Genomic DNA, 288,358 nt, shown 5'->3' with positions numbered 1-288,358 from the left:
TAACTGGCAAGGCCAGGGCATCACTCAAGGTTTTCTTTTTAATATCGAGTGAGAATATTATAACGTCAAAAAAAAAAAATTTATGCAAAAAGAAACGTAATTTGCTGACTTACTTCAACTTTCTGACTTACCCGGACGTAGTACAGGTGGCGCAAAAGTAACCTTGCGATGTTTTTTGGCTGTAATTAAAAAAAAATGAAAAACTTAATTCCACTAAAAATATGCACTTATTTATGAATTTTTTTTATGGAAAGATGATTCATGTAAATTTATTTATCCAATTAGTATACTGTAAACTCATATTTCAAAAATATTTTCAAAAATTTTCACAAAAAAACATACAAAATTGAGCCGCTGACAGCAGATCTACGCAGACGTCTCGAAAAAAGGCAATTTGCCGTGGACAGTTTTTCTCAGCATTGGATCATCTGAAATCAAAAAATCAAAGAGTTTTCATTAGATTATCAATTGTCCGAGGTAAACCTGTCGAGTTTTTATTAAAAATAAATTTTTTTTCAATTTTTCTTAACATTTGAAGTAGAAGTGCGATTTTTAGACGATAAATCGCATAATATTGTTTATTGTAAAATCAAGAAAAAATTGAAAAAAACCTCCCAGGGTTACCTCGGTAATTATGTAGAGAAAGTGTGTACAAAATTTCAGGAAGATCGGTCGAGTAGATTCAGAGGAAAAGTGTCCACCGACTTGAAAAACGTCGTTTTCCAGAAAATCGATTTAAAGTTCGACCATAGCAGGTAGCCGAGTCGGAGCGGCCAACGGTTATAATGCTCTAACTTTGTGAGTCTTGCACCGATTGACTTAAAATTTGAACACAACATTCTTGAGATTATGTACATTCATTTTCTCAAATAAACCAAAATCTATTTTTTTTTACCCTAAAAACCCAAAGTCCAAAGTCACCTACCGATTATTGGTCAAATAAATAGTCAGCAATATTCCCTGTTCTGGAGCAGTGTAGCGTAACATTGTTTATTAACGTGTATTTCGCATGTGTTTACTACACAAATGTCAAAACAGAACTGACATTAGGGGCCAATCGCAAAATTTATAGCATTTTCTGATAGGAGGATTACTTTAGCGCCACCTGTTATTACCTAACTAAACCTCACCTAATCTATTGTTATCAAAATCAATCCAACCGTACACAATGTGAGACAATTGAACCAATTGTGCTGATTTTCTGCATTGCAAAAGGGAAGTCATTTTGATTAGTTTGCAATGACAACCTATCCAAACTCGACGCAACCTTGAGTAACTTATCCTAATCTCACTTCACTAAATAGAACCCTACGTAACACAATTGAACCGATTGCATTGTACTTCTATGTGTACTCGATTCAAAATATCTACAAATGAACGTAACGTATCTTTTCCTAGAATAACACAAAATAACATAGCCTTAGAGGAAATGCGTAACAAAATTCAACCTAACCAAACTTCGCTAGCCTGAACGAATCTAATGCAACCTGAGCTGAGTTTTTTCCATGTAATACAAGAGTGGCTAATTTGAACATAAAATACAATTAAAAAATTAAACATTTTTGAATTAGATTTTTTTATTAAAAGTTACTTTTTTAATACGAAAATTAAAATTACAATCTCTTTATCATTCAAGAGTGATGATTTTTCACACTCATTAAATTGTACATGCTTACCAGCAAATCGCAAACGGTTCTGCTGTGTCATGCAAGCTTCGGTTGGTGAGTTTGGATTAGGTAAGCTTGGGTTATAATGAGTTTTGATATGTTAGATGTATTCATAGTTTTGTAAACTTATTGCTGTCTTTCCAAATTAGCCACAATGAGCAGTAAAGCACTATCGGTCATGCGGTAATCTCTCGCAGCCTCGGTTCAGCTGGATTTTTAAAAATGTGGGAAAAAACTTTTTTTTTTTAAATTGTAACTTTTACAGCTTTCAATGTATGAAGATGAAACATTGCTTATTTCGAGCACATTTTATTGGAGTTTAAAAATATGTATAATTTTGGGGTGCCCGATTTATTTATTTATAAAGCGAAACAGTAGTTAATTTTTTATTAAATAATATATTTTTTGTATAGATTTTTAAATCATTTTTTTTTAATAAAAGCTTTCTTAGCTAAATTTTTTTTAATAAGTTTTTTAATATAATTTGTTTTAATTAATTTTTTTTAATAAAAGTTTTCTTAATTAAGTTTTTTTTATATAATTTTCTGTGAACAATTTTATTAAGAAACAAAATTTATTATTCCCTTCTATTCACCATTTTTTAGTTCAATTATTACATTGAAAATAATATTGGGTAGTCGGAAAAGTCATTTCGTATTTTGTCAAAAGATGTCGTTGGAGTCATCTATCACCAGTGCTACCAATCACATTGTGTCATATCATATGGTGTTTGAAAGGTGACATTTTAAGCTTCATTTAACCAAAAAAAAATTAAATTCGGAGAAGTTGAAAAAAAGTTATAGCTGTTGAAAAATGAGTGAAAATATTGAAGAAATTCGCTATATTTTGAAATTTTTGTATAAAAAAGGGAAGAATGCCACGCAAGCCACCAATGTAATTTGTGAAGTTTACGGAGACGATGCTGTATCAGTTCGTGTAGCACAACCATGGTTCGCTCGCTTCCGTTCTGGAAATTTCGATGTGAAAGATGCACCTCGCTCCGGTCGATCTATCGTTGAAAAAGTCGATGAAATTATGGAAAAGATTGGCCAGGACCGTCACATAAGCTGCCATCTCATCGCCAAGGCACTAAACATTCATCATCAAACGGTTTTGAACCATTTAAAAAAGGCTTGTTACAAAGGAAGCTCGATGTTTGGGTACCACATGAATTGTCTGTGAAAAATTTAATGGAACGAATTAACATCTGCGATTCTTTGCTGAAACGAAATGAAATCGAACCATTTCGGAAGCGAATGGTAACGGGAGACGAAAAGTGGATCAAATACGACAATAATGTGCGAAAAAGATCATGGTGCAAAGGTGGTGACGTTCAACGAATGGTTACAAAGCCAGGATTGACGCCTCGAAAGGTTATGCTGTGTGTTTGGTGGGATTGGAAAGGAATCATCCACTATGAGCTGCTCCAGGCTGCTCGAACGATTGATTCTACACTTTACTGTCAACAACTGATGAGATTGAAGCAAGCAATCGAAAAAAACGGCCAGAACTGATCAGCAGAAAGGGCGTCGTCTTCCATTAGGACAAGGCTAGGCCACACACATCTTTGATGACTCGGCAAAAACTGGGAAAGCTTGGCTGGGAAGTTTTGATGCATCCACCATATAGCCCTGACCTTGCACCATCGGACTACCATTTGTTTCGGTCAATGCAGAACTCCCTTAATGGAGTAAAGTTGGCTTCAAGAGAAGCCTGTGAAAATTACTTGTCGCAGTTTTTCGCCGAGAAACCACAAAAGTTTTACACTGAAGGAATAATGTCTCTAGAAGAAAAATGGCAAAAGGTGGTCCACCAAAATGGTACATATTTGGTTTAATAAAGTTCATTATAAATCTAAAAAAAAAGCGGAGTTGAAGTTTGATTAGAAATACGAAAAGACTTTTTTGACTACCCAATATTTAAAAGAAATATGGGCAACTTCTTATTTTCGGTTGAAATTTAACAGTTAATCGCATTTGCGGACATTTTTCTATAAGAAAGGTATAGTCAACATTTTTTGCACTCTAGAATCACATTGGATTTAAAAATAATAACACAGCATTTGTGTGTTTCCAGGCTATATTTGGTTAATGATTCCGGACCCAGAGTTCGTTCTCTCCTAGGCCGTCAGTTTTACGAGATTGTTAAAATGACGGTTTCTTGCAATTGTCGATATTTTATTCCATAATAAATAAATGTTGCGGTGTAAGAGGGCATCCTTGTTGGTATGTTGCACGTAACAGATTCCAAATATAATGGCTCATCAGCCGTCGACCCAGAAATCTTTGTAATTTCTGTTGGTTCTTTGCGGTTCTTGAAGCAACAGTCACATGCATCACCCTCCTCGTCACATGTATCACTAAAAATTTTCGTTGAGAAATTCAAGTGGGAATGGAAGAAATGATTTTTATAAAAAGTATATTTAACTAGAAGCACAAATATCACCAATAGGCGACACCGAAAAATGAAAGATAAGCAATTACCATGTCTTTATTTATTTCTCTTTGAATTTCTCAATCATGTGAAGAAATGGATTCTGTTAATTGTCTTTGTTAGAAAAAGTACACATAATCGTGTGACTACTGTAAGCACAAAGATTTCCAGTAAGCAGCTGGTTATATTTTGAATTAAATTTTCGCCAATTTCATGCCCGCATGGTGCAGCACGTGACATCCCCATGCAAATTTACATAAAACACAAACATGCGCCCAGCGTTTACCAACGCCAGCACGATTAAAAGTGCATTTGTGTCAGACGCACGCCCACACACTCACACTAAATCAACGAGAATGCTACGGCATTGTGTTTTCAAAGAATCTAAAACCAAAATAACAACAACTAGTGCAACTGTACAAGCCAGCACAATAGTTGTCATTGTAGGAAGTTGCTAAGGCAGACAAGCAAGAGCAGTTGCTGTCAACTGTGCATACATACACGCACACATACACATGCACAGGCATGCATGCATATGAGTTTTGTTTGATGTACGAGTGTGTTTGTAGGTACACCAGTTTAGGTGTATGGGCTTTCATCAACAGTTGCCAGAGTTGCCAGTTCTCCAACAGCTGACTGTTGCTGTGGCATCTGTTGAATCAACTGGCGTTTCAACTCTTAAGTGACAAGCATTAGTAGGACTCCCTGCATTGAATGCTGGTTGTTGGTTGTGTTATTGTTGTTTTTGTCGCCGTGAGAGATTTGCTTGCCTGTAGAACCGACTGCGTTGACTGCGCGAGTGCTTTTTTAAATGCGCGTAAATCTGTTTTTGCTTAAATGCTTAGTGCATGAGTATGGGTGTATAATAGGGATGCCGGTATTAGCGGAAAATTTTCATCTCGAGATTTAAGGATATTTGCAAAGCAATCCCGTGATCGCGGGATGCATTTTTTCGAAATGAAGCTGAAATCATTTAAGCCGTCTATGAGGAGAAGCCGTTAGAAATTTAAGGTAAAATGGAGTCTTAAACTCGCATTTTATTAAAACAGGCAAATCTTGAAGTAATACATTCGTTAATTTGTATATAATAATATATATAATAAAAAAGTTGAATTAAAGCGAATTGAAATAACGCTTGTTTTTAATAAAAATGCAATTTTAAAAAACAGAAAAAAATTTATTCAATTTTATGGTTTTTTTTTATTTAATATAATTTTATTTGTTTACTTTATATAAATAATTTTGAGGTTAAAAAGAAAATACAAAAACGTTTTAACTTACACAACAAAAAAAAAAAATTTTTTTTAATTAAAAAATGTAAAAAGAACATAAATAAACCAAATTTTACCAAAAGCAAATTTTAAATTAAATTAAAAAACGTTATTTTTTTCTCAGTAAAATAATTTTAATCAATGAAAAAATTTTTTATTTAACTTCAAAATTATGTGTAATGGTATATACCTATGAAATGAGACTTTTCAAACGTTTATTAATAAAAAATGGTTACAAATTTAATCTTCAAAATAATAGCCATCGCTAGTGACACATTTTTCCCATCTCTCAGGCAATTTGTGGATGCCGCGCCGGAAAAGTTGGCCGTCTTTGGCCGCAAACCAATCAACGAGCCATTTTTTGGCTTCTTCGGTTCCCAATCGTACGTCTCCACCAATTCCTGGGTCGCTCTTGTTCGATGTGGCGGTTCATTGCCATCAAGAAAAATTACTTTGTGACACCGATCGGCATATTCTGGGCGTTTGCCGATCATTTGCGATCGTTTACTCTTGGGATTGGAGAAATATTCCCATGTTTCATCACCTGTAACGATACGATGCACAAAATATTACCTTTTGAACCGGGAGAGCAGCATTTCACAAGTGGTTTTCCGGTTCTCTTGCTGCCTTTCAGTCAGTTCATGCGACACCCATCTTCCGACCTTTAAAATCATGCCCATGTCTTGCAAACATTTGGAAATGGTTTCTTGGGTCACTCCCAACTGCTCTGCCATCATTTCTTGCGTTGGACCATCATCTTCATCCAACAATGCTTGCAATTCGGTGTCCTCAAACTTTTTCGGTGGCCGACCACGATCCTCGATCTCCATGCTAAAACCACCAATTCGGAATTTTTCAAACCACCTGAAGCACTGTGCTCTACTTAGAGCATGCCCACCATAAGCTTCTATAAGGTTTTGATGAGTTTGAGAAGCGTTTTTCTCTAATTGATAACAGAAAATCAACGATGTCCGCAAATCGATGTTTGGAGGCACAAAATTCGACATTTTTAAGAGCGACAAAAATGCATTGTTGTATGAAACGTAACAAACAATGAACTGAATTTTGTTGACAGATGACAGACGAAAAAAACAAGACATTTGGGAAGGTTTAAAAATACTCCTACCGGCATCTATGGACTAATAGCTGAAAGTCTCATTTCATAGGTATAAAATGAAAAAGTTAAATGAAAGTTTTTTTTGCTGGAATAACGTGAAAAAACCTATTAAAATTGTATTAAAAAGTATATTAAATAAAATAATCTAAACATTTTTTGATAAAAACCAATTGTAAATTAAATAAAATTATTCTATACTTAAAATTATTTAATTTATTTTTGGATTCATTTTTTTGTCATATTTTTTTTAATTTTTTTATGTAACTAAATTTTGTTTTTTAACATTAAAATAATGTATATGAAATAAAAAAATTTAAATGAAAGTAGTTGTTTTTTAACTAATGTGTTTTTAATTAAAAATGCAATTTTAAAAGAAAATTCCACATGGTGGAACTCATAGCTCTGACAGCAGTCGGTGTTTGCTTAAGCTGCTTTTAAATATATTTAAGGGGGGAGCCTGGTTTATGAGGCCTAAAAATTGCATCTCTTTGCTATTTTTTTTTAACGAAAAAATTAATTTAGCACTGCAAAGTTAGTTTTTTCTATCTTTTAATGAACATTTAAAAAGTATAAAAAATTTTTGTACTGGTTAAAATAAGTTGAAAAAAATGTTCAACATAGAAATTAGTAGAGCGCTGCAACGCTGGAGTTTCCAACTGGCGTATAAGATACAGCTCGTAATTATTATCTAAAGCAAAAAATTCAAATGGATTTCTAATTATCATGATTTTTTATTCTAGATGAACTAAGAAAACTGAGAGAAATTCCAAAATTTCAACTTTTTGGAGGTTTTAAAGAAAAAAATGCCTTTCTATAAAAAACAAATTCACTTCAACTTGGTATAAAAATCTTGAAAACTTTTCTTTTATCTATTTTGTAAGTTCAAATAGAAGAGAATTTAATACTGAAGGGAACAAGCTATGATTCATTTCAAAAGGTTCATTCATTTTTTCATTCATGTACGCCAATTCAAAGAAATCATAAAAACGAAAAGTCGAGAAAAGAAGATAAAGTTTGTACTATAGCTGTCCGGTCACAGCATAACCACCTAACGCTCGCCTACCTTTGGCTTTGTATCTACGGAAATATTGACAACTAGGCTGTGTAACATTGTGTGAATATTCTGAAATATATTAGGAATCGCTTTAAACGAAAAAAAAATTGATTTTTTTGACCTTATAAACCAGGCTCCCCCCTTAATTTTGTTATTTCACTAAAAAATTTTTTAATGCAATTCTCAAATCTAAACAATTTACACTATACTGTTTAACTAAATGAAAACAAGCTTCTTGGAAGGCGAAAAACTTTATTACCTTCAAAATTTGCGCTGCATTTCTTTCATTTCGTATTTCAAAGTTTTCGGGATCCCGAGTTCGATACAAACTAATCCCGAAATTTTCGTGATTGAAAAAACATCAGAATCGAAATAGCCATCTCTAGTGTACATTCGTATGCAATTCGAGATCTGCTACTTTTTTTTGTGTGAATTCAGCTTCTACTTCTTCAAACAAATGCGTGTAAGTAAGTCACCAACAACGCGTCGTGCCGCACTGTGTTATCCTGACATATATTTCACATAAAAGCCGCCCGCTCTACCCGCTTTATTTATTGTTTTTCGCTTTTGCCTTTCAGATTACAGCTTTTACTTTCACTTTCACCGCTGCTCTCGTTTTAGAATCGTACGCACAATAAGTTTTCTTAAGTTTATGAAAATTTTGCGCTGTTTCTTGCCCTTTAGTTTTACTTCTGCGTCACGTAACTTTGAATGAAAGCTGCTTAGAAGCCATAAGTTGGTGAGCTGCTGCCGGCGGTTTGTTTTGATATGTGTGTGCGTGTATGTGTGTGCGTGTGTATTTGCATTAGAAAGCAATGGTGGCTAAGGCTAAATTATGCGCGTGTTTCACTCTCCTCCCACTCTCAGTAATTGTGGAAGTTTTCTGTAATTTTCTTCATAAATCCCATTTTGTGTGTTTGAGTGTTTGAATTCACTTTCAAAAGTTGTACGAAAATGGGATCTTATATGGCCGCTGTTGTTGTGTTATGTTGTGGGTAGCAAGTGTTAGTAATTATCTTAAGTAATGTTGGCGACCGCCGTAGTTGAGTTTCGTTGTGCTTTGTGATATACACACACGCATTGTAGATTCTGAATTCAATGTCTACTGTAGAATATCTCAAAGTGGTACTACAGCACCAATAGCAAAAACAGAAAAAAGGTAAAAATAGTTTCAAATTGATTTATATGGTTTTTGTAGAAGAATTAATTATATTTGCATACAAAAAGCTAGTGAAACCTGCTCAATAAGTTCTAGTAATATAGATATTTAAAGCCGTGTAATTACATCTGTGGCTCTCGTGAAGAATTTTATTACATCAGTCAAAATTGTTCAATTTTTTCAATTGTTTTATCTTATTTCTGCTGTCTTTATATCATACCGTTTTGCTGGTTTATTAGCTTACAACAATGACTTAACATAGTCCCACAGAAAATAATCGATTTGCATTCAATCACATGCTCTGCCAGGCCAGTTAATAGGACCAAATCGACAGATAATATTTTCATTAAATTTCGTTTTTAAAAAAAGAGTTTTTTAGCCAAATTTGGGTTTCCACACTGAACAAAATATTGAAAAAAAAATTTTCCCGAGTAACATTAGCAAATTTACGCTTATTAAAATCGTCTTGAGACTTCAATTCCTGCACTGAACCACCCTGGATATTACATGGATGTTGGCGAAGGTGTTTGTGCAAAATTTTCCATGTTGTGAGCGGAGAAAGTGCAAGTTGTTGTGAACGACGCTTAATCGATAACATTGTACTTTCGACTTACTTCAACTTTTCTTCCAACAATAAAAACTGGCGTGTTATTGTTGTGACATCAAGAAAAGTTAATGTGGAACTGTACGACTTTTGCCGGTTTGAATAAAAAAGTGCAGTGTAAGTGTTACGAACTATGTTGTTTACTGAATATTAAATCATTTAGTAATTCAAGTATATGTACAACTTTACTTAAATTAATATTTAATAATACCTTCTTTTATTTGCTCTGAAGGCCTTTGTCTGCTACAATTCCAACCACTCTACCTGAGCAGTTCGGGGATAATGGCAAAATGAAAATAATTCTGTGAGTGTTAGCGGAACATTTCTTGTTCAAATCTATTACTTATATATTAAAATATGAGAGATGATTTTTAATGGCAAGACTTGTATGCTGAAAAAGGAGCTGAAACTGACCTTTCAAATTCTACTAATTCCATGATTCCATGTCACGTATACGCCCTGGTGTATATTACAAAGCACTTCGTTTAACGGCAGTATAAGAAAGATAATTTAAATTAAATAGGCGGTAATTACGGAAAGCCTTTCTAATTTTTAGCTATATATATATATATATATATATCTCAAATATATATACAGTGTAAAGTGAAGTGAAAAAATCGTCCGCTTATGGGAGGTGTTCGTTTAAGATAGGTGCCAGTTAGGAGAGACAGGAGAGATTACACTTTATCTAATCAAGTATATTTGGGCTACTCCTTGTGGTGTGCGTCTTGATGTTAGGACGAACAAAATAGGGCGAACATACAGTTTTTTTGATGGAAAAAGTAAAAAAAAAAACTTAATAATTTTGAGTTGAACATTTTGGTGTACACTTTTTTAAAGTGAAATATCTTCAGATCTTTTTAACACGAGCCATTGCACTATTGGCACCCTAGTTTGTATTATAGGTGTACCTCACAATGACTGTTGCAGAACTTGTGGAGATGAAGAAAAAATTGATGCGGTACAACATCTCCTCTGTGAATGTCCTGCACTTAGAAGAAGTTCTGCCAAATACCTTGACGAGTATTTTCTTGAAGGACTGGAAAATTTTCCAAATATATCAGTGAACTGACTAGTTACCTTCCTACAGAGATCTAAGTGCCTTAAGTAACTTAGAAATTTTGCTAAACTTAAGACGAAACGTGATGCATGAATGCTATGTTTTTGTTGTTTGTAAAATAAAGCAACTGACTAGCAAAAAAAATGATTGAAAATCATAATTTTTTCGGGCCTCTAACTAGCCCTAACCTCTTAAGTTGATAACTTCATTACTTTTTGAGTTATATATGACAGCGCGAGAAAAAACGTATTTCGAAAAATATCTCAAGTCGATTATCTCAAGCAATTAACTGGTGAATATCACCGCGTATAACCAAATTAATACGAAATTACCAAAATAGTAACGTCCTCAAGTATCCAGGGTGACTTTGCCGGTAATCATGTAATTATATTTTTGTTAAAAAGTTGTGTAATTTCCGCTTTTTTACTAATAGCAGAGACTATGCTGGGTAATCACTACAAGTTCCCATAAATTTTCGAGTTACCTACAAACACTTGCAACGAGCCGGCGAGTCAGTGAAAAATACCTTGCATCTGCTTAGAAATTTACGCAGCAACATTTCGTTTTTTTTTGTTATTTTTTTGCTATTGCTGCTGGTTTTTATGCTATTGGCGATGCATCGTAGCCAACGAAACAATCAAATTCTTATTAACGAAGTTTCCATTTAGAGTTATTTCACGTTATTTGTGTAGCCACCGAGCCTTTTTGCAGACTAAAATTTTAAAAGGCAATAAACGGAATTCGTCTTTCAACATATATTTATTGATTAAATGATTGCAGGTAGGTTCGAATTAAGCCGTGTAGTCTTTTTGGCGATAAAATAAAAAATAATCAAAATAAATGTTGAATGAACTTTAAAAGTGAAGAGACCTGCTGACGCCAACGCATAGGATGAAAGGCGGGCGGAGTGAAATAGTGCGTATATATCATACATGATATGCCGCTTTGTTTCTCCTTGATTCGCAAAGCAGATTATAACGGGTGATTTTTTAGCTATTATATTTTTAAACAGTTGGTTTTATTATCAAAATGCGTGTTCTGTTAAGAAAGTTTAAGATCCAGTTTTTAATCGAAAAATTGTGTTCAGCGACGAAGCTAATTTTGAGTACGTAAATAAGCAGAATTGTCGATTTTGGAGCGCACAGTTTGGTGCGGTTTATGAGCTGGAGGTATCATTGGACCGTACTTCTTCAAAGATGCTGCGAATCGTAATGTAACTGTGAATGGTGAACGCTACCGTGGAATGATATTCAACTTTTTTTGCCCAAAATGCAAGAGCTTGACTTGCATGACATGTGGTTTCAGCAAAACGGTGCCACATGCCACACAGCACGCGTAGAAATGGACTTGTTCGGTGAACATTTTATTTCACGTTCGGGACCTGTCAATTGGCCACCCAGATCGTGCGATATAACGTCTTTAGATTATTTTTTCTGGGGCTATGTTAAAGCGCATGTCTACTCAGTCAACCCTGCTTCAATTAACGCATTGGAAGGCAACATTAAAAGCATTAAAGCATTTATATGTGAGATACTGGCCGAAACATTGGATGCCAAAATTGAAGCGCAGTCGCGATCAGGGGTATGAACGATAAATTTTACGTGTATTTTTTTTGAAAAACTTTCCTATAGCTCTTTAAAAAATCCCCCAGAAGGTCAACTTTGGCAGCCCAGGGTTAATGAAATACAAATAACGTTTATAAAAAAGCCTAAAAGCCTAAAACCTATGATCTTAGAAATACTATTTTCGTGGGCTTTGGTGAGCGGCAAGTACTTCAAAACCTGTAAATCGTTGCCACTTTTTCTAGCCAAACCTTTTGGTAAGTAAGCGCAACAAAAAAAAACAAAGAAGCAAAGCAAAAAAAAAAGAACAAAGAAGCAAAGCAAAAAAGAGAAAAAAGGAAACACGGCAAAAAAAAAAAACGATTCAATAACGCAGAACCACAAAGAACAGGAATATAAAAACTCCATCACTTTTGTATTACTAACGTTTTTTTTTTGTCACTCAGAACATTTTTGAGAAGGTTGCTCCAGTAAACATTGAACTTTCGTCGAAGTGACAGCGAAGAAAATTCACCCATGGAAAACAATTGCCTGAGCAAATACACAACTTTAGATTTTTAGATTTTCAACAAAAGCAAAGTATAGCTTAAAGCAAAAAAAAAACAACAACAAATACACGGATATGTGTAACCGCTTACATATACGTGTGTGTGTGTGCATGCATAAGTATGTGTGTGGCAATTTCGTTACTTGTGTTGCCATTTGGAAAAGAGGCCAATGACGGCGACGACCACGGTGACATACACCCTTGTAACAGCCGCACGAATACACATACCCACACAAATCAGTGCACACTCGCATACTCGCAATCAACCCAACTTTAGCCAACACAATAGCAAAAATGGTAACTATCTGTGTACGCAGTCATTCTATTGCAGACCTTCAGGCGCCGCAACTTTGATAAGTGCTTTTCTCGTCGTTTTTTTTTTGTTTTTTTTTGTTTTTTTTTTTTTTTTGAATAACGTATTTACAGTTTGTAATATTTTTTTGTTGTTTTCTTGGTATTTTTTGTAGCGTTTTGGCATTTTGCTTCCTTCCACTCGTACGCGCTGGGCTCTATGCTGCCCATTCACTGTTTCGCTGCTGTTTTTCATAAAATCACAACAAAACATGCACGCTTTGAAGTAGCGCGGGAGAAAATGGAGGTTCATGTTGTTGTGGTATGATTGTCAGTAGTTTTTTTCTCATACTTGTTTTGACCTTTTTTGTTTCCAAATCGTGTAAGCGAAATTCATCTCTCATTGTCTTCCATGAAACCTGCAAATTCGATGGTTTTTGTTGACAGTTGGCTGAAAAACTCTACCAATATGGCCACAAGAGATTGCTAATTGTCATATGCGCTGCGGCAGTCTGTTGCGCATTGATTTGGGAATTCAGTTAAGTTGGTTTTTTATTTATTTTCTGACTAATAAAACTCAATTTTGAGGCACAATGTATTGAGAGCGAGGGTCAAGAATTTAGGCCAACTTTGTATAGAACGAATTTTAAATTTAAATGAAGAATAAATATAAAATTTCTACTGCTTAATCTCGCACTAAGGAAATCTCGCGCGCATGCATGCATAAACATTAAAATTTTAAATTAACTCAGATTCATCCCCGATGCGGATGATGTTGCGTAGTCGCTCGCTTAGTTAACTTTTTGAAAGAAAGTTGGCTGCAAATCGAAAATTATACTGCTGTCGTACGTTTGTTGAACAACTGCGGTAAGACAAATTTGTTATTATAGGCAATAAGCTAAAATATGATGAATTCTCTGGCCACTCAGAAATGCAAATTGGAAATCGTTGCCGACTTCATCCGCGTGACGCAAACGTGAAAAGCGTGAACAACAGCAATACGAAGATGCAGATGAAAAGGGATTGTGGATGGCCGCAATTTTTCCAAGCACTCAAGCATTGAAAAATAAGATACTGAATTTCAAACTCAAGAAAATACAGGTGGGGTAAGAATTTAGTGATCACCTGCCAGCTGTCCCCATATTTTCATGAATCTCAGCAGTTTATCGAGCGACAGAGAATACAGCTCGTCCACTAGCAACAAAACTAATCCAAAGAAGTGCCATCTAAGTCTGACTAAAGCCAAGCTGTGACAGAGAAAATGTGTCATACTGTCCTTGTCCTCCAAGGGACTTCGGTGCTGGAGAAAAAAATGTGGCTGCTCAATTTACATTTTGGGAGTTTTTCGATTCGGAAAAATGTCTTTTACTTTCAAGATTTCCTAAATGTATCACAGTGCTACATTAACAGTGTGAATGAAAAAAAATTAAAGAGCTTCAAACAATATTTATTCACCTTACAACTTCGAGCTTCTTTGGAAACATAAATAAATAAATATTTGGTCCTACAAGATTTTTCCTAGTTTTGTTTAGCGCACGCAAATTCATTTTTTGTTTGCTTAAAACCAGATTTATTTTGTGTATTGCACTTTTGCAAGGGTCTGGTGATTTAAATTTCTTTGTCATATATAAATACTAGCAAATATTAGACTCGTCGCTAAAGCAAAGGTGTTTGCATCTTAAGTTGGTGACTTATTTTTACGCCTTGGGACACAGCCTTGCTTTTCGACGCTGTACACTTTTGGGCTGCCCTATTCGACGGCTGCCCAGCTTACGGTTTCCTCTGATTTTATATACAGATTTGTAATGATTATAAAAGAGAGACAAACACTTCGACCATAAAGGTTTGATGCGTAAAAATTTTTAATGATTGCCCTTGGAGCTCAATAATTTGTCACTGGGAAAGCTAGATGAACCAGCAGGTAAAATGCAGTTGATCTCTTTTTTTGTTTTTTGCTTCCTTGATATCACAACTGTCTTGAGCCATTAACTAATTACCTTTAAGATGTACCGGAGATCGTTGCAAAGGCGGAACCTTTGCTGTACAGTTTTGGCTTACGAAATTCGCACAAATGTGATTGTATATTTCATTGACAATTAATATCGGCTGCAGGTACAATATTTTACAAAATCAAACAGTCGAATTACCAAATACAAATCAATTGCATTGAAGAGTTTCTGGCAAACAAACAACAACTAAATATTTATTAATTAGTGAGTATGATGTTTTCGCGCGAAAAATTACACACCAAATTCAATACAAAGAGCAAATCGGGAGAGCAGTTTCTGGTGACCTGTGCGCCAAAAAATTCCACAAAAGCTAAATGGTAAAATACACAAAAGCATGATCAGACCAATTATGACATAACATACGCTTCTGAGTACTGGGTTATGCCCTGCAAATAAGAACAGAAACTGCATGCGACAGCAATGCAGGATGCTGAAGTGGGTCGGCGGCGTAACACTCCTGGACAAGATACAGAACAACTTTATTCTTGGTAGCAGCAAAGTCGCTTTAATGTTGTCTTCCAACGGCATGCGTTGCAGAAGCGTGAATGAAGAGACGATTCAGGTCCCTGTGGCCTGGAGGTATTGCACAAGGGGAGCAGACCCGAAATAGGATAAGGCTTGGCAAAAGAACAACTAAATGTTTATTAATGTTAAACAACTTTTAGAACTTTCTTCATTAAAAAATACTTCCAATTATTCTAGATAAGTGCCTGTTTATGGTATAACCAGACACACTTTTTTGGATTGAATTTTTGCGCATTTTTGCATTCTTTTTAAATTTTTACCGAAAAAAATTTTAATTTTTTCAATTATTTTCAAATTTTAAGTGAATAAATAACTTAATTTACAATCTTTGTTTTGTAAAAAAATTATCGAGTTTTGAATTTTCGAACAAATCAATTAATTTAAAATTTCTTTGGTAAGAAAAAGCTTTAATTGCTTCCCAAAAACAATCTGGAATTATTATTAACTAGCAAACCCGGCCCGCTTCGCTGGGCAAAGACATGGTGGGTCCACGTTTTGGCATATATTTCGAGACCCTAGTCATCAATAGGTATGAAAATTACCCCACATTAAAGCACTTATCGACAGCTTTCATTTGATGCCCATATTGCACATCCACAACCAAAGGTTACCCGGGCCCACGTTTTGACCTATATCTCGAGACCCCAGTCACGGAGCGGCATGAGAAATACTCTGTACTAAAGCATTCACCAACGGCTTTCAATTGATATCCATATTGTACAAACATATTCTAGGGTCCACGTGTTGGTCTCTATCTCGGGACCCTACTCACGGAGCGGCATGAAAAATACTCTGAACTAAAGCATTCACCAACAGCTTCCATTTGATACCCATATTGTACAAACACATTCTAGGGTCCACGTGTTGGTCTCTATCTCGGGACCTTAGTCCCGGAGCCGCATGAAATATACTCTGAACTAAAGCATTCACCAACAGCTTCAATTTGATACCCATATTGTATATACACATCCGAAGGTTACCCGGGCCCACATTTTGACCTATATCTCGAGACCCCAGTCACGGAGCGGCATGAGAAATACTCTGTACTAAAGCATTCACCAACAGCTTCCAATTGATATCCATATTGTACAAACACATTCTAGGGTCCACGTGTTGGTCTCTATCTCGGGATCCTAGTCACGGAGCGGCATGAAAAATACTCTGAACTAAAGCATTCACCAACAGCTTCCATTTGATACCCATATTGTATATACACATCCGAAGGTTACCCGGGCCCACGTTTGACCTATATCTCGAGACCCCAGTCTCGGAGCGGCATGAAACACACTCTGTACTAAAGCATTCACCAACAGCTTCAATTTGACATTCATATTGTGCAAACACATTCTAGGGTCCACGTTTTGGTCTCTATCTCGAGACCCTAGTCACGGAGCGGCATGAAAAATACTCTGAACTAAAGCATTCACCAACAGCTTTCATTTGATACCCATATTGTATATACACATCCGAAGGTTACCCGGGTCCACGTTTTGACCTATATCTCGAGACCCCAGTCACGGAGCGGCATGAGAAATACTCTGTACTAAAGCATTCACCAACAGCTTCAATTTGATATTCATATTGTACAAACACATTCTAGGGTCCACGTTTTGGTCTCTATCTCGAGACCCTAGTCACGGAGCGGCATGAAAAATACTCTGAACTAAAGCATTCACCAACAGCTTTCATTTGATATCGATATTGTATATACACATCCGAAGGTTACCCGGGTCCACGTTTTGACCATTTTCCCGGCAATTATTCGAATTTTTCTCACCTTTAAAACCTTCCCTAGACCTCCACGAATAATTCAAGACCAAGATAAGATAAATCCGTTCAGCCATTCTCGAGTTATAAGCGAACATAGGGACAGATTTTCACATTTATATATATAGATTAATTTTAAAATTAAAAATTAATTGTTAAAAAAATTGAGAAACGTTTTTTTTAATTTTGCCATTTTTGAATAATTAAAAATATTTTTATTTTTATTATTTTATCGAAAGAACTACAGCTGCATATATAAAAATTTCGAAATTTTTGAATAAATAAAGTAATTTTCAAAATTTATTTTATTCTATTCTATTCTATTCTATTCTATTCTATTCTATTCTATTCTATTCTATTCTATTCTATTCTATTCTATTCTATTCTATTCTATTCTATTCTATTCTATTCTATTCTATTCTATTCTATTCTATTCTATTCTATTCTATTCTATTCTATTCTATTCTATTCTATTCTATTCTATTCTATTCTATTCTATTCTATTCTATTCTATTCTATTCTATTCTATTCTATTCTATTCTATTCTATTCTATTCTATTCTATTCTATTCTATTCTATTCTATTCTATTCTATTCTATTCTATTCTATTCTATTCTATTCTATTCTATTCTATTCTATTCTATTCTATTCTATTCTATTCTATTCTATTCTATTCTATTCTATTCTATTCTATTCTATTCTATTCTATTCTATTCTATTCTATTCTATTCTATTCTATTCTATTCTATTCTATTCTATTCTATTCTATTCTATTCTATTCTATTCTATTCTATTCTATTCTATTCTATTCTATTCTATTCTATTCTATTCTATTCTATTCTATTCTATTCTATTCTATTCTATTCTATTCTATTCTATTCTATTCTATTCTATTCTATTCTATTCTATTCTATTCTATTCTATTCTATTCTATTCTATTCTATTCTATTCTATTCTATTCTATTCTATTCTATTCTATTCTATTCTATTCTATTCTATTCTATTCTATTCTATTCTATTCTATTCTATTCTATTCTATTCTATTCTATTCTATTCTATTCTATTCTATTCTATTCTATTCTATTCTATTCTATTCTATTCTATTCTATTCTATTCTATTCTATTCTATTCTATTCTATTCTATTCTATTCTATTCTATTCTATTCTATTCTATTCTATTCTATTCTATTCTATTCTATTCTATTCTATTCTATTCTATTCTATTCTATTCTATTCTATTCTATTCTATTCTATTCTATTCTATTCTATTCTATTCTATTCTATTCTATTCTATTCTATTCTATTCTATTCTATTCTATTCTATTCTATTCTATTCTATTCTATTCTATTCTATTCTATTCTATTCTATTCTATTCTATTCTATTCTATTCTATTCTATTCTATTCTATTCTATTCTATTCTATTCTATTCTATTCTATTCTATTCTATTCTATTCTATTCTATTCTATTCTATTCTATTCTATTCTATTCTATTCTATTCTATTCTATTCTATTCTATTCTATTCTATTCTATTCTATTCTATTCTATTCTATTCTATTCTATTCTATTCTATTCTATTCTATTCTATTCTATTCTATTCTATTCTATTCTATTCTATTCTAATCTATTCTATTCTAATCTATTCTATTCTATTCTATTCTATTTTTATAATTATATAATTTTTAATTGCAATCATTTTTAGAATTTTATTTTGAGAATTTTTGCCATTGTTCGAAATTTTTGGATAAACAAATTAATTTTATAATTTTTTACCAAGCAACTGTAAACCTTTTTCAATTCAAAAATTTTTTTTTCTTAATTTTCCAAAATAACTGAGAATTTTTTTTCATTTTTAATAAGGAAATTAATTTATAATCTCTCTTCCGTAAGAAAAAAAATTTTTCAAATTCGAAATTTTTGATTTTCTGTTTGGTACAAAATTTTTTTTAATTTCAATTATTTAAAAAAAAATCTTTAAATTGTTTACCAGAAAAACTGAGAATTTGTTTTCAATTACCTTTGAAATTTCCGATTAAATAAATTTATTTAGATTCTTTGTTTGAAAAAAAAAAAACATTAATTTCAATTATTTTCAAATATGTAAATTTTTGAATCCATACTGTCATGTCGTAATTTTTTACCAAACAAATTTTATTTTTCACTTATTTTCAAATTTCGATTTTTTTTCAATATTTTACCACAGAGAGTTTTTTTTAATTATTTAAAAATTTCGAAATTTTTTAGTAAATTTGACAATGCTGTTTTTACTTTTTTTACCAAAGAAAACTGTAAACGTTTTTGTTAGTTATTTTGAAATGTCGAAATTTTTTAATTCATAAATTAATTTTGTAATTTTTTACCAACTAAATTCTGTTTTCAATTATTTTAAAATTTCGAAATTTTTTTCATTTCATACTTAAGCAACCACGCAATATTTCTTCCTCCCACTCTAGCAAATTTTATGTTACTCTCTGATAGAGCATCTCCACTAAATTTCATCAAAATCGAAGCGATGAAGGTTTTAGACCGACACACTTCACACCTTACCTTTTTGTATCAAAATCACAGAGAAAAGTGATATTTAATTTTTATTTGCTCTTGAGTCGCAGCTTATGACCAACATGAATATATTAAACTCTCAAACCGAATCGGTCTCCATTTTATGCGTTCAATGCAGAAAATGAAAAACGTGAAGAATAGCTGAGCCGCTTTAACTTATACTGGATTCAAGCCGAAAGCCTTTGCTGCTGGCGCTGCGTTTGTCTCAGTTTATAAAATTTATAAATTGATAAATGTAGAATAATTGATAAATGTGAGCTCCATAAAATAAAATTTAAAAAAATAAATAAATATTACAATCTAACCAAACTTTAAATGCCACAAGCAGCTTCGAGCTATTCAACAGCACACAATTCCAACCGTAGCAAAATACGCTGAGTATAACTATGCAGAATAAATATTTTGAAAAGGGAAATTTATTTGCGCAATAAAAAAATACCGTTCTCCTGTGAGCAATAATTCGGTAAAGAGTTCCATCACTATATTTTTCAATTATTCGCTTTCCACCAAACTATTTATCAATTGATGCATTTGGGCATTCAGTTTGGCAAAATTTCCACCAACCGAAATTTACAATTCACTCGCACAATCGCAAATATTCAAACGACTCGCCTCTTGCAATTAAGCTATGCAGTGCAGTGGCAGCCATCAAAGAGCAGGGTCGGCAGTGGAAAGTACTGCATCAATTTCCATTATTAGAAATGAATTTGGTTTCTCGTTGCTCGTGTGTGTGCTCGTTAATATCAACGTTATTCTAACTATGGCAATCAAATGCATTGCATCGTCTCGTTTTGCCGCTAATTAATTTTATTTGCCCATTTAAATTTATGCCAAAATCATAAACTCTGTAGTCAATGGAAACAAACGCGCGTGTGCATGCGCGTGTGTAATTTAGTGGGAATAGCAAAATTTATGTTTGATGGTGTTGAACGGAGTGGGTGATGCAGTAAAAGCAGCGTCAGTGAGATGGAATTTGTGCTGCAAAAATGGTAATACGAGTGAGCCAACGATTCGGAACGATATGGTAGAAAGGGGCCTGAAAGAGGGCGTGCCTCATAATCTCAAAAACGGTTTGTTGCTGATGGAATTGAAAGCGAATATGCTGTGAAATAGTTGTAGTTGGGCGCAGAGTATCGTTGAGTGGTGTAGATCAAATTCAAGTATTTGGCGCGCTTACGGAAGAACTTATGTAGTTTCGCTTAAAAATTCTTTCTTCAATACAGGCAGAGGAAGATTAATATAAATTTTCAACACCTTGATTATCTCTTTTGAACTCTTTGTAACGGAACATTTAAAGTTAAAGTATTCTGCTTTTGTCAGCCTGTCTAATGTAGCGTTTTCAGGTTGAGCTGAGTACCACCTCATAAGCCTGCTTAACTGATCCAGTTTGCTACTATTCAATGGCATGAAATATAAAGTTTTCTGCCTATTCACAGACAGGCCGGTGTGAAATCAAAAGCAATTGCAGGTCTGATAAGCTGTCTCGCCGTGGCATCAGCAGCTACACCAGTACTAGACAGCAGGCATACAACCACATATCCCCTCAAAACTCTGCAAATTAGTTATTGACTGCTACAAACGGCTATGAAAAAATATGGACCAAAGGTTCTATCAGCAGACAAAGTTTTTGTGAACATTTTGCAAACCTTTTCTGAACTGATTTTCAATAGCTTTTAAGGAGCTCGCTACGATAAGTTGAATAAATGTGCAAATTTTATAAACCGTATGATGCAAAACTAATTTTTCCAAAAAACCAAAAGGTGAAATGTCAAAAAAGATATGAATGCAATATTTCGAAAAAACTATATCGAATCCTTTAAATGGCTAAAGGTTATCAATGACGAACACACTTTTACACGATGACTTTAAACATGTTTAATCAAGTTTATCAGCTAAAACAAACTAAACAAAATATTACATTTTTTTTCTTTTATTTAAAAAAAATTAAAAAGAAAAAGCAGAAAAAAGAACAAATCAAATTTAAAAAAAATGTGCTGAGTTTTGCATAAAGATATTCTCACATCTTAAAACTAAACTAACGAAAGGATTAAGTTGGAACAATTTCTTTATACATTTACTCTGAATTTTAGACGGCCGGACTCATAACTTGAATTGCGAAGGGTGGATTTAAAAAGGGCGGCCGCCATAGCCGAATGGGTTGGTGCGTGACTACCATTCAGAATTCACAGAGAGAACGGAGGTTCGAATCTCAACACTAAAATTAAGAAAAACATATTTCTAATAGCGGTCGCCCCTCGGCAGGCAATAGCAAGCCTTGGAGTGTATTTTTGACATGAAAAAGCTCCTCATAAAAAAATTTTTCCGTTCGAAGTCGGATTAAAACTGTAGGTCCGCCTACGCACGCCACAAATACGAGGAGGAGATCGGCCAAACATCTAAAAAGAGTGTACGTGCTAATTATATACATAAAGGGTGATTTTTTAGCTATTGTCTTATTAAACAGTTGGTTTAAATAGCTGACGCACGTCTTGTGTTTTGTTTCACTGTCAAACATCTTCAGTTTGGTCTATAATTTAACCGCGAATCGGCTTACAAACGAACAACGCTTGCAAGTCATTGAATTTTATTATAAAAATGCGTGTTCTGCTTAGAAAGTTTATCGCGCGCTTCTTCCATTTTATGTGACTAAATTTAGAACCAAATTTACATTATTGGACATCAAACCACCAACCAACACGCTTACGTAGAGTGCGAACTGAAGAAAATATCGCAGCTGTATCGGCCAGTGTTAATGATGACCATCAATTATCGATTCGTCGCCGTTCGCCCTTCGCAGCAATTGGGCCTCTGCTACTCAATAACGTGGAAAACTTTGCGAAAGGATTTAGGTGTGAAGCCTTTCAAAATACAGCTGGTGCAAGAATTGAAGCCGAACGACCTAACGCAACGCAGAATTTTTGGTGAATCGGCTCTTGGAAAGTTGGCCGAAAATCCACTTTTTTATCGAAAAATTGTGTTCAGCGACGAAGCTCATTTTTGAATCAATGGATACGTAAATAAGCAAAATTTCTCGATTTTGGAGTGAAGATCAGCCAGAAGAATTGCAAGAGCTACCAATGTATCCAGAAAAGGTCACAGTTTGGTGCGGTTTATGGGTTTGGAGGTATCATTGGACCGTACTTCTTCAAAGATACTGCGAATCGTAACGTAACTGTGAATGGTGAGCCCAAAACGCAAGAGCGTGACTTGCATGATATGTGGTGTGTGTGGTTTCAGCAAGACGGTGTCACATGCCACACAGCACGCGTAACAATGGACCTGTTGAGAGGCGAGTTCGGAACCTGTCAATTGGCCACCCAGATCGTGCGATATAACGCCTTTAGATTATTTTTTGTGGGGCTATGTTAAAGCTCTGTCTATTCAGAAAAGCCTCCTTCAATTAACGCATTGGAAGCACGGTTGCCACAAGCCCAAGCGAAATAGTTACCAAGGTGTTGGAAAAAAGTTACCAAAAAGTTACCAAGCGGTTCTTAGCACAGTTTTATTGTGCTAACAAAAAAAAGTAACAAATATGAAAAAAAATTCAATTCGTATGCTTTGCATATCAGTTAGTATACATAAATAATAATAATAAAGTTCGATACATTTGTACTTTTGGCATTGCACATTAGGCCGGTTCTTATTACGTTTAACTAATAAATCAATATACTATAAATACAAGTTTTTTTACATTGAAAGAAAAAAAACATAAATTTCTTAAATTTTTATACATTTGTAGGTACATACTTATTTCAGTCTTATGGTGACCATACATGCTTAGCGTCTAGAGCATGGCACAATTCTTTTGCTCTCATTATATTATTAACAGTATGATATTCAACTTAGTTTTAATTAAGCTTAATTCAAAAAAATAAAATAATATTAAAAAAAATAAAATTAGATAAATTATAAAAGGCGGTTTCATTCAGAGCGTTTTTTACATACTGACATTACACCAGAATGTATCTAAATCTAATTCACCCTTGAAATCATTTTTAGACAGTCTTAAAATATTCCATTCTGTTACGACTGTTTGTACATCAGAGCTTAACGCATAAGAAAAATTGTTTAAAATTTGCAAAATTTCATTATTTGTTTGACATAAGGCATTTTTTGGAATAATAGCTGGCAAGTCTTTAAGATCTTGCCTATTAAAATTGAACCGCATTTTTAACTGTTTTAGCATTTCAATATAAAACTCTCGAATGGCTACCTTCATTTTAAGAATTTCCATCTCCGAAAAGTTTTTGCTTTGCAAGTAACTTTCAGCTTTAACGCCAATATATACATTTTTCGATGATAAATATTTGTTTGTCTCATACAAGTCTAGATCTGCTAAGTTTCGAATACTTTCTACATATTCATTATCCATGTAATTACACGCAATGAGTTTAAAATTGATTTCGATTTGCGAATACAAAAAGGGTAGTCTAACTTTTTCGGACTGGAATTCTTTGTTCAAGTCATTTATAATTTTCAAAATATAGGACAAGAAATAAAAGTATACTTTTACCTCTTCATCTGCCATTAAAATAGCCAAATCTTTGGCCTTTATTCCATTTACTTCTTGCACAGACGACAAAAAGTATAATTGTAATGGTGCCCATTGCTCCAGAATTCTATTTATAACATTTTCAAGGGCTAGCCATCTAGTCAGAGAAAGTCCTAAAATTTTGTGTGGCGGTACATTACAGTATTCCTGAAATTCTTTTAGTTCGCATGTCCTTTTAGGACTATATGGTACAAGACGAGCTTGCAGGATATTAGAAACCATGCACAACAACTATCAGAAGCGTATTTTTTTCAGATAGTCGAAGAGCCATCTCAGCTTTAAAGTCACCTATGGCCAATACAAAAATCATCAGACAATGCAAAGAAGAACTTAATGATTTAGCGCGTACGACAAACATCACTCTCCTTTGGGTACCTGGCCATAGGAACATATGTTATGTAATGACCTCAAACTGTTGTCCAATGGATTCAGATCTGGATTTCCAGACGGCCAATTTTCTGCGACTATGAACTCAGAAGTATTGTTTTTTGGCCACTGTTGGATGGTTTTTGCCTTATGGGCTGGAGCGGAATCTTGTTGGAAGATCCAACGCTCTCCACTGAAGAGAGTACGGCTCAAGTGCTTAACCACGTCTTCTGAGACATCCTGTCGGTACATTTTTGCCGCGGTATTAACCCCTTTTTCGGCCACCTACGTGAAAAGGAGTTTTGCATAGAATTTGCAGAACTGTTCAATGAATGTTATCGAGATTTTGAGGCCTCTAGATATTGTTTGCCGTTTTCTGTTTTCAATTTATTTATCATCAGCTTGGTTCATTCTGCGAACTTGCAGCAGCCAAGATAACTGTCCGGAATCGGACAAAAATTAGGCACCAAAAATATATTTTCTACAAGTGTGCACCAACAAACAAGCGCCGAAAAGTAGGCAGTGTTATTTACACTAAAAATTAGCAACCACAAAGAAAAACTCAGGAAAAATAGCCAAAAGTGTATCTAAGATATATAAAAGGTATTGCTTTCTCTCTCATTTTCCTCTATGTTATATCTTTTTTCTCTCTCGCGGAAATTTTACTCTCCATTCTCGCTCATCCATCGACGCCTAAGAAGTTTCACTTCAAAAATAAAAATATATATATATAGGTACATATGTATTTACATTTTCCCACCAGTTGCATCATCGTTCACAACACTTGCAGCCTTTAATAAACCCTGCGAGCGTTTGCCAAGCATCTAATTGTGTAGGTGGAAATTTTCATCAATACATACAATGAATACTCAATCTAATAGAAAGTTTATTTCTAAGTAGCACATACGTCTATTTATATCACACACAACAATAAATACATATACTATATTACATAGTTCTGTGCGTGTCCCAAACACGTGTGTGAATCATGGGCGAATACTTATGCAATGTGACCTGCCCCATAGCTGCTGTTGATGAACTCATAAAAATTCTGATTACCGCACACGCACACACACATACAATTAAATGAAGAAAAATTCAAATAAGGCAACCGAAAAAGGCAACATGTTACGCCACAGCAACAAAAAGCAAAAAAGTTGCGTATACGCTCAAGTGCACTCGTCACGATTCGGTTGGCATTTGGATGGACAGTGAGCCTATCAGACATTCACGTTTATTGTCATAATGGAGGCATTCTAAGAATGTTATGAATATAAGTGAGAAGTTGAATGGTGAATGTTGAATATTTTGGTTAGCTGCCGTGCAGGCGTTGCTTCATGTTAAGGACGTAGACACCAGCATACAATTTTCTATGTGATCAACTGTACTTTCATACATAAATATTTTCCAATTAAAAGCATACGAAAAAGAGTATATCTATATTAGGCCGGGTCGATTTAAAAATCACTCATTGCTCTGTGAAAATCGTATTCTAGGGATCAAAATAAGAAACTTTGCCGAAGGAACCATACCTCTAAAACGAATTCTGATGTCCCCCAATTTGGGTCGAACGAAAAATCCCACTTTGACCCATTTAGAGTGCTCCAATCGAGTCCAAATGTATGACCGACCCCCACTAACTTTAGACGGCCGATCCACCCATGCCAGTGGTACACCCCTGGAACTCCCCTGGGAAGTTCCCCAGAGAATCATTTCAAAATATCACCATTTTTGGCCTTCACATGAGAAAAGAAACTAAAAAGTTCGACCCAAATTCGGGGCCATCAGAATTCTTTTTAGAGGTATGGTTCCTTCGGCAAAGTTTCTTATTTTGATCCCTAGAATATGATTTTCACAGAGCAATGGGCGATTTTTTTGCCTCCCCACAAATCGACCCGGCCTAATGTATATGTATGCGTGTGTGTCTATGGCATTACTCAATTGGTTGCAGTTAGTGTTGAGTCGCAGACTTCAGCCTAGCAAATACAATACATGGAAATACCAATGATTATATGCATTCATATGCTTAAATAAATATTGATTTTTGTTGAATGACTTGCAAATTTTACGCACTAATGCACATATACGTACATACAGTCCGGTTTACTTGGCTAGAGACGATAATTTTTACGGCATAAAGTGGTTATTAAAGCAACCGTATTTGATGTAGGAATTCAAATTTTTCTGGCAATTCAAGTTAAACTGTAATTTGCTTGAAAATAAACGGACATCAAAATATTATTCCATCTAACGGTATTTTGCGCAGAAAAACTTCAGCAGTTGTAATATTGTGTTTGATTTATTGGTTCACTTGAATAGAGGCACTAAGAAATTAAGAAAAAAATAATAATAAATATAGAAAATTTTGTTTCTTTACATTTTTTAATTAAAACTTAATAGTTTGTGCTACCACTTTATTTTAAAATACTTTGTTGTACTTCACTTTAAATAACTTCGAAAACACGTTGATGAATGGATGTATTAGCTACAGCTCTTTTATTTTAGCACAAAGTATAATTGGGCTAACATATTTTGGAAAAGTCAAATGAGATAATCGGCAAAGGGCAATCTGTAGTACGAATTCCATTATGAGAGAAAAAGAAGTTTGATTTCTTCAAAAATTATTTGGTATTTTAATTTGGAAGAATTATTAATGCGTATCAATTTTGTGTTTATTTGTATTCAAAAAAATCTTATTTCATTCCCGACCCTAAAAAGTAACTTTGATGAATTTTTAAAAAATACATACACTTTATTGGCTTCGTCATTCGGCATTCAAAGGGCTTTTTTAAATCTTCTCACCATTAATGCAACTCAATTTTTTTCATCATAACTTGTTCTGTGCAGAAGCGTGACTCATTTGACGTGGAACGACCTATTTATTTGTACAGGGGCGAGCATAACTTAGAGCGTGATGATTTTTTTTTGTAACATAAACAATGTTTTTCGAGCTAGAATTTGTTGACTATTTCTTGAAAAAAAAAAATATTATTCAGGGTCTAACGAAAATCATATAAATCACGCTTTTAAACTTTACTAAAGTTTTGGAAAAATTCAAAAAATTGACATCCAATTTTTTTTTTTTTTTAATATTAATATTGGTGTTCGACCTCAAATTTATTTATTTAAGGAGCCTCTTATCAGTGGCTTAAAAAAAAAGGTGTTTTTTCTCAATTTTTTTCGAGGCGAAAACAGCGACACAGAGGAATAATCTTTTGCATTTATTTGAAAGTATGATTGAAGAGTAATAAACAATTTTCTAACATGAATAAAAAAACAAAATGGCGGACATGTGAGGGATCTCGCACAGCTTCTTGTTGCGCGCTAGTAAAACGGCGTGTAAGATTGCGGTCGTAGTTTTCACCTAAAACACAAAAGAAAAATATTTTCTCATTCAGAAGGCTTTACCGCATATAATAGATTACTCTTGTATAAAAATATGTAAAAATTAGCACACAATTAATTCTTGAAAAAAGGGCTTTTTTCGCTATTTTTCTTTTTTTGAAAAAAAGGTGTTAAATAAAATTAAACAAAAATTATCTTTATATACAGGGTTGGCCATATTAAACTGACCCATGTGATTATTAAAAAAATATGGAAAAAGAAACATTTTTTTGTGTTTCATTGTGAAAAACATTTAATTTAGTTCAAGGAGATTCGTTTACATCACTTTTTGAATATGATATCGCGCAAGTGGTCGCCTTAGCTCGTATAGCGTAATGTGCCCGTTTTTCGGCGTTTTCCATAGTTTTGGCCAGCGTCTCGGTCGATATGGCGGCTATTTCCCGTCGGATATTGGCCTTAAGTGCGCCTAGTGTCTTTGGCTTGTTGACGTAAACCTTAGATTTCAAATTACAGTAAAAAGTTATAGGGTTACTCAATGGGTCAGTTTAATATGGCCAACCCTGTAGATTATTGGTTTGTAGCGATAACTTTTGTCGTTTTTTTCAATCTTGCACGCCATTTTCAAAAACATAGTTTTGAGAAAACGTGTTTCAAAGTTTTCAGAAGGTAGACAGTATACTCACACGAGGGACGGTACACAGGCCTGTAACTCCGAAATCATTTTGAATTCCGCTATAAAATTTTGAGGGCATATTCTCCTATAATATATCTATCGAATGCAGTAAAAACAAAAAAAATCGATTTTTTGAAGCCGACTGATAAGAGGCCCCCTTAACAAAAATTGTGATTTACAGCGTTTAAACTTTACTAAAACTTTTAAGCTGAATTTGCAGAAAACGGGTATGCAATAACGTGACGCATAAAATTTTGGTAAAATAATTTCCAGCTTTAACCGGCAGAAAAATTGAGTTGAGTTAGAATATTGGAACCCAAAATTCGTATCGCTGCTTTAACCAAGGACATTCACAGAGAAAGTGCTCAGTGCTATCCACCTCTTCCCAGCAAGACAGACACATCAGGTCTTCAATGATTCCAATGATAGTCATATACTGACCCCATGGGCTGTGTCCTGTAATAATACCGACCATCAACTGAACGTCTTTCATTCCAAGTTTTAGTAGAAAGTTTGACAGTTTTCTGTTTGGACTTGTCACATAGTGATACTTATTACTATAGTTTAAGTACCATCCGGCTCCAGATCCTATTTTATTCTTGGACCCATCGGTAAAGAAAATATCCATCAAACCTCCTGAACGCATTCTGGATTGCTCCATTGCGTGAGCTGACATCAAATTCCCTTCCAAATGAAACTATGGATATCAGGTCGTCTTTAGGTGCCAAACACAGTGGATACTGCTCAGATAGCAACTTAAAGATTTCTCTGTGTCTCGAAGTTCCGGCTTCGTGCCAGAAACCATATTTATGGAGTCTACACATTGCTTTTATTTCTTCCTGTAGTATCTTAAGATCCAAGGGGAGCAAATGAAGCTTAGCATTTAGAGCATCACCGGCGGTTGTACTCATGGCACCCGTAATGTATAAAGATACTCTTCTTTGCAGCCTGTATAGTTCCCGGAGTGTGGACATAACCATCGTCCGTCGCCATCAGACCACAGAGATGCAAGTGATGACTGGTCTGATAAGTGCTGTGTATATCCATAAGACCACATCAGGTTTCAGACCCCAGGTTTTACTAAAGGCTCTACGGTATTGCAGAAAAATTCTTAATATGCGGTTGACCTTCAGTGAAAAGTGTGTCTCAAAAGTCAGCTTTTTATCTTATTCTTATATTACTCCTAGTGCCTGTCGTTAGCTTCGGTGGGAAGTATGATGTTTTGAACCCATATAGAGATCAATGGTTAAGTCCAGAAAACCTATTAACGGGATACCTGCACACTTTCTACACCGATGCATCCAAAACCAGCGATGGAAGCGAATCTGGATGGTACATAGACGAAGACACTAAGTACTCCTATGCCACAGGACAGATGGCCACGGTATTCCTTACGGAAGTCTATGCCATCTTGAATGTGGCGTACTGACTAATTGAGAAAAAGTGGCGGGGCAACAGTATTGGAATTTGTAGTGACAGTCAAGCTGCACTGAAAGCCCTTACTAACCCGCGCTGCTCTTCGAAGTTAGTCGGTGAATGTAAGACAAAACTGAACAGTGTTGCAAGACACAACAAAGTAAGTCTTATTTGGGTGCCTGGACATTGTGGTATTGCAGGGAACGAGTTAGCTGATAAATTGGCAAATGAAGGCTCTGCAAGTATGCCACTAGACCGTAAACCCTTTCTAGGTGTCAATTCCGCATCGATTCCACTATGGATTGACGACTTCATGAGGTCTAGCCACAGAGATCGTTGATCTGAGTTGAACTCGTGCAGAGTAGTCAAGTGCTTTGTGAAAGAACCAAACAGGAAAACAGCGACGTTTTCCTAAAACTCAGCAGGAAGGACCTGAGAGTACTGGTGGGTGTAATCGCAGGGCACAACGTCTGCGGCCAGCATATGGCGCCATGGGGGTCGTAGACAGCCCGATATGCCTATTCTGTCTTGAGAATGACGACACTGCAGACAATTTTCCCTGTAGCTGTCCTGCATTTTCCAGAATCAGACTTCGGATATTTGGTTACGATACACTGAGTATGGACAAAGTTCATACTCTTCTTCTTCTGGATCTCTTAAAATTCATCAATGAATCGAAGAGATTTGTGGAAGCGTGACCTCAAACTAATTTATCTGCTTTTACCATCCACCTTTTATCTTTCCTATCTCTATTCTTTCTACTGATATCTATCCGGGTGTAGTACATTTAATGGTCTCCTGACTGAGTGCTTGGACTTGTCTAACCCCCCCCCAAATTCTAATCTAATCTCCCAGATATTTAACTTTATCGGAAGGACCAAGTGTCCCACCTATTATTGTTAGAAGACTAAGCCCATCCCATTTTCCGTTTTCTCGTGAACAAGACTATGGTGGCTTTGCTCGGATTACGGAGAGACCCTTTCCCATGCACCAGTCATCGATTTTCTCCAGAAACGTCTGCATTCTCTGGTTGAAGATCTTGAGGGATCATTAAAATCGGTACCTCTAAGTAAGAGGCTACGCTTAACTGCTCCATTTTGTAGTACTAATTGCCATCTTGTGTAGAAGTATCCGTTATTATGGGTCATGCTGAGCATTGCAAAACCTATACGAACTTCTCTTCCTTGCCGCTCAAAATACACCACTGTTTCTTGGTATCTACGTTTAATTTGCGCCACCTACAAATTTCTTTAATCAATGACGTTCGTCTTCGCATAAGCGCGCAAAGGTATGTTATTAAGTATGGCCATGCGTCGCATAGGAAATATTTGCAAATAAATGGCATAAGGGGAGATTTTTGTTTGTCTGCGTTTACTTAAGGAAATTACTTATGAAATCGCTAGCCGGTGGACAGTTTCTTCTCTTCTCAACGGCTAATCTGTTTTTCGTGTACATGCCTTGGCACGATTTATTATACATTCACTAGTTGTACCACACAGTCCATTATATCATTCCAAGAATACCAATTAATTGTTAACAGTTCGCTCTAGAAGCCATTGGGTTCAAAAGTCTTCCCACACCAAGAGGTGACTAGCAACATTTACTTGGAACCAGCGTATATTAGACACCCACACCAGCGCAATGAGGAGTGTTGGTATGTATGTATATATGTTGTGTATTTTTAGAGCCAGCGGCTTGGCGAACTCATGCGCCATAAAAATGTCAATAAATGTTAGTTGTGGGTTGATCAGGGTTGCGCTGGCAAGCGAATTGTACCCAAGTGGCTCATTGGGAATGTCAGACATGTCGCCTAATTCGGCAGACATTTGATGGTGTTTTGGATGATTTTTTTTTTTCATGCTTGTTGGTTTATTTGTCAACTTCGAATACATGTTTTGATTAATTGCCAATCGTGTTGCCATTTCTGGTACAGTTCACTTGGGCTGTCATTCGTTGTTCGTTCTTGTTCGTTCAATTAATTTAATTTTTTGGCATTTACACGAGTTTTTCTCTGAAATTAATAAGTACTGCGAGTGTGTAACATTTCATGTAGGTAAGGTACTAAAGTGTGTGTGTGTGTATATGTAGTGCATCCATTTGTTCATGGCTGTTGTTATGAGCGCGATTGCATGTTGAGTCTGATTGGCGGTGATTTTTAGAATTTAATTGATTGTTTGCGTAGCTGATCGGTCAGAGAGAGAGTGAACATTATGTGATTTATTGATAAATAAGCCGAAATGTACTTTCACAAACATTTATAAAAATGTTCTAATGTGCGGTAAAATGTTTTGGAAAATCTGGTTGCAGTTTTTATATTAATTTCTGCTAATTTCGTTACCATGTCGATGTTATTGCAATGCATCGTACAGGATAGTTACTTTATTTGTGGGTAAAGCTTGAATTTGTCCTTTAGCAATACCCAATTTTTGCTGAGAAAACTTCGTAGATTTTAATATGTTTTTATTGTAAGCTTGTTGGGTGCGATTTGCAGGCAATTTTCATAAACTTATACGTAGGTAGGCGTATATGTATTTTAGGTATGGCAATATTAGTAATTATGGGTTTTATTAAGATTTTGAAGAAGAGAAGTAAAGAATACATGGGTTTCTGATATTACCTCGAGTTTTTCGACTCTACGTGGGTTGAAAACAAATGAGTAGAAATAAAGCATAAACTTAGCATTTTATATTAATTATGTCATATTTATGCACGCCGGTCTATAGTCGCCAGCATAAATAGCATTTTTTTGCGACTGGGAAAACTATAGCCTTTTTCCATACTGCTGGGAAACATGAGCTAGTCAGCAATAGTTTATTATATGGGTAAGGACCCCTACATATTGGATGACTATACGGACGAATTTTAGCGAGATGCCATCATCGCCTATAGCATTAGACTTTATTTTGGATAAAGCTTTCAGGACATCTACCTCACTAACTGTCATAAATTGAAACTGTTCTTTAGAGTAGCACAAGATAAGGACTCTTTTAAAATAGGAGCACAATTTCTTATCTTACCAACACTAATAAAGTAGTCATTAAAAAAAAAACACTATTCAACCGAATCATCTGAAATTTCAATATGTTATTCACAACATCAATGGCTATCGCCCGTACTAGAATTCTATTATAATTTCAATTATTTGGTTTTTTTTTGTTTTAAACTGAAAAAAAAAACTCGATTTTTAGAGTATTAAATTCCAAACCGCGCCCTTTTGTAATTTTTTTATATTTTTATTTTAGTGGCGGGACATATTTACTATAGCTACAGTCATACTAATTAAATTTTTTTTTGATTTTTGTGTTTCACATAAATAGAAGAGCCAAAATGGACAACACCGTCCAGGGAAAATTTTTCGGGAAGGTCAACTTCAGTGCGATTTTTTAAATTATTAAAACTAAACAAAACAATTTTTTTTTGTAATACATTGCTTTTTTTGAAAAATTTTTTTCTTTTTAATTTTTCTTTTTAATTTTTGTTTGAACATTTTTTTTTTATTTTTTTTTTAATTTTCTTTTATTTTAAAATTTTTTTGTTTTCAAACATTTTTTTTTTTAATTTTTTTTTTCTTTTTGTATGTATGTAAAAGAAGTAAAATAATAAAGCTAAAAATTGGAAATATCATTTTTTAATTTTTTTATTGTAAAAAAACCTGAAAATACTCTAAATTTTCGAGCTTTCGAAGGGACCCTCCCTTAAAGCAAAACTAAACAAAACAATTTTTTTTTAATTAATGTTTTTTTTTTTTAATTTTTTTTTTTTTTTAATTTCTCTATTAATATTTTTTTTCTAAACGTTTTTTTTCCAATTTTTTTTTTTTAATTTTCTTTTTGAAATTTTTTTTCTTTAATTTTTTATTTCAAAATTTTTTTTTTCAAACATTTTTTTTTCTAATTTTTTTTTTGTATGTAAAAGAAGTAAAATAAAACGGCTAAAAATTTTAAATATCGCTTATAGTTTCTTTATTGTAAAAAAAAATTCTGAAAATACCCTAAATTTTCGAGCTTTCGAAGGGACACTACCTTAAAGCAATGGCTGGCGGAAAAAAGATTGTATTCTAACAAGGAGATGATTGTAGAAACGAAAGATGCTTTTCAGATTTCAACAAATTCTACTATTCGGAGGGGATCAACAAACTAGAACAGAGTAGAACGAAGTGTATAAGCCTTAAAGGAGCCTAATGGAATGAAAAGGGTTTACCCCAAACAAATAAGTCATTTTTCATTTTACACTGACTTTTTGTAAAATACATACATATTTTGCAAATTGGCCACAGAACCGAAACTATAAATAGCATTAATTAAAGCCAATCATAGGAAAATATATGGTATAATTTTCTGTGGCACATACAGTAGATTCTGTTTTTATGCGGTAGATACGTTCCGCAAGAAACAGCATAAAAAAAAACCGCATAAAAAAGCTACCAGTTCTATAGTAAAACTATAGATACGTTTCAAAAGTGCTAAAACCGCATAAATCTGAAATAATGTAATAAAATCGCACAAACAAAATATTGTATTTTTGAAAATTATATCTTTATTTAAGAAACGTCAGAATCGAAAAATAAATTTAAGTCAGAAATAGAATCAGACAATACCCACATGTTGCGCATTCGTTTAGGATTTGGCGTAAAATCACTTCCGTCACTTGAGGAAATGTACACGTCTGATCTAGATGGTTATGCAGGCGGTTCCATACTTGTAGGGTTAGCATTTCTGATGTAATCTGTGATGAGTTTTTGCTTAGCTGGTTTAGAATCTTGTTTATATGTACAATTCCCGATAGGTCGACATGCATTTTTTAATTTAAAAAAAAAAAAACCGCACTATTTCAAAATCGCATAAAAAAAAGCCGCATAAAAACAGAACCTACTGTATTTCATTAGAATCAATCCACCGAGTGGCAAGTTGAGTTGAAAGCTTTCGATCAGTTGGCAGCAATTTTTGCCATGCCATTTTTCTATTATAAAATTCTATGTACGCATGTATATACATATGTGTGCAAATGCATATGCATATATTTTCACCAATCGAGAATCGGTTGGTCACGGCAGCAATCATAAATCACATAAACTGCTATAAAATGCGTTGTGGTTATTGATGTTCAAAAGCCAAATCATCTAAAATGGAAGAAGAAAAATAAATTTATGTAGATGGATTGCATTCAAGTGAATTCTTATCACACTCGGGCAACACTTCGTTATAATTTTCTTTATGTGTTGTTGTAAAAATAAATAACATTTGATTTAATCTATGCGATGGGTGGTCATTTTTCTTTTCCCCATTGAACTACTGGATTTAGCTGAACATATATGCATATGAACATACGTATGTGTGGGTGCACAAGCACTTCTGTTTACACATGCATACATGTGCGCATATTCGTATGTGTATGTGTGTAGATGAGCGATTGCTCCACTTTAAATTTACTAAAATATTATGAAATATCATATAAATAAACTGTATGCCAATTTTGAAAAAAATATATTCACTTCTTCATTTTAAATAATTTTAATGAAAATCAGGGAAAATATGGCAATTGACAGGTATCTGTCCCTTTAAAAACCGCTTGGTAGATTTCAATAAAATTTATATTGCTTTTGAAAAACATAGAAAACTCGAGCCTGGTCGAAAAAACTTTTTTTTCAAAAATTTCGATTTTTTTAAACAATTAATTGTCGGTTTTATATCGAAAATCTGAAAAATATTCTTTCCTGAGGCCGCATATTGTTAATTTTGAAAAAAACTTCGATCAGGCACAAGATTATCTATTAATAAAACTACTTTCTCTTGCCCGATTGATTTTAGATGAATCTCCAAGTGACTTGTGATGATCACCCCAAGGGACTTCTGGCGAAACGGGCTTCACACAAACAGCGATAATTTTACAACTATTAATTTTTTTTTGAAACTTTGCTAAAGTCAAGTCGAGACATGAATTATTAATGCTATGTTTTTATTTTTGTAAAATAAGGAAATTGACAAGCAAAAAGCAAAAACTATAGAAAATCATAATTTTTTCGAGCCTCTGACCACCCCTCATTCCTCAATTTTTTTAGATAGGTGGCGGCCTTCTTCAAAATTTTACTTCTAGACCAATTATTTTGCTCGCTAAATGTCTCTATTCATTTATGAATTTAATTCACAAACTTTTTAGACAAGCGACAACCCCATTCGTTTGAAATATTTTACCTAATGTTTTGAAAAAAATGGCGTTTCAGTCATTAAATTATCGGTCAGTCCATAAGTTCGTGCGTTTTTTAAAAGTGGTTTTAAAATTAATATGTAATAATATATTTTCCTTAATTATTTACAATGCCTTCCCAACGTTTATGCACATTTTTAATTCCCTGCTCAAATAATTTTTTGTTCTTGGAGCCAAAATACACTCTCTCTTTTTACGATATCCCTTTTTATAGCTTCTTTTGAGGAATAGTTCTTGTTACTCACATAGGATTGAAGTCCACGGAAAAGGTGATAATCACAAGGTGCAATATCCGGATGCGGATGGTGGATGCGGTGGATGCGGCATTAGCTCCCATCCGAGCCCGTTCAGCTTGCCTGATGTTTGCCCTGCGGTATGGGGTCTTGCGTTGACGTGGTGAAACAAAACTTTGCGTCTATTCACTAAAGACGGTCGATTTTTGTTAAGTGTCTGATTCAAGTTTGATAGCTGATGGGAATAATAATCAGCTGATATCGTCTGGTTTGTTTCCACAAGTTCGTAATAAACAATACCGGCCATATCCCACCAAATAGACAGGAGAATCTTCTTGGGGTGAAGGCCATCTCTAGGGGTCGGTTCTGGTGTTTCATCTTTATCTAACCATTGGCGGTTGCGAACAAGATTATTGTAGAGGACCCATTTCTCATCACCAGTAACGATATGGTTCAAAAAACTTTCATTTTCAAGCCATTGCAGCAGCTGAGAACACACATTCACTTTTTGCTGAAGGTTGGCGACGGAAAGCCTATGCGGAACTCATTTTCCCAGCTTTGAGACCTTTTCTAACTGAACCAGGTGCTTGTGAACTGTTCCATGTGATATTCCTCTGAGCTATCATATCGACTGTGAAATTTGGCTCAGCTTTCATGAGTTCGAGCTACCAGAAAAAGTAGCTGACTTTTTGCACAAGACTGTACTTACATGTGAAAGCAGTGGACACACAAGGACAAGACTTGCCACAATAATGATTGAAAATTATGGTTGTTACGTAAAAGTATAATTTTTCAATTTCTTTGGGTTATGCTGCAATACGATGAAAGGCTTCTTCCAGGCATGACATGTGTGCGTGTACGTACTTGTATGTGTTATGCATAAGTGTGCGTATGTGTGTGTGATTTTTTAACTTTTATTGAAAATTTGAACTTTGTTGCGAAGCTGTGAAATTTGTTTGGCCTCTATTTTTTATTTATTGTCGTAATTTGTTCAGTCTGGCAAATGTTTCTGATTTCGCCATGAGAAATTTATAGAAAATTTACCTAATGCGTCTGGCTGAAAATAAAGAAAATTGATAGCTTAGGGATTCTTTATCAAATTGTGTTTACAAAATTTGTATGTGCAAATTTATCCTTTTCCACACACGCTCACGTATCACCGTATACACTTACATAGGAATATATTGAGTAAAAAAAAAAAAGTCTGAAAATGATATAATAGAAACTAAAACTTTTTCAGTATTAATGATACGAGGATTACTTTTAATGTTGTGTGCCTGTACAACACTACGCCTGTGTAATAGTTCAACAATTTTATTCAACTTTTTTGCATAAACTTACATGCAACATTTTCACTTATGGGCTTAATTTGCTCGCTTTGCTGTGGATTGAAAAATTCATCTCACCCAAAGGATGAAATTAAATCGTTAAAATTTTCCCGTTATGATTTATTATGATTTTCCACATAAATTATTGAGACAAGAGTGCACTGATGAACTCACTTTTAGTCTTTGTGTGCAGACAGCACACTTAGCCACTGTGAAATGTGTAGTAGAACTATTGCCAACGGGGTCTTCGTTCCTTATAGAATGAGTTTCGTGAAGGCCGTCCCAAAACAATCGATGGGCCAGAAACAATCGATGCTGAACAAAAGTGGTAACGGAAGATCATCATGTGCCATATCGCAAGATAGAGGCATCCTTGGGTATTACTGGCGCAAGCATACATTCAATATTGCATGAACATTTGCTCGTCCAGAAGATTTGTTTTCGTTGGGTACTGCATAATTTGACTATTACCCAGAAAAGTGCTCGTTTTGATTAATGTAAAGAAATGCAGAAAAAATTCAGCCGCGGATGTTCAAGGTACGTTTGTGGTATCGTAACAAGTAGCGAATCTTGAATTTATGCATGCGAGCTGAAAATAAAGCAGCAATCGTCAATATGGGTGCTCCAAATGAGCTTAATACAACAAAAGTTGTTGGCAGAAGAAGGCAGGCTTAAAGCCAAAAGTCATATGGTCTGTCGCAAAATCTGGTTACGTCGCAACTGTGCCACTAGAGAAATTTAAGGTGTTAGGAGTAGTCGGAATTTTCAAAAATTTGGTGCTTTTCCATTCATTGGGTTTCACATTCTTGAAGTGTAATAACTTAAAAATATTCTGTGAAAATTTTAAGTGAATCCGATAAATACTTTTCGAGTTATTCAATATTTTTACACCTCATGAGGCAACATCCGAAAGCCTGTCAACATCCGTGCTCCAAGAGTTTGAGAGAAATTAAAATGCTAAAAAATAAAAATTCCCCTGCAGAAATACTCAAGCAGCTTCCACCTAAAAGCATCCAAATTCTCACTAGCATAATGAATGCATCTTTTAAGTTTCATTACGTTCCTATTCACTGGAAAACTGCGAAGGTTATTATGCTCCAAAAACCAGGCAAACCTGGACACGAAGTTTCATCGTATAGACCTATATCACTTCTACCAGTGATTTCAAAGCTGTTTGAAAAGCTGTTGATTAAAAGACTCAATAAAATAATAGAACAAAAAAAAATAATTCCAACACATTAGTTTGGTTTTCGAAGTAAACATTCTACAATCGACCAGGTACACAGGATCACGCACGAAATAGAAAAAGCACTCGAAAATAAAAAAGTATGTTCTGGCGTATTCCTCGATGTGGCAAAGACATTCGATAAAGTTTGTCACACAGGTTCCTAAGCAATACTACGAAATCTTGGAGTCGTACTTATTAGATCGCTATTTTCGAGTCAATCAAGATGATGCTTATTCAAGTCTTCGACAAATAAATGCAGGAGTACCTCAAGGCAGCGTTCTTGGAACTCTGCTGTACCTTATCTTTACACATGACCTACCGTCTGATCCCAATTACGTCACAGCAACGTTTGCAGTTGGTGAAACTGAAAACGAATCGGCAGCCACATTACAAACCGCGTTAAATAAGATCTGCCAGTGGACAAAATTAAACTTAACCAAACAAAATCTGTACACGTAGTTTTCACAAACACTAAAATACAACATATACCACTATAGGTACATAGATGATCAACAGGTCCCATACTCAAACTATGCGAAGTACGTAGGTATGACACTTGACTGCAAACTTCGATGGAAAGAGCATGTCAAGAAAAGAGGCAAGAATTGGATATCAAACTCAAAAACATGCAATGGCTCATGGGTAGCAGATCAGCTCTCACGATAGAAAACAAGCTGTTAATTTACAAGCAGATAGTAAGGCCAGTATGGAGTTATGGTGCGCAGCTGTGGGTGTGCGCCAGTCAAAGTACGAAAAACCAAATCCAACACTTCCAAAATAAGGTCCTTAGGTGCATTGTCAAAGCACCATGGTACTGCAGAAGTTCCGACATTGAGCGCGACCTTAAAATAAACTCCGTCAACACTGAAATCGCCAAGATTGCAGTTGCCCATAAAGAAAGACTAATAAACCACATCAATGAAGAAGCACTTAATTTAATTGAAACCAACGGATTAATACGAAGGCTCAGACGCTCTAAACCTAGCGATCTTATAACTCCATAGAAATGCTTTATGTCATTTTGAGTGGAAATTGTGTAATGTTATCATAATTAAGTTGCTTGTTAGTCATTTGTAAATATTTATTAGCTAGTTGCAATAAAAATTCAAAAAAAAAAAAAAAATTCAACAAATAACAAAGGGTGCTCGGGTACTCGGGCGCTCGGGCGCTCGGGAGTTCAATAGCAAAACTTTAAATACGTGTTTCTCAAAACTTTGTTGTTTGAAATGGTGATTACTGTTACTTAAAAACTGCTTGGTAGATTTCAATAAAATGTATCCTGCTTTTGGAAAACATAAAAACTCATGCCTGATCAAAGGATTGTTTGTTTTTCAAAATTTCGGTTTTTTTCAAACTTTCGATTTTTAATTAACACAATTAATTGTCGGTTTTCCTGAAACCGTCATATTGGTAATTTTGAAAAAACCCTCCATCAGGCTCAAATTATCTATTAATAAAACTAATTTATCTTGTCCGATTGAGTTTAGATGAATCTGCAAGCACTTTTGATGATCACCGCAAGTGACTTCTGGAGAAACGGGGTCCACACAAACAGCGATAACTTTTACAATTATTACTTTTTTTTTAATTTTGCTAAAGTCAAGTCGAAACATATGTATTAATGCTAAGTTTTTATTCTTGTAAAATAAAGCAACTAACTACCAAAAAAAATTATTGAAAATCATCATTTTTTTGGGCCTCTGACTACCCCTAATCTCATAAAGTATTGAATTCTGAGTGGTGCACAATCTTTTGTTTGCCAGAAGTTTTCGGAAAATTAAACTAAATCAACCACCAAAGACGAACATCCTTCACCAAGGCAATGCGAGGTCTCACGTATCGGCTCTCACAAGAGAGTCCGGCTCAAAAGATCGATATAGCCATGATTTGGCAATGGATTCTTTTTGCCTCCGAGCAAGAAACAAAAAAAATAAAAATATGAGGTCTATATTCTTCAATACCTGAAGAATATATTGAATCCCTTGAACAGCTCGTTTTGGATGTATCTAACATATCTCCACTAAGACTAACTTGAGGCACTTACTTTTAAAGGGTGGTTAAGTTTCAAGGGACGGTATTGATTTTAAATAATATACAATTGTTTTAGGAAATTATTGTCATTTCTCTTTATTATGATAATTTTGGTATAGCTTAATTACGAGTGGGATAAAATATCAGTCAAAATGCCGTCGCGGCCTCGGCGGCACACTTCCCTCCGATGGTCCAAATTTTCGATGATGCTGGGGCATAATTGAGGTTCTATGTCGTTAATGTGCCGAATTATCTCATCCTTTAGCTCATGAATTGCTGATGTTGCTGGCTTATCGATGTACACCTTTTCTTTCAAATAACCTCAAAGAAAGAAGTCCAACGGTGTCAAATCACATGATCTTGGCGGCCAATTAACATCGCCGCGACGTGAGATTTAATCGGCCATCAAATTTTTCGCGCAAAACAGCCATTGTTTCGTTAGCTGTGGGACAAGTGGCACCGTCCTGTTGAAACCACCACATATCGTCCACATACATATTTCCAATTCGGGCCATAAAAAGTTCGTTATCATCTCTCGATAGCGAACACTATTCACAGTAACTGTCTGACCGGCCTCATTTTGGAAAAAATACGGCCCAATGATGCCGTCGGCCCATAAACCGCACCAAACAGTGATGGTGTATTGGTTTTTCGGCAATCACTCTTGGATTATCATTCGTCCAAATGCAGCAATTCTGCTTATTGACGAATCCACTGAGGGAAAATTTGAGGTCACGAAGTGCGTGATATGCATTGTGATTTGAACGCCCGTTTTCACAATAAGCCTGAACTTTAACACTTTGCTCACTTGTGTATGTTTCCATGGTTCAAATTGAATTAGTCTGAAATTGAAAAATGTCAAATGGAGTGCAGAAAAAAGCTTGACGTTTAGGTGTGGTTCACATTCAACATCGGCCCTTGAGGTTGCACCACCCTTTACTTAACTGTCAACTTAAGGGTACCCGGTGGTCTAGAGCACGAAAATTTCACCTATTTTCACGAGTTTTTTTTTTGCCATTAAAAATTAAAAAAAACATGTTTCAACTTGTCGGGCTTATTAGTACGTTTATTGGGCATACAAACAATTTTTTTTTTACTTTTGAAACAATATTTATTATTATAAAAATCCCGCTGAAGATGACCCTCTCGAAAAATCGAACCCGGACGGCGTAGATGATTGCAAGACTTCTACTCATCTGAAACACAAAATTCAAGAAGATTCCTAATCAGAAAGGGTGCAGTTATGGTCGGAACTAGAACAAATCGAAAAAAAGAAAAATTGACAAAATAGCGCACTTTTGAAAAAAAAGTTCGTAAAATCGGGTTTTTTTCACTAGTTTTTTAGTTTAAAAAATAGGAAATTATTTAACTAAAATTATGATTCTGTTTCCGAATATAGTGATGTATGTTGTGAAAAACATATCCAAATTTCAAGTGATTCGGTTGAATAGTTTTTTTGTTTTCATACCCGCCGTGCCGAAAAAAGTAGTTTCGAAATAAATGAGTTTAAAGTGTGAGGTACAGGAGCGCGCGGACCGCTTTCTACCTAGTTAATAGGCTGTAGAAGCTATAGTATTGAGAATTTCCACATCAAAGTTTCATTGTATATTCTTTTCGAAATATCGAAAAAACAGAAAATCGATTTTTCGAAAATTCTAGACCACCCTTAACTGGATTTACGTAAATATGTTGCCAATCTGTTTGGACGACTCAGTACAACTGATATTCGGAAGTCGTTTGAAGATAAACTTATCACCTGTGCGACTTTTTTTCCGTGTTTTGAAAGATTGCCGGAATGGAAAAGAACCGGAAAATAAGGTTAAAAAAAGTGCTGTCAAGTGCCAAACGCAAGGTTGGTCAATCAACACGCAAATTAGCACGAAATTTTGGCATTCCAAAGTCTGGCATTCACAAAATTTTGAAGAAAAACAATGTAATATATATATCGTAAACGTAATATATATATAACGTAAACAATATCGTAAACGTAAGCGAGCATCAAAATGTAACGCGAAACACCTCAAATTTGCTAATTGCTGTCGTGCACTGCGTCGCGAACACTTTGCGAATGAAAAATTCATAATTTTCGATGAGGAATCGTACTTCACATTTGCTCGAAGGAGGCCCGCAGTGCTCGTAGGGAGGCACAACTCGCCGAAAACGAATATTTTGAGGAAGCTGAGGGTTTGCTCTATGAGCCTGGTGGTGTTGATTAGCGTCCAACTTCGGTAAGTTTCTTTTTCCTTGACCGCGAACTTTAAACGGCGTTTTCTCGAAACCATGTTTTTCAAATTGGCGTAAGTGATTACGGAAAAAGTATTGAACCAATTTTCTTCATCAAGGTTTCATTTTAAAGGGCATAAAAAGCTACTCTAGGTAGACTACGGACGAAAAGAAAAAATAATTTTTAGATACTTTTTAACACAAAAATGTTTGAAAATTTTTGCAAAAAAAACCAAAAGTTTTTTTTGAAGCCTCATTTTAATGGTTAATCTTCGAATTTGCTAGAGATTGTAGTCTATCTAGGATAAAAAACCCTCCTGAGTAAAATAATGTTTGATTTTATGATTTCAGATGAAAGTTGCGGTCAGGGTCGCTTTCGCCGAATTCGATGTCAGCGGCGACACTATTTACGTGAACCGCCATAACTCAATTAATTGCTTATTTATAATAATGTTAAATACGCTTTTTTCTTCTTGGAGCATTGCCCTAAATATATATCATATTAATTTCATGTGCACTCTTTTCATTTTCCCAAAAATAAATCACGAAAAACTGGTTTTTTTCGGCCCTCTAAAGGTACTTCCCCCCTTCACTGTAGAATCCTCACCACTCAACTGGCACTAAAGTTTTGTAACCGCATTTGTACGAGTCATCATTCAATCCCTATCAGTAACGCAATTACTCTTAGAAACAACGCTTTATACTACATTAAATATGTTTTACGCGTAACAAATTCACACACATACATACAGACACACATACATGCATACATACACACATACATGCATACAAATGTTCACATAAGCAGACCATTTCTTTGTGCTTGCGCGTGGGCGAGTTGACATTTGTCATCTAACTGGCATTTACAGACTTCGCCACGCAGATTAGGTTTTTTTCCAAACTTTTCTTTATATTATCAATGGATACAAAATCCACTCGTCCTACAACATTCTTCACATGCACTTTTTCATTTTACAGCCTAACTCGACTTTTGTCGTTTTCATCGAAATTCACTACAGCCGCAAAAACTTTATCTGCCCGTTTTTTTCTTTTCTCTTCTCATTGAATGTCTTTGACATGTACTTGTACCAAATATATATGTAAATCAGATGTCTTAAAACAATTTCGACGATTTTCTTTGATTTGTTCGTTTGCTGTATTTTGCTTGCTGGCCCAGCGTGGATTTGGTTGCGGTAATGGAAATCGAAATTGGATAAGTTCAACTCATTCGCAGACTTTGAGTACAATCCAGTGGAAAAATGTGTAATAAGAAATGGGATTATATATAATATATTTCAGAGAATCCAATGCCACACTACACTACCAGTGAATTCGGAGAGTAGATTTATTTTTCATTTAAGCGACACAAAGACCCTAAGAAATATTTATACCCTCATTATTTGGCCAAAAACATATTTATTATACTCTATTACATACAAACCTAAGAAGAACAAACTGGGATGTTCATTTTCAGCAGAGTGGCCCAGTCTAAGCTTCAACACAGAAGATTAGGCCCGGCGATAACGGAATCCGAAGAATACAAAAAGAGCAGAAAAAAATTGAGGAAAGCTGTAAGACAAAGCAAGAAAAGACAAAATGGGAAGAGCTACGAAACGATCTAAACAATAACTCATGGGGGGTGGGCTACAAAATCGTTATGAAAAAGCTAGGAGCCAAATACCCTGCTGCTGATATGGAAACCGAAATGGTAAGCAAAATAGTCGATACACTCTACCCAACACCCCATGCTGAGAGGGAAGAGCTCGAGTATGAAGCAACGGAACCTGTCCCTTTCACAGAAGAAGAGCTTATGGATGCTGCAAAAGTAATGAAATGCAATAAAGCGCCAGGACCTGATGGCATAGTTGCAGAAATATTGAAACTATTGCCAATCGAACGGCCTCTTTTGCTGCTAAACATGTACAGCGCATGCCTAAAAGAAGGAAATTTTCCAGAAATATGGAAAAAACAAAAACTGGTACTAATCAGTAAGGGGAATGGAGGCCCAACATTAGCGTCCGCTTAAAGATCGTTATGTATGCTGTATAACGCAGGAAAACTCTTTGAAAAACTGATAAAGCATAGGCTTAGCGAAGCTGTAGAGAAAAGTGGCGGCCTCTCCGACAGGCAGCATGGTTTTAGAAGTGGCAGATCTACCTTAGGGACATCCAAGATGTAATAGCTAGCGTAGAACATGCCCAGGCAGGTAATCGATACTCCAAACGTCGAAACACTGCCGAAGCCAAAAGGAAGTCAGGTGATGATCCGAGTCCAGACATGGCTAGAAGATCATGGATTGAAGCTGGCCACAGAGAAAATAGAGCTAGTCCTTCTAACGAACAGGCGTATCCCATTAGAAGTAGATATAAAAGTACTCGATGCCACTTTATCGACAAAAAGAGTGGTCAAATACCTAGGAGTGCAAATAGACACAAGGCTAACTTACTGGGCGCACCTAAATCATGCTGCCACAAGAGTTGCCAAAGTAAGCGGCATGTAAAGTAAGCTCATGACAAACCTTGGAGGTCCAACTCAGAACAAGTGAAAACTTTTAATGAACACGACGAACTCGATTCTCTTATACGGATGTGAAATATGGGTAGATTCGCTAAGGGTGTAATGCCGGCGGAAAATTCTGCAATCTGTGCAACGCCCCTGCGCTCTCAGAGTCGTCATACAGAACAGTATCTGAAGCAGCGGTGTTAGTTATCAGCGAAACCATCCCTATAGATATTCTAGCACAAGAGCGCAAACGGAGATGGGAGGCAAAAAACACAGGAATCCCAGTACCACGCCACGATATTAGAGTTCAAACGCTCACACTTTGGCAGGCAAGATGGAACTCTGAACGGTATGGTAGATGGACAGCGAGACTAATACCTGACCTAAAAAAGTGGGTAGGAAGAAAGCCCGGTGAGGTTAACTATTACCTCACACCATTTTTGTCCGGACATGGGTCCTTTCGCAAGTATTTGTGGCGAATGGGAAAAGTGAGCTAACCAAACTGCATATATAGAGATACTGAGTATGATGATGTGGAGCACATCTTCTTTAAATGCGAGAGGTGGAACGTAGAGAGAGGTCTGCAACGAGCTATTGGTGTATTTACATCTGAAGAAATTATCGAGAAAATGATGATAGACGAAGAAAAATGGAATGCCGTCGCAAATTTTGTGGAGGATATTATGATGAGTGAGTAAGGGTGAGTAAGTAAGTGTTCTTTTTAGGACGCCGTCTTGGCCCTCTACCTCGAAGCAATGCGAAGCAGTTCCATGGTGGAGAGCAAAATCTAAGAGAAGAGGTGGGATATTTTTAGTGGAATCACCACACACGTAGTAGCGACGGTTAGTCTATATAGCGCCAAAAAAAAAAAAGCTTCAACATATCATTAAAACAATAACGACAAATAAAAACTTACAAGTTAGAACTTTCGAAGTTTCGCTGACGAAAGGATTTGAAGCTTCATGTCTTGTCACGTATGGTAAAACGACTTATCCCACTTGTGGAATGAAGATTTAAGTCAACTTAGGAAAATGACAAGAGACATCCTCATCATCTACTACAAATACAAGCACTTTCAACCCTACAAAGATTATCTTAGGGAATGCAAGAAAGCAATCAGAGAAGCTCAGAGAGATGCTTGGAAAGATTTCTGTAGCTCCATTGAATCAAGCAAAGATACGGCTGGATTAGGAAAGGACTGATGTCCTTCTTTCTTGAGAAAAGACAACGGGGAATGGTTGAGGATCAACCAGCTTCGATTGAGGCACTCTGCTATGCCTAGTGTCGAACCTCTTCTTGCTAACTCGTCTACTTTCGCATTGCCTTCTATATACCTGTGGCCGGGAATCCATATCAGAATCATTCGAAACCGATGACAAAGCAATTATAATCCCTCTCTGGACTGTGAAACTAGTTTGGATGAAATGGAGTTAGAGTCTAAGGCCTTGACAGCTGCTTGAGTGTCTGAAAAGATGGCTACTCTTGAGTCCAGTTGCCACACCGCAGTTCACTTCAAATCGGCCGAGCTCCTTCTCCTATTTGTGGCGTGCGTCTTGATGTTGTTCCACAAATGGAGGGACCTACAGTTTCAAGCCGACTCCGAACGGCAGATATTTTTATGATAGATGATGGCAGAAATACACTCGGAGGTTCGCCATTGCCTGCCAAGGGGCGACCGCTATTAGAAAAATGTTTTTCTTAACTTTGGGGTTTCACCGAGATTCGAACCTACGTTCTCTCTGTGAATTCCGAATGGTAATCACACACCAACCCATTTGGCTATGGCGGTCGCTAGTAGTGAATAGCCGAAAGTAGTGAATATAAAAAAGAAAAAAAGCTAAATTAGTCGAAATTGGTGAAAACGTTGATATGTTACGATTTTACCGCGAGGTGTATATCTTTACACTTCAATAAAATATTTTATAAAATCACTGTATTATTAGATTCTTAGCCTTCACTTTTACTCCACATGATATACCTACAGTAAAATACTCTACCCACCCTATTGTGCATACATACATACATATCCATCTCTGCTCGTATCTCATGCACTGTCACAAAGCACAAAAACAAACTTACGACCAACGACTTCGAATACTCAACACTCAGCAAGCGAACTGACAACGGCAAACCATTTCATACTCCAATATTGTCAGTGGTTTGTTCAACATTTTTGCTTTCCTTTTTGTGCATTGATAAGACTGACTTTACGCTGCCTGGCCGAGTTCTGCAGATATCACTTGAAATACACACACACACACACACATACATATGCACTTATGGATTAGAAAAGCATAAACGCATGGCATAAAAGAGGAAAAACAAATAAATGTGTGGAAGTAACCGCAAAACTGCCAATTGTGGATTGTTGCCAGTTGCCGGCTCATTGTTGTTGAATCTTTTTTGGCTTGTTACTTCCATTTTAAGTGCTCAAAGTTATTCAAATGAATCATTTTCAGAAACATTTCTTAGTTGTTTTTTTATTGTGTTGCGGTTTACTTTGTAGGAAATGAAAGAAATGCTTTTTATTTCTTGATTGGGAAACTCAGAAATTGTAAATGGAGATTGCGTGTTTTTTTCTCACATGTCATGTGTGCTACCAGATGGGTTTATTGCAACAGCCTTGACGAGTTGAATTTCCAATGGTATAGATGTTCTGTGTTCACTCCTCAAAGATCTGTATTTGATGCAAATTTTCTTAACAAAGTCAGGAAAAAGCTAAGTGATAGCGATATGATTGAAGTAAGTGTGTGATTACCTAACGGAGAGTTCAGATTCAAAGCCCATTCTGTATATGAAATATTGAATTACAGAAAAATCATGAAAAGGTGTATCCGAAAAGCCATCTGCTATTAAAGCGCGCCCCTCTAGGAGAGGTAAAAGATGTATCAACCTCGTGACTGGTATACGCGGCACAATTACGTTCCAAATATTTCAGCAGGTTAAACTCCTACCTGACCAGAAACGACACCGTTGGACTTGTTTCTTGGGGTTATTTGAAAGAAAAGGTGTACGTCGATAAGCCAGCAAGAATTCAAGAGCTAAAGGATGCGATAATTCGACACATTAACGGCATAGAACCTCAATTATGCCTCACGTCATCGAAAATTTGGACTATCGGATGGAGATGTGCCGCCGAAGTCACGGCGGCCATTTGGGCAATATTTTATTCCGCACGTAATTGAGTCATACCAATATTATCATAGTGAAGAGAAATGACAATAATTTCTTAAAAGAATTGTATTTTATTCAAAATCAATACCGGCCCTCGAAACTTAACCACCCTTTATTTAGGTATATCCGGCATGTGAAGATAACCTGCTCGACACTAAGCATTTATTCGCATGCCTCTTATAACTACTCATAAAACAATCCTTTCCCTCTCAGCTCGCCTTACTAAAGCTTTTGGGCCTACCTGTAGATGAGATAGACAGCATTGACGAATAACTTCACTACGCTTCAAAGCGCTTTGTGAACTGCTACAGCAACTGCGAGAGCTACAGATCAATGGTTATACATTTTTCACAGACTGGGCTAATGGCTTAAAAGTTAACAAAACGCAGACCACTGTTTCAGCCAAATCTATGAGGTGAATTCGCCAGACACCGAAGTTAAGGGACTCCACAAGAAGGTGCCTCACCGACTTTGTTATAAGCTTTGCGCTGTAGGCAGAATTCTTCAAAGACTATACACATCCGAAGGGAAAGTTTTGGTATACGAGAGTGATCTATTATTTGTGGTATCCGTGCTTTGCTCGACTGTAATCAGCGAGCTCTAACAAAGAGCGATAAGAAAGAAGTGTTTAAATTATAAAACTCTGGCCTTGACTTAAATATTTCAAATACCAAACTGACTTTATTGAGTGAGCGTAGGAAAATTCGTAACTTCTATACAGAGGGTGTTCGGTGGCGCAACTAGGTTTTAAAGTTTCAATTTAAAGTTTCTCCCTAACGGCTGGGCGTATGAGCGGTGCTTAGTAATTAGTGCGGGTAGTTGATCTAGAAGAAGGGCGATCCTGCAATCTGTGCCAGTTATCGCGGGATCAGTCTTCTAAATATCGCCTATAAGATTCTAGCGAGCGTATTGTGTGAAAGGCAGAGGTTCACCGTCAACCAACTGTTTGGACCTTATCAGTGTGAATTTAGACCTGGAAAGTCTACCATCGACCTATGACCTATGAAAGAAGAATCGACACACACCATCTTTTCGTGGATTTCAAAGCTGCATTCGACAGTACGAAAAGGAGTTGTCTGTATGCCGCGATGTCTGAATTGGTACCTCCCACAAAACTAATACGGCTATGCAAGATGACGTTGCTCAACACCAGCAGCGCCGTCAGAATTGGGAAGGACCTCTTCGAGCCGTTTGATACCAAACGAGGTTTCAGACAGGGTGACTCGCTGTCATGTGACTTCTTTAACCTGATGTTGGAGAGGATCGTGCGAGCCGCAGAACTTAATCGCTCAGGCACAATTTTTTATAAGAGCGTACAATTGCTGGCGTATGACGATGATATCGATATCATCAGACTTAGAAACCGCTTGTTCTGCCTTCTCCGAACTGGATAAAGAGGCAAAGCGAATGGGTTTGGTGGTGAACGAGTACAAAACGAAGTACCTCCTGTCTTCAAACAAACAGTCGGCGCACTCGCGTATCGGCACCCACGTCACTGTTGACAGTTATGATTTCGAGGTTGTAAAGGACTTCGTATACTTAGGAACCAGCATTAACACCGACAACAATGTCAGCCTTGAAATCCAACGTAGAATATCTCTTGCCAACAAGTGGCACCTTGGGCTAACTAGGCAATTGAGTAGTAAAGTCCTCTCTCGACGAACAAAACTAACACTCTACAAGGCTCTCATCATGCCCGTCCTAACGTGTGGCGCAGAAGCGTGGACGATGACAAGATCCTATGAAGCGATGCTTGGAGGTGTTTGAGAGAAAGATTCGTACAACAATACTGACTTCACATGTGAGTTAAATATTCGCAGGTTAGAGCATCTGGAGATTTGCGAACTCGTTCGTACTATATTCAGATAAGATGCATCTTTTGAGCAGAGTTAACGTCTAGGACGATCAACACCGGCCCTTGAAACCTAACCGCCCTTTATAAAAAAATTGTGTACATTTTTTATTAGTACTTAAACTTTATAAAAAAATTGATTTTAATTTTTTTCTACAAAAAATAGTATATCAAAAATCACGTGACCCAAAGTGCAATGGCAAAAAAATGGCTCCACGGTCTGCATCATTTCTCCGGGAAATGTTTATGGATCTGTAAAAAGTAAAAAAATTCTTGTAAAATAAAGTTGTAGTTATAGTTTGTCGAGCCGAAGTTTTGAGTTTCTAAAATTTTTACAATTTACGGCATTAAAAAAAGAATGCGTTTTACGTCAGAAATTTCACACTTTAATTATGTTTATAAAATTTTTTAATAAAAATATTATATCTACAGAGAAATCACTTTCGAATATTAAAAAGAAAAACCACATCAGGAAATATTATTATAAAAAACTGTATAAGTTATCATGCAGACCGTGCCGGAAAAAGTAATTTCGAGAAAGACGAGTTTAAGCTTTCAAGTGCCTCAAACGAAGGACAGCTATCTGTGCTTTTCCACCAAAATTTTGTATGTATGGGTATTTTTTACAATCTTCTTCCACAGAACTACGCCTAAAACTATAAAGAATAATAATCTGTAAAAAAAAGAAATCCATTTTTTTTTAATTCTGAACATACATATGTAAACCCTTAATATAAAAATGATGTTTAAATAACCGTCGTGGTGCCGCATTAGTTTGCGTTTTATGAGTTGATGTTATTCTACATACAAAAGTCCTGCGCAAATAACAGCAAAAAAAACCATCGACTGCAATGGTAGTTTACACACCACAACTTTACTCATTTCTGCATGCAAATGAATATTATTTATTTGGTAATATTTTGTGTAGCTACAATGTTTTCAAATGATTTTTACATATTCGCCAACATGAACACACACAGAGGCTTGCGCGCTGCCAGCTAAACACCCAGCACTCAGCTCATACCACCGAATGGCAGCTGCAGCAACTGAAAACAAGTTTCAATTCAGTTTTCTGTTTTCAGTTTGTCATTTCATCAAAACGATGACACTCGAATATATATAAAACAACAGGCAATCTAAAAATAAGAATAAAAAAAGTTTAGAAACGAAAAAATGTCATTTGCACTTTTTCATTTTATCTACAACTCTGTGCCCTTTAATATTTTTAATTTTCGCCATTTCAGTTTTATATCAAAGTGGTCACCTTGACATGGTTGATGTGCAAGTGACGTGTTTGTCATTGTTTTATTTAAATGCAAATCTTTCGTTTGTATACACATTTTTTTATATACATTTTTTTATTTTAGAAAATACCGCAGAATAACATGCCAAAACCATACTCGTAGCAATTGCACTCAAATCAAATTTTGATTATCACAAATTATTTGACAAAAACACGCCATTAAAAAGGAAAATATGGAAATGGAAAATTTATTCGCCTAAATAAATCACATTTTTCAGACTTCGCATAATCACCACGAAGAAAGAGTACAAATAATTTTTTAATAAAATAATATAAGAGCCGACAGTTTCGTTTTGAATAATACGCTGTGTTTTACAACAATAAACACAGCTTGCTTTTTGCCCAGTTAAAATCATCAAACTTTCTATTAAGGATTCAAGCAGATGGAAGCTGGAGAGCAGAAAATGGGAGGGTGATAATCAGATTCACTAGGTATTTCCATGTGTGACAGCCTTCTACTGTGAGTTCGCTCTGAGTCTTAAAGCGGAACAGACCGCTGAGTATTTGCAGAACAGATCTAGGGGTGGTAGATGTAATAAAATGATTTATTTTTGACATAGCCGAACTTATCGTTGGGTGAAACTGAAGCAGCTTTATCGGAAAGTGGTGCTGATACTATATATCCAAACATACGATTCGAGGATGTTTACGTGCAGAAGAACTCAAATTCCGCAGCACATTGAAAAAATATTTGCATGGGCTAAGGGACATGGCAAGACGGAATTGAGCAGACGTTATATCCACAGCTGAATCTTGCTTTTGGGCGAATAGTTGCATACATCCTCCCTGGTCGACTGCTGATAATCGACAGCTTCAACGAATTGTTCAGCACCCAGTTAAGATTCATGTTTGGGCCAAGGGGACTTGGCCGTTTATTTGTGTTTATCGTCAATTTGAATGCAGTTTTGATGAACAAAATTTACCAAAAAGCATCATTGCCGTCAGTTGGGAAGATGTTTGGCAGAACTAGCCAACTTTGGACTTTACAAGAAGATGAAGAAGAAACAACCATCCTAAGCTTCAAAGCCGAAGGTGTGTAGAGTGGAAACCGCTAAATGGGATTAATATGCTGGATTGGCCCTGACAGTCGCCTGATGCCAACTCTGTGGAAAATGTTTGGGCAAGAGTTAAGCAAAAACTTAAAGAAATTGAAGAACAAATTTGGGCCGATTACTTCCACAACTTGTCCAGAAATTAATAAAAAGCATGCCTCAAAGATGTACAGGTATTATAGCCACTTGTGCGAACTATACATTTTGTTAAATATTTTGCACGAAATAAATATTAGAAGCCCTTAAAGTGAAGTTTGTAAGAATCGAATTGGTTGAATAATTTCTAAGTGATGGCGGTAACGCTTTGAATAGACACCCTGTATATACTCTTGGTACAACATTTTCGCTAATGCATTTTTTTTAAATATAAATTAGATACTTAGACTTATACCTAAGCACTTAAAAAATGTAAGTCCAAGCAAAAAAAAAATATTTTTTGTGTTTTTTAATAATGGAAGACTTAATCCGTTTGCCAACACACTGATCGGGCCTTATCAGTGCGGTTTCAGATGCCATCAGACGCCACCATAGATCAGATTTTCACACTACGCCAAATCCTGGAAAAGACCCATGAAAAGCAAGTCGACACCCATCATTTCTTTGTCGACTATAAAACTGCGTTCGATAGCCCGATAAGGGATTGCCTGTACGCCACCATGTCTGAGTTCGGTATACCAGCGAAGCTCATACGGTTTTGCAGAATGACGTTGAGCAACACAACCAGCTCCGTCAAGGTAGAAAATAACCTCTCCAAGCCATTCAGTACCGTTCGAGGTCTCCGACAAGGCGATCCACTGTCATGCAACCTCTTCAACTTCGTGATGGAAGTGGTGCTCCGAAAAGCAGGAGTTCATCGTAATGGCACTATTTTCTACAAATGTGTCCAGCTTCTTGCGTACGCCGATGACATTGACATTATCGGCCGCTGTAAGCGAGATGTCACCGCTGCGTTTTCTGCTATCGAAAAGGAATCATCACGAGTGAGTCTGGCGGTGAACGAGGGTAAAACGAAGTATATGCTGTCTACAACACGGAATACACGGCGTGTAGGAACGCACGTCATTGCGGACAACTATACCTTCGAAGTTGTGCTAAAATTTATTTATCTTGGCACCGCCGTTAACGGCAACAACGATGTCATCCTGGAAATCAAACGGAGAATCACTCTTGCTAATAGGTATTACTATGGGCTAAGTAAGCAATTGAGTAGTCGAACCCTCTCTCGCATGACCAAATTGACACTTTACAAGACGCTCATCATACCCGTGTTACTTTATGGCGCAGAGGCATGGGTAGTGTCTCAAAGCGATGCAGCCGCTCTTGGGGTGTTCAAGAGAAAAGTTCTTCGTAAGATCTTCGGTCCTGTGCGCGTTGGCGAAGACTACCGTTCAAGAATGATCCACGAGCTGTATGAGCCCTACGCCGACATTGACGTAGTTCAACGCATCGCCATCCAACGCCTGCGTTGGCTAGGACATGTCGTGCGTATGGATGAAGAAGCTCCAGCAAAGAAGGTGTTCGAGGGCGAAGTCCAAGGGAGCCGACGCAGAGGGAGACCATTGCTCCGGTGGAAAGACCAGGTGGAGGAAACCCTATGCTCGCTTGGTGTACAGAATTGGAGAAGGCACGCGCGGAGCAGAGGCGCCTGGAGAGAGCTAGTGAGGTCGGCCGTAACTCGGTAACGGGTTGTTATGGCCACCTAAGTAAGTAAGTTTTTTAAAAATCCTCAAAATTAAATACCATGAAAACGCCTAAATTTTGGACACAAAATTAATCAAGCATCAAGTTAATCAGAAGTTACTTGAATATTAATGTCTTCAAATACCTGAGACGACCTTGCCGCTAACCCTGAGAGATTTTAAGTGAAACAAATGTTCGAGTCAAAGCAAAAAAAAAAAATCAACAATGGTATTGATTGGGTTAAGGGGTTATATACCTTGTGGTCCGGTGAAATTAGCGAAAGTTGGGTTTTTTTTAAAGATATGTAGCAATAATTTTATTGTATAAAAGTTTTTATTATTGGATACTACAATGTTTAAAGAAAAAAAAGGCTTTGTTTGTGTAAAAATATTTAAAAATGGCGGAGTTATGGCGTTTTCCCCCAAGACCCTTTTTTTGGAAGAGGCTTGCGGTGGACGCGATTCAAGTCCACCAAGTCAACTGAAATCAAAAAATCGAAAAGATTTCATTAGTATAGGGTTATATCTTCTTAGTGAACGATCAATATATTAAATATTTTGATTTTTGTGAAAATAGGAACATGTTTTTAAAAAACTCCACTTCTACAGTCCTAAAATTGGCATTAAAAAATTCATATCTGCAAAATAAAAATTTATACGTAAAAAGTTGATCGTTCACTAAGAGGCGACATCAATTACGAACAATTTAAAAAAAAAATTATAAAAATCGGTTGAATACTTTTTTTGCAATCGCGTCCACCGCAAAAGGATTTTTGCAAAAACATGTTTTTGAGATAATCGCGTTTAAAGTTTCAAGCGCCGCATGAGGCCGTACGCTCAGGACGTGACGACGCACAATTTAAAACGCTGTAACTTTCGATCTATTGCTCAGATCTCTATGAAATGTTCTCAAGGGATTGTACTTTACGATAAAGAAATAAAATTTATTTTGATTTTTTTGAAAAACACAAGGTATATAACCCCTTAAGTGTGCGTTTTTTTTTTTTATTGTAAGCCTGAAGCCATAAAAACATAAAAATTACTCTACTCTACCCACTTCAGTACGTCTTTCATATGTTTTTCCCATTGTTCCTGTGCAACTGTTCAGCGTCGTCGGCAAAAAAGTGCGATTTAAACAGACAACGAAAAGTGCAAGCCACACACTTCGACTCGGTCACACGCTGCTAATTCGCTCTACATAGCAACACACGCATTAGATATACACCACATTCTCCAGTGCTTTTCTACACTCATACATACCTACAAACGAATAAAACGCACAAAAGCCAACTAACTGACGATGGCAGAGGATTAAATTTTTTCATTCAGACTAAAGTGGCAGTGAGTATGCAAATGCACTCAACTTAACTGCTTTTGCTTTGCTTTGCTCATACATTAGAATGTTTTTAAAAAATTCGTTATCCGTCGTTTCATTGCTGATTCGTTTATTTATTTTTATTTTATTTTTTCTATTTGCAAATCTTTGCCATTTCAGCATCTTTGCCATTTTTTTTTTTTTTTTTTTTTAATATGCGAGAGCTGCTTGAAGTAGTGCGCACTTTGCTCAAGTGTGGCACTTGATGTCGTTGGCAGACAGCTGGTCGGTAGGTAGTTAGGTCGTTAGGTAGGCAGTCACTGGCGCACGACGCGAACAAAGCCAGACAGGCTGGTGAGTGGGCGGGCGGCCAGTCGGTGATAACCAGTGTCGCTTATACGCCCTGGTGCACTATCAACTTTAATTATGAGAAATATGCAATAGGCAAGTGAATGCATAGAGAGCGGGGGTGGTGGGTGGTGATTGCTATAATTGCGCGTATATATATATATACGAGGTGTGTTCAAAAATTATCGCGAATTTTGAATTTTCGCAGGTTACATATATTCGAATTTCGATTTTTTTGTGGCGATATGTTGGTACTCATTGCTCTCACTCATGTCGACAAGTTTGGCCATTTTGAATGTTCAATTAATTGTTGACAGCTGCTTTGCTTGCACGTGTTTCGGCTCGTCTTCGATTTTTATCTATTCAAAAAGATGGATCAACCTGTATCAAATTTTGTGTGAAAACCGAAATTAAGTGCGCGGATGCATTTCGAATGTTGACTGTGTCATGCGGAGAAGCTACTTTGGACCAAAGCAACGTTTATGGGTGGTACAAAATGTTCTCAGAAGGTCAAGAAGATGTGAACGACGAAAAGCGTGCCGCACGCCCGAGCACTTCAACAACAGACGAAAAAATTGATGAATTGAAAAAAATGGTATTGGACAATCGTCGAATCACCGTTAGAGAAGTTGCTGAGGACCTAGACATATCTGTTGGCTCGTGCCATTTGATTTTTTTCAATGATTTGTGCAAAAGCAGCATCACATAAACATTGCTAATGAGAGGTTGGACTCTGTCCGCGACGACTGTCGACCCAAATTTGCTCCAGAGGGCCATAACTGGTGACGAATCGTGGGCTTATGGTTATGACGTGGAAACCAAAGCTCAATCATCGCAATGGAAGCTGCCCCACGAACCAAGACAACGAAGACCAGAAAAAGCGCGCCAAGTTCGGTCGAATGTAAAATTTTTGCTTACTGTTTTCTTCGATTGCAGGGGCGTTGTGCATCGAGTTCTTGCCACAGAGTAAAACGGTCAATAAGGAATATAATCTGCAAGTTATGCGCCATTTGCGTGAAGCAATCCACCAGAAACGCCCGGATATGTGGAAGAACAACAATTGGCTCGTGCATCACGATAACGCCCCTGCTCACTTTTGATGTCCCAGCCACCGTATTCCCCAGATCCTGTGTCTTTTTATTGTTCCCGGAACTGAAGAGGCCCATGAAAGGGCGACACTAGGCTACGATTGACGGGATAAAGACGGCATCGAAGGAGTAGCTGAAGAAGATAAAAAAAGAAATGATTTTTTGAAGTGCTTTGAAGATTGAAAGAAACGTTGTCACAAGTGCATAATATCTCATGGGGATTCCTTTAAAGGGGACAAAATAGATACTAATGAATAAATAAATAATTTTTGAAAAAAAAACACATAACTCGCGATACTTTTTGAACACACCTCGTATATAACTTTGTCATATGTTGCATGCATGCGCAAATATTTTTTCTCCTGTAGGGTAATCGTTGTCTGCGCGAATAAGTAGGTTTTTCTTTCTATATCCTTTCAGAATTACTAGCGTAATATAATACTTGGCCTTGTGCTTACTTTGGCTCACTAGACGCACTTGCAAAGTCGACGTGTTTTTGTTTCTGCTTACAAGCGCTCACAAATATATGGTTGACTGCATATGCATAGTTGTCGCACCAGCAAACACACACTCGCATGCACACTTTTATTATATCGGAAGTAGGTTAGGTTTGGCGGATTAAAATCCCGCACTTCGGCTTTTCCTTCTACAAAAAAAAATCGAATAATATCATTCGTGACTATAAGGCGCACAGTGTACGCAATGCATGTCACGTTTCCCTCTTCCCTACATCACCGTCTCTGCCTACCCCTACTTACGTTCTATTTATTTCATTCATCTGGCACAATGAAATTTGACACCGCTAAGCGCACAGGTAAGCATTTTTTGTTGACACAAGCACCGCATGGCAAGTAGAAAATGATTTTAAGCAGCGCGAGGAAGTAATTCGAAAAAAAAAACATATGCGATGACAGTCTGATGCTGATGATTCTATCTGCACTTGTCGTATTTGCTTTGGCATCATTTCATTTTATTTGCTTCCGTATTGATTGCATTAGTTGGGTATAATGGAACTCTATTACCTTATATCATTACATTGACAAATAAAAATATGCACGCGCATATGTAAATAAATTTACGGTGAGTTGATTTTAAAGGAATGGCAGGTGATGTTAACCCATTCCATCCCATTGTACTCGCTTGAGTACAGAAAAAGCATCTTTTTCGAAACGACGTCAAAAGCCAACGCTTACAAATTTTTAAATGTACTCGCCACTTTATAATACAGAGCAATGTCGAAAAGGAATACACATGTTTCTCCTTCTTTTTTTTGAGTCCCGTTATCCGTTATTCACTTGTCTTTGCGTGCACCTTTGCTATTTTTCTTCTTTTCATGGTTTAGTTTGCAATAAGCTCTCTGTTTGACAAAATCTAAGTTATCACGGAAAAAGTTCAGCGTTGTAATATTCATAATACATATAATTTGTATACTTTATACCAAAAAAACGAAAAAAGTTGTGGAAAAGTGCATTTCGGTAGGTTTAAATTCTAGTGTACTCGCATGGGTACAGTGGGAACATTCATATATATTTTGTGTGCATATTTCATGTAGATTTGGTAATGGATGTAAAAAAATTTTACGGAAAGACGTTTCATAAACTTTCTGCGGCCACCGACTATATTGAATCAAGCGACCGTAGTCACTTCGACTTCGCTATTATACCGCCAAATACCCACTGTGACACAGATGAGGAGGACATTGAAGAGGATAATATATTGCGTGATGATATTCCAACCTTGGAATCGTATTTTTCGATTCTTCTTTACGTCATATGACCTTCTTAGAGTTTTGAAAGAACAAGGATTTAAGGCTACTGGGACTGTTCGTGAACGTCGGACCAAAAAATGTCCTCTGAAAACGAACAAAGAACTACAAAAGAAGCAACGGTCTCCCCGTTTGATTTTATGTGAGTTTATCATAATGATTTATTTGAATAGTTGTTTTGTATCAAATTTTGTAGGTTTTCTGACTCAGGAATACTTTTTGTGACGTGGAATGACAATAGCGTTGTGACAGTGGGAACAAACTTTGATAGAATTGAACCTTTACATACCGTCAAACGATGGTCAAGACAAGAGAGGCGCAAGGTGAATGCCCATCAGCCGAAGTTGATAGCGGAATACAACTCAGGAATGCGAGGAGTTGACCTCCACGACCAAGCTTTGAATACTTACAATATAAAATTTAGAGGAAAGAAATGGTGGTGGCCTCTTTTCACCACAATGATAAGCTCGTGCGTAGTAAACGCATGGAAGCTTTATAAAATGGCAAGTAAGAGTCAATGCGACTTGTTGCAATACCAACGTGAAATTGTGCGATTTTATTTACGCAATTATAATATCCGGGACATATCTTCAAAACGATCGACAACGGCATCAATAGCTGGTTCCTCATATAACCATTTTCCCGAAAGGATATCGAATCAGCTGAGGTGCAGGGAGTGTCACCAAAGAATTCGATGGATTTGCGAGTTATGCAATGTAGCCCTTTGCGTGGAGAGACAATGTTTCAAAAACTTCCATACTGTTAACCGAACTAATAACCAAGGAAGTCTTTGAAAGTGTCTTTTTATTTAATACTCCATATTTTCATATACAGGCAATGTATATACATATTATCCCATTGTACTCGATTGGGTACAGCCCAAAAAATGCATTTCTTTGATTTTTTTTCGTGTTTTTCTTTTTTAAGGAGCTTAATTACACTATTTCAATAAACGTTTTATAAACGCATTTAAAAAAAAATTGTTTTATATAAGGTTGGGATTTAATGGGTTAATTACTACTCGATTTTTTTTTCTCTAAGTTTGTATAAGGAGAAAAATGAACGAGTGGCTCAACTTACGCCAATTAACTCAAATGAAATGGTGTTGAATAGGTCACATTCTTAGAAAAGCGGCCCACAGCATCATTAGAATGGACTACACGCTGATGCTGGCATAATCTAGAAGTCGAATAGATTTTTGATAAGTTGAGTAGCTCCGAATGGAGGACAGCTCCTACTTAATCATATGTTACTTTAGCAACTTTCTCGTACTGAAAATTTATACAGAAAATCAATCTCATAAAGGGCGGTTAAATTTCAAGTGTCGATGTTGAATGTGAACCACACCTAAACGTCAACGACACCGTTGGACTTCTCTCTTTGGGGTTAATAGAAAGAAAAGGTGTACGCCGATAAGTCAGCAACGATTCAAGAGCTAAAATATGAGATAATTCGGCACATTAATGGCATAGAACCCCAATTATGCCTCAGCGTCATCGAAAATTTGGACCATCGGATGGAGGTGTGCCGCCGAGGCCGTGGCAGTCATTTGGCCAATATTTTGTTCCATACGTAATTGAGCCATATCAATGTTATCATAGTGAAGAGAAATGACAATCGTTTCTTAAAAAAATTGTATTTTATTTAAAATCAACACGCCCTTGAAATTTACCCACCGTCTATTTCCGCAGAACAAATAAATTATTTTTCGCTGTAGCAAACTTAAGTCAATGTTTTGAAGTGCATTTATTGAAAATAACTAAAAATCGTCTAATCTGAAGAAGCGCATTAACGTGTCGATAAGCTAATGTGCACTTGATAGCCGAGAAGCCAATGGATCCCCAGAAATTGACACTTTCATGCGATTTTCGTAGCGGTGACATTAGTAACCCTTTTTTTTTTGAAAACACTGCGGGAAGTGCTATTTCGATCAACAGTGAGCGCAACAGAGCTACGACAAACGGTCTTTTGTGATCAGAAATTAAAGACATGAACTAATGCAATCTTTGGTTTCAGCCGGTTGAGGCGCTTTGCTACACAGCCCATGCCACAATTGATCTTTTGCCTGCCATGTTCGGTAATTGGCCGCTACGAAACTGCTATTTGGTGCTTTAGGTAACTCTTAGTGGAGCACCGAGAAGCAACGAAGCTATGTGAACAATCCACTAACGTTTCAGACTCCTCAGGTGAATATCTAGCAAGCCATTTTTAAGATGGAACGAGACGCTCTTCTCTTCTTCTTCATTGGCGCTACAAGCGTTTACGCGTTTTTGGCTGAGTTTAACAAAGCGCAGCAGTCATTTCTTTCATGCTAACCGGCACCAGTTGGAAACACCAATGAAACTAAGTCTGCAATTGATTTTTCCAACGCAGAGGAGGTCTTAGTCTTCCTCTGCTACCACCTCCTGTACCGCATCGAATGCTTTCAGAACTGGAGCTTTGTATCCATTCGGTCGATATGAGCCAGCCAACGTAGCCGCTGGATCTTTAATCGCTGTGCTACGTCTATGTTGCCGTAAAACCATATAGCGTATCGTTCCATCGCTGGCAATCTTCGCTCTCACCAAAGGTGCATAGGTCCACAAATCTTGCGCAGAAACTTTCTCACAAGGGACGTCTTATCGGACATTGTCATCGTCTAAGCCTCTGCGCCTTACGTTTACGTTAGGGTGGGCTTAATGAGAGCTTTTTAGAATTATAGTTTCGTTCGTCGCGAGAAGACTTCACTACTCAATTTCCTGCTTAGTCCAAAGTAGCACTTGTTGGCAAGAGAGATTCTACGTTGGATTTCCAGGCTGACTTCGTTATCGGTGTTGATGCTGGTTCCTAGATAAACGAAACCTCTTACAACCTCGAAACCATAATTGTGAACAGTGACATGGGTGCCAATACGCGAATGCGCCAACTGTTTGTTTGAAGACAGGAGGTATTTCGTTTTCTTCTCGTTCGCCGCAAGACCCATTCACTTGCCTTCTCTATCTAGTTTCTAAAAGGCGGAACTAACAGCGCAGTTGTTAAGGCCGTTGATATGAATATCGTTGGCATCCGTTAGCAATTGTACGGTCCTATAAAAAATGATGAAAATGATGAAGAACCAGGCATTCATGGCTCGCAAACACTAGGCTAATAGAACACGCTACTGCGAGGCCAACCGAAGCGGGTGCATGAATAAAAGTGTGTTCTAGAAATAATAGGAATATTTGCTTTTTTGAATAAGCCAATAATGAAAAAAAATTATTGGTCTTTGCTAATTTCTAGGATTTTTAACTATTTTTTTAAATAATTTATATTGACCATCCTTTATATAAATAATTTTATAGTGCAGAAACCTGTAAGTATTTGCATCACCAAATGCGAAATGTGTTTTCAAATATTAGGTGCGCAACTAAGTTCCCGCTGTTTGTCAATAGTTGCCGCCAGCAGTGTGTGCTAGTCGATTCTAAAATAACCTAAACGTCATAAACCAAGCTTAGACATATGGTAAACAAACTATTTCGACGCATTAGTGATTTCGTTTTGGTATCATAAACTTTTGGTTTCATGAAAATGACAGATTTTGTGCCGAATAGTCGTCATTTGCGGGAAGTGTGGATTTTCCTCCTTTATTCGAAAAAAAGGCGGCTGAAGCGCATCGAGAGCTACAAACAGTTTATGAAGATGCTGGTTTAAGTGAAACCACATGCCGAGATTGCTTCCATCGCTTCAAAGACGGTGATTTTAATGTTGACGACCGTCCGCGTGAAGGAAGGCCAAAAACCTTCGAAGACGTTGAGTTGCAGGCATTGCTCAATGAGGATCCGTGTCAAACGTAAAAAGAGCTTGCTTCAGTATTAAGAGTTTCCCGCCAATCCATTTCCAAGTGATTGCATGCTTTGGGAATGATTCAGAAACAGGGGACTTGCGTTCCTTATGAGTTAAAACCAAGGGATATTGAACGTCGTTTTTTCGCCTGTGAAGAACTGCTGCAGCTGCAAAAACAGAAGGGATTTCTGCATCGCATCGTGACGGGTGATGAAAAATGTATTCATTACAGCAATCCAAAGAAAAAAAGTCAAGGAGACCGCCCGGTCATGCTTCTGCGTCGTCGTCTCGGCCGAATATTCACGCTGCGAAAGTTGAGCTATGTATTTGTTGGGACCAAGTTCGTGTTATTTATTATGAACTATTAAGGGGAGAGCCTGGTTTATAAGGTCAAAAAAGTCAATTTTTTTTTTCATTTTAAGCGATTCCTAATATATTTCAGAATATTCACACAGAGTTACAGAACCTAATTCTCAATATTTCCGTAGATACAAAGCCAAAGGTAGGCGAGCGTTGGGTAGTTGCGCTGTGACTGGACAGCTATAGTACAAACTTTATCTTCTTTTCTCGACTTTTCATTTTTATGATTTCTTTGAATTGGCGTACATGAATGAAAAAAAAACTAATGAACCTTTTGAAATGAATTATAGCTTGTTCCCTTCAGTATTAGATTCTCTTCTATTTGAACTAGCAAAATAGATAAAAGAAAAATTTTCAAGATTTTTATACCAAGTTGAAGTGAATTTTTTTTTTATAGAAAGGCATTTTTTTCTTTAAAACCTCCAAAAGTTGAAATTTTGGAACTTCTCTCAGTTTTCTTAGTTCATCTAGAATAAAAAATTATGATAATTAGAAATCCATTTAAATTTTTTGCTTTAGATAATAATTACGAGCTGTATCTTGTACGCCAGTTGGAAACTCCAGCGTTGCAGCGCTCTACTAATTTCTATGTTAAACATTTTTTTCAACTTATTTTAACCAGTACAACAATTTTTTATGCTTTTTAAATGGCCATTAAAAGATAGAAAAAAGTTTGCAGTGCTAAATTAATTTTTTCCTTAAAAAAAAAAAAATTGCAAAGAGATGAAATGTTTAGACCTCATAAACCAGGCTCCCCCCTTAAAACCAAGCGAAACCATCACTGGGGATCGGTATCGACTTCAATTGATGCGATTGAGCAGAGCGCTGCGCAAGAAGCGGCCGCAATACGCAGAGAGGCATGAAAAAGTGATTCTACAGCACGGCAACGCTCAACCTCACGTTGCAGAACCCGTTAAAACCTACCTGGAAACACTGAAATGGGAAGCCCTACCCCATCACCCGCCATATTTTCCAGATATTGCGCCGTCCGATTATCACCTGTTCCGATCGATGGCACATGGGCTAGCTGACCAGCAGTTCTATTCATATGAAGACATCAAAAAATGACTTGATCCGTGGATAGCCTCAAAAGATGAACAGTTTTACCGCGACAGTATACGACATCTACCAGAAAGATGGAAAAAAGTAGTAGACAGCGATGGGCAATACTTTCAATGATTCACTTGTAACCATTTTTTCAGAGTAAAGTTATATTTTCATCAAAAAACAGCGAGAACTTAGTTGCGAATCTAATAAATATTTGTTTACTTTTCACTTTTAGTTGGAAAATATCCATAAATTTCTAAATTTCCGATGTTCTTAGTCAAAACTGATTAATTATTGCATTTATTTGCGATCCCTGTCCGCTTTTTTCTTGCATTTGCATGCATGCATAGCTGCATAATATTTATGTATGGCAAACTCCTATCGTCACGTAAGTGTGTGGGAATTGTTGTTTGAATGCGTTTAATACTCCTTTTTTACTCCACTCTTCTCTCAAGCAACGTTGAGTGACAATTTGATTTATTATTATTTCTCTTTTTCTTTGTCACTTCTCTGCATAATCTCATTGGATTTGCGTTTGGTTTTGGAAGTGTGATTGTTGCTTTTACTTTTCCACTCGAACGGGCGAACAGGCGAAAGTGCATTGGTTCACATTCCCAGCTATGCACACACCCGTATGTGTGTGTGCGTAAGTGAGTTACTTTCACCACTTGACAGCTTTAACTTTGACTCTGCATTGTGCTTCGTCTACCCTCTATCCTCTTGCTGCTCGCTACGTCTGACCTTTTCTCTTCCCACTGCTCGCTCACTTTCGTATCTTTGCATGCTTTTCTTATACTCTTTTTTTTGTGTTTTTTCTTCCTTGCCACGTTGTCGGTTGCCTTGTGTGACAGGTGTACGGAGATAAATGCGATAAACTAAACATTCAATAAAATATGAAAAATGTGCGTTGAATATTCAATTCTCTTTGAATGAAGTATTTCGGTATTTTAGAGCTTATTGTTGCAATTTGATGTGCGCACATAAAGAAAGCTGATCTTATGGCAATTTTTTTGTGTGGCATTGCACCTGCCATTGGTATTGAGCTTATGATTAAGTATTCAAGAAAAGCTTCAAAGAAAATGCTTAAACAAACTTAAAAATAAAACCTGCAGAATTTTAAATTTATAGCAGAGAAAATAATTCGCTTGGTATTTTATTCTTCTTTAATGCAGCTGTACAATCGTTTGCCTGTTTGAGATGAAACCAACAAATATTTGTGATTTCACTTGATAGTTCCTAATTTTATATCTCCTAATTTGTGTCCGCATAACTTTAAGGCTTAGCAGCAACAACAGAAAAAAAATTAGAAAAAAAATAAGAATCATGACAGTGATTTTCCTATTCCTTATTGTGTTTAAATATATGAATGTGAGAGTAAAATGGGACAGCACGGAAAAGTTTGAAGAATGAAGAAGAAGCTTATTCATACCAGTTTTAACCCCTAGAGTACGGAGTGGTGGATTTTAGGTCCCCCAAGATTAGTTTTTCTTTAATAACTTCGTAAATAGTTTCTTTCTCTCTTTTTCCCTTTAGATAGTCGAGTTTTATTTGAGGTCCTGTATAAAAACTTATTACTGGCATTTTATTATTGATTCATTTATAATTATAAGGCAAATTTTTCGTTTGGGGAACACAAGTTATCCCACTCCGTCCTTTATGTTATAAAATAGACCTCGTACTCTAGGAGTTAAGCTTGAACTCTTTGAACTCGGGCTCACTGCATAGAAACGGCTGAACACTACGCATTAAAAGTTAGGGGAAAATCGAAACTAAGTCCTGAACTCAGTAGCTTGAGCTAAGCATACCCTTTCTAACTCCGCACCAAAGCTCGATTTTTTGCAAGCGACTCTATAGGGGTTAGTCTTCTATATATCGCGTAATGTGTGAAAGGCTAAAACTCACCACCAACCAACTGATTGGACCTTATCAGTGTAGTTTTAGACTTGGAAAATCTACAACCGATTAGATACTCACAATACGCCAAGTCTTGGAAAACACCCAACTCGTTGACTTCACAGCTGCATTCGACATCACGAAAAGGGGTTGCCTGTATGCCGCGATGTCTGTATTTGGTATTCTCGCAAAACTAATACGGCTATGCAAGATTACGTTGCTCGATACCAGCAGCGCCATCAGAATTGGGAAGGACCTCTCCGAGCCGTTTGATATCAAACGAGATTTGAGACAGGGTGACTTCTTTAACCTGATGTTGGAGAGGATCGTGCGAACCGCAGAACTTAAGGGGTATTCTAGTCTAGAGGCCCGAACTTGGAGCGTTTTTTGATTTCTGTGAATAAAAAAAAGCTATTGATATTTTTACTATCCACTTTTTTATCATTTATTTATTTATATATTAAGGGCACACAAAATGAATTAACAAAAAAAAAAAATAAATAAATTTTCATGGAATTATGCGTTCTTGAAGTGGAAGGGGAAAACAAAAGGCAGTGTCTAAGTCGTCACGATTTCTACCCTTGTGGCCATTTGAAAAAGAAAAGCTGACAAATTCTTAATTAATATGAATTTCATTATCGTATGACGCAGAAAAAAAGGGAAAATATTTTTTTCATAAATGGCGGTTACCCAAAAATTCAGATCGATTTTTCCCTCATTTTTAAGCTTTCTCGAATTGTTTCCACATATCAAAAAATTGAAATTTCCCGTTTTTCGTGTGCCATGCGATAGAGATATATTCGAGAAAACCACGGTTGAAGTTCGCCGTCCGCTCAAACCAGTCTAGCTGTCGCGTCACTAAAATAGTTGTTACTTCGAAAATAATTCGACTTTTCAAAAATCCTTTTAGGGAGATATTTTTGAATACTTAAACTATCGAATTTCGCATAAAAAAAAATGTTTCGATTTTTTCAAATTTCTAGACTAGAATACCCCCTTAATCGCTTAGGCACAATATTTTATAAGAGCGTACAATTGTTGGCGTATGCCAACGATATTCACATCATCGGCCTTAACAAACACGTTGTTAGTTCTGCCTTCTCCAAACGGGATAAAGACGCAAAACGAATGGCTTTGTAGTGAACGAGGACAAAACGAAGTACCTCCTGTCATCAAACAAACAGTCGGCGTACTCGCGTATCGGCACCCACGTCACTGTTGACAGTTATGATTTCGCGGTTTTAAAAGACTTCGTTTATTTAGGAACCAGCATTAATACCGATAACAATGTCAGCCTTGAATCCAAAAAGAGAATCTCTCTTGCCAACAAGTGCCACTTTAGACTAAGTAGGCAATTAAGTAGTAAAGTCCCCTCTGGACGAACAAAACTAACACTCTACAAGGGTCTTCTTATGGCCGTCTTATCGTATGGGGCAGAAGCTTGGACGATGACAACATCGAATGAGACGTCCCTTGGAGTGCTTTAGAGAAAGATTTCGCTAACGATTTCGGAACATCTGAACGTTGGCGAGGGCGAAGATCACAGGCGATCGAGCGATGAGCTTTACTACGACATAGACGTAGCTCAGGGGTTAAAGATCTAGCGGCTACGTTGACTGGCTCGTGTCGTCGGAATGGATACAAACGCTCCGGTTCTGAAAGTATTCGATGCGGTACCAGCTGGTGGTAGCAGAGGGAGAGGAGGGCCTCTTCTGCGTTGGAAAGACCAGGTGGAGAGAATCTTAACACAGAACCACAACCTACCACAGCCGAGTTGACTGGAGTTCGTCTGGAAGCTCAGTCGATGAATTTTACGTTGGTGTTTCGTCTGGAGCTCAGTCGATGAATTTTATGTTGGTGTTTCCAACTGGTGCCGTTTATCACGAAAGAAACGACTGGCGCGCTTTGTTAAACTCGACACTTCAAGATGACATTTTCACGACCCTCGCTCGATTCCGAAGTCACAGATACTTCTTGATAGCCGATATCGTAAAGATGTACAGATAGGTGCTCGTTAACGACGCTGGTCCATGGCAATGTATTTTATGGCGCGATTCATAACAAGCTCCAGTAAAAATGTACCAGATGCAGACCTTTACATATGGGACACATAATTAAAGATTTATTTTATTTATATCCGTGTCTATGCCCGTCTTTACGGATACCTCCACCTTCATAGCCACCATAGATCTGAAGTGGCATAATTATCTAGAATGCCCTTTAGTGCCCTCTTAAGTTTGTTGGTCTGTAATAGTCCGGTGGCCTGTTAGTATTTCTGTAAGTAGTCCTCTGTTCCTTTTGGAGAGCCTCGTCTTCGCTTCGTAATAGTCCGGTGGCCTGTTAGTATTTCTGTAAGTAGTCCTCTATTTCTTTTTGAGATCCTCTTTTTCGCTCTTCGATTTGTGCTTAATAAATATAAGGAAATACTTTGCAGATATTTAGACTAATCCTTTTCATTTAAGCAGCTTGATAGTCTTAATTCAACTTATTAGCATAGGGAACCCGACCGTGCACGTTTGGTTTCGTTTACTCAAGTGCTGCCATACAGAATTTCCTCGAGTGTTCGGTATCTTTGACATCTTTGGATGAACCAGCCTATGTGTAGGGGGGTTGTATCTCTGGTCTCGGACATATTAACTGATTTAAAACAAATTTAGCTAAAATTGTTACCTATACAAGAATTGACATTTGGCACCAAGTTTGTGGCCATCTTTTCTAAAACTTATTTGGTTTCATCTCCATCATTTTTATTTGCTCAAGTTGAAACAAAATTCTCATTATTTTATTTTTATTTTAAGTTTGCGTTTATTTTAATGTTCCCTACGATACGTGCACGCCTATAAATTGAGTATCTAAGTTGAATTGAAAATTTCCCAAAAACACAAAAAAAAGCCAAATGTAAAAATCGCGTATCCAGAAAGTTGAGATAACGATGCAAATAGATGAGAAAATTTCGACAAATTTCCTTTTGTACATGTACATACTTATTTAGTAATTTAGGAATGTTGAATGCATAAAACTTCCGTTCACGTCATTCCACTTACGCGAAATCTTGCCATGATACCTTTTTCCCCCATAGCGGCTTCTACGTCCTGTTCCCCTGTTTTGCAAAAGCCACGAATTTACGAGTATTGTTTATCAATGTTCATCAGATTTATGTATGAAGCTAATTTTAAGTTTATGCCAATTTTGTACGTGACCAAGATTTCACGCCAATTTCACACAACAACAACAATGGCATCAATGAAAATAACAATGCATGGGAAATACCTACAACAGCGCACGACTGAAGTTGCTGCGAGTAGGTAAAGCTGGGTGTTTCATTTGAAAAGTAAAGTAAAACGAAAAAAAAAAAAAAACAACGAAAAAAAATTGTAAAAAACTCTGCTCGAATTTAAGTGTATGCGGGTCGAATGTGTATACGCGCACATCAGGGTGTGTCAATTTCTATGGAAATGTGTTTTGCGAAGTTGTTCCTGGCAAATCTGTATTTTAAATGTCGTTCTAAGAAAAGTCGTTCAGTCGTGCATAGTCAGCTCTGAAGTCAGTTTTAAGCCCAAAAATTTCATAGGAAGCTAACTTAAATTTATATGAAAATTCAGAGGGAGCTGTGGCAATGAAAATGGGAATAGAAAAATAGAAAAAATACAAAGAACTAAAAATATGGGAATTAAAAGGAAAATAATTGCAAATGCATTCATAATTGTAAAAAAAGATTTATTGATTTGAAAAACAAATAAAAACAGGGGAAAACTAACTTTTTGTAATATCATAAAATTTATTTATTTTTTTTTCTTTATTCTGCCATTTTCCACCGATTGACATTCCGGCAGAAGGTCTAGCAGCTAGATTTGCCGCAAGACTTGACACAACGAGTGAATTTACCTGTAAAATATTCGGAAATAGCTCAATAGGTATGAGTTATTGGACCCATACGGACTATGTGACTCCAAAATATAAAGAGGTATGAAACCTAGCGCCAATACGCTTAATATATTTACTGACGGCTCGAAAATGAGGGACGGAGTAGGTGCAAGAATTTATTGCGCAGAGCTGGAAAGAATATTTTATTTAAAAAAAAATTTGTATACCTTATTATTTAAAATAGTTTAATAATTTCATTAATTTTTTTTTAATGAATTAAGAATTTTTTTATACAATATTTTTAAGAATATTTTAATTGAATAAAATTTTTTATAATTTATAATTTAAAAAATTTTTATTACAAGAAATTGAATTAAATTTTTTTAAATAAATTAATAAATTAAATTTTGTTTTTTTATAAATTGTTTTTAAGAATATTTTATTATAATAAAATTTAATAATTTATTTTTATTTTTAATATTTTTTTTGTTTTAATAGAAGGAGATATTTTAAATTTTTTTTGTACTAAAATTTTATTTAAATTCTTTTAAATTAAATTTTTTAATGACACATTTTTATGAAATTTTTTGTTTTAGTCTTAAAGTGTTCCCCATAAAAAGGATAACCATTGATAAGACTTCTTTGTGGGACATTAAAGTTTATCCGCTCAAGTAAAGCTGGACAGTCGACGATGCCATTAACAACACTGAAAATAAACGAAAGTGAAAGGCCTGTCCCTCTCTTTTCTAGAGATCCTAAATTAGTTAGGTTTAGTTGGTGAAGCTCCCTGACCACTGCAGTATTTTTCAAGCAGAACTCGTTGCGGTAGGAAAGGTTGCAGAAATAGCACTGGCAAGGACATCGAGCAACTCCAACATAAATATTTACGTTGACAGTCAAGCGGCAATAAAAGCAATAAACTCATATGAAATTTCGTCTAAAAACGATCTTAGGACCAGGGAAGCCATAGAGAGACTTGCCGCAGACAGACGGTTGCACATCTATTGGGTACCCGGACATAAGGGCATTGCAGGAAACGAAATTGTAGATAGGATTGCCAAAAGCGCTCTTTACATACAATTCGAACAAGAAAACGACACACTGAAACCTTTAAATGCGGTATACAATACCATCGCTGCAGACATGGAAACACGGATAGACAGGAGGTGGTATAATCTAGCCACTTGCAAAAGTGCGAAAATCTTGTGTACTCAGAATGCAGATAAATACGCCAGATGCGTACTAGTTCCCATCTAGAAAGGAAAGCAGATCTATCGTAGGTAAACTGACAGGCCACAATTAGTTGGCGGCGCACGCATACAAGATGGGAATTGCAAGCAGTGATAGCTGCAGATTTGGCAATGAACTAGAAGAGAGAGAAGGAATAATGAATTGGATTAGCATCTCTATGTGCAACTTACATAAAGAGCGATGGTCCAGATGGTTTAAAAGTATTTTGTGACAAGATTCAACCCCTTCTATGTTCTTGCCCTGCATTAGCTAGAACCCGAATGAAATGTTTAGGAGCTCTAATAGAGGTTCGGACGTCTCTCGGGGCTAGAGCTTCAAAGCTTACTAAGATTCGCAAAAGGCGCAGACGTATTACAAGATGTCTACTACAAGGAAACGTAAGGGTCGGTACCACTAAGGATCAATATGTCTATGTGATGGCTTTCAGTCAACCAGTAAGTCAACCTAACCTATCCTAGCCTTGCCATTTTTAGTTTGATTTTCATATAAATATAATATAGTATATATAATCATATAATTACATGCAACAATTTTTTCTATTAAAATATTAAAAAATGGCATATAATTTGCTTTGTAGCGCCATCAATGGGTTCTTTGAATAAAAATTAGGTATCAGAAATAAATTCTTCTTACGAAAAAATCTCCAAGTACAAGTTTTTATTTAAAAAATATGTACATAAATCCTCATATTAACTTCATGTGAACTAGAAATATCTTCTTTTGAAATTTGTGGTGCTTGAAATTAACTTGAGAGCTATGTACAAGTGGAGTTTTTTAAGTAGAATTTCAAAAAGAGTCCGCAACTGCTGGGAACGATGTCGAACAAAAAAAATTACCCGCCCTAACATGCATGCCTGTATATACATATGTATGTAAATTTCTTTGAGGCGGGTGTGCGCACTGAATGAAACACATACACCTACATCTACATCCATATTTACGTGCGCGTATGCGTAGAGCAGCAACTGCTTTCAAAAAGAAATAAATAATCTACATTTTTATTTTATGATCGCAACTTTCACCGACACAGGGGGGTTACAAGAAGCTGCGGGGGTTACTCGTGTGCTGTAGAAGTGAACTGGAAGAGCGCATAAAAATGCGCGAATTTTGAAATTTCATTGCTGCTATGTGACGGAGAGGTTACATTTGTGACTCACTCATTTACACATGCAAATATGCTTGTACCCTGCAGGGATGGACAATTTTTAATTCAGTTATTGGTAAATAATAAAAGAAAACATACTGGTGCCTTTTTGACTGGAATAGTGCCAGTAAAAAAAAAGCTTTAAAAACGTCAAAGGAAATAATTATTTCACATCATTTATTATCATCACTTATTTATTAGTTTTAATAATCTGCAGTATAAATTAACTTAGAGACTAGACAAAAATGTTAAGAAAAACAAGCCAAATTTGGCGACTAAAAATTAGCAGTCACCGTAAATTCAATATTAAGTAACTAAATTTAAATTGTTTACAAAATTAGATTTTGATAAAGCCAAATCCAGTAGGCTGAGATTGGATAATGAATTATAGTCTCCAAGTGCGCGAGTAAGAGGTGCTTTACTTGCAAATTTAGTCTTAAAGCTTTCGCCATAAAAAGGGTAAACATGTGAAGACTTCTTTCTGGAACATTAAAGCGTAGCTTTTCACTTGCCATTTTTTTTTTAATTTTTTACTTCTACTAAAATTTTAAATTAAAAAGTTTTATTAATCAGTTTGAAAATTTGAAATGCAAATTTTTTATTGAATAAATTTAAAAAAAATGTATTACACACAAATTTAATTAAAATCTTTTTTTTGTTATTAAAATTTTTTTTATATTCATTTTTTTTTATTTATTTTTAGTTTTAATAATTTTTTTCTTTTAATAGAATGAAATATTAAAATTTTTTTTGTACTTAAGTTTTTTTTAACATTCTTTTTAATTAAATTTTTTAACAACATATTTTTATTCAATTTATTGCTTTAATAGAGTTAAATATTTTTTTTTAATTTTTTTCTTTATTTCTAACTGCTTTCAAGCGATTTTTAAATTTTATTCCAGAAAAATTAAAAAATAGTAGGTATTTTTTGTAATATATTTGTTTTCATTTTTTGTTTTAATAAAATTCTTTTAATTAAAAAACTTCATTAAAAACAAAGAATAAAAAAGTTTTATAATAAGTTTAAAAACACGTAAAAATTTCAAGTGCAACTTTTTTATTAAATAATATAAATTAAAAAAAATTTTATTCCAAAAAAATTTAATTAAAAAAAGTTTTTTTAATAAATTTGATTTTAATTATTATTTTTTATTAAATAAATTAAGAAAAAAATTTATTACAAAAAATTTAATTAAATTTATTTTTTTTTACTAAATAATGTGTTTCCACATTTTTAAATTATCATGCAATATTCACTATTTTCATGCAATATTCATTATTTTGCGCTCACTCGAATCAATTTTGCTCCCCATGTATTCGAAAAAAATTCCCTTCACCAACCGAACACATACTAAATACTAATTCGGTATTTGGCTAGCTACAATTTCATTTTATTCCTAAAGTGAAAACCTAAAATTTTGTTTCCTTGATAGTTTTTTTAAAGCATTTGCCTTAATTTTTTAGGGTCTACTTTTAGTGTAAGTTTGAACCAGTTCTTAAATGTTTGCTTCGATTACTGTGCCCGAAAAAGTTTGTTTAATGAAAATTTTGTACAAACATTTAATATGAAATAAAATAGTCAAAAAAGCTAGTTACTAACATTCAACTCTTAGTATTCTATATTAATTCACGACTCTTTCCCTGCAGGGTCACACAAATGTGTAGGAGGCTATACTTATGCATGCAAAGCGGTTTTTTGATCACTTCAGCTTGATAAGACAAAGGCAAATACTTTATTTATAACTCCAAACTAATCCATTTGGTTTTGGTTTAGATTTCTTTTGCAATTTTCTTCCCACAACATCCTTGAAAATATTCATCAAATAATAGAAAATGCTAAATTTGCTCCTACATTTATTTGTATGCGTACACATTTTTTTCATATAGGTTCAAAAATGTATTCTACGCAGAAGTAAGAATAAAATGCTTTTGATCGAGAAGTGGTGAAAGTAGAAGCATAAATTTGTGCCGGGATTTAGTTCGAATAAAAGTATTTTTTTGAGGCTAAGAATAAGTAAAGAATATCATGAACTGCATGGGGTCTTTAGAATTTTCTGTAATTTGGCAGTTTTTCGTAACTTGGAAGTTTTGAAAATTGTTTATGCTACTCCATTGCAATATTCAACTTTCTACTAACCATTTTTTTTAAATTAACATTTTTAATAAAATTTTAATAATTAAACAATTAACCCGCCATTTTTTAAACATTCACATTTTCAATAAAATTTTAATGTATTAATATTACAATAAAAACTAAATTTTTTTTTACATCTTAAAAATTTTGATTAAATAAATTAAAAAAAAACTAACATTTTATATAAAAAAAGTTTTTTAATAAGTTTAAAATAATTAAAATTTTAAATCCAAATGTTTTATGTAACAAATTTAAATAAATTTAATTAAATTTTTTTTTTAATTTTCAATAATGTTTTTTTTGAATAAAATTTTAACAATTAAACTTTTTACTCGCCATTTTTTAAAAATTAACTTTTTTAATAAAATTATAATGTGCTGATCTTAAAAAATTAAAATTTTTTTTAAATCTTAAAATTTTTTTTTTAATAATAATACAATTAATTAATAATACAGTTGTATTAATAAGTTTAAGACAATTAAAATTTTAAATGCAAATTTTTATTAAATAAATTTAAAAAAATTTTTATAAAAAAAAATTTTATTAAAAAAAAAATTATTTTAAATTTTGTTACAAAAAAAGTGTTATTAATAAATTTAAAACAATTAAAAATTTTAAATGCAATTTTTTTATTAAATAAATTTAAAAAAATTGTATTGAAAAAAATTTGATTACAAAAAAATTTAATTAAAAAAGCTCTTTTTAAATTTTATTACAAAAATATTTTATTACAAAAAATTTATTTTAAAAAAATTTTATAATAATTTATTTTAATTCTTAATAAATTTTTGATTTAATAGAATGAAACATTTTAAATTTTATTTGTAAATTTTATTTAAAAGTTTTTTTAAATAAATTTTTTTAATGACATTTTTTATTAAATTTTTGGTGTTACGATAATAGAATTAAATATTTTTTTTTTAATTTTTTTCTTTATTTTTAACTGCTATGAACAGATTTTTTACTTTTATTACAAAAAAAAAAAAAATAAAAAAAGTTTTATAAAAAAGTTTAAAACACTTCAAAATTCGAAATTCAATTATTTTATTAAATACATTTTAAAAAATTTTATTACGAAAATATTTAATTAAAATAATTTGTTTAATAAAATTTTATAATTTATTTTTGTTTTTAATAAATTTGTGGTTTAAAAAATTCTTTTTATATCAAAAAATTTTTTTTATATTATTACTTCTAATATAGCGATCACAAGAGCAAAAACTTTTTTTCACTTCGCTAATACTAAATTCCCATACGTTCGTCTGATTTTATGTTATATAATTCTCATTTTCTATAAGCTTGTCAATTCCAAAACTCGCACCTAACTCTGATTAAATTTTATTGAAATGTGGGCTTGTACATGCAGCACGCTCCAGTCTGAATTCCCTCAATTCCCTCGTTTCCTCAATTTTAAAAATAACGTACTAAGAAAAGTGCGAGTGAAGAGCGAATTTATAATAGTTTTTCTTTATATCCTTTCTACTATCAACAGGAGTTGTATTTTCCCAAATTTTATACTTTCTATCTTCATTGCAACAATAGCCCAATAGCCAATAGCAACAATTTCTTTCTTTCAAACAGTCATCGAGAAATGTTCTGAGCATCAAATGGATGGTTATTTGAACAATATTTCATAAATGTAAAATCCGAGACAAGCTAACCAGAATAGTGATAATGACTTTGAAAGAAACTGAAAAGCGATGATATAACGCAATAAATTTAAATGCTTCAGAATTTCAACCCGAGTAAGATAAGGAGATATGCTTTTTGATACACAATCTTAGACCTTATGATATGCTGTGACATCGATGGAGTAAGTGACGTAAAAAGGACTGGACAGAACTATCCAAATATTTGCATACGCGGGTGATATAGCAATTGTCAGCTAAAACATCCACGTACTATCCAAAACCTGCACTGATACTGAAATTGCAGCTGCTAACATTGAATCCAAAATAAAGGAAGATAAGACGAAATATACATCAGACAAACTGAAAAATGGCGATTTTCTTTGAAATCGTGGAATCTTTTACGTACTTAGGCTACAAACTGAGTAGAGGCAACATAACAAGCAACAATCAATTCAACAAATCGATGGTGAAATTGATCCACCCTAAGCTATTTACATTTGTATGCATGTATATATGCAAATAAATTAGGACGTACAACATTTACACACACACACTCATACATATTTGTGGCAATATTTTGTAAATCTGAACCAAACAACCGCTGGCATATGCAAATTTTGCCATTTTCTCAACTTTGCTTACGCAACACTCTAAAATATTGTGTCCCCACATATTTATTGCCTTTATTGCTTTTTATCTATGCTACTAAGTAAATATTTTTAGTAAACTTACATCATTTTGCTTTATTTGCCATTTATTCGGCTCTCTAGGGGCTAACGTATTTATTAATGTGTTTGTTTATTTATTTTTTGTTTTTGGTTTTTACAAATGTCGCCAAAATTCTGAATAAATACTCGTAAAAGTAAAACTTTCGCTTCTATACTACACGCAAAGGCAATAACTGCATGCAAATGTGTTTTTATACACTCATTAATACATATACATACATACATACATACATACATACATATACATATATTCCTTTCAGTAGGCGTCAGCATGGAAAGACTGCAGAAAGCATTGGTTCCTCGTTTAGTACCAGTACTCACCTAGTCTACGCCTTACTTCGTTAATTAATTTAACAAAGGCATGTCCTCAGATGAGAGGTTAAGGTTTTAAGAGGTTAAACTCAAAATGTCAGGAACATCATCAAACGTGCGTCGCACCAGTGGTATGTGGGGCATGCTACTACTAACACTATAACAACCCTTCTTGTCGGCTGAATTCCACCCTGGGACCGTGGTAACATTTCGCCAAAGTGGAGCCGCGTTTATGTCTATTGGCACAACAGATACCTGAGTCCAGGTTCCTCTTACATGGGCGTATGGAGGTTATGTGCTATCGAAAGTATCCATTGCTTCCACTTCAGTGGAAGTGGTTCTGCAGCAAATGGAACATCGGAAAAGGTGTCGTAAGTATTACGATGTCTGTGATTTGTCGTCAGTTCGTAGACAGTCTGGCTCTAGTCAAAAGCTGCTGCTGAATTCTTCGCTGCGTGTTGCGTTGGCACTCTGTGCGTTGAAGATATAGCCCTATCATTGTTGCAAAATTTGCTACTGCATTCCAGCAAGTATTTGATGCGATCATCTTGGTGATTAGATTTTCCGGGCACAGCTGACCACCCAGAAGAGCTTCAAGCGTTAGGCGCTCCTCTCTGAAACGATCGCAGTAGAAGAAACGTGTTCCGTACTTTCTATCGCGTTATTGCAGTTTAGGCAGAACGGGGTATCCTCCAGATTAAATTGATGGAGGTACTCCAAAAAACAACCGTGGCCACTCAGTATTTATGTGAGATAGTAGTCAACGTCTCCGTGTTTTCTGGTCACCTATTGGCTAATATTTGAGATAAGCCTATGATTCCAACGTCCGTTAGTTAACGAATCCCATCTGCTTTGCCATTTTTCTATCGAATGCAGTCGCTCTTCAGCTTTTTCTTCTAATGACTGCTTAGCCCGTCGCCTGCCATAGAGATGGCTAAATGCCTTTGCCTGAATATCAGCTGGTAGTTTGCGCGCAATAACGCCTATTGCGTCTCTTGAGACCGTTCTGAATCCACAAGCCACCCTTATTGGACTTCGGCGAAGTAAGAAATAAGATGCTCAGGCATGATTCTTAGCAATACCAATGAGGTGTGAATTCATGAGTGAATTGATTTTGAAATGTGGATACTGAGCTTGCAGAATTTTAAATTTGATTTTGCGATTTTTCACTAAGTGTTTCTTATTAAACATCACTAAAAACCAAATTTGTATATGGAAATTATTCGGTCTATTATTTTTGAGACTACGCCTTTTTAGCTCAACCTTGATAAAACGCTTACCAGGAACTCTCATCCTGAGGAAGTGGCTGCAAAAGCCACAAGCGCTTTCTTTGCCTGCACAAAGCTTTTTGGAAAACCATGGGCACTGAGCCCAGGAATGACTTACTCACCGTTCACTACGGTTGTTAAACCTATTTATAGTCACTTATGCTTCCCTAACATGCTGGCCTAAAGTTAAGCAACGAACGGCGGTAAATGAACTCAACCAATTGTACCGCCTCGTTTGTGTCGCTATAACAGCAGCAGTGGAAACATGCCCAGCTGGCGAATTAGGTGAGCTCCTATGCATACCAGCGCTTCCCATCTTAACTGAAAAATAAGCACGTTTGAGTACCTTATGTTTAAAAGGCTACTCCAACCTAAAAAGTGGAGATATGAAAGGACATTTGAAGATCTTAGAAGACTTTAAACATACTTTTATTCTTTATAGAGTGGATGCATTAGCTAGCAAACCCATTCTCTTCAAGAACTTTCAAGTTCTTAGTGATGAACGTACGATCTGGAAAAATAAATCTATCACCTTCAAATCTATATCCTTGATATGGTATACTGATGGATCGAAATTAGAAGATAGTGGAGTACAAGAACGTCAAATATTCTAAAAATAAAATAATTCAATAAACTCAGCAGAGAGGTCAACATAACAAAATATCGATTCCAAACACTACCAGTTAAGTTTTTTGTTTGTTTTTTGATTGTAATCCCGTCTCAGGAGCATAGGGCCACCACCAGACTCTTCCATCGTACACGGTTCTGTCCCTGTGTTTCTGCACCGTCCCATGAGATGTCGGCATCTGCTAGTTCGCGCAACATCGACCTTCTCCGAGTGTATTTTAGTCGCCCACGACCTCTGCTCCGTTGTGGATTCCAGACCAGTGCCATTCTCGTGATGCTATCTGGTGGTTTTCTCAATGTCTGACCTATCCATCGCCACTTTCTGCATTTGATTTGCCTAAGGCTGATTTTTTCTTTCGTTAATTTCCACAGTGCAAGCTCAAGGATATCGAGACGAGCAAGCTGATTTCCGCCCTCACCGAAGCTGTGTTGACCAAGCCAATACACTTCGGATTATATTACAGTAGAACAATCAGTAAGAAGACGCATTCGACACTATCGAACGAGACGTAATATGGCTTCCACTGAGTAGAAACGGAGTTCCCGCCAGGATAATCCGTCCTATACGAGAACTCCGAACTGGCAGTGCTTCACAAAGGCGATATCAGCAATTCATTCACTACTGACGCAGGCTTAAGGCAAGGTTGTCCCCTGTCGTCCCTTCTCTTCGCCATCGTCCTTGATGGCGTCATGAGCCAACTGACCCTGCACAAAAAAGGCATGGTATAGAGTTTCGCCAGACATCTTGAGGGCCTGGACTTCACCGATGACATCTGCCTTCTCTCTCACAAACTCTCTGCAAGCAAAGGCGGACAAACTTGTCGCGCTTGCACGCACTGTCGGCCTGGCGGTCAACATCGCCAAGACCAAGGCCATCAGAGTTAACCACCATAACACAAGGCAGATATTGGTTGACGGATGTCCGGTGGAACTCGTCGAAAGCTTCTGCTATCTCGGCAGAATCATCACGGCAGATGGTGGAAAAGATGAAGATGTCAACTGCAGGCTGAACAAAACAGAGGCGATATTCCGCCGAATGCATACAGTGTGGGGGAGTTCGTAAATTTCCATGCGCACTAAACAGTTTAGTAACTGGCATAATCTGGGCAATCGGAAAAGATCGGATGAACATTTTTTCGCAGTCAAAAGACCCTGTATATGTACACGCCTAACCCTGTATATATTCTTTTATTGACTGATGTTCAAGGCCGCTTGAGGCATTGGCGTTGAGAAGTTGCATGGCTTTGCGGAGCTGCATTTTCGCCTAGCCGACTATCTCCGTTCCCGCTATCGTTTTTATAATGCAGAATAAAAATAAAATTTTCTCTCATATATATATAAATATATATATATGTATGCGTTATTCCCAATCAGAAATGTGTCAGATGACATTTTTTTTAATTCTCTCCATTGTGTAAAAATATGTCCCAGATATTATTTTTAAAATAAATAAAAAAAAGTCACCCTTCTGTTTATAGTCACTGGTATGCATGAATATAATAGACTCATATGCGTGTATGGCTGAAAGTGAAATCATATTTATTCTTTCCATTTGGTAATCATGCGAACTTCGATTGTCTGCACATTTATTCCCTTTTTTTTGTGTGTTTTTGTGTGGCATTTCGCAACTCTCTCACGTAGGTGGCATTCAAGTGGCTGGTTAAAGAGCTGTTCAGCCACTGTTGTTGTTGAGTTGTTCATTCACATTCACCAATACCGCAACCTTGTGTTGTTGTTGTTTGTATTTGGCATAAACGAGCTTCTTTAATGTATCCGTCGTTCGTTCGCCACTCATCTTGATTGCCACTTGAAAATCCATGCGAACGCGCAAAAGAAACGAAAAACGTGGAAAGTATTTATGTAACGTAAGCTGCTCGACCGGCGGTGCGTGGCTATTAGAGGGCGTTATCATGATGCAGAAAAGTTTTCACATGCTTGTAGTGCTCCTGTGGGTATTTTCATCAAACAAATTTTCGGCGCTTTCACGGAAATCCATATAAATTCGGAAAATGTGAAACCTTTTTGCAAAAACTGTTGTTTTCCACGGCCACCGGCACTCTCTCACTTTCATCAGCTTAAAATTCAACCGCCGCTAAAGACTTTTTGTATACGCGTTTTTTTGATTTTTTATCGGCGCTTTATTCTGTTGGCTTTGACTGCCATTGAGTTGCGCATCCGACGTGGTGTTCCTTTTGGTGGCGCTTACGCTTAAGGTAAGTGGCACTGAAGTGAGATGGCAATAAATAAAGAAAGCCGCAAGAAATTATTGAAAGAAATAAAAAAATAAAAAATGATCAAACAAAAGGAGCAATTTTTCATTTCTAAAAACATCCTTCCCGTCAGCAAAGCAAGTGAAAAACGCCACACTTTTTATATGCGTGTGTTTGTGTGTGTGTGTGCGTGCAAGTTGCTGGTTTTTCTGCTTGTTGGCATTTCAATCGTAAAAAGGATTTTTTGTTAAGGCTTTATAATGATTTCCGTTGCTTACTCGCGCTTGTGGGGATGCGTTGGCTTAGACCGAATTAAGGCGTAGAATATTATTAATAAAGCAAATGAAAAAGGAGAATAAGCAAAGTCAAAAAACAAAAAAAAAAAAAAAAATTTAGCTGACTTTAACGCAAGTGAACAAATATCTACACTTAAAAAAAAAATTATAAAAATAATAATAAATCTAAGCAAATTGAGGTGCTGCAGCGCTGAAGCTAGAAATTTTTTTATTTCAAAATTTCGTGGCAGCCTTTTTATTAGAATAATTTTTGCTCCCACTAAAGTATGGGACACCGAAATTCTTTCTTATAAATTATACATTTTCGCAGTCACTCTTTCTACGAATTTAATTTGTATTTTTCCTTTTCTTTTGCCTGCAGAATCGCTGAGCTCATATTCGACCACAACTTCAACGACGACGGTGTCGCCGACGAATCTACTGCCCTACTTCGACTTCGATGTGCCGCGCAATTTGACCGTGACATTGGGTCAGACGGGATTCCTGCATTGTCGCGTCGAGCGATTGGGCGATAAAGATGTGAGTATTTGTAAAAAATTAAAAACAAAAAAAACTATGTATGCACAAGCACAAGATAAAGTGCGCCATCACGAGTCTAAAGGGGAATTTCGGGTGAAAGGAGGTTGTTAAAATAATATGGCACAATTATCTTGAAAATAATGGAGTTTTGCTGAATTGTTGATAGCTCGGCGGCATGCTAATTGCGATGCATATATTTGGCTCATTGCAGTGGGGCAGCGCAAATTTTTTGTTCTTAGTGAAAGTCAACTTTAATTTCTATGCGAGATTAGGTTAGGCTGAATGAGGAGAAAGTGGCGGCTAAAACTCGTACAGTGTAAAAGCATTGAAGGCAAAATAAAAAAATATATATGTATGTATAAGAGAGGAAGGTGGAAGGTAACGGTGGCTTTTTTTAAGGTTTGGGTTACTTCAAATTGGCAACACTGGTATTTGATTGACAGCTGATTTGATAGTTATCGGGTCAGGTTGAGGTATGTTTGAATGAAAGTGTATTGAATAAGGTGTAATTGACAATAACGCCAATAGGTATTCCAATTTAAGAGAAAATATTTTCAAATGAGTAAAGACTTTTTCAATTTGCTACTTTATAAGGTGGCGCAAAATTAATCATCCAATTTTTTTTTTTTTGTTTTATTAAGGGGTTAGGGGTAGTCAGAGGCACGCAAAAATTATGATTTTCAATAACTTTTTTTCCAAGTCAATTGCTTTATTTTACAAAAATAATAACTTGGCATTAATGTATCATGTTTAGACTTGACTTTAGCAAAATTTCAAAAAAAATTAATAATTGCAAAAGTTATCGCTGTTTGTGTGGAGCCACCGTTTCTCCAGAAGTCCCTTGCGGTGATCGTCACCAGTCCTTGGAGATTCATCTAAAATCAATCGGACAAGAGAAATTAGTTTTATTAATAGACTAGCAAACCCGGCGAACTCCGTTTCGCCACCAGATGGCTTCGTTTTTTGTAACATTTCGTTTAGGGATTGTTTTATATTTGAAAAGGAAAAATTTTATTTTACACACACGTTAACACAAGCAAATTCAAATTATGCAATATCATCATAGCTGAACCAACTTCGAGTTGCAAGTTATATATATATATATTTGGCGCGTACACACTTTTTGGGTGTTTGGCCGAGCTCCTCCTCCTATTTGTGGTGTGTGTCTTGATGTTGTTCCACAAATGGAGGGACCTACAGTTTCAAGCCGACTCCGAACGGCAGATATTTTTATGAGAAGCTTTTTAATAGCAGAAATACACTCGGAGGTTTGCCATTGCCTGCCGATCGGTCGCCCCCGATATTAGAAAAAACTTTTTCTTAATTTTGATCTTTCACCGAGATTCGAACTCACGTTCTCTCTCTGAATTCCGAATGGTAGTCACGAACCAACCCATTCGGCCACGGCGGCCGCCAAGTTGCAAGTTATGTGGTGGAAATTCTTGTAACTCCAGAAAGTTCAAAAACTCCGTTGGATAATTTACTACATCATCGGAATTTGTTATGAAATCAGTGGATTTGTATGTCACCAGTGCGTGTACATCATTATTCTTTGTGGGGAGAATTGCTCGTTGACATAACCAAGCATAATTCTGATAATTCTCACGGGAAAACATTTTCAATAAGAGCTAATTGAGAGTCTACAAATCGGCAAAAGTCGTTGGTAAGAGTAATTAATCCAGCTGTCGCATCAACTGGGACTTTTCCCTTTCCAACAGCTAATAATTGTTTGGAAAATTGTGCAGCACTTTGATAATTTTGAAGTTGAACTCTCATATTAGTGGTTAGCGATAATGTTTTTACGTTATTCCACAAAGGTAATGCCTTCAGGCAAGCATTCATTTGATCTGCAGGCGTTCCACGCGGAATTACTGGCAACGTCTTCCTGAAATCGCCTTCCAACAATATCATCAAGCCGCCAAAGATGTTGTTATTTCGCCGAAGATCCTTCAGTGTGAAGTTATGTGCTTCAAGTGATTTCTTATGTGCCATTGTGCACTCATCCCAAACAATGAGGTTGCATTGCATCAACAATTGCACTGGATATGGAAATATTGCATGTTGGAGTATCAATTGTGTTTAAATTGAGTGGCAACTTAAGCGCAGAATGTGCAGTACGATCGCCATTTAGAAGAGTCGCCTCAATTTCACAGTGAACACAATACCGGTTTTAAGTTAGCGTTTGAAAGAACGTGCACATAATAAATGTCATATGAAATTAACTGAGCATAGTACATGCTAAAAGCCTCACGGAGCCCGAGACCTTTCCAACGAATGCAAAACCGTAGAAATCGGTTCGTGCGTTCTGGAGTTATAGCGTCAGGAAGGAACACCCAACTTATTTTTACAATATAGATAATCTTGTGCCTGATCGAAGCTTTTTTTCATAATCAACAATATGGTGGTCTCAGGGAATGTTTTTCGGAATTTTGAGAAAAAAAAACCGAAAATTAATTGTCAAAAAAAAAATAGAAATTTTTGAAAAAAAAATCCTTCGATCAGCCACGAGTTTTTATGTTTTTAAAAAGCAATATAAATTTTATTGAAATCTACCAAGTGGTTTTTAAGTTGCAGTGATCACCAGTTCAAAAAATACAGTTTTGAGAAAAACGCATTTAAAGTTTTGCTATCGAGCTCCAGAGCTCCGGAGCGCCCGAGCGCCCTTGTTAATTGTTGAATAACTCAAAAATTATTTGCCGGATTCACTTCAAATTTTCACACAATATTTTTAAAGTATTCTACTTTAATAAAATGCAAAAAGAAAAATCCAATTTTTTGAAAAATTTGACTAATCGGTTTCAGGGTTTTCAATTAGCTATCTCTCTCTAAATAAAGGTAAAAACACATTTGCATCTAAGCTGCTCATTGATATCTACATAGATTTTTTGCGCCGCAAAAAAGCAAAGTTGGTAGTAATTTTTCACGCTTATCTAAATTTTATTTAGTTTTTTCTTTTATTGACTATGACATTGCTGTTGCAAGTCAGCGATATGAAAAGCTTTATTTTTGATGAGACATTTTCTTCATATCACAAACGTAATAGGAGCTTACCACAATCGGACAGACAATCCAACGCAACTAAACCTTCGAACTTTTGCATGCCGTACCTTGACAAGCCTTGACAAAGATTTATTCTATGCTTAGCATACAAAAAAAATACACAAGAATATAGAAAACTTCCACTTTTAGCAGCTAATAAATCCGTGGCGACCCCAAACAAACGCCACAATTCATTACATTGCTCTTTTGAGTTCTTAATTTGATTGCTATTTTGCTGTATTTTGGCTACTGCTGCATATTTTGCTACCACTTCTATTAAAGACTAACAACTTTAAGCAATCAGATTTTTAATTCAATATAAATAAGTGCTACATACATACATATTCAGCTATCGCTCTCGCCATTCATCTTTTATACAAATTTTGTCAATGTCCTTGACTACGTTTCGCCTCGTTTCGTTTCGTTTCGCTTCGTTGCCGTTGCCGTTGACGTTGACATGTTGAAAGGGTGCAAGTTAAGCATCGCTCATGCATCACATTTGATTACAGCCTCAACTTAATTTCTCTCATTAAATCAACAGAATCCGTATCGCCTCTGTTGCTTTCAGTATCACTTCAATCAATGTCCTGAGTGCTTATACTTTTTGCTTTCAACTGATCCATCTTGCCGTCTTGTCTGGTACGTTTGTATGTGTGTATGTATGTATTTTGGCTGCGGGTGTACTTTGGCTGTTATTTTCTTAATTTTTTTTTTATATTTCTTATTTATGCTCTCTTTTGCTTTCTATGATTACCATCGGAATGAACGTTCAACATCATCAGGCTTTATCTTAACTGGTCACGCACTGGAGCGTTTAATGCTATGTACCCACGGCACGTAATTCGCTAAGTAATTCGCGAATTACCCTCTGTTGCCACGGCGCATTCGCAATTCACTTTGGCATCTTTTTATTATTATTTGTTGTGAATATCGGTGATGAGAAAACAAAAAGGAATTTAAAGCTAAAATTTTACTTAATTTATTCCTTCACTTTTGCAGTAATAAGATGAGTGGCAGCAAATAGCGGCAGTCCAGAAAAGGACCCTATTAGAAATATTGGATGAGAAGATAAATGAGTTTCTTAGCTGCCGCCGAATTAGCCACGTAGTATTGGGAATGGAAGAGGAGTTACAGAAACTATAATAGAATTTGATGTGCTCCAAAATTCTTGAGGTGTTCAGCAACTTCCCTGAAATAAGAATTTTGTTCACAATATCTGTTTTTGTGCTTAATATTAAAATCTTACTTTTTCTGATTATTTTCAACGCTCGCTTATTTATTTTATATTGGGTTGGGGAAAAAGTAATGTCGTATTTTGTCAATTGAGCGCGACATTTAAACATATCTTGCGTTGTACTTATTGCATCGGGTCACACTAAACGGCGATTCGAAGACAACAATCTGTACTACAAGTGTCTTTTTGACAGTGTTGTGATCGTAAGTTTCAGTCTTAAGTTATAGCGCGTCAAAGATGGAGTCCACCAAGCAAGAAATTCGTCATATTTTACGTTTTTACTACCTTAGAGGTAAAGAAGCAACGAAGGCGGCGGTAAAAATTTGTGAAATTTATGGGCCTGATACTGTAAAGATTCGCAGAGCATAGCGTTGGTTCGATCGATTTCGTTCTGGTGTAGTAGATGTCGAAGATGCACCCCGCACTGGTGGACCAATCGTCGTAGAGACTGATAAAATCGTTGAAATTATCCAAAGAGACCGGCATGTGAGCATTCGCTCGATTAGTCAGGAACTAGGTGTAGAATACAAAATCGTTTGGAACCATTTGCAGAAGATTGGATTCCAAAAAAAGCTGGATGTTTGGGTGCCAAACGTGTTGACGCAAAAAAATCTCTTGAAACGAATCAACGCTTGCGATTCTCGGCTAAAACGGAACGAACTTGAGCCATTTTTTAAGTGGATGGTGACTGGCGATGAAAAGTGTATCACGTACGACAACGCCAAGCGAAAAAGATCGTGGTCGAGAAGCGGCGAGCCGGCCCAAACCATCGCCAAGCCCGGATTGACCACCAGGAAGGTTTTGCTGTGTGTTTGGTGGGATTGGAATGGAATTATCCACTATGAGCTGTTCAATTATCGCCAGACCCTTAATTCGGTCCTCTACTCGGAGCAACTTGACCGTTTGAAGCAGGCGTTTGACCAGACGGGGTCAGAATTGGTCAATAGGAATGGTGTTGTGTTCCACCAGGACAACGCTCGTCCTCACACATCTTTGGTGACCCGCCCGAAGCTACGGGAGCTCGGATGGGATGTCCTATCGCACCCACCATATATTTCGAACCTGGCACCAAGTGACTATCATCTCTTCCGGTCCATGCAAAACACCCTTGGTGATACCAAGTGGGCCTCAAAAGAGGTTGGCGAAAACTGGTTGTCTGAGTTTTTGCAAATAAGGAGGGGGGATTTTATAAAGGGGGGATAAGGAATTTGCCTTCTAAATGGCAACAAGTTTGCGAACAAAACGGGGCATATTTGACTTGAATCGGCTAATTCTAAGTACGTTAAATAAAGCGTCAAATTTCGATCACAAATACGACATTTCTTTTTCCCCAACCCAATATTTAAATTTTGAATAAAACTTTGGAAAGGCAACGATGTGTGCGTAATTCGCAAGGTAATTGAAATTGAATTAGTTACAAATGAAGTAATTCGCTCTCAAAGTTTTGCATGTCCAACTAAGTAATTCGCCGTGTAATTGCTAAGTGCGCAATAGAGAGCGAATTGCGAATGGGAGTGTATCGTGTGAACATAGCATAAGTCCATCAACGTTTCGCGTGCTATGCAAGCATAAGTATTTATGCTGCGTATAAATAGATTAGGGCGCTTCCATATGCGTATGTACGTAAATATGTATGCAAATGTATGTACGCATACACACATATAGTCAAAGCCTTGCACATTGTTACACTTGTGTGCCTGGGAATTTTCGCCAGCCGTCCGATTCCACTACAAACATACATAGGTGTGCATCTTGTCAGCTCTTACGCCTATGCTAATATGTCAACATCACAATTACATTACGCCATGCGGAAATTCGCAAACAAATAACACTGAGCCACGCACTCAAACCCACGTACAAGTATGGCTGCTCAGTCTTCGGTGCGTGTTGCTCGGCTGTGAATGCTCAAATTGACAAGCAAAAGCGTTATCGCCTTTGGCAGCGAAGGACAAATTGCCGTCAAACATTTAGGGAGACATTGATGAGAAAGTATGCGGCACCTTTAAGGCTGTCGTAGATAAAAAACTCTGTGTCTCTACTATGTTTTCAGCTTTATTTTTTCTCTCCACGATTCTTTGCTATGGCCAAGGCCGTTGCTTCAAATAATGAAAGCATCGAAAGCAATCGCTCCAATGACTAATTTATGAGCCATCAATCACGAGGCATATCATTTGCTACACGGGCATGCACACCAGGCTTTATAGTGGTAGTGGTATATGGTAGTCTAGGTGCACAGGGAGATTCGATAAGGCATATTTTCTTTTAGACTAAAATGCAATAAATGTTGTCAAAATGTTTTTGGTTTAAATTCGTTTTTCGTGTTTTTTAATCTATGGTATTTAAGTATGAAACAAAATAGCCATTAAATGCTCTTTACGCCTCCCCTACCAACACTGGATGCGCATATCAAAATTTGTTGGTGACCTTTTGACACTGTTCGGGCTGGTTATTATAAAGGGTGGTTAAGATTCAAGGGCCGGTGTTGGTTTAAATAATATACAATTTATTTACGAAATTATTCTCATTTCTCTTTATTATGATAATATTGGTATAGCTCAATTGCGCATGAAACAAAATGTCGGCCAAATGGCCGCCACGGCCTCGGTGGCACACCTCCATCCGATGGTCACTTTTCCAATGACGCTGAGGCATAATTGAGGTTCTATGCAGTTAATGTGCCCAATTATCTCATCCTTTAGCTCTTGAATTGTTGCTGGCTTATCAACGTACACCTTTTCTTTCAAATAACCCCAAAGAAAGAAGTCCAACGGTGTCGTTGAGGTTTAGGTGCGATTCACATTCAACATCGGCCCTTAAAATTTAACCGCACTTTATAAAGAGATTTTGCATTGGACTCGTGATAACTTTGAATTAATGAGAGGTTCGAAATATCGCAGGTTTGAATTAACGTGAGTCGACTGTACTTGAATAATATTTACTTACTACCTCCAACTCTCAACCTCCGCGAGCTGTCCGTCAAGGCATTAAGTATGATAGCATTTTTTTTTCATTTCGTCGTTTGCCTGTGCACAGTGCCAGGTTTTGCCGACGCTGCTGTTCTGATTCTACATTTTTCATTTTTTCATTTTGTGCCCTCCACTTGATTGACAAACTCCCATGCCAGTAATCCCTGATTCCTCTTGTTAGCAAATCTTTGGCAATAAATTAAATTTTGAGTCGAAAATTTATTATCAAAATCAAGTAAAAGGAAAACAAATAAATTTCATTCTTCGCATTACATCTCACATTTCTCAAGGGCTACTGTTTCTCAAGGGGGGAAATCGTGAACAAAAATATTATTTAATTTACTCTCGAGTATCCTTAAGCGCCGTGAAATTATTAAAGAATTTGGGAGTGGGGAGCATTTTCTGCTGTTGACGTGTGACTAAGAGTGAAGGTTGTAAGTTGAGACTGAAGGGCATCTAATAACCGTTCGCTGTTAACTTTTTGTATGTACATACATACATACATATGTATATGTTAAGTGACATCAAGCAACTTCTTCTTAATTGGCGCGATAACCGCTTACGCGATTTTGGCCGAGTTTAACAAAGCGCGCCAGTCGTTTCTTTCTCGTGCTAACCGGCGCCAGTTGGACACACCAAGTGAAGCCAAGTCCTTCTCCACCTGATCTTTCCAACGCAGAGGAGGCCTTCCTCTTCCTCTGCTACCACCAGCTGGTACCGCATCGAATACTTTTAAAGCCGGAGCGTTTGTATCCATTCGGACGACATGACCCAGCCAACGAAGCCGCTGGATCTTTATTCGCTGCGCTATGTCTATGTCGCCGTAAAGCTCATACAGCTCATCGTTCCATCGCCTGCGATATTCGCCATTGCCAACGAGCAAAGGTCCAAAAGTCTTACGCAGAATCTTTCTCTCGAACACTCCAAGCGTCGCTTCATCGGATGTTGTCATCGTCCAAGCTTCTGCGCCATACGTTAGGACGGGCATGATGAGAGCCTTGTAGAGTGTTAGCTTTGTTCGTCGAGAGAGGACTTTACTGCTCAATTGCCTACTTAGTCCAAAGTAGCACTTGTTGGCAAGAGAGATTCTACGTTGGATTTCAAGGCTGACATTGTTATCGGTGTTAATGCTGGTTCCTAAATAAACGAAGTCTTTTACAACCTCGAAATTATAACTGTCTACAGTGACGTGGGTGCCGATACGCGAGTGCGCCGACTGTTTGTTTGAAGACAGGAGGTACTTCGTTTTGTCCTCGTTCACCACCAGACCCATTCGCTTTGCCTCTTTATCCAGTTTGGAGAAGGCAGAACTAACAGCGCGGTTGTTAAGGCCGATGATGTCGATATCATCGGCATACGCCAACAATTGTACGCTCTTATAAAAAATTGTGCCTGAGCGATTAAGTTCTGCGGCTCGTACGATGCTCTCCAACATCAGGTTAAAGAAGTCACACGACAGTGAGTCACCCTGTCTGAAACCTCGTTTGGTATCAAACGGCTCGGAGAGGTCCTTCCCAATTCTGACGGCGCTGCTGGTGTTGAGCAACGTCATCTTACATAGCCGTATTAGTTTTGCGGGGATACCAAATTCAGACATAGCGGCATACAGGTAACTCCTTTCCGTACTGTCGAATGCAGCTTTGAAGTCGACGAAAAGATGGTGTGTGTCGATTCTCCTTTCATGGGTCTTTTCCAAGATTTGGCGTATTGTGAATATTTGGTCGATGGTAGACTTTCCAGGTCTGAAGCCACACTGATAAGGTCCAATCAGTTGGTTGACGGTGGGCTTCAGCCTTTCACACAATACGCTCGCTAGGACCTTATAGGCGATATTTAGAAGACTAATCCCGCGGTAATTGGCACAAATTGCAGGATCGCCCTTCTTATGGATTGGGCAGAGCACACTTAAATTCCAATCGGCAGGCATGCTTTCATCCGACCATATTCTGCATAGGAGCTGATGCATGCACCTTACCAGCTCCTCGCCGCCATGTTTGAATAGCTCAGCCGGCAGTCCGTCGGCGCCCGCGGCTTTGTTGTTCTTTAGCCGTGCTATTGCTATTCTCACCTCGTCATGGTCGGGTAGCGGAACGACAATTCCGTCGTCATCGATTGGGGTATCGGGATCTTCACATTCTCTATGACATGCGCAGCTGTCACTGTTTAACAGGTTCGAGAAGTGTTCCCTCCATAATTTAAGATTGCTCTGTACGTCAGTCACCAGATCGCCGTCTTTGTTCTTACAGGAAAACGCCCCGGTCTTAAAACCTTCTGTAAGCCGCCGAACTTTTTGGTAAAATTTTCGGGCGTTGTTCCTGTTGGCCAGCATCTCAAGCTCTTCGCACTCACGTATTTCGGCCTCTCGTTTCTTCTGTCGGATAATACGTCTCTCTTCCTTTCTCAGCTCTCTGTAGCGATCCCACATGGCTCGCGTTGCGCCCGATCGCAGCGTGGCTCTATAGGCGGCATCTTTTCTTTCTGCGGCAGCATGACATTCCTCGTCGTACCAATTGTTTTTTCGGGCTCGCCGGAATCCAATTTCTTCTTCGGCGGCGGTACGTAGGGAACGAGAAATGTTGCTCCATTGCTCGCGCATGCCGGTTTGTTGGGCAGTGCTCTCCGAGAGCAGGAGTGAGAGTCGAGTGGCGAATCTTCTGGCTGTCTGTTGTGATTGCAGCTTTTCGATGTCGAACATTCTTTGCGCAGGTAGATGTACGTTTTTTGCTGCACAGAGGCGTGTGCGCAGCTTGGCTGCAACAAGGTAATGATCCGAGTCGATGTTGGGTCCTCGGATCGTACGTACATCTAATACACTAGAAGCGTGTCGTCCATCTATCACAACATGATCGATCTGGTTTCGCGTTTTCCGATCAGGAGACAGCCAGGTAGCTTGGTGTATCTTTTTATGCTGGAATCTGGTGCTGCAGACTACCATGTTTCGGGCCCCGGCGAAGTCGATCAGCCTCTGTCCGTTACCGGATGTTTCGTTGTGCAGGCTGAATTTTCCGACTGTAGGACCAAAAATTCCCTCCTTGCCCACCCTGGCGTTGAAGTCGCCAAGCACGATTTTTATGTCGTGGCGGGGGCAGCGCTCATAGGAGCGTTCCAAGCGCTCATAGAAGGAATCTTTGGTCGCATCGTCCTTCTCTTCCGTCGGGGCGTGGGCGCAAATTAGCGATATGTTGAAAAATCTGGCTTTGATGCGGATTGTTGCGAGACGCTCGTCCACCGGAGTGAACGACAGTACTTGGCGACGAAGTCTCTCTCCCACAACAAATCCGACACCGAATTTGCGCTCCTTTACATGGCAGCTGTAGTAGACGTCGCAAGGTCCTATGGTTTTCTTACCTTGCCCCGTCCATCGCATCTCTTGGATGGCAGTGATGTCAGCCTTTACTCTCACGAGGACATCAACCAGCCGGGCAGAGGCACCTTCCCCATTAAGGGACCGGACATTCCAGGTGCATGCCCTCAAATCGTATTCCTTATTTCGTTTGCAGGGGTCGTCATCAGTGTTGGAAGTTCTCATCCGAGGCTTTGTTGCTGTTTTCATTGGGGGGGCTTTTTAAGTGGCGGGTCCCAAACCCAACGCACAACCAGCTATGCTGGGATGCTTCGCCTTCTCACGTTAGCTCACTCCCGAACGGGTGTTCGGGAGCTAACCAGAGGATACGTGGGGTAATCCCGGACGTTGTGAGCTGCTTGAACCATATGTAGAAGAATCGTCCTGGCCACTCCCAAGTGAATGGCGATCAGTAACTTTCCCCACTTGCGTGGACTTCTACACATGGAACCATCCATCAAGCAACTGGTAATTAATATTATGGCACTAAATTGTATTCACTCGCTTTAGTTATCAGGTTTTTCTAAAGGGACCGGAAGTTTTTGTGTGCTTTAAAGAATTTGCTTTTACTGATGTATGGCACGAGTTTTTTTTTTTTGCATCAATTGGCAAATTTGGAAATAAAAGACTTTTAGTGATGTGCAAATTAATAGCAGGAAGACATATTGTAAAGTTTTTCTTTCTGTATTTATTTGTTTTTCATTTACTTTTCGTATGTTTTATAAAAAAAGAAAAAAAAACCAAACACCGATTAAAACTAAGTGTCACGCTTTGTGGAAAATTTAAAAAGTCCAAAAATATTTTATCAAAATTTCAAACCCTAAAGTCCCAATTCTTAGAAAAATTCTGAGTATGCAGTTTTGTAGTTCTTTCAATTTAATTTAGTTTGTGAGTTCAATGGGAGACAATTTGTAGGTAAGTAAAGTTCGCAAATCTCCGGCAAAAAATGGGGGCCTAAGCTACATGTCGTTCCCTGGTTGTACAACTTAGTGGTTCCCCCATGGTTAGGTGGGAAGCTTTTCTGAAATGCGAAATGCTATGTAAGTACAGGGTGCGGCACATGAAGCTTAACCAACCTCAGACCGCTCGCGCAGCTGATGCACGTTGAAGAAGCGACTTGAGCGAAATCCCCGACGAAGTGCCAATCAAATGGCAAAAGAACTGAAAATATCAGACCGTAGGATCCGCCACATACTGCAAAATGATCTAAAAGTCAAGCCTTACAAGGCGCATGATCCCACACCAAACCAGGAACCAGTCAGACTTGAGAGAGCGAAGGAGTTGCTTCGTTTGGCCGAATGCGGTCAATTTTCGAACATTGTGTTTTCTGACGAGAAAATTTTTCAAAGTGAGCAATTCGTAAACTCTCAAAACGATAGAGTTTATTTGACCCATCGTTCATGCGAGAATTTGAGTCCTCGATTGGCCACCAGGAGACAGAACCTGCCACAGGTAATCGATTGGGCCGTTGTTACCGTAGATGGGCGCTCTCCTATCGTTTCCATCAAGCTTGGCGTCAAGGTAAATTCGAATTATTATCAGGAAAGTATTGTGGAAGTTACTTTGAAGCCAGAATAGCTAAAGGACAACGTCCACACAATGGCTTTGGAATTCATCTGACGTGAATCGGATGGATTTTTCTCTTTGGGCTATTTTGGAGAGCAAAGATTTACCAGTCTCGAGGCGCTGAAAAAGCCATTGTCCGCGAGTTGGCCAAAATACCTGCAAGTTACATTCGGGTAGCGTGCGACTCGTTTCTGGACCATCTCACGCCCATAGCCAAGGCAGAAGGTGATCGTATCGAGCAAAAGAAAATTGGTTCTTAATTTCGTATTATTTTCAAACATTTTTTACTTTGAATTGAATAAAAGTAATTTTCCAAACTAAATTTTTAGCCTTTTTAATTGGTTACACTTCGAGTGCCGGACCCTGTAATATCAGGAAACTGGGGAAGGTTCAAAATACTCTTTTATTGGCATCGCCGGAGCATGTTGAATCTGTCCCAGTGCTGCCCTGAATGTCCTTTTGCACTTACTTTCCATCGACTTCCACGTTATTTCGAACGCTGAGGTTTGGCGGAGGTTGGTTTCTGGAGGCAATCTCCCCAGGTACATGTCCCATTTACTGCCAGTTTTACGGCGTTCTCTGAACTTCGAACGGATTTCTCTATCCGCAAACTGTAGTTTGAAGGGTCGTGCGAGGGTAATCTGCTCAAGCAGGCAGGATTGAAATGAGGGGAAAATCAGTACCGATGTAGGTACAGCTCCTAAATGGCTCCAAGATGGAATCTGGAGTGGGAACGGGGCTTTTTTCTAAATCAGCCAATATTTCTGTCACCTTAAAACTGCCGAATACTGCAAGCGTTTTACAGGCAGCAAGTTTTTGCGACCTTTCAGGCATGCAAAATGCTCAGGGAGAAAGGGATACATTTCTTCTGTTAGTCAAATCGTGACCAAGGCTCTGACGACGCAATATTGCAGTTCGAAATTGGTCAACTCCTGTAAGGAGGAGATCAAATCTCTTGGGTGTGTAGGTAACATTTCTCTAAACTGGGTTCCAGGACAAAGGAACAAAGAGGGAAATGAAATTGCTGATGAGCTTGCCAGGAAGAGGTCGACTAAATTGGTCTCACAGCTCTTCTACCCAGACATAGGCATCCCCTTGACTACTACAGGGTTTGATTGAAAAGTAATGAGCCTTCCCGCGCGGAGCATCTGCCAAGTGATCAACCGAATCGGCTGGTGGGGAAAATGATCGTTGGACCTTCCCCTTCCACTAGAAACCGGTCCCAGTTCGCTGGAAACAGCGGTGCAGTCAACATCGCTCCGCGCGTGAAAGCTATTTTAAAAGTATGTTAGGATTTTGCAGTGGCGAAAATGCAGCGATCGTTGGAGCAACGTTACTCGATCAAATTTTGCGTAAAGCTAAACAAAACGAGTACCGAAACCATTGGGCTACTCAAGGAGGCTTACGGTGATCAATCTCTGTCCAGTGCCCAGGTAAAACGGTAGCACAAGTCGTTCAAGGGAGGCCGGGAGGACGTCGAAGACGAACAGCGATCTGGAAGGCCTTCGACGACGCAAACAGATGAAGATGTGAGTTTGTACCTCCAGGAAGCACTGTAAATGCGTGATTTTACAAAGAAGTGCTCCTTCGGCTGAAAAACCGCGTCGCCCGGGTTCGGCCCGATTTCGTCAACAATTCGACCCTTCATCACGACAATGCGCCGGCGCACACCGCCTTCCTCTGCACCTCTGCATTGGCCAAGATGGGGGTTCCGGTGCTTCCCCACCCTCCCTACAGCCCAGACCTGTCCCCTCCTGACTTCTTCTTGTTCCCGCGCCTGAAAAGAAAGCTGAAGGGGAGACGTTGCGACTCCATCGAGGCGACCCAAAACACTGTGACAGCCGAATTAAAGGCGATTACTGCGGATGAGTTTAAAAAATGTTTCCTGCAGTGGAAAGACAGCTACCAGCGGTGTATTGACTATTGTATACGCCAAAGGGTTTAATAAAACTGCTTAAAAATATAAGGCTCATTACTTTTCAATCAAATCCTGTATTTCTCAGAAAAGCGCAGAGCACATGGATGAAAGACGCTTTATATAAAGCCTGCACTGACACATTTTCAATTTATGCTACGTAAAATTTAAAATCCCAACTTTTGCTTTATAAAAAAAGTACTGATTAATTGTTTTTTAATTATTTAAAAACACCAATTTTTTTACAAATATAAACACATATTCCAAAACAAAATAAAAATAAAAACAGTTCCTTAAAAAAAATAAATGCGCTCTTGCATTGCTGTTCATACAATGCTTTTCAAGCAGATGCCACTACTTACACATCTCTTGACACTCGACAATTTTTCAAACTCAAACTACATTTCCTCTCATCTACTGCACCCCGAGAAACCAAAATACACAATTTTCATGTTTTTTAGTGGCAAAAATCCATCAACATCGGAAGCAGCGCGAAATGTAAGCCTTCATAACAACAACTGCAGCGCTATTCTATTCAAGCCGCAATACCCCACTTACTCACGCCGCGTAAATGCCATCTCCGATATTAACTAACTGTCAATTATGTGCCTCTACGTCGCGTTGCCACTTTCACTTTCCACACTTACAGCTACTGTATCGTTCCCCAATCGTAGAGCCGACCTTCGAGCTCAATTGTAGCAGCGTTTGTTAGTTTGTTGCGATGCAACGCCACCGCCGTCCCCTTGCAGGTCGTCATTACCAGCGGTCTTTTGTCACAATACCGTACGGTGGCATCGTCAACGTCATACTCATAATACTCGTTGCGTTGCAACTCAATGCTATTAATACACATGGGCAGGTGATAAATGTTTGCTCGTGGCATTGGTATTGGTGTACTGGTGTAATGAATGGGGACACTGCTGACAGTGGCGGTTGTAGTTATTGGCTGATTTGGATGGTAAGGCTGTTGAGGCGTAGATGTGGGTGCTGCCTGAGGCACAGCGGTTGATGATGGCGGTGTATTGTCAATGTTTTGTTGCTGCTGTTGTTGTTGCGCCATGTCAGAAAGCTCCTGTGCGAGTTGATGATTTTGCAAACGTCGATTGGGGCGAAATTTGAAAGGTTTGCGATTTTCCAATATTAACTTGATGTCACGGGCCGATTGCCACCACCTGCGGTAAGAGAATGAAAAGAGGGAGGAAATGAGAAAAATACATAGATAATTGTCTACGTGCAACGGTGAGGAAGTGCGAAAATTAATGCGTCGTGCATGTAATGTAGCATTTTGCTAACACAGGCCGACAATATTTGATTGACTTGCCAAACGAAGAACTAGACTAAAAATTTTCGAATGTTCTTCAAATGTTGAATCTGAATTTTACCTCAGAATAGACGCGTCACGTCATGCTATTGAGGCCTGCTTGCCTAAAATTGTGAAATGAAATGATTTTGGTGAACTAGAAAATTTGCGAGTTAGTAAAGAGTGATCAATTTAAAGGTATCATATTTTAAATTGAAATAAAACAACGAAAATTCAAATTGATTGGGCAACCTTTATTATTTTTGTGTAGAACCATTCATGGCATTTACTTTCTCAGAGATAATCCCTTTGAAATATTGGCTCGAACGGCGCCGTAATTCAGCCATCCGTAAACGCCAATTTTGAATGTCTCGCTAGAGTACTTCGGGCGGTATCTCGTGAATAACTTTAGTAATGTTGGCTCTAATGCCTTCTAATCGAAGCTGGTTAACCCACAAAGCATTTAAACTTTAAATAACCCCACAAATAAAAGTCCAAAGGTGGGATATCACACGATCTTGGTGGCGAATTCATTGGTCCACTGGTCCGAGACGAGCCATAAATTGCTCTCCGAAATAACGACCCATTATTTCACGGGCTGTGTGACAAGTAGCGCCGTTTTGTTGGAACCACGAGTTGTTGTGTATATTACGGCCTTGAATTTCCGGCATCAAAAAGTCGTTCATCATGGCGCGATAGGTTTCGCTATTCACTGTTACATTGGCGTCAGCCTCGCCTTTCAAGAAATATGGTCCCATAGCAGATTAATCTTTTAGCCCATAGGCCGCACATAACGGTTGTTTTCAATGGATGTTGTGGCTGTTCTTGAATGACTTCGGGTTGCTCTTCAGACCAAACACGGCAATTTTGCTTATTGACGTAGCCATTAAGCCAGCAATGGGCCTCATCGCTGAACACCAAAAGTTGGCCTGAGCGCGCGATGAACACTTTTCACAGATCGTTGATTTTGTAGACATTGTTGAGGCGTAAGTATTTCCATGATGAAATATCAATAAATACTGGAAAAATTGTGTATTTAAAATGACAGTAGTCAGACGTGATCACCGCTGTAGTCATATATGCTATTCATTCGATTGCGATGCAATTTTAGTGAGTTGTGAGTGTATCTGAACTGACTGTACCCACTACAGATGTTCCGAAAAATTTCATATCAATGTCGGACAAAACATATCGGACTGGTGCATATTATGGCCGTTCTCATCACTTGCGCATTTGAATATAAAGAAGAAATTTTAAGAAAACACAAATAATGGCAGAATTTATTTCGCTTTTTATATTGTAAAGAAAATACTCATATTCTATACTCAGTGCAGTCTAAAAAATATTAAATTAATTATTATTATTTTACATTTTGTAGCATAACCATTAGTTTTAATGAGATAAACACATCTCATTATAATACACAGAAGTTAATTATTTCCGGAGACACACTCTACAAGCTTGTTCTGCTGTTGAGCACACAAGTGTCACGTTGTGGTGAATTTTTATTAACTATGCTTTTTACATGGGTATTATAATTCTATTTTATGTTGTGTTGTGTTGCACTATGTTACGCTATGTTTTATTATGTTATTTTTATTACATGATTTTTATTTTTTAATACATCATTTTTTATATCGTCTTAAGCCTTGTCCTGTTTGTTTACTTAAGTTTGCTAATTTGATAAGTAAGCCATGGCACGGCATAACATAGCATAACATGACATAACATGAATTGCATGGAACGACATAACAGAAATTAGTGAACTTAAATTCACATAACATAACATAACAAGACATAAGCTGACATAAGAAAACTTAACAGAGCACAACATGAATAACGTGGCACAACATGAATTGTATTATATTTTATGGGACCGTGTCATTATTCTGTATTACAAAATTCTGGGTGACAAAATTCTGTAAATTGCAAAAAAATTCTGCTTTTTAAAATTCTGCTTTTTTAAAATTCTGCTTTTTAAAATTCTGCATTCTAAAATTCTGCTTTTTCAAAATTCTGCATGTTTAATGCAAGTTTTGTGCTTTATTCAAGTTTTGTGATTTTCGTCATACAAGAAGTACCAAAATAAACATTTATTCCATAAATATACATATATGTTTAAGCGATAACAATATTTTAGTTTAGCCAATTACAATATTTTTTGCAATTCTTTTTAAATATGTAGTGTGACTTAATTCATTTCTTTTCTTAATAATTCTTCGCAGCTGTTCGTTTTTTTAATTATTTTCCTTTTTCTTTTAACTCTTTCTCCATTTTCTTTTCTTGATATTTGAGTTTTCGCTAAAATAAGTTCCTTTTGCAAACTTAGCACAAGATGGTAAAATTGCGAATTTCTTCTTCCAACAATAACTTTCAGCCGCCGATACCACGCTTCAATATTGTTTTGTGTTCTAGGAAACGTTTCTGTTTGCGATGCATTAAGGTCATGCACTGACCAAAACTCGGGAGAATATTTGGAATTATTATTATTTATATCAATATAATTTTTATCAAACAAAAGTTGGCCTGAGCGCGCGATGAACACTTTTCACAGATCGTTGATTTTGTAGACATTGTTGAGGCGTAAGTATTTCCATGATGAAATATCAATAAATACTGGAAAAATTGTGTATTTAAAATGACAGTAGTCAGACGTGATCACCGCTGTAGTCATATATGCTATTCATTCGATTGCGATGCAATTTTAGTGAGTTGTGAGTGTATCTGAACTGACTGTACCCACTACAGATGTTCCGAAAAATTTCATATCAATGTCGGACAAAACATATCGGACTGGTGCATATTATGGCCGTTCTCATCACTTAGTAATTTTTTTACACTTTCATCATCGCAGTTATTAAGTAATGTTTGAAAGTAATTCGGTATTTCGCTTGGCGGTACGAAAGCTAAGCTTTTAATCATTCGGACTTGCAGTGCGAATTCCACCGAAGTCCCATATTTTTGAGCCAATCTATACATAAAAAGAACATACTATTACTTAGTATACATACACAACCATAAAATAGGCTTTAATTACCTCTCCTTCTGAACCTTTTGCCATATTATTTGTCCAAAATGGAACAAACAGCCGCGTAAATCAGTATTTGGGAAACATTGCTTAATTGCGGATATGATACCCATTTCGAAATCGCAAATTATACGCTGAGGGTATAAATTTAGTTCATGGTTACCTGCAATCGTCAGCAACTCGTTAAAAACAGCGACATATGACTTCAACGTTTTTTTGCTCATCAAGCAAAAAACGAGAGGCACGATTTCGCCATGTACTCTGCCATGTATGGAAAAAAGTTGCCTCATAACGCGAGGAACAACATGGAAAGTTCCATCAACAGCCCAGCAGTCACTGCTACTCAGCATTTCCAATGAAGATTTTGTCCCCAATATTATAAAAAGTTCATCATCGACCCACTTTTCTGCTAAGACAAAAAGCTCGCCTTCAAGGACATATAAATTAAGTGGCATATCAATATCATCTACAGTTTTTGGTTCTTTCATGTTCCATTTCTTTTTTCTAGTCCGCATTATTTTACTTTTTTGGGCCATTTTAGAAGGTAAAGCATCACGGCTATCGCTCGGAGTTAGCACAATGGTTTCTCGAATTATCTGGCTAGCCGGCAAGCATGTTTTTTTAGATAACTCTTTAAGCTTTATATTAGCATCGCGAACAAAACCTTCCACTGCCTCAGGGCTATGGGTATGTACACCGGACCTTTTAATCACACAATGGATACCGTCTTTTAATTCAGTCACCAATCGAGATTTACAGTGACACGCTATTCTCTTGGAACACGACCAATTATATGTCCTTTGTTTTGTTATTCTTTCTAAATAATAGAAACATTAAATACCCATCAACACCCAACATTTCCTTATTTTTATTTGTTTTCAAAATTCTTATTTCGGACATTTTTATCAATATAATATTAAACCACGCTCTTTCACAAAAAGTCAGCACTTAACAGAAGGTAAACAAACAATATAAGAACCGTTGTAGACAGGTGTGGTGAAATTGTAATTCCTCATTTGTGATAGAAGTTCTCATCTCCAGGTAATATTTGATTGCAAACATACCTATGTACATACCAATGTATAAATGTTGTCAACTATAATTAACGTAGGTATGTACATAGGTATGTACGAATATGTTAAAAACAATGGGGCGCATATACTCAAATTGTGTAAAAAGTTTTACTAACAAATAACCATACCTAAATTTGACAATGAATATCCCACAATGTTCTGTATTACAAAATTCTGTATTAAAATAATAATGTTAACAATGTTAAAGAGGTAATGTAATTATTTTGGAAAAGTGCGCACTTTTTCAAAATACAGTAGGTTCTGTTTTTATGCGGCTTTTTTTTATGCGGTTTTGAAATAGTGCGGTTTTTTTTTAAATTACAAAATGCATGTCGACCTATGGGGAATTGTACATATAAACAAGATTCTAAACCAGCTAAGCAAAAACTCATCACAGATTTCATCAGAAATGCTAACCCTACAAGTATGGAAGATATATAAAGATATAATTTTCAAAGATACAATATTTTGTTTATGCGATTTTATTTAATTATTTCAGATTCATGCGGTCTATGGAACGTATCTATAGTAATAATATGGGACTAGTGCCCTTTTTTATGCGATTATTTCAGATTTATGCGGTTTTAGCATTTGAAACGTATCTATAGTTTTACTATAGAACTAGTAGCTTTTTTTATGCTGTTTTTTCTTTATGCTGTTTCTTGCGGAACGTATCTACCGCATAAAAACAGAACCTACTGTAATTACATTACCTCTTTAACATTGTTAACATTATATTTTAATACAGAATTTTGTAATACAGAATTTTGTAATACAGAATTTTAGAAAGCAGAATTTTAAAAAAGCAGAATTTTAAAAAAGCAGAATTTTAAAAAGCAGAATTTTAAAAAGCTGAATTTTGTTTTTAGAATTTTGTACATACAGAATTTCGACACCAACCCATATTTTATTACATTTTTATATGATCTTAAGCAGTGTTATGTTATGTTTACTTAAGTTTGCTAATTTGATAAAAAAGGCATGGCACGGCATAACATAGCGCAACATGACATAGCATGAATTGCATGGAACGACATAACAGAAATTAGTGAACTTAAGTTCACATAACATAACATAACATAACATAACATAACATAACATAACATAACATAACATAACATAACATAACATAACATAACATAACATAACATAACATAACATAACATAACATAACATAACATAACATAACATAACATAACATAACATAACATAACATAACATAACATAACATAACATAACATAACATAACATAACATAACATAACATAACATAGAACAGAAACAAGACGTAAGATGACATAAGAAAACTTAACAGAGCACAACATGAAAAACGTAGTACTGCATGAATTGTATTATTTTTTATTACATCATTTTTTATGTCACCTTATGCCTTGTTATGTTATGTTTACTTAAGTTTGCTAATTTGATAAATAAGGCATGACACGGCATAAGATAACATGATATAACATGAATTGCATAGAACGACATAACAGAAATTAGCGAACTTAAATTTACATAACAAGACAGACATAAGAAAACTTAACAGAGCGCAACCTTAATAATGTGGTATAACATAATAGAAATTAAAAAAGTAAGTTAACGTAACATAACAAACCACAGCTGAACATAGTGCTACATAACTCAGCATAATATAACAAATACAGAAGACTTAGCAATCTTTTACGTCCTTACGTTACGAGAGCAGACATAGTTGGTATTTTGAGTTTTTCTATCACAACATCTTCACAAAACATTAACAGATTGAAAACACACGCTCCACATTTATAAGTGCATACATATCAAGGATGCGTATGTTAATATACGCAAGGACATCCTCTTCATGACTGTTCATACATACATATGCACATTTGTACAACTTTGTGTTAGAATGAAAATTGTACAGCTAATAAATCTTAATCCAAAAATAGCGAACGTTGGCCGCACTGATGCACAAACTAAAATTGAGCAATAAAAAACAGCACACACACGCACTTACATTTACATACATATGTCTCCGTTTTTCGCTGCTCTAGTGGCTGCTACGTTTCGAAGGAAGTGATTTCGACGCTTGCAACTAATTGAGTTTGCATACAAATGAAAATGGCACAAGGAAAATGGAAAATGAATTTGTCACTAGCACAACAAGAACAATGTAAAGTTGGAGGTTGCAAGGGCTTTCGCTGTTGTCACTGTTGCTTTAAAGCAGGCAGCACATGCTGCATGCGCGATATAAGACTTGTTATCTCCTGCTTTCATCAACCCATTTCTATTCGCACGTACACATGTATGTATTTCATATATGCGTACACGTACAAGCATCTGATATTATTTTCATATTTTTTTTTATTGTTTTAGAAATTTGGTCGTCACCAGAGCAGTCGTCAATGCAAGAGCTTACTTTGCTTGCTGCAACATTTTTCGCATATATATCCATTTGTATGCATATGCACGTATGTTATGTATGCATGCCTAGGCACAAATATGTGAATTTGAATATGTGTGCTTGCGATATGCGCTTTTGAATGCTAGAATCTGTTGATTAAGCACTGTTATTCCGAGATGAAAAACACTTTAGCGTGGCTACGGCAGCGAAGAATAATAAACAAAAACTAGCCAAGCATTTGTGCTTCTTTGCCCAGTCGGCTATTGCTTTTTTATTTTTATTTTGTCTACTCGGCTCGACTGGTTGACTATTTGACTTGCGCGCGCTAATCCGCTCAATGCCGATTTACAGTTTTTGTTTGTGCCATTGTTGGGTTTTGTTTTTATACCATTTGCTGTCACGTGCTGGCTGTGGTTTGTAATCTTTGTTGTTAGTGCATTGGATTCTCTCAAATAAATAAATAAATTCGAGGATATATAAACTGATATGCATGTCACTGCATATGTGTGGGTATCAGATTTATGGTTGTGTGCGTCATCTCTATTCAGTACTAAAACACGAATTGTGTGATGTCGTTTGCGAAAGATATTTTGCTCTCGCATGTCTCTGTAGATAACGGTATGGCGAATTGATGTCGAAAAAAAATACTCTTAAAATTTGTTTTTAAGCTTCCAGTGCAAATTTGAAAATACAAATTATTACAAATCGTACAATTGTATTATATAAATCAATGCTCTGGAAAAAGTGTACATCGCGCGAGTTATGTATATATAAGCCTCTGTTAATAACAGAGCTAATGTTATTAACGTGACAGTAACACAATAGTGATGTTAAGCAAATGTTAAACAATATAAACGCTGTTAAATGTTAATGCCACATTGTCAGTTCATCTTCCGTCCTTTAAAATCATGCCCATGATGCTTTCCATTTCAATTCAACCGGGCTATTCGGGTCATGTTCTTCGATTTCGAGGTAACTCAAATATGTTGCTCTCTGGTCAAAATAATGAGACACGCATTTTTTTGTTCGCCCTAAAAAAATTTTTTTCAAGAGTTATGGGCAATTTTGTTTTTCGGCTCAAAATCGATTTTTTTTAATTATATAAGAAAATTTTTTGTTTAAATGCCCATAACTTAGTCAAAAATGAACCGATTTTAATGATTCTGGATTCAAAATGATCGCCATTACTTACGCGAACAACTTCATGTAGAAACAATTGCAAAAAATTAGTTGAAAATTTTTTATTTTGCAAAAAACAAAAAGTGCGAAACAGGTTCTTTACTCAAAAATTCATTACTCAAAAACAACTCATTTTAGCCACTGATAATTCAGCTCAATTGAATTTTGATATGCCCTCTTGATTTGGAAAAAGTTATAAAAAAAAAAATACATTTTTTGAAATATTGAATTTCGAAAAAATTTCAATTTTTTTTTTGCTAAGTACAAAATTTTTAACTACCTTTTTGCAATTGTTTCTGCATGAAGTCGCTCGTGTAAGTAATGACGATCATTTTGAACCCAGAATTATTAAAATCGGTTCATTTTTGACTAAGTTATGGGCATTTAAAAAAAAATTTTCTTATATAATTAAAAAAAATCGATTTTGAGCCGAAAAACAAAATTGCCCATAACTCTTGAAAAAAAATTTTTTCGGGCGAACAAAAAAATGCGTGTCTCATTATTTTGACCAGAGAGCAACATATTTGAGTTACATCGAAATCGAAGAACATGACCCGAATAGCCCGGTTGAATTGAAATGGAAAGCATCCCATGTCTTCCACACGTTTGGAAATGGTGTTTTGGGTCACTGCCAACTGCTCTGGCATCATTTCTTGCATTTGATCATCATCTTCATCCAACAATGCTTGCAATTCGGTGTCCTCAAACTTTTTCGGTGGCCGACCATGGTCCTCGTTCTCCACGCTAAAACCACCAATTCGGAATTTGTCAAACCACCTGAAGCACTGTGTTCTACTTAGAGCATGCCCACCATAAGCTTCTATAAGCAATTGATGAGCTTGAGAAGCGTTTTTCTTCAGTTGCTAACAGAAAATCAACGATGTCCGCAAATCGTAGTTTGAAGACACGAAATTCGACATTTTTAAGAGCGACCAAAATGAATTGTTGTATGAAACGTAACAAACAATGAACTGAATAGTGTTACCAAATGACAGACGAAAAAAACAAGACATTTGAGAAGGTTTAATAGCTGAAAGTCTCATTTCATAGATATAGGTATACCGTATACATTTTTTATTCATTCATTTATTCATTCACACTCACCTGTACCAGGGACTCAACTGCGATTTAAGTATCATATAAATATTTATGAAATATATGGTCAACTGTAAATAGAAAATATTTTTAGATGAATGGTCGTTGATATGCAGAAAGTGTAGTGTATGTATGTTTCGCATGTATGTTTGTACGGATGTTTGCAACTATATGTAGAGAAGTGGACAAAACTCAGTGCACAATCAGTTTTTTTGTTTTAGTACTTAAAATGTTTTCCGAGTTAGAATTTTTTTTGTTAATATTATTATTTTTTTGTTATCGAGAGGAGTTCTACATATTTTCAACCTTTTAATTTAGTTCCTTAGTAATTTTTCGGGTCCGCAGTAACATCGGCCATGAACTTTTGGTGAAATAAGTGCATGTTTGAAGCGGTGGTCTACAAATTTCAAAAAATGGATTTTCTGTTTTTTCACTATTTTGAAAGTGTTGTATCTTAAGAATGCACGTGCAATATCTATGTTTATATGTAATTACACATTCACAGTAATTTTTAGTAAATTTAATACTCACCGTTGTGAACAGAAAGAATATAAGCCAACCCTTGGTCCATGCGCGGCTCATTCCCCAAGTCTCACCCTGTAGGAAATAGTACTGAATACCAACGAGTAAAGTACCAATTATGCCAAAGGCGACCAGAGTGAGTAAAGAAAACATTTGACAGTCTTCCTGTAGCGAAATTGTTCCAGAAAATATGAAAAATAAATTTTATTTATACGAAATATTCTAGGTATAAGGGCACATTTATGTATGTACGAGTATGTGCGCTTATAAGACAAACAGGACATGTTTATGTACATACATACTCTCATACATGCATATACATATATGCACATAAATAGAATATACAACTTTTTCAGACATTTACGTAAAGCATCAAATTTTTGGGAATTTACACAAAGTAGAGCTGCAATTTTAGGTATTCCTGTTTGGTTGCTTCAGCATAAAAATTCCACTGTTTTTGCCGTTTTGTGACAATTCGCAAAATAAAAATTTGTATACCCGCGCATACAAATGTGAGGAAAACATTTTGTAGAAAAATATTTTTGCGTAAAAATACTGTTCAAGCGAAGCAATAGCTTAAAAAATGTTATGCTACGCTTCATCAGAAACAACATCAAAACGATGATTTGCTGACTTCAAACGCGGTCGTAGACACATCGATGATGCACAACGCAGTGGACGTGCAAATGAGACGGTAACACCAGAAAACATCACAAATATACACAAAATCGTTTTGAATAATCGAAAAGTGTAGTTGCGTGAGTTAGCTGACATCGTAAAGATATAAAAATAACGAGTTGGTTTTATATTGCATGAGCATTTGACTGTGAGAAATATCTGCTCAAAGGGGGTGCCGCGTTTGCTCACTGTTGACCAAACACAACGTGTCACAAGTCAATCAAAACAATGGCAAAACTACATGATTTAAACTTCGAATTGCTCCCACATCCATCGTTTTCGCCAGACTTGACTACTAGAGTGGGCCGAAAAAATTTTTTTTTTTAGGATCGAGTTCTAATAGTGCGGAAAAGTTGCACTGTTAGACTAATAAAGTGTGTATCAAATTTCAGCACAGTCGAACGATATCTTCTGGCGCCAGCAGAATTTAAACTGAAATTTCAAAGTGTGAGGCCTCTGCTGGTGACAGAAGATATCGTTCGATTGGGCTGAAATTTGGCACACACTTTATTAGTCTAACAGTGCAACTTTTCCGCACTATTAGAACTCGATCCTAAAAAAAAATTTTTAGTCGGCCCACTCTATTGACTACCAGTGCCTACTGGCTGTATGCAGACCTAAAAAAAAATGCACGCCGCTAAGAAATTATCACTGTAACTGAGGCCTATTTACAGGCAAAAGATAAATCGTTCAACTAGGTAGGTTTGGCAGCCGCATCGCACATAGAGACAGTGATGCCACTTAGACCACGGAATGGGTCCGTTGTGAGCCTGAAGTGGCATTGAAATGTTAGAGCGGCGTGGGAGTGATTGCCTGGCAGTAATTATGTTGATGAAGCTAATCGTGAACAACAAAACGAGTTTGCTTTGTTAGACCACTGATTTTTCAGCTCATGTGTTACTTCATTAAATAATTAATTATATTGAGCGCAGATATTTGCTTCACAAACAGCTTTAAATAAAAGTGTAACGTATAGTAAATTTACTCCTCTTCCATTACTTGAAGGCGACTTAATCATCTCGCTCGCTTTTTGTAGGAAATTTAAAACTCAAAATATTCAACACTTAATTCGTACTCATGGCTGGTCATACATATGTATGCATGTATATATGTACAAGTATAATTGTGGACGGCTGTGAAATGTAATTCCTACTCACCTGCAATGCACGTCGACTCATTGAACGGGAATACCACATGCGCAGCGATTGAAAGCAGGTGTATCTGTGAAGTGAGGTTAATAAAAATAATTAAAAAAAACAGAAAACAGTTATAATACGCATCAGTAATGAATGGTATGAAGGTTAAATAATATCGATGGAAAGCCTGAAATTATGTCGAATTATTTGCACAAGGAGCCAAGGAAAATTTATTAAGTGCAAACTTTACTGCTGGGCATTTACGAGGTCCTTTGATGAACAGTAAATCGGCTGGAATTAATGAAAATGCACAACGCTTTTATTTAAAAGCTTACACACATGCATACAATTACATTTATACACATTTCCAGGCCATGTAGTATGCATGCATGTGTTAGTTGAGGTAAATTTTTTTACAATTGGATGCAAAAATGAATACTGCAGTAGTCACAATGTGAGTGGCTTCAAACTGAAGCAGAAAGGAGGGGCTCCACTTTGACAGAGATTATTTTAAATCAGTGACTCATAGCAGTCACAGAGCTACTAAAACAAGCGTAATTTTTTTTCTATTAAAAATTATTTACAGGAAAGAAAACAAGGCCGTTGACAGGGTAAACAATTTATTATTATTTAGTACTATGTATTTCAGTCCAAACGGAAATGTTTGCCATTCTGAAAATACCCGAATGGATAATCGAGATGAGATGGAGCGGGAAACAGATTGGAGTTTTCAGTGACAGTCAGGCGAAGCAAACCACGAAGATTGTTCAAGAATGTTAGAAGAAGCTTAATTCTGTGGCAAGACAAAACAGGCTTGTACTTACATGGATTCCGGGACACTCCGGTGTTCAAGGAAACGAAATCGCCATCGAATTGGCCAACCGTGGATCAGCGGTTCCCCCACAGGGAACAGAGCCAATAATCGGAATCAGTTCCGCAGGAATCAAGAATTGGATTAGCAATTATGTAAGCAATCTACATAAAGAGCGATGGTCCGGTCTAGAACGCTGCAGAACTGCAAAGTGTTTTGTGACAAGTCCGAACAGAAAACTGTTAAACTTTCTACTAAAACTTGGAAGGAAAGACGTTCGGTTGATGGTCGGTATTATTACAGGACACAACCCATGGGATCAGCGTATGACCACCATTGGAATCATTGAGGTTCCGATGTGCCTGTCATGCTTGGAGGAGGCAGATAGCACTGAGCATTTTCTCTGTGAGTGTCCTGCCTTTGATAGAGCACAGCTACGAGTTGTGGGTTCCGATGTCATGAGAATGAGTAATATTCGTTCTCTAAAACTGGAGGATATTTACAGATTTGTCAAAGAATATAGAAAATTCTCACAAGGCTAACTACCTTTGCCTCTGTCTCCATTCTTTCCTACCTCTTTGTCTGATACTTTTCTCCTTTCCTTAATTATAAGTTTCCAGCCACAATTTTAAATCTCTTTTTAGCACTTTTCCACAGACATTTTGCTGCACTTTTAAATTTTTCACTGTGTTATTCAAGGGCTCCATTCTCTGTCTTTGAAATCAAGTGATAGTCGATAAAAACTGCACTGACTGTTGGCAATTTTTTTGCTCAAGTTGTTGAATTTTTTTTTCCACATAAAAAAATTGGAGCTTTCATTAAAAAAAGTTGCCAAATATAAACGCCACTTCAAACTTGCCCTTTTTTAAATCAAAATTTAGAGGGCTATAAATCCATATACTCGAAATATGAAATATCAAAATATGCCAATTCAAAAATGTGAAATTTTGGCGGAAATTTTTAAAGCTTGAATTTTTATGGAAAGAAGACCAAAACTATCGACAATTAGGAAAAACTACTGCAGCATCGGGAACTCTTCAATGAAACGCAAAATAATTGTTATATCATCAAAATTTATTTTATCGAATTCAAAATTAACTCCATTCGAAATTCAAATGCCAACGATTCGGCCAGTCCTCAAAGCACCTTTTCAATGCCTTTGAAGAGGTTTTCTTCACTCCTTCAGCGAATTCTCTCCGCGGAGTGGCAATTTAAGTTTTGAGAAAATGGGAAAAGGAAAAAGTCACATGTGTCTAAATCCGGTGAATAGGGTGGTTGTTCTATGATATTTGTTGAGATTTTGGTCAAAAAATTGTTCACAAAATGAATCTTTTGAGACGATGCGTTATCATGGTGCAAGATTCATTAGTTTTCTTTCCACAAATTGCGCCGTAGAACCATTTGGAACGAATTCCGAGTGCACAACACCAGGATAATCAAAGAAATCGAGCAGCATGACTTTCACTTTTGACCGACTTTGTCGTGGTTTTTGGGGTTCCGGCTCATGTGGATAGCGCCATTTAGTCGCCAGTTGACTGGTTTGCATGTCAAACTCATATACCTACGTCTCATCATCTGTTATGGTGCGCTGCACAACCGTTGAGTCCGAACTCACTTGCTCACGCATGTCTTCAGTCACCTTCTTCCGATGAATTTTTTGAAAGAAATTCATCTTTCATGGAACGAGTCGATCAATCCCACGTCTCATGCTCAAATGATGGTGTAAAATGTTGCAAATTGTTTCATGAGACGCGCTAAGGTCACGAGCTACTTCCTCAAACTTAAATTATAGTTTCCCAGCACCATTTTCTTGACTTTGTCGACGGCTTTGTTTTCATTTGTTGAAGACGTTGATGGGCGACCAGATCGGGGAAAATCTTCCACGACTTTTCGACTCTCTGAACCTCATAAACAGATGAGTTCGATAAATTTAACCTCTCACCTATCTCACGTGTTGTTATTCGTCGGTTTGCACCAACTAATGCTTTTATCCCGTCTTTATCAGCTTCAACCGGCCTTCCAGAACGTGTGCATCTTCGACATCAAAATTGCCGGATCGAAATTTTATAAACCAGTTCTGGCACTGGCGTATTGTCAAAACATCTTCTCCACACACGCCGGTTAATTTCTTTCTGGCTTGAACAGAATTTTTACCTTTTCTATAGTAAAAAAGTAAAATATGACGAAAATGCTGTTGATTGCTCTCCATATTTAAAAGGACACCGACCAAAAACTACTGCGTAAAATCAATTGTACTTATTCACACACAAGCCTTGCTAGATCAGCTGCCAAAACGTATAATGACAATGCGACTTAAGGGTGAAGTTAGCTGTGAAAAAATACAATTAAATCCTCGTTCGGGAAAAAAACGAAATTACTTTCCAAACAACCCAATAATTGACAAATCACGCTCTAGCTCTGCGACACTATACAGGACAGTTGTACCAACATTCCAGAAAAAAAAATTTAGACATATAAGTTTCTGTAATGCGCACTTTTTAGATGAACAATTCCCGATATTTTTTGGACAGAAGAAAAGGTTTGGGTCCAATCCGAATGCCCGCAGAATGGCAGTAATTTTTTATTTTTATCTTGACTCTCGATGAAGGTGTGTCTAAAAAAGCCACAAAATGTAGGAGTCACATGCTTACGAAAACAAGTTCTCTCAAAACCCTAATAAAATTATTTTACAAGATCACGAATTGCTTTTGTTGTTTCATCAGACACGTAAACTGAGGGAACAAGGAAGAAAAAAATTACCTATTTCACCATTTATATAAAGAACGAAGGTGTTAGTCCACAACTATTTTGACATTTATCAACAGTCAGTTAACTAATTTTTAGAACAGCACCAAATTTTAAACATTGGTGTTAATTAGTTTAGTAACTTTCGCGCTTTGAACTTGGGCTTGCTTTGGCACTGGTGAATGGAAGAAAATGCCTAACAAAAAAAAAAAACAAAACAAAACCAAAAAAAAATTGCCAAAAATCAAGGCGATCTTTGCGCGACTCAAAACTTTCATTGTATTTGATTAAGGAGGTAGTATGGTATTTTTTTTTTTTCATTTTTTTTTTTTTTTTTTTTTAATTATTCTATAACATCTTAAGATTATTGTGTGAAAGTTTGAAGTGCATTAGAGTAAAATTGACAAAGACACAAAGGATTAAGTATCTACCTCTCCAACCTGATTTCACAATCTTCACAAATCTTTAAACGCGTTTTTCTCACACTTGCCTTTTTTACGGTCGATTCATATCTACTGCACCGATTCTTTTCAAATTTGGTTTTTTTGTTTCTTTACTTTATTCACGAGGTAATGACGTCGAGTTTTTTTTTTTTTTTAATTTTGTCATATTTTAAAACAACAAAGTTTTCAAGTTTTTTTTATGAAAAATCGGTGTTTTGACTTCAAAGCGCTTTAAAAAATTAAAAAAAAAAACAAAAAAAAAAAATCGACGTTGTTACCTGCGAAACTTTATTAGCTGATGAAATCAATTTGGTTTTTTGATTTTAGTTGATCCAGTAATGAGTTCTGAGTGACACCGCAATAAAACTTTTTTATGAGACGTCCGCGAAGATTCGCTGCCACCAACTCATTTCTTCATAAAAATCAATGAAAATTTCACACAATATTCTTTAAATATGACTTTATAATGAACTAATTTTAAAATTTTGAATAAATCAACTGTGTCGACAAAAAAAATTTCGAAAAATATGCTTGTTTTACATCGAATTAACCATACTACCCCCTTAAGTTGCTAAGCATTCTGATTAAAGTCAGGTAATGCTGGCTGATCTGTAACAACAACTCACTTAGACCTCTGTGGTCCATTGTGTTGCCAGATCTATGTATTTGGAGTCGAAGGTATGAAAGTTATGTAATTCTTAATGCACATCTTCGTGAGGTTTAACGACCCGTTCAGCCTTCTGTCGGCAATATCCTTCAAGAATCGTCGTGTGCTACAGAGATCAGGGCAGTGGCAAAGTATGTGCTCGAAAGTACCCCTAGCATTCGCTTCGTTGCTTGTGTTACACGCATACCTCTGGACTAATCCCATTTTGGCTACGTGATGTGAGTTGTGACGGTGTCACGTCAATACTCCCACCAATATGTTGCAGTCTTTCCTAGACAGTGACAAAATGAAGTTTGCAGTTTGCGTATTCCAAGTCCTTAGCATAATTTTGGCAGTTTTGTACGAGGTTGAGTGTTTCTATATCGACTGCGTTTCCAGGGACAGTTGCTGTTGTTGTTGTTGTATCAGTAATACAAGCCCCGTCAGTGTAGGGTATATTACCGGTCGTCTTCGTCTAGCTCATCTAACGGTATGTCCAGGATATATGCTGTTTCGACAGGTTGGGTCCAGAAGGAGAGGGGTGTCAGATGAGTAGGTTTTAAGGTTAGTGTCGTAGGGGTGCCTTCACATGCCGGACATATGTTTGGTATGTCGGGGTCAATTCTGGATAAGTAGGAGTTTAACCTACTACAGTATCCAGAACGTAATTGTGCTAGTGTGGGGGAGTTGTGTTGCACTCTTTACCGTAAAGTCATGGGTTGTGGTGGCGGTTAGAAGTGCCGGCCTATCAGAGCGGCATAGTAACCGTTGAGGCATCGGATACATACTGGCGGGAGCAACACGTGGCCACGTACGGTGTGTGACCTAAGGCCTGAACAGGTCTTAAGGTGGCTCCACCCGTTACACTTATTGCACCTAACCGAGGTGGAGTTCGGGTGGAGCCGTTTATGGCATACGCAGCAATAGAATACCTCTGACCCAGGGTTAGATTCAATACCAGCCCTGAGGTGAAGTATTTGGTGCAAGATTGCTGCAACGAGTTGCTCCTGTGACGTAAGAGGTGGGATGATAAGAGTTTCACTAGGCAGGGATAGTTCACTGGGGCGACAGCTCTTGGTCGGGGAAAGCCCGAGTAATTTCGGTAACGTAGAACCGGCTGCCATGGGAATGAGGGAGAGTTCCTCCGTTAGTTCGGTTTTCAGAACGGAGATTGCTCAATCTCGGCAAGCGAATACCTGCCTTAGCGAGCTTATCGGCTCTCACATTTCCTTCTTTTCCTTTGTGCTCTGTTATCCAGTAAATGGTGACCTGCCCATTTCAGCAGAATCCAGCCATTTTGAATCGGCTTTGTCGAACACATTTTGAATTAGTTCAAGGAGCCATAATAGCTGCTTGGCCAACAATGGAAATGTTTGTTAGAGTATTAAGAGGCGTTAATTTGGGAGCTAATTCAGCTACTTTTGTTGCGGGTTAGATTTCAGTTTGAACTATACTACAGTACTTAGCACTGGAGCTGGCACTGAAAGACTTTTGGGGGACAAATTACGGACAAACGACAGCCGTTCCTGCTACCTCCGCTAAGATTCTGATAAAAAAAGTTGAAAATTTTTATTACTTTTTTTTAGTTTGTTAAATTTTTGTGAACTTTATTTTTATCGTAAGTAGATAAAGTGACTTAATTATCTGAGCACAAGTGTAAGTAAATATTTGTTTTTTGGGTGTTTGGCCGAGCCCAACCTGCTTCTTGATGTTGTTCGACACCTGGGACCTACAGTTTCAAGCCGACTCCGAACGGAAGTTATTTTTTTTTTATGAGGAGCTTCGGGGTTTTACCATTGTCTGCCGAGCGGCGACTGCTGTTAGAAGAAACTTTTTCCGAACGGTAGTCGTGCACCAACTCATTCAGCTACTGCGGCCGCCGCATATAAAATAGCAACTAAAATTACTACAATCAATAATTTCGCCCGCATATTTATGAACCGATATATCTTCATCGCTCATACTCCGGTTGCTACCAAACTCGTGGTTAACTTTTAAACTTATGACTTTGCAAATCAAAGAGCGAACATAATTTTCGTCTGACTGAATATCCACAATTCCAATTCAAGTCACAAATTGAGCGTACAAAGAGGGCAAATTTGCTACTTTATCCTTTGGTTGGTGGCTCATTTTGCGTGGCCTCAGCAAACAATGAAAAAAAGAACAACAAAAATGCTAACAATAAAAGCCAACATGTGCTACAATTTATTTGCACACACTTACATACGTGCATACATACACACAAATACTTCACATCCACCAACAACACACCCATATGTGGTTTAGAAAAACAATTTTTCAGCTCATTTGCTGCTGTTACTTTCATTTTCCCTCTTTCAATGGCCACTCGGGAGCATTGGTGCGATGGTTAAGCGATACTCATACATCTAAAGGGTACTTACGCCACTCCCGCCTTGCGCCAACAAATATGGCGCAGCCAACAACAAAGAAGTATGCAAGCCATAAACACCCGACAACGCTTCAATGAGCAAAGCGCGCCAGTCAATGGCTTGTTGTTGTGCTCGTCCATGTTGTGCCCAGATGTGAGGTAATGTATGTGCGCGCTTGCATGTATGTATGTGTGTGTGTCTGTTTTTTTCGTTGAACTGTGACGGCATTCTCGCCCATCTGGCACCTCAACGTTGGTAACACTCGCGTCCCGAACGCCATTTGTGGGTTTAATTTAAAAGGAAATGGTAACGCGACAGCAGCTTTAACCTGATGGTTTTTCAACGTGAATGCAGATCTAATGTTCGTATGTATGTACAAACATACCTACATATACATATGCACGAGTATATGTAAATAATTGACGTATGCAAGCTTTGTTAGGTCTGCGGCCGAGCTTCGGCTTCAGTTTAAGGCGTGCGACTTGCTGTTTGCCCCTACAAATGTACAGGTCGCGAAAAAATATATGGCACCTCATCAAAAATATAGACTATTTATTTATGTACAAAGAAAACTAGAAATTTTTTTAGAAAAATATAGTCCATTCTACAATAAATGCCATACTAGTTCAAAAGATGTACATATCTCCTTCGACAGTCAAGCGGCAATTAGGGCCTTAGGCTCCTTCTTTGTGCGTTCGAAATTAGTCGAGGAAAGACTGAGTTCTCTCTCTCGACTGTATACGAATACTTCGGTATTAGGCCCATTTGGGTTCCCGGTCATAGCGGCATAGAGAAAAACTGCTAAGTCAGGGAATCCTGCAGATTGTTTCATCGAGAAATAAAAGGATTGGACTTCCCTTGAGAGACTGTGGTCTACTCCTGGAAAGATGAGCCTCACGTCTACGCAGCAGCCGCTGGGCTAATTGTAAAAGTGCTAAATCACGAGGTAGATCTGGCCACGGGTAGATCTGGGGCATCTGAGGGAACTTCTAAGGCTAACAATCCCGTAGCTCTCGAGTTTAGTGGGTATCCTTATCGCGCATCGTCCATTAGGTGTCCATGCGGTAAGACTTGGGATTGCTTCAAGTACTTTCTACAGCAGCTGTCTGCAGGAGGAGGGGAAATCCTCTCAGTACCTTCTTCTCAGCTGCCCTGTTCTCTGCGGGCAAAGACTTAAACACCTTGGATCTGGCTTTTTCGCTGAACTTGTGGATATGGCGAGTTTAAAATATAATTTGAAGCGGTTAATACGAGCGGAAATAACCTCTATTGGTCGTCATTCCCTAATCCAAAGCCCCTGCCTTCTTCCCACTTGTCTGATGCTTTTCCTTCTCTTTTCGTCTCCTCCCCTTCTATAGTATCACAATAGACGAATTTTTAATATAATATTTGTCCAAATGGGTTCACGCAAGGGCTGCCATTTACTCTATCCATTCCTATTCAAATCCAAGTTTCAATTTATAAAAATTCGAAAAATTTCCAAAGAAAATTAAAAAATTTAACCAGAGTTTTAGAAAAATCTAGGATAAGCAGTTTCATAGTTCATTCAATTTTAATAAAATAAAGTGCAAGTTTGAAGTTGTAAACAAAAAACCGGTTAATGTTTTCAACTTGTTTTTGTCAATATTGCGCATTTTCTCCTATAACAAAATTTTTGAATTGGTTTTGTCTTTGTTTAAATGCGCCAGGAAAAAAAATTTTTGTTTTAAATATTTTTGAGAATACTGAGCTACTTGAAAATTGCCTTTTATTATACAAAATCGCGTGGCCCATAAAACCATACAGGAAATTCTTCTAAGGATTTTTATTAAAAAGGGTACAATTTTTAAACAAATTTGTCGATATTTCCTAAATTTTGTACGAAGTCTGAACCTTGGATTCCTATGATATTTATTTTTTTATTAAGAAAGTTATACTTAGTTACAACAAATATCTAAGCTATAAAATGAATTTTGCTTTTATGAGAAGATAATTTAAGTCAAAAAATTAATGGTCAAAACTTGTTAAAATGTTGAGGTGCTATACTTTATTCGCTACCTGTACGCGCACACACACATATGTATATACATGGTGGAGTCATAAGCCAACAGTACCCGAAATGTTGAAATGAAAAAAAATTCGTCTGTGTGGGAAGAGGCATGAAAAGCCATTTCGGATAAAGTCGCGAAGGCGATCTGAAGGAACAGACAGGGCATTGTTGCTATTTGATGGCGCGACTGTCGGTTGCTCTGTTTTCCTGTTATTCCATTTAAACAGATTTCAGCCCAAAAGTGCGAGTGAAAGTGAAACGCGTCAATGAGGCGATGTAACGCCTGTATTTGCCTATACGACACAGAAACCAAATCGCGCGAATGAGGTGGCCAGTGATACAGAGAGGTGACTTTTTCTGGTTGCGATGGTGGTTCAACAATGGCTTGTACTCGTATAAGTTAACACAAAAAGCTTAGCCAGACTTTGCAACTACGTGAGAATATCGCACAACTAAACTCTCACCAAAGTGATGCGCGTGGCCTAAGTCAGCGTGATCGTCTTTCAAGTAGCCACTAACTAAAAGTCACACGAAAACTTGCGCGTGGCCTGAGTCAGCAATTCATCGTAGTCTTACGTTAATTCTTACCTAACGCAAGCAGTGGGGCAGCGCAGTGGGCTTCAGTAGTATAAGTAGTGGTTATTTTTATTATAAGACTTAGAATTTATTTGCACATGTAAAATGGTACTATTAAAAATACTTATTTTATATAAGACTGGGTTACAAATAACTAATAACTTTAACCAAACAATCCAGTCCCGATGCAACATCGAGTCCAAAGTTTGAATACAAAGCCGAGGGCAAAAATCCTCATAAGTTAAACTTGTATGTCCAGAGTGAGCACATATCCGTGATAGCCTTTCAAATTGTTATGTTTCAGCAGCTGTCACAGTTATTCATCGCATTCAATTGTCAAAATATATAAAATTTCTCGCTTGTCGCTCATAAGGGGTATTATTTAAAAATATTTTCGAAATTCCGGCTTAGTTGTAAATACGCAGATCCGAATTTTCATCATAAAATAATCTTCTCCCTCCACGAGGCCCATTTTTAGGCTCAGCGATCATATAAAAAGGAAAATTTTCATAATTGGAGCGAACAAAATCCACAGACCTCGAGATGAAGCATCAATAGACCTATCACGATTGAGCGTTTGATGCGGTTTAGGTATGACATGAAGAAATGAAGAAGAAGGCAACGTTATCGTCAATGGTCCACGGTATAGAGCGATGATAACCGACTTTCTGTGGCCAGCGCACGACAACATCGATATATCCAAGCTGTGGGACCACCAAGACGGTGCTTTATGTCTTATGAGCGACGCAACGCTCGAGGTTGAGAAGGCGAGATTTTACGACTGGTTCAGCAAACGCCTTGCGTTCATCAATTGGCCGATGTCGCCTCGACTGTTTTCTCTGAGACTACGGCAAGCACTTAGTCTATGCCAGTAAGCCAGTTAATCATTTACGACGACTTTGGGGCCAATATTCGAGACACAAATGCCATACCTAGTCAACCAAAATTAGGCATAGCGTTGCGGCGCTGCCAGCATGAATCATATGGTTTTATAAATGTATGAATATATAAGAATAGTTATCGGTGTTTTTCAAAAATATGTGAATTAGTAGCTTTAAATGGCTGAAGCTCTTTAAATGATTTGATTTAGCAAGAAGATTCTAATACTATTTGGAAGACACGAAGACCACCTGCTAGAGATGCACCTACATAGCCTGCAAGACTGCACCAGGTCACGTGATAAAAGCCTGTTTAGGGTCATAGAAATAGCAAAATTTGCAAGAGGATTTTTAGGATAAAATATGCTTTAAAAATAGTTTTTGTTGAAGAAAAAAATGTTGAGAAATCCTTGAAAGTTTCATAGTGGGACTTCATTAACTTTACGAGTTATATTCAAATACGTACAGTGAAATAAAATATAGTCCATCAGTGAAAAATATTGCTTTGGCAAAGCGCTAGCATAGATACTCATATATAATATTACATCCCTTTTCTAATTAATCGACTCGTCGCTGCGTACAATATTTAGCGATGCACGATATTTTTCGCTCTGTACGTCTTTAGGTATAACCTGATTAGTTGTCGAATTTCCAAAATGAAACTCTCATGGATTACTGAGCATAGTATCGGATTTTAATAAAAGAAATAATAAAAAAATCCGAGATAGCGAATTTTTCAAAAATATCAACAAAAAAAATCCCAAAATTTCTTAAGAAAGCAATAAAATTGTTGTCCAAAAAAATTTTGAAAAAGAAAAAAAAAAATTTAATTTATACTTAATTCTATAAGTTAAAAATACAAAAAACAGAACGTCCCTATACCAAGAAAAACCCTATACCAAAAGATCAAATATTATACATTAAAATTACAAAATTAGTAACGTTTTTTTCAAAATTTTTTCAATATGCTTCTTACAATGCTACAAATAAACCAATCTTTAGACAAAATTACCACAATTTCCAAAACCCTTGGAGCACTTGCCTTGAATTAATTTTATATTGCGAACAAATCTAAAAATTATTAGGTATTTTTCAAAAAAATTTAAGTTACTTCTAATGATACTCAAGCCTACAAATAAACCAATTTTTTTAAAAATTGACCACAGTCTCAAAAACATTTGTATGGAATCGCCTAATTTTACATGGACATTTAGAAGAGCGAACTAAAGATTAAAACAAAAAATAGGAAAAAGTCTGGGGCGGGTATTTTTCAAATATGAAAAATTTTGAGCGAACAATTCACCTTATTCAACAAAATTAAAAACAAAAGTGCTCATTTGCCAAAATTTTCAAATATGAATAAGTCTCAAAATTATTGATTATTTTTAAAAACATCAGCTTTTAAGAAAAGATATAAGAAAAAAATCTATTTTTCTAAAATAAAAGGTGGTTAAATTTCAAGGGCCGATGTTGAATGTGAACCACACCTGAACGTCAACGACACCGTTGGACTTCTTTCTTTGGGGTTATTTGAAAGAAAAGGTGTACGTCGATAAGCCAGCAACAATTCAAGAGCTAAAATATAAGATAATTTGGCACATTAACGGTATAGAACCTCAATTATGCCTCAGCGTCATCGAAAGTTTGGACCATCGGATGGAGGTGTGCCGCCGAGACCGCGGCGCCATGGGGCCAATATTTTATTTCATACGTAAATCAACTATACCAATATTATCATAATAAAGAAAAATGAGAATAATTTTTTAAAAAATATGTATTTTATTTAAAATCAACACCGGTCCTTGAAACTTAACCACCCTTTATAAAAAAATAGTTTCTCATAAATTTCTACGAAAGCATTAAAATGTTTGTCCAAACATTTATTGAAAAAGACAAAAAAAAAACTGTAAAAATGTTTATTTAATCCTATCAATTAAAAGCAGAAAAAAAAATCATCACAATCCCAAAAACACTTCTATGGAATCGCTTGATTTGGCATGGATTCGCTCTTCTGAAGATTAAAAAAATTGAAATAGAAAACAAAAAAGAAAAAGTTTGAGTTAAATATTTTCCAAGTATGACAATAAAAGACTTTCCCCAAAAATGTTGAGCAAAAAATTTAATTTTCTTCACAAAAACAAAGAATATTTATAAGTTTACTTTACCCTACAAAATTAAATTAAAAAAAGTCATTTTAAAGTGTTGAGGAGGAGTTCATTTTCCAAAATTTTGGAATTAAGAATAATACAAATAAACCAGTTTTAACCACAATTTTGAAGTTTTATACTACAATTATAAAATCAAATTGATGGAATCGCTTGAGTTGACATGAATTCACTCTCTTCAAGATTAAAAAAAAGGAAAAAAATAATAAAAGCCTGAGGTGGGTAAAAATATGACAAAAACAGTTGTTCCCAAAAATTTTGAGTAAAAAATTAAATTAAAAAGACGTTGTTTAAAGTAAATGCAAAAAAAAATTTTTGTGAAATAAATTTTTTTTCAACACACTTTATCATACAAATTTAAAAGAAAAAATGTTTAAAGTGTTGAAGACTAAGAACTTATCTAAAAAAATTTAAAATAAAAAGATTTTTGCCAAAAATTTTGACCAAAAAAAGATGAAAAAAAGAACAAAAAAAATTAGACAAATCTGATCCAACGAATGGAAAAAAAATTTAAGTGTTGAAGAGAACTTTTTTTTTAGATGAAAAAGTAAAAAAAAAAGATTTTTGCCAAAAACTTTGAGCAAAAAAAAAACGAAAAATTGGAAACATCTGATCGAATGAAATAAAATAATAAAAAATGTTTTAAAGTGTTGAAGAGAACTTTATCTGCATTATGATGTGGTATTTGTTTTAGCGAGCTCCCTTTTAATAATTTTTTTCCTAAGAATAGCTGATTGAAAAGCACATTTCAAGTACTTCTGCACTCTGAAATATGAGCTACTGATTTAAGCAAAAATTTCTATGAATCTATAACACTACAAAACTATAATATATTGAACAAAGACTCTCATTCAGGTAATTCAACAACAAGTAAATTTGTGTGTAAAGTCGTCACAGGTAAAATTTCATGACCCTCCATGCGCTCGTATTTATGTACATAGAAAATCAATTTCAGTTCACATCACCAAGTATAGAATTTCATTTACCATCCCTTCAAAAGCAAATAGTTTTATCGGTAGTTTCTATTTGTAGTGCTCTCAGCTGAATTCACTTAAATCACTGGGTTCACCAGCTGTTATCGTTGGAATTCATTAATTAGTGCAAATATTTTGCAATTACCAAAGTAATGCAAACACAATGCAATTTACACAGTAGACCAACCGTTCTAAATCCACATATCCAATCAACTCATCAACCAACCCCGCCTCGCACTCACCTCAGCGTCTGTTCGGTGTTGTATTGAAATTGGCAAAGCTCGCAAATGGTGCTCCTCGAGGTGCTAATCCAACGTTCGAGGCAATGAATGTGCACATATGTCAGCGATCCCTTGCACAAACATGGCGAAACTAATCTGCAAATAAAAATATTTCAAAATAATCTCTATTTAAAAATGCGTTAATAATATTTGATTAAAATTAGAAACAAAATATCGACAGGAATTTGCATAAATATCGAGTACTTTGTCCTACGGGCATACACTTACACATATACATATATGCACGCACACGCATACATACGCACATATTTGTATGCATGTAAGCGCATATGCAAATGAATTTCAAAATCTATGAATGTAAATAGTTTTACGAAGCAACAACAAGTAGATGTGCACGCATGCAATATCGACTATCAAATATTCCATAAAGGCGAGATTGCAAAAAAAATTAAAAAACAAAAATTAATATAACTAATTATTGCCACTTTTATGCAAATTTAATTAAATTATGAAATAAGTTTATTGCTGAACAATTGACACTACGGCCGTGGGGCATAGATAAAATAAATATTGAAATTTATGAAACTAATTTGGCTTAAATGTGGTTTTTACGGAGGTAGAAATTAAACTTTACTGCACAAAAAAAAAACTTTTCATGAAATGAAAAGATTCTGATAATGGAGTGCGGTAAATTGGAGGAAGGAAAAAATCTCTCATTAACCTATACATCTTAAAATGAAACGCCTTCAGAAATCACAAATTTTTATATTTGTGCTTTATTTATTTATTAAGCTGTCGTAGCCTAATGGTTTGGTATGTGACTACCATTCGGGAGTGCCTAGGTTCGAGTATCAGTGCATCAAACTGTAAATTGATAGAAAAAGTTCTTTCCTAATGGCTGCCGTCACTCAGCAGACAAAGTCAAGCCTACGAGTGGCAATGGTAAACCTCCGAGTGTATTTCTGCCATGAAAAAGTTCCTCATAAAAATATCTGCCGTTCGGAGTCGGCTTGAAACTGTAGGTCTCTCCATTTGTGGAACAACATCAAGACGCACACCACAAATAGGAGGAGAAGCTCGGCCAAACACCCATTGGCTTATTAGAAAAAAAAAAAAAACAATTGGCATGTACACTTCTCTTATGTGTTAAGTCGAGCTCATCCTCCTATTTGTGGTGTGCGTCTTTGCGAATAGCAAATGGGTTTTATGAGGAGCTTTTTCAGGGCAGAAATACACTCGGAGGTTTACCATTGCCTGCCGAGGGGCGACCGCCATTAGAAAAAACGTTTTCTTAATTTTTTGATCTTTCGCCGAGACTCGAACCGACGTTCACTTTTTGAATTCCGAATGGTAGTCACGCACCAACCCATTCAGTCACGGCGGCCGAAATTCTTATAGGCCAAGTAAATATATTTCCATCAAATATGTTCAGGCATTTGATGACCAGTATCGTGAGCATAATTTCTGCTGAATATATTAACCCCTCAAGTCCTTTGCCTTTGCAGTTTTAACGTTATTTTTAGGAAAACTAAAAAAAGGAGACTCCTAAAACTGTATCGTGCCTAAGAGAAAAATAGTCCCCTAACCCTGGTATACAAGTTGCGGCACTCGACTGCTCGCGCTGCTGATCCACAAATGCTTCAAAAATCAAGAAGCGACTTGAGCGAAACCACCGATGAAGTGCCAATCAAATGGCGAAGGAAATCAAATGAAATTTGAAAAGGTCGAGCCAAGGAGCACCAGGAGATTTGGTGGCTTCTAAAATACTCAGGCTAAAAAAGCCCATTGTATTTAAAGCTCTGGAAAGGGGGTGAATAGTCAAGGAGGGAAGGAGAAAAGTATCAGTGAAAGAGATAGCAAAGAATAGAGACAGAGATAGAGATAGAGATAGTTAGTCCTGTGAGAATTTTCCAGATTCTTTGGTAAATCTGTAAATTTCCTCCAGTTTTAGAGAACTAATATTACTTATTCTCACGACATCGGAACCCAAAACTTGTAGCCGTGCTCTAGCAAAGGCGGGACACTCACAGAGAAAATGCTCAGTGCTATCTGCTTCCTCCAAGTAAGACAGGCACATCGGGTAGTCAAATGCTGACCCCATGGGTTGTGTCCTGTAATGATACCGACCATCAACCGAACGTCTTTCCTTCCAAGTTTTAGTAGAAAGTTTAACAGTTTTCTGTTCGGACTTGTCACAAAACACTTTGCAGTTCTGCAGCGTTCTAGACCGGAACATCGCTCTTTATGTAAATTGCCTATATGATCGCTGATCCAATTCATGATTCCTGCGGAACTGATTCCGATTATTGGCTCTGTTCCCTGTGGGGGAACCGCTGATCCACGGTTGGCCAATTCGATGGCGATTTCGTTTCCTTGAACACCGGAGTGTCCCGGAATCCATGTAAGTACAAGCCTGTTTTGTCTTGCGACAGAATTAAGCTTCTTCTTACATTCTTCAACAATCTTTGAGGTTTGCTTCGCGATCTCCAGGGCCTTCAGTGCAGCCTGACTGCCATTGAAAACTTCAATCTGTTTCCCGCTCCATCTCCTTTTGATTATCCATTCGCCTACTTTCAGGATGGCGAAAACTTCCGTTTGGAAAACCGTTGCCATTCCCCCCATATCATAGTGCTGCTTATTACTATTGTTTAAATACCATCCGGCTTGGACCCATTGGTAAAGAAAATATCCGTCAAACCTCCCCGCATGCATTCTGGATTGCTCCATTGTTCATGCAATGGAAATCTGACATCAAATTTCCTTCCAAATGAAACTGTGGGTATCAGGTTGTATTTAGGTGCCAAAAACAGAGGATACTGCTCAGATAGAAACCTAAAGATTTCACTGTATTCCGAAGTTCCGTCTTCGTGCCAGAAACCATATTTATGGAGTCTAGACATTGCTTTTATTGCCTCCTTTTGTATCTTAAGATCCACTGAAACAGCTAAATACGTGCAATTTTGGTTTCGTTGATTCCGTTCAGACATTTTTGATGTTAAATCTAAAATCTAAGTTGACCAGCATGTTGGTAGTCGTAGCCTCATCCAGGAGCTAAAGATCGACCATAAAATAATTCGTGCAAAGCTGGACTCAAAGAGAAGCTCGATGTTTGAGTGCCACATCAATTAACACCGAAATTATGAGAGATCGAATTTCCATCAGCGAAGCCTTGACCAAACGGAACGAAGTCGACACATTGCTTAAAGGGATGGTAACAAGAGATGAGAAACGGATCACATACGACGATATTGTGCGAAAACGATCGTAGTCAAAGCGAGATGAAACAGCCCAAAGGGGGGCCAAACCAGGACTTATGGGCGAGAAAATTCCACTGAATATGGGATCACTTATTATGAGTTGCTTCCGTATGGCCAAACATGAAATTCAGATATCCACTGCCAACAACAGAATCGTTTGAAGCTAGCGATTGCTCAGAAACGGTCAGAATTGGCTAAAAGAAGAGGTGTTGTGTTTCATCAGGACAAAGCAAGGCTTACACATATCTGTAGTGACTCGCCAAAAACATCGGGAGCTTGGTTGGGAAGTTTTAATACATCCACCTTATAGTCCACACTTGGAACCAAAAGATTACCACCTTTTTCCCTCATTGCAAAACTTCCTGAGTGATAAGAAACTGGTATAAAGAGAAGATTGTGAAAATCCATTGCTAGAGCTAAGGACTAAGACTTCTTTGAGAGACGCATTATGAAGCTACTGACAAAAAATTCTAATATATAACAAAACGTTGCATATTTCGGACAATCGGACTATCCCAAACGTCTTAAATAAAGTTTTGAATTTTTCGCAAAAATAGTGGATTTCCCCAACCCAATATAATATTTGTAATTTTTTTTAAACAAATTAAAAGAAATTCTTTCCCTGTCTATAACCGCGAATTCTACTCCACCCTTCGCACCACAACTAATACTCACTTTTCCGGATTCTCCGCATTATGGCAAATGCGACAAACGAGCGAACCGATCGAACGCACCGAGTCGGTGGGTGTCGTTTGTAGCAAGCCTTCGCCGTTACCGTTACCGCTTACACCACGCGCCCCCTCACCACCTTCAGCTCCAGCTACCATCGCTGCATCTCTAGTCGCCGCTAAGCTCTTCGTGACACCTTGGCTACCAGCCTGCAGCATCAGTTCACGCGTCGTTCGACTTGTATTGGAATCCAGTAGCTCGACACGCGCAGTCGTTATCGTCTGTTCCGAATGTGCCAGCAAAATACGGTCTAAAGTCTGTACGCTCGCAAATACTTTTTCATCTGATGACTGTGCGGCGACGAGTGCCTTCAATACATTGCTTTCGGACTGATCGTCGGACTGTAGCGTGCAATCGGAGTCAACGGATTTTTGGCTAAGCGATTTATCAGTGTTCTCCGGCGGCAACAAAGCTATGCCTGCTTGGTTGATTGTCGCCACTGGCCTCATTGATGGTGCTGCTGCTGTTGAAGTGGCACTTTCCGCAACTGTTAATGTTGTTATTGTTGATGGTGTTGTTGCTGTTGCTGTTGTTCTTATGCCCAGGCTGTTCACTGGTAATACCTTAACTCTGGCTGACGCCTTGGCGGCTAGCGTGACCAATGTTGGTGGGTTTAACTGCTCTTTGGCGTACCCTGCAAGTAGTGGTTAAAAGGCGTGAAAAAAGCGAAGAGGAAATGAAATAAAATAAAAAAATATTCTGTGATGGGTGAAGGTCATTTCTCTTTTGCGCCATGTATGGACACTAATTGAATTAATTGCAATTAGTAGTCTCGAGCATGGCCAATATGTCGCTTGGCACATATTTATAATTTGTTTGATTTAACTTTAACTTTAGCCGACAGCTGCATTTACGCGTCATTTGTTATTCATCCCAGCTCAATTTTCCCATTTCCACATACCGTCGTCTTTGTTGCTGCTATTTATGTTGCTTCTGCTATTCTCAAAATCCATGCTCTTTCCAAAATATATTTGTTAATGAAGTTTTTTTGCTTCATTCGAAAGTGTATGCATCTGCGTGGCTATATTTCGTTAATTATTTTTATTTATTTTGCTTAAAAAATATACCAAAAATTTTGACCTGAATATTTCAGTCAGAAAACGTGACGTATTTCTTATTTTTATTTTTTTCTTGTGTCTATGGCTTTCAGCTTTTACTCAAATAGCAAAGTTTATAAAATATTTAATTAGTGAGCCAGAAGTGTAAATAATGATTGCAAGTAAATAATTTTACATTACGGGTATAAGCGAGTCAACAGAAAGCGAGTCATGAGAAATAACTGTGGAAAAGTAATATACCCGATAAATTTACTTATTTGGTTGTAAAAACCAAAGAAAAATATGGTTCCATCTCCGTGCCCTTACAAAACACGTAGCGTTGCCCAGTTGGAAGTGTTTATTGATAGGATAAGAAGAAGATAATTCTAACTAAAATCAGCGTCTTACCCATTTTTAGAGCTAGTTTTAAGATTTTGTTGAATGAAAGCAGCCATTCCATATTAAATGTTACACAAAGCGGAGATTTTCAGCAATATGGTCTTCGATTTCGCTGAAATAGTGTACATTATGAACTGATGAATTCATAAAATAATTTTCACATATTTTCGTAAAGGTTAACATAACAGAAATCCTTAAGAAGAAGTGCTAAAATCTTATAAAGGATGATCAGATTGGACGTACTTTTTCCAAAAGGGGTTTTTGACAGATCTCGCGCGACTACTGTTACATACATGCATTACATACTTTTTTCAGTATTCATTGGCATTTCATCATGGAAAGATTTAAGCTTCAAAACATTTACAAATCGTACATTTACGAAAATCGACGATCTGTGAAAAGTCTTCCTCGCACTTAGGCCTACTTTTGGTGTTCAGCGATGAGGCCCATTGCTGGTTTAATGGCTACGTCAATAAGCAAAATTGCCAAAAGATCTACCCAATGCCATTCACGAACAGCCACGGCATCCATTGAAAGCAACTGTTTGGTGTGGCCCATGAGCTGAAGGATTCATAGGCCCGTATTTCTTCAAAGAGCAGGGTGACGCCAATGTAAAAGTGAATGGCGAACGCTATCGCGCCGTGATAAACGAACCGTTAAACAATGGATATACTTCATCGTTCGGTGAAGAATTTATCTCTCATCTCGGACCAGTGGACCCGTAAATTGGCTACCAAGATCGTGTGATATCACACCTTTGGACTTTTCTTTGTGGGGGCCTGTAAAGTCTAAATACTTTGTGGATAAACCAGCTTCGATTGATGTATTGGATGCCAGCATTATTAAAGTTATTCACGAGATGCCAACCGAAGTTTTCCAGCGAGTTGCGAGTCAATCAAAATTGGTGCTTGCAGATGTCCGAATTACAGCGCAGTTTTGACCAACATTTTAAAGGGATTATCTTTTAAAAATAAATTACCCAATCAATTTGAATTTGGTTGTTGGATTTAATTTTAGAATCCGATATTTCTGATTCTTTTATATACTATATTTAATATTAACTTACTGATGACCCTTTATATATTTAATATCTTTCCATTCCTGGTGGAGCTTAGGTCCAATTTAGTTTATGCTTCCTTTAAAAAGATAAGGGATGGCTCTAGGTTGTCTAGTCCAATGGTACGACTGCTACCTTGAATTGCACGCTGCTATTGCCAGTCATTTCGACATATCCTAGTAACACATCTACAAGTGAAGTCCAAAATAAAAAAGTCTGAGTTGAAATAGGCACGACAGGAGCTTTGTTCTGATAAGTTTGAGTTCATTTATTCAAAATAATCCCCTCTGGTCTCGATACACGGTTTTGCGCGATCTAAAAGTTTTTCGAAAAAGTGTTTCAGGTCATTGACCGGAATGTCCTTCAGGATGTCGGCACAAGCCTTTTGAATGGCCTCTATGGACGCAAAACGTTTTCCTTTCATGGCCATATGCAATTTTCCGAAAAGTAGAAGTGACAGGGAGCCATATCAGGTGAATTCGGTGAGTGATTGATATTAAAAATGCGACTTCTGGTCAAAAAATCAGTCACAAGAGTAAATTAATGAGATGGTGCATTATCATGCAATAAGCGACAGCTTCCTCCTTCGCGGTATTCAGGGCGAATTCAACTAACTCGCGAACTCCTTGTGGACAATTTCCTTGGAATCGTAAAAACAAATGAGCACCGACTTGATTTTTGACTTCTCCAAACGCGACTTTTTGGGTAGTGACTTGCCTGGACCATCCATTCGGCACTTTGACGCTTAGTTCCAGGTTCATGTTGGACACGCCACGTTTCGCCACCAATTTAAATGTTGTAAAGGAAGTTCTCGCTTTTTCTCGCCTCTTTAATGAGGTCTTTCGAATATTAAATTCGGAGCAACTTTTGGTCCTCAGTTAACTTGTGCGGATTGAAACGTGCACCGACCTTTCGTAAGCCCATATGAGCAGGTAAAATGCGATAAATCGAGGTTTTGGAAATATTCAACTCCGATTCCATGAATTTCAACTATGATTTGGGTTAATTTTTAATAAATTTACGAACAATTTCGATGGAGTTTTCGGTGATTACTGATTTTGGGCCGCCCGTATGTTCATTGTCATTTATGTCCTCACAACCATCTCTGAAACATGTAAACCACTCATGAACTCTGGCTCAAGATCGCCATACACTTTTTTCATCAATTCAAATGTTTCGGTACATTTTTTAACGATTTTAAAACTAAATTTGATATTAGCTCTTTGTTCGAAATTAATTTTTGTACCGATGACCGAAACATACTGACCTTCTAGACGCAGCCAGGGATGTAACTTCCAACGCAGTAATTCACTAAAAAGGTGGCGCCCTCAAAATTATTTTTATGACGCCAGTCTTGTTTATTTTGGCCTTCACCTTGTATATCGCTAGCCGCTTGATGTAAGATGGATGCTCGCTGTAGCTGCCACTAACCTGTGATCAGACGCCATTAGGTAGACTGGTTTTAGCTGCGGTGCTTACCATCGACCTTTTCGGCTTGGCAAGCCCTACCAGTAGCTACGCTTCTGCGGCATCGCTCTCAGGGTCATTGCATTTGCTAAGTCTACTCATTGCGGTAAGATAACAACTCCTCAAAGAGGAGAAAAGCTGTAAGAGGGAGCGTGCTTTCGATTGATTTTTTTGATAATTTTTCCTACGACATATTTTTTTGGATTTTAAATTTCAAAAATTCGTTCCAACTAATATCTTTGGCTTGTTTTCTTTACATTTTTGTCTGGTCTGTAGAATATTTTGCATTGTAGTTTATTAAAAAAAAAGTAAATGAAATGCTTAAATACTTTTCGGCTGACCTATAAAAATACTGAAAATATATAACTCCTAAATAAAATATTTTTCGAAATGGAGTTTCAAAGGCTTCAGAAGTTACGACTGCCTAAATTTATGCTGCCAAGCCAAAAAAAATTATATTTTCGAATTCAAAAGAAGCAATTGCCCAAGAAAATTAAACTCTCTCTGAATCTGGAAATAATTAATTTTCAAAGGTTTTAATCTATGGAATTTTTGAGTCAGTCCCTTTAATAGCCCGTATGAAACAGGATATGGAACAAAATTTGGTGCGCTTCGCCTCGTATTTTTAATAAAATGACAATAAGTAATCCGAACTAATTTTGTAGTGTGCAAAGTTCCCGCAAATAGGTAACATCTCTTCCATAAGAGTAGCCGATAAGAATCTGTGGAAACTTGTCCTTGCTTTGCGGGAAAAGTAGTTCTCAAAATAAATTTTCTCCCCATTTTATGCTTTCTCCCCTATAGACTTGTTTATTCGCCGATATATCAAGGTTTAATAAAAAAATTTCTCCAAAAATTAGTATTTATTTACATTGAGTCACCGAGTAGCGCTGCGTAAAAAAAGAGTATTCTCGCTACACTCTTCAATTCTTCTAGACGACCTACCCACTGCGTAAAGGCAAAGAAAATATGCCTCACTAGAAGGCCAACAACTCATTAGCCAATGATTTTCCTACTGTGTAGCTACTAGGAAAGGAGAAATAGTAGCGGAACAAAACAAACTTTGCAAATACCGGTCGACTTGCCCATTGGTTTCACGCACATACTTTTGTGGCCGGAAATAGTACAACTTCGACTTCCTCTAAGCTTGCATTGATTTATCGCTCGCAAGTTCTATTTATGCACTGGCACAAACAAAAAAAACAATTTCCCAGTCCTTATTTTACAAGTGAATGCTTCTTCCTACGCATTCGTATTTGATCCTTTCCTTTAATTTTCGCTTAACAATAAAGAAGTGGCAGCTAAACAATACCTATAGAGTCGGTGATATAGGTATAGGTGTGTGTGTGTATGGGTCTATTTTGTAAAGATGCTTCCCGGAAATTTATTAGCATCTGGTTTGCGTAAACCAAACTTTGTTCGTATTGGAAGAGGGTTTGGAGAAAGTTTAATCTCATGTAATCATTGATATGATAATTTAATAGATCGTTTATTTTGGCAAGTGCGGTGGTTATCTAAGCAAATAGCAGGCTATAGATATTCAAATAATTAACTTTAACTATTCGAGGGCTTTTTAGCCTGAGTGTTTTAGGAGCCACCAAATCTCTTGGTCTTGGACCTATTCAAATTTGAATTTCAATTTCAACTATTCGAGAGACAAATATTTTAGTTCGCATAAAATTGGCCCGTTCTCGTATCTGTTCGCCCCTCACTTCTACTACTTTCATAGCATTCCTCCAGTTTTTTGCTTCTCCATAGTAGTCTGCGTTGCCTTTTTCAATGAAAGCTCGTAAAAATACCTCTGGAATAAACGTTATGTCAAACGATTCCTCAAATAAATTTCAGGTCATCCAAGCACTTTTATTTCCTTTGTAGACAACAGGCACATCAGCAAAAAATCTTGAATGAACGCGGATTCGCCGGTTTTCTCAAAAAGCCTTATATTTATTTTATAATTTCCAGCTGCATTTGTACAATCAAGGAACTCAGGTAGGTAGGCAGGATGGCTATCGCACTGATGTACTTAGACCTGTCGTATATCCATTGAGGTGCCACTGGAACTTATCCTTACTCTATAGGTTCCTCTTTAAACCATCCGGTAGCTTTAATAACCGATAATAGCTTCATTAGTTTTAGATGCGCTATGTCCGCTGCATCAGTTAAAAATGCAGTGCCAAGAGCGCGAAGCCTTCTTCTGGCTAAGCCGTCACACTCACAGTTTCCTCTGCTTCTGTGTTAAGACAGCTTCTACAGAAATCGTAGTATGGGAATCCTAACCTTCTGGCATGGTTACCTATTAAACAATGACCAGTTAGTACCCTTATCATGATTCTGGTAACTTCACTTTTAAATTATAGCAAGCTCTTTGAGCAAGGAACGTAATTTTCTCCTTACTGATCTTATGCCCCGGAGCCGAGGTTTCTTTTAAGCGCGCAAGAGTTTTATCGGGCAGGAGCTTCCAAAATAAGCCAGACTCTTCGGCATTGTACAAGGTGAAGTCCAAAATAAACAAGACTGGCGTCATAAAAATGTTTTTGATGAGACCATGTTTTTAATGGTTGCAAGTTACATCCCTAGCTGATTTCCAGTGCAAGCTTAGTGACATTCGGTTCATTGGGAGCGAAGTTATTGGGTCTAAAGTGTCAGTCTTTTTATGTCATCGGTACCAGAACGAGTTTCGAACAAAGAGCTAATATCAAATTTTTGTTTTAAAATCGGTAAAACGTTTACCGAAATATTTGAATCGATGAAAAAAGTTTATGGCGATGACAGTCTATATTGTGCTAGAGTTCATGAGTGGCTTACACGTTTCAGAGGTGGTTGTGGGGACATAAATGACAATGAACATATGGACCGCCCAAAATTAGTAATCACCGAAAACTTCATCGGAATTCTTCGTAAATTGATCAAAAATGAATCAAAATCATCATTGAAATTCATGCAAAGTTGAATATCTCCAAAACATCGATTTATCGCATTTTAGCTGATCTCTTGGGCTTACGAAAGGTCGGTGCACGTTTCATTCCGCACAAATTAACTGAGGACCAAAAATTGCTCAAAATTCAACATTCGAAAAACCGCATTAAAGAGGCAAGAAAAGACGAGAACTTTGTTACCCAAGTTGAAGTTAGAAGGAAATTTTTCAGTAGCTCCTCTATCTACTGAAAATCTCCTTCTAACTTCAACTTAGGAAACAAAAAGAAATCGCACGAAGGCGAATGCGACGAAGAAGAATGCGACGAAGGAGCTGAAGGCCATCCCTTCGTCGGCCTACCAGGGGTGCAAGGAGGCTGATCTAAACGTTGGCACAGGTGCGTTGCTTCAGAAGGGTCATATTTTGAAGGAGATAAAATAAATTTGCCTGAAATTTAACTCTGTTTTGTTTCCGGTACTTTCAGATCCTAGGGTATGTCTCTAATGTATACGCGGAAGTTTACCACAATCCGCTTAACAAGCAAATCTGAAATAAAGGCAATTCATTTTTAATACGACTCATAATCGGTTCTGCGAAATTATTAAATAAAAAATTTAAACTCGTTGAGAAAAATATTTGCGTTCACCCAGAGCGGCCCTCACCAATTTCGCTTTTAAACAGATGTACGTATGTATGTACTCCAATCCACCTATACATACTTTCATCTTGCATGTAATTTGGTAAAGCTTATTTTAAAAATTTAATCGCAGTTTAATTTATCAATATTTTTTAAGAGTGTCAGCCTTAACTACGCTGCAAGTAGTGGATTTTCTATTACCTCCAGTTTTAAGCAAAACTCAAAACGAAATATACGAGTATTATTTTCCTATGAAAAAACTTCTTCTTCTGCTTTTTCTTCTTGAAACTTCTTCTGCTTTTCTTCTTCTTCGCGATAGCCGCTTAAGCGATTTTGGCCGAGTTTAACAAAGCGCGAAAGGCATGCCTTTCTCTTGCTAACCGGAGAAAAAAAAGAAGATAATGAGAACGGCTACTTAGATGTATTTGTGAAAGGTTTGCTTAGTAACCGAAGTCATGAAATTAGTGATTACCGCCGCCTACTTACATACGTCACCATTCATTTACCTTGCGCTCGTGTCGCATAGCAGAATATTTAAATTGAGCACCACAGAGGAAAGCTTAAGATTTCTCGGAAACATATTACACTTATAAAGGCAAAGTTGAATAGGTATTTATCATTACCCGGAAGCAGTTGGCCAGTATATATATATATACATTTGTACGTATGTATGTACGTGCATCTAAAGCCTTAGCTAAAAATAACTAAATAATAGGAAAATGAAGAGTTTGCCGAAGCTTAATGACCTGTGAATTTTGATGAAATTTTCTGGTTAAATTCTTGAATAGCCGCATTACAAGAAATGCCCACTCGCAGTGCATGCTAGGGATGTCAAGCCCGGAATCTCGGTGCCCGCTATTATTTAAGTCCCGAAAAATTCAGCATTAGTTGGTTACAAATGTAAGCAAACTGTATTTACAAATTTTGGCAATCCCGGAGTTTTCGGGACTTGTAATTTCTTATGCAGAATATAAAAAGGAAGACCCCTATATAGCAAAGAAACTTACTTACTTACTTAGCTGGCAACTACAGGGTTTTCCAATCAGATGTGCTATTTTGATATTCACAGAAAAATGGTATTTTTTAATATAACAAATCGGATGTTTATTTCATTATAAAAAGGAAGGTATGCCGTTAATAGTGGAAAGTAACATGAGGCAAATGACCACCACGACCACTTTTACAAGGCAATATCCTTTTCATGAAATTTTCCATAACCGAATTGCAAAGTTGCTGCCCTATGTCCTCAATAGCCTCACGAATTCCAACTTTGAGGTCTTGAATCGACCCTGGGCTGTTGGCGTAAGCCTTTTCTTTCACGTGGCCCCAAAGAAAAAAGTCACAAGGTGTTAAATCAGAAGATCTCGGTGGCCAATTTTGATCACCTCTTCGAGAGATAACACAGTTCGGAAACTTTTCCCGTAAAATATTAATGGCTTCGTTGCTTGTGTGGCACGTAGCGCCGTCTTGTTGAAAATAAACGTTGTCCAGATCAATACCAACCAATTCCGGTCATAAAAATCGTTAATCATCTCTCGATAGCGCAATCCATTAACCTGTAACACCTGTTATTGGAAAACGCTTTACAATCGATGATCGGTCTGCATTGTGCGCAGCGACACCAGTTAGGAACACTAAGGGTGGTCAGATCGTTGTCGGCTTGGCCTTTCCAACGTAGGTGAGGACGTGCTTTTGTTCGAGTCCCAACAGTACATTTCAAAAAGAACACCTTCTTTGCTGGAGCGTTATTGTTCATTCGCTCAAGGTGACCTAGCCAGCGCAGCAGCTGAATTGTAATGCGCTTCCCAAGTCTATGTCGGCATACAGCTCGTAGTTGAATCTTGTTCGTTACGCATTGTTTGCTCAAATGGGACCATAGGTCTTGCGAAGAATTTTTCTCCCGAAAGCTCTTAATAATCGTCCATCGGTGTATGTCAATTTTCAGGACTCAGTGTCATATAGGAATACCGTGAGGATGAGTGAGTTTTTTTCGGGGCAGATGGCAAGGCAATTTAAAAATATGTCTACAAAAAAAATTCTCGATGAATAACATCATTTATAATCTTATTCCATTAATATCATATCACTTCCAAAGTAATCTCCATTAAACTTTGAAGACGCTTTTAACCAAAGCTTGACCACTGTCTCAGAAAGCAGCAATCTGATTTTCGTCAAAACTGTTCGTGTATTGACAAGATTAGCACCCTACGCATCATAGTTGAGCTACTTAACGAATGGCAGTCGGCCCAGTCGGCTCAACAGCATACAGCGCGGAAGTATTTGGGAAACGCTCAGGTCTAGAGATATTGCTGAGAAGATGATAGCTGTAATCAGATCACAATACGCGGATTTAAAGTGCAGAATTATCACAATAGCGAGTTCCCAAACGGCATCACAAAAATAAAAACCCTTGTCGAACACCTGCCCTGGTTGTGATGCCGTTTGAGAACTCGCTGCTGTGGAGGATTCTCCACTTGAAATTCGCATATTGTGGTCTGATTGCATCTATCACAGCGCAGGTGTTCAACAAGGATTTTTATTTTCGTCGATCCTCTTTCGTTTTATTATTGATGACATCCTACATAATTTAGTAGATGATAAGAGAAGAGACATCTACTGGAACTTCACCGAGCATCTAGAAGATATCGCGTATGTGGACGACATTTGCTGATTATCAGTGAAGTGCTTTGACATGCAAGCAAAACTCGACGCTCTGTGCGCCAAGTGGGATATATTTGACCTTAAAATAAACATCGACGAAACGAAATCAGTAAAAATGAACACCAAAAATAATAATAATTCTATGCTGCATGACAAAGAAATCAAATGAGCCCAAGGTTTTACCTACTTAGTCGGTGTAATATCTGCTGAGAATAGTGCGGGAAAGGGCATCCTAGCCAGAAGAAATGAAGCAACAGGCGCATATGCTGAGTTGCCCCAAATCTGGTACTCATCAAAAATATATTTCCAAACAAAAATAAGACTATTTAAATCAAATGTCATCTCCATCTCAGCGCTGCTTTATGGATGCGATGCCTGGCTTGTAACTGACCATTGTTCCGGAAAAACTCAGAGTTTTGTAGACAGATGTCTACGGCGCATTCTCAAGCGTCTTTAGCAGCGATGAGTTATATAAAAAGTGCAACTTCCAGCTCATGGGCAACCATGTAAAATTACGAAAGCGGAGGTAGATAACGAAAGTGGAGGTGCATAGCCTAGACATTGCGAAAAGATGCAACGAAAGTCTGTCGACAAGCTCTTGATTGGAACCCCCCAAAGAAGCCGCAAGAGAGGTCGACCTAAGATTAAACGGAGAAGATTGATACAAAAAGAAGTCGATGAGTGCGAAAATCGTGGAAATCATAGAAGACACTAAAATTACTAGCCACAAACAGGACCAAGGGGCTATTATTAAGGCTCTATGCATTATTAAGGCTCTATGCTCCAATGAGAGATAAAGGAAATGATGAAGATGATGAAATTAACTGTTATTAAATTAATTTTGATTATATTTTCAAGAGGCAACTTTATTTATTAATCTGTCTTTAGTAAAATAATTTTAATTTTCTTCTACAGGGTGGGCCATATAGCGTTTGCTTTTCGCACCACCTATTTTTTTGAGAATGGTAACACAAATGATACGTCAAATGTGTTCATAATTTACTTAAAAGTTTGACATTTACGAAATGTGACGCTATACGCTTGAATAAAATTGGGAAATATTGAAAACCTATTTCCAAAGTGGTGATTCTTCTTCTTCTTTTCTGATGAAGTTCATTTTCACATCGGTGGCTACGTCAATAAGCAAAATTGTCGGATTTGGGGCTCAGAAAATCCACACGTTACTGTAGAGAAGCAAATGCATCCACAACGAATCACTGTTTGGTGCGCTTTTTGGTCTGGCGGCATCATCGGGCCATTTTTTTACGAAAATGAGCGAGGAACCGCGGTTACAGTAAACGGCGAGCGTTACCGTGACTTGCTCAACGAGTTTTTGTTTCCAAAAATTGAATAGGATGACATGGACGACATTTGGTTTCAACAGAACGGTGCAACTTGTCACACTGCCAAAGTTGCACTCAAACTTTTGGCTACCGTTTTTGAATTCCGATATCCATTGGCCGCCTCGGAGCTGTGATTTAAGCCCGTTGGACTATTTTTTGTGGGGAGTCGTTAAGGAAAAATGCTATGCGAACCATCCAGAGACGATTGATTCTTTAAAACACGAAATCGAAGTTGCCATTCATGAAATTGGAGCTCACACAATCGAAAATGTGCTTAAACATTGGGTTGATCGAATGGCCTACTGTAAAGCCAGTCGTGGCAGTCATTTGAACGATATTATTTTTCATTCATAAATGACAATGTTCAATCTTCAAAATAAAAAAAAAGTTTGAAAAAATATTGATTAGTTTGTTTTTTCATAGCCGATTCAAAAAGAAAATGTTGCATGGCCCACCCTGTATATTTAAATATTTTAATTATCCACCATTTCAGTAAGTTTTATTTTGCAGTTAGGTGGCAACCCCATTTATATGTATTACCGTATTATCGTATAAAAAAGTTCGTAAGTAATCAAATTGGTCAACTTAGCTGCTTGAAAACCATGGAAAAAATTCGACCAACAATAAATTAATTTCAGTTCAGCCCTCCATGGCAACTACACCTGACTACACCTTCGTATACACGCTTGCATACGTATCTACATACACCATTTTTTGTATTACCCAATATACAAACACATACGGACGTACACGTGGCACATAACTAAATGGAAAGCAGTTTTTCACCACCAGAGCAAAACAATCTTTTATACTTTAGTTATTGCCATTACTCATGTTGTATTTGTTGTTGCTGTAAAGCTGCTGATATTGCTGCCACTTCAGGCACTTGAACATAGGAAAAGTTTTAATGTATTTTCCACAAGCACTTGCCCACACGCACTAGCCAACCGCCCAGCTGTGAGCTGTGAGCTGTGAGGTGCGAGTTGCATGGCCAAGCGATTAGAGCGCCGTGTTGCTTCACAACTCAACACCCGTTATAGTTTGGGCTAGGTTTGAATTTCTTGGCCATCAACAAAAACGAAACAACACATACAGTCGCATTCAATGCACAGGTTCACCAACACAACCACAGCTGATACGCCAATACTCCTTTGAAATTCACACCAACGGAATGAATTGGAACTGCTTTTGTCAGTGGGCTGGGGGGAGCGGAACGGAGCGGAGCGTGGGAAAATGAATTTCAAACGATAACAAAAATTCTGTTACACAGTGTAAAGTGAAACTACTGTACAATTTATTCAAACTTAAAAACCTTATTAAATTGTTCACAAGTAAAAGTTTTCTTGTTCAACAACCAAGGGAATAAAATCTTACCTACCGGACACGCTGGTGGCACTCATTTGTACGCACACATATATATATGTATATACATGTATATATAGCCATGTAATACAAATCATTATATAAAATACAGTTTGGAAACGCGCTGGTGGCCAAAGTCACACCTTCCACCCAAAATGGTCCTTCATTATGCGACGCCGGTCGACGGCCGTTGAAGTTCGTCTTTACGCTTCCGTTCACACACAGAATTGAGGTGAGAAGTTGGTGAGCCAGAAAGACGTTGCATTGGGGGCAAAACTTTTCACTTTTGGATTTTAATGAAATATTAAAATCTTTTTAGGGTATTTTATAGTTTGCAAAACTTTGTTTATGTCTTAAGTGCGATTGAGACTTGGTACGGACTTGCTCATCCGGCATATCATGGCGCGTTGTTAGGTGGTGCCTCAGTTAGCTGTGAATAATGGTGAATAACACAAATTTGTCTTCTCTTAACTGCTCTATTTTCTGGTGTTTGATGGAACTTAAAAAAAAAAAACAACAAAAAAAATATAATAAAAAAAATTAAAAAAAAAAAAAAATGTTCCGCTTGCCTTTAATGCTATTTAAGGTGGTAATCGCGTCTCACGATATTCAGAAAATTGTCTTACTAACTGCTTATTTAATATTTTGCTCACTTTACTACTACAAATTTACGGCAGCCGCTAGAAATTTTAAAAAGTGAGACTATTAATTTTTATACCCGCGTATTTGCGCTCAAGGGCGGGCATTATAATTTTGCTCACATAATGGCTGCGAGTAACAGCATAAAGGAATCGAAATAGATATCGACAGATGTGCACCAAAATGCTCGGACTGATGGGAATAGTCGATTTAGCCATGTCTGTCTGTGAGTGTGCACGATAACTCGAGCAAAAATTTATAAAAATATAATACAGGGTTGGATCGAAAAGTAATGAGCCTTACGTTTTTTAAGCAGTTTTATTAAACCTTTTGGCTTATACAACTAATATTCTTCAAAATAGGACCCTTGCGCCTCAATACAACACTGGTAGCGGTCCTTCCACTGCAGGAAACATTTTTTAAACTCATCCGCAGGAATCGCGTTCAATTCGGCTGTCACAATTTTTTGGATCGCCTCGATGGAGTCGAGACGCCTCCCCTTCAGCTTTCTTTTCAGGCGCGGGAACAAGAAGAAGTCCGGAGGGGACAGGTCTGGGCTGTAGGGAGGGTGGGGAAACACCGGAACCCCCATCTTGGCCAACGCGGACGTGCAGAGGAAGGCGATGCGCGCCGGCGCATTGTCGTCATGATGGGTCCAATTGTTGACGAGGTCGGGCCGAACCCGGGCGACGCGGTTTTTCAGCCGAAGGCTTCTTTGTAAAATGCTTACAGTGCTTCCTGGAGGTACAAACTCCTTGTGGACGATGCCTCGAGAGTCGAAAAAGATGATCAGCACATTGCTCCAACGATCGCTGCATTTTCGCCACTGCAAAATCCTAACACACTTTTAAAACAGCTTTCACGCGCGGAGCGATGTTGACAGCACCGCTGTTACCAGCGAACTGGGACCGGTTTCTAGTGTAAGGGGAAGGTCCAACGATCATTTTCCCCCACCAGCCGATTCGGTTGATTGCTTGGCAGATGCTCCGCGCGGGATGGCTCATTACTTTTCAATCAAACCCTGTAAATAAATAATTGGCGGGTACACTTCTGTTAGGTGTTTAGCCGAGCTCATCCTCCTATTTGTGTAGCTTTTTTTTATCATTTGGTGTTTCATACACGAAGTTTCGAAGCTACGCACTCCCGAATGGTAATTACGCACCAATTCATTCGGCTACGGTGGACGCTCGTTCTTTATTGAATGGGCCAAATGAGTCAACCACTACTAAAAAAAAAAAACCTGATATTTCTGTTATAAAAGAAGCAAAATTACCAAAGTATGCGCGGGTATTTAAAGTTTGGTCCGGGCCGGACTTAGCACTTCTTCACTGGTTTTAGTTATCTTATTTTATTAATGCGAGACGAGACGCAGCAAAATTAGGCCTTAAAAGCTGAGCAGTTTATTTCAAGAAATAATGTAAAGAAAACAAGTGCGGATGCCATTTTTTTGTTTTATTATTTCCTCTAAATGTTGACCCCTGCGTTGGATATACTCTTGGAATCTGGCCTCAGTACTCGATGCCACTCGCTGGAGAAATGATGTCGAGATGTCATTAACCTCGCGAACGATATTTTCTTTTAGTGCTGAGATGGTCGCTGGGTTGGTAATGGTAATGGTTATACGGGTTAGGCTAAGGTCTTTATGCACTGCGATAAGATTGGCCTACTGTGCGCCCCTAATTACTTAATTTTAAGGCGGCCGCCCTAGCCGAATGGGTTGGTGCGTGACCACCATTCGGAATTCAGAGAGAACGTACGTTCGAACCTCGGTTAACGTGAAAGAGATGAAGAACAAGTCTTTTTCTAATAGCAGTCACCACTCAGCAGGTAATGGCAAACTTCCGAACGTATTTCTGCCATGAAAAAGCTCCTCATGAAAATATCTGCCGTTCGGAGTAGGCTTAAAACTGTAGGTCCCTCCATTTGTGGAACAACATCAAGACGCACACTAAAAATAGGAGGAGGAGCTCGGCCAAACACCTAAAAAGGGTAATTAAGACTCCTCTTCATCATAGACTCCTCTTCATCACAGCAGAACCTGCATAACCTTGTACTAGAGAACCCTACTTTAAAGTGTTTATTACACGCAAATTGACCTTTAAGTGGTCCACAGAGTAATCTGAGGCCCTTTTTATCTAGGGTTAGACATATTAAGTTTTTACAGACTTTATAGAACTAAGAGTATTTGTAAGAATTATATATATGTACATACAAGTTTCGAAACTATTTAAAGAAATTATTAAGTCATAATCTAAACTTAAATTTCGATAAAGATAAATCGAAAGCCAAAGAACTTGAAATATGGTTGAAGTCATTCAATGCTTTAATGATTGATGCTTTTGAGCCATAAACAGTTCTAACCCGCTCTAGGAAGAATAAATCATTACTCCTAAGATTTTTTCGTGGTATGTAAAAATGAATGCGCTCTAAAAGTATACATAGGCGAGTCAAATGTCCCATTTATACTATCAAAAACAAAGCAGTGTGACAGTCAACGTCTTCTATTTCATAAAGATTTTAAGTTTAATAGTTCACACCTTGCATTATATGAAGGAATCGGATCAGTGAAGTTCAAAGATCTGAGTGCAAAACGAAGAAATTTCTTTTAAATACATTCAAGTCTATTGGCACTGATAATAAGGCCTCCAAATAAAGACGGCATACTCCAACTAGGATCATACGAGTGGAGTAAACAGTGACTACAAAGTATAAGGATCCATAAAGTCGGAAGCAAACCGTCGAATGAAGGCAAGTGTATAATACGATTTGCCGATGACAAAATTTAAATGACTAACAAACTGAAAAGTGGAGTCGAAGATTACTCCCAAATCAGTAATTTCATTAAGAGTATTTAGACGCGAGTTCTTTATAAAATATGAGGTAGAGATTAAATGCTTTGACTTAGAAAACGACACATGAGAGCATTTCTTCATATTTAATTGAAGTAGATTCCTATCGCACTATGCCACGACGTTGTTGAGGTCTGATCGAAGATCATATGAATCAGATAGGTTTCGTACAGTTGTAAAAAAATTTAAGTCATCCGCATATAAAAGAAACTCAGAGAAATGAAAACATTCAGATATGTCATTAATTAAAGTTACAAAGAAAAAAACTCCCAAAATGCTGCCCTGAGGGATACCAAAAGAGGCAATAAAAGGATAAGAAGATACATTATTTGTCACCAAACTTATTGCTCGGAACCTTCGCACCCATGAGCGACTCAAATCTTCAATTCGGGCATAATGTAAACGTCAAATATTTTAACGTGAATCATCCATCACCTTTGAAATACGCCTTAAAACTGCATTGAAATTTTCTGGCACATCAACAGATTTTGGGCAAACATCCGGAAATGCATCGACGAGTGAACAGAGATCACGAGAAAATGCATTGTAGCAGTTTTTACGGTGCGAAAGGATGCAAGTATTTTATCCGTACGATGATTATTGTTCACTGATGCATTCGTATCTTGATGATGCACGTCGAAAATTGTGAAAAATAATCGCATGAAAAGGTTCAGGGTTTAATTTCATTTTTTTTTTTTGCAGCGATTAATTTTCAAAACCAATGAGGCCCTCACAGCAAAACACTCTGAGTGCACTTATGATAAAATATGCCACACTTTCCAATGGAGCTGCCTGATGCCGCCTGAAAACCCTAGAATTGCCCCAGGCCAGAAATATAAATAGCAACCCTGTAATTACGTTTAAAATTGTTGAAACAGAAAGCTTAAGCCTTTGATCGTTTCTTAGCGGGCTAATTGCTTTAAAAAGTATTCGCTAAGCTGCAACAAAAACAACAACTACATGTCGCCTAGCCTTCATTTTTCGCAATATTTTATATATTTTTAATAGCACTCTGTGCATTAGTAATATCCAGTATACAAGGTGGCACAAAATTAATCTGAGTGTTGGAAATCCTGTTTTTCCATATCTAGCGTATATATATTGTACAAGAGTGATGGAAATCTTGTTTCTCTACATTTAGCGTTTATATACGAGATGGTGCAAAATTAATCATCCAATTTTTTTGGTGATGGAAATCTTGTTTTTAATCATGAATTTTATTTTTTACTAAAATTAATTTTGAGGGCTGGATATCTTGTTTTTCCATATCTAGCGGTTATGTACAATATGGAGCAAAATTAATCATCCAATTTTTTTTGGTGATGGAAATCTTATTTTTTAATCATGAATTTTATTTTTTACTAAAATGAATTTTGAGTGATGGAAATCTTGTTTTTCCATATCTAGCGTTTATATACACGATGGCGCAAAATTAATCATCCACTTTTTTTTTGGTGATGGAAATCTTATTTTTTAATCATGAACTTTATTTTCTACTAAAATGAACTTTGAGTGATGAAAATCTTGTTTATCTTTATTTAGTCTACAGTTACTATAGTTACATACAAGATGGCACAAAATTAATCATCCAATTTGTTTGGGTGATGGAAATCTTATTTTTTAATCATGAATTTTATTTTTTACTAAAATTAGTTTTGAGTGATGGAAATCTTGTTTTTCCATATCTAGCGTTTATATACACGATGGCGCAAAATTAATCATCCAATTTTTTTTGGTGATGGAAATCTTATTTTTTAATCATGAGCTTTATTTTCTACTAAAATGAACTTTGAGTGATGAAAATCTTGTTTATCTTTATTTAGTCTACATACAAGGTGGCGCAAAATTAATCATCCAATTTGTTTGGGTGATGGAAATCTTATTTTTTAATCATGAATTTTATTTTTTACTAAAATGAATTTTGAATGATGGAAATCTTGTTTTTCCATATTTAGTGCCTATAGGTATACAAGATGGCGCAAAATTAATCATCCAATTTGTTTGGGTGATGGAAATCTTATTTTTTAATCATGAATTTTATTTTTTACTAAAATTAGTTTTGAGTGATGGAAATCTTGTTTTTCCATATCTAGCGTTTATATACACGATGGCGCAAAATTAATCATCCAATTTTTTTTGGTGATGGAAATCTTATTTTTTAATCATGAACTTTATTTTCTACTAAAATGAACTTTGAGTGATGAAAATCTTGTTTATCTTTATTTAGTCTACATACAAGGTGGCGCAAAATTAATCATCCAATTTGTTTGGGTGATGGAAATCTTATTTTTTAATCATGAATTTTATTTTTTACTAAAATGAATTTTGAATGATGGAAATCTTGTTTTTCCATATTTAGTGCCTATAGGTATACAAGATGGCGCAAAATTAATCATCCAATTTGTTTGGGTGATGGAAATCTTATTTTTTAATCATGAATTTTATTTTTTACTAAAATGAATTTTGAATGATGGAAATCTTGTTTTTCCATATCTAGCGTTTATGTACAATATGGCGCAAAATTAATCATCCAATTTTGTTTTTTGCTATATAAAAAAATCTGGGTGATGGGAAATCTTTATTTTGCGCCTTACGCGCTCCACCGCTCGTCTGTTTGCATACGGCGCCATTTGCAAATATTACAACCCTTCCGATAGGGTCATTAATTGTGTGCCACCTTGTACTTAATTATTTTTGTTTCGTAATTTGTGGCTAATAGAAATACAATTTTCCTTCAGGTATACTTTTTTCTAATTCCGTTTAATATATTTCAACATTTTGTATCGGATTTTGTGTTTGCCTTTATTGTTTGCTTTACCCCAAATCTGCATCTGCTGCTAATTACTACTGCTGATTAAATTTAAGTGAGTGAAAGAATGTGAAAGTAAAAAGTGTACGAGGGCAGATACTAAAACTTTGTTTTCATTCCACACTCCGCAAAAAATTGGGAACAAATACAAATAAAAGCATCGTAGGGTGGAAGGTGGTTGAAAAATCAAAAAGGTGAAAACACTTGCACTGCGCGTTTCTCTAATCTTTTAGTGGCTGCCCTATGCATTGCTAGCACTCCACTCCATTGAAGTCCAGCAGTGATTAAATTTTACTTCTGCTTGTTGTTTAAGTTTTCATTTTTTCACCTTTTTTCTCTTTTTTGCTCATCATGGTGAAGATGTTGTAAAACACGCGAATACCGTTAAATTAGCGTAATGAAATTAGGAGCACGGGGGAGAAAACAAACACAAAGCGAAAGTGAAAATGAAAGCAAAAACGGAACGGTGGAAGCGTGTGGATGAGCACAAAAGAATTATCAGGAGTCGGATGTAAGCAAAACGAAAACAACTACAACAAATTTAAACTACTGACAGTAAAAGGATTAAGGGGTTAGGTCACCATAGAAATTTAAACATTTTTTTTTTTGCTTTTTCTTGTTCTGCTTAAGAGATGCACTGATACCTGAACAATGAAATACGCGAGCTATTAAGGTGAACGAAATTTAAAAACTTTATTCGAATTGATTAATTTGATCTTTAGCGCAGCTCTGCTCAGTGATGCGTCCCGCGCCATAATCTTTAAACGCATTTTTCTCGAGACTTAATTTTTCAAGTCGGCTGAAGTCATAGCTTGAAAAAACTTTAATCGATTTGAACTTTAAATTATCGTGCATTTCACATAGAAGGACAAATGTAATTTTCGACACCTTGTACAGCAGTTTTATACAAATTTTTTTAACGAATTTTGTTTGAAAACTTTCCTTTCCGATTTTTGCGTCTGTAAATGGTTTTATGTACGTCGCTTTTCACTGTAGATTGAAAATTGTCGGTGTAATGGGTTCAGCTAGGCGACCTCAAAAAAGACTTCGTTGAAGAAATGCGGTATAGCCCAAGTTTTTTTTAACCCATTTATTCTACAATATATATTTAAAAAATTCAAATACTACTACAAGCGGCCTTTTTTAAAGGACCATGGGTGTACATGGGTTAATATCCCTTTGAAAAACAAAAATCACATGTACGATAAAGAACTTTTTCAAAATTTTTTGTTCTGCTGAAAAAAAGATCCTAAACTAATTATGCTTCATTTGTCCACCGCTACAGTACCTGTACCCTACACAGTGTCTATAACCAAACCAGAGACAGCTTACTTTAGGCTAGTTTAAAAAGTCAATGCCTTGGGCTTTAGGTAGATGAGGTTAGGTTGAGATGACGGTTGGTGAGCCTGATGCAACGTGAGTACAGAACCTCTTCTAGTCTCTAAACTAGCCTGTGAAGTTAACAAACTTAAGCAATTACGATCTTCAACTCAGCTGCTGCGCTCGGTGGGACTATTGTAAAAATCTTGTACTCCAAAAACCTTGCTTTGTATCATACAAGAGAGTGTAGAATGCGTGGTAGTTGAGGGCTTTTCTTTATCAAAGCAACTTTTAAAAAATCATTTTGCCAGCTTTTCTGAGTTGGTTAAAGGTGTGAGTGGAATCCAACTAGCGATTCAGCTCCACTTTCTGTCACTTCCTCATTAATATCTGTAAATCATAGATGGATTAGTGCCAATGCCTGCAAAATTGCTATCCAAACATGTCCAAGGCTAAATCTACGTCTGTCCAAGAGATAATCTATACATTTTAGGTATCAACAACCTTCCACGCTTTGTCAAAAGCTCAGGATGATTCAATATGAAAAGGGTAGTCCCTGCGGCTCACAACGGACCCATTTCGTGGTCTAAGGGGCATCGCTGTCTCTATGTGCGATGCGGCTGCCAAACCTAGTATAACCTAACCTCGTTATCAACTTTTTGGCGGTTATTTTCAACATGACTGTATCCAGTCTGTGCAATTTAAGAGCTTTATTAGGTTGTTGACATTTAAGACAGACAGTCGAGACTTTCGAACAGTGGTTTGGTCAGGGTTGAAATCATCTCCTTCCATAGACCAGGGCACTCAAAGAGGCACAAGAAAAATCTGAACATGTTATATGCGACTGCCCAGCAGAGGCACGACGCAGACTAAATTATCTGGGAAATGTGGCTGTAGATCCAAATCTCCTGGTATAAATTAAGCCTACAGTTTTAGGGTTTATTAATTGCCTACAACTGTTCGAGTAGGCCACATGGCTGCACAATAGATCTACTCAGGTCGCAGCGCACAAACAGCCAATCAATAATAATAAAAGATAAAAGTCCCTTACTCCATTACTCCCTAGTTCGTCCCCTTAGTATAACAATAGCCTATGTGCTCATAGGCTATTATTTTTTTATTGAATTTTTGGATTCTTCATCGTCGATTTTATATGTGGTCAAAATTTTGTCAAATTCTAGTTCCACAAAGTGGGTCAAAACGTCAGTCAAAAATAATAAATATTTACAGACATAACGAGATTTTAGTGAGAGCTACTTTCGACAAAAAGTTTGAAATTCATTTTCTCAAAACATCAAAAAATGTATAGGCTATTTTAATACTAAGGGGACGAGTTGGAAAGAGAGTGGCCAAATTTCTATTGAATGTCGCCATTGAGGTGATGTAGTCAGTGCTCCCCGAGGTGAAATGAGTTTGTCGCAATAATAGACTGGCATGAAGTGAGATTTTTTCCCTCCAGCGATCCGCTTCATTTATTGGGCTAGTAAAAAAAAAATCTTTGAAATTTTCTAATGAATTATTTGGAAAAAAAGTGGGACAGCGAAATATTTGTGTCTATCTTCACTATTTTTGTTGGTTTACAAAAATGTAAAAAACAATATTGTTGAACTTTCCTCCTGTGATATAAAGTATATGCAGCTGATACCTCTGGGAACGTTTTTTCCTTTGAAACTTTAAAGTTCTTTAAGGCACCTTTCTGGTCTAAAATTTCGAAAAAAAAATTTATTTTTTTGATGTTATGATAATTTATACTTTCAAACATATTCTTGTAAATTTTTATATTGAAATTCGCTGTAGCTTAGACGTTACAGTCCTTTAAAAGGATACCTGTTTGGAGTACGACTCTCAGATATAAGCCCGTTAGCCGTGTTTTTCTCGAAACTATTTTTTCCAAGTTGGCGTTGGTAATTTCTCAAAAAGCACTGAACTGATTGATTTGAAATTTTGATATGTTATTGAGTAGACTTCTGGTTCTCGCGGTTAGCAGAATTATAATTTTATAATCAATTTTCCAATGTTTTTTAGGAGTGAGAACGATTAAACAGATAAAATATCTGTAGAAATTTTGTTTTTTTATAAATCTGCTACCCACCATAGCGACATAGCTCCTGATGAATAATCGACCGAATTTTTTTTTTCAGACGTACCTGAGCAGTCCAATCAGTTACGCCTGTGGCATGTGTTACGTCAGGGGAAGCAATTTTGTTTATTATTGTCATTGCAAAAATTATTTTTTTTTGTAAGTAAAGAATTGATCTAATGAAAAAAAAAATAATTTTCAATTTATACCGATTGTTTTTTCTTCAATTTAACGCCTTGAATTTTCATGTTTCTAGACCAGAAAGGTGATGTTGTTCCTCAAATGGGGGGACCTACAGTTTCAAGCCGATTCCGAACGGCAGATATTTTTATGAGGATCTTTTTCATGGCAGAAATACCCTCGGAGGTTTGCCATTGCCTGCCGAGGCGCGACCGCTATTAGAAAACTTGTTTTCTTAATTTTTTGGTGTTTCACCGAAATTCGAACCAACGTTCTCTCTGTCGATTCCGAACGGTACTCACGAACCAACCCCTTCGGCTACGGCGGCCGCGTGCGTGCAGCATAACTAAAATCCAGGTTTCACGTGCATAAGAAATGTTTTCTGGATTACGAAAAAGTTAACTTTTGTACCAGAGTGGAATAAGATAAAAGCACTAAAGCGCTAAATTAATCATCTAATTTTATTTTTCAATAAATTTTTTACAAAATAAAAAATATCTCATTTTGAGAAATGGATATCTTTATTTTGACCTTTACACGCTTTATTGCTTGTTGTTTGTATAGGGAAGCTGTGTAGTTCAGTAATGTCAAATATGATTGACGTACGACGCCATAGACAGAAATTCAAAATTTTCCGATAGGATGATTAATTTTGTGCCACCTTGCATACATAATATTTTTGTTAGCCTACTACTCGTTTAATTCACAATCGGCGATTGAAGATGAGCTAACTTGAAGAGCCTAAAATATCTACTTGTTATGAAAATCAGTGGCATTCGTTTTTTTGTAAAATTTTTTACACAAAAAAGCTAACCGCGTAAGGGGTGTTGCGTTTACTCACAATTGACCATAAATCCAGACACTTGACAATTCCAAAGGAGGCTTTGGCGATATTGAGCCGCAATCCGAATCAGTTTTTGCACCACTTCGTTAGCGTAAACAAAACCAGAACCCATCACAGCACAGCAGAGATGAAGAAGCAGTGAATCGAAGCCGCAGAAAGTCAAAGTCGCTCAGTGGTCCAACAAATTCATGACGATGGATTTTGATTTCCATTTAAAAGCCGCTGAGGCATTACATTATTTAGAAAGTATCAGAAAGTTTGAAAAACACTGTATCGATTACGATTTTCCTTATTTTAATTTTGACGAACTCATTAGCCCACCCTGGCGAGTATTATCTGTTGCTGTCATTTTCGGTTATTTAGTAAATAACTGCGCCGATCTGGCGGACGTGGGAAAGTAAAAGGGGTTAATGCCACTTTATATTCACTTGCCATTTTAAGCGCCAGCAACGGACTGAAAGGCTTTTCAGTTGCAGCTAATCGGCAACGATTCAAATCGTTCATGGCCGCTTTGGCGTCACCTTTGGCGTAAACGTAGCCACCAACACTCCACATAATCCAACTCAAGCCAACCGAACTCAATCCAACCCAACCCAACCCAATCCAACCCGTCCAGCCAAGCAAGCAAAGCAGATAAACGAGTATCCATTTAAGTAGGCAAACAGCCGTCAAGCTAAGTTGTCAAGCTGAGCAAACCTAGCTATGTTTGGAGCAGTGTATTTCTTTGGGCAGAGTTTCATAGTTGAATGAATTTATATGTATGTACGTAGTACGTGACAGATTTTCCGTTTATTTTAGCACAAATAAAATGAATTTATTACTGGAGTTGTAATGGGCCAGCTGAGACCGGCTAAAGCGAAAAGTGCGAACATTTGTGCGATAATTTTTTATATATTTTTTTTTTTTTGTTTTTAGTATTACTTGTTTTTTAATAGCAGCTGCACGAATAGCTCGGGTGGCCATTTTTAATTTCCTTTTATTTTTGCATTTTTTTGCACTGTTAGTACAACAGTTTCGGTTCAATGGTGAGGAAATTAAGCTCATTAAAAGCTGATTGTTGACAACAGAAACTGTGGAAAAACATGATTTAACTCAGTGCATTGAAAATTCACAAAGCCAAGCGAAACAAGCAAAAAAGTGTGATTAAAAAATGCTTGAAAAGTGTCCCACAAAGAAGTGGAAAAATTAAAAATGGATTTGTGAAGTTAAGTCAGCAGCTATCAATTGGCGCGTGAAAAGAATGCGTTTTTTTTTTTTTTGTATTTGCCTTTGCTTTCTTTTCTCATTTTAAATTTTTAATTTTTCACTGCTTTGTATATTTTTTCCGCTTACTGATTATGATTTTAAATGTCATTGAAATTCCATAGGCACAAAAGCTAAATTCCATAGATTGAAAATTAAATATTTTTGTTGTTGTATTAAATCCTATAATACGAGTTGGTATATAAAATAATTTTGCACAAAAACAGAATGCTGGAAAATCATGTTTCCGTGCCCCATGCGCACAATTTCAATGCCACCGGAATGCAGCTTTAACTTTTAGTTTAAGCAAAATGGAAAGAATGCTTTTGGAATATTGTTTCAGGGTGGAGGTTTTATACTCGATTCAACAAAAAATAAAAAATGGTTCAAATTTTTATTTTTTCTTAATTCTTTTTGTTACATTTGGCCATCAATAAGGTAAAATTTAATAAAAAAGTCATGAGCAACCTAGTTGGTTTTCGACGTATTCTTAAAATAAAAATTATTATAAAAATAAAACTAAATGCACTATTACACACTACATTTTCAAAAAATATCCTTACAACCAAGTTCTGCTTCTTATCGGACATTTTATCCCCTGCATGTGAAAGCTCACCTCACAATAAATTATTATGTATTAACATCTCCTTAAATTAAGAGAAATATCAGCAATGGAAAGATTGCAGCAGTTCTAGCAACGTAATTAAAATTTAATTCCAACAAAGCAATAAAAGGCAACAAATTGCGAGGCACTAAATGCAACTAAACTAAAGTCATTAAATAAATCTTAACAATGTGCGAATGGGGAACTACGAAAAACCGACACACAAAGCACAAAATTAAAATAAAGTCAAGGAGAAGCGGTAGGCAGTCCAAGTTCCAAAATGAAATGAAATTTTCATAAGTTTTCCCAGCTTTGGGTATTTTAATTTCTGGTGACTACTGCCTGCCGCCAGCATACACACACACATAGGCGCAATACAGGCATACCTATACATACATATAATTATTTACTACACAAACTCATATTGCGGAGAACGATTGTCATCTGCGCTGGTTGCAAGAATACACTGCAAAAAATTCTGTTGAAAAATGTGATTCAACTCTGTAACAGAGATAGCCTGGAGCTTCCTTGCTCTGCCGTTAAGTATTAAACTTTTACTGCATGAATTCATAAAGCGTTGAAGCAAAAAGTGCGTGTAGCGCAGTACATATAACAGATGATGAGATAATGATAATGAGAGAGAGAGAGAGAGAAAGAATATATATCTAAATAAACTCACAACATTTGCAGGGAATACAAATAGCCAAATTTACAAAAACCGGAGAAGGGTCGACCGGTGTAGGTAAACGCCGTAAAATGTACTACTTCGAGCGTTTATCACCCACACAAACGCAGCGATTCCAGGACCGCAGCAACGGCATAAATTACCGCAAGGCAATACCAATAAATCCGACGCCGGAATGGATAGCACTTTATAGTACGCACGAGCACTAGCCAGGAAACGGAAATAAGCGCCAAAAAGTAGGCACCAAAAAAAAAAAACGCCAAAAAATTGGGACCAAAAAACGCCCCGAATAGTAGGCACCAAGGAAATATACGCCAAAGTTTGCACCAACAAACAACGCCAAAAAGTAGGCAGTTTTATTTCTCACTAGAAATTAGCAACCACAAGGAAAAACTCAGGAAAAATAGCCTAAGGTGTATATAAGATATATATAAGGTATAGCTCTCTCCCTCTCCTTTTCCTCTACGTTATATCTTTTTTTCTCTCGCGGAACGAAAATGCCCAAAACGTTGCATGACCTTGAACTCTTCATTCTCGCTCTTCCATCGACGCCTAAGAAGTTTCACTTAAAAAGAAAATGTTTCACGGTGAAAACAGCTTTATATAATTATCAGTAAGACAAATTAAAATAAAAATAATGTAAAAGTTTTATATTTTAGTTTTTTTCACGGAGTCATATGTAAAAACTGGTTGTAAGGTATATAAAACCACTGAAGGGCGGAAAAATTAATATCCGTCAAGAAACATGAGAATAGCGACTCCATGATCAAATATCGAATCTAGTATTCTTGAGGTTGAAAAAAAATTACTAGCAGAAAAAAATTAAAAAATTGTTTAAATCTTAATTCTCTTTAGCACATTTAGCTTTACATCAAAGAGTTTTACAGTGATTTCAGAAACTAACTAAGAAAAAATTACGTAAAAACGTTTAGGCGAAAATATAATATTTTTTCTTCCGGTGCACTCGCTGGTTACTGAAAAATCAATGAAAGCGTATTCACACAATTTTGGGCAAAAATTAAACTTTTGTGTTGTGTTCTTGGTGCGAATCTATGTGGCGACGTTTATCATAATTTAAACTTTCTGTCACTCCATATAATGCATTTGTTTGTTGCTTTGTTATTGTTGTCATTGGTAAAGTGCTGCAGAACTTTTGTCACTGCGCTGCCTTCATTGTTGAACAAAAACAAAGCTTACAGGGCTGAAAGGCTGAAATAAAAAGCAGAAAACAAACAAGTGACATTGAGAGGTAAAGCCTTCTTTCGGGAAGCCTAGTGCGAGAGAAGAAGACAAATTTAACCCCTAAGTAACTCCTTTATTTTTTGGTTACTCAACTGAGTCTGCTAAAAGAATGTATGCTATAGCTACGGATATAAAAAAAACATAGCCAAGAAATATAGAAAAACTAGAAAAAATAGAAAAAATGCAATGAATAGAAAATATTCAATATATAGAAAAAATAAAAAATTTAAGTCAATATAAAAATAAATGGAAAATATGGAAAGGCAAAGAAAATATAAAAAAAATTATAAAATAAAGGCAAAATAGAAAATATTGAAAAAATAGAGAAAACAGAATAAATAGCAGGAATAGAAAACATTGAAAACAGGACTAAAGGAAAAATGCGGAAAATTCAAAATATAGAAAAAAACTGAAAATGTACAAAGAATAGGAAATATAGACAACACTGAAACAATAAAAAATGTAAAAAATAAAAAATAAAAAATATAGAAAAAATGGGAAAAACAGACACTGAGGAAAAAACGGAAACTATAGAAAAAATAGAATGAAATAGAAAATATAGGAAAAATTCAAAATGTAGAAAAAAAGAAAAAAAAAACAAAAACATAGAAAAAATTGAAAATGTAGAAAATAAAGAAAAAATAGGAAATATACGAAAACTGGAAAATATATATGTAAAATAGTAGAAAATAGAGAAAAAACTCAAAATATGGCAAAAATATAAAAGCAATAACAAATACAGAAAAACAGCAAATATGAAAAAAACACATAGGAAATGTGAAATAAGCAGGAAATAAATAACGAATAGAAAATATAGAAAAAGTAAAGAATATAAAAAAATAGAAAATGTACAAAAAAAATATTAAAAATACAGAAAACAAGAAAATATAGAAAAAATATAAAATATTGGGGGAAAAAATGTCTATACATAAAATAGAAAATATAGGAAAATATAAAGGGTGTTTTTTTTAGAGGTTAGGTTTTCAAGATGAAATAAAACGTATATAATTTAATGTTATGGCCAAGAATTTAGCTTTATTATAAAGATAAGGGTTTGCCACTATGTTTTAAAAACGATTTCGGGCAAGTGGCCGCCGCGGCTGGCTCGAATAAATTCCAGCCGAGAGGCCCAATTTTCGACCACTTTTTGCAGCAATTGGGGCCGTATGTCAGCAATAACGCGCCGAATATTCTCTTCCAAGACGTCAATCGTCTCGGGCTTATCTGCGTAGACAAGCGACTTCACATAGCCCCACAAGAAATAGTCCAGCGGTGTTATATCGCACGATCTTGGAGGCCACGCCACAGGTCCACGGCGCGAGATAATGCGCTCACCAAAAGTTTCCTTCAATAAATCGATTGTTGCGTTGGCTGTATGGCATGTAGCGCCGTCTTGTTGGAACCAAAGGTCGTCCACATCAACATCGTCCAATTCAGGCACGAAAAAGTCATTAATCATGGCTCTATAGCGCTCTCCATTGACTGTAACATTATGGCCGGCTTCATTTTTAAAGAAATATGGACCAATGATTCCCTCTGCCCATAGAGTACACCAAACAGTGCCTTTTTGAGGATGTAACGGCGTCTCAGCAATGGCTTGTGGATTATGTTCACTCCAAATGCGACAATTTTGCTTATTGACATACCCATTCAACCAAAAGTGAGCTTCATCGCTGAACAAAATTTTCTTGTGAAAATCGGGATCGGTGGCCATCTCGTTTTGGTTCGATTTGCAAACGTTGTTCAGGTGTAAGTCTATTCATTATGAAATGGCAAACCAAACTGAGCATAAATCAAGTGACAGCTGTCAAAAAGACCATCTACGAAAAAAGTAGTGCCAACTTGAAAACCTAACCTCTACAAAAACACCCTTTAGAAAAATAGGATATGTAAAACAAAAAAAAAAAAATGAAAAATAGGAAATATGGAAAAAGTAAAAAATAAAAAATAAAGAAAAACCAGAAAATATAGAAAATATAGAAAAAAAAAAAAAAATAAATCAAAAATTTTAAAAGCAATAGCTAATATAGAAAAAACAGAATATGTAGAGAAAAAATATAGAAAATACAGAAAAAAAATATAGTAAATAGGAAATGCAAAAAAACAGAAAATAAATAAAATATAGAAAAAGAAAATAATATAGAAAATGCAGAAACAAAAATATAAAAAAAGTAGAAAATACAGAAAAAAATATAAAATATAGGGGAAAAAATGTATAGACATTAAATAGAAAATATAGGAAAATATAGAAAAAGAGGAAATGTAAAAAATAATATAAAACAGAAGATAAATAAAAAATACGAATATAGAAAACATAAAAATAAAGAAAAATCAGAGTATATAGAAAAAAATATAAAATAAATAAAAGATATAAAGGTAAGCAAATATAATTAGAAAAAATAGGAAACGTAGAAAACACAGAAAAAACAAGAAGAAAAATGGAAAATGCACAAAAAAAAAAAGAAAGAAAAAATTAGGGGAAAAATAGTAACTATTGCAAAAAATACAAAATTAAATGTAAAATACAGAAAAAATAGAAAATACAGAAAAAATAGAAAATACAGAAAAAATAGAGAAAAATAGAGAAAAATGTAGACAAATATAGAAAAAAAAATTATATAATTAATTAAATTTGTGTGTGCATAGTAGGGCGGCACGATTTAAAAATCGCTCATTGCTTTGTGCAAATCGTATTCTAGGGATCAAAATAAGAAACTTTGCCGAAGGAACCATACCTTTAACGAATTCTTATGTCCCCCAATTTGGGTCGAACGAAAAATCCCACTTTGACCCATTTAGAGTGCTCCAATCGAGTGAAAATGTATGACCGACCCCCACTAACTTTAAACGGCCGATCCACCCATGCCAGTGGCACACCCCTGGAACTCCCTTGGGGGGTTCCCCATACAATCATTTCAAAATATCACCATTTTTGGCCTTTACATGAGAAAAGAAACTAAAAAGTTCGACCCAAATTGGGGGACATCAGAATTCGTTTTAGAGGTATGGTTCCTTCGGTAAAGTTTCTTATTTTGATCCCTAGAATATGGTTTTCACAGAGCAATGGGCGATTTTTTTGCCTTCCCACAAATGGATCCGGCCTAGTGCATAGGGTGAAAAGTTCCAACGCTGTTACATAAGGGTTAACTCGGAAAAATATACAATTAAAGTTACCCTTTCAGAGGCAAAACCTGTAAACCCTTTGACATTGCTTGACAGTTACATGAAAAGCCAAATGTGTGGTGAAAGTTTAAAAAACTTAAAAATATAAGAAAACAAAAACCGAAAAATGCAGAAATTTTTTAGCTAGACTTTGCATGTTACACCCACCGTTGTTGTTTTTACTTTCATTGGTATTTACATAGTTATTTTGCTTTTGCTTTCGACGCGCTGTCGCCACCACAATTGAGCTGTTAGCCGTGGACCCGCATACAGACATACCTACACTTGTGCCCACATAATCAAATCACTTTAAGTTTTCACAATAGTTGTTTTTTGTTTTCAACCTAATATTTTTTCCTTAATTTTTATTAAAGTTAGTAACAAAAATCTGGAAATCAAAGTTCAAAATTTTGTACGAAATTCATGAAAATTTAAGAAATTTCGAAGTGTTACAAAATTTTCAACTTTTTAATCCGATTTTCTTTAGGATGCTTGTGGGCAGGCCCATTACATAGCGCATTGGATTTTAGTACTCGTATAATAAAAATTTATAAATTTAAATGTATATTTTTTATTTCTTATTTTAAGTTTAAGTAAGTTTTAAGTACAAATTTCTCCCAGTATTAAAGGAAAACTACGACAAAAACGGATTGCAAGAAAAAAGTGGCAGCAAACTAGACACCCGTCGGATAAAAAAAAACTTAAATACGCTCACAAGGCAACTTAAAGAAACTCTTGTTAATGAACGAAGCACACAATTTAATCGCTATCTCAGTAGTCTAAACGCTACAGCAGATACTGAGTACTCGCCCTGAAAGGCTGCTAGAAATTTAAGAAAACCTATACTCCAGATACCTGCCCTTCGAATAGAAAATAATGAATGGGGTAAAAGCGACTCCGGAAGAGCAGCGACATTTGCCCGGCACTTAAAAAGAGTATTTACCCCACACTAAATGGCCTCTTCACCCGGTATCCTAGAAGACATAAATTCTATATTAACCTATCAAATGGACCCACCCATACGTAAATTCTCTATATTTGAAGTGAAATCTGCCATTAAAAATCTGAATACAAATAAAAAATCCCCGGCTACGATCTTATTGGAGACAAAGAACTCAAAGAGCTCCCAGAAATAGGAGTTACTCTGTTAACCTATTAATTTGATGCATTTATATTAACTGGAAATTTTTCTGCACAATGCAAAGTAGCTCAAATTAAAATGGTCCTCAAACCTGGCAAAAAACCAGATTCAGTTGAATCGGATCGTCCAAAAAGTCTTCCATCAATCACTTCCAAGCTTATGGAATGTCTTATTCTTAAAAGACTGTTTCCGATCATCGAAGAACGAAAAATAATACACAATCATCAGTTCGGTTTTCGAAGAGAACACAGCACTATACACCAAGATCATCGAATTGTTGAATACATTCACAATGCATTCGAACAAAAAAAAAAAAAAAAATACTGCACAGCAGCGTTCCTCGACATTGCACAAACTTTTGACAGAGTACGGCACGACGGTTTGCTCTACAAAATTAATACCACCCTCCCTATAAACTTCCACATACTTATAAAGTCTTATCTCAATAACCGAAATTTCTTCGTCAAGGAAGAAGATCACCTCTCCGAGCTCTGCGAAAGTTCAGCGCGCGTTCCCCAAGGAAGCGTAATGGGACCAATATTGTACTTACTCTATACATATGACTTACCCGAAACTGAAGGAGTAACTGTAAGCACATTTGCTGCTGATACTGCCTTACTAGCAAGTGACACTTTCCCGCAAGCAGCTTCTTCTAAACTGCAAAAGGGACTCGACAAAATCAACCTATGGCTAAAAAAATGGAGAATAAAGTTCAATGAAACTAAATCAGTACAAGTCACATTCACTCCTAAGCGAGACACTTGCACACCCGTCAAACTCAACGATATGGAAATACTACAAAGCAATGAAACGAAATATCTAGGAATGCATCTAAACAGAACATTGACTTGGAAAACGCATATATTCTCAAAAAGAAAAGCACTTGGTATTAAAATCGGAGACTTTCACTGGCTTTTATATCGTCATTCTCAAGTTTCTGTCGAAAGCAAATTGCTCTTATACTCAACAGTTCTAAAACCCATGTGGTCGTTTGGTATTAAACTTTGGGGCACTGCTGCAAACTCCAATATCGAAATTTTACCACGATTTGAGTCAAAAACATTAAGAATAATCACCAACTCACCCTTCTTCATATACTACAAACTTGCATATACACCGTGACCTCCAAATATCTACTGTTGCACAAGAAATAGAGAAATATGCAAAATCCCACAATCACAGGCTTCAAGCTCACTCTAACTCCTTAATAACGGAAATAGTAGCACATCCCATTGTTTTCACCCGACTCAAAAGAAAATCCACCACAGATCTCCTCTTTTAGTGGGGAAAATTTAAATGAGTTGTACCACTGGGTGCATCCCATAAACGACTGAAATTTTCTGACTGCTAGTTTAAGTTATTCTACAAATATTGCTTAATGTACCTATGTATACTTTTTTCTTAGGTGGCCATAACAACCCGTTACCGAGTTGCGACCGACCTCACTAGCTCTCTCCAGGCGCCTCTCTCCGCGCACGCCTTCTCCAATTCTGTACACCAAGCGAGCATAGGGTTTCCTCCACCTGGTCTTTCCACCGGAGCAATGGTCTTCCTCTGCGTCGGCTCCCTTGGACTTCGCCCTCGAACACCTTCTTTGTGGGAGCTTCTTCATCCATACGAACGACATGCCCGCAGACGTTGGATGGCGATGCGTTGAACTACGTCAATGTCGGCGTAGAGCTCATACAGCTCGTGGTTCATTCTGGAACGGTAGTCTTCGCCAACGCGCACAGGACCGAAGATCATACGAAGAACTTTTCTCTCGAACACCGCAAGAGCGGCTGCATCGCTTTGTGACACTACCCATGCCTCTGCGCCATAAAACAACACGGGTATGATGAGCGTCTTGTAAAGTGTCAGTTTGGTTATGCGAGAGAGGGCTCGACTACTCAACTGCTTACTTAGCCCATAGTAACACCAATTAGCAAGAGTGATTTTCTGTTTGATCTCCAGGCTGATATCGTTGTTGCTGTTAACGGCGGTGCCAAGATAAATAAATTCTGGCACAACTTCGAAGGTATAGTTGTCCGCAATGACGTGCGTTCCCACACGCCGTGTGTTCCGCGTTGTAGACGGCATATACTTCGTTTTACCCTCGTTCACCGCCAGACCCACTCGTGATGATTCCTTTTCGATAACAGAAAACGCAGGGGTGACATCTCGCTTACAGCGACCGATAATGTCAATGTCATCGGCGTACGCAAGGAGCTGGACACATTTGTAGAAAATAGTGGCATTACGATGCACACCTGCTTTTCGGAGCACCACTTCCATCACGAAGTTGAAGAGGTTGCATGACAGCGGATCGCCTTGTCTGAAACCTCGAACGGTATTGAATGGCTCGGAGAGGTTATTTCCTACCTTGAAGGAGGTGATTGTGTTGCTCAACGTCATTCTGCAAAGCCGCATGAGCTTCGCTGGTATACCAAACTCAGACATGGTGGCGTACAGGCAATCCCTTATCGGGCTATCGAACGCAGCTTTATAGTCGACAAAGAGATGATGGTTGTCGACTTGCTTTTCATGGGTATTTTCCAGGATTTGGCGTAATGTGAAAATCTGGTCGATGTTGGACTTACCACGTCTGAAGCCGCACTGATAAGGCCCAATCAGTGTGTTGGCAAACGGCTTAAGTCTTCCACATACGACGATAGGCAGGACCTTGTAAGCGATGGTTAGAAGACTGATGCCCCGGTAGTTGGTGCAAATCGTTGGGTCACCCATCTTCAGTACAGGACAAAGAGCATTGAGATTCCAATCGTCTGCTAGCCATAATTTGTAGATGAGCTGATGCATGCTCCCTGTCAGCACATCGCTGTATGTATAGAGCTAGCAATAAAAGTGTTCTTAAAAAAAAAAAATTATAATTTTTAAGTCACTTAAGAATTGCGCTAGTTTTTGACAATTCGTTGTGCATATTTCATGGAGTTATTGTGATTTTTCTTCGTTATAAAGCGGATTTTCCAAAGTTATTAAACAAAAAAATTAACAAAAGAAATTTAACTCGAAAAAAAATTCGAAAATTTTAAAAATACTGAAGTGCACTATTGTGTGAGCTCTAGTGTATGTATGTACATATATACAGATATGTTTTCATTTTTTCATTTTCACTGTTTTTTTCTCTTTTTCTTCTTTTTACTTTATTTACTCATTTCCTTTATCTTGACACTCGAAGGGTCGGCAATTCGACTCTTTTCTTCGTGGTTGTGCGTACAGCCGCCGCTAGTAAAGTTGTTTTCTTTTTTAACGCCAACTGCCGGCAGTTTTGTTTTTACACAGTGCTGAGAGTACCCACCCTTATCTTAGCTTTTGTTGTGTCATTATTTGTCAGTGAAGCGAACATCTTTTCAGCGTTATAGTGAACCCCGTCCAATTGCGCCCAAGCAGTCAGGAACTTTTTAGCAGCACCAAAAAGCAAAAAAAAAAAATCAAAAAAAAGGAAAAATAAACAAAACTCAAAAAGCAAAACAAGAAAAAAAAAACAAAAACGAGTTGTGAAAGTCACTATGTCGCACAGCGGCCAACTTAAAGCCTTTTCGTTTTTTTTTTGTTGTCAACGGCTTTGACACTTAAACTGTCGAAATGCAGAGGCAACTTTTTATTGAAAGTTTAAACGCATTTATAACGTTATAATTGTATTTAATGCATGTAGACAACTTTGTTTTGGCAAACCCTAGATTTTATGGTCTTTTAGGGTTGTTTATATTTCGTAGTGATGAGTAAACTTTGAAGAGTGACTCTTGAAAATTAGGTTTGCTAAGATTTGTAGGCATTGTCACTTGCTTTTGTTTCGCATGAAAATGACCTTTGGCGTTAATGTTTGGCCGTAGTGATTTGTGTCGCTGTCGTTGGTTTTGGTATTGTGTTCATGACCTCAATACTGATGAGGTAATTAATGCCGCTTTGTTTATTTCAACCAAAGATTAGTAAAAATGTCAAATGCTTCTCTGGTGATGAACGGCTGAGCTGAGTAAAGTTTTGCATTTTGATAATATCGCTTTGATGTCAATTTGCACATTTTTGTTAAAATAAAAAGGGTTTTAGCTTATGTTTTTCGCTTTAATAGTAGGGGTCAACTGAGGGTAAGGCTGTTGGAAAATATCAAAAATTTGTGTGGGATGAACCTTGCGTAGTTGATTATTAGCCCTTGATGATTTTGAGCCACAGTACAACGCTCCGGAGAGCAAGCCGTTGGAAATATTATAAGTATTAGGCTGGGGAATAAGTTCGTAGCGGTTTGAACGAAGACTTTTATTTAAATGAAAACAATAATTATAATACATCAATAAGTTAATCAATTCTAAATATATTATCAATTATATATTACAACCTCCTTCCACCTCTCGACCAATTCGTTGATGCCGTTTCGCCATAAATCGCCTAGTCTGGTGTCAAAGAAGTTGTTGAGCCAGTTTTTAAGGACCTCTTTGTTATCGAAAGTAACGCTCTTCATATGATTTGACAGGGAGCGGAAAGATGGCGATCGTTTGGTGCAAAGTTCGCAGAAGGACCTCTCATTCAAGCTCTTGGAGTGCGGCTTTGACGACTTGCGCAACATGGGGCCTGCCGTTGTCATGAAGGAGGATGGTTTGACCACGTCGATCAGCTCTTTGCAGTCGAATAGTCTCATTCACATGGTGCAGCTGGGCAATGTAGAGCTCCTTGATGACCATGGCATTCTTTTCGAGCATTCCCCAGTGCACTCTGCCCTCCAAGCCCCACCAAATATATAAAGGGTGGTTAAATTTCAAGGGCTGATGTTGAATGTGAAGCACACCTCAATGTAAACGACTCTGTTGGACTTCTTTCTTTGGGGGTTATTTGAAAGAAAAGGTGTACGCCGATAAGCCAGCAACAATTCAAGAGCTAAAGGATGAGATAATTCGTCACATTAATGGCATAGAACCTCAATTATGCCTCAGCGTCATCGAAAATTTGGACCATCGGATGGAGGTGTGCTGCCGAGGCCGCGGCGGCTATTTGGCCGATATTTTGTTCCATGCGTAATTGACCTATACAAAAAATATCATAATAAAGAGAAATAATAATAATTTCTTAAGTAAATTGTATTTGATTCAGAATCAACACCGGCCCTTGAAATTTAGCCAACCTTTATATTGATCTTCTTTGGACGAGGATTCGACCAACCACTTGGTGGGTCTCCTAGAGCCACCCACTCCTTTCTTTGCCTCATATTGATGCACAGGCACTACTTACCACCTCCCGTAATGATTCAATACAAGTATCGCTGTTTACGATCACGTGGTGCTCGATGGCGGGCGAGATGCTGAGAAACAATTTCTTTGTTTTTTTCGTTGAGTTCGTGAGGCATCCAACCACTTAATTTTTTGGTAAATTCCATTGATTGAAGGTGAGTGAGAATCATTTTATGATCGCAGTTAGTTTTTTCCACCAATTCACAACTGTTTTGGCAACTTTTCTCCTTCAAAAATGATTTGAGACGATCTTCATAGAATTCAGAAGGCCTTCCGCTGTGGGACGTATTATCGACGTCAAAGTCGCTATTTTTAAACTTTGCAAACCATTTTAGTGTTGCTGGCTCACCTAGACTTTTTTTCCATATGCGTCGCAAATGTCGCGGGCTGCTCCGGCAGCCTTTTGACTCGATGAAAAGCAGAGAAGAGCATGTATCGAAAATGTTAGTTTTTGCCTCCTGGATATTCCATTTCTAAGCCTCAAAACTAATGATAAATTAAAGAACTCAAAAATAGATTTAACACAGTTTTGTAGAGCGGAAAGAGTTCTATCGAATGAATACTTACCCTTTGCTAAACAGCAAACAAATCGTTGCAAAATGAAAGAAGTGAAAATTTTTCAAAAATTGTATTTCCCGCCTTGAGGGTAAATCGTTGAAATATAATATTTCAGTAGAGCATTTCTACGTAAGCAAGAATGGATTTATGTGCCAGTAAAGAACGTTTATGTATTGTATTTATGAATTTCAAATATAAAGATAAATTTTTCGATTTAGGAATGATTTGTTGAAATGAAATATATGTAATTGAATATAATTAATAAAACTAGCAGCTGGCCCTGTAGATCTGAAGAAAACCTTAAATCATCACTCTTAATGAAATGTGTATTTTTTTTATTTTCTTCCAGGTGTCCTGGATAAGAAAACGTGATTTACATATACTTACGGCTGGATCGACTACCTACACATCGGATCAGCGATTTCAAGTGAGTTTCTCAGACATTTTTAATTCAAAGTTATTTTCATTAGAATTATTAAACGCAAGCTTTTCAAAAGTTTATTTGCGCTACCTTAACTCATAAAGGATTTATTATTATTAGGATTATTACCATGAGACTCAATAACTTCATAACGTTTTAGTATCATAGTAATTTGTAAGTATCTTCTGAGATTCAAGTTTAATATTTAAAGCTTATAACGAAAATGAGATTCATATAAAAAAAATCGAAGATCGAATTCAGATTTGGTATTTTGGTTTTCATGTATATTTTAAAGGTACTATGTTTTGGCTCCTTGTAATAGATGTTCTCTTAATCCTCATGCGGTCTTCGTGGATTTTTTTTGTGTTTTTTTGGTCGGGCAAGTGCAGCACTCAGACATAATTAAATCCATTGCACTGCTCTCGGATTCCCTTTTTAAATTTCTTTTAATCTACTCGACCTCCGAAGAAATCTGAGTGTGGTGCCAAGGAGCCAAGATAGTTGCTTCTTAACACATCAGTGCCAAAGACCTCAAGCCCGATTCGTGCGAAGGCGGGGCAGACGCACAGAAAGTTGTCCGCCGTCTCATCCTCCTCTCCACATGTGGGGCAAAGTGCACTGTCTGAGATGCCCAACTTTTTCATGTGATTTGCCCATATAAATTTACCCGTCATCAGTCCAACCAGCCTCCTATAGTCCCTTATGCTTAGTGACAGGAAAAAATGCGATAGTCGGTCGGACATGACAGTTAACATCAGTTTTGTCCATCTGTAGCCTCTCACATCCTGCCAAGCTTGCTTGCGGGTTAGAGTAACCCGTTTGCTAACCGTGGCTTTGATGGCTGCAAAAGTGAGTGGCAGAACGGGCTCCGGACTAAACAATTTGGGTTCACAGCTCCTTCTGGCTAATAGTCAGAGATCTCGTTACCCGCGATACCCACGTGTTCCGAGAGCTATGTTAACATCAAAATATTATGCCTTCCGACATAGTTCAGCCTGAATTTTCCGGACTCGACTACCCTTGAAGTGGTTGGGGGGCTGTCTAAAGTCATGAGCTCAGCTTGGCTGTCGCTGCAGACACATATAAATCTGCCTCTCCATCTGTTTTCCACAATAAAGTTATCGTTTCTGAAACGGCATACACCACCGTTTGAAACACAGATGCATGCATTCCAAGAACAAATTACAGTTTTTTACCGCTGGATTCCAATGCCGTACAGGAGCCATAGGATGAAATCACCAAATCAAATCACTCATTTTAGAATTTAAAACACCATAATTAATTAGTTTTATATCTGTAATATGCCCAATGGTCAACACCTTGACCTACATAAAAGATCTTTTGTATTCTACTACAGTAGTTAATACTAGTCCTTGGCACAACTACCTTAAATGTATTATATCAGGAGCATTCTTGATTTCATTCTGATCCATTTGATATCAGTGATAATGCCCAATCTTGTCTTTGCCAAGGCAATACAGTTGCTCAAGAAATCCTCTGTAGTTTCATCCTCCTCTAGGCGGAGGCTACACTCTGTCTCATTGCCACTTTGAATTTTTGAGAGATAATAATTTAAGCAATAGTGACCTGTTCGAAAACCAACTAACATATTTTACCTACACATCCTTACATCCTATGGTTGCGCGAGTGCACAATGAACCAGTTTCTTATGAACTCCATTTGGCTCGCTGATATTCTTATGTGACTTGCCAATGGGTAATTCTCTAAGTATTCTCTCAATTATGCAGGGTAACATTTGGCTTCTGCCCAGTTGACACCACAGTATGGCTCTGGACCATGAAAATCTGCTGCCGACTCCACCTTAGCGACTTCATCAGCTCTTTCATTACCTTTTGTTCCAGAGTGACCCGAAACCCAGCAAAGTACAATTTAATTTGTTGCACTAAATTGGTTTCGATTGTGAAGGCATTCGTACATGAGTTTCGATTCCAAAGAATGTGAAGCTAGTGCTTTTGATGCAGCTTGGCTGTCCGAGTGTATAGCTATGTTGCTCCTCATTTGATATATTCTCGCACAGTTTGAAATTGCTTGAATTTCAGCCTGAAATGCTAGGCTATTTGCCCATAGTTTGGAGATTTTCGTGTTCGGACCATAGGTTTCAGCACCAACTTCAGTATTTGTTTTCGAACCGTCTGTGAATCATTGGAGACTTCGGGTACTGACACAAAGTTCTCAGTTATGATACTTGTATATCCAAAGTCAAAATGATATTACTCAAGTAAAATTTGTATATTTTATGCATTTCTGGCTGCACATTTTTGAAGGAAAATATGCAATGGGGATAGTCCTACTATCGCTTCTCTAGCAGCAGTGTGTCACCTTTTCAGGGCACCAATTATTACCAAGTAGGCTTGTCATTCAAGCCATTAGATTTCCACACTTGTAGCTGTGTTTACCGGTCACTGGACGATCGGCACACACGCAGAAAAGCTTGGGTTACCAGTTAACCTTCATTGCAGAAGCTGTGGGGACCCTTCAGAGAAGGAGACTCTAGGCTATTTCCTCTTTAAATGTCCGGGTTTGGCAGCTAGACGACTAAGGTCAATGGGCGCTCCTTTCTTCAAAGGTCTGGGGCAGTGCACCAACCTAAATCCCATCAATCTCCTCCATTATTTTAGTAGCTCTGGCTGGCTGTAGATATCCGCCTGTTGAAGGTCTCATAGTGGTATCAAAACGGTGGTTTAGTGCTATTTGAGGAGTACCACATGGGCGCTTCAACCATTTCACCTACCTAGGCTTATTTTTTCAAACTGCCAGGTGATTTTCGGCAACCAAAAAGGGGAGGCATAGGTGATGATCGGTATATTCATCAATGTATAAATCCAATGAATCATTTTATAGTTTAAAAACCATATTCTGCCATAAAGGTTTCGTTAGGCCCACATGGCTCTAGTAGTTTTTCTTTTACACCTCTTCGAGGTCAGAGTTCCAATTTAGACGTTTATCTAAGATAACCCCTAGATATTTTATTTCGTTGGAGTAGCTTAAAGAAGGAACTATTCCACAATTGTAGTGTCAAGGTTCAACTTTAATTTGCTTGTAAAAGGAACAATTATTGTCTTGTTAGAATTAATTGATAATCCTTTAGCACGACACCTGTCCGATATGAGGATCAGCGCTTGCTTCCTGATCTTCGAAATTGCACCTCCAAATTTGCCTGACACAATGACCATAAGATCGTCAGCATATCCATAAAGACAACAGAAGTGGTGACTTTCTTGTGGACGGTCTTGCATTGCCTTGACTGAGACAGTTTCAGCCCTAAAATTTAGCCAATTATTCTACAACCAAGCAGCGCTTTCAACACCTCCAAAATCGCGTAAGTGGTTATCGCGCCAATGAAGAAGAAGAAGAATAAGTTGCATATCCCTTTTTTAGAAGTGCTAAAATCGATTGTATTTGCTTTACTTCGGATTCTCAGTTTTATAATAACCGCAAGCCAACATTTACATCAAAATGAAAAACCTTAGACCGAATAACATCGCACTATTGCCACAGTTGAATCTTCGAAACAAATCCACAAGACCATAGGAGAGGAGGAAAAAGATGGAGAGATGACATAAAAGAAGACAAATGGCCATATCTGTTGTCAAAAAAAAACTGAAGATCGAGTGACGTGGCGGCGAACTATAGCGCAAGCAATAGTTCCTCCCGAACTGTGACGCTATGATGAATGAAAATGAGAATTTGTGGTTGTATAGGAAATTTCTCAACCATTTGTCTAACTGTCACTAGGAATAGAACTTGTTCCAAGTGCATCTATGTACAAGACTCCATAGGTTTTTTTTGTTTTCTATTTTGGTTTCTTGCGATGGCGGGGGCGCAATAGATCTTCCAGTTGCCTGTGAAAATCCCCTTATAATAAAATTCACATCTTTGCATGCGTGTTTTCAATCTAAGTAGAATACAGAAATATTATTTAGCAGCTATTTGAGCAATGAAATATCTTTCAATCTTTTTTAATCTACTCATTTCACACCACTTTTATCTTTCGCTTAGGTCATACGTCCTGAAAACTCGGGTAACTGGACACTACAAATAAAATATCCACAACCACGCGATTCTGGCATCTATGAATGCCAAATTAATACCGAACCAAAGATGTCGCTTTCATACACATTTAATGTCATTGGTAAGTTGAATATGAAGAATAAATATTTTTTACATATCCACATTTTCAATTATTTGCCGAGTACACATCGCCCCAGCCACCCCTTGGACACCTTTTTTAAAACCTTTAGTTGCGCACCCGCGTCAGGCCAGACCCCTATGTATTTTCAGGCATTTATATGGGAATATGAGGCAAATGCACCACATTTTTATGTATATATTTGTAATATCTTACGTTTTTCGTTGGCTTTGACGTGCATTGAGCTACCCACAGCAGCAAAAATAATCACTGAATCGCTTCGTTTGACTTGTGAAAAAACAATTTTTTTGTTTTATTTCTTATTTTGACTCATTTCGAAGAAGGTTGGAGAAAAACAATTGATTAGAATGAAAATTATGATAAAATATGCAATGGTATTTATTTCTGGATTTGGTGGAAGTCAAGCAAAATATAAGTGTGTATAAGTATGACGAGTATCCATCTACTATATCATTTGCGTTTATATTGTTTAAGGCGTCATTTATACTGTTGAAGACGTCTTCTATGTCTACGGAAGCAACCAAGGTAGACTCTCTGTCTGCTACAATTTTTTCCACCAATCCGACGAGGAAGTGTAAAGCAACTTCTGTGAATTTTCCCTTAGTATAGGCGAGTATATATTCATCCACTATTCTGTCTAGAATCTTGAGGAGAAAAGACGTAAGACTAATAGGTACTTATTGTATAAAAAAATTCTAAAAAAATTATACACGTTCTTTTTCATTGGTAATTCTAACCTTTACTTCTGTGCCCGTCTCAATATTGATGAAAGGTATCTTCTTGACAATCTCCGAAGGTGAACGCAAGTCGATGATGCGCTTGCGGATTCTCATCATCGATCCATGTTTTGGGACCTTCATCACAGTGGGTTTTTCGTGTTGTGATGCGTAGAGTTTTGGTTTTCATGCTGGACTCTTGACGCGCAGATTCTGGTTTTTGGCACTGTATATCAAATACCGGCGACCGCCGTAGCCGAATGGATTGGTGCGTGATTACCATTCGAATTTCTCAGAGAGAACATCGGTTCGAATCTCGGTGAAACACCAAAATTAAGAAAAACATTTTTTTAATAGCGGTCGCCCCTCGGCAGGCAATGGAAAACCTCCGAGTGTATTTCTGCCATGAAAAAGCCGTTCGGAGTCGGCTTGAAACTGTAGGGTGTACGCGCCCGACACACGTTCTCCAAAGAACGTAACATTCCTGGAACTAAAATTGATACGGATGGATCTACTTGCCTTTGCTATGAAGGAGACTTTTGTCATAATTACTAGTTACTAACTTTTCAATAAATTGGCTTATTTCATCCCTTTGTTCTCCTAGACAAAATGGAAACTTTCGGTCATCCTTTATCTCAATCAAGTCAATTGTTGAGGAACGATGTGTTTTTGGATCCTTTCTCTTCCTTTCTTAAGGGGTTACATGAGCGCCAAAAATGCGCTCAAAGAAAGGCCGTTTTTACAAGGGATAACAGTAGAAATAAATATAAAAACACTTTATGAATTCTTTACTAGTACTTAAACTTTACATAAAATTTTTTTTAAATTTTTCTTTACTGAAATACGCATATAAAAAGTCACGGGATCCAAAGTACAATGAAAAAAGTTGCTCCACAGTCTGCATCACTTCTCCTTAAAATGTTGATGGATCTGTAAGCAGTAAAAAAATTCGTATAAAATAAAGTTGAAGTTAGAGTCTGTCTAGCCGGATTTTTGTCATAAATTTACGTCATAAATGTCACCTTTTATTCTGTTTATAAAATTTTTTAATAATCTTTCGAATATTAAACAAAAAAAAACAACCGCATCAAAAAATATTAAAAACTGTATGAATAATCATCCCGACCGTGCCGGAAAAAGTAGTTTCGAGAAAAACGAGTTTAAACTTTCAAGAGCCTCAAACGAAGAACAGCTACCTGTGCGCATCAACCTTTCGTCGGGCAGTTACATTTTCTATCATAACTTTTTATCTGTGGGGAATTTTACAATCCACTTCCACAGAAATATGTCTAAAACTATAGAGACTAATAAACGGCTATAGGTGTTTCGTGAAGGTTTTTTTATGCTGAAAACGAATATGACCTTGAAAATGCTCCAGCACGTCAGGATTTTTGCAATTTGAGGTTAAATAGTCAAAAAATGCAGATTTTGGCCATTTTTTTAATTTTTTTTTGAGCAAGGTAAAGTTTTTTTTTAAATTTTCCACAACGGCATCGCAAAGTACTACTCTTTAGCTTTAAGGTCCTTTTTTAAAAATATTTTTGCAATTAATATAAAAAAAGGTATACTATTTTGAATTCGCTCTTTACAGGGGGTTAGAGAGTTAGAAAGGTTGAATTTGCATATCTAAAAGTCTCCAATTCTGTAAAAAAGCGAGATTCCGCAGGCCTGTGTAATCTGTAAAAAAAAACCGATTTTTTGAAGATTCTGGACAAACAGGTATGTAACCCCTTAAGTACAAGAGGTAATATTGCCGGAGTACTTGGAAAAAATTTGCGCCCGTTCGCAATTTCTTTACATTCCTAAGGTGTTGGAGTTGCTTAACTTCGACTTTAAAGTAACTATGCCTGCCGTGCAGCTGCATTTTAAATAAACCTTAAGAGAATTGTCAGAACATTATATTTTGTATGGCTCTTATGACTGCTTAACTTTACTGTTCCCCGTGTTACTCTTAACTCATGGTAGTTTGAAAAAAAAAACTATTTTTTTTCAGTATTTTTTTAGAGTAAGCTATAGCCTGGTTGGGAATAAGCCATGCATAGACGTTTTGATCCCTAGCGATACCAGATGGAGACCGACCTCTATGAATACTGAAAGTAGACATCATGTAGCATGTCAGCGCTTTTGGCGAATCTAAGCAGAGCTGGGAGATCCGCTTTTGAGACGTCCTCCAGACCCTCAAACAGTGGGGCTCCCAGGCATTTTAAACGGGTTTTTAATAATGCCGAACAAACGCACAGAAGGTGTTCTAAAGTTTCCTCAACATCCTCTCTGCATTTCCTGCATTTGTCCGTGTTAGCAATACCTATCTTGTACGCATGTGCAGCCAATAGATTATGACCTGTCAGCATACCTATAATAGTTCTGCTGTCCCTTCGCGAGAGCGTAAGTACGAATTGAGTCAGTTTTTTGTCGTTAGTTCAACACATAACTTTTGCTGTTTTGCATGTGGTTAAATTAGTCCACCTAGCTTCCACTAGTTTTTTTATGTAGTCGTCCATTTCGTCGTATATTGTATTTAGCGGTTTTTGTATGTCGTTCTCTTGTTCAAATGGTAGTCTAATAGCACTTTTTGCTATCTCATCTACTACTACTATATGAAGAGTAATTAAAGGATGATGTAGATCTTTGACAGCAATTATTTATGGTATCTAAATTTTTTTGAAATTTTTGTATGCATTGCTAATTTTTGCTTGTTCTTTTACTTATCGGTGGCTCCCTTTTATCTCTATTCGTAACAAATTTGATTTAAAAGTATAATCTTCCCAACGACATTTTCCTGATTGTCTACGTAGCTGCAATACGACTTTTTGCCAATTTGGTTACTGGGTATCCACACACGCTTATACTTACACAGGTACAACTCGATTGTGTTGGCTTTATGGTGACAAACATGCACGTGGATGCGCTCATTGAGATTTATATCACACGAAATGTGCGAAAGATTTGTTATGCTTGCGGGATGTAATTTACGCGCGCAAAGCGAAGAATTTTCATTTTTTACAAACAATACGCGGAAAAGTTTGGAGTAAAAGATAAAAGTGAGAATTTATTATTGCCACAGAAATTTCACTAATTTTGCATTCAAAAGCTACCAGCAACAGCGAGGAACCATTCCAATTTTAATAAACTCTCAACTTCAAATGCAGATTCTTTACTAATACATTTTTTTCTTTATTCATCTGCTGGCTATAGTTTTATACACTTTCAGCGCTCGAAAGTCACTGCATACAGTGTAGTCCTCGTTTTTTTTCTTGTACCAGTCGTATGCGTGCAACTTAATTTACTGCAATGCCATCGGACGCCACTTGCGGCCTGTCAATCACAAACGCACACCAAGCTTGGGTGTATGTGTGGTTACATGCATGTGTGCACTCCTAACAACCTCTAGAGCTCTGGAGCTCAGTATAAACGTTTCGATTAAATTATGCAACACCATTTAGTCGCTCCTATAAGTATGCTACGAATTTAATTCTGCGTATTTCAATCTCCCAATGCTTGCAGTCATTTGTTGAAAGTATACTTTCTCTTCGCATTTCGCTCGCTAACAAATGCCATGTCATGCAGAAATCAACGAGTGTAATAATCTAAAAAAAATAGAAATTAAAAAAATTAGTATAATTCGAACGTTTCAGAATACGTTAAAGCTCGTTGTCAAATTCAAAACTTGCACACTGCAGCTGTAGCTGAGTGCTCCCACTTAAACCCACTGCTTATGACTGGAAGTCTGTTCAGAGTATCATAATTTTTCTATAACTATTGGGAAGTATTACGAAAAAAACAGAAATGCTTTGCGCTCAGCAGAAAGTCTTGCAGCAAAAATTTGTTAAGGGGGTATTCTATTCTAGAGGCCTTAATTTTAGATATGTTTAAAACTAAAATAAAAAAAAATTAAAAACATTTTTACTATCCATTTTTTTATGGTTTTTTTTTTAATATTGGAAAATTATAAAAAAAAAATTAATAGAAAAAAAAATAAAAAAATCGTGGAATTACAGGCCGGCGGAGTGGGGGCTATATAAAAAACGGTGCTCCATGGTTGACATGATTCCAATCCTTGTAGTGATATAAAACAAGCAAATTAAAAAAATTCTTGACTAGTAAGGATATCGCTATAGAGTTACGCCAAATCAAAGAAAAAAAAATTTACAAAATGGCGTCAACTTGAAAAAAAAAAAAATTTTTTTTACCCTCTTATTTTACGTTTTAAATTTTTTTAAAACTTCTTCAAACTTCAATTTTTCAAAATCCGAGACAGGTGCGATAGACAGATGTATAATAAAAAATTCTTATCAAATTTCAAAGCGATCGGTCAAGTAGAACTTGAGATATCATGACGACCATCTCAAAAAAAAGTAGTTTTGAGAAAATCGCGTTCGAAGTTTGAGCAACAATTCCAATAGAATAACTTAGGTCACTCTTGGTTTTATTACAAGAACCAGCAAGGACTTCACAAATCCCAACACCTTACTGAGCCTCTTTTCCTCCTTAGTCCTTCCAATTCTGGAATATGGCACAGTAATCTGGTGTCCTTTTACTGACTCTGCAATCAAACGCGTTGAACGAGTACAAGTTAAACTCTGCAGAAGCCTGGATTACCGATACAGTCGCCAAGGAGCATACAGATCAACACTTGAGATCTATGACCAGTTCCACATCAATAATTTGCAAGCACGTCGGCAGGTAGCTAATATTCTTTTTCAAAGTTCTGAATGGCCTGATCGATGCCCCAGATATCAATAGTTGCTTTGAATTCGCACCTGTTGAACTTTCACTGAGACGCAATCGCCTGCTAAAAACCACAAGGACAACTAAAAACTATGTTTTTAACGGTCCACATAACCGTCAACTCTCTGCACAACGAGGTGCACTTTTACAGCGGATCACTCAATACCTTCGTACCAGATATTAAATAACGTCTATTACCATACCCCTAGGTCAAACAACATTTCGAAATTTTTTTTTTTTTTTTGAATCAATTAATTGTTACAAATACCCAATTAATTATTTTAAACCTTTCCCTTCAAAATTCATTTTTTCTCTTTTCATTAATTGCTACCAAGTTGTATATTGCCGATTGGCGTTTGTGTATTAAATAAATAAATAGATATTTACTACTCAATCACTCTGGGTTAATCGGCGATATATTTCCAGGTATATATTATAGAAGTATAAAGTATATGGTATATATATGTATAAAATAAATAAAGGTTGTGTGGGATACAAACGAATTTCTAGACCAGAATACCCGCTTAATTAAGGAATCTTTTACGTCCTTTTTATTTTGCCTTTATTTATATTTTTTTATTTTATTTGTTAAAAAACTAACAATGTTATTTTCCCTTTTAAAATTTTAAAAATCAAATATTTATTTACATATATGAAAAATTAAATCACTGAAATTGTTCTATTCAAAAATAAAATACACTCACGCATTTTGTTACTTTTATACCGGGTTTATATCTAGCGGTGCCACGAACCTTATCAAAATCATACATAGAGGCTGTGGCAATAATAGCAGCACTAAGTATTGCAACGTTTAGACTACGTACATATTTATATTTTATTAAGTTTTTAATTTTATAACTTTTTTTTTGTTTTTTTTTTGTATAAAGCGACAGAATCAAACTTGAAAGTTTCAAGCTATGCAGTAAATTTAAAAAATTCTACAAATTTTCATCACAATTTCTAACTTTTCAAGCCGAACTTTGAGAAATATTTGGTACATAAAGTTTCACAGTCTGTTCACTTTTAGTATAATTGTAATATTGTACAAGTTTCAAGAGCTTGAAAATTTATTCTTGTTAGCTTCTTAGCCTTGAAATCCAACGTAGAATCTCTCTGGCCAACAAGTGCTACTTTGGACTAAGTAGGTAGGCAATTGACGAACAAAACTAACACTCTACAAGACTCTCATCATGTCCGTCCTAACGTATGGCGCAGAAGCTTGGACGATGACAACATCCGATGAAGGGACGCTTGGAGTGTTCGAGAGAAAGATTCTGCGTAAGATTTTTGGACCTTTGCACGTTGGCAACGGCAAATATCGCAGACGATGGAACGATGAGCTGTATGAGCTTTACGACGACATAGACATAGCGCAGCGAATAAAGATCCAGCGGCTACGTTGGCTGAGTCATGTCGTCCGAATGGATACAAACGCTCCGGCTTTGAAAGTATTCGATGCGGTACCAGCTGGTGGTAGCAGAGGAAGAGGGCGGCTTCCTCTGCGTTGGAAAGATCAGGTGGAGAAGGACTTAGCTTCACTTGGTGTGTCCAAATCATAATATTTATAATTGTCAAAAATAGACGCGATTTTAGAGCAATCTGAAACTTGAGTTGTTTTTATGTCAGAATTCAATAGGCTATAAAATTTCATGCTCGCAATTTTTTTTTAAATTCTAAGCGAAAATGTGCGAGATTTTAATCCAAAGTCGTTGAATTAAAAGAAACGGTGGGAATTTCAAGAATGGAGTTTTCATTTGGAATATTTTTAGAATTTCTACATTTGAGGATGCGCGGATGCCCACAGATGTATTCCATAGATCGAGATTGGTAAATAGTAAAAACTTGCTCTTAAGTGGATCTTGAGATTTTGAGTTAAACAACCAGCGTAGGTTTCAGCGCTTCATTGGCTGACCTTTTGCGTAAAGATATGAGTAGCCTCATTAGACAGTGGAATATCAGCGTTACTGAATTTAAGGAGTTAGGGGTAGTCAGAATTAAAAAAAAATTGAATTTTTGTTTTGCATATTAAATATAAGCTAAATAAAAAAAATATAAGCTACTCGGGCGCCCCGGATATCGATAACTAAACTTTAACTAAATGGGCTTTTCTCAAAACTATGTTTTTTGAGCTGGCGATCCCTGTAACTGAAAAACCGCTTTTATACTGCTTTTGAAAAACATAAAAAACTCGTGCTCGCTTTTAAATTTAGATTTTTTTTAAACAATTAATTGTCGGTTTTTTTCTCGAAAATCTGAAAAATATTATTTCCGGAGGCCGCCATATTTTGAAAAAAAAAATAAAAGCTTCGATTAGGCACAAGATTACCTACATATTAATAACACTAATTTCTCTTGTCGGATTGATTTAAAATGAATATCCAAGCACTTGTGATGATCACCGCAAGGGACTTCTGGAGAAACGTGCTCCGCACAAACAGCGATAACTTTTACAATTATTCAGTTTTTTTGGAAATTTTGCTAAGGTCAAGTCGAAACATTATGTATTAATGCTATGTTTTTATTTTTGTAAAATAAAGCAATTGACTAACAAAAATTTGACAGGAGGGCAGGTTCCACGTTTGAGAGAGAAAGTACTAAACGTAGACTTTGTTGCGTTTGGCTTAATTCGCCAATCTTGAAGCCATTGAAATATCTTATTAGGCGAATTTTTCGAGTTTGACTGAGGCCAATTGCGGAAGTGTGTCTGTTGCGAGAATCGTCGTATCGTCTTCAAATGTGTTAACAATTGCTTCTTCGGACACTGGTTAGTCATGTGTGTAAAGCAGATATGGAATGGGAACCATTACACTGCCTTGAGGAACAACAGCTGAGCTTTCACAGCGTTCGGACTGTTCTTTTTCTTGCCTAACAAAGAAATATCGATTTTTGCGATATCATTCAATGCAAATAAAATTTAAAATTAAATTTACATAGTAAGCCATAGGCGATTGAATACTTGAGATATATTGAGGCAAGCAGCAGAGTAGTACTTTTTGTGTTCAAATGCAATGTGAATGCAATTTATAAGGCTGTGAATTTGCTCGATTGTGCTGTGATTTTTCTACAGCCGAATTGCTGATTTGGAAATCATTTTTCCATTACTGGCATCAATCTTTTGAGAACGAGAGTTGCCACTATTTTGGAGTAGATACGCAGCAAACTGATCCGGTGATATGATTCGGTTTTGTTAGCACTTTTCTCTGGTTTAGGAATCATTTTCGCTTGGGCAACATTCCATGGGGAGCAATAAAACCTGTTGAAGGAACAGCATTATAAATGTAAGTCATGAAAGAGATTTCTTCTTCTGGGAGCCACTTAAACATTTCTCAAATGATGATGTCGCAACCGGTTGATTTTTTAAGCTTGAGTTTTTTGATCGCTTATTTAATTTCAACTTTTGAGAAATTTTTAATAAATCACTGTTCTGTTTGTGCAGTATTGGGAGAAGATTCAGTGTTGTGCGGTGTAAGCACACTTTTTATTATATATATACCCGTACATAAATTGATACAAATTTATTTGCATGTAAATAACGAGTAAAAATTTTCACGGAAACTAGTAATCTAAGATTACTTAGTTTTACAATTTATGCCAAATATTGTTCTAGATATTCGATTGACACACAAATTAATCCTTTGCAAGGTCATTCTTCGGCAGCCTAAGGCCAAATCCATTTGCATGCTGTCAAGCGTACAAAACTGAAATTTATGAATGTAAGAAATATTTGGATTTTACATTCAAATTCATAGAAGTAAAATTTATTTGTGAATAAAATATGGCTTCGTATCTTTAATTACCAATTTAACTACAAATTCACTATTGCAGTATTTAATTTGCCAGAAGATTTTCTACAGATTTTCAACAGAATTTCTGAGTTTAAATCTCACACAAATCTTTGCTGAATTACTTGTATGCGGAATGTGAATTTCATGTTTACCACTGCACTGCTCTTTATTGAACTTCTAAGCTTACCTGGCGTACAGTTCTTTAATTTCCGCAGCAATGGCAAAATACTTATTACATACATATTTCAGGCAAATACTAAATTTCATATTCATCATACGCCCCACCTAACTTTAACCTTAGAGTATTAATCCATTGCATAGAATGGTAATCTGAAAAGTTCGTAGAATTTTTGGCTTTGCTTTGGTAATTGTGGTGAATTCTGTAAAAATTTTTAAACTAATCAGCTTACAAACACTAAAATGAATAAACTAACCATAAATCAAGATAGATATTTCATAAGATTGTGACACAAATACAAGCAACTTTTTTGCTTCATTTACTTGTGGTAGCTGACTGTCAAAAATTATTTAAAAATTCTAGAATTGACGAAGATGAAGTATGAAGTATTGATGATAGAAGTATAAAGAGTATTAAAAAAATCCATTTTTTTTTTTGGAAAGGTCAATAATAATATAAAAAATATACAAATCAGCAGATGAGCGATTCCATGTCAAGTGATTCAAATATTCTGGGCATGGTCATGCATTTTTCACAAAGTTGGTATAATTGCATTGTAAATGCACATATAATGGAAAATAAACTCAAACAATTCAATTTAATGAAGTTTGATGAATTTTAATAATTTCGCTACGAAACTTTTTAAAGTCAAATTTCTTCTTTTTTTACAATTTTATAATTTTTTTTCTGATAAAATATACAAAAAAAATTATTAAAAATCTTGTGCTTTGATTTCTAAATCTGACGTTGCGTGTTTTTCACAAATTACAAAAAGGAAGTCTTTTCCAAAACTGCTGAACAAAAAAAAACTTACTAAAAAATTTCCAAGCATGTTGAACAGAGAAAACAAATTTTTATTCAAATTAAACAAAAAAATATTTTCCAAACATTTTGAAATTTTTCGAAAAATGTTGAACAGAAAAAAAAATTTTCGTTCAAATTAAAATAAAAATAAAATTTCCAAAAATGTTCAACAACAAAAAAATATTTATATAAAATAAAACAGAAATTTTTTCCTAAAAATTTTCCGAAAATGTAAAACGGCAAAAACATTTTTCCTTATTAATAAACAATATCTTAAAAATTTTGAAAAATAAAAATTTCTTAAAAATTTTGAAATAAAAATTTCTTAAAAATTAAAATTTTGAAAAAAAAAAGTGTTTCCTAACACAAAAAAAGCCAAATGTTTTGCCCGAAATATTGAACAGAAAAAAAAATTATCGTTCAAATTAAAAAAACCAAAATTTTCAAAAAATTCTGAAATTTTTTCCTAAAAATGTTCCAAATATTTGAAATTTTTTTCCTAAAAATTTTCCAAAAATGTTGAAAAAACAACAAACGTGCAGATTAAGAAAAAAATTATCTTCAATTTTTAAAATTTTCTTGTTTCTTCTAAAAATTTTGTAAAAATGTTGAAAAGAAAAAAAATTCTTTCAAATTAAAAAAAAATTTGCAAAGTTTTTCTAAAAGCTTTCCAAAAATGTTGATCAGAACTTATTTTAAAATTTTTAGAAAACTTTTTTATCCTAAAAAGTTTCCAAAAATTTTGAACAGAAAAAAAATTTTTTTTTAATTTGTTTTTTTTTCTAAATTGCTTAGGAGTTTTGTTTTGCCCCTCCAAATTTTCCAAAAATGTTCAACGGAAAAAAAACCTTTCAAATTAAAAAAGAAAATTTCAAATTTTTTTCTAAAAATTTTCCAAACATGTTGAACGGAAAAAAAAATTGTTTACGAATTAAAAAAAAAATTCAAAATCTTTAAGAATTTTTTTTCTTTTCTCGTAAACTTTTTCCTAAACTGTTGAACAGAAAAAAACTTTTTTTGCTTAAAAACAAAAAAGAATTTATTTTCCAAAAATTTTGAAATTTTTCCAAAAATGTTGACCGAAAAAAAAAATTTCGTTCAAATTAAACATTTTTTTTCAAAATTTTTACAAAATGTTTTTTGTATTTATTTTTTCTGTTCAACATTTTAAGAGCTTTTTTTTTTGTTCAACTTTCTTCCCAAAATTTTTATTAATATTTTTTATTTGTGAAAAACATCAAAATCGAAGTGCATCCTTTTTCATGTTTGCTTTGTCTGCTTTTTATTTTCTATCCCACTGGCTGGAGCTTGCCATGCAGCGAACAAATCACAATTATTTTAACTCTTGCCGAACCATTTAGCTGGACGAAGCTCGGGTCCAAGTGTTGCGCGTCAAGGCGTGGTAAACAGATCAGAATAATAAAGGGTTTTTCAATAAGGGCGGGTAGATGTTGAAATGGAATAAAACAAGCTGTGTGAGTTATTGACAAAATTATTTTTTTATTTGAAAGGCGCATATATGCCATTAAGTGTGGAATATGACATCATTTAAATGCCCGCCTCGGCTTCTTACGGTGGAACGGTAACTTTTTGAGGATGCATTATCACCTGGTGAACCTCGTGTGGATTGGTGTCGTCCCATATACGGCAATTTTGTTTGTTAACACAGCGATGATGATTTGGCATAAACAACTGAATAATAAACAGAAGATTTTACAGATGTCACCAAAACAAAATGGCTGCCTCAGGGCGCCAAAATCGACCCGCGACAATTGAAAAACCTTTTATAAACTACTTTGTAACAGGAACTATGAGACTCATGACTAACTCTGGTGGTGTACAGATAGAAACTAACATTCAATCACGACCCAGGCTCGTGATGTTTATGTTTGATCCGACTATATGTACACGACCTCGGCTCGTGATATATACGTTTGGAGTTTGAGATGAGGTAAGATGTTGGAGCAATATTTAAAACTTTCGCACACGAAGTATAGTGGCATTCACTAATGTTAGGGAACAGGCGATTACACACACACCAACTTTATGAGTTATTCAACTCACGTTGAAGAGTGGATGAATTTTATGGACATTAAATTTCATAACAAGTTTTCAGATTATCCTCTTATAGACGAAAATTACACTTGGAAAAATAAGTGAAAATAACGTTAATGAAGTGGACAAATAGTATCAGGCCTAGGACACTAACTTGTGGAACATCAGGCGAACCAACAAATGAATAAGAGTCGAACGACGCAGTCACTATTATTATGTTATATGTACACTAGTGTTGAAAATAATAGCTGGACGACGAATTACCAAGATTTAGACGTTATTTTGGAATTCAATTATTTTCTTCATTTTTTATAAAATATTGTGCATTCGACAATAAATATTATGTAAATAGAGGTTTTAAACTTTTTACAAAATTCCCAAAAATTTAATAAATTTCAAAAAAAAAATTACATCTAAATTTTAAACTTTTTATTCAAATTTTTTTGAAAAATTTCGGCTATGCAGTTTTGTAGCCCAGTAAAGACTAGTATAATATGGGGCAAGCTTTAAGATACCCTAAATGCTCGTTCATTTTCGAAGACCTTTCTAGCTGAGTTGTTGAGCATGTATGTACTTCCTCATCAAATATTTTCGTGAGAGGCGCATAACTTTACGTTTCTTACAGGCATAAGTTAATTTATAAGAATAATTTAAAAAAATATGTATGTGAATATTGTATTAGACAGCAGGTCAGTCGTATGCAGAGTAAATCGCTTGGAGCAGATTTGATTAGACAAAATCTGCTTGCAGCATTTAGATTCGATTAAATTACTGGCGAATTGCATTAAATCACAAGCGGGTTGGCTGAGGCAAATGCCTCGTTTGTTAGCTCTAATTGTCGAATTACCCAAAAGCAAGCACAGAATCACTAAACGTTAATTCGTGTCACATAAATTCTTGCTTGCTCTAAAGGGCACTTCACAAAAACACACAGACAGCAGCGCACTATGACCGATATTTTATGCATGTTTTGGTGCGTGTGTGTATGTATGTATGCAGGCGCATATCTGATGGCCAGTGAAAATGCTTGAATTTAAGTAATTAGTTTTTGCTTCACGCCATCAGTTATTTTTATAACCCATAAATTCTGAAAAATAAAATAATTGAATGCATGCGCACGTACACACACACACAGGCACACATATGGAAGCGATGGCAATACAAAGCTATGCATTTAAGGAAATCTTACAAATCCGATATGAAAATTTTTGTAAATGAAAACTGTGCGCTGCCAAAAGACTGAATATGTATGTATAAAGCAAAAATACAATTATGCGTAGTTGGTAGTGAATCTAAAGGGTGGTTAAGTTTCAAGTTATTGTCATTTCTTTTTACTACGGTAATACTGGTATGGCTCAATTACGTATAAAGCAAAATATCCGCCAACCGGCCGCCGCGGTCTCGGTGGCGCACCTCCAAAGACCACCCAATGCAAATAGTTCCTTATTTAAAGGGTGGTTAAGTTTCAAGGGCCGGTGGTGATTTTAAATAAAATACAATTTTTTTAAGAAATCATTGTCATTTCTCTTTATTGAGATAATATTGGTGTGGCTCAATTATGCATAGAATAAAATATCGGCCAAATGTTTGGTGACACACCTCCATCCGATGGTCCATCGATGACGCTGAGGCATAATTGAGGTTCTATGCCGTTAATGTGCCGAATTATGTCATCCTTTAGCTCTTGAATTGTTGCTGGCTTATCGACGTACATCTTTTCTTTCAAATAACTCCAAAGAAAGAAGTCCAATAGTGTCTTTGACATTTAGGTGTGGTTCACATTCGACATCGACCCTTGAAATTTAACCACCCTAAAAACTTTACTTAATTCACAAGAAGTCTCATTCTGCAAAGAAATGGTGAAATACAACTACGCCATATTCATTCGCTTTGCAACTGTGTACACTTCTTAAAAGTTTATCTGCTATTTCTCATCACTTTGAATAAAATATTTGCAAACAAATGTGTCGTTTGCATATTTTTCTTTCCAACTGTTGATAAGTAAATGCAATTGATTGTTGTTGTCGTGTTACGGTGCTAAGTTCAACACTTCTAGATGTATTTATACGAATAGCAAAGCTGCTATAATACCAATCTGAATTTAGCTTTCTGTGTGTGTACTGCATACCAACACATGCATACATAAGCACATAGAAACACTTGCACATGATGAAGTAATTACGTTTGTATGTATATTCCGCTTTTTGTCCGTATAAAATGTAAAAGTGGTACATTTCTTCCTTTCCTTCTAGCAGAGTTCGCCCATAACCATAAGGGCTGGCCGATGTTGAAATGAAATGAAACAAGCTGGTAGTTTAGGTATTAACGAAATAATTTTCTTTTTTAATTTTGAATGGCTATTTACGTTTTCTTATTCTTGTTTTTGTTTTTTATTTGCAAGTTCAATTTCCGAACGCAAGCGTTCGTACAAAAGGGTATATAAATATATATACCTTGGGTTAGGGAATAAATTCTGGATCCAACCGACCATCTAATTATAAAAAGTGAAGGTTTTGTAAAAATGTCTTCGGCAGTGCGAAAAGATCCAACGAAAGTCGATCGAAAAGCTCTTGATTTAAACCCCGAAGGAAGCCGGAAGTGGGTCGACCTAAGTTTACATGGAGAAGATCGCTACAAAAAAGAAGTCCATGAGTGCGAGAAATCGTAAAACGCACTAAAATTGCCAGCCAAAAACAGGGCCAGTTGGAAATGCTTTATTAAGGCTCTATGTTTTAATGCGAGATAAAAGATATGATGAAGAATATGATTAAAAAGGTTACTATAATTATGTAGAGGGCAAAGGTAATCATATCGTAGGGCGTGCAAAAGAATGGCTAAAGCTTTAAGCATTGCGTGGTAATTGAGCCAAAAGCACTATTTTCTACCCTTCTATGTGGCTGCCCTTTAATTTCGATGGAAATTACAACAAGTTTCCTTTAAATATATGTAATGCATACATAGATGCTCCTACGAATATCTGTAAATGTACATCTGTGAGCAGCGACCGCTGTAGTCGAAGGGATTTGTGCGTCACTACCACTCGGAAGTGCCCAGGCTCAAATCTCCTTAAATGAAACGTCAAAATGATATAAAAATGTTCTTTCTAAGTGTGTGGTAGTAGTGTGTATTCACTACTGTGGGCAAAAAGTAAGGTGAATTTATTTGTCAAACTTCGCGGGATTAAAATTTCGCTCTAGTCATTTTTTTCATGTGAATGTCATTATCAGTAATATATTTACGCTTGGGTTTACCAAATGACCAAGAGTGCATTTTTGGATTTTTACAATGTCTGATTTGATTGAGCAAAGAAGTGCCATCAAATTTTGTTTGCGGAATGGAATTTCGGCTGCGGAAACGTTTAGCATGTTGCAGAAGGCATTTGGTGATTCGACCATGTCGCAGAAAAATGTTTATAAGTGGTACAAAGACTTCAAAGAGGGTCGAGAACGTGTTGATGACTTGGAGCGCTCCGAACGACCATCGACGTCAACAGATGACCAACACGTCAATAAAGTGAAGGAGTTAGTGCTCAAAAATCGTCGGTTGACTGTTACTGACCTTACTGATATGATCGGAATATCAGAAGGATCTGTGAAAACCATTTTGAAAGACCATTTGGGCCTACGAAAAGTCAAATCTCGTTTGGTACCGAAAACTCTCAATTTCTTCGAAAAAAGTCGTCGCGTTGATGTGTGTGAAACAATGCTCTCAGACTATCACGACAAGCTCAACTGAGACTTGGATTTATGCTTACGACCCTGAAACAACCGACCAATCAAGCGAATATCGTGCTAAAGGCGAGGCCAGACCGAAAAGAGCACGTCAAAGTCGTTCAAAAATAAAGGTCATGATGACAGTTTTTTTCGATTTTCGTGGTGTGGTGCACTATGAATTCCTTCCACCTGGCCAAACTGTGAATAAGGAATATTTTTTTAGCGTTACGCTTCGTTTGCGTGAAGCAATTCGTCTAAAAAGACCAGAATTATGGGCCAACAACTCTTGGTTTTTGCATCACGATAATGCACCGTCTCACACTGCACTCGTTCTTCGTGACCATTTCGCCAAAAATTCCACCCATATCGTTCCGCAACCACCGTATTCACCTGATTTGGCTCCGTCTGAGTTCTGGCTATTCCCAAAACTCAAGAGACCACTCCGGGGAACGCGTTTCGAGTCGATTGAGGAGAAAAAAGCTGAATCGAAGAAGGTGCTGATGGCTATACCGGAAATGGACTATTTGGCATGCTTCGGGGATTGGAAAAATCGTTGGCATAAGTGTATTTCATCGAGAGGGGATTATTTTGAAGGGGATGAAATTTATTTACAAGAATAAATAAAGATTTTTCATTTTACAACCAAATTCACTTTACTTTTTGCCCACAGTTATGCCATGAAAAAGCTTCTCATAAAAAATATCTGTCATTCCTAGTCGGGTTTAAGCTGCAGATTTTGTATATGGAAGAAAATCCCCAACATAGTTGAAAAAAATTGTCATAAATCGATGCAATTTTGGAGCCAGTCGAAAATGCTATTTTTACTTTACTATATAGTAACATATCAGAACTCAATGGGTTATAAAGCTCAATACGTGAAATTTTTCTAAGAATTCTGATTCAAAGTGTGACATTCTGGAGTTTCGATTTATGTAAACGGCTAGAAACTTTAATTAATATACTTTTTGTAGGAGAAAGAATTATATTTTGGTACAAAAATTATTCAAATTAAGTTGGAAACAAATAAATTGACAAAATTTGGTAATACATCTTTATAAGTGTTTTGTATATAATTTATTGTATTTTTTCCACTTTTTTAGTTATAAATTTTAAATTTGTACAGAAGCGTACGAAGTTCAAATTAATATTCTTAGTCAATCCAGAACTAGTGCAATAAATGCAAAATAGTGTGAATGCTGCCAAAACCGAAGCCGAGAACAGTAATTTATTTTATATCTGTAGTAAGTCAAAGATTTAAAAACAATGAATTTCCTATATACGAGTCTGTATACTTTATTTGTTTGCAACTTCGCTATAACGAAATTAAAATTATACGAAAACACATACAATAACACATAACACACACATGTACATACTTACATTGTGTGATAGGCAATACACGCATATTTCCCATTGGCTTTTAAAATATCTATGCTAAGTTGTCTGAGTGTGAACTTTTTTTTTGTGCACTACTTGACCTACACATAAATTGCTTGTACGTATCGGTTACGCAAGTGTGTGCGTATATGATTTATGTGCACTCAGTTCATATTATTCTTGATTTATTATATGAAAATGGTTACAAGTAATCCTATTATTTTTCATTTCATTCATTTGCTGCAAACTTGAATTTTTTTATCCAGCAGCTCCTTGGTTTTATTTATTCATTTTGAATTTAGTGGTTTTATTGTTTTTAGCTCAACATTTTTGAAGCAATTTAAGGCAACACTTGCCTAATGTTATCATATTTCATATCAAACGATTTTTGCTTTCGCAGACGACAGGGCGTATGAGTGACAAAATTCATTGAACAAATTTATTGTCATTTTATCTCAAAATATATGAAAATAAATCAGCAGAATTCTTAACAAATGTGTTGAGCACTGTGAGCACTCATTCATTTATATAATATATAAGTTTAAATATAGCTGACTTTTTACTGCCACTTCTGAGCAAAAAGTCCATGCAGGCATAGTTAAAAAATGGATTATGAGCCTCTTTACATTTCATTTTATTTACCAATTTCCAAATAATCTTTTTCTTTTTTGCTATATTACATTTTTTGGAAGAAAATATATGAATGCGGTTTTGGTCACTTTGTTGTGTGTGTTTTGGTGATGTAGAAAAAAATGCAGGTACCAACCTTTTAAGGCGAGCTCATTTCGGTCAGAAATGCACTCGGATAGATCCCAAAAAGTAATAATCACACTCAAACCCGATTGGAAGTGATTAGATTTTGGTATTAAAGTACGCAAACTAAAATTAGTTATCTTTTCCCTCTCTACCACTCCAACGCCGGAGCTGGAAATGATACTCAACATGCCACCTATTGATCTTATGGCGGAAAATCTGGCAGCGAAATCCGCGAGGAGGCTAATGGCTGCTGGAGTATTCACCTGTAGAACCTTCGAACACTGCTCAATAGGAAAATGGAGTTCAGGTTGCACAGACCACATGATTCTGCACTTTAATTGGGAGAGAAGGTTTCGTACTACAATTGAAGAGGAAGGATGGCACAAAGGCATGAAGCCTGGCCATTGGACTTTTCATCCAGACGGCTTTCACAGACGGCTCTAAAACTTTAGAAGCAGTGGGAGTGGGTATTTACTGCTTAAAACTAAGGATAAGGCAGTCTATCAAGCTGCCAGACTCAACAATTAATATATACGTGGGCAGTCAAGCAGCAATAAAAGCAATAAGCTCATATTGAACAAGAGAACGGCATACCAAAACCGCTAAACACAATATACAACGAAATGGACGACTACATGAAAAAACTAGTGGAAGATAGGTGGACTAATCTGACCACATGCAAAACAGTAAAAGTTATGTGTAGAACTAACGACTAAAAACTGACTCAATTCTTACTTACGCTCTCGCGAAAGGACTGCAGAGCTATCATAGGTATGCTAACAGGTCATAATCTATTGGCTGCACATGCTCACAAAATAGGAAGTGCTAACACGGACAAATGCAGGAAATGCAGAGAGGATGTTGAAGAAACTTTACAACACCTTCTGTGGGTCTGTCCCGCAGTATCAAAAAACGCGTTTAAAAGGCCTGGGAGCCACATTGTTTGAGGGTCTGGAGGACGTCTCAAAAGCGAATCTCCCAGCACTGCTTAGATTCGCCAAAAGCGGTGACATCCAACATGATGTCTACTTTAGGTATTCATAGAGGTTAGTCTCCATTTGGTATCGCTAGGGACCAAAAGGTCTATGCTTGACTTACTGCCAACCAGGCTTATCCAACCTAACCTTCCCTCTCTATAAACTTCATCAATAACAGGCAACTGTGCATAGGATTAGGAAAATAAGCTGCAGTAGTAGCGGCTTATTCTCTTTTGAGACTCTGTTTTCTTTTCTCAAAAACGTCAGTTATGGTGCAAGTCATAAGCTATTTAAATTAAGTGCGGACTGCCAATATGGCAACGGCCTGCCACAAATATATGTATCACTAAAAAATTTGACCCCTTGTAAAGTAGTCAGTTAACAAACAGGTTTTTTGAATGTGTGCGATTCCATTTTGAGTAGACTAACGGCCTCGGTAATCTAGCGTAAGTGCTCTATAGCTTGCCATCCCAGAGGTTGTGGGTTCGATTCCCACGTAAACCCTCACACTTTTCCAAATTTACCCACTTTCCCTGCTTCTAACAAAAAAAATCTCATTCCTCAAGCCCAAAAACTTATCCTTTCCATCCTTACTCCCGCACAATAGTCAGAGCATTATTTGCATTGTGGCTGCTAAAACAAGCAACAACAAATAAAAACACACAGTTACACACTGCATCAGTGGCGCCAGCAAGATGAATCGGGCAACCGCGCAGACACACCAAAAAATCTAGCAAAGTCCTCAACCATCTGTGCAACCCTTCTGCCAGAAAAATGTGAAACACAGATGGCGCTTCAAGCAGTAAGAAGGCATTGTTCCTAAGCAACGACAGGTAGGCATTCCCCCTACTTAGGGCTGGTAGCGGTAGACTAATCACCGACCCTGTCAGAAATCAAAATAGATGAAGGAAACCAACGCAAGACCGAGTCTTTGTCGAAGGCCTTTGCTCCCGAGAGGAGCGAACAAAGGAAGAAAATAAACCCAGGTGCTTAAAATAGTTTTTTTCTCTCAAATAAATATAAAATAAATTGGTGGCTACGCAATTTTTCTCTTGAAATGGCAAACTGCTAGATCAACTGTAACTGCTGTTTTCAATTTTCAATGAGGCAACAAATGATTTTCTAATATATTTGGTATTGGTGGTCAAAATAATAGCACCGTGACGCTTTATAGTATAGGTTGTCAAAAAAGTCTTGCGGTATTTTTATTGAATTTTCAATTTTTCATAAAATTGGTTATAATAATGCGATTTAAGTCAAATATGCGCCGTTTTGCTCGATGACGAGTTCCCAACGAGATGCCAACTTCATAATGCCCCTCTTATAGAAGCTCGCTTCCCTATTGTCAAAAAACTCGGAGAGCCAATTTTCACAGGACTCCCTTGAGGACAACTTCCGACTACCAAGCTCGTTCGCCATGGACAGAAATAGGTGGTAATCACTTGTTGCGAGTTCCGGATTATACGGTGGATGCAAAAGAACCTCCCATCCGAGCTCCCGGAGCTTCTGGCGCGTCACCAAAGATGTGTGTGGCCTGGCGTTATCCTGATGGAAGACAATTCGACCTCTGTTGATCAAAGATGGCCTCTTCTGCATGAGTGCTGCATTCAAGCGGTCCAGTTGTTGGCAGTACAGGTCCGAATTGAGCGTTTGACCATAGGGGAGCAGCTCATAGTGGATGATTCCCTGCCAATCCCACCAAACACACAGAAGAACCTTCCTGGCCGTCAATCCAGGCTTGGCCACCGTCTGGGCAGCTTCACCGCTTTTCGACCACGACCGTTTACGCTTCACGTTGGCGTAAGTGACCCACTTTTCATCGCCAGTCACCATCCGCTTCAAAAACGGGTCAATTTTGTTGCAATTCAGAAGCGATTCGCATGCATTCATACGGGCAAAAATGTTGTTTTGCGTCAAGTCGTGTGGCACCCATACATCGAGCTTCTTTTTGAATCCAAGCTTCTTCAAGTGGTTTGTAACGATTTGATGACTCATGCCCAGCTCCTGGCCAATGCTACGGCTGCTACTATGCCGGTCTCTTTCGATCAATTCAGTGATTTTATCGCAATTTTCGACGACAGGCCTTCCGGACCGTGGCGAATCTTCGATCACCTCTGCACTAGAACGAAAACATTGAAACTATCGTTGTGCGGTGGAAATGGAAACTGTATCGGGTCCATAAACTGCAAAAATTTTATTGGCAGCATGAGATGCATTTTGCCTTTATCGTAGTAGTACGTAAAATATGCCGTATTTTCTCTTTATTTTGCTCCATGTTTGCGACGCTATAACTCACGAACGACTAAAAGCAAACAACAATTAATCAAACACGTGTTAGCAAGTGAAAAGAGCTTTCCAAAAAGCTCTAGCGTAAACCGATGCGACGAGTACAACTAGAACTACTATATTTTAACTTTTATATTTAGTTTTTACGTATTGATTATTTTCTTTATTTTTTATATTTTTCTTTACTCATACTACCGGGAAACAGTATAGCTCAAAGTATCAAACTTTTTACAAAATTTAAAACACTTCAACAAAGCTTCACTTTTCAAAGTTTCTCTGCGTATGCAGTTTTATTGCCCGAGTAAAGTCTAAGTTTAAATAAAAATTCGCGTTGATTTGGTTCAAAATTCTACTTGTGGGTTGGTGCGTGACTTCCAATATTCCAACATCAAATAATATTTAGAAAACGTTTTTTCTAATAGCAGTGGCCCCTCGCCAGACAATGACAAACTTCCGAGTGTATTTCTGGCATTTAAAAGCTACACATAAAAAGCCATTTGCCCTTCTGAGTCGACTTAAAACTTTAGGCCCCTCCATTTGCGAAGCAACCTCAAAACGCACACCACAAATAGCAGGAGGAGCTCGACCAAACACCCAACAAATGATGTAAGCGTCAATTGAAGTATTTCTATTTTTTTTCTACTGCATTCGAAAATAGCCCTTTTTCTAGGGGTCAAATTTAAATTTAAATTTTTAAGCTGGTACTTTGTGCGATCAATGTATGTATACTACACCCGCAACCGCTTTGAAGTGGATTTACTAACAACAATGTGTATCCCAACAAGTGAAGTGCCTTTCTTTGTTGCTAGTAAGTATTTTCTTCTGTCACCCTTTCACAAGCTGGGGATGGACTTGTGGTAAAAAATAACATTTAAGCTAATTGCATTTTATCCTCTCGAAAAAATTTACCCTTCCGCTTGTGACTCCTTTTCAGTATTTTTATGTATCTTTATGATTAAAGAACTCCTTCAAATTAAATTTCACTAAAGTATTCATTTCTCCTTTGTCATTTCAAAAGTGATTTGCGTGCACCTTTACGTTATTCTTCTCTGCTTTGGCTTATTGAATTCTTCAGTTTCATACAAAATTCAATATGAAGTAAGTACAGGTGAGGTTGGGGTGGCAAGCACACGAAGCGTTCAAGTCCTTCTTCATACTCGTAGAGGCAAACGAAGACCTTAAAGTTTGTATGCGAACATGTATGTATGTATGTAGGTGTGTGAGTGTGTGTGTAGATTGAGAAATATGATACATAAACTCAATTTGGCAATAGAATTGCAGGCGATTTGCATAAATTACTTATTGGTGTCGCAGGAAGGGAAAAACACAAAACAAAAAAAGAAGGAAAAAAGAAGAGACTTGCACGTGACTGAGTGAGGGTATGCGTGTAAAGAGTGAGGATATGCGTATAAAGAATTAGTGTACATATAGAAATGTGGGAGAGTAGCTAAGTGCGACTAGTTTCAGTTTATTCTGCTTCATTGTTTTTCATATGCTCAACTCGATACGCATCAGAAAGTTGCTTGTTCGGCTACATAGCACAGTTTAGTTGGCTTCGGCTCAAAGGTAGGGTTAGATATGTGCAAAGCAGAAAATTTCGTGTCACGTTATGAATTTTAATAGCAAAAGTGACACAATGTCTTTGCGCATATGTTGGGAAAATAGAATAAGTTAAATTGAGCAAGACTAGAAAGAAAGCAAGTCGGAACAAAGCAAACTTCCGCTTACGTAGGAAATGGAGGTGTCAAATTCATGCTCAGCAGGAAGGACATATCAGCTATGGGTTAATAATTTTCTGTATTTTGGAAAAAAAAACAAAAGGGAAAGTGCATAGAAAATTAAGGCATTGAACTAATATTTTTTTCTTCATGCAAAATGTGTGCTCCGGTAGTATTTCTAACTAACCTTGACCTGTGGCTATTTCTGAAATTCTTCATATCGTGGGCGACATTTTATGAAAGTATGAGATGACGCACAAAATCAGTGATTTTCTAAGCATAGTAGTCTTAATCACGGTGTATACAGTTAGCCATGTAACCAAAGTAAAAATGTATACAGGTACATGATTATTTGACATTTTTTTTTAAGGGGGGGGTAGGGTCACAAAATCGAAATTTTTTTTCTTCACTCATCTTATAGTAAATCATTTCAAGAATATTGTGTCAAAATTTTAAGTGGATCGGAGCAGAACTCTCAAAGTTATAGCCTTTGTATGCACTCTACCTCGAATGCGGAGCATCGATAATTTCTCAGAGTCATTTTTTCAAACGCGTTTTTCCCGAAACGACTTCTTAAAAGTCGGTGCCAATCACAACTCCGAAACTATTCAACCGATTCTTTTCAAATTTGGCACACGCTTTCTAAATCAAAAATACTTCCCCCCTACACTGTTTTTTTTTTATTTTTTTTTTTTTTTTAAGGTTGTTTTTCACTTACAAATATGGCGAAATTTTTCGCCAAAAATGCTCGTTTTACGTTTTTTTGCCACCAAAACTACAAAAATGAAAAAAAAAAAATTTTATTAATGTAGGAGGGGGCATTACGTCATACTTTAACTGAAAAATTCGACTTTTTTAGTTTCAGACGATTCTACGACGAATGCCGATTGGCACCGCAGAGCACCTCTCGAAAAACATATCTCCAAAAAAAACTCTGTCATGGGCTTATTTGTCAATATTTTATTATTAATATTTTTTAAAAACTTATTGAAAAGATGTACAATAACATGCAAATGATTTTATTAAAGTATCTTAAGCCATATTTCTGTAAAAAATTCAAGAAAAAAGTGTTTTTTTTTAGCGCTAAACCCTACCCGCCCCCCCCCCCGCCCCCATTAATGTATTGATTGAAAATTTTCAATATGTACCCCTAAAAGACATATGGACTAAACCCTAGAATGACTTTTTGGACATTCATCACAGTTGTGAAACCCATAGTCACTTATGCATCCTTAGCATGGTGGCCCAGGGTTAAGCAAAGAAAAGCAGTAAATGAATTAAACAAACTGCACTGCCTGGTATGTGTCGGTATTACAGGTGCTATGAAAATATGTCCAACTGATGCCTTGGGGAGTGCCCCTGAACATAGCACCGCTTCCAATCTTAATTGAACGCGAAGCTCGCTCGGGTTAAGATTAAAAGGTATATTTGAACTAAAAATGGTGATGTGAAAGGGCACTTAAAGATCCTAGAAGACTTCCCACATAATCCCATTCTTCATACGGATGACATACTACCACCCCAAACCAATACTCTTCAGGAAATTCCAAGTTATTATTAACGAACGTGCAGCCTGGATAGCTAATTTCCTATCAGTTTCAAACCTGGATCTCAGATATGGTTCACTGATGGGTCCAAATTGGAAAATGGTAGAGCGGGGGCATGGAATCAAAAATCGATTCCGATCGGGCTCTAACCAACAATATTCCAGGCACACATGTCATTGAAATGTGTGTGAGAGAATGCCTTCGCAGCAAGAGGAGGGGTACTCACATTTATATACATACTTTCAGATAGCCAAGCGGCTCTGAAAGCCCTCCTATCAACAACTATCACCTCTAAATTGGCAACTGATTGCCTAAACTTTCTCAAAACGCTAGGGAATCTTAGCCTAGGAATACTAAGCTGGATTCCGGGACATGAACGGCATGAGGGTAATAAAATGGCTGATAACCTTGCAAAGCGGGGGGCAACTATGCAACTTACTGGTCCTGAGACTTTCTGTGGTCTCACTAAAAGCCACATTAATGGATTTCTTAGGAAATGGGTGGAAAGGAAATTTGCTGCATACTGGCTAAACTGTGCCCGTCAGCGTCAAGCCAAACTTTTTCTAAGACATAACAAAGGAATGTCTGACAAGCTGCTCTCACGAAGCAAGAGTAGAGCTGCGTCTTTGAACAGGATATCTTACAGGTGACTGCAGCATGAGGTATCATTTAAATAATACATATAGGACTATCTAAGACCAATGTCGGCCGCTTTTGCGAAATGAACATAGAAAGCTCAGAACATGTGCTTTATGAATGTCTTGCATTAGGCGTACAAAGACCTCATCACCTTGGTGGTACCGTAGTATCTGCATGCAATCTTTGGAACAAAAATCCAAGCCACATCAGGGGTAGTCGAGTCCTTTAAATCCAGGCTGAACTACGTCGGTAGACAAAATAACCTGATGGGTTCCGGGACGCGTGGGTATCGCGGGTAACGAGATCTCTGACTCCTTAGCCAGAACGGGCTGTGCGGCCCCCTTCCTTGGCCCGGAGTCCGTTCTGCCACTCCCTTCTGCAGCCATCAAAGCCATGGGCTACTTTAACCCACAAGCGAGCTTGGCAGACTAAGAGAGGCTGCAGATGAATAAAACTGGTATTATCCGTCAAGTCCGACTGTCTGTCGCAGTTCCTCCTATCACTAAGCAGTGGGGGCTGTAGGCAGCTGGTTGGACTGATGACGGGCCACTTTCTATGAGCAAATTACATGGAAAGGTGGGCACCTCAGACTGTGCACTTTGCCCAGCTTTTGAAGAGGAGGATGAAACGGCGAACCCCTTTCTATGCTCCTGCCCCTCCTTCGGTTGAATCGGGCACTTATGTGTTAAGAAGCGACCACCTTAGCTCCTCGGCACCACAAGATCTACTCAGAGGGTTACAAGAATTGATAATTATAAAAAATATACACCGTCGGAGGGGTTTCAAGAGGATGGGAGAGGCTAGCTGAAGAATTATTAGAAGGTTAGTGGATAGTGTGAGTTTGAATGGCTTTACAAATGATGTTAATGCCATTATCATCTAGCCTAAGATTACGAGAAATTGCAGTTCTAGTGTATTCCATTATTGGGCAGGTATCGAAGAGGTGTTTTATTGTGTAGTCGCTTGAATTGCAGAAAGGGCAGTCTGGTTTGGCTGTGCCTTTTGGGATGTGAACATAAGTGGCTATAATGTGACCGATTCGAAGGCGTGTAAACATCATTTGACCGATATTTTGTTTTATGCGTAATTGAGCTATACCAATATTATCATAGTAAGGAGAAATGACAATAATTTCTTAAAAAAATTGTACTTGATTTAAAATCAACACCGGCCCTTGAAACTTAACCACTCTTTGTTACGAAAAAACGCATGCAGAAAATGCACCGGTCAAGGCGGAAAACTCCTGTGAGAAATGTAGTGGATAAGTCAGACACCCGTAAGTCCTATTGTTATTATTTGTATATTTTTTAAGGAACTTTTAATTTCTTGATACTTTGCTTAAACGTGAATAAAAATATTGTGCAATTCGGAGTTAACTTGAGAAGATGGGTTTTTAAAAGAATGTGCGTTTTTTTGTTTTAATCAGTGGTCAATTTGATGGTTGTCATAGAGATAGGTATATAAGAAACATTTGTGAATCTAGGGCTAACTTCAGAAATATAAATTTTTGCAATTTGTTTCTCCTACACTTTAAATGCATGTCTCGAAAAGGGTATATTTTCCTTGCCACACAGTTTAGTTTCACACTTGCGTATATCTGTGATCAAACCACTATTCACTAATTTGTAAAACGAGTGGAGAAATAAACAAGTCCCCACAACTATGAGATCCCATTAGTTATTTATCACGTTCAATAAAAGTGCCATAAAAGTTCAAAACATTTTGCAACCTCAAATTCGTATTCATTCTCTGCCCAAAAGTGTTGCAACTAATTTGAACCATTTTTAATTTACATATGTAGTTCACTTCAAACTTGCACTCAATTTTGCAAATCCCAAATTGTTCTAAATACCTACGAAAGACAAAAACCAAAACACAAAAGTGTAATCCGCTCAATACGCCTAAAAGCATGCAATCCTCCTTTTTATGTTGCCAAACAAGCAAGCAGCCAGCGAGAAAATGGCAATTTTATTTTTGTTCGAAAAAGAGATACCATTTTTAACTTTTACTAGCTGGAAGTGTGTGTGCATATGTATACTCGTATATGTGCATGTATATGTATACGTATATTTGCTTGCTTACGCGCTACTAAACTTGGCATATTACAAATTTATTACACTTGGCCCACAGCCAGGCGTACAGCAAACACAAGCAAAAAAAAGAACAAAAAACACAAAAAAAAACACAAACCAAAAACAAAATACAACAACAAAACGAACAAACGACAAATATCGTAACACATAACAATTTACTGGCGGCGCAAATAAAATATTATAACAGCTGGCTTTGGGCATTGCAACGACAGAAAGTCGGTGACCGTAAAAGCATGGAAAAAATTTGGTGTATATATGTAAAATATATGAGTATGCGTTTGTTTTGACTGGAGTGGAGTTCTCATCCATTTCCACCAATTGCAGCTTGCACACATACATACATACATGATTCACTTTGTTCGACCGTTGGTGCGACCAAATACAAATGTGTACGCTTGTAGCGCAAGTTGTTCACATTCACGCAAACAAACGTGCAAATGCGCTCAAAAACTTTTAGAAGTGGGTACATACATGTGCTTGCTACACCGATGCGGTTGCAGACGAAGTAGTTCGGGTTCCAGTTTTTTATTTATTTTTTATTTTTTTTTTATGCGAGCAATTGTCACTTTTAACATGACTGCTTTGACGTGAAATGTCAATTGCCTGCCTCTGCATGAGCTTCATACCGGTTAAAGAACTAGTTCATAATAGGCACCAAAAATACTAGTCCAAATTGGGGTGAAAATCCTCTCTTTTGGATGGGTTGATAAAGTGAATAAAAATTGGTAAAAGCAGGGTTAAAAAAATTAGATGCAATAAACTTAAAATACATATTATTGAGTAAATACTTCTATCAGAGTAAATATTTTGCATACAGATTTTAATCGGTCATTTTGCAACTAGTATAATTCTAGTCCTTTTCGAACTAGTATGACTTCTTCCATCAAATACCAGCATTTAAAGCATAACAACAATAAAAACAACAGAAATATATGTATGTTTGATAAGCCTTCTAATAGGTCATTTTGCAACTGGTACAAGTCTGGTCACTCTCGTACCAGTGCGATTTCTTACATCAAATACCACCTATTTAAAAGCATAACAACAATAAGAACAACGGGAATATTTGATTTGCATAAGCCTTCCAAGCGGTCATTTTGAAACTGGCCCCAGTCTAGTTACTCTCGTACCAGTACGATTTCTTTCATAAAGTACAAGATATTTGAAAACATAACAAGAAGAAAACCAACAGAAAAATATGCATGTTTTGCATCCACCTTCCAATTGGTCTTTCTGCAACTGGAACATGGCTAGTCACTCTCGTACCAGTACGATTTCTTACATCAAATACCAGCATTTAAAACATAAGAACAATAGAAACTACAGAAATATATGCATAATTTGATATCCCTTCGAATCGGTCATTCTGTAACTGGTCCCAGTCTAGTTACTCTCGTACCAGTACGATTTCTTTAATAAGGCACCAGCTATTTAAAAACAAAGAATGATAAAAATAACGAGAATATTTTTTTTGCATACCCTTTCCAATCGGTCATTCTGCAACTGGTACAAGTCTAGTCACTCTCGTACCAGTGCGATTTCTTACATCAAATACCAGCTATTTAAAAGCATAACAACAATAAAAACTACGGGAATATTTGATTTGCATATGCATGCATTCCAATCGGTCATTCTGCAACTGGTACAAGTCTAGATATTCTCGTACCAGTGCGATTTCTGACATCAAATATCAGCTAATTAAAAGCATAACAACAATAAAAATAACGGGAATATTTGACTTGCATAAGCTTTCCAAGCGGTCATTTTGCAACTGGTCCCAGTCTAACTACTCTCGTACCAGTTCGATTTCTTTCATACAGTACCAGTTATTTAACAGCATAACAACAATAAAAGCAGAAACAGAAATATTTGTTTTGCATCAGCCTTTTAATCGGTCAGTTTGCAACTGGCACAATTCTAGTCACTCACGCACCAGTACGATTTCTTACATCAAATATCAGTTAATTAAAAGCATAACAACAATAAAAGCAACGGGAATATTTGATTTGCATACGCTTTCCAATCGGTCATTTTGCAACTGGTCCCAGTCTAGTTACTCTCGTACCAGTTCGATTTCTTACATCAAATATCAGCTAATTAAAAGCATAACAACAATAAAAACAACGGGAATATTTGACTTGCATAAGCTTTCCAAGCGGTCATTTTGCAACTGGTCTAGTTACTCTCGTACCAGTACGATTTCTTTAATAAAGAACCAGATATTTAAAAACAAAAAATGATAAAAATAACACGAACATTTTTTTTTTTGCATACGCTTTCCAATCGGTCATTCTGCAACTGGTGCAAGTCTAGGCACTCTCGGTCTAGTATATTTTCTACCCTATGTTTGCTGAGTAGTTTAGTGGTTTTTCACTGCAGTCTATTTATTCATTTAGTGTGTGTGTTTTGATGCAAAGGAGTTGTGCAATTTGGGACTGCGAACCTTTGCAGCTGTACGATTTACACAGATATACAGGTACATTTTTCAATCGCGTAGATATTTACGTGTGCTCCATGCATGCATACGTTTATTTGTGTGAATTTGCACGATATTGGATTTGGTGTTAAGTTTTCATTTTTGAAAAATACAGCATTTACCCAAAAAATGCCATCGCTTAGATAGAATTTGAGAGTATTTTAGAGATTGGCGTAACTTAAATGGAATGCCGCAATTCATTTCTCGTCACTTTATGAAGCGGGCGGTGCTTCAGAAGTCTACTCAGGTGTCAATTTGTTGCAGTCCTTATTTATTACAAGGTCAAATTGTTTTGAATTTTTAATAAAAGTTCTCGTCACCTATTTTCAAGTTGGTTACTTGTACCACAAACACATATTTACTTATACCTCCTAAGTGGTATCTGCTTCTCTAAGGAACATTCGCACAAGAATTGATGGACGCTTTCTTTTCCTCGCCAACGTCTGAAGAACAGCTGCACCAACTTCTGTTATGGGGGAGCCCTATTAACTAGCGATTTTTTCGAGCAGCCAACGGCCGGTAATAGTTGCTATAATTCTAAATATATCCATGTTTCATTGCTCTATTGAGTAGAGCTTTCGTCTTCATTTCACTGCAGTGAGGTTAAGTCATTTAGCTATTTTACATATTTGGATATCACTTGGCCACATTTTGCTTGCTTTTACAAGTTAGTACGATAAGGAAGGTATCCTTTTGTATTAGACCGAGTAGTTATCCAAGTGTCTACTGGAATACTTCCACCATAGTGAACTTATGTACTCTCCTAACACCGAAGACCGAAATCAAAGGAATCACCATCGCCTGAAATTCTGCCTTACTGGCTAATTTGGTTACCTGAAATGAATTTGCTACTAATGTCCGCTATGGGGTAGCATGTATCATTCCTAGTTTGTAGCTTGACGACGCCTTAAAAGTTGTGTCCATAGAATTTGCGTGAAACTTTACCACAATTTGGTTTAGAGGTTCAAAAATTCGGGCTATGGACGCAACTTTTATTAAATTTAAGTTCTATTTCGCTGGCTCTGAAGAGCGAAGCGAACAGTGATCCCAGGCGCATCTTTCCCCATATTTTGTACAAAGGAGAATAGGATGAGGTGTTAAGCTTGGAACCTAAGCCCAATAAAGCTCTTAACGGTTGGTTCCAAGTTTGAGGAAAGATTAGTAAAGTAGTATTCTGCAATTAATACCCAAATTTAGCTTAAATTAAGTAGGTCAAAACAGTATAGTTCTTGGTCAGCCGAGGTGGATGCTTGCAAGAAAACAGTCAATCGGTTGATAACCACTGTCATATCTCAAAGGATTGCAGCATTTCGATAATTGCAAAAGGTGATGGAGAATCACGGCTGAAGGTTTGCCACATGATGTGCTCGAAAGTGTCGTCGTCTGCCATATCGGATCTGTCATTTAGAAATTTCAAATCATGAGAATGGGTTTAGTATATGTGGATTATGAACGATAACTGCAAGGGGTTGTGTTAACCGTTTTATGCTGCTGATGAAGTTCATCAGATTTTTGGTATCAAGGCCTGCTATAACAGTAGGCGCAGCAAGGAAGAGTAAGGAGAGCCAAGACGCCCAAATCCAAGTGCCGCGAGAGCAGAACAGCTAAGAAAATGGTGCTAAAATGATTCCACCTCTGCAAAAAGCACTCCACAGCTGCTGCAAAGTCGAGATAATTCTAAGTTTCACAGCATGCCTTTTTCGCGGATAGTGTCCAGTGAGAAGACTCACAAAATTTGAAATTTTGTCCACCTCAGAAGATCCGACTAACGCCTCCGATTCACACGGAATCCTGTCCATCCAAGGATTTGGCGATCTTCAGCGCTAGATCACTTGATGCGAAGCCCATCTTTCCAAGAACTTAACGTAGGTATTCAGGAGGATGCCAATACTCTACCTTCGCAGTGAAATCACCTCACAGGTTCTTTGTCTGGACAGCTAATCCGCCTCACAGTTCCCCGTAATGTCGCTGTGACCAAAAACCTAGATTAGTCTTATGTCAAAGTATGCGGATGTAATTTAAAGGGAAGCCAAGCATTTCCTCACCAGTTTCAAATGCATCATCATTGAGCCGAGAGCCCTAATTGCCGCTTGGCAATCAGAGTAAATATTTACTTTCTTGACAGTAAATATGTAGGTGAGTAGCTAATCAGCTGCTTCTTTTTTTGTGGCTACCTCTGCTTGGAATTCACTGCAGTGGTTCGGTAACCTGAATTTGAATCTGATGGGGAGCCTCTCGCAGAATATTCCGCCGCCAATCATTTCTTTTAACTTCGAGTCAGTCGTGAATAAGTTTACCAGAGCCTGTCTCCAAGTGTCGGCCCCCCGTCCATTCCGCCCTTGACGGAATGTAAGTGGAGAATGTTCCACCTGGACTAAGCCGATCCGTTGGCACGGGAATGAACTCGAATTTTCTTAGGATACTTGAGTGTGCATAAGTGAGGTCGGGCCTTTAGCCGTTATCTCTCAGTTTGATGGGCGTGAACAGGTTCATTAGGCCTTGTCTCCAAGTGTATTCCTCCATCCACTCCGCCCTTGATGGAATGTAAGTGAAGAATGTTCCGCCTGGACTAAGTTTCAATAGGTACTTGAGTACGTTCAGCGACAGTTTTGCCTGCGTTGTCTACAGGTACCACATTCAACATTGCCTTAAGCACTAGAGTGGGAGTAGTTCGAAATGCCCCACTTATTGCAATGAGTGCAGTTCTTTGAATTGGTTCCAGCTTCTTCACCGTTGTCGTCCTTTCCAGTGAGTTCCACCAGACTATGACTCCATATAACAAAATTGACTTTATAATGGTATTATAGAGTCAAAGCACAAATCTTGGGGAGAGTACCCATCTTTTGCCATCAGCGTCTATGCATCCATCTCAGGCGATTGTTGCCTTTCTTATTCTCTTCGTTATACTACTCTTAAACAGATGGTTGACAGGTAACTTCAATAAACGCGAAGAAAATGCTTTGAAATGTAGGATTGCAAAGTTCTTCTGTCTACGGATGGCTTGGTGGCAGTTGAGGGACTCATTGGATCATTGGAGATCGAATTAGTATTAGCGATCTGTGCAAGTTCCTTGAGAACATGCTGCAATTTTTCATTCCTAATCCTTTTTACTTTTACGCTTTCCTCTAAGGTCTGTGATATGTTCTTATTTACTTGCTTCTCTATCTGTCCCAACATCATCTAATTCAAATTACACCCGAAATAAAATGAAGTTTGCTCATTCGCAGCGAAGCCTTGAACCATTTATTTGCCTTACGTATAAAATTTAAAGAGAAAAGGGTAGCAAAAGTTTAGCAGCTGTAACATATTTCCACATAATGCAAATATGTACTCACTTCCATATGTACCGACATGTATGTATATACTTTTCGTACACATACGAACATAGGCCAACTTGTAAGTATGCGTTTGATTTTTCGGTGGTAGAACAAACAAGCAAATACTTGCAGAAACATTTTTTTATGGCTGTCTGAGCCTGTGTGCGCCTTCATAAATTTCAGACCGTAAATATGTGCATACATGCATATTTTACATATACATAGGCAAAAAAATGTACGCACATACAAACACACTTAGTATGAGAAGTGTGTCGTGAATGGCTTGTCAGTGAATGGCCGCATTGCTGTAACGTATTGATAAAAATTTATTGCTCCAAAAATGTTGATGCATGCTCGCATTTTCCCATATTTATTGGGTAATTTCTATTTAAGTGGGACATTATTTTGCACTGGGCAAAGACTGAGTGTGGCGTGGCTATTGAAAAATGCTCAAATCAAGGCAACTGCCGCAATACGAAAAATTCAAGTGGCGCGCGTTTGCCACAGATGTGTTATGATGTATGGGTGTTTATGAATATATAAATATATATGTTTTTTTCACTCTAATTAAAATCATTTTGCTATACGTGCAAGTTAGCGCAATGGTGTATTTTTGAAATCACGTTTTCTCTTATTTGTTTCTTGTTTTTTTTATAAAAACGAAATTTATATTTCTTCAAGCGCTAAATATATCTATGCATAAATATAATGCTATGCCAATTAAATACCCCAAACTCACACCAATTCAACATTAAGTTTTTCCATTAATAATCAGCGTGTCCTCTGTCTGCTGCCTGCCGTGCAATTCAATTCACGAATTGTATTGTATTGAACTCTTGCGCAATACTCTCATTAATCTTGGCTTGGTGCTCCTTTATTCACTCCACCATTTTTGTGTGTGCAAATTAAGCGGAATAAATTGACAAATCAAGTACACAAAAATAAATTTGTTAAAGTCATTTACAATTATGTTTTATTTATAGTACCTCTCCCACTAATGCGATGTTGCTCATACGCCATGGCTGTTGCTAGGCACTGATTTCGATTGTCAATCGTCATTGTACAATTATAGGAGGGTGTGTGTGTGAGTGCATGAAATAAATGATCGAAACGTCGCAAGCAGACACGAAGAGTGCCAAAATTGGTTTTTCTATTGATAGTTGGAGGGAAGCTTTTTTTTTTTTTTGTATTTTTTTGCGTGGTGGAAGCATCGAGGGAGGCTGTGTTGCTTGATTGGTTACATCCATGCAAGTGAGCCTTTTCACTATAAGTGACAGTGAATTATAGTATAATGGAGAAATTACTGAGATACTGCTGAAAATGTTGAGAATATTTTTCTTCCTATTTATTTTGCAAACAGTTCAGATTGAGTGTTGAGTTTGAAAAATTTGATTAAATCAAATAGATTTATTGATCCGATGTATTAATAAAATATTTTCTTTTTTTTTGGAATTTTGGTTTATTTTTGCTACTACTTTTTGCTTTTTGCTACTTTTATCTTTTTGTGAAACATTTGAATTACAAAAAGTCATGGAAAATAGGAGCATTGAAATATTTTCCTGGCAAGGTATTCGCGCATTACTAATTACTTATAGACGACTAATTGTGAAATTCCACAACTCTTAGAGATGGATTTTCATATGCCAGTTCAACATGCTGAGCAAAATATGATTATAGTTCTGCATTTTGCATTTTTTTATCCCAAGCAAAGTGGAATGGGCAAATGGAATAAGATACGAGGACGAGGAAATGTCGTTTATGAAGAGAATAATGGTCCTAAGATCCTACCATGGGGATCGCCAGAGTAGGCAATAAATAATTTCGATTAAATACCATCAATAACTTATAGATAATTCATAAAAAGGTTAGAAAATATTTGGCTTGAAATTTAAAAATCTATCAAAAGTGAAAATTATTCCATCAGCCTTAGTAATCCAGGCTGCAGGGATACCTTCACATAGCTGTTAGATGGGCAACGGATTACGGCCTGTCAGTAAATCCTCTCAAGACGGAGCGCGCCCTATTTATGATGAAACACCCAGAGCTCAACTTTCCTCATTAGGGGGCGCTTCGCCGATGCTTTCCAACAAGATGAAGAACCTAAGTATTATATTATCCTTGACAGTAAGTTTACAGGGAAGCCTAATATTGAGGAAAGAGTGAGGAAGGCAATAATCACCTTGTATGGGTGCAATGGCGCATTTGGCAAAAGATGGGGCCTTTCGCCTAGAGTTAATTTGGTTATATGGAGTCATAGTCCACTCTGCCCTTGATGCCATAGGATGCCACTATAAAGCCAATTGTGGTGGAACTTTCTAGAGAGCACGGTAACGGTGAAGAAGCTGAAGAGAGTTCAACGGACTGCACTCATTGGAATCAGTGGGGTGCTTCGACCAACTCCTATTTTAGCGCTTAACGCAATGTTAAATGTGGTACACACCGCAGGCAAAACTTCCACTGCACGTACCGCCATCAGACTGAGAGGCTCAGGCTAAGGACTTGATCTCAGTGAAGTATCCTTAGAAACTTTGGGTTCATCCCCCTGTCGACGGATCAAATTACACCCTCGCTTAGTCCAAGCGGACCATTCCCCACTTACATTTCATCAAGGGCGGAGTTTACAGGAGTCTCACTTGGAGACAGGGCCTGGTGAACCTATTCACGGATAGCTCGAAGTAGGAAGAAAAGGTAGGCGGAGTAGTATTCTGCGAGGGGCTCTCCATCAGATTCAAATTCAGGTTACCGAACCACTGCAGTGAATTCCAAGCAGAGTTAGCCGCAATCAAGGGGGCAGCTGATTGGCTACTCACCTGTATATTTACTGTCAACAAAGTAGATATTTACTCTGATAAAAAAGCGGTGATTAGGGCTGTCAGCTCACTGATGATGCATTCAAAACTGGTCAGTGCATGCCTGGCTTCCCTTTCTATTGCATCCGAATACTTTGACATAAGACTCACCTGGACTTCTGACCACAGCGACATTGCGTGAAACTGTGAGGCAGATTAGCTGGCCAGACAAGGGTGTTGTAAGGTGATTTCACTGTGAAGGTAGAGTATTGGCATCCTCCTAACCACCTGCGGTCAGCTGGTGGAAAGATGGGCTTCGCATCAACTCAGCGAGCGCTGGGAAAGTACACAAACTTATAAGGTCGCGAAATTCTTCTAGCCAGGTGTGGATCGGGGGAGCGTCTGAGTTTGACAAAATCTCAGCTCCCGAACCGGATGGGTTTTCTCAATGAACACTTTGCGTGAGGAGTGCATGCTGTAAGACTTGGAATTACCTCAAGTCCTTGGAATTACCTCGAGTCCTTTTTGCATCGGATGTTTGGAGGATGAGATGGAATAATTTTAGCATCTTCTTCTTAGCTGCGCTGCTCTGACGGGGCTAAAATCTAAGCATCTTGACTCTTACTTCCTTGCTGCGCCTGCTGCTAAAGCTGGCGTTGACATTAAAAATCAGATGAATTTCATCAGTAGCATAAAGCGATTGACGCAAACGCAACACAGTCATAGTTCATAGTGCATACACTCTAAATCCATCCTCCGGAGCATCCCATCATCACCTCTTCCCATCCTCTTCTTTTATTCTATTCTCCTTCACCTTACCTCTTTCACAAAGGGCGAATCCGTTTATCTTCATCCAAGTGTTCCCATTCCCAGGGTAACCATTCGAACCTATCCTAAGCTAGTACTTAATCCTTTTTTTCTTATAGAATTGATCTAAGTGACATTTATTATATTTTAAGTCACTTTCCTCAAATTCAATTGTGCTACCGCATCACCTTCAGCACATAACTGTCGATTTGCAAAAGTCTGCTTAAAAGAGTAGGCGTACAGGAATAAGCCATTTCTGCTTTTGTATTCCAATCAAAGCTTATCTGTTCAAGGTCAATGCACTCAAACACACTCGGATAAACATTTTAAATAAACAGTTACAAGTTGATTTCTCTGGAGACGATTTTTTCATATAAAAAGCTTAAATAAATGCTCATCTGCATGTCAGCAAACACCAGAAATTACGAATTCAAGTGGATTTATATTATCCTACTTTATTTTATTTTCTTCAATCTGCCATCGAATATATTCAGTTCACCTGCACTACTCCCACACATGTTTGTATATACATTTGTACATAAATCGTTTCTCTACTCTCAGAATCACAATCTTAATTTCATTAATTCAATTCCCATGGCGCTCACCACATCCACACGCTGACTCCAACACGTTGCTACCAACACTAAATCTAGACACTCCATATCAGTTAGCTTAGTATCAAATAACTACTCACACACACATGCAAACACACCTGCTGACAGCTTAGATTTCTAGGTGTGCTTTGTTGTGTTGGAATGTCAAGCGAAATGAAAAATCAGCAGCAGGGTATTGCGGCTGGCGGTGACAAAAATGTGGATGATGACACATACATAAATACACAAACCACGCAAATAAAAACACTCCCCACAAACACCGGAGACACCGGATAACATATGAAGCTCACGATGTCAAAAACAGGTTTAGCTATGTGGCATTGCGCGCAGCTGCGGTGTGTGGCAGAGTGAACAGCAACCGCGTGCAGTTGAGGGGAGTTGCGGTGTATTGTGATCGAGGAAAAATTATTTCTTAACCCATGAAATTGAAGGCAAGCAAATCAGCAAACCGAAAAATAAAATGTTAGCGGAGCAAATCGCAAACCATTTTCACACAAAGGTGTATACAAGCAAATATTATACGTACATACATACTTACACAAGGATTAGTTTGAAATTATTTGACAGGTGTACGTGAATTTGTATACCCAGTGAACTGAAGTTATTTGAAATCGTAAATTGGTGGCGGGTAGGGTAGTTTATGGTGGTAGTCGGTCTGCACGACCAACTCACTTAGACCTTGCAGATCCGTTGTGATACAACTGTAGGACATGGGACTCTCATTTATTTTTCTTCCTGAAAACATTTTGTGGCTCCTACGAAGCGCAGGAGTAGCCCAATCCCAACGCTGGACAGCTCCGTAAGAGAATTAAAAAAGTATTTACCTAGAAAATTTGCACTGATTTTAGCTAAGACTGGACAAGTGCAAAGGAAGTATTGAACTCTTTCTTCCTCTTCCTCATCTCTACAACTTCCACAATATTCATGGGAGAAAACGTCTAGTCTCAAGCCACCATCTTCTATCCATCTGTTGAAAGGCGGTTTCTTTGTATTTTTCTTATTTATTTGCGGTCATAGTAGATATTCTAGCTATTAAGCATGTACGAGAAATGCTGCTCCATTGCTCGTGCTCGTCGATTTGTTAAGCAGGAGTGCGAATCGAGTGGCGAATCTTCTGGTTGTCTGTTGCGATTCCAGCTTTTCGATGTTGAACATTCTTTGCGTAGTTAGATGAGCGTTTTTTTGCTGCACAGAGGCGCGTGCGCAGTTTGACTGCAACAAAGTAATGATCCGAGTCGATGTTGCGTCCTCAGATCGTACGTAGACCTAATACACTAGAAGCATGTCTTTCTATCTGTCTATCACAACATGATCGATCTAGTTTCGCGTTTTTCGATCAGGAGACAGCCAGGTAGCTTGGTGAATCTTCTTAAGCTGTAATCTGGTGCAGCAAACTACCATGTTTCCGGCCTCGGCGAAGTAGATCAGCCTCTGTCCGTTACCGGATGCTTCGTTGTGTAGGCTGATTTTTCCGACTGTGGGACTAAAAATTCCCTCCTTGCCCACCCTGGCGTTGAAGTCGCCAAGCACGATTTTTATGACGTGGCGGAGGCAACGCTCATAGGAACGTTCTAGGCGCTTATGGAAGAAATCTTTGGTCGCATGGTCCTTCTCTTCCATCGGGACGTAAGCGCAAATTAACGAGATGTTAAAAAGTCGCGCATTAATGTGGATTATTGCGAGACACTCGTCCACCGGACTGAACAACAGTACTTGGCGACGAAGTCTCTCTCCCATAACAAATCCGACACCTTGCGCTCCTTTACATGGCAGCTGTAGTAACTGTCGCAAGGTCTTGTGTTTCTCTTGTCTTGCCAAGTCCATCGCATCTCTTGATGTCAGGCTTTACTCTCACGAGGACATCAGCCAGCCGGGCAGCGGCACCTTACCCATTATGCGATCGAAAATTCCAGGTGCATGCCCGCAAGTGGTAGTCCTTAGTTCGTTTGCAGGGGTCGTCATCAGTATAGGAAGTTCTCATCCGAGTCTTTGTTACTGTTTTCAGCGGGGAGGAGGATTTTTAAGTGGCGAGTCCCAAATCGAGCACACAACCAGCTATCCTGGGATGCTTCGCCTTCTCACGTTAGCTCACTCCCGAACGGGTGTTCGGAAGCTACCCAGAGGATACTTGGACTAACCCCGGACGTTGCGAGCTGCTTGAACCATATGCAAAAGAATCGTCCCGGCCACTCCCAAGTGAAATCAATCAGTGACTTTCCCCACTTGCGTGGGCTTCTACATATGGAATCATCCAAAAAACCCGATTTTTAGAGTGTTAAACTTAAAACCGCGCCATTTTGTCAATTTCGTTTTGGTTTTGTATTCTATAGCGGGACATAGAGACCGTCATACTGATTAATAATTTTTTTGGCTTTTGTGTTTCTGATAAATAGAAGAGCCAAATGGAGAACACCGTTCAGGTCCAATTTTTCGAGAGGATCAACTTCAGCGACATTTTTCAAATTATTCAAAGTCAAAAAAAAATTAATTGTTTTTTCAAAAAATTTTTTTTTTTCAAAAATTTTTTTCTTTCAATTTTTTTTTTCAAAATTTTTTTTCTTTCAATTTTTTTTTTAATTTTTGTATGTAAAAGAAGTTAAATAAAAACCATAAAAAAAACAAATATCGTTTTTCATTTTTTATTGTAAAAAAAATCCTGAAAATACCCTACACCACTGGGAGCCCTTAGTGGCCGCCGGGCTATCCGAGAATATATTTATTGCAGTTTCTGTTAAGGCATTCGTATTTAGATATGTAGCCACTTCTTTTAAAGCTAGAACTTCTGCCTAATAGACACTGCAGTTTTCTGGTAGTCGAGCGGATAGTTCAGGTCTTAATGTCTTCGAAAATACTCCATAGCCAACCTTATTGTCTTCCGTTGAACCATCAGCACAAAAATTTTATTCCCCATGGCCATGGTGTTTGACATTTTTTTCTTGACGATATGTTCGTCTTCAAGAGTCTGTCTAGGGTCTAGGAATAAAAGGGTCTAGGAATAGAATAGTAGATTTCTTGTTTGTGACTATTCAGAGTATGCAAAATAGAGACGTGACTAAACCGCCGGGCGCTCCAAAGCACCATACTTTTAAGTCTTTTAAGCGCCGAGTCTCATTACAACGCTTAATGCGGGAAAGTTGACTGGCAATCCCAGCGCTTTGTTTGGGGTAGTCCTTAAAGCATCAGAGATGCATAAAAAAGCTGTTTTTTAGACCTGGTTCATGATTTTAGCGTAACTCACCTTTTGAACAGATGACCACCATACAAGTAGTCCATATATTAGGATTGACTTAACTACAGAAGTATAGAGCTAAAGTGTAACACGAGGTGTTAATCCCCATTTAAGACCGGCTGTTGTTTTGCAGGTATACCTTCTGCTCAAATATGAACGAGACTTTATCAATAAAACGGTCCGCGGATGACATATGACAAAAATAAATTTTTTGTTGAATGGTAGGACTGTTATAAGCTTACATGGCAAATTTCAGCGTGATATGTCACATAGTTTGTTTTCTGTGCTACTGTAAACAAGTCAAGCTCGAGTGTGTTCTTCGAATTTAACGATGGAAATTCAAGTTGAACAAAGAATTTGTTTGAAATTTTGTTATTCCAACAAAATTTCGGCTTCAGACGCCTTTAAAATGTTGCAGACAACCTATGTGGACTCTGCTCTATCGCGTGCACGTGTTTTCCAGTGGTACAAATCGTTCAAAGAGGGCCGTACATCAACCCAAAAAACCACGCCAAAGTCGCTCAAAAATTAAGGTTATGCTGACTGTTTTTTTTTTTCGATTACGAAGGTGTGGTGCACTCGGAGTTCCTTCCGCAAGGCCGATCGGTTAACGCTGAATATTATTTAGACGTTTTAAGGCATTTGCGTGAGAACATTCGTCTTAAAAGGAAGGAATTGTGGGACAACAAGTCATGATTCTTGCATCACGATAATGCACCAGCTCAAACATCACGTCTTGTTGGCGATTATTTGAACAAAAATAATGTTAATATCGATCCGCAAGCACCGTATTCGCCTGATATGGCTCCATGTGACTTTTTCCTGTTTCACAAGCTCAAGTTGCCGCTCCGTGGAAAACATTTTGAGACAATTGAAGTCATAAAAGAGAATTCGAAGAAGGAACTGAAATCCATACCGAAATCGGCCTTCCAGAAATGCTATGATGATTGGAAAAAACGTTGGCATATGTGTATCGCCTCCAATGGTGATTACTTTGAAGGAGATAAAATAAAATTTGAACAATAATTAACCGTTTGTGTTTTATTAAATCAGTCTCGTTCATATTTGAGCAGAAGTTATATGTAATGCAACGTTGACCTTCTTTACTCTTTCCTCATTATTAGGTTTATGCGTGAGTTTCCTATCTAACGTGACTCTTAAATATTTGGCATTCTCAAAAATTTTGCTTAAAAATCACTGCCGAAGAAGTTGTAGGTTTTGTTGATTTTCTAGGAACTAATTTGAATTGGTTTTAAGGGGTTACAGGTAGTCAGAATTTTCAAGAAACTAGATTTTTGCATTTCCTTAAAGCATGTTATCTTGAAAATATTGTGTGGAAATTTGAATTGAATCCAACGCACACTTTTCGAGTAATCCAACAATTAACAAAAGGCGCTCGGGCGCTCCGGATATCGATAGCAAAACTTTTAATGCGTTTTTCTCAAAACTATGTTTTTTGAACTGGTGATCACTGTAACTTAAAACCGCTTAATGGGTTTCAATAAAATTTATATTGCTTTTAAAAAACATAACAAACTCGTGCCGGATCAAAAGCTTTTTTCTCCAAGATTTCAATTTTTTTTTTAATTTATTGTCTGTTTTTGCTCGAAAATCTGAAAAATATTTTCTAGCCGGCATATTGTTAACTTTGAAAACAAAAAAAAGCTTCCATCATGCGCAAGATTATCTTTTAAAAAAACTAATTTCTTTTGTCCGATTGATTTTCGATGAATCTCCAAGGTCTTGCGATGATCACCGGAAGGGACTTCTGGAGAAACAGGCTCCACACAGACAGCGATAACTTTTACAATTATTAATTTTTTTTTTAATTTTGCTAAAGTCAACTCGAAATATGATTTATTAATGCTATGATTTTATTTTTGTAAAATAAAGCAACTGACTCGCAAACAAAAATTATTGAAAATCATAATTTTTTTGGGCCTCTGACTCCCCCTAACGCCTTCAGAGTTCCTATACCATTTTGAGCATCTTCCTATACCATTTTGAGCATCTAAAACAAGAAGGTGAGTCAAGAAGCAAAAGGGTGCTTCGTGCTTATAAAATTCACTGCCAAGACACGAGAATAGTTTTGGACTGTATCGCCAAGAGTTTGGCAGCCTCTCAGTTTCGCTCAGTTAGAATTGCCAGACTTTTACTTAGAAAAGCTATAGGAAATATATGGGAGAGGCTACTATGTACTTTTGTCTAATTCTTCAGACTATTCTAGGTGAAAAGCTCGGCGATTAGATAGATAGAAATTTTTCACCAGCCCTAGCATAATGGCTGTCATAATAAAATAGAACTATTTTAACTCACAAAAAGAAATTCACTAAAATTTTTGAAAATTATTTTTATAATTAACAATAGAATTTTAAAAGAAGCATTAAAACAAATCAAAAAAAAAAATAAAATAAAATAAATAAATAAATAAATTTTATTTTTTGAAAACTTCACGTATAGTAATGCTAACTTCCCTTTTCACTTAAACAGTGGACATAAAACCAAAATGACAAACTATTTTCAACTCTCTCTGCTTTCTTACTGTTTGTTGCCTTATTTACACCTGCACCATTTTCGAATTTATAACAAAATGATGCATTTTCAACATAACCGATAACTTTTCTTAACTGGGTATCCACATACACTGGTACTTACACAGGTACAACTCGATTGTGTTGGCTTTATGGTGACAAACATGCACGTGCATGCGCTCATTGAGATTTATATCACACGAAATGTGCGAAAGATTTGTTATGCTTGCGGGATGTAATTTACGCGCGCAAAGCGAAGAATTTTCGTTTTTTATAAACAATACGCGGGAAATGTTGGAGTAAAAGATAAAAGTGAGAATTTATTGTTGCCACAGAAATTTCACCATTTTTGCATTCGAAAGCTACCAGCAACAGCGAGGAACCATTCCAATTTTAATAAACTCTCAACTTCAAACGCAGATTATTTACAAATACATTTTTGTTCTTTATTCATCTGCTAGCTATATTTTTTTTCACTTTCACCGCTCGAAATTCGTTGTAGCCCTCGTTTTTTTCATGTAGCAGTCGTATGCGTGCAACTTAATTTGCTGCAATGCCATCGGACGCCACTTGCGGCCTGTCAATCACACACGCACACCAAGCTTGGGTGTATGTGTGCTTACATGCATGTGTGCACTCCTAACAACCTCTAGAGCTCTGGAGCTCAGTATAAACGTTTCGATTAAATTATGCAACAGCGCCATTTAGTCGCTCCTATAAGTATGCTACGAACTTAATTCTGCGTATTTCAATCTCCCAATGCTTGCAGTCATTTGTTGAGAGAATAGTTTTTTCTCCGCATTTTGCTCGCTTAACAAATGCCATGCCATGTAGAAATCAACGATGAGAAGTGAAATTAAGAATTTCAAGGCATCCAGAATTTTCAAAAAATCGATTTCTTTCACAGATTATTTTTTTTATAGGTAGTTTTACGCGCATTTTCTGTAAAAATTCCCCATAGCTACTAAGTTATGGTAGAAAATGTAACTGCCCGACGAGAGTTCAATGCGCACAGGTACCTGTCCTTCGTTTGAGGCAGAAAGTTTGACCTCGTTTTTCTTGAAACTACTTTTTCCTGCACGGTCTGCATGATAATTCATGCAGTTTTTAATATTTCTTGATGCCGTTTTTTTTTAATATTCAAAAGTGTTTTCTCTATAGTCAAGCCGGATATTTGATATTTTTATTAAAAAATTTTATCAACATAATTAAAGTGTGACATTTATGACGTAAAACGCATTTTTTTTTAAACCCTAAATTGCAAAATTTTTCGAAATTCAAAACTCCGGCTCGACAGACCACAACTACAAATTTATTTTATACGAATTGTTTTACTTTGCACAGATCCATCAACATTACAAGGATAAATGTTGCAAACCGTGGAGCAACTTTTTTTCATTGTACTTTGGGTCACCTGATTTGTATATACTCATTTTTTTTAAATTAAAATAAATTTTTATATAATGATTTAGTACTGAGTTGTCCATATTCGACGGACCCATGTGTTTTTATTCATTAAAGAAAAACACAATTTTTTGATATTGACGATAATAATCATTTTATTTGGTTCAAGTAGATTTGTTGACATCACTTTTTGAATATGATATCTCTCAAATGGTCGCCTTGAGCTTTTACGGCGTATTGTGCCGTTTTGCAGCATTTTCCATAGTTTTAGCTAACATTTCGGCTGGAATAGCGGCTATTTCCACACGGATGTTGTTCTTGAGCTCTTCTGTGGTCTTTGGCTTATTAATATAAACCTTTGATTTTAAATATCCCCACAACAAGAAGTCAGGTGGCGTTAAATCGGGCGAACGCGGCCATTTTTCGACATCAAACGACGAGGAAACAATTTCTTCAAAAAATCGATTGTGGTGCGAGCTGTGTGTGGTGGAGCGCCGTCTTGTTGAAATCAGAACTGCCTCATACGCTTTCGACGAATAATTGGCATCACAAAAGTGGTTATCATATCGCGATCACGCTCCTGATTGACGGTAACAGCTTGACCATCATCATTTTCGAAGAAAAACGGCCCAATAATCGTTTTCGCACTAACGCCGCACCAAACAGTGACTTTTTCGTCGTAAAGAGATACCTCTTGAATTTCGTGAGGATTTTCAGTGGCGTAAATACGGCAATTTTGCTTGTTTACCGTCCCATTCAATAAGAAATGAGCCTCATCGGACATGATGATTTTGTTCCAAAATTGCTCGTCATCTTCAGCCATTTCGATGGCTCTTTGGCCCCATTCCAATCGAGAGGCTTGTCCGCAGGCAACAATCTTATACGGGAATAAATGCAAATCAATGCGAATAATTCGTTGTAAAGTGGTCCGAGCAATGCCTAACTGCTGAGAACGGCGATTTTGGGATGTCCTTGGCGACGTCTCAACACTGGCCCGTACATGAGCAATATTCTCATCCGATCGCTCACCAGTCGCAAGCCTTTCGTACGCACGTTTAATGGTGTTCTTAGAAGGCGCACTTTTCCCATTATTTAATTTTTTATTTGGGAGCGCTTGCGTGGCGTGTACTGTTCCATGGTAAAAATCTGCTTGGACTGATGCTTACAAAGCGGTATGTCATTAAGCAATCTGACGTCTCTGTCAAAAGATACAGGGTTGCCAGATGGGTCCGTCGAATATGGGCAAGCCTGTACTGATAAACAAGGTATACAATTATTTTATATTTATTTCTATTATTATCCCTTCTAAAAACAGTTTTTCTTTCAGCGCATTTCTGGCGCTGTTGGCGTATGTAACCCCTTAAAGATAATACATGGGCTGCAAAGTCCCGGGCCTAACCAAAAAACACTTGTTTTTGTTTAAAAATCAATTTTAGTTTTGCGCAAAAGGTTTGAAACTGTTTTATGGTGGAACTTTAGTTCCTGGGCGATGGTAGGACCACTACGACGAAACCAGAATTGCACGCAATGAGCTGTTACAGTATCGGCACCTTAAACACCATTTGAAATTTCAGTGGCTAGCTGACACTTTCGCCTTTATCAAAGAAAAACTGTAAAATGCACCCAATTTTTTCTTTGTTGATTACCATAATTAACACCCTATAATTCACAACTGAATGGAACAAACAAAAACCAGCAAAATACTTTTTGTTTGCGTGAAATGTCCCCCTAAAAACGAGCAAATACTTTAAATTGCTTAATCGATACTTTACGAGATATCGATCACTGCAGCCATCTACCAAAAAAATAATGGATTTATTTTTCCCAAACAGTATTTATATAATAACATACATCCATACAAGTAGAGTATCTATTTTGCTTTATTCTCTCTCTCTGTCTAAGTTCACCCGATGACTTCGTTATTCAACTTAGAATAATAAAATTTTCCCAGCTGGGCTTTTTTGTACGCACACACTCACACGATATGTAGTCTTTCTATTTGCAAGCGGCATTTCATGCCATTGACTGCTTACTCGCTGCTCACGGCTGACTCGAAATGCAAAAATCCGCTGATGTGTTGCAAAATATGTTGGCCAGAAATGAGATCGGATTTTTTGCATTTTAATCAGCAGCAACGTGATAAAATTTAATTTCAACAAGCTGAAGTTTGTACAAAAAAACCAAAAGCAAAAATAAACACAAAAACATTATTAAAGGATGCGTGGCATGGCGGACGTGAATGCGAGGAAAAAAAAAAACAAAAATTAAATGAAAAATTTACATCAGAATAATTCAAGAAGTTAATTAAATGAGCTTATCGTGTGCTACTTGCGTATTTGTTTAGCGGTACCCACAACGGGTGTTGTTTCATATTGTCTCCTGCCTGCTGCTTGTGCAAGTGTAGTAGGGAGTATGTAGTTGTATTGTACATACCTATGCCCCTGGTTTTATTTACAATTAAAGCTCAAGCGTTTCAATGCCATTTGAGATATTTTTGATATGACATCAATGGACTCAGTTGCAATTAAAGCCTCTGACAAATCAATTCACCTGCCTTCTGTCGCAATTCAATTTAGTAGAGAACATAATTTATGTTATGTTGCGAGATTTGGCCACAAATTGAAACTAACTACGCCTGTGCTCGCAAAATTAAGTCACTTCATTTTTAAATAATATTCGCATTACTTTTCATGCAAAATTTTTTCATAAAAACATAGTTTTTCTGCACATCTGAAATCGCCTGAGCCACAGTTCCAAATTTTGTAGAAAATTCACAGAAATTTTAAAAATTTAAATATTTGAATCTGCATTTTTATAAACCTCCTGGGCATACAGGTCTGTAGCCAACTAATTTTTTTATAATAAAATGTAAATTTAAAGTCGTGTTAATTTTTGATCTAAAAAAGATGCTCGGAAATATATATTAACTGTATTGAATTTTTTATGTTAAGTTAACTTGTCAGTGGCGCCAGCAAGAGAAAGCGGGCGACCGCGGTAATAACGCAGACACACCAAATTCAGCGAAGTCCTCAACCATCTGGGTGATCCTTCTGCCATAAAAATGTGAGACACAGATGGCGCCCCAAGCAATAAGAAGGCGTTGTTCCTAAGCAACGACAGGTGGGCATTCCCACTACTTAGGGCTGGTAGCGGCAGGCTAATCATCGACCCTGTCAAAAATCAAAACAAATTAACGAAACCAACGCAAGACTGAGTCTTGTCGAGGGCCTCTGCTCCCGAGAGGAGTGAACAAGGAAAAAAACTATTTCTGTACGGCAGCGAAATATGGGAAGATGCGTTAAATTGCAAAACCAAGTGTAAAGAACTGGATGCTGTACAACGAACAGCGGCACTCAGAGTTGCTTCAGCCTACCGCATTGTCTCAGGCGCAGCAATTTTTGTGATCAGCGGAGAAATACCTATCGACCTCATGGCCCGTGGCCCCTCTAATGCCGCGGTTGTTTTCGTAATTTCAAGGATGACTCCAAGACCGAGTATGGCTTCGGCTCTGGGGGTCTAGGTGGAATCTAGTGGGACAAAACTGCACTTTTCTCTTGGAATGCATGCATCTGTGTTTCAAGCGGAGGTGTATGCTGTTCAAGAAGCGAAGAACTTTGTTGTGGCAAACAGATGGAGAGGCAGATCTGTGTGTGCCTGCAGTGACAGCAAAGCGGCGCTAATGGCCTTAGACAACCCTGCGACCACTTCAATGGGTAGTTGAGTCCTGAAAATCTAACCTGAAATATGTCGGTAGACATAATAGCCTGATGCTAACAAGGGTTCCGGGTCACGTATGTATCGTGGGTAACGCGACTTCTGATTCCTTAGCTGGGATGGGCTCTGAGGCCAACTTCTCCGGCCCGGAGCCCGTTCTGCCTCTCCCTTCTGCAGCCATCAAAGGCACGGTTAGCAAATGGGTTACTACACCCCAGAAGCGAGCTTGGCAGGTAGAGAGAAGCTGCAGGTGGACTAAACTGATTCTACATGTCCGACCGACTGTCGCAAAGCCTTCTGTCATTAAGCAAAAGGGACTGCAGACAGCTGGTTGGACTGTTGACGGGCCACTTTCTGTAGGCGAAGCACATGGAAAAGGTAGACATGTCAGACAGTGCACTCTGGCACTGATGTGTTAAGAAGCGACCACCGTAACTCCTTGGCACCAAAAGATCTACTTAGATGTCTTCGGAGGTCGAGTAGATTTAATGAAAATTAAAAAAGAAACCGACTGCAATACAATGGACTTAATTTTGTGTGAGTGCAGTACTTGCTAGAAAGAAAAAATGCCGCGCAAGGGACATGCCAAAACATGCAGCGGTGGATACTTCCGGAAATACCGTTCTTTAATTGCGACATATGGCTCGTGGAAGGAAATGCGCTAAGGGAGCAGATTAGCGACATCGCGCTGACCAATGTAATCGGCAAGGTGCTTGAATGCGAGGTGGAATGCGATTAAGATATACGTTGAAAGGGTATTACGTAGGCCTCCACGCAGTACAACAAAGCGTAGCCTCGCAGACAGAGACATAAGAAGACGGGCCCCTTGCATGAAGCTGACTACAAATATGGTGGACCCAGACGTTGGTGAATAGAATCGGTTACTTTTCCCAAACAAAGTTGATTACAATAAAATTCATGGTAAAATATGAAACCGTATTTATTTATGGATTCGGTGGAAGGCAAACAAAACATGTACAAGAGATTTTTGAGTGCTGTTGGCATACTGGATTCTTGCCTACAGTACAATAGAAACGAGTTTTTCGACGAAGCTTTTCGCCTCCTTGTAGACAAAGACGACAATCTCTCGATTTGTGAATTGAGAAAAAATGGCTGGATTATTCGTACGATTATCGGTGCTTGCAAAGACCAAAGTGTTCGATAAAGTCGTCAAAAAACTTCCGCTCGCATCACTTTTCTCTAGCCAATCAACTTCTTTGCAAATGCAAAATGTTGCCAATGCCATGACATCTAATACATTGAAAAACAAAGTAAAGGCCCATCGACTTGTTGGCCGTTTTGATGTGAAATGCGATAAACGCCAGTTTTGTGTGCATTATAATAAATAATGGGTGATGATTTTTTTGCTTTGCCTTCACAATCTTTGGTATTATAAACGGTGCAAAGTAAATTAAGCACTCTATTTTTGTTTGGTGCTGAGCTGCTGATTATGAAACAGTTTTCATGGAAACCGAACAATGACGAATGCACTGGGTGGGAATTATTGTTTTTCATTTCTGGGGGAATGCAGAGGTGCTCAACTAAAGGTGCCTTTTTTCATCCTATTCGAGGATACTTTTTGAAGTGAAACTTCTTAGGCGTCGATGGACGAGCGACAATGGAGAGTAAAATTTCAAGACCATGCACCGTTTTGGGCATTTTCGTTCCGCGAGAGAGAAACAAGATATAACGTAGAGGAAAGGGAGAGAGAGAGCTATACCTTATATATATCTTAGACACACCCTAGGCTATTTTTCCTGAGTTTTTCCTTGTGTCTGCTAATATCTAGTGAGAAATAACACTGCCTACTTTTTGGCGCTTGTTTGTTGGAGCAAACTTGCAGGAAATGCATTTTTGGTGCCTACTTTTCGGCGTTATATTTCCTTGGTGCATACTGTTTACTGTTTGGGGCGTTTTTTGGTCCCAATTTTTTTTGGCGTTTTTTTTTTGTACCATTTTTTGGTGCTTATTTCCGTTTCCTGGCTAGTGCTTGTGCGTACTATAAAGTGCTATCCATTCCGGCGTATTGCCTTGCAGTAATTTATGCCGTTGCTGCGGTCCTGGAATCGCTGCGCTTGTGCGGGTGATAAACGCTCGGAGTAGTGCACGTTGTTGTCACGATTGCCACGGTTTGTGTCCGGCGTTTACCTACACCAGTCGACCCTTCTCCGTGTTTTGTAAATTTTGTCTATTTGTATTCTCTGCAAATGTTGTGAATTTATTTAGATATGTATTCTTTCTCTCTCTCTCTCTCCCCTCCTTCTCTCTCTCCCCTCCATCTCTCTCTCTCCTCCCTCTCTCTCTCTCTCTCTCTCTCATTCTCTCTCGGGTCTTTCCTTCTTTCTTTGTCTGCCTTGAAAGTTTCACTTCTGCTATGTGTACTACCCTGCACGCACTTTTTTCCTTCTTTACCATTTGTCTGCTATATTTTCATTCACTTTCACTTGAAAGTCACTGTATACAGTGTAGCCCTAATTTTTTTTCATAAGTTGATAGAAAATTAAATTTAAGGAAGCTACCTGGAAGCTCAAGCTATTGTTTTTATTTATTTATTAATTCGTTCTCAAAATAGTCGCCTCTATTCCTAAGATAAATTTTCATTATTTTCCAATATCGCTGTTTTTTGAATTGAATTAAATTTTTCTTAGAAGATGCAAAAATGCGGGAAGAGAGAATTATTTGAATAAAAATCTATTATTTTCATTTTTTTAATTCAATAAGCCGGCTGTAGCTTGGCCAAACTTTAAGAACGCACATATCAGAAAATTTTCAATCTAACAAAACGAAAATATTGAACATTTTATTCACTTTTAAGAAATTCATTTACTTTTTCTTTCTTTATGTTATCAAAAAAAAAAAAAAATCTCATACCTATGCCATACACAGCCATTCATTTTGATCAGCATCCCGAAGTTGAAGTTCAAAATTAATACTTTCTTTTGAACTTATCTCCCGCTGTGAGTAATCATTTTATGCACAATCTGATACCCCTCAAAAATAGTTTGCATATTTCTTTTACATATTTTTTTTTTGCAAATAGTTATGCAACTTTGGTTACGGCTGATTATTCTAGTGCATATATTTTAATCGATGCACATGAGAACTTTATGAACCTTTTAGATCGAGCTTTTCATTTCTATTGCTGCGAAATTCGTTACACTCCAAATTGGTGACCTACTTCCAGTGACATACCGGCTCAACGTTCATTGAATTTAACGACTTTTGTTTTGATATTCTTCCTGCAGAAAGCGATTTGTAAACCCTTACCCCAATTCAATACGTAACGCAGTGCTTGAATGGTCGTATCACCTCACATGAGTATTCCCTGCAGAGAAACGCGCTAGTATCGAAGTGGTGAGTTTGTGTTTAAACCTGACTAGTGACTATGACTAGTTCGAGTTACTTCTCTTCTCCATGTAAGCAGCTGGTGGATTTTACAAGGCGATGTCTTGGAATGTTTGTCGCAAGCTGCGCCACTTTTTAAGCAGAGAGGCTATGCAGAGAGAGAGAGAAAGAGATAGAGAAAGAGAGAGAGGAAGAAAGAGAGAGAGAGAGTGAAAGTTGAGCAGTTGAGAGCGAGTACACTCTACAATAGTTTTAGTATCTGTAGTGTACCCAATTACCGAGACTTTAACGAAAAGATCTTTTGTGTCCATACTTTTCAATAATTTTTTAATAGTGTAAAGTTTGAATTACTGCTGCTGCTGTCGGTAGGGTGGAGCAAGAGTCTCCGTTGGGGACCACAAGCCCCTAAAAAGTGGTGAAAATTGCCGAAGTTAAATTCCGAAACTGGTTACATGGACAAGCCTATTTTTCAGCAAATAAAAAATTTCAAGAGAATTTCTTTAATGTTTAATGGCTGGTCGATACTCAAACTTTAAAATTCGATGGAAATCAGTTTGCAATTGTGTTTTTTTTCTCGAAGAACATTTTGTTCTTATCATTTTATGTTTGAATTACTAAAGAATTTATAAGTCTTCTATCCACTTTTTTAATTCAATTTTAATTTAAATTTCAAGTAATTTCAAACTTTCTTTGATGAGTTATGAGAAACTCATAACTTTTACAATTTTCGGCACTTGATGTTCTACCAAGTAATCATTTATTTCCATTAACTACCATACGGACATGGTTTTGAAGTAATTTTTTACCTTAGAGTATTCGTTATAAGGAATTTGTGATAGATTTTGCAACTTTTTAGATTCACAACCAAAATTTAGGCTTTTTGTCTGTCCTGGATGGACCACTGCTTCCAGAACTATCTTCCTTCAGATTTCTCCATCCGGTACCAGCGCCACCAGTCAACAGTTTATCATCAGTTCTGCCCATCTATTCTTAAGTCTTCCCTTAGTTCACTTCTCAAACGGTTGTTTCTTGAAGACTCTTTTTGTTGCTCTTTGTTCTGGCATTCTTTCTACGTGTTCAAGCCACCGTCTTCGTTGGGCTTGTATGTATTTTACTATGTCTTGCCCTTGAATGAGGGGCTCAAGTTCACAGTTGTAACTAATACGATACGTGTCATATTCGTGCCAATTGGACAATACATTTTTCTAAGTAATTTTGTGCCATCTTCCAGCATGAATGGACCACACATTTTTCTAAGAATTTTTTTTTATGTTTGTCCTGTAATGCCTGCAGTTCGTTTACTACAAATTTTGCGTTCAGGGTACACCACGAGGAGTTTACAGTACTATTTTTGGTTTTTAATTTTTTCCAATTTAATTAAAACTTTTCTTGTTATACGAATTTTGTTTTTGTTTTTTTTTTTAGTAAAATTTTTTATTTTTTACACAGTCTTTTTTAATTTTTAAAATTTTCATAATTGTTTTTTAAAGACATTTTTTTATAATAAATTTTTGTTTTTTATTTTTCCTTTTTCATACTTTTTTTAATTTTCAAACATACTTTTTAATTTTAAATACTTTTGTAAAAGCTTGTTTTAATAACAATTTTCTTTTTAATACAATGTTTTTTAGTTTTTATATTTCTTTTTATTTTTATAATTGTTTGTTTAAATTTTTTAAATTTTTATAATTTTTTTTTTTAACTAAATAATAATCACATTTTTTTCATAATTTTTTTTTAATTCTTTTTCTTTTTTACATATGGTTGTTAATGTTTATAAATTTTTAAAGTTGTTATACAGTTTTTTAATAAAAATTTTTTCTAATTCAATTTTTTATCCTTTTTTTAATTTTTATATACATTTTTTTTTATAGTTTTTACAATTCTTTTTCAATTTTTAGCAACTTAAATAAAAAAGTTCCTTTATTTATATTAAACAAATGTGTTTTCTCTAGTTATTTAAACATGTTTTTTTCTGTTTTTGTTTTTAGTAATATTTTTTATTTTTTATACATTCTTTTTTTATTTTTCAATTTTAAATTTTTTTTCCATAGGAGTTTTTTTATAATAAATTTTTGTTTGTGATTTTTACATTTTTATATATTTTTTTTAATTTTCAAACATTTTTTTCTTTTCATTTTAAATATTTTGGTAAAGGCTTTGCTTAAATTATAATTTTTTTCCTAATTCAATTTTTTTATACTTTTTTAGTTTTCATATTTTTTTTTATTTTAAAAAACTTTAGTTTACATTTTTATAAGTTTTTGAGTTACAAGTTTTTTTGTAATATTTTTTTTTGTTTTTCGTTTTTTTCATTTTTATATAGGATAGCTAATGTTTATAAATGTTTGTTTAAATTTTTAAAATTGTTAAAGTTTTTTCTTAATTAAATCTATTTCATAATTCATTTTTGTATACCTTTTTAATTTTTATATACATTTTCTTTCTTTTTTTAAATTTTTTTTTGTTATAGGAGCTTTTTCTTGGCAGAAATACGCTCGGAGGTTTTCCATTACCTGCCGAGGGGCGACCGCCATTAGAACAGGATTAGGATAGATATCTGATTAAGCACACTTACAGAAAATATTAGCAAATCTCGGTTTTTGTGGATCAGTGTAATAGTCACTTATTATTGTACTTTCAAAATAGTAGAGGAAGTTGAAACTTTTTTCATGTTCACAACTACTTTTCACGGAGTCCAAAAAAAAAAATAATTGGCGCGTGCACTTTTGTTAGGTACGAGGGGTGCCTTTTAAATTTCGGGATTTCGCAACGTACTCAGAACGTTTTGAAATACCAGCGCTATTTTTGTTGTTTACAGTAACTTAAAAGATTCATCTCGGTCCAAAAATGGAATTAAATCGTGAGCATTTTCGTGCGATTATTTTTTACAACTTTCGACGTGGATTAACTCAGCAACACTGCATGGATGAAATTAATTCATTTTTTGGCGATGAAGCTCCATCAAGGACCAGTGTTTATCGATGGTATGGTGAACTCAATCGTGGTAGTAGTTCACTCCAAGACGAATTTCGTGAAGGTCGTCCAAAATCAGTTGTTGTTCCGAAAACCATTAATGCTGTGCGCGAACTGATATTGCAAGATCGTAATGTGACCTATCGTGAGATTGAGACAATCTTAGGCATTAGTGGGACTAGCATACATTCAATATTGCATAAAAATTTGACTGTCAAAAAAATTTGTTCGCGTTGGATCCCACACAATTTGTCAATCGCTCAAAAAAAGGCTCGTGTCGATTGGTCGAAGGAACTGCTCAAAAAATATGATCGCGGGGCTTCAAAACACGTCTATGACATTCTGACAGGTGATAAATCATGGATTTATGCGTATGAGCCCGAAAGTAAACAGCAGTCGACAGTAAATTCTGAGTGGTACGCAACCATTTGTTTGCAAGTTGTCTTCCAAGAAATTAGGAAAACCAATCGCCAAAGATGGACCACTCTTCACCAGGACCATGCGAGCTCTCATTCACCGGCTCAAAAAACTGCATTTTTGAGCACCCAAAACATCGAATTAATGGGTCATCCGCCGTATAGTCCTGACTTGGCACTGAATGACTTCTTTTTATTCCCGTACGTAAAAAACAAACTGAGAGGTTAATGTTTTTCGACACCTGAAGAAGCGGTTGCGGCATTAAGAATGCATGTTTTGGAGGTACCTCATTCAGAGTGGCAAACGTGCTTTGACAATTGGTTCAAACGCATGCAAAAGTGTATAGATCTTCATGGTGAATATTTTGAAAAACAATAAAGTGATTTTCGATGATTAAAATTTGTTTTCGTTCTCTAATCCCGACATATAAAAGGCATCCCTCGTATTTGGTCCAACGCTTTCTATTGTTTTTGCGGTGTGTCTAAATGTTCTCCACAAATGGAGGGGCCTGCAGTTTTAAGCAGACCCAAAACGGCAGATATTTTTTAAGAGGAGCTTTTTCATGGCAAAAATACACTCCGAGGTTTGCCATTACCTGCCGAGAAGCGACTGCTATTAGAAAAAACTTTTTCTTCGAGCCTACGTTCTCGCGAAATTCCGAATGGTGGACGGGCATCAACTCATTTGGCTACTGCAGACTAATTCTCAATACTCAACGATGAATGCGACGTGAGGTATGAATTTAATGACAAACCTGAGATCCTAAGAAACGGTGTAGAAATGCGCAAATTGCACGCAATCAAGCGCGGTAGAAAAAAGTGATATTAAACAGTTATCAAAAGTAGTAACGCTGACATTTATGAAATGTTGAGATTTTTACACCTCGCGAATTTTCCACCAAATAAAATATTTTGCGAGAAAAATAGAAAGTAACATTTTTCTATTGAAAGTTGTTTGATGCTCTCCCAAACTGTGAGTGCAAAAGAGACTGCATGGAATACGAGTCGCAAAGTAGTTCTACTTTGGCGATATCTCACCATTTCCGTACCAGTAATTCCTTTCACTACCTGAGGTTTTGGTTGCAGGGGTGTACACCTCTGTTCATCTGTGTGTATACGTGTGTATGTGAGTCCTGGCGGTTCAGTGCACCAACACTTCGGACAAATCACTTGAAGCGTTGTTGTTATTGTGATTTAAAAACTTTACAAAACCAATAGTGAGAGCGTCGTTTGGCATGACAACAAAAACAGCAGTTGCCTTATTTTATAAAAAAATTCCTTTTTTTGCCAGCTTTGTTACTTTTGTACTCACACACCGTCAAATACCAGCGCGAAATTTCAATACATATGCGTTCACAGTATTTGTGCATATGCGTGTGTGTGTGTAACCAAGCACTGAAGGGTATCTTTGGTCGTAACGCAGTGCGATTCATACGCGACTATGGCTTTTATGCATTTTCATGCAAACCCAAAGAACTATTCGACATATGAAACAGGCGCTACACGGCAGTCTTTTAGAGAATGTGACTTATTCGTTCAACTTTTTTTTTCGTTTATATGCAATCGAGTTCATTGAAAAGTGAAAGCCGACGAATTGAAAGAAAATCCATGACACACATAATACAGTCTCGCTGAAGAGTGCAAGAGAAATCAAAAGAAGCTAAAAGCTGTAGTGCTGATAGCAGGACAAAGTGCGCAAAAAGAAAAATGTGGCTAAAGAATTACGCGCGTAAATGCGAGAATAAAAAAAAACAAAAAAAATGTTATTCATATTTTATGTACTTTGCACACTGTGAAGGTGTTAAGCTGGCATACCTACACACACACACACGCGTTCTTATGCAACGGCAGCATAAAGTGCACCATAAATTTCAGCGTAAAAATACTTTAGTTTGCCACACTTAACTGGAAAACTTTTAGCCGCGCAAAATCAGATTTTTTTCCCCATTTTCTTCGTTGTTTTTGCCTTCGCTGCAACGGTCTTGTATGCAGTTGCTTGAGTGGCGGTGAAGTGGATGGAACTTGCCGTGGTGAAAGTGCTTCGACGGCTTGAGCAACTTGTCGGATTTTATGCTGATGTTGTCAAAATGTGTTTTTCCTTGCAGTTTTATAGTTGCAACTTTCGACGCAGCAAATAACATTTTATTACACAATGAGGAGCGTAAGTAGTTCACAAATAAATTAAAAAAAAACATTCAGCGCCAATTGCCGCTAACTTGGTCAGCGAAGTATGAGCACATTTCAAAAACCCAATAACTCCAGCGAATTGCAGTTAGTTTTTTGTGGAAACAATTCTGATAAAACTCCTTCCTTGGAAGTCACAGGAGTCCATTTAAAATAAAAATGTGTGGAATGTAGTTTTTTATCGAAAAAAGTGCAGACTATCAGCTGGCATCTTTCAAAAAATTAGACAGTGAGCGCTTACCCTTTTTTTATATTTTTACTATATTAGAAGGAATAAACCTTCCGATTACACTGTGCGACAATTGGCAGTAGGACACTTTAATGAGTCCTGGTTTTGTTAATATTTTCTGAATGTATACCTATTCAGATATCAATGCATAAAAAATAAAAGTATTTTTCTGAAGCGGTTGCGCCTCTTCAGGCATTAGCAAGCTGCCGAGTGTATTTCTGCCATGAAAAACTCCTCAGAAAATCCCATTTCCATTCGAAGTCGGTATAAAAATGTAGGTCTTTCCATTTGTGGAAAAACATCAAGACGCACATCTCAAATTGGAGAAGAAGCTCGATCAAACACCAATTCTATATATATGTTTATATGCCACCTGATGAAGCGTCGCTTGGAGCGTTTAAGGGAAAGATTGTGCGGAAGATTTTTTAACCTTTGCACGTTGGCGACGGCGAATATGTGTGAGTTTTTCGACGACAGAGACATAGCGCAGCGAATAAAGATCCAGCGGCTACGTTGGCTGGGTCATGTCGTCCGAATGGATACGAACGCTCTGGCTCTAAAAGTAGCAGCTGGTGGTAGCAGAAAAAGAGGAAGGCCGTGTTTGCGTTGGAAAGATCAGTTGAAGAAGGACTTGGCCTCACTTGGTGTGTCCAACTGGCCTCGGCTAGAATGAGAAAGAAACGACTGGCGCACTTTGTAAACCCGGCCGAAATCGCTTAAGCGGTTATAGCTAATCAAGAAAAAGAAGAATAACTCTATTATAAAAGTACCAGTTGCTATGTGGATGCGGTTATCGCGCCAATTAAGAAGAAGAAGGTATGTATATGGCATCTTGATCAAAAAGTTCCGGCAATATATTCGGACAAATCAAAATACAAGTGTATTCCTCAAAAGTGATATTATCGCGTTCAAAGTACTCGCCAGCAACTGCAACGCACTTAAACCAGCGTTTGGTTCAACTCTCGCAACATTTCTGAAACTCTATTTTCAGTATAGCCAGCAGACCCACCTTCGAGTTTTCCATTAGTTCCTTTCGACTCTTAAAATTCTTCCCTATACTAATTTTTTTGACTCGAGCATCGCAGGTAGTCATATCAGATGAATTCGATAGCTGTTGGATTGTATTCGCTTCGTTTTTGGTAAAAAATTGCTTCACGTTATCGTCTCATAGCGCCCAAATAACAGTCATTATTAACTGTCTGACATAACTGATGTTACCTGCCGTATCCGACCGACTGTCGCAGTTCCTTCTGTCACTAAGCGGAGGGGACTGATTGCTAGACTGGTTGGACTGTTGACGGGACACTTTCTATGGGCAAAGCATATGGAAAAGTTGGGAATCTCAGATAGTGCCCTCTGCCCAGCATGTGGGAAAAAGGATGAAACGGCGGACCACTTTATGTGCGTCTGTGCGGCCTTCGTTCGAATCAAACTTGAGGTCTTTTGCGTTGATGGCGCATTGGCAATACATTATCAACTCAGATTTCTTCGGAGGTCGCTTGGATTTAAAAAAAATTAAAAAGGAAATCCAAGTGCAATGGCTTTAATTGTGTCTGAGTGCTGTACTTGCTAGTCTGTCCCGACAAGACAAAAAAAAAACAAAAAAACTGTCCGACCTCCTGCAAAAATACATGGAGTAAAAGACCGTTCTAATCCATAAAAACCATAACCATCGCTTTCTTTTTTGACTAGAAATGACATGGTTTTTTGGTCTTTGTTTATTCATTCATTCGGAACTCTCCACTCACTCGTCCGATTGCGTGTCGTACTCATAAATGCACGTCTCATCTCCAGTAATGATGCGTTTAATGAATGTTGGTTCAGATTCAGTCTTAAAAATTATGTTTTTGGCGATGTTAACGCGGTCCGTTTTTTGCATGAAATTCAAGTTTTTTGGGACTAACTTTGCAGCAACACAGCGCAAGCCCGAATCATTCACTGAAATGTTCTGAACAGATCCATAATCAATGTTAAAGTCCTCTCTCAGCTCTCTTATGGTTAATTTGCGTTCACTGATAAACTTTTCTTAAACTTTATTGATGTTTCTATCAGTTTTCGGTGTCTGCAGGCCATTCCTCCATGAACTCACGATGTCTTCTGCAGCGTTCGTGTCATTTGTAAACGGCTGTCAGCTGATTTCTTTAGAGTACCATTACGAAAATTGTTTCCTAATATTTCTATGGTTTTCGCACCACTCAATTCAATTATAATCCAAAATTTACTACGAACTCGTTGTTGCAAATTCAAATTCATTTCTAAAACTCAAAATGGAAAACACGTGACAAGATATATTAGTCCAGACAGCGTAAATTTTACGAGCAAAGTCGATACAATTTTAGTAAGAATATTATCACAGATGTTACTGCTTAACAAATCAAAACAGAACTCAAATGAGATTACTTAGAGCGTCATCTGGCGTCTGTTTCGGGAAACTTTTTGATCAGGGTGGTACAAAGTATATGAGGAAAGGCAATAGAGAAAAATCTCACGGGGAGTTTTCATTCATATAATATTTAACGTATTTTAAGTGTTCTGCTAAACCTGTTTACGTCATAGATATTAATATGAGGGTTGGCTTCATCCCTAAGGTTGGAAAAGATGTGTACACCAGCCCAAAAAGCTTTAGTCCCATCCGCATGACTTTTTTCATGCTGAAAAGTCTCGAACGACTTATGGACTTGCGCATACGTCAAAAGTCCCTGTCTCCATTTCAGCATGCCTATTAAAGTGGAAAATCCTGCGAATCGGCACTGCGGAACCTTTTTTCTAGGGTAGAGCTGACCATCGACAGGAAGGACTACGCAATGGGCATCTTTTTAGAGATAAAGTGGGCATTCAAAATGCCGTTTTTCATAGTATGTACAGCTCTGCTAGTAGGCACGGCGTAGACCGGGTGCTAGTGAATTGGATTCGCTCGATGCTGTCCCAAAGAATTGTCACGGTGCGAGCAGAGGAACATTACCTGGTGTTATCCGGGGTTAATAGAGGTTGCCCTCGAGGTAGTGTGCTGTTTGCATTGCTCCGGTGCATGGTGATCGACCCTCCCTAAACGATTCGGGAGTCTACGCACAAGCATATGCGGATGACGCTGCCTGTTTGTTAGCAGGCCCTTCATTTATGAAAATCTGTAGGAAAGTGCAGAAAACTCCGGATATGATTGACACTTGGACTCGTTCTGCCTAAGCTAAAAGAGTCACAATCCAGCTATCCAAAGAAATTGAATATCTTGAAGTAATCCTCGATAGTAAACCCCTTTGGAAGTCACACGTTGAAACAAAGGCATCCACAGCACTGACAGCCTTCTGACAGGGCAAGAATGTGTTTGGGAAAATGTGGGGTCTTTCTACTAGCAAGGTCCTATGGACCTAAACGACTATGATAAGACCTATACATCAGAGGTCTGGATGAGTAGACTCTCTCTCGTGGGAGTCAGGAGGAATTAGGAGCTTTTCCGACTGCATCAGGCCCAACATTAGATGCTCTTGATGTTTTCATCCAAGGAGAGGCTTTGAGGGCCGGCAAACACTATTTTTGCATTTTCACGGATAACACCAGGACTGAGCACGGCTCCGGCTCTGGGGTCTACGTGGGCTCCATCGGGACAAAATTGCACTTTGCTCTAGGAATGCATGCATCTGTATTTCAAGCTGAAGTGTATGCGGGTTAAGAAGCGATGAACTTTGTTATGGAAAACAGATGGGGAGACAGATCTATATGCAGCGACAGCCAAGCTACGCTAATATCCTTAGCCCCCAACCACTTCAAAGGTAGTTGAGTCCTGAAAATCTAGGCTGAACCATGTCGGTAGACCTAATAGCCTGATGCTAACATGGATCCCGGGACACGTGGGTATGGCGGGTAACGAGATCCCTGACTCTTTAGGCAGAGTGAGCTCTGTGGCCTACTTCTTCGGCCCGGAGCTCGTTCTGCCACTCCCTTCTGCAGCCATTAAAGCCACGGTTAGCAAACAGGTTGAAATTTGAAATTTGAAAAGGTCGAGCCACGGAGCACCAGGAGATTTGGTGTCTCCTAAAACACTCAGGCTAAAAAGCCCATTGTATTTAAAGCTCTGGAAAGGGGGTAGATAGTCAACGAGGGAAGGAGAAAAGTATCAGAGAAAGAGATAGAAAAGAATAGAGACAAAAATAGAGATAACATAGTTAGTACTGTGAGAATTTTCCAGATACTTTGGCAAATCTGTAAATACTCTACACTTTTGGAGAACGAATATTACTCATTCTCATGACATCGGAACCCAAAACTCGTAGCTGTGCTCTAGAAAAAGCCAGGACACTCAGAGAGAAAGTGCTCAGTGCTATCCGCCTCCTCCAAGCATGAGAGGAACATTGGGTCCTCAATGATTCCAATGGTGGTCATACAGGGTTTGATTGAAAAGTAATGAGCCTTCCCGCGCGGAGCGTCTGCCAAGCGATCAACCGAATCGGGTGGTGGGGGAAAATGATTCTTGGACCTTCCCCTTCCACTAGAAACCAGTCCCAGTTCGCTGGCAACAGCGGTGCAGTCAACATCGCTACGCGCGTGAAAGCTGTTTTAAAAGTGTGTTAGGATTTTGCAGTGGCGAAAATGCAGCGATCATTGGAGCAACGTTGCTCGATCAAATTTTGCGTAAAGCTTAACAAAACGAGTACCGAAACCGTTGGGCTACTCAAGGAGGCTTACGGGGACCAATCTCTGTCCAGTGCCCAGGAAAAACGGTGACACAAGTCGTTCAAGGAAGGCCGGGAAGACGTCGAAGAGGAACAGCTGTCTGGAAGGCCTTCATCATGACATGACACCGCCTTCTTCTGCACCTTGGTATTGGCCAAGATGGTAGTTCCGGTGCTTCCCCACCCTCCCTACAGCCCAGACCTGTCCCTCCGGACTTCTTCTTGTTCCCGCGCCTGAAAAGAAAGCTGAAGGGGAGGCGTTTCGACTCCATCGAGGCGATCCAAAAAACTGTGACAGCCGAATTGAACGCGATTCCGGCGGATGAGTTTAAAAAATGTTTCCTACAATGGAAGGACCGCTACCAGTGGTGTATTGACGCCCAAGGGTCCTATTTTGAAGAATATTAATTGTATAAGCCAAAAGGTTTAATAAAACTGCTTAAAAAAATAAGGCTCATTACCTTTCAATCAAACCCTGTATGCTGACCCCATGGGTTGTGTCCTGTAATGATACCGACCATTAGTAAACGGGTTACTCTAACCCACAAGCGAGCTTGGCAGGCTGAGGGAGGCTGCAGATGGACAAAACTGATGTTACCTGTCATGCCCGACCGACTGTCGCAGTTCCTCCTGTCACTAAGCAGAGGGGATTGTAGGAGGTTGGACTGTTGACGGGCCACTTTCTATGGGCAACCACATGGAAAAGGTGGGTATCTCAGACAGTGCACTCTGCCCAGCAGGAGAATGAGACGGCAAGGCACGAAACAAAAAAAATTAAATAAATAAATAAAAAATAACATAAATATATATATAAGAGTTTATTAAGTAGAAAAACGTTACAATAATTATGTTATCGCACAATTTACAGAATATGATATAAATCTTAATTCTACATCATTATATTTATGAAATTTTTAAATTTAAATCACCCCCAGATATCGTACGGTATTGGCCCACGGGATATCATAACTACCTAATTTCATAACATAAATCTATATTCCAAATGAGCTCAGTGGAATTTATGGCAGGCTTCATATTGTTTTGTTTTTTTTTTTGTTTTCCTTTTTATGCTGCGATTTCTTACAGAAACTTAACGACCACTTAGTAAATAAACTGACAAAGATGTAACCGAATATTCTTTATTTTCTTTTTTACTTACCCACATTTACAGCAACAACTGTCAGTCAATCGAATTTATTTCACTTTGCGCACCCACATCATTTCATATCATCCACTTGCTTTAGAAATTATTAAGCGATGCGAATGAAATACTCACTGATAATTGTTACTGTTATTATGTTCTGTTATCTTCCGCAGAGCTTAAAGCGAACATAATCGGGCCCTCGGATTTGTATGTGAAAAGCGGCAGCGACATAAATCTGACGTGCCGCATTATGCAGGGACCGCACGAGTTGGGCAACATATTTTGGTACAAAGGTGGGTATAAGTGAGCGTTTATATAATTTTATATTAAATATAGACACACACATATATATATATGCATATATACATATGTATATGAAGTAGTAGAAATTCAAATACATAAAAGGACACATTTTGGCTGGTATTTCATTTTGTTTAAATAAAAATATTTTGCGTTTTACAATTGTTTTTGTTGCTTCGTTGCTTCATTGCCTCTGCCGCCGCTTGCTCTCAGCCGCAAATTAATTAAAACTTGTTTCCGTTACTTTTCACTGCCGCTGTTGCTAAAGCTGTAATTGTTATGCCGCTTGCCACCAACTGACGCAGCTCCAACAATCGCTTTAATTGCGTTAAGCAGGCATAAGAATAATAAAAAAACAAAAAAAAAAATGGAGAAAAAAACACGGGCTCCCTAACAGCACCAACATTGGCAAAGCATCACTTTTTTCGCCTTAACACTTCGCATTTCAATCGCATTTCGCCCACAACTATGACAGCAGAAGCAGCACCAACAGAATCAACAGCATCGGCATCAGCAACAGTCTGTCAGTCTCGTCAACTGTTGAATAATTTAGCAGTAGCAACGAAAACAACAGCTAAGGGATGCGAGTGGTGGCATTGCGAGCGTAAATTACTTTACTCAATTATGTTGCAAATGCGCCAACACGTAATTGATGTGACAATTAAAGGCGCATAATTGCGGCAATGCACACACACATGCGCATACGCAGATATACACACATACATGTATACATTCACTTTTGGATCTTTGTTCTCATATCCACTTGCTTTGCTTGAAAACATTGACCGCATTCGATTTCTCTTTCTCTCTTGATTTTCACTTGTTATTTACTGTACTCAACTGTTATTGTACCTAGTAATTGTTTTTGTTTTTCTATAATTTTTTTTTGTTTTTTGTTTTTTTTTGCTTTTTCGTTTTGTGCATTGCTGTTTTATATTGGATTCGCTCAAACTTTTTAATTAAATTTCAGGCAATGAAATCATTGACATGTCAGCGAATCTAAATGAGATCGACAGCGGGACGCGAATTAGCGTCGACAGCGATTGGACAGATGGATTGACATCAAGGTGAGTTTAAGGCCTTTTCAATTTATACCATATGCGCATAGGCTGTATGTGCTGAGCTAAACTAAAAATGGTGCTGACTTTTTTCCATTTTCGTTAAATTTAGAGGTATTTTCCTCAGAAGACTGGCTAAGTTGAAATAGCAGATCTCACTGAGCCGTTTTTCGGATTTTCCGTACCATTGAACTCATGCCTTTTAGAGTCTCTTCATTTTTCACAATTTTGAGAATATCTGCATAGGAATAATCTTCTGATTTCTTAACAATTATGGCGTCGGGCCGTGCAGGCTTGCTTTTCGCACGTTTCTGCTTCACGACTTTTGTCCATTCTCCTGCCTGATTGGTCGCAGGGCCTTTAACATATCAATGGTTTTCGAGAAAATTGATATAATTCAAAAATAAAAATGCGACACCACTACTGAGTTGGGTCAGTTTTTTAGATAAGTGACGCGCCAATTCGATCACCTGACAAAACGACATTAACGCCATCTCTCAGAATTGCTTCAAGATTCGCTTATGACGCTTTTTCAGATAAAAATATATAAACTCTGTAGTTGATTTTTGCTTTTAACGGCAAAACTACGAATTTTGAGTTGTGTCGCTTTTCTCGAAAAGGGCAGTGTTGTTGTTTTTCTCTAGCCAATAGCAACTTATCCTTCACAATTGATTTGGTAGGTGGTGAAAAAATTCGTGCACGTTTTCCTATTGGCTCAGTGGTCGTGTTTGCAGCTCGATCGCTCTCAGTTAGCGACCTAGCTCTTTTCGCCTTATCATTCGCAACGGTCGGTGCTGATGTTTGTGTACCATTGGTCACCGTTGTTTTGGTGCCGTTCGTTGTTGTGTATTTGCTTTCAACTGTCTTGGAGAGTTTACATATATCTGAGAGCATGCTTTTCATTTGCTGATTGACATGCCGTTTCCCGTCCATCATCTTTTTTAGCTCTCCGAGTTTTCTACCCATGGTTATGAGTGCTTTATTGTAGCCGAGAGAATAGATTTCTGCCGATTGGTTAGTATGAGTGGGTGTTGTGCTCAAAACTTCTCTACATGTTAACGGTGACTTCACCGCTTCCACTTCGCTATAGCACGTGGCTTCATCATTGGTGTCGATCTCCTTAAACAGTAGCCGATTGACCGTTGCCAGGGTTTGATTGGTTGCGCACCGTGGATCGTGGGGTGAGTGTAATTTTTCCAAACGGGCACGCTGTAGCCAATGGGGATGAGGACAATTGGCGTTGTTCCTGTGCGTTGTGAGTGGCAGACCGTAAGCCAATTATCTTTCTGTTCATGGCGCGGATCTTACACAAATTCACCACATCGAGTGAGAGGTTCGTAATCTCACTAAATGTAAGAAACAAAGGAAGAAAACTGCCACCATTGTTGTTGTCTGTACTCAACACTGATTCTCACTAACACGACCAGCTAAGCTGGATTGTGGACTTTGTTGGAAATTGCTGTTACTCCACTTCTCTCTCACTTTTTACTCTCTGTGCTAAACTTTACCGTTTCTCTGAAATTATTGCTATTTGCAAAGTAGCTCACTGGAGCGCGTTAAATAGCCCAAGAAAAAAGCAAGAAAGTTTAACACTCACGAGTGCCGAATACGCAAGCGTTTAGCCTGTGATCGACAGATGGTACGTTTAGGGGTGTGATATCGCACTGCTTATTGTTATTCACTGTGAAGATTTCGATTCAGGGTCGAGTAAAATCAGAGCGAAACTCCGTACGTCCTTTCGTTATCACTTCCACTGCTTATAGCTCTTTCATGAGTGCCAGTTCAGAAGTTATTTTTAACCAGTTCGTCATCATCCATCTGTATAACAGAGCCAGATCAAAGCGCGAATTGTATTTGTATCTTCTCATTTACTTTTAATTATTCCATCTTTCTCAGTGCCTGTAAAAAATTATAGTAAAGCTTTAATATTTGTACAACCTTCCGAGTAAGTGACAGACAACGTATTTGCGTAGTAAAAATCCCACATAAATGTAACCACCTGCAGATATAAAGGAAAATTCATACATATGAGCTCTGCACATGCCGTCCTATCAAACTGAAATACCTAAAAAATACCGCATTGAAATACCTCGCTGACATGCTGCTGCTTTATCCACTTTGAACTTTTCCTTTTTAACATTTCACTTTTATCTTTCGTAGATTGAAAATACGTCGTGCCATGCCCAGTGATACTGGTAATTACACGTGTGTGCCAACGATAGCGAAGACATCCTCGGTTTATGTGCACGTCATAATAGGTGAGTAGCTGTATTGGTTTATCGTATTTTATTATAAGTATATACATACAGCTGTGAGCATAATAATAGCAGCGCGAACTATTGTTTTTGTTTTATTAAAGTACAGTTCATACTATTTTAAAATAAAATTTTGAACTTGGTACAAAATTAAGAAAAAGCAAAAAATTTTCATTCAATTTGAATGAAATTCAAACCGCTCTTTTTCGAAGCTGTAGAAAAATTTCAAGTATTCAGTTTCATAGTCCATGAAATTTTGATATTGTAAGTTTTGATATAGTAAATGGTGGCGACGGAGCATGGTTAAGTCCACAATCCGGGACTTATATAGGCTGCAAAGAAGTGTATGTTTATGCATCACGGGTGCCATGAAAACAACCTCTGGTGATGCCCTAAATGCTATGCACGATTTGCTCCCCCCGGATCTTAAGATACAACAGGAAGCAATAAAAGCAATGTGTAGACTCCATAAATATGGTTTCTGGCACGAAGCCGGAACTTCGAGACACAGAGAAATCTTTAAGTTGCTATCTGAGCAGTATCCACCTAAAGACGACCTGATACCCACAGTTTCATTTGGAAAGAAATTTGATGTCAGATTTGATGAGCAATGGAGCAATCTAGAATGCATGTAGGGAGGTTTAACGGATATTTTCTTTACCATTGAGTCCAAGAATGAAATACGGTCTGGAGCCGGATGGTACTTAAACGATAGTAATAATTATCACTATGCCATGGGGGAAACGGCAACTGTTTTCCAAACGGAAGTTTTTGCCATCCTGAAAGTAGCCGAATGGATAATCGAGAGGAGATGGAGCAGGAAACAGATTGGAGATTTCAGTGACAGTCAGATTGCCCCGAAGGCCATGGTGAACGTGAAGCCAACCTCGAAGATTGTTCAAGAAACGTTCTCACGACAGTCGGTTCTACGTAACCGGTACGACCCGGATTTATATCCGGCCAACGACTGTCACTTCAGCAGCATTCCTTGTATATGCGCGTGGAATGTTCATGCTTCTACAACAACAACAACATTCTTCAAGAATGTAAGAAGAAGCTTAATACTGTCACAAGACAGAACAGGTTTGTACTTAGGTGTATGGGTTCCGGGACACTCCGGTGTTCAAGGAAACGAAATCGCCGACGAATTGGCCAACCGTGGATCAGCGGTGCTCCCACAAGGGCCAGAGCCAATAATCGGAATCAGTTCCACAGCAATCATGAACTGGATCAGCGATTATGTATTGTTTTATGACAAATCCGAACAAAAAACTGTCAATCTTGCTACTAAAGCTTAGAAGGAAAGACATTCGGTTGATGAGCGGTACCATTACAGGACACAACCCATGGGTAGAACATATGACCACCTTTGGAATCATTGAGTACCCAATGTTCCTCTCATGCTTGGAGGAGGCGGATAGCACTGAGCACTTTCTCTCTGAGTGTCCTGGCTTTTTCTAGAGCACAGCTACGAGTTTTGGGTTCCGATGTCATGAGAATGAGTAATATTCGTTCTCCAAAAGTGTAGAATATTTACAGATTTGCCAAGGTATCTGGAAAATTCTCACAGGACTAACTATCTCTATCTCTTTCTCTATTCTTTCATATCTCTTTCTCTGATACTTTTCTGCTTCCCTCCTTGACTATCTACCCTCTTTTCAGAGCTTTAAATACAATAGGCCTTTTAGCCTGAGTGTTTTAGAAGCCACCAAATCTCCTGGTGCTCCTTGGCTCGACCTTTTCAAATTTTAAATTTCAATTTCAAATTCCGAGCTTGAAGCAGCTTAGAAGTAGCGTTGATTTTTGAAAATTCTTTTCATATAAAAAAATGCCAGCATTACTTACTCATACGGCCTGCTCAAGGATCACAACCCGTTATCGGATTAAAGCCGACTGATCAGCATGCACTCGGGAGTGACCAAGACGATTTTTTGCATACGATCCAAGCAACTCACAACATCCCAAGTACCCCCTGGATAGCTTCCAAACATTCGTCTGAGAGCGAGCTAATGTGAGAAGGCGCATGCACCCAGCATATCCGGTTGTGCGCAGAGTTTGGGATCCGCCACATAAAAACACCACTTCCTGTGATGAAGAAAATACATAAAAAAAAGAAAAAAAAAAAAAAAAAAATTATCAAAAATCAACGCATGTCTTGAGCCACTTTAAATGTTATGCTCAAATTGAATGAGTTTCAGAACTGCATGCCCTGAATTTTTCTGAAACCAACTGACAAGGTCAGCCTTATTTGGTTTCGGGGACACAGAGGTATTGAAGGAAACTGTAGAGCTGATGAGCTATCCAGAAAAGGTACTGCTCTTCAACTGTTTCGTGATAAAAGTATCATTGGAATACCTTTGGCCACGAGTAAATTAATAATAAAAAACAACATCACCCAAGAGGCCAAAAGGTCACGGGAAGAAGAAGATACATGCGTAATAGCCAGGCTATTATGTCCGCAAATAAACAAGAAAAGGACAAAGGCACTGCTTAGCCTCTCAAGAGAAGATATCTCGAAGGTCGTGGCTTGTGTCACCGGCCACTGGCTATTTGGAAGGCATTCCTTGAAACTAGGAGTATTCTCCCACGAATATTGTAGAAGCTGTAGAGATGAGGAGGAGAAAGAAACAGTAGAGCACTTCCTTTGCAATTATCCAGCCTTAGCTAAAATCAGAGCAGGTTGTCTAGGTAAATACTTTCTTAATTCTCTTACAGAACTATCTGGCGCGGGGACTAGACCAATCTTGCGCTTCATAAGAGCCTCCAAATGGTTTCATGAAAGTAAATAAACAAGGCTCCCGTGTCGCACAGTGGTATCACAACGGACCTGTGAGGTCTAAGTGAGTTGGTCATCAAAAATCTCCACAAAAATTCACTTGGGATATCTTGACATTTAGTTCACCTACTTTAATAAAAATGTATGACAGGTGGCTATTGCATGCACTGAAAAAAGCAACACTTGTTGAACGCTTTGAGCGATAATCTGCTTGAAGACTTGATATCACTTCCATTAAAAATGTCGCCCAGCAAATGGATAATGATTTCAAACATACAAACGAAGCAACGAAAGAAAACCGTGTTTTCACAAAAAAGTTTATCAATGTACTCGGCAAGAGCACGCAGTTCCCAAACCTCAAACCTCATACGACATTAAATAAGGCATTGATAGCAAGGCAATTGGTAGCAAGCGAGACTCTTTCTCGTCCCCTAAAACCCCTAAATGAAGACAATAAATGCTATCAAATTACATACCACAGAGTTAGGCAGGTGAGATGGTTGAAATGCCACTCTGGCAATCCACAAGTAGCACTAAAGCGCCATTTTGATATCATTTTGAGACCTGAAATGAGCAGACTTCTACAGCCAGATAGAGCTGTTGATATAATGCGGAATATTGATGGGATTTAGGTTGTCGCTCTACCTCAGACTGTCGAAGAATGGAGCTCCCAGTGACCTTAATCGTCTCGCTGCGAAGCGCGGATATTTAAAAAAAAAGTACTCAACAGTCTCCTCCTGAAAGTCTGAAAAGTCTCCACAGCTTCTATAATCGAGATAAAACTCTGCTTTTCTGCGTGTCTGCCGATCGTCTTATAACCGTTAAATATAGCTACGTGCTTGGAAATTAGATGACGTGGAGTACCCAAGATTTTCCAAGATCGGCGTCTATTATTTTGTGGTCAAAGAGGTTTTCCAAATAGCACATGAAGAAATGGAGCTTCTGTGTCCTGTGCTTGCTTTTCTGCGAAATATGTTATGCGATTCCCCTTTAACAACAGTCAGGGGGATGCAGATCACCGGGTAGGAGTTCTTTGAGACCAATTCAGTCAACTCCTACCTGGCAAGCTCATCAGCAATATCATTTCCCTCTTTGTTCCTTTGTCCCGGAACCCAGATCAGAGAAATGTTACCTGCACAATCAAAAGATTTTATCTCCTCCTTACAGTAGGATCCTTACCAATTTGGATCTGCACCATGGTATCAGAGCCTTGGTCGCGGCTTGACTATCGGAAAAAATGTTTCCCTCGCTCCCACGTTCCCTAAACATTTTTACATGCCTGCAGAATCGTAAAGACTTCTGCCTGAAAAACACTAACATTATTCGGCAGTTAAAAAAAAAAAGATAAATTGGCTGATTTAGATAAAACCCCTGCTCCGACTCCCGTTTTCATCTTACAAGGCTCTCGCCGAAGGGGACGGCCGAAAGGAATATGGAGACGAAGCCTGTATGACGAATTCGCGACATCTGATGACTTGCTCACTTGGTCGCGGATAAAGTGAGCAGCTGCGAATCGACCCAAATGGAATTTATTTGTGTCGGCACTTTGCGCCTCCAGCCGGCGTGATAGCAAATAATAGTAATAATAATCAATGTATTTCTAAAAGCAGAAGTGCTGACTCAGTGCAGATTCAGAAAAGTATTGAAACACGGCGTTATGATTTATTTTAAAGTTAATGCAGAAATAGGAGATATTCTAAAATTTTTGAAAAGCACACACTGGTTTTAGGAGAAATAGGGTAAACTCTCCACACGGCATCACAATGGGCTATGAGCCTGAGTGTGTCCTACAAGACAACCGCTTCAACTAGACTAATTAAAGACTTGTAAATATTAATTTTTTGTGCTATTCTATACTATGTTCTATTATGCTATGCTCTGTTGTGCTATGCTTCATTATTATATTTTATGCTGTGAAGAGTGGTTATATTTTTTTAACTTTATTCAATTTAATTTTGTTTTTGTCTTGTAATGTTATGACATATCATATTCCTTTATGCTGTTTTATATTCCACTATGCCTTGCTATGTTTTTTTATTTCACTTTATATCATTTTATTTTATTACTTTGCCTGAAATGTTTTGTTAAGTAATTTTATGTTATGCTATTTTCCATTATGCTATGCTCTGCTTCATGATTATATTTTATTTTGTGAAGTTTCGTTATTTTATTTATTTTCAATTTTTTGTTTTCTTTTGTAATATTATGCTATGCTATGTTCCCTATGCTTTGCTATGTTGTTGTTTTTACTTTATATCATTTTATTGCCCTTTTCCGTGAAATGTTTTGTTAAATAATTGTATGCTATTCTATATTCTACTAGGCTATGCTCTGTTGTGCTATGTTATGTCTTATTATGTTATGATATATTATTATTGTTTATGCTATGAAAGGTTATTGAAGTGAAAACTTCTTTAGAATCGTTGGGAGTGATTTGAGACTCGATGAAACGAAAAAGCGACACCAAAAAGAAGAAGAAAAAAGATATACGTATATATATGTATGTATAGAAAATGCTTCATTACCAGACACACAGAAGGATGGCATAAGCAAATTTAAATTTGTGAATTTATATATGTATGTATATATGCGGATATATGTATATATGTTGTGTGTATGTACATATGTGCCTCGCCACAGCAAAACATACGATAAAATTTCTCAAGAAATCCAGCGCGCATTCATAGGCACAGCGCACATTCATAGGCACAGCATTGCATGTACAGTAGGGCGGGTCGATTTAAAAATCGCTCATTGCTCTATGAAAATCGTATTCTAGGGATCAAAATAACAAACTTTGCGAAGGAACCATACCTCTAAAACGAATTCTGATGTCCCCCAATTTCAAAATATCACCATTTTTGGCCTTTACATGAAAAAATCAGCTAAATGGCTATGTTTTTTTTTTCTTTATTTTTATTTATTTAAAATATTATCTATTTTTTCTCTTAAGAAATTTATTTAGTCAGAACATATGTAAATGAATGAATGTGAGTTATAGAAAAGAAACTAAAAAGTTCGACCCATATTGGGGGACATCAGAAATCGTTTTAGAGGTATGGTTCCTTCGGCAAAATTTCTTATTCTGATCCCTAGAATATGATTTTCACAGAGCAATGGGCGATTTTTTTGCCTTCCCACAAATCGACCCGGCCTAATGTACAGTAACCTTGAACAGGCAGCTGCGGTTGTCGAGCATTTAGAAACATATATTTACATACATATATGGGTGCAAACATATTTACGGAGCCGCGGGCACTCGACTTGACAAAAATTGAATATTGGCAAATAATTCTACGCGAAATATTCCAATATTGACTATTTTCGAATTGTCGACAAAATTAGCATATGGGCGGCTCGTTTTATGAATGAAAGTACTTGCCCTTAGAACTATGAGCTCGAATTTATAAATCAATTTTTTGATGCTGAGTTTTTGTTGCACAGTACAATAGTTGAAACTGTTCGGCGCCGCCACGACTGTTCAGCGCTATGGCAACTAGGATGATGGCCGCTACGCCTGCGCCTATTAATGCATTTTGTTCTTGTAGTCGCTAGGCATAGAATTTTAGCTTTGGACGACATACGCATTTACAGGAATAAAGTGAGTGGCCTGTGTGTGCGGTTGTATGTAGATGCATATGTGTATATTAATAAGCATTGTTTTGCTGGAAGTTCAGAACACAAATATGTATGTACGTACATAGGCTAGGCCATAGTATAGCATACATACATATGTATAAAAAATTCAAACCAAGCGTCCTACGAATGTTTGCGTGTATGTTAGTACGTCTGTGTATTATACGCGTTACGACGCTCATAATAGCAACCGCGTGAGTTGTATTGCGCCCGTATTTTTATATTCGTAAATATTTTCACTTTTAAATGTTTACCGCAATTATGCCGAAAAATAATGCAGAAAAGTGTCGTGAATATCGACAGAAAAAAAACAACAATTGACGCGGTATTTCAAAGATATGTTACAACATCGAAACCAAAGCATCTGTATCATATTTTAGCTATCATAAGCCACTCGTATCATTTGTTGAAATTGAAAACATTGAGGATGAATAATAATAAAATGAAGAAAATAAAATATGAATTTTATAGCATTATTATATAATCCTATAATTATCCCGCTCCTAGTGCTGCTTTCGTCTCATTCTCTCTCAGTTTGTTTTACGGAAGGTTTCACTTCTATCGCGTCTAACCGTTAGACTGGTATTTTTTTTATTATTTTATGTCTACTTAATTTAATTCTATTTTTATTTGGTGACATTTTGCAACGCTATTTACACTATGCTTTGTTATGTTGCTTTATTTTACTTTAAATTTCTTTAGTGTAATGCTGTATTAAGTTACGTTATGAGAAATAAGGTTCTTCTACATTTTTCATGCAATCTCTTTTTAAAGCTTATGCTGTGCTTTGTTCTGTTAAATTTGCTATGTGTTTTATTAAATTTTTTATTTTATTTTATTTTATTTGAGCTTAATCCATATCGGCTATTGCCGGAGATTACACATCCCGGATAAAATATTCAAGGGATTGTGCTCTGGTGGAGCGTAGTCCAAGTTCTACGCCCATGCGATTACTATTGCTTAAATATTTAAAAATCTACGAACTATTGCACATGTGTCCAGTATGGTCGACTTCTGCATGTCTTCTAAGAGGTGTTGGCAGTCATACTTCTTCAAGTTTTTTATTAAATGCTTAGGCACTAATCCAGTGGACGCTATAATTATTGGAATTATATTCACTTCCCTCGCTTTGTACATCTGTTTCAGTTCTATGGCCAAAGCTGCATACTTCGATACTTTGGTGGAGTATGTGCTTTGGATGTTGCGATTAAGGGGCACCACTATATCGATTACTTCGATCGTTTTATTTGTCTTGTCGAACAAGATGATGTCAGGTTTGTTGGCAGCTGCTGTTTGATCTGTGGATATAAATCTGTCCCAGTACAGTTTAAAATTTGTATTTTCCAATATTGGCTTTGGTTCATATTTAAAATACAAGACTTCTGCTTGTAAGAGACCGTGTTTTATCGCAAGTTGTGGGTGGAGGATCTTTGCTATATTGTTATGTCTCATGACATTTTCGCGGGGGGAAAGTACGCTACATCTAGCAATTATATGGTGTTTCGCCATAAATGCCGCACCTTCGGCACCTATCTTCTATTGCCTCGCCATGTATCGACCTTCGGAAATTCCTTATTGGGATAACTCGGTCTTGGATAGTGATTGCGAAACCTTCTGTTTCAGAAGTTTATTTTATGCACCCAGAGCACTCAACTTACACCATAACGCCCGCAGTTAAAATACCCAGTCGTTACGGTCCCTCCGCCACAGGCGATAAGATTTAGTTAGCTGCAGTACTGTACCAAGTGCCAAAAACCAAGCTGACGCATATAGCGCCAAAGTTGATTACCAAAAAACGCATTATTAATGCCGCTTGACGCTCAGTCAGCGGTTTTTTTGGCGAATAATTTGAGGAAGTCCTCAAGCATTACCGCTGACATAGAGTACAAGCCGGTGGAGAGCGAAGAGAGTGCAACACTAAAAGCACCAGCAATGAAAAGACCAGGCAACCCTGGAAAGTCACCTAGTATCTGCATGACAAGCAGCAGCAATAGTTGATCATTTCGAGAAGAGAATGTTTAGATATTATAAGAAAGGCTGACAAGGTGTGGCAAATGAGAATAAAATTTATTTAAACAGAATTTGGTTATTATTTTTGAATAATATTTCAATAAATGTGTATGCGCACCACCAACCCATGATTTATGTATGCTTTGAGCAACTGCAGGTCATTTGCTTGTGGCGGTTTTAAGGAAATGTACGGCTGAATGCGCCTTCCCCGCTCATCTTATTTGACGTAGAAATAAGTACTGACGTGTGTAAAGAAGTGAGGTACATCTGATATATCCGGATTGAGTATGGCAACAGGTGATATTTACAACAACAATAACAAAAGCAAACGGCTTATTAAAACTACCCAACTACTGTCTTTTAACCAATAAAGAGCGCATCCAGTTGATGAACAATTTTACGTTACCGTAACGCCATGAAAAGCTGAAATTTGCTGTTGCTATAGTTGTTATTGTTGCTATAGCTGCAGTTGCAGTTGCCAGTCAGCCTTTGCGCCACTTGTATTAATATGCCACCATTTGCCACATTCTACTACCACCACGCCATAGCTCGGTAATTAATGCACTGCAGTGACGAAAGGGTGGCGTTGCATTTGCCAGCGCTGATAACCGTAGTGTAATACGGCTGCCGGATGCTGCTTGTTAGCATACTAACAATACGTTCATTTGAATTTTCCACACAGTTGCAATGCACCACTCACTCAACGTGCGCGGACGGACAGACACAATGCCTCGCCTACATAGCAGCTTACAGCAGCAGCATTTTGCTCGCAGTCTCGTAGAAACTTCCAAGGGTTACTCTATTCACTGCGGCGGTTAGGCTTGGTGCTTCCTGTTCGCTTATCCGTCTTAGCACTCAACTATAATGAGTAGTATGGCCAAATTGCCCCGTTGACGGCAGACGAAGACCCCTCATTCGATGATGGCGCTAACATGCGTTCTTACACATCCACATACACATACACAGAAGTACGCATATTGCATATGCGCTTATATCTCTCGGCTGCCTTAACAAGCTCCCCAGTATGTCAGCATTACGCCATTTTGCCGCCCGCCTCCTAAAGTGCTCGGTTTTTGTGTTTCGCGGGCTAAGGTGAAAAGTAAGTTTCTGGGGCAACACATTACCATGTAATAAACAAGCAAAAGGCACAACATTCGCGGTTCGAGTGTAATGGCATGTACTTCATAAGTTTGTTTTGCAATTTTCCTAAAAACTGAAAACAAAAGAAATAAACGGACTTTTACAGTGAATCAGGCGTTTTAGTAGTACTCGGCTAGTATTTGGTTTATGGCTCAAATGTGGCATGCCCCAAATTTTTGGCAATTCGGCGACCGCTACGTACTGAGTGGGAGAGGAAAAACAGTAAATAAAAAAGAGCAGACGCAAAGGCCTTAATGTGCCGGCATATATCCGTGCTTAAATAGACACAGTACTGTGTGGAATCTAAGCAACTGTTTTGCTGAGTCGTATCTAGCAACTTTTTCTACAATCAGTAAGAAAATATGGGTCATCGCACTATGCGGTGCGTAAGTGCTGAATTTATTACACGAATGGTTAAGAAAAGTCAAAGGCTCTGAAAACTTTTATTCAGAGACTCTGAAAATCTTTCTGAAAGTAATTGTTTTTTAATGATTTTTATGACCATCCTTTTATCATTTATGACTTTTTATGTTTTATGATCAAAATGCATATCAATTTTTCTGTTCTCGAATTCTGACCACAAACTGCAGTCAAATGGATTCATATCTGGCCATATCTACCCACACGGCCAATCTTCTGCGGCTATGAACTCAGGAATATTGTTTTTTAGCCACTGCTGGATGGTTTTCGGCTTATGGGCTGGAGCGGAATCTTGCCGCAAGATCCAACGTTCCCCATGAAGGAGAGGACTGCTCAACTGCTTCACCACGATTTTTAAGACATGCTCCCTTAAATTTTTTCCCCAGTCTCTTGCCCCATTTTTCGCAGAAAAGAAGAGATGTAATGCTTTTGCAAAGCACTCCCCACCAAACCATTGCGGAAGCTGGATAATGGCCACATTGAACCCTTGGAACAACATTTTTTGCGTCTCTTGAAGTTTAAGTCTAGATTTTGTCGCTTTGCTTATTAAAAACTTCTTGAACAGTGAAAATTTTTTCACCTGAGAAATTAATATTTTCATGGCCGTTGACCGCGTGTTCTACCGAAGAAGCTGCTTGCATCTGTCGAGTCTGATTTTCTTCAAGCGCGTTGTGAAGAGATGACCAGTTGAGCGACGGAAGGCTTTCATGTGGAGATCATCTCTAATTAGCCTTAACATGGATCTAGTCGATGCATTCATTTCCCTCGACATGATTTTCTGCTTTCTAAGGGAATTTCTGCGAATTCTTTCTCGAACGGCTTTTGTGGCTGCACTGGTTCGAACCACCCGAGGATGACCACTTTTTTTTCTATCTGTCACTTCAGACGTGTGGGAAAAACGATTGTTCGTGCGGTAAACAAACATTCTCGAAATATTAAAATTTGAAAATGTTGGACCAAGGAGCACCAGGAGATTTGGTGGCTCCTAAAACAATCAGCCTAAAAAGCCCATTGTATTTGAAGCTCTGGAAAGGGGGTAGATAGTCAAGGGTCACTGGGTTTTCAATGTAATGCAGTCACTGCAATACGATTTTCCTTAGCTCCCCACTCCATTCTTAACAAGCGAAATTTGCCATGAAACTGAGTATAATTGATGAGAAGACAATGCATGTGAGTAAAAGCAAAAATAGCCCAACTTTTTTCTCCGAATTCATTCTCGCTGTATGCACTGTAAAATTTGTCACAGAATTTATGGCAAGACGAAGTATTTCTCGTGCGGTTTTCGATCAAATCGTATTTTTAATTAATCGAAAAATTTGCTTTAATTTAGTGAATTTTTTCATACAAACTGTCAATATACAAGGCGGCGCCAAATTAATCACCTTATAGGAATATTTGTAATTTTCCCAAATCACGTTGTATGTCAGTCATATTTGACACCTGTGGACTAGACAGCGGCTGTATACAAACAGAAAAGCAGTGGAGCGATTGAAGTGTTGGTTAAAATATAGATAGCCATTACTCAGAATTTTTGTTTTTAGTAAAAAAGTTATTCAAGAAAAATAAAACATTTTGTGCCACTTTGTAAGTTAGTGAATTTCTCAAAATTCGTTTTTAATAGCCTTGGCTTTAATTATTAAATTTATTAGAATCCTTAATCTATTTAAATTTTAAGTAATAGTAAATCGGCAACCTGGCTGAATTTCTGGAAGCGCGAAAATAATCAAAAAACCAGCACAGGAAACACGATAAAAATAAAAACCAATAATTTCCCAGAGGAACAAAGTTGCTTTTATTATACGCAGTACTGTAAATTTAAATGTATGTAAGAATGTATGTATGTATGTGTGCATGTATGTATGCACATGGGCACCTACCTGAGAGTATATTTGCTACCTTTTAGTCGGCGAGTGGATAAGTGCTGCTTGTGTGCTTTGCCAGGCCGCTTATACAAAGGATTTACAGCAGACTTTAACCCTTATGACTAAAGGGTGATGCAAATGCAAGTTTTTTCTTAGAAATAATATGAATTCAAGTATTTGCCATTATTGGAAAAAGAAAGCGTAAAATAACCTTTATTGCAAACAGCAGCTGTTTCCCATTCTATTTGCTACTGCTTTCTTCACAGTTTCTGGTGCTGTCTCACAAATTAGGCCACGATATGCAATTCAAGGATCCGTAGCATTTCTGGATTGTGAAGAAAACTAAAAAAAAAAAAACAAATAAATAAATAATTGGCGCGCACACTTCTGTTAGGTGTTTGGCCGAGCTCCTCCTCCTATTTGTGGTGTGCGTCTTGGTGTTGTTCCACAAATGGAGGGACCTACAGTTTCAAGCCGACTCCGAACGGCAGATATTTTTATGAGGAGCTTTTTCATGGCAGAAATACACTCGGAGGTTTGCCATTGCCTTCCGAGGGGCGACCGCTATTAGAAAAATGTTTTTATTAATTTTGCTTTCACTGAGATTCGAACCAACGACCTCTCAGTGAATTCCGAATGGTGATCACGCACCAACCCATTCGGCTACGGCGGCCGCCGTGAAGAAAACTATTATATACATATTTAAGGTTGCACTATGAGAAGTAAAAAGTATGAAAAAGTCAATTTTAAAAGTCAGTTTGATGGGGTTGCTATATTCAGTCTACCAGGTGGCGCAAAATTAGTAATATTTAAATCAATTGTCTATGAATGCTCTTGCCTCGTTGCAAATTTTTGTATAAAGTGGCGCAAAATTAGTTACCCTATTGGAAAATTGATGGTTAATGCGAATAGCCTCGTACCCCAATAAAATTGTATAACATTTCAAAGTTGTGAATTAGACAGCTGCAGTGCAAAATCCAGGATTTCCATCACACAAATTTTTTTTTTATTTAATATAGTAAAAAAGTTATTAAAAAACAAAATTGTATGATTAATTTTCCGCCTCTTGTAATTGTTGCTTAAGGTTTCTTTGTACATAGTCTCAAATTTTCTAAAAACATGTTTGGTTTAAATAATTTTGAGATTTACTCAATGATATAAATTTTGGTACGGAGCTTTTCAAAGTCAAATATGTAGCTTAGATTCTTTTCACCATTTTAATTATTTGTTCCCCTTGTCCACTCCTTACGGGATCATAGGGCCACAACAAGACTCTTTCATCGTACACGGTTCTGTGCTGTTGTTTTTGCACCGTCCTACGAGATGTCGGCATCTGGTAGTTCGCGCAACATCGACCTACTCCAAGTATTCTGTAGCTGCTCCAGTTCCAGTCCAGTGCCATTCTCGTGATGCTATCTGGTGGTTTTCTCAACGTTTGACTTTTCCATCGCCACTTTCTTTGTTCGATTTGCGGTAGGCTGGATTCCTTATTCGTTGATCTCCACAGAGTGACGTTGCTGATGGTGTTTGGCCAGAATATTCTGTAGATGATGCGGAGGCATTTGTTGATGAAGGTTTGTAGCCTCTGTGTGATGGTGTTAGAGACCAGCCATGTTTCGCTTCCGTACAACAATACAGACTTCGGGCATAAGCCGAATATTCATAGTTTAGTGCGCTTGGAGATTTGCGAACTCCTCCATACTGTATACATTCCCCCGAATGCCACCCTTGCTTTGTTTAGCCTGTAGTTGGCATCTTCATCTGCTCCACCATCTGCCGTGATGATGCAGCCGGGGCAGCAGAAGCTTTCCACGTATTCCACAGGGCATCCGTCAACCAATATCTGCCTTGCGTTATTGTGTTACAATTTTAATACTTTTATTTATTTTTTATTTTTTATCGTAAGGGTGATCAATTTAGAGGTATCGGATTTAAATTGAAATAAAACAAAGGAAATTCAAATTGCTTGGGCAACCTTTATTATTTTTGTTTAGAACCAGTCAGTGCATTTATTTTTTAAAGATAATCCCTTTGAAATGTTGGCCGCAACCGCGTTGTAATTCAGCCATCTGTAAATACCAATTTTGAATGTCTCCCTGAGGATTTCCATCGTTATCCCGGGAATAACTTTAGTAATTTTGGCTTCCCCTGCCTCATCGTATCTGGTTTATCCACAAAGTGTTTAGACCTTTCACACCTCCACAAATAAAAGTCCAAAGGTGTGATATCACATGATTTTTATGACGAATCCAGTAGTTCGAGACGAGAGATAAATCTGTTTGTTTCAATAAATTCATTGTTTCACGGGCTGTATGGCCATCATCTTGAATCATTGGTGTTAGCCTCGTCTTTGAGGAGATATGGGCCCATAAGTAGAGAATCCTTCAGCCCATAGACCACACATAACGGCTGTTTTCAATGGTTGTTCTGGAATAGCTTCGGGTTGTTCAAACGAAATACGGAAACCTCGATTATTCACGTAGCCATTTTTGTTGGCCTGAGCGCGCGATGAACACTTTCCACCGAGCGTCGATTTTCGTAATAAAATTGTAAGATTTATAAACGTTGTTGAGGAGTAAGGAAAAATGTTATTGAATTAAAATGTCAATGAATACTGAAAAGAATTATGTAAATATTTAGTTAGTCACGCGTGATCTGTCAAAGAAACTCTATTGGAAAAAGTCATGATTCAATTATACAAGGTTAAGTAAAGTTTGACAACTGATTTCGGATGCTACTTAATCCATTGATGCAATTTGGAAGCAAGGGAAAAAAGGGCATAAGTTTATCCCCTTTCTGAAAATGTAGTAAAAAGTTAAAAAAGGTCGTTGAAAGCCATAGAATAATTTTATGTTATTTTATAAGTGGTACCTAATTATTTATATTATTAACTTAACTATTCCCATGGATTTGTGTCATATATGTATGTATTTTGACCATGCATCGGATTGGAATCTATATGTGCCATTCGTAAACCTACACTGAAGTAATAAATAAAAGAACTTGAGAATAGTGGAAACTCTTAACAAGGAAAAACCACTTTTATTTCGTCACGTCCGCTAATCATACATTTGATTTTTTAACGAGATTACCTGCAAAGTTAGAAGTATAAAATCTGTGTTAAAAAAAGATAAATTTATATACAGTCACTCACATTCAAAGTCAGGCAGATGCATACGAAAACTTCTAGACATAATATCTATGTTTTGATGAAAGAAAACACGTTCTACCTTTTTCTGTTTTTTCACAAAAATTGTTTTATTTAAAAACAACAAAAAAAATATATTCCAAGTTGCTTTATAAAATGTTAATGTATAAAAAACTGAAAAAGGCCACTTCTCTGTCTCACATTTAAAGTCGGGCAAACCATGTTTTGCTAATGTGCATACCGTTATTTCTAAATTTTCTATACTTGTATTAAAAGTTATTGTTCATTGTTGCCTTGTCAATCATTGGGTGAGTTTATAAAAGTATTTTGCAAAATGCCGCGTAATGGTAAACAGTCTACATTGGAGGAACGCAAAATAGTAATTCAACTGCACTTAGACGGAAAATCTGAGCGAGCAATATCGAAATTGAGAAAAAAAAGCAAGTCAACAGTGCAAGATATTATTGCTAGATACAATGAAAATGGTTTCATTGCAAATAAGCATCGTGGAACCCGTCCAAAGAAGCTTTCCTCCAAAGATGAGAGCATGGTGCTAAGGGAAGTGAAGAAAAATCCATTCATTTCTGCTCCAAAATTAACTGCGCTGGTTAAAGAAGCTTCTGGGGTGGAGGTAAATCCCGAAACAATAAGAAGACTTCTTATTGTTTCGGGATTTTCACGGCCGAGTTGCGCGGAAGAAGCCCCTAATAAGCAAGAAAAACCAAAATGACCGGCTTGTTTTTACTCGCCAATATATGGCTAAGGATTTCGATTTTTGGAGCACTGTAAGTGGGGGAAAAAATAACAATTTCATGATTTTAATATTCATTCTTTAGGTATTATTTACTGACGAAAATAAATTTAATTTATTTGGATGTGATGGAAGGGGTAAAGTGTGGCGCAAACCGAACAAGGAGCTGGAAGGCAAAGAATTTAAGAAAAAACGGTTAAACACGGTGGTGGATCTGTAATGGTTTGGGGATGCATGGCGGCGTCAGGAGTTGGCAAATTGCATTTCATTGATGGAATAATGAATAAACACGTTTATTTAACAATTTTGAAACAAAATTTTAAGGAAAGCGTGAGAAAACTAGGCATCGAAAGTAGTTTTCAATTCTACCAGGACACCGATCACAAACATTCCTCATATTATATGACGTCAAGAGCTGGTTGTTATATAACTGTCCCCTGCACAAAGTCCCGACCTAAATGCCATTGAGCATTTGTGGGATGAATTAGGTCGCCGGATGCAGGAAAGGCAGTGTACATCAATTCAACTCTTGAAAATTGCTCTGCAGGAAGAATGGAATAAAATAAGCCCTGATGTTTGCAAAAAGTTAGTCGAATCGATGCCAAGCCGGCTACAAGCTGTTGAAAAGCAACAAGGTGGAGCAACGAAGTATTAATTTTGCGTTGTGTACAAATTTTTCCACACCTGTGTATATAAATTTTAAGCAGTTATTAACAAAAAATCAGATTGATAATCTGCAACAAAAGACTTACCTAAATGTGGCTATGTAGCAGCTATTAATCAATGTAATTTTCACAGAACTTTCAATAGAATTGAAAGATGCGAAAGTCTAAGCAAAATGGAATAGGCAAAACAATATTGCCTGCTAACTTTTTCAGCAAAAATTTTAATTTCTACGCTTTTGAGTACTTTTTCTTTAGAATTTGCTCTGAAATAAAAAGTAGCTTTTCCAAGAGGACAACACGGATTTATTAAGTAGCTTCAAGATGGCTAACACAGGATGAAAATTAGGCTACTTACATCACCTTTAATTATTGCTTCATGGGAAAAAGTACCTCGAATCTGCTCACCCTTACAACTTATTTTTGTTTTCTTTTATGTTATAGAAAACTTTGCAGGTTATTCCTTTGAAGTTTTTACACATACATTTTTTTGTTGCAAATCTTTTCTTTGTTCTATTTTTCTGCTTTAAACACATTTGGTTTGCTTTGTGGAGCGGGCGCTTGTTTATTAGTTGCACAATGCGGTCGTCTGCTGGCGTAAGTCATAAACAGTTTTTACTATTCTGCTTCGTACATTTCTAAGTGAGTATTTGCGCATTTTCTTACAGATTTGCTTTTTATGTAAATAGTAAAAACTGCCGCACCAACTACTTTACAAAAGGTGTAGACAAGTTTGCAAAAATATCTGCTAAATTTATGTCGAACGATACAGAAAAAGTAATATAACTGCAAAGCGCCAACAGATTTTATTGTACATAAGTTGATCGTAAAGCCGGCGATGCAAATTATTCTCTGACAATAAAAACAGGCAATTTTCAACAACAATCGGGCAATGATGTGTTATTAGCTTGGATTGTAAAAATAATAGTTCTCAAAGCATTTAAATTACGATATCATAAACAAAGTGAATGCAAATATTTTGTAAAGAAATTTCTTTTTCAAATACAGATTCGCACGAGATTTGTTAGAAAAAGAGCAAAGGATTTGTTCATTAAACCTCTCAGCTCTTCTGATATGTGCTTTTTGGTATTAGCTTGAGCTGTTGTGGCGATTCGCTCCTTAACTCTTCAACCGTGCTAATTTTCTGCGTTCTTGTAGCTTCTTTTCAGTTTCAGACAGGGTAAACCTACGTTATTATGCTATGCCATGTGTAGGAGCATTTCTTTTCAGTAGGATTTGGCATGTCATCACGAATCATTTAACGCCAGAACAACACTTCCAAATTGTGAAAAATCACTTTGAACAAATAAATCTGTTTACGAAGTGCATCGTGCACTTACGCAATCACCGGTTCTTATTTCCATCGAATTGAGGAAGCGGCTGCCGTTAGTGTGAATAGCGAGCACTATCGAGCCATTCTGACTGAATATTTGCTTCCAAAAATTAATTAGCTAAACATCACCGACCTTTGGCTCCAACAAAATGGCACCACTTGCCGTACTGCACGGGAAACAGATGAGAAGTTCGAGGGCTCGTTATCTCGCGTGATGGCGAAATCCGCTAGCTAGTGAAGTCGTGTGACTTACCTCAGCTCGAATATTTTTTGTAAAACTAAATAAAATTTCTAGCTTATGCCAGCAAAGCCTTGGCAGTTGGGTCACAGGAAGTCAATAAATTGGCGTTCGGCTTGAAAATCAGCCGCATTTATTAAAAGTTGATATTTAAAGTGATGCACCACCTACAGCCAAGTGGCAGCGGTCATTTGCCCGAAAATATACACCCATGATTTAAATAATACGCGATGTTTTTACCAGTTTTGACTACTTTTTTCTGGTTTTTTTAATTTTCACTGATTTTTCATAATTTTTTCATAGTTCATTTTATGAAAGATATCGTAGAAGTCAAAGTTTCGAACTTTGTGCAATATAAGAAATCCGATAAACTTCCTTTACAAACTTTTTAATAGAATTTTTTGAGAACAAATTTGATTACGCAGTCTCATAACCCAATCAATTTTAGTGTAATAAAATGCAGGCTTCAAGCAGCTCAAAAATTTCGCCGATTTTTATAATTTTTTTCCTTGACTGTGTTACGCATTTTCTTCCAATAAATATAATTAAAGAGTGGTTAAGTTTCAAGGGCCGGTGTTGATTTTGAAAAAAATACAATTTTTTTTAGAAATTTTTATCACTTCTCTTTACTGTGATAACATTGGTATAACTCAATTACGCATGAAATAACACACCTCCATCCGATGGTCCAAATTTTCGTTCTATCCCTTTAATGTGCCAAATTATCTCATTCCTTAGCTCTTAAATTGTTGCTGGCTTATCGACGTACACCTTTTCTTTCAAATAACCCTAAAGAAAGAAGTCCAACGATGTCAAATCACATGATCTTGGCGACCAATTGACATCGCCGCGACGTGAGATTATTCGGCCATCAAATTTTTCGCGCAAAAGAGCCATTGTTTCGTAGAGCCGCATATCGTCCCATCCATATCTTCCAATTCGGGACATAAAAAGTTCGTTATCATCCCACGATAGTGAACACTATTCACAGTAACTGCCTGACCGGCCTCATTTTGGAAAAAAATACGGCCCATAAACCGCACCAAACAGTCACTCTTTGTGGGTGCATTGGTTTTTCGGTAATCACTCTTGGATTATCATTCGCCCAAATGCGGAAATTCTGCTTACTGACGAATCCATTGAGGTGAAAATGTGCCTCATCACTGAAGACGAAGTGTGCGATATGCATTTTAATTTGAACGCCCGTTTTCATAATAAGCCTGAATAACTTTAACGCGTTGCTCGATTATGTATCTTTCCGTGGTTCAAATTGAATTAGTCTGAAATTGAAAAATGTCAAATGAAGTGCAGAAAAAACTTGATGTTTAGGTGTGGTTTACATTCAACATCGGCCCTTGAAATTTAACCACCCTTTAGAATGGATTCTGATCACTATAAAAGTCATTAAAGTTAAAAAATAAATTAATAATTAGTCAAAACGTGTCAAAATTGTGAGCATTGAAAACCAAAAAAAAGGTATAGTTCAAGCGTCTTAATGAAAACCCCGACATCTATAGAGTATATTGAGCGCACTTTGGTTATACAAAATTCTACTGCATCTGAATTCAAATTCATTTGCTTGTTTTCTATTCATTTCAACTGCATGTCTAAGTTTTGCTCTTTGCAACATAGTTTGTTTTGCAGTTGTTGTTGTTTTCAGCAGTAGTTTTATGTAAAACCGAAAGAGGACAAATAATATCATCGACGTAATAGCCTTTAGCTTAATTGTTTTTATTTATGAGCGTTCAAGTATTAAAGTGGTGCGCATACATTTTCGACATTACGACACAAAGGATGCCTGAATATACAGGAAATGCCTGAAGCTGCTAAAAATAATTAACTGCCCACCAATATTTACACAACACATAGATAAATGCACACTTAACTAAGTGACTATGAGCGTATGAGTGTTTGTATGTGTGTGTGTGTGTTGCATATTCATATGACTTCTTGTGCCAACTTAAGTGCGTCGAATTCTCACATGGGCGTATGCGTGTGTTGGTGTGCAGTGTGAAGACTGGAAACTGAGGCGCCTGTAGCGATAAATAAACTTGTGCCAAATGGTTTCTTTTATGCAGCCACTACACTATTTTCACAACTTACCTTTTTTTGCATTTTTGTTTTTGTTTTTTTTTTTTGTTTTTGTTTCTATTTTCTCTCTTTATAAATGCCTTGTGTGTAAATGTTTGCTTTCCTTCCGAGTGCACAGCAAGAAAGCAGCTTTTCTTCGTGGCAATAGTGGAGTAGAAATGAATTTGAAAAGCTATGCTGTGGGTAAAAGGAGAAAAACAAAAACGCATTGCACATTGCAAACAAAAGTAAATGGAAGCCGCTTTAACGGTCGATTACCCGAAACAAAGTAAGAAAATGGCTGTCACACGCTTTAGATGCGCGGCAATGCAGCAGCATACCCAGAATGCCGGGCCAGCAGCTTGATAGTTGCCAAGCAATGCAGTCATTTGGCAGGCCACTTAAAATGTGGCCTGTATTTCGTCACAATGGACGCTAGAAAATACGTCTTTGCGCTTTTTTGAAATTTTTTATTTTTATTTGTATTTTTAGGTCTTTTTGTAATATTTATTCTTTACTGGGAAATTTTTAATGTGAAGTCAAGCTTCAAATGGCAAAATAAACTGAGAACTAAAAACGTCTGTAGCCTCTGTGATAACTTCATTTTCTAAGCAGTCACAGTTTTTGCGCTTCCGCTCCCTCGTCACTTGCCCAGCGCCACTCTCATTAGCAACTTCTCACAGCTTCCCAGCTACTCACCATTCACGTGCTTATTTAGTGTCTAGCGAATGGTTTTCATTCAAATGCAGCGTTGCATTTCCTGCACTTTTCTACTTATTCTGCGCGATGGCCAATTTTTCGAGCGCTTAGTAGGAGCTATTCCCCCTCTTATGCCCGCATAGTCAGTTAGACAACTTGGCAGTTAGGCGGCTAGTCGTCACTGTGAGAAACTCTAAGTAACATCTTGTGTTTTGTTGCATTGTTATTGTTGTCGTTGATGCTGCTGGCAACTTTGTGTCACAGGTGACGTTTTTGTTTATAGTTGTCCATTGTTGTTGTTGTAAGGGCAGCACTTCCGTGGCAGCATTGTACGAGCACAATTCTACAGCCGCTACAAAAGTGATCATTTAATGATGATTTCGTTATTGTTTTCGTGTAGTCTTTTGTGTGCTGGCATACCCTACAGCCAAGTGGCGTTTGCCCATTCACACCAGCTACTTTTCGCTCTTTCCACACTTCTCTCTATCCATGCAAACTTATGTGAAGAACAAGCGAGATGGATTTTTTCTAGATCTGTAGTGTCTCTATACAAGGTGGCGCAAAATTAATCATCCTATTTTGTTTTAGATTAACTTTTTTTTTATTAAATAAAGATGTGCCTAAATAATTTTGAAGTATTTACGAAATACAAGGTGGCGCAAAATTAGTCATCCAATTTTGTTTTTGATTAACTTTTTTTCGTTAAATAAAGATGCGCTTCAATAATTTTGAAGTATTTTGAATTGCAAGGTGGCGCAAAATTAATCATCCAATTTGGTTTTTGATTAACTTTTTTTATTAGTTAGATAAAGATGTGCTTTAATAAATTTTAGGTATTTACGAAATACAAGGTGGCGCAAAATTAATCTTCCAATTCACTTTTGATTACCTGTTTTTTGTTAAATAAAGATGTGCCTTTATAAATTTTAGGTATTTACGAATTACAAAGTGTCACAAAATTGATCATCCAATTTCACTTTTGAATAACTTTTTTTGCTACACAAAAAAATTAGTTTGAGTGATGGAAATCTATATTTTGAGCTTTACGCGCTCCATCGCTGGTCTGTTTGTGTACTGCAGTTGTTTTCTTCACAAGTGTCAAATATGAGCGACGTACGACGCCATTTGCAAAAAGTAGAAGTCTTCCGATAGGGTAATTAATTTTGCGCCACCTTGTATGCTTACGTTACGGGAAGTCATGCTTGCTTATCTGCAGCAAAGTTAAGTTATTTTAGCACTCCTGTATAATTTTATTGATTTTTTTCTTAAACTTATTTTAATTTATTTTTTATTTTATAATTTTATTGATTTTCACAATTTTATTGTTTTAATTTTTATAATTCATAATTTTATTACAATAATTTTTATAATTTTTAGGTGGCGCAAAAGTAACCTTGCGATGTTTTTTGGCTGTAATTTACAACACAAATGAAAAACTTTGATTCTTCTTGTGGATTATTTTTATTTGGTCTTTTAATTTTTTTTACATCAAGTCGAGAATATGATGTCATGTAAATGGCTGCCGCCACAGTTGATTGCCATTTGAGCCCTTTTTATGGCATTTTCCATCACTTTGGCCAAAACTTCCGGCGATAGGTCCTCACATTCTTGACGGATATTGTCTTTAAGAGCTGCAAGAGTCTGAGGTTTGTTGACATAAGCCCGCGACTTCAAAAAGCACCACTAAAAGAAGTCTGGAGCGGTCAAATCAGGCGATCTTGCTGGCCAGTGCAAATCGCCAAAACGGGAGATTAGGCGCCCGGGAAATGCATCTTCCAGCATATCGGTTGTGGCACGTGCAGTGTGTGCTGTTGCACCGTCCTGTTGGAACCACATCTTTTCCAATCCCAATTCATCAAGTTGCGGCAAAAAGAACTCATTGATCGCTCTGTAGCGTTCACGATTCACAGTAACCGTTTGGCCCGCGACGTCTTCTAAGAAAAAAGGTCCGATGACTCCTCCAGCGAAAACAGCACACCATACAGTGACTTTGAGCGGGTGTAATGGCTCTTCGTGGGTTACACGCGGATTTTCAGTGCCTCAGAAGCGTAAATTTTGCTTATTTACGTACCCGCTAAGATGGAAATGGGCCTCATCACTCATGAGTACTTTTGATGAAAAATCATCTTCCTCTTGGTGGTGATTAAGGATGGCTTGAGCGTATGTTAGACGCGATTGGCGGTCAGCAGCTAACAGCTGATGCACCGTCTGGACTTTGTACGGAAACATCTTCAAATCTTGTACCAAAATTCGCTGTAAAGACCGTCGACTGATACCCATTTGCGTCGCACGTCGTCTGGTCGATGTCGACGGCGCCTCCATGACATCCTCGGCTGCAGCAACAATATTCTCTGCAGAACGGCTACTCCGGGGTCTGCCACGCCTGGCAGCATCTCGTGTTGAGCCAGTCTCTTCGAGGCGAGCGGCTAAATGTCGCAGTGTTTCACCAGTAGGCGTTGGACGGCGAGGAAATCTGCGACGAAATTCACGTTGTGCCAAAGTCACCGACCGATTGTTGGTCAAATAAATAGGCAGCAATATTCCGCGTTCTGGAGCAGTGTAGCGTAACATTGGTTATTAATTACTACACAAATGTCAAAACATTTTCTGATAGGATGATTACTTTAGCGCCACCTGTTAATTTATAATTTTATTGCAATAATTTTTATAATTTTATAATTTTTTTTTGTTTTAATTTTGCAATAATTTTTATAATTTTATTTTATTTTTTTTTCATTTTAATTTTATTACTTTTTTATATTTATTTTTATTATTTATAATTTTATTGATGTTTGTAATTCAATTATTTTTGTGAGTTACAACCTTTTTTCAAAATTTATAAAAATTCGAAAAACTTTCAACAAAATCTAATTTTTTAATAAGAATTCAAAAATAAAATTTTAGGAGCACAGCTTCTTAAATTTTGGTATAAAAAATCCGAACTCGGAGTGACTTAAAATTTTCGTTGAATTTTGGCAATTTTTTTTTTCTGACGACGTTGTGTCTTCATATAAAATAAAATTTCATGCATTTCGATGTATGGAGAAAATGCACAACATCGGCAAAGAAAAAATTATAAAAAGTCAGCTGGATTTTTCAACAACTTCAAACTTTCATTGTACGGTACCAGAATTTAATAGGCGATATGACCGGAAACCAGCCATCGCGCAAGAAATTGCGCTAAAATTTAATAAGCTATGAACTTCCGTACCACTTTTTTTTTAATTTTTGATTGAAAAATTTGAAATTGGTACATGAAAGTTTAAAATTTTTCTAATTTTTGTATAGAGTGTGAAATTGGGAAAATTTAGTAACTAATCTAATATAGTCTAGATTCTGGATGAATCACCACTTTCACCAATCAACCAATTAGACGGCTTACGAAAACTCAATGCAGAAATTTAAATTGAAAACTGCAATTTTTATAATTTGTTTACAAAATTTAAGACTGGGATTTATATGTTTTTTGTTAGACAATGGTTATGTGCAACGATTACATATATTTTTATATAAAACCCAAAAAAAAAAACGTGTTGACTGCACATTCTTTGTCGCGGACTGTATATTTTTTAGCCGTCAAGATGAAAAATAGCCTTAACAGAAAAATTGCATCCAATCGTAACAAGTATGGTACTTGCCTTTCGACTCACGCACTAAAACCCCTATCTAGTCACGTTTTGCCTTTTTTTGGATAAACACCCCAAATATATTAAAAATATAATAATTTCCGTCATAAAATCTTTAATACTCGTACTGTCCAGATTCTGCACCTCCGTTTAAGGTAGTAGTCCGGTGTAACGACTGAAATTTCAACGTTTTTTCATGAATTATTTTTAAAAAGAAAATAAAATGCGATCGTTTTAAAGTTCTTACATGTTTTTATTGGTGTTTTAAAGAATATAAAAAAAAATTTTTTTAAGTTAATTTTATATTAATTTGTTTAAAATTTTTGACGTCAAAGTGGAGATGAAAAAATATGAGTTGGTTCGAGGAAACACACAGCCTTCCAAAGTCATCTGAAATAAAAAATTCAAAGAGATTATTATTATGTAGACTTTATTTTAGGTCCCGAATATAAAATATACATAAAAATAAAAAACAAAAACAAAATGGCGGAGTTGTGAAAAATGTTCTGAAAATCTAATTTTTTTCTTCATAAATTGTTTAAATTAAATAGTTTATTATTAAAAAATTAAGTGTTTTAAAAGTCTGGGATCTAGATATGTGTGTCTAGAATAACGGGTTAAATTTTTAACCAAATCGGTTGAATAGTTTTGAGTCAGTGATTCCCCGAAATTTCGAAAACATGGTTTTGATAAAAACGCGTTTAAAGTTCGGTCAGAGCAGCTGCTGCTGGCGCGCTCTCTTATTTTAGCTATAACTTTAAAAACAATTAAAGTTTCTGTCTGAAATTTTTATGGTATATTTTTAAAGTCCCGAATATAAAATATACATAAAAATAAAAAACAAAAACAAAATGGCGGAGTTGTGAAAAATGTTCTGAAAATCTAATTTTTTTAAATAGTTTATTATTAAAAAATTAAGTGTTTTAAAAGTCTGAGATCTAGATATGTGTGTCTAAAATAACGGATTAAATTTTTAACCAAATCGGTTGAATAGTTTTGAGTCAGTGATTCCCCGAAATTTCGAAAACATGGTTTTGATAAAAACGCGTTTAAAGTTCGGTCAGAGCAGCTGCTGCTGGCGCGCTCTCTTATTTTAGCTATAACTTTAAAAACAATTAAAATTTCTGTCTGAAATTTTAATGGTATATTTTTAAGATGTTTTTCTTCCGAAAAATGTAAAAAAAATCGATTTTTTGAACCCGGGCTACCACCTTAAGCACCGGGTTACTACCTTACAATTAAATTAATGGTCGATATTTAGCTTCTGGGCCATGCTGACGTTTAGCGACAGTCAACTCTGATTATTGCTGTGATTTTATCGACATTTTCGACATTATCGATATTTTTTTAACATCAAAAATGCCTGAACGGTATACCAAACCTAATATTTCCCAAAATTAAATTGAGCTACGACACTGGCTGATAGTCAAGATTTCTAGTACAAAGGAGTCCAATTGGAGTCAAAATAAAATGCCTCTAAATTATCTGCACTAAAAATAAAGAAACAGAAAAATCAAGTGAAATTAGTGAACTTTTTTTCCGCTCTCTAATTGAAATTCTAATTGAAATTCTAATTCAGCCCTTATCAAATGCTCTGCGGAGAAGAGTAGAACCACAACCTGAGCATTGGTATGTGCGCGGAGTTATTTGCATTTTCCACCTGGGTATGTGTTTCAAGTGCCCAACAATGCATTCAAGCCTTTGGTGCTTTTGAAGTGGTCACCGTTTTGCTGCTGCTTTTGCAATTGGCAATGTGTGTACACAACCTCTAGGCGCAAATACTCGCTCATGTCTCACTCAACCATTTGCAAATTCGCAACTCTTTCGGGGCGGGACGTCTATTTGCCTCCCATTATGTAATTCAATCAGAAGTTCAATTGCCGCTGGCATTTCTCATTTTGCATTTTATGAAAATGTTTTTACTGCTACTTTCGTTCCCCTAAGGTTCATTTGACTCTCTCTTCTGCATTTGTCTGCATTTTCCTTCACATTTGGCAGAGGGTCAAAAACATTTCGTTTCGCATACTACTTAGGTACTTCATGCGTTTATTTCTGCTACCTAAGTACTTTAGCAATGATACTTAATAAATAATTTAAAATTTAAAGGCAGCAAGCAGGCATATAATTACTCGCATGCAGTCTCTCTTGGGGCTTTCTGTTGTGTATCATTTTTAAGAGGATTAATACTTAATGAATTTTTGTAAAGGTAAGCGCGTAGCAAGCCGAGGGAAAAACTTTTATTTTGTGGAAAATAAATTTAACTTTTCTAAGTTTTATATAAATACAATAACTTTCAGTATTTATAATGCTTTAAGAGGTTTAGTAGGCTTGCAGCAAACACAAAACGATTCTGGTTTTATATGGGAGAATTAACTCCTTTGGAGTTCACAGCGAAAGCAGTTACTTTTTTCAAGTTTGAATTTCACATTGACAACTAAGGGGGCTGCCTAAACGAGAATTCTAAACCTCATTATATTTTCGTTATAAACATACATAAAGGGTGATCAATTTAGAGGTATCGGATACTAAATTGAAATAAATTTAAATAGAAATAAAGAAACGTAAGGGTAAAGCTCCATCTAATAGGTCCATGTGGCAATAAGTGCATGTGATGGCTTTCAGCCAGCCAAGTCTACCTAACCTAACCTAGCCTAAATACAAATAAAACAACGAAAATTCAAATTGAGCAATCTGGTCAATCTTTATTATTTTTGTCTGGAATCATTCTTTACATTTGTCAACATTTGAAAGGGATTAAAAACCTTTCAAATGTTGACCGCAACTGCGCCGCTATTCGGTAATCTATAAACACTGATCTTGAATTAATCGTTGGAGGATTTTGGTTGGTATCTATTGAATAACTTTGGTAGTATTGGCCACCAATGCCTCAATCAAAGCTGGTTTATCCACAAATCATTATGACTTTACACACCCCCTGAAATAAAAGTCCAGAGCTGGGATATCACACGATTTTGGTGGCCAATCCACAGGTCCGAGACGAGAGATAAGTTGCTCATCGAAACTAGTGCGTAGTAAATTCATTTTTTCACGAGATGTGTGACAAGTAGCGCCGTCTTGTTGGAACCAAAGGTTGTCGGGAAGATCACGCGCTTCAATTTTCGCCATCAAAAAGTTGTTTGTCATGGCACGAGAGCGTTCGCCATTAACTATTATATTGGCGTCAGCCTCGTCTTTGAAGAAATATGAGCTGACGATTCTTCCAGCCAATAGGCCGCACCAAACGGATGTTGGTTGTTTTCAATGGATGTAATGACTGTTCTTAAATAGCTTCGGGTTGCTCTGGGGCCCAAATGCGGAAATTTCACTTATTGTAGTAGCCATCAAGCCACAAAGGGCCTCATCGCTGTACACCAAAACTTGGTCTGAACGCGCGATGAACACTTTTCACAGAACGTCGAGTTTCGTAATTCAATTGAACGATTTGTGAAAATTGTTGAGGCGTAAGTCTTTCCTTGGTGAAATGTCAATGAATTCTGAAAAAATTCATGTATTTAGTTTGAAAGCAGTCACGCTTGATCTGTCAAAGGAACTCTATTGGAAAAAGGATCTCCAATCTAATCACCCTTTACATATCACAAAAAAAAATATTTTTATGTTAGTCTCGAACTTATTTCGAGCTAAAATCCAATTTTCTCTCAAAAATTTGTCCTGTAAAAGGTGGCGCAAAATGAATCACCCTATCGGAAAATTTATAATTTTTGCAAATGGCGGCGTACCCCACTCATATTTTACACTTGTGAGCACAACAGCTGAAACTTACAAATAGACATGCAGTGGGCCGCTTAAAGATGAAAATCAAGATTTCCACCACCCAAAATCAAATTTTGTATTTAAAGGGTTGCCCAAAAGCAGGTGTTACAGGTGAATGGACTGCGCTATCGAGAGATGATTAACGATTTTTTATGGCCGGAAGTGGATGGTATTGATCTGGCCAACGTTTATTTTCAACAAGACGGCGCTTCGTGCCACACAAGCAACAAAACCATTGATCTTTTACGCGGAAAGTTTCCGGACCGTGTTATCTCTCGAAGAGGTGATCACAATTGGCCAACGAGATCTTTAGCACCTTCTGACTTTTTGAAATGAAGCTTCTTAGGTGTCGACGGATGAGCGAGAATGGAGAGTAAAATTTCAAGGCCATACAACATTTTGGGTATTTTCGTTCCGCGAGAGAGAAAAAAGTATAACATAGAGGAAAAGGAAAGAGAGAGCTATGCCTTATATATATCTTAGATCCATTTTAGACTATTTTTTCTGAGGTTTTCCTTATGGCTGCTAATTTCCAGTGAGAAATAACACTACCTACTTTTTGGCGCTTGTTTGTTGGTACAAACTTGTAGGAAATATACTTTTGGTGCCTTCTTTTTTGGCGTTATATTTCCTTGGTGCCTACTGTTTCGGGCGTTTTTTGGTCCCAATTTTTTTGTTGCCACGGTTTGTGTCCGGCGTTTACCTACACTGGTCGACGCCGGTCCGTTTTTGTAAATTTTGTCTATTTGTATTCTCTGCAAATGTGGTGAATTTATTTAGATATATATTCTTTCTCTCTCTCTCTCTCATTCTCTCTCTCGGGTCTCTCCCTCGCTACACGCAGTTTTTTTCTTTGGGGCCACGTGAAATGGTAGACCTTCCACAACAGCCAAGCAAATAGCATTTTTTCTTTAATATCAAAATAACCCCTCTTATTGGAAAACCCTTTAGTACACAAAATTGGATTATTAATATTGCGCCACCTTCAATGTATGCACAAAAAAGCAAACGAATTCTCAAACATCAACGCGAGTTTTAACCAAATTTAAACCTTCACTTTGGATGGGCTTTGGAACTGCATACGTGGAGTTTTCTAAAAATTCTGACCAAAAAATTTTATATATCGAAGATGGTTTTTTTTAAGTTCGTTACATTTTTGTAAATGTTGCACGAAGTTTTCGTTGTGCATTAGTCTCCGTTTTTATTAAAAATTAGAGAAAAATATTTAGGGTGAGAAATATTAATATTTAATATTATGCTAGGTTAGGTTAGCCTGCTTGGCAATAAGCCACGCATAGGCCTTTTTATCCCTAGCGATACCAGATGGAGACCGACCTCTATGAATACTGAAAGTAGACATCATGTAGGATATCAGCGCTTTGGCGAATTTAAGCAGCGCTGGGAGATCTGCTTTTGAGACGTCCTCCAGACCATCAAACAATGGGGCTCCCAGGCATTTTAGATACATTTTTGATACTGCCGGACAGACGCACAGAAGGTGTTCTAAAGTCTCCTCAACTGCCTCTCTGCATTTCCTGCATTTGTCCGTGTTAGCAACCCCTATCTTGTACGTACCTATGTGCAGCCAACAGATTATGACCTGCCGGCACACCTATGACAGTTCTGCAGTCCTTTCGCGAGAGCGTAAGTACGAATTGAGTCAGTTTTTTGTCGTTAGTTCTACACATAACTTTTGCTGTGTTGCATTTGGTCAAATTAGTTCACCTAGCCTCCACTCGCCTTTTCATGTAGTCGGCCATTTCGTTGTATACTGTATTTAGCGGTTTTGGTATGTCGTTCTTTGGTTCAAATGGTAGTCTAACAGCACTTTTTGCTATCTCATCTACTATTTCGTTCCCGATAATGCCTTTGGGACCAGGTGCCCAGTAGATATGCAGCCTACTGTTTGCGGGTAGCCTGGACTCCCTGCTGAGTTGAACATTTTTGGACTTAATACAATATGAGCTTGTTGCTTTTATTGCTGCTTGACTATCCACGTATACATTAATTGTTGAGTTCTTTCTTGTTCTTGTGTAGGCTAGCTCTGCGGCTTTCTTCACAGCAAAAACTTCCGCTTAGAAAACACTTCTGTGGTCTGGCAGCTTGGTAGGTTACCTAATCCCTAGTTTTGAGCATTAAATGCCCGCTTCCACTGCTTCTAAAGTATTAGGGCCGTCTGTATAGATGTGAAAGTCGTATGGCTAGGTTTCATGCCTAGACCGAAGGTTCTACAGGTGAATACTTCAGCAGTCACTAACCTCCTCGCAGATTTCGCTGCCAGATTTTCCGTCATGAGATCAATAGGTGACATGCTGAGTATCATTTCCAGCGCCGCCGTTGGAGTGGTTTTCATCGCTTCTGTTCTGCATAGAGCAGCGAGTCGCTGAATCCTTTCTAATAGCATTAAATATGTCAGTTTTCTTGCGCAGTCCACCATACTAAGGCGCCATACAGCAATATCGGTCTAACTGCTGCCGTGTATCACCAATGCATCTGAGAGGCTGATGGACCCCAAGTAACGCTCAGCATTCTTTTACATACTTATTACACTGTGGTACAAAAAAAAAAGTTGCAAAAAAACTTTGGATCGGACATGGTGAGGGTTGTAGCTTATGAAAAACTGAAAATAATGGTATAGTTGAAATTTCCAATACACCCCCAAAATCTCATTTTATGGCCATAAAACCGTTTTTCAGTAGGTTGATATGAACAATCACTCCTAACTTCGCCAATTTCCATCCGATTTCGAATTTGCTTTTTTAGTTCGAAAGAACAAAAACAAGCCTTTTTGACAGTGTGTTAACATTTTTTCTGAAATGACAACTGACGAGACTGTAGACGGAAGTATTTGGAATTTTTTTATTTTTTCTCTATTTTTTCGACTTTGACATAATTTTTACGATATTATCCGATATTGAGGATTTTTTTTAGTACACTACTGTTATAGTAAATTTAATTTTGCGTCAAATGAGCTATATTTGACTGTAATTGAATTAAAATTAATAGAGTTGTGCGAGTTTTAAGATTTTTTGTTTTTTTTTTACTAATTTGGAATGTTGGTATAGCTTACGCTAAATGGGAATAAGGACGTGTTTTGATGCGTTATTATAGATACGTAATATTTATTGGAGTATATATGAATACATAAGAGTACACTGTACTGCATACAACAGAACTGGTTAGAACTTACGAAAATATCTGACATATTATAGCACATTTTTTTCAATAGAAATATGGAAAAGCTCCCAAGTGTGCCAAAGTTCACACTGTACATTGATTAACAAAAGAAGTTTGTTATTATAATTTAACCTTTTTAAAACGTCAAAGTTTTATTGTTTGTTTCATTGAAATTCAAAAGATATAAATCAAAACGTTGCCAGAAAAGTCAAATTTCTCAATATTCTCCGATGATATGGCATCATCAGCCTTATCATAAACCAGATGATTGTTATTTTTGTAAAATGGACGTAAACGGTCATCATTATAAAACTCGAAAGCACATAAAGTATGCTGATGTTGCAACTGTTAAGAACCCCGTAGTCTTGGACGATATGATTGACTCAACTGCAGGTCATGAACTGAAGGAAGTTCAACTCATTGCTGATGATGATCAAACTGATAACAATAAACCTGATGATGAAGAGTACTTTCCGTCTGGTTCTAAGTTTTCAGAACGAGACATTGTATCAAATTCAGATTTTCAGGATCTTTCTCGTGATTTACATACTTCTATCGGGAAGACAATCTGAAACGCTCGCTTCTCGATTTAAACAATGGAATTTAGTTGATGACGACTTCAGATGAATGATGATGATCGAATTTCTTACAGAGAAGTATTCAAAACTGATGAAGAAATGACAAATGTACCGTACCATACTAAACTCCAAAGGGCCGTTTCCAATGCATTTTTAAGTTTGGAACCAGTGCCGTTGTGTACTGCACCGTACCATACCGTACAGTGCTGCACTGCACAATACTCCAATAAATATTATGCGTTTATAATGACACTTGTTATTATTTTCATGCTTCGAAACGCATACCAAATCTCGTAGTAAAAAAAGAAAAAATCTTAAAACCCACACAACTCTATTAATTTTAATTCAATTACAGTCAAATATAGCTCATTTGACGCAAAATTAAATTTACTATAACAGAGGTGTACTAAAAAAAATCCTCAATATCGGATAATATCGTAAAAATTATGTCAAAGTCGAAAAAATAGAGAAAAAATAAAAAAATTCCAAATACTTCCGTCTACAGTCTCGTCAGTTGTCATTTCAAAAAAAATGTTAACACACTGTCAAAAAGGCTTGTTTTTGTTCTTTCGAACTAAAAAAGCAAATTCGAAATCGGATGGAAATTGGCGAAGTTAGGAGTGATTGTTCATATCAACCTACTGAAAAACGGTTTTATGGCCATAAAATGAGATTTTGGGGGTGTATTGGAAATTTCAACTATACCATTATTTTCAGTTTTTCATAAGCTACAACCCTCACCATGTCCGATCCAAAGTTTTTTTGCAACTTTTTTTTTTGTACCACAGTGTTATTTGCCTTTATTTAATATTAAAAAAATTAAAACCATTAAAAAATTAAATGTCTTAATTAAGTAAGTGAAAGCGATCTTTGTATTTGTTGGGCTCGAAAATGGCTTTAGAATTATACCCTTACTAACCCTTTCTCTCATAATATTATGTATAAATCGCATCTGTGAGGAGTTCCGTACAAATTAATCCGCCTAATGCATGCCTCTTATTTTTCTTTCAACTCTGGGATATCAGCACATACCTACAAGGTGCGTTTAAAGAAAAAGGTGACAGGTCATTCAATTCCGTACTGGGCCAAATAAAAACACACATTCTTCGATCTATTACTTTCGATTGCAAAAGTTGCCCAACCCTTAAATCTGTCAAAAATCAGCCAAAAATGCTAACTGGCGGATAATACCAAAATATGTTGAGGCAAATAAGTTCGAAAATCGAATTTACGAAGTTACGAATTTCTGCGAGACTCACGAAATTTTAAAAATTGACTGTTGTGAACAAACGCGCCACCTATAAATACAGAATAGGTGATGAAATGTGTGCACCAAAACTTTTTTGCACTGGCGGTACACAAAGTGCACAGCAATACTGATTTTTTTCACTCATCGAGGCACTTGCGTTTTGTGATAATTGCAACTGAAATGTTGCCAATGTGTGACCCAATTAGCAGCTACTGCAACATAGTTATCGAAGTGAACATAACAAAACTCAGGAAGGATGCGACTCAGCAACAAAATAAAAAAGAAAAAACAAAAAATAACAAAAATAAAAAGCAACTAGAAAAGGCAACAAAAGTCACGATTTTAACAAAACTCGTTAGAAAAACACTGAGATTGCATTTTGTGTGCAAAAGCCAAACTAAACAGAAAAATTAAAAACACAAAAAAAAAAAAATATTTGCAAAACTAAACTGGCACACAGTGTTTGCAACTGCAACAAAATTTTAATGTTACAAATTTTGTAAGCTACAACATTTTGCGGTGAAAAAGGAACACAAAAAAACAAAAATACATTGAAAAATGCGAAAAGCCATTTGCTTTATCAGCCACTTCCAGTTGGCTTGGCTGGCATGGGATGAACGGATGCAGGTGAGTGGCGCCAGCAAATGCGGCAGCAGTCGAATGCAATAAACGTGCAATGCAATGCGTACGTTTTATGTGTTTGAATGTTTGTATGTGTGCGTGTGAGTGCCTTGCCGCTGCTGCAAGCTTACTAGGCAGCTTTTTATCGACTAACTCTCCTTCTTCTTCTGTTCATATTCAATGCTTTGCCCATGCACTTGTGGCTGTTGTTGTGTAGAAGTGTAACTTTGAAGAGATTTGTAATGTATGTGCACTTGTGTTCACAATAATAGCAGTGCGCTAATTTTTAATACTTTTAATTTTTTTTTTTTTAATATGGAAATTTCATTTATTCCACATCAAAAACTCACCTAACTTAAGGTTCCAAATTTTGTACAAAATTTCAAAAAATGCAAAAAATTTCGATGAAAATTTCACACTCTTTAATGTTAAAATAAATTATGGGTAGCTCAAGAGTTGCGTTGATTTTTGAAAAATAGGGGATCATTACCTTCCCACACAGCGAGAGTTATGTCTTCTTGGACTTCGTCTTGAAAATAATCCGTAATTTTTTCGTCTATCCCATTGACTCCCGGGCATTCTCTAAATACGCATGCACCGCTGTTTACTGAACATACTCCGGCAGAAAGGACGATATTACGCAAATTCAAAACTTCGACACCATACCTATTTAAGCAATTCTTCAGGCCCACTAATAGTAATTCAAAATTAGTGCAATAAATGCACAAACAAATTTGCTTCATAGGTGAAAGGACAACCCATTTTGGTCGGAGAGTGTAAAATTTGGAATGGCCGATTTTAAGGTCCAGATTGTCGCGCTTGAGCAATTCAAGTTGATATCACAATATTTGAATGTTAACAATAAAATTATTAAGAGCATCAATTTTTTTCAGTTTTTTTGTAGTGTGGATACAATTTTTGCTAATATATGTGACCTGGTCAACGAAAAGATGCCTTACGTGCGAAAACAATTTTTCGAGAAAACAGCAGTTAAAGTTTAAACTTCTAAAAACCCTTGTAACTTTTTAAAATATTAATATTTTTCAATCCGGTTTGGCTTTTTTCCTCAGCATAGATCACAGTATCAATAAAATCACAGAAGCGGTGAAAAACATTTTTTTATATATAAAATATATAAATAAATAAGCAAAAGTTAATGCAAATCGCAGAAATCGTTTTAAAAAATAAGTTAGCTTTTGTACCGACATCCATGCCAAAAAACACTTATAAGACCCGGCATATCCAAGATGGCGCTCCAAACATAGAAAAAATAATTTAAGTTTTCCAAATAGCAACAATAACTATAAATAAGTGACAGATGTTTGTAAAGGCTTTTAAAGCCACTGACTACGAATATGATGTCAAATTGACAATTTTACAGTTGACAGCTGCGTTACGTCTCCTTATTCTACTTCGTGGCTTTTCTGTTACTACGTTTATGTAATCATTTCTGTTAGTCTTTTGTTCACAAAATAGTGAAAAATGAGTGTTGACGAGGAGTTTATTGCCGTTTACAGTAAATATTTTCCTAAAAACGATGAAGACGATGATGTTAATATAGTTCGAATAGTGATGATGATGGTGAACTATATTTGACTCATTCAGAAGATGATATGGAAAAAGCTTTCGTTAAGATAGATTTATCTACTGTGGAAAAAAAAACCATATTGGATCCATCATTTAGAATCTTTTAAATTTGATATTGAATTCGCAATTAGCGACACCAAAAACCCCTAAGTAACGAGTTTAGAAAGAATTCGATGCATTTTTTTAAATTTTTTCGCCATATTGGATCAGCTATTTTGATTTTTTTAAATTTCACAACAGATTCGTAATCAGCGATCTCCAAAACCCCCGAGTGAAAAGTTTCAAGCGGATCTGATGAATTTTGAAAAAATATGCCCGCCATATTGAATTTCTGAAATCTGATATCGGATTCGTAATCAGCAACGCCAAAAACCCCCGTGTATTGAATCTTAAGAGGAACCGTTAAATTTTAAAAAGCATGTCCGACATAATGGATCCGCCATTTTGATTTCAAATAATCTCACTTCATATTCATATTCAGCGACCTCGCAAACCCCCGAATAACAGTTTTTAAATATTTTAAATAATTAAAATTTGATGTTGAAACAATGCCACAATTCGTGACAAAAATTTTGACAAATCCTTAAAAACCACCATTTATAAAGTTATGAATACATTTTTTGTAACAAATTTTTTGAAAACAGACTTCAGTATCGTATTCATTACACCTCAGACTGTCCAGGAATGGTCCAGTTTTTAATTTGTATCATGACAAAAAAACAGACTTTTTCGTATTTGTACTTTTTTTTTTACTTTTAACAAACTTTTAAACAAATTATGACTTTCTGGTTTTCACCATTTTAAAGAGTCTTTCACACACTATTCGAATCAACAAAAAAGTGAAAAAAGATTTTTTGACACGTAAGGTACCTTTTCATAGACCAGGTCACATATACTGAGCAGTTCACATTTGTGCCGAAAAACAGGTCTTTTACTCAAAAATTTATTACTCAAAAACAACTGATTTTAGCAACTAGGCATTCAGCTCAATTGAAGTTTGAGGTGTCCTCTGGATTTGGAAAAAAGTAAAAAAAAAAATGCACTTTTTGAAATATTGAATTTCGAAAAATTTCGCACTTTTTGTTTTTTGCAAAATAAAAAATTGTCAACTACTTTTTTGCTATTGTTTGTACATGAAATCGCTCGTGCAAGTAATGGCGATCATTTTAAGCCCAGAATCATTAAAATCGGTCCGTTTTTGTCTAAGTCATGAGTAACTAGAAAAAAATTTTCTTATATAATTAAAAAAATCGATTTTGAGCCGAAAAACAAAATTGCCAATAAATCTTGAAAACAATTTTTTTCGGGCGAACAAAAAAATACGTGTCTCATTATTTTGACCAGAGAGCAACATATTTGAGTTACATCGAAATCGAAGGGCATGTCCCGAATAGCCCGGTTGCATTGAAATGGAAAGCACCACCCTTATTTCGACACCTTTTTGAAAACCTTCGGTTAGTCAACCGGGTCTGACCTTTAAGCGGTCGACCATAAATCGATCGAAAATTAAAATTTAGGAATAGAAAATTAGAATTTAAGAAGCTACCTGGAAGCTCAAGTCGTTAGCTCTAATAAAAATATGTTAAACTCCCGTCAAAAATCGAAAAAGCCAGCCTGTCCAGACCAGGTGCCCAACTGACATCAATGGGCTACAAAGAGCATACCTTGGATTTTCTACATTTTCTTTTCGGTACGTAAGGGGTATTTTAAGAGACGCGCCTAGTTGTTGTTGTAACATAAAGCATGGAAAAATTTTCATTCTTTCAGGTCTTACTACTTTGATTAAAATACTGCTCTAAGCAAGCGTTTTCGTTAATTTCAGAAAAATTTTGCCTTAAGTTTTATCAAAACTCCCCATCTTTTTGGTTCATCCCTGACCCTCCAATCGCGTTCAAAATTTGACTTACTGAATTAAGTTTCTGAAATGTTTTCGTAAATGTTCGAGGCAACTTCACACCTCCATCTCGTCGAAGGGCAAAAAAGATATTTTATCTTCAAAACTAAGGCCCGAATTGCTCATCAAATGGATGATGATTTGAACGCAAACTTCTTCAAGCGGTACGAGGGGTGCCTTTTATATGTCGAGATTAGAGAACAAAAACAAATTTTAATCATCGAAAATCACTTTATTGTTTTTCAAAATATTCTCCATGAAGATCTATACACTTTTGCATGCGTTTGAACCAATTGTCGAAGCACTTTTGCCACTCTGAATGAGGTACCTCCAAAACATGCATTCTGAATGCCGCAACCGCTTCTTCAGGTGTCGAAAAACGTTGACCTCTCAGTTTGGTTTTTACGTACGGGAATAAAAAGAAGTCATTCGGTGCCAAGTCAGGACTAAACGGCGGATGACTCATTAATTCGATGTATTGGGTGTTCAAAAATGCCGCTGTTTGAGCCGATGTGTGAGAGCTCGCATTGTCCTGGTGAAGAGTGATCCGTCTTTGGCGATGGGTTTTCCTAATTTCTTGGAAGACCACTGGCAAACACTGGCTTGTGTACAACTAAGAATTTACTGTTCTGCGTTGTTCTAGTGGTATGGTTGCGACATGTCCAGTTTTTCCGAAAAACAGGCGACCATTTGCTTGGAAGTGCTTCGTGCGCGAACAACTTTTGTTGGATTTGGCTCATCTTGAAACACCCATACAGTCGACTGCTGTTTACTTTCGGTCTCATACGCGTAAATTCATGATTTATCACCTGTCAGAATGTCATAGACGTGTTTTGAAGCCCCGCGATCGTATTTTTTGAGCATTTGCTTCGACCAATCGACACAAGCCTTTTTTTGAGCGATTGACAAATTGTGTGGGATCCAACGCGAACAAATTTTTTTGACAGTCAAATGCTTATGCAATATTGAATGTATGCTGGTCCCACTAATGCCTAAGATTGTCTCAATCTCACGATGGGTCACATGACGATCTTGCAATATCAGTTCGCGCACACCATCAATGGTTTTCGGAACAACAACTGATTTTGGACGACCTTCACGAAATTCGTCTTGGAGTGAACTACGACCACGATTGAATTCACCATACCATTGATAAACACTGGCCCTTGATGGAGCTTCATCGCCAAAAAATGAATTAATTTCATCCATGCAATGTTGCTGAGTTAATCCACGTCGAAAGTTGTAAAAAATAATCGCACGAAAATGTTCACGATTTAATTCCATTTTTGGACCGAGATGAAGCTTTTAAGATACTGTAAACAACACAAATAGCGCTGGTATTTCAAAACGTTCTGAGTACGTAAAAGCCAAAAAATGTCAAACTTTGCGATACAGCTGTCAGTTGCCAGATTGCAACACCAGGGTTGCCAAATCCCGACATAAAAAAGGCACCCCTCGTACTGTTCGCATCCAGTTGTTAAGCATTAAGAGAGAGTGCGATGGAAAGCCTTTCTTTAGGAGCTGCCTGTACGCCCTAGGACCAGCTGCATGTAGGGGGATATGAGAGTTTATGTTTTCACTGTCCCAATGAATATTTTTTTAAGTTCCTAGTTTTCTTAAATGGCTTCGAGTGAAGGACAGCCTCAAATTGTTTTCTAAAAGTTCTCTTTAGACGTCCATGTCTTTCAATAGTTTCGTCGTTGCTTTGACGTCTATAGAACTTAATATTATTCACGAAATAAGTATATTGAAATGAGCCTTTCTTACTCCGTATTAATTGGAACTTGCTTTTTGAAGACTTTATTTGAATGCAAAGTTCGGCGTGGGAAATGAATTGATCCCATGACCAGAGAAAACATTTTTCACCACAAAGAAGAAAAGTCGTGTGGACTGAAAAGATGCCCCCAAATGTAAGCTGTGGGCGGCAATGAAGTACGATACGAAATTTTCTACTGGTTATTATTTTTTTGTTTTGTTTTTCAAATTCGCCGCGTGACACACAAACCATCGAGTCAGCACAAAAAAGACGAATTTCGCTGCATTTGCTCCGACTGATTTTCTAGAAGTGATTGGTGAAGAGTGTGACCAGATTCATATTTTCGTAACTTGATTTAGCATTTTTTGTTCTCAAGCCTCGGAGATTTAGTTTATTTCATCTGACATTTTTTTAGCCTCTTCCAATTAAAATGTTATGTTTATAAGTACGTGAAATATCCTTTTTTTAAAAACTAATTCAATAATTAACTCAGCTCTTTTTGGCTTCACCTTTTATTTATCATCTGGCCACACTACCGGCGAATGCGTTTATTGTTGGTGTTGGCGATTATTCCTGTGTTATTTGTAGGTGACATTCCGTCGCTTTATTTACATTTCTTTCTTCTTCTCCTTCCAGCAGTCAAATCTCTCTCTCGCAACGACAGTGTTGCCTAATTTCGTAGATAAAAAAACTCTAAAATGTTCATTTGAAGCAAAGGAAATACCAAATTTATATTGAATTACTTAAAGAACTCACTCCGACGATCATTTCCACCAAAAAATAATGAATTTTGAGTTATACATATTTGCATGTACCGGCCATTCAATTGAAAGTATCTTTGCTTTAAGAATTGACAGCCCACGAAACAAGTACTTTATTGCACACAAAGTTCTGCGGAAAAATAATTTTACGATATTCTGCAATAATTTAGCTGTCAAGATTACGCGATTTTAGGTCTAACTACAGGGATTCTCTTTGACTTGAAAGGCCCAACGCGACTCAAAGATTGAACGTCCCTCATTTCGGCTATTGCAGAAGCTGCAAGAATGACAAGGAGGAACAGTCTCTTAGACACCTTCTCTATTACTGTAATCGCATTTCTGCTTTCCTTAAATATAATTAAATTATTATATGTAGAATCCAGGTAGATGGTAATCAAACGAGCAATTTTAATCTTGGAAGTAGTTGAGATATCCGAACCAGCAACCTTCCTAGACATTGAAGGTACATTTAATAATATCTCTCCCCAGAAAATACTCTCGATCCCTTGTGAGGTTGGACAATTTAGTTGGAAAATATTAGGTGATTCTTGCACCATTCGCACAGTGTACAGATGAACTCCTCTTACTCGTTTTTTCTCCTCTTCTGTGGAACCTTGCCGTCAATGATCTACTTTTGTTGCTCGATGGTCACGGCAGTAAGTCAGACCTATCCCCCTTTACGGGATTAGAGTCTCGACACCCCAACGATTAGAAACAGGCTTCAGAGGGTTGAACGTATGACGCTTTAAGTATCACCGGCATTCTTAGAAACACATCCTCTGAAGCTCTGAACACTCGTTTCTTCTTATCTCCCCTAGATTTAGTTGGTAAACGTGGCTGCTCGGCGTACCGCAACTAATGAATGGGGCGATTTAGGGGTTGGATACTCGGCCATAACACTCAGAGTGGGTTCAAACAGCCCTTTTAACTATTATTTAAATGAACCATACTTTAATATGTTATTTAGTAATAGAATTTCAGCCAGACGTAAGTGGGTCGACAATATACTTGGTCGGAAAGGCTGCCTACGGTTATTTACTGATGGTTCAAAACTTGACGATAAAGTTAGCTTTCGTGTCTACTGCAAGAAGCCAAAAGTAAGCGTTTCGGCTCGTCTTCGTAGTTACTCAATCGCTGAAACTCTAGCCATTAAAGAGGTAGCTGTCTGGTTAGGCAAAAATGGGACACCTTTACAACTGTCTATATTTACTCCGATAGCCAAGCGGCGGTTAAATCTCTTGGTGGGATTGGCACTAATTCCATCATTGCTCGCAAATGCCGAGTGTCTCTTAACGAGAAGGTGGAATACTGGGTTGCCCATATTCGATGGACCCATGTGCTTTTTTTTAATCAAAGAAAAACACAATTTTTTTGATGACGACAAACGACGAGGAAACAATTTCTTTAAAATATCGATTGTGGTGCGAACTGTGTGTGGTGGAGCGCCGTCTTGTTGAAACCAGAACTGCCTCATACACTTTCGACGAATAATTGACATCACAATTTTCTTCTTCTTCTTTTCACAACTGACTTCTTTTGTTGAATGTAAATTTCAACAATTTGGGAGCGCTCGCGTGACGTGTACTGTTCCATGGTAAAAATCTGCTTGGACTGACGCCTCCAACGCGGTATGTCATTAGGCGATCTGACGTCACTGTCAAAAGATACAGGGTTGCCAGATGGGTCCATCGAATATGGGCAACCCTGTTTATACGCATCCATTTGATATGGCTACCAGGGTATAGAGACATACCAGTGAATTGTAAGGCAGACAAATTAACGAGAGAGGGCACTACGGCTAGCCTCTCTCTTGGTATGGACATAGTAAGTATAATCCTCTCAACTTAAAAACTGCCTCGTGCAAGTCTCCTTCAGCTAACACGAGATGGGTTAATAGTCCAACATGTAACGCTACAAAAAGAATCTGGCCAAAATGGGATGTCGGGCGCTCAAAAGGGCTACTTAATGTCTATGTTAAAATGTCTATGTTAGTTGAATTTAATCACAGGCCACTGTCTGCCAGGTCGACATAGTCAAAGACTGAACGTACTTCATTTCGACTACTGCAGAAGCTGCAAGAATGAGGAGGAAGAACAGTTTCTTAGACACCTTCTCTATTACTGTCTCGCGGGGCATACCACTGGGTTCAGATACTTTGCCTGATCGTTCTTAAATGATGCTGCTGACCTGAGCGATATAAGTGTCAGCTGGATCAATGGAGTTGCACTTAAACCGAAATGGCTTGGCGAGGAATAACAGATAAACTGCTACCGTAGTAGCACAATGGATCAGCAAGTGCCTAAGTGAGTTGGCTTAAAGACCGACTGGCACTTCTACGTACCTAAGCCAGATACAGATGCAAGATCTGATTTAAATGTGGGCCTAATTCGGTGACCTTAAACGTGTGTGGTGCAGTAAAAGGGATGGTCTCTAAAAAATCATTGAAATCGTTTTAATGAATGACATACATGAAATAATTTTCATTGAGTAAATGGAGGTTCCACGCCAGTTTTGCCGATGAGAGTAATTCAAGTTGCTTATATTTTTTACGTGGTTGTTTCTTCTGCAGTCGAAAGCTAAAGCGTTTAATATGCTCCAAGAAGGCAAAAAGAGTGAGTCGTGGCTGCTGAGTGTTTACACGTCCATTCTTAGCGCAACATCCGGGTTTTTGCTTGTATTGTTAATGGCGCTCACCTCTTTGGATGATGTTGGTACGGACGTCAGTGGTAGTTTATGCATTTATTACCGACCAAGGCCTGCCTGTAGCCCTCTTTCATTCATTCATTTCTTAAGTATATCAAATGGTGTATAGCACAGCTGTTCACTTATTCATGATCGTACATTTCACTTCATATCTACTTTTCTTATATTTCCTTTCCCTTCTCGACTCGTTTCAGGTGAGCATCCTGCCGCAATGCAACACAATTCGAGCAGCATGTACAGCGGCAATTTCTATTGTAGCATTTGCTGCATGCTCTTCACCATTTTCACATGCTGTTTGCAACATTTCCTTGCAACAACAACAGCAACAGCAACGATACTCACTGTGGCCACAAGGAGTGCCACCAAATGCAGCCGAAATAACAATAGCAGCAGCAGCAGCGGCGTCAGCTATGTAGTACCAACGACAGAGCGCAAAGTAGCAACTAATAACAGATGCAATAGTCGAATAGAAAAAAGCAGCAATAATAATTGCTGTCAAAGCCACAGCCGTTGCGCTAACCACAGCCGCAGCAGCAGCCGCAGTCTCAGCCTGAGAAGCATTAGCATTAGTGGCGTAACCTCAAGAAGTTCGCATGCAACACGCGTTCTCAGTAAAATTACGAGATGAAGATGAAGCTGTGGCTGAACACCCACACATCCATACACGCACACACACACACATGATTTCACACGTAAACTCGCAAACTGAAGTAGTTGGCGCAACAGTTGCGCCGCAAAAGTGATGAGTGGGCAGGTGCAAAGCTGGCTGTGGTATTTTGCAACGTTACACGCACCACCGGACGGAACGCATTGAGTCGTTAGCTGGTGAGGTGGGGAGGAGATAAGGTGGCGAGACGAGTGTTCACCAGGAAGTGAAAGCATTAAAGTTTAAGCACTCAAACGCTGTAAATGTTGCAGATCAACGTCCCACGTTTCGTTGTGCTGCTAGAAACTTGCCGCAGCTTCAGCTGAATCGACGATTTGGTGGCACGCGCACGAAACAAAGCTCCATACATAACTAAAAGCGAAGGCAAAAAAAAAGCGATTGTTAAGAACTGGGAAGAACGCAAGCGAACGCACGAAAATGGCGGATACTTTGCAAGCTGTATTTAGTGCCACACTGGCATTGAAAGAAAACTGAGTAGTAGGCGGAGTTGCGCTGTTCCTTTAAGACCAGTTCACTGCCGAATTGGGTGCGCGTGTGCCTGCATTTTGCTCATTTCTTCATTCGATGAGATCTGCGCCAATTCACTTCTGGAAGTTTGAATATTTACCGAATTACTTATACGTACACACACACACACAAATGAAAGGAACTACTGATAATAAGTTAAGTTGTAGAGAAACACACACACACACATATATAAACACACACGCAAACAAATACACAAATACATGTAATCATTAAATATTTGAGCAAATATTTAAGAATTGTAGTGAAATTTAAGTAAAAAACAAACACTTGTAGTGAAAATAAAAAACAATGACTAAATTTAGAAAAAATATTTAATAGATAATTAAGTATAAACTAGCGAGAGAGAGAGAGAGAAAGAAGAGGCGACAGTGCGAATGAAAAGCTGAAAAATTAGCCATTTGAGAATAACCGCAACAGAATTGCTATTATTGGTGCTTAGGTACTTAGTGGAGATGCCAATATTAGCGGACAATTTTGTTTCTGATTTTTGTTCGGGTTTTCTTCAAGTGATCTCGGGACTCAGTTCCAGGATTTACTTTGGAACAACATTTTTTTTATGAAATTCAATAACTGTAAGAATTTATACAAACCATAAATACAATTATTTCTTTTCAAATTAATACCGATATTTCGGGACTTAGTTCGCGATTTACTTTGAAACAAAATTTTTTTTATGAAATTCAAAAACCGTAAGAATTTTAACAAAATTATTTATTTTTAAAGTAATCCCGAGGTTTCGAGACTCAGTCCTCCATTTACTTTGGAACGAAACTTTTTCTTTACGAAGTCCGATAATTGTTAGCATTTACACAGATCATAAATGATATCCTTTAAAATCACAAATTAACCGATTTTAAAAACCAGATTCATTAATGCAGTCATATCTCAAAATAATATATTTTTTAAATTGTTTTGTAATTCAGAAACGCTCAGATCACAAATATGAATGCAAATACAAGGTACTTTTGAAAATAATAACTGACACGTTAACGTAGCCGCTGGATCTTTATTCGCTGCGCTATGTTTATGTCGGCCGCCGTAGGCGAATGGGTTGGTGCGTGACTACCATTCGGAATTCACAGAGAGAACGTTGGTTCGAATCTCGGTGAAACACCAAAATTAAGGAAGACATTTTTCTAATAGCGGTCGCCCCTCGGCAGGCAATGGCGTACCTCCGATTGTATTTCTGCCATAAAAAAGCTTCTTATAAAAATACCTGTATGTGCCGTTCGGAATCGGCTTGAAACTGTAGGTCCCTCCATTTGTGGAACAAAAAGGGTGCTCGCGCCAATTATAAATAAATGTTTATGTCGTCGTAAAGCTCACACAGCTCATCGTTCCATCTCCTATGATACGCGCCATCCCCAACGTGAAAAGATCCAAAACTTTTTCACAGAATCTTTCTCTCCTCCGAAGATCTTATAAAAAATTGTGCCTGATCGATTAAGTTTTGCGGCTCGTATTAGGTTAAAGAAGTCACACGACAGCGAGTCAACTTGTCTGAAAGCTCTTTTTGGTATCAAATATTTCAATTCTGACCGCGCTGCTGGTATTTGGCAACGTCATTTTGTATAGTTTTTCGGGGATGCGAAATTCAGTTATCGCAGTGGATAGGCAATTTCTTTACGCGCTGTCGAATGTTGCTTCGAAATCGACAAAAGAATGGTTGCGTGTGGGTTCTCTTTTCATGGGGTTTTTCCAGGATTTGGCGTATTGTGAATGTCTGGTCGATCGTGGATTCTCCAGGTCAAGTAGACAACACTTAGTGAGAAATAGTAAATTTAAATTTTTGGCTTAGATTTAATTGACGATTTCTAAAATTGGCATATCAATTGACAAACAAAACAAAAAATCCAATACTTGAACGAAGATCTCAAAACAAAAAAAAAAATAAAATAATGGATGTACCAGCAAAATAAAAATTTTTTTTTTAAATCATTAAAATCGAATATCTCGCAAACGGTTAAGTTTTGGACATCAAATAGCATCGTTCAGCAAATGAATCAGAAATGACCTAAATACTAATGGTACTGGACGCGCTGGTTCTATTCCATAATCACTCCACTAGTAAATGCTGTTTAAGCTTGAATTGTTAAAATTTTTAAAGAAAATTATTAAATTCGATTGCGTAAAGATCAAAACAAAGATCACTCAAAATCATTTTTTTCATCAATCATATTTAGTAAAAAGGTTGACTAAAAACAAAATTGGAAGATTAATTTTGCGCCGTAAGTAAATTAAAACAAGTGGCTTGAAAATTGAAAAGCTTTTATTCCAATCAAATTTTGCAATAAACACATTTTTCCTTCTTTAAATTAATTGTTTACACTTTTTCGGAATCCCGAGATTAATGCAAGTTAGTCCTGGCGGTATCCGGGATCTGAAAAACACTGAGATCTCGGAATTCCGACAATCCTGTATTGGCATCCCTAGTACCTAGGCACCTACGTATAGTATGTTTGCGTGGCGATAAAACGTAAGACTTATTAGTCATAGTTGAAATTGTTGGTGTATGCCTATGCATGTAAATGTGTAAGTAAGCGAGTCAGCTATTCACTTAACTGGTAATTGAATCGAATAGAAATTCAATTGTCCATTGGTACTTACATATATATATATATATGTGTATATGTATACTTATATAAAAGTATATGCTCGTATGTATTGTATAATTAGAGTAATCGAAGCCAGTGCATTTCATGTATAGTGAAATTACAGATAATAATAAAATTATATACTTACAAATAAAATATGCAACCATGAAATAAATTACATTTAATACTATTTGTAATGTTGCTGTAATTAATTTTAGTCAGCATTTTCTCCCACTTTTTTCTATTTGTGCTCTGTACATACAAGAACATTCATACATTGTGAAACTTTCCCAAGCACTGTAATGCAACACCCAGCCTGCGGAAGATTCCACTAATAGGTTTTTTTTTATTTTCGTATTTTATTTTATTTTTTTATTTTTTTTTTCAATTCTCTACACTATAAACACGAATGGGGTGCTCATTAAGGATATTTTAATTTGCAGGTTAAGTCAAATGAATTGATTTGAACGATTGATTAATAAGCCGAAAGCTAGTGCAGAAAATTTGCAGAAATGGTAACTAGGAAACTCCTCTAGCAAAGAAAAAGTGCGTGTAGCGAAGTACACATAACCGAAGTGAAACTTTCAAGGCAGACAAAGAAAGAGGGAGAGACCCGAGAGAGAATTAGAGAAGTGAGAGAGAGACCCGAGAGAGAATTAAAGAGAGAGAGAGAGAGAGAAAGAATATATATCTAAATAAATTCACAACATTTGCAGAGAATACAAATAGACAAAATTTACAAGAAACGGAGAAGGGTCGACCGGTGTAGGTAAACGCCGGACACAAACCGTGGGAATAACGCGAACTACTCCGAGCGTTTATCACCCGCACAAACGCAGCGATTCTAGGACCGCAGCGACAGCTTAAATTACCGCAAGGCAATACCAATAAGTCCGACGCCCAAACACAACGCACCAAGGAAATATAACGCCAAAAAGTAGGCACCAAAAGTATATTTCCTACAAGCTTGCACCAACAAACAAGCGTATCTAAGATGTATATACGGTATAGCTCTCTCTTTCCTTTTCCTCTACGTTACATCTTTTTTCTCTCTCACGGAACGAAAATGCCCAAAACGTTGCATATGCCTTGAAATTTTACTCTCCATTCTCGCTCGTCCATCGACGCCTAAGAAGTTTCACTTCAACAAGGAACTTATATTTATTTATTAAATTTATTATATAACTTTATAGCTCACTGAGCTTTGGTATAGTAATTTTGATATATAAAAATTCGAGGTGGCTTAAAATTTGCGCTACTTTTTGTTTGCTTATGGTCTTAATGGGTTTTCTTTCCCATAAAACAACAATATCTTCAAACAATAGACTGATATAATATGTGGAAGAGTTTCAGCTATAAGATCTTCTTCATAGAAGATCTCAGATAGAAAATTTGATCAATGGAATCAAAATAGTGAGGTTTTTGATGCTATTTTTGACTTTTTTTAGACGATTGAATAACTTAGCTTCGACTTGAATAACTCAGCTAACTCAACCTTCTTTCATGGAAAATTTATCCTTTCACCACGTAGATTTTGTTTTTTAGATATCATTACTTTTAAAAAATATTTTTTTGTAATAAATTATTTTTTTTTATAAAAATCTAAAAATTGACTTTTGAAGATAGTTTCAAATCCGCCCAGCGCATGAAAAACTGAATATTTTTCGTAATATTTTGGCAAGAGTCCTAAAATATAGTGAATTTTGTAGTTCTGATGGAAAAATAGCACCGACTTTTTTTTAATTTTTTATATATTTTTCAGCCCAGCTCACGTAAAACTGAATATTTTTTCTTAATATTTTGGCAAAAGTCCTAAAATATAGTGAATTTTATAGTTCTGATTGAAAAATAGCACCGATTTTTTTTTATTTTTTACATTTATTTTCTGTTTCAAATAAGCCCAGCTCACAAAAAATTTAATATTTTTTCGTAATATTTTGGCAAGAGTCCTAAAATATAGCGAATTTTATAGTTCAGATCGAAAAATACCACCGATTTTTTTTTAATTTTTTTTTTGTTTCAAAATAGGCCAGCTCATAAAACTCATAAAACTGAGTATTTTTCTAATATTTTGGCGAAAGTCCTAAAATATAGTGAATTTTATAGTTCTAATTGAAAAATAGCACCGATTTTAAAAAAATTTATTTTTTGTTAAAAATCAGCCCAGCTTACGTAAAACTGAATATCTTTTCGTAATGTTTTGGAGAGATTCCTAAAATGTAGTGAGTTTTGCAATTCTCATAGAAAAATAGTACCGAATAGTACCAAAACGGCTCAGGTCATGGAAAACTGAATATTTTTCGTAATATTTTGGCGAATATCCACAAATACAGAGAATTGTATAGTTCTGATGGAAAAATAGTACCGATTGTTTCTTATATATTTTAATTGTTTTCTTTTTATTTAAATTTTTTTTGTTTGCGTGAAGTGATGCACCCTAATACTTATGCATATATGTATCAAAGTATCAAAATTCGTTGGCTACGTTCTGATTTTTCACCATTTAAATTTTTATTTTTTTAAACTTTCCTAAGCTGTTTCATCTGCCGGTGGATACCTAAAAACGGCAAAGAAAAAAATATGTTGTAAATCAAAACTAATTAAAAATGATATCTATTTCATGCTTCACGTTTTTTTTTCATTTTACTTTCTATTTAAAATAATACAATACATCATTTAAATTCACAAATTTTACTACACTAAAAAAAGTCTTGTGTAAGCTTTTTTATTTTTTTGTTTTGCTTTAAGCACACCATTAATGAATGAAAATGTATGATAAGCAAGTATTTATGTTTAAATATTTGCTAAAAAAACATAATTATAAAAATGCGTAATTAACTTTTGTTAACATGAAAAATTAGCCAATATCAAATTTATTAAAGAGAGGCAAAATTTATTGAATTATTGCAATTCATTAGCATACACATTTTTTTGTTTCTCCAAAAAACTTGATATTTGTTGTTTAATAGCACAACATAGTTGATCAAGTTTGGATACACCGAACTTAGAAAAACATTTATAATCGGCGCACACTATCATAGCCGCCCATGTACGCCGTAGGAACAGCGCCAACCAGACTCTCAATGTGTAGCCTGTATATAATATCTGCTTGGTCTAGTAATAAAACGCAAAATTTAATAGCCGCCTACAAAGAAACCAGAAAACGGAAACAAGCTATAATTCGGGTCTGTTACTTCAACTAAAATCGGGTATGAAGTTTAGCAACACAAAAAACTAATTGACTCTATGTTGATTGATTTTTTATGTGATGATATTTCCTACCCAAGTTTTCTTACAAAAATAGGCGGGTACTTCAAGATGGTCCATCTACCGCTTGGATATAAAACAAAGAATAAGCGAATATTGTCTAATAAATTTTTTATTGAAAAAGTAGAACTTGCTAATAAATATAGAAGAAAACTTCATTCAAATGACTTCTGCGACTGGCTTTCTGGCGATAATTTTACTTGATTTCCTCAATAGTTTATTCAATCTGCTTTCTTGCGCTCTCTTTCGGTATGCTAGCTTTGAATGCATTTCATCTTTTAACTCAGCCATATCCATTCATAAATCGCACTACTTTTGACACATTGAACGGAAATTCTAAAAATATATTCTCATTTACATTCATTCTTCATGTACAATTTTTGGTCATCAGATATGAATATAATCTACCAAAAGAAATGTTCACTTTAAATAAAAAATTACAGGTGCAGTGGTTCACTTAGCGCCTTTTTAGAAGCAAGGATTCGCGGCAAAGCCCTGTGCAAGCGCCATTTCTTCTTGTACTATTCAAAATCGATAATTTATACAGTATATGACAAGGCAGGAAATCCACTCGGATCCACAGGAGAGTCACTCAAGGGAACTTTTAAAGCCTTTTAAAGCTAGCAAAGTCTCAGCTCTGGACAATAGTTGGTGTCTTGACCGGATATTATCCCTAGGCATCCATGCGAAGAGATGCGACTGCCCGTCGCTTTTGGGCAGTTATGTGAAAGCTGAGGTGGACTCATCTCTTTTTGCTTTTGCGAAGATAAGATACATGCATTTTGAAAAATTTCAACACAAAGCGCACACCACCGCCATCGTTCATTAAGTCATCCGAAGATATCTCCCTTTAATGGTATCACCCACTGTGGAATTAAGAATACATCATCTTAAGTAACCTGATTCTCGTTCCCTCCTTGACTATCTACCCCCTTTCCAGAGTTTTAAATACAATGGGCATTTTAGCCTGAGTGTTTTAGGAGTCATCAAATCTCCAGGCGCTCCTGGGTCGACCTTTTCAAATAAAAAAATTAAAAAAAAACCTGATTCACTGAGAAAAATTCCCTAATACTCTGAATGGGCATCGTGATATAAAACGACCCTCATCGTGGCTAAAAGTGTACTGGACCACAACCTACCTACCTACATGGACCACCTAGTAAGCAAGCGGGTTTCATTATTCTCTCTCTTAGCTCAAATGGTTTCTTATGTAAACTCCTTAAAAAGTTTTGATAAAAACAAAACCCGATCCTAACATAAAAGCTGTGGCTATCAGCTCACGAAACTTGACTTTGAGCACATCCCCGACTTTCATTTACCTGACAATATTTTCTGGAGATCTAACGATGAAAAAACTTCAATTTGTCTATGCGATTCAAAAACTTATTTAGGAACTGGCATCTTCTACTAGCAGCTCTCAAATTTCAGACTACCAGAGCACTTCAAAGTTTTTCAAACCGAGAGTGAATCAGTTGACTGTTAGGCCGCAATCAAAATTCTTTAATTCTTCTTCTTCTTAATTGACGTTATAACCGCTTACGCGGTTTTAGCCGAGTTCAACAAACCGCGTCAGTCAGTTAGTTTCTTTCTCGTGCTAACCAGCGCCAGTTGGACACACCAAATGAAGCCAAGTCCTTCTCCACCTAATCTTTCCAACGCAGAATAGGCCTTCCTCTTCCTCTGCTACCACCAGCTGGTACCACATCGAATTCGAGCAACATGACCCAGCCAGCATAGCCGCTGGATCTTTATTCGCTGTGATATGTCTATGTCGTCGTAAAGCTCATAAAGCTCATCTGCGATATTCGCCGCTGCCAACGTGCAAAAAACACTCCAAGCGTCGCTTCATCGAATGTTTTCATCATCCAAGCTTCTGCGCCATACGTTAGGACGGAAAATTCTTTAATTAGTTACAATTAATTCTATAAGTTCTCCAGGACTTCGAATACTCATTTTGCTCTTTTTGACAATACAGCGCCAATTTTTACTGATTTGGTGCCCTGAAACATATAGTGTGCCGCAAAATGAGGAATTGGGCGAGTGCACGAGAAAAAGATCTGAGACACCTTGGGTTTATTATTTTTGTAAGTTGAGAAGAACACTCAGACTAGACACACAGTACCCTCTTTACGTACTTGGGGTAGCATACGAGAAACTAAGAGCGCCAAACTTACTTAGGCTCTGAAACATTCTCACGAGAATACTAACGGGATAGTAGACTAGACAACCGTGCGTTCGAAACTTCGTACAATGATTTCTGCCGGCCCCATTAATATGAGGAAAAAGACACTTCCTAGGTGAACGCTCTACCCATCGATGAATGTGCTAGCGATTTCTGCAAATTCCCTTCATTGAAAAAGCAATCAATTCACGTACAGTGCAGTCAGATCGCGGCAGTTTGCCGACTAATCATTTCTTTAAGGAAGCCGAAAGCTTAAGCACCGACTTCTTAAAAGGTCGAATGCATGGGTTTCGTAAGGTCTATGTTCATGTGCAGAGACATTCATAGAAGCTACATTGCGGAAGAACTGGGTACGAGTCGAACTGACTATTATCCACAAGCAGGCGTTGGCGACCACCGTAGCCGAATGGGTTGGGTTGTGACCACCATTCGGGAGTGCGTGGGTTTCAATCTTCGCGTATGAAACAGCAAATTGATAGAAAAGCTTTTTTCTAATGGCTGTCGCCCCACGGCAGGCAATGGCAAGCCACCGAGTGTATTTCTGTCATCAAAAAGCTCCTTATGAAAAACCATTGCCATTCGGAGTCGGCTTGAAACTACAGGTCCTTCCGTTTGTGAAATAACATCAAGACGCACGCCCCAAATAGGTGAAGCAGCTGGGTCAAATGCCTAAGTATACGCGCCAGCTACTAATATTTTTAAGCTCTGAATTAGGTCGGTCTTCAACGCACATGCCAATACTAAAATAACTACGTGGTTCACTTGCGAGATAATTAGACAGGTTTATTCTAGAAGGCATGAGCACAGGTCTTCGCCCCTAATTTATCTCGTCTGACTTTCCATTAGTGCAGTAGCGGGTATCCTCACTGGGAACTATCTAATGGGAATACAGAGGAAGCACCTTTTGCCGCAGCTGCAGGAACGAGGAGGAAGTGGAGTGTGCTGAACATTTTCTCTGTAACTGTTCCGCTCTTTCCCGCTGTCGAATTTCGTACTTCTTTTGCTGCCTAGCAGGAATCCACAACAATTTGCAAGATTTTAGCTTTTATTAAACAG

At 37.1% G+C, this 288,358-nt stretch overlaps 2 protein-coding genes across 2 annotated transcripts; one reads left to right on the top strand and one right to left on the bottom strand.

Annotated features, from left to right (window-relative positions):
* Positions 1-81,653: 81,653 nt before the first annotated feature.
* Positions 81,654-278,692, top strand: LOC129243525 (zwei Ig domain protein zig-8). The gene is made up of 8 exons (XM_054880597.1): positions 81,654-81,714; positions 82,231-82,388; positions 164,527-164,604; positions 168,619-168,751; positions 232,157-232,276; positions 233,254-233,350; positions 235,502-235,599; positions 278,259-278,692. The coding sequence occupies exons 1-8, from the start codon at positions 81,654-81,656 to the stop codon at positions 278,690-278,692; spliced, it is 1,179 nt and encodes a 392-aa protein (XP_054736572.1).
* Positions 96,747-127,869, bottom strand: LOC129245640 (uncharacterized). The gene is made up of 7 exons (XM_054883938.1): positions 127,631-127,869; positions 126,676-127,363; positions 122,744-122,878; positions 108,866-108,929; positions 107,040-107,195; positions 106,518-106,579; positions 96,747-97,623 (listed from the first exon to the last, which is right to left on the bottom strand). The coding sequence occupies exons 1-7, from the start codon at positions 127,680-127,682 to the stop codon at positions 97,101-97,103; spliced, it is 1,680 nt and encodes a 559-aa protein (XP_054739913.1). The 5' UTR covers positions 127,683-127,869; the 3' UTR covers positions 96,747-97,100.
* Positions 278,693-288,358: the final 9,666 nt, after the last annotated feature.

The sequence above is a fragment of the Anastrepha obliqua genome, chromosome 4, assembly GCF_027943255.1.
Source record: "Anastrepha obliqua isolate idAnaObli1 chromosome 4, idAnaObli1_1.0, whole genome shotgun sequence".
Lineage (NCBI taxonomy): Eukaryota > Metazoa > Arthropoda > Insecta > Diptera > Tephritidae > Anastrepha > Anastrepha obliqua.
This window is presented reverse-complemented; position numbering and strand designations above follow the sequence as displayed.

Coding starts and splice junctions, on each gene's coding strand:
- LOC129243525 (XM_054880597.1), top strand. CDS start 81,654: ATGATCAAACAAAAGGAGCAATTTTTCATTTCTAAAAACATCCTTCCC. Junction 168,752..232,156: donor ATACACATTTAATGTCATTG/GTAAGTTGAATA, acceptor TATCTTCCGCAG/AGCTTAAAGCGAACATAATC. Junction 232,277..233,253: donor CAACATATTTTGGTACAAAG/GTGGGTATAAGT, acceptor ATTAAATTTCAG/GCAATGAAATCATTGACATG.
- LOC129245640 (XM_054883938.1), bottom strand. CDS start 127,682: ATGGATTTTGAGAATAGCAGAAGCAACATAAATAGCAGCAACAAAGAC. Junction 108,930..122,743: donor AACACCGAACAGACGCTGAG/GTGAGTGCGAGG, acceptor CTCACTTCACAG/ATACACCTGCTTTCAATCGC. Junction 106,580..107,039: donor TATTCTTTCTGTTCACAACG/GTGAGTATTAAA, acceptor TTCTATTTACAG/TTGACCATATATTTCATAAA.